Below are 267,155 nucleotides of genomic sequence, written 5' to 3'. Positions count from 1 at the left end.
GAACTGTTCTTACTGTGCCCTCCTGAGGCTGGAATATCTGCTAGTTCTCACCTCCACTGGTCTGCTTTCTCCAAGTTAAAGCTGTCTCTCTTTGTTACCTGGCAAATTCTAAAAATAAATCACTTTACCTTTAAGATGAAATACCAGCTAACCAGAAATGTGTTCAAGTTAGGGTAGGTTTGAGATATCCCTAGCAGCTGAGGCCCAGTTAGGAGTTACAGGTACATAGTTAGAAAACTGATGATGTTTTGTATTAAAATGTTAAGATTGAGCCTGCTTCTTCATAATGTAGCCAGCAGGCTCTTCTGTACAACCAAAACATCCAAGGGACAGCACTTATTAAACATTAAGAAAGTTCAAGATAAAATACAAAATATTAAGGGATTGATTTATTGAAACATGAATAAATAACAAGGATGGCACATACCTACATTTATTTCAGTGGGAAGTTAACAGTTAAGTACCTTTGAGAATGTCTGTACCACCTCTAAAAGCTAGACACCCACATTAACAGGGCTACGAAGGGGGAGGAGGCACTCCAGCGTGATTCCTCCTGTCAGAAGACATGCTGCTTCAGATCATTAGGCTTTTTAGTGACCTTCAAGCTAGAGTATTCTTCCTGTATAATCATTTCTATCCTGTTATGATAAGAACTCGATTACTGTAAGAATTTTAAGCTACAGGCACAACGGCTTCAGGACACACAGAACTTCCCTTCAGCATCAGCTTTGCTCAAACCCAAGTTTTCAGTTCATCTCATGCCGAAACTCATCTCTGGCACATGAAACTGTCTGATTGTTACAGCAGTCTTCAAAGAAGTTCTGATCGGTTTTTTAACTCAGCTTTACAATAAGAAAATCAGAGGAGGGGAAAAGTAACTTACAAACCCTGCATTTAACTAAAAACAAGATTAAAATTGCTCTGGTAAAACAAGCATTGAATTCTATGATTACATTTTTATACAGTATAACTTGTATGAAAAATGTTTTCCAAACTATAAAAGATTTTCAGGAAGCACATAAAATAACTTTCCTCAAGGATTATTTGTAACAATAAATGAAAGCACATCAATAATATGGTGAAATTTCTGAAGATTCAGATCTTAAACACAGGTTATGTTACTACATAACTCTGTATAGCAAATTAATGTCTTAGTTTTCTGTCAAATCTAATTTTAGTGCATTTCTCTTTTTCAAAGATTTAGACAACTTGTATATTCATGTATTTTAAAATTAAGTGTAAAGCATGCTTTAATCAAGCAAACTTCACAAAGTTGTAACTCTATCTGTATAGTGGTTAATAAAAAAATCCGTGAAAAAAAAAATCAGCACCAAAATTAGCTTAAAAGTTTTGTTTTGAAAGGAAGTAGAAGGATAAGTGAGAAAGAAATTTTTCCTAATGTCTGCTGGGAAAAATCCACAACAGATTAGGGCTAGATTAAATCTTATTTTAATTTGACATAAACTGACAACAGAAAATTTACAGTGCACTGAGCTTTTTAAAAATCTTAGATATACTTACAGAGCTAGCTTTCACCCCATTTTAAAGCACCTTGTGCCTAAACTATGTATTTTGGTTAAAACAAGCTGTTGTCAACAAGAATACAATTATCAAAATTAAAAATATAAGGTGCAGCCTCTTCAGATGGATCCCTTGTACCACGCACTGTTTCCAAACTTACATTGGACAGTGCCTCAGTTATTAATGGCTCTAACCTGCAAGACACACATCAATTCCCAAATCTCCTTTACAATATTAAAGGATAAGTGAAGCATTCAACTTCAGTGCTGACCAACTCACATGGAAATTTGCCCCATCCTGGTTTAGCAGCAAAAATGATCAGTTAAATTCCTCAGACCTATATTGTATTTTTCCAATGGCTTTCAACATATTGAATTCATACTTTATTAGTGCTTTCATCTGATAATATGTAACCCTGTGGAAAAACAGGCAGGGATGTTGTGATAGTAAAATTATTTCTATATTAAAGTGACAATTTTACATATTTTTCACTTATTCTTTTACAAAGACGATATGCTGTCATCTGACGTCAGCAAGACCAGTAATTACTGAAGGCCCATCCACAAGCACATTCCAAAATAATTAATGTTCATATGGATTTGAGGATGGAATTACTAAATTTATTTTGTTTGTAACCTAGGAGCCGTGAATCATTCAAGTTTCAATAATGTTAGTCCTTAAATGTTTAGCTCAAAGGTAGTACAAAATATTACTAGAACAGAAGGAACATCATCCCAGATCCTGAGATTCTATGAGAATTCAGAATTCCTTCGCTTTCCAGGGCCATCTTCTCCAAGCAGTCTTTAAGCAAAATCATGAACTCTCAGTTCAGTTTTCTAGAAGAGGAACCAAATAAATTAGTTTAATGTACCTTCACATATTTTTTCATTTGTCTAAATAAACAAATCAATTAAGGTTACATGTGAATGATTTCCAATCCATTAAAATACAACACTGCTTCAAGATACCCCAAAATTTCCCCTCTTAAGTTACAAAACAATCTGCAAGTTTACAGAACTGGCACAGCTTACATCGAGCAGTGCAAAGCGTCACCAATAATTATGAACTGCAGGTGAAATTCCTCAGAACAGCCCCTGCCCACATCAGTCAGTGGTTTGCTGGCTCACAGCAGAGTACCACTTATGAGCTGGTTTTCCAGCGATTCCAGAAAATGTGCCATCAGAATGTTCTAAAATAGTGAGCTGAATCTAAATGACTCTTGATTATTATTAAAAATATATTTCTGTCTGTGATCTGGCTTTAGAGCCCCTAGGATTCAGGTTTTCAAACTTTCTTCAGTGAAGGCTCCAATGGGAGTGCCCAGATTTTCAGCATTCAGTTCCCTATAAAGGAACGGACCGGTTAAGAGGCTCAGAAGACCTAAGCCATCCAGGAGTGTGCTACGCGTGAGCTGAGCTACCCCTTCCCAGGGACAAAAGTGAAACAGAAAGCTGTTGGCCAGAGAAGGCCTTCTCTCCACTGGTCCTGTGGAATTTGCTCCACTGTGCGAGAGTTCAGGAGTCATGGCTCCACAGCTTCACCATGAGAAAACCTCACATGGTAGCACAGACCCCTGGTTTCTGCTCCAGGACAGTTTATGTATTTTAAAACCGGAAGTACGTAGATATGGTCAATATGCGCGTTGCATACAGCTCTTGCCTGAAAACTTAATGCACTTTAACAGAGTACAAAAGGCAACTAGCAATGGGACAACAGAGAAGGACTCTTTGCTTTGCAATTCCATTTTCTCTCTGAGTGTATTTGATCAACTTCCTACCCATTGCTAAAGGAGATGGAACTCTGGATGGAAAGATGATGCAGAAGCAGACAGGCCTTAAATTCTGGCTACGGGTAGATTTCTTCAGAAACAATGAGGAAGCTGAAGAATGCAGAAATTTCTTCAGTTGTTTCTGTTCTTGAAGTTCATCTCATCTCAATACAATCCATGAATGAGTAAACGAAACAAGGACTATCTGGGGCTATGCTATCTCTGTATCTCACAGAGATACTAGTATTACCGTTAGTAGACTGTGGTACAAATCCTGGTGTCCAGAATTCAAAAAAGAATGCTAATAAACTGTGGCGCATTTGGGAAAGAGCCACCAGAATCATCTCAAGACTTGAAAACAACTTTACAATGAGATTCCAGTTGCTCCATCTGTTTTGTTTAAGCAAGAGATGAAGAGATGACCTGGTGATAGCAATAAAGTACCCATGGAAAACACACCACAGGTTCTTTGTCAAGTAGGTAAAGATCTAGGAAAATCCAGTGGATGAAAGCTGAAGCTAGGCAAATCCAAACTAATGTACCATTTGTTTATTCATTTAAGCTCTGAATCATTAGAACAATATATTAGAAAAATTGCTGGAAAGGGCACTTTGCTAAGAACTGATTTCTGACTGAACCCGTGAATTGATTGAGGGTGCTGCAGACGTCAGAATAGATGATCAAAAAAGTTTTACATGAACAGCATACTGTTCGAAGACAGAGAGAACATGGTCATTTCAATAGCTATTAGCTGAACAACACTAAAGTTCATAGGAGCTTCACATAAGATACTAAAAAAATCATATCGATTGTAAAAAACTTTGTGCTTGCTGATGAAATGGAAATTCCCATTTACCAGTGCAGAAAATAAGGAAAATGTGTGTAACTGCCTAAAAGCCTTAGTAGTGAAATCTCTCGTTTCATCAGACAGTGCAAGTACCACCCATGCCACTAATGACAGCTCTGAGACAGAGTAACTGCCTGGCAGACTTGCAGCCTTTGTGGGCACTGTGGTGGTTACAATACATTGGGCTGGGCCCAGGGGGTGGTGATCCCTGACAGAAGTCTAGTTGGAGGCCAGTAATTAGCAGTGTATGGCAGGGGTCGGTACAGGGTCCACATCTTTGTAAATAATCTGGATGATGGGACAGAGTGCACCCTCAGCAAGTCTGCAGATTACACAAACTGGGAAGAGCGGTTGATAGGCCAGAGGTGCTGCCACCCAAAGGGACCTGGACAGGATGGAAAACTGGGCTGACAGGAACTTCGTAAAGTACAAGAAGGGGAAGGGCCAAGTCCAGCACCTGGGGAGGAACAACCCCAGCCACCAGAACATGCTGAGAAGCAGCTTGGCAGAAAAGGACCTGGGGGTCCTGGTGTACACCAAGTTGATCATGAGCCAACAAAGAAGGCCAATGGTATTGCAGGCTGCATTACCTCTCCAGCAGGTCGAGGGAGGTGATCCTTCCCCTCTACTCAGCACTGGAGAGGCAACACCTGGAGTGCTGTCTCTAGTTCTCGGTACAAGAGACACATAGACATACTGGAGAGAGTCCAACAAAGGGCCATGAAGTTGGTTAAGGGACTGGAGCATCTCTCCTATGACGAGAGATGAACACTGGCACAGGTTGCCCAGAGAGGTTGTGGAGTCGCCCTCTTGGGGAGGGAGCCAAAAAAAGACATCTGGACACACTCCTGGGCAACTGGCTCTAGGTTTCCCTGCTTGAGCAGGGGGTGGGAACAGATGAGGTCCAGAGGGGCTTTCCAACCTCAACCATTCTGTGTTTCTGTGACTTACCATATGAGAGAAAACTGAACCCTGAAAACTGTCAAACATTAAAAAGCTAGAATAATTTAAGCTAATTCTAGTAGGACCTACACATATGCAGGCTTGACAGAGAGGAAAAAAAACCTTAAAAGGTAAGAGCATACTAAGCTAACAAAGTCAGGTGTGATGTTGAGGTAGATAGCAACTACAGAACATTCACTCGATCTCCTGATGCGTAGAGAGTTGAGAAAAGGTAAGATGAGAGTACAACTGTCCTTCCACTGAAGGAAGTCAAAGCAGGCGTTTAAAAAAAGTGTACTAAGGTGCTAGTAAATGTTAAATAGAAATAGGTGACACATGGGACTCTGCAAAGGATTTGATAGGAAAAATTCTCCTCATGGCGCAAGGGGACTAGGGAGTCTAGAAGCAGTGAAAATGCCTCAAGAGGGTATTGGGATTGAGAGGGTCAAAGAACGTCATGGAGACACTTCCAAGCTATCCAGCCTCACCCAATTGTGTATGCTCACTGGAATTATTTATCCTGCATCACATTTCATAGATTTAACCTAAATTGTCACATATGAAGCATACCATGTATAAAGTCAAATTAACCAATGCTTTCTTATGCTAAGAAACTTCCAAGGCAAAGAAAACTATACATGTCTCTTCCTAGAATTCCCAGCTGATGGAAAGCACTCCTACTAGCTTCTGGAATTTCTTCTGGCTTGAGTTCTTGGGACTGAAACAAGCACATTCCTATCATAACCATACCAAGGACTCTACTGTACAATCTGCTTCAGCCTGGTATCTTCAGAGCTATGAGTCACTGATACATACAATGCAACATTAAGCAAAACACGTCTTGAAACAACTCAAGGAAACAGGATTTATCAAAGCAATTATTATCAAGCTCCCCATTTTGATATTGATACTGATAGTTTCAGACAGACTGTGTCAATGCCTTATTGAGAGCATACCCTTGCACTCTTCTTATGCATGCAGGCAGTATTTTATGTCTTAAATAACACAATATACTATGTACTGGTCTAAACGGATGAAATGTAATAGATGTGCCCTATTGAATGTATGTCTTTACCTTCGCTTTCTTTGAAGATACACATGTACCAACCACTGGGCAATAAATGGCCATACAATAGCAAAAGCTAAAATACCAGGAGAAATTTCAAAGGGCCACCATGATGGTTTCTAAGGAAAACAGAAAAAAATGCTAGTCAGCAATCAGTGTGCACGTGTTGAATATCACACGTATACTTCTCAATCACTTCAAATGCTACCGTATCAAAGTAGAAAATACTAGTAAGACCAGAAAAAAAGATTAATCAAGTAACTTCTTCAGACACAGATAGGAGAGACAATACAAAAAGCACATTCTAAGAGCCAGACATAAAATAATAATCTCATCTTTTTTCACCATTCACACTGCTTTTTACAAATAGAAAAAACAATATTTTACCTTGACAGAGGAGACGGGCTCATAATTTGACTGTAATGTTGCAGATTTTGCCTTTGAATACAAACAAAGGCTTGTAAGTATAGACAAAGAAACTGCAATTAAAATTCTTCTACTTCACAAAATGAGAATATGAAGTTTTTCATGTTGTGAAGGGTTTGCAATCTGTATATATGACAGTTTAAGGAACAGAACCACCCCCATGCAACTACCCTTTCACCACTTAGTTTCCAACTTCTCTCTCATGTTTCCGTTACTCTCTATAGCGTTTTTATCACATCTCTGTGTGTTAAAAAATGAATCCATGTCACTTACTGGACCTCTACAGTTTTTCAAGGCCCCCCACCCACCCAACTTGTCATCACAACTTCTTCAACTCTGGTCCAGTCCCAGCAGTTGTAACCAAGAGTAGAAATCCCAGCTGTTTAAATTGCATTGATTAAGTGTTTGTGACACTAGTCTATACAAACACAAAAAGCAGTGTTTTAGTGTGCCCTGAGCTATAGCTACAGGTGTAGCATAAAAGAAAAACACTCTGCTCCAATTCTTCCAGGCAATCCAGAAAACGGGAAGTACCAGAAACTTTTCAAGACTTTTCTCATATACTGTTGTGATGCTTCCACAAAAACAAAGCAGTCAGTTTTCTAGGTCTGTCTTAATTTATCTAAGTGTGAAGAGAAGCTTCTGTTTCTCCTTAGATAAGTGTAGTGCGAACTGCTGGAGAAGAGTCTTTTACTATTTCTTCATATATTGCTCAGGTTAAAAAAAAAGGAAAATCAATCTGTATCCAAGCATCAGATTCTTCAATAGCTGTGATAGAGCGAAATCATGGTTTTAATAAATCCTTTTCCCTGGCTGCCTCAGATTTGGAGTATGTGCATCCCATAGGATACTGCTTGTACAGCGCTCTTGTTCTCAGGTACACAAAAATATATCAGCAAGTCAAACAAAAACAAACAAAACCAAACATTTTTGGGTTGCTGTTTGACTATATTCACAGTATAGTCTATTCTCCTGAGTATACAGTATTTCCATTGAAATAGAAGGAAAAAGAAACACTACATCAACAAATATCTACACTTGCTTAAGACTTCTTTTGTGTATCTTGTATACATGATGTGAAATTCCAAGAAAGCTAGATTACTTTGCAGGGAAAGAATGCTATGAAGAATCAGTCTGCTGACTAAAAAATGGAATCAGAAGTTCTGCCTGCAAACGTTTACCAACCTGGAAGATTAAGGTAATGTCTCACTTCCTTTGAAAAGAGATTTACTGATGAAGGTATTATCTAGAATCATGTATTACTAACATTAACTATGGAATCTCCATATAGCAACTGTGTAATGTGTATGAGTAAATATGGCTAAGATTTACTGATCAGAAATCAGTAAAATAATACATGGTTAAATTTTAGGTCAAACTGCATTGTTTTGTTCACATGTACAGGAGTCCTGAATTGTGTTCCTGAGATGAGGTACCAATAAGACGTTGTAAGTTGGAATAAACTACAGAATATAACTGAAATTTCTTTGCAGTTTACGAAAGTACTGTCTGAAGTTTTAATCTGAAAAAGCATAAAAATATCCAAGTAAATTTAATAAAAAGTAATCAAATAACTTCAATGAATAATACCTGTGATGCTGTAACTGCCTCCAGCATATGCAACCTCTGAAGGACATTCTGCATGTCTTCTTGCAACCGCATCAGCACTACTGCAATCTGTTCATTGAGGCTACCCCTGGGTCCTCTGTCTGATCCCCAGCGCTCTCCATCCCCTCCGCTGCCCATCTGTCCACCTTGTGAACCATCTCCTAGAGGCTGAAGTCTATGCCCTATGTTGAGGGGGAAAAAACAGATACATTAAACACAGAATGGGCTACCAACTCTATTGAAAGTGTTTGGTTTTAACAGTTCCATTTTCACCCTCCCCACCTGAGTGAGGTACTCCTAATCACAGGCTACATTCAGGCAGTTCAAAAGCACTGGGAGGTTACTGCATCATTTGAGAGGCTTCTCTACAGCCTCAGTGTGACAGTATCATTCAAGATTCTAGAACTGCATAAACATGTAGCAAAATATTATTAACTAACATCCAATCAAGTTCAGCAGTAAATTCTGCCCTAGTGAAAAGAAAGTAAGATCTGTCTTATTACCAAGGGTAGTTGTGTTTTAAGTTTGGGACATCCTCCAGCTGGAAAACAAAGAACATTGGAACAGAGTGATGAGAAAAGAGAACTGCCTGAAACCTACAATACTCCATTAAACTATCTACAGCTAGCCTAACATGTTTCTGCCTGCAAGCAGCAAACAAAAATAAAACAACAAAAGAGAGAAGGGGAGACTGTTAAACTAATGTGCAGTCCTATAATATGTTCTTCATAAGAGTTTTCAACAGAAATGTTGTATTTGGACTGTCTCTTTAATTTTTGCATTTGATCACATATAGGTGCCATACAAAAAGGCATGCTATATATAAATAAAATATGTTCTGCTTTTGGGGTTTTTTTTAGCACAAGAAAAATAAACTTTATTCTTGACTTTACAGATCATGCCATTGGAACATGGTGCTGCTCCTAGGTGATGGTATTAGAAGTGTTATGGAATTAAAAAGAGCAGAGGTCCAACATAAGTTGAACACCTGCACTATTAAATGATTAAGAATCACTACATTTTAAGAATCTTAACAGACAGTATCAAAATCACTCAAAGGTGTGGCTAACACTCCATTTATATAGAATACAATGTGTCACTGATACCTTTTCAAGATATTCCATGGTTTCAAATGAGACACCGGAGAGGTATAAATGCATATGCATTTAAAAATAAATATGTAACTTGCAAAGAAACTCTTCTCGTGCATAGACAGGCTTTGAGGATTACATTTCTAAAAAGCCAGGTGCCATAGACAGCAGCTGGAGTTAAAGGTAAGCCAAAACAGAAGCAGCCAATATGCTTATTCAAGGTCCATAGCACAAGAAAATCCTTTTGTAATACTTATTATGAATGAAATAAATACTCTGAATACAAAACTGATTGCTACCCACTGTAGTTAGGATATTGTTATCTATTTTTACTGTGCAGGACATAAGCACTATGTAGCATGACTGTCTTACTAGACAATGCTGACAAGTGCTTCTCAGGCACCAGTAATCTGTGGCAGTCAGGAAAGTAGGGAAAACAAAAGCAGCGTGCACAGTACCTCTCCCTCTTCTGACACTGTAGAAATCAGCTTTTTCTCCACCTTTCTTCTCCTTGTGAGGGCCCCCATTACTGGCTTTGCCATCTTCTCCTCCACACTTGACTTCACCTTGATCTTGAGCTGCTCCCTCTACAGTATTTCCAGGTTGGAGGTTTCCATAAGTCATAGAAGCGCGCCTTGGAAAATCCGTATTTTCTAATAGAAGACTGTGATCTACATCCAAGAAATGGGATGAATGCTTTAAAGATCCTTTAGCTGATGTGATGATCTCCAAGGGCTACAAATTAACATTAGCAAGTAATTAAATTCTGTAAAATGTGACAGTTAACCAATAAAAAGGAAGAAGCATCATCTCTACTTTCACTTTAAGAAAATAGTTTGCCCAGAACTAAGACCTTTAACAGGAGCAGCTGTTTTCCTGCAGAATGTGCTTACTATTGTCTAAATGTTCTTTTCAAAGGCAAGTATTCTCAAAACAGTCATACCACTTGGAATTACTTTAGACATTTCCAACATACAGTAATACTCAGTAATCACTAAAATAGAACATTAAGATCTGAAAGCATTCAGTTTTCCCTTGTAAAATTGGCTTTGCTTCTCAGACAGTAAAGTGGTATCCTAACTTGGATTCGTGAGCCACACTGACAAGAGTCACGTGCTGTTAGCAACCTTGAGTAGGCAGTGTTTATGCTCACGGCAAAGAGATCAGGTTGTTTATTATTAACCTGTTCAAAATAGCTTGGCTGCACCCTGTACCTCTCGCCAAACAAAAGGCAGGCATGCTGTTCTATCATCTTCTCACTTAAAATTGGTGGTGCTGTAGGAAGATAGTAAAAAAGGATGACGTACATGTTGATCAGGTCACAATTACATGTTCTACAACAGGACTGCCTTAAGGTGGTTAAAAGCAACCCTTTGTTCAGTGCGAGGACAAGCACTTGCACAAGTATATACTGAAGCAGACTGGGGACCTCAGCTAGCTGAAAAATAACTCCATGAAAAAGCCAAAATAACCAAAAGGAGGGCAAAGAAATGGAAACTGCTGCCAAAATCCCATTTTTCAAATAGCAGTTCATAAACCTGTATCATCAGAACAGAAGGACAGAGTGTTTGCCACATCTTTTCCAATAAAAAGCTGTATTTAATTTTTTAAATGAACCTCTTCTAGTTTGTATTGATCTATCTGTAGTTCTACTTGTATATTTATTTACATATACCTGAACATTTGTTATTCTGTTCAAAACTGAGCTTTCCTCATTCAGTTTGGAAAATTCTGACAAATTATCCACTCACTTCAATTAAAGAATCTCAAACAAGCTCGAACAGTACACAAGATGATTGGGAAATCACCTAGATAAGAGAGCTTGCAGCACTTCTACCAAATCACCTTTCCCAACATGCTTCATTACTGGGTAAAATTTTTATTTGCTAAAAAGAATTCTCTAGATCCTCAGGAAACAGCTAGATAAGAGAATGATGCAATATTAGAGTGCTTACTGGTCTTTCTGATCACACACATCATTCATATATTCCTCCCCAGAACCAGGAAACAGTGTTTGAGTACCAAGTCCACACTTAAACTAGACCTCTGAAGGAGGTCCAAGCCAGGAAGTCAACTAAGATTACAATGAGCAGGAACACAAATTCAGTCAAAACTAAGCCAGCACAGTTGGTGCCCACTTTTTATATGAAGGTCAGAGGGGTACATTATGACTGAAGAGACTACAAGAGAACCCATAATTCGTTGTAATCTCCTACTTCTTTAGACCTAGGCCACTTTCAGGCACTGGCCTACTGGCCACCTGCTAAGGGTCAGTCTTTATTTATTCTAAGAAACAAATGCAGAATTCGTCAGGCCAGAAAAAGAGCACGCAGAAAACTCATTGTTACAAAGACATTCCCCACTTCTTAGATATAGCTGGATTCTGGTCCCTATGTATGTTACGAGACCGTAAATTCATTTGTAGACACAGCCCTTAGTTTCTTTGTACTGTTGGTTTTGACAGTTGTTTCATTGTACTGGTTTTTTTTTTTTATACCTTCCCTTCACATAAATTCTCTGAGGGCAAAAATTTCAAGGCTTTTAGATCAGTAGTAGCCAAGTTGTAAATGACTGACAATAAAAAGAACAAAAAACAATAGTCCAAACAAGAAAAAGGTATACATGAGTTACTTCATTCACCTTTGCATGTCCAGGTTCACTTGATTGATAGGAACCTATTTAAAAATAAGCATACCAGTTTCAAAATACACCTAGGAATACTGAGCCCCTACCTCTTCTAGTCCAAGTTGCTCCATAGAGTCACAATAAACTTCACTGTCTGAATCACTGGTTAAGTGCTGAGTTGCTGAGACCTCTTCAGTATTCTCTTCATTTGCACCTGTACAGAAAGGAGATACACACACACACTTTGTAAATGTGAGCCAATCCTGTCAAAGAGTAAAGCAATGAGTAAAAACATCTAGGTGAGCTTCAACTCATGCCCCTTTTATCTACGATTATCATCCTAAAGTTAGATTCTGAATAAAAAGTTATATTAGTATAGGAATTATATAAAACTTTTACCAATGGGAAAACTATACCTCATATTGGCATTTCTACATTATAAGTTGATAATTTTAATTTTACCCTGTTCATTCCACTCTCCTTCCTAAGCTCAGTATAAAGCGGTTTTACCTAAAGATATCTGTTAGTTTAAAAATTATCTATTCAGACATCAGTTTCAACAAACTGACATTTATAATGTGTTCAGCCTTTGAGAATGACAAATAAGATACCAGTGATTTTCATTTCACTACAAATTAGCTTTCAAAGGCAAATAGTATTTGCATAGGTAGTATATGAGATAGATAGATAGATAGATATGATTTCAAAATAAAACAATTGTTTTGCTGTGGTTTTGGGTCTGTCTCTGAATTCATCTCTCTCTCTGTAGGAGATCCTATAAAAAAGCCTCATTTTAAACTGGTATTAAATTTGGAGTTTTTTTCAGTATTCTTTCTTCAGGTTTCTACAACTGAAAGACACCATTGCTAGTCTCTGAATCCCAGGACTAAGCTTTCAAGAAAATAAATATTTTCCATGAAAAACATGTGCAAATGAAAACATGGTCTTGCAAGGACAGTACCTTGGTGAGCATTGCTATTAGCCATTTCTAGGCTTGGCTCCGTTTTCTTTATTTCTTCCTCTGGGTTCAAGCCATTCAGGGCAGATTTGGTCTGGATGCCGTTCTGCATATCTGGGATAAAGCTGTCCTTGTAACAGCCATTAGGAACAATACTTTCCAAATCCTTAGCAGCTGCTGATTCTGGTTTCACATTCTTATAGTCTGTAAAAGAACAAGAAAACCTTGCAAACAGAAAGCTACATGCCTAATAGCTCAAAAGCATTTCCTCAAGTAGCTAACTTTCTAATGGACTGTATGTATAATGTATCTACAGAACAAAATATATAAATGCTCCTACATTCACAGGGATTGTTCTGTTCTTGTAAAAAGTATAAATATAAAATTTAATTTGCATAAAGAACAGATGATAGTTAAAACATAGGTAAGCAAATCCAAAGTAGGTGTGTCTGATAAATTAAATAATGATCCTAACGTCCTTAGAGGAAAAAATCTGTATAGAATTCTAAATGTGTAATTTCATTTGGTTTTTGCTTGATGCTGGTTATTTCTCAAAACTCTTTATGGACCCCCTAAACGAATCTCACTGCAAGTTCTGTTTTATTTTCTCTGAAGAAACAAAAGTGATTTTCAATTCTACTGTTATAGCCCATGTAGCCATTCAGAGCTCTTACAGACAGCACTGGTAAGCAAAACCAAAACAATACAAGGTATAGACTATAGCTAACCTACCTATAGCTGAGTCAAAAACGGTACGGCATAGCTCACAAATTTGTACAAGTTCTAAATCTTATAGTGCAGGTTGAGACACTGCCATTTTTCACACACACATTCACATGTATTTGCATTTAATTCTCCTGCAGAAGCACAGCATTCATGGTCCTTTGGGATTTTCTGCCACTTAGGTCGGTAAGAATAACTTTGAAAGAGACAATGGTCTGAGTGCAGAAAACATACCCTTTCCATTTAGCTGCAGTTCTTTTTCTTCCTCTTCACGAAGCCCTTCTTCTTCTGATTCTGCTCCACTATCACTACTTTCAGCTTTTCCATTCACAGCCTTTATATTTGGAGTGGAATTCATGACATTACTAAGGTCTAAGAAAAAATTCAGAGGAAAAAAAAGGATGTATTTTAAAAGAAACAAAAATACACACTCCCCCAAACTATTAATCTTAGTTCTACAAAATTCTTTCCATATTAGAAGATGTGCCAAATAATCCCAGCTTTATTTCTGCAAGCTCTTTCTTAATTGGTTTAATGTTTCTGTTTTGTGGCTCACCACAGAGTGCCTTGACTACTGGTGAAGAGATTCTCAATGATTCTGAGGAAGCCTACTGGAAAGAGACAGCAGGCCACTTTCACTACAGAGTCTCAGACCGAGACTATTACCCGTATTTATAGTACAGCTGCAGTAACTTTTTATCTAGGACCAATGAGGTCATGTTCTTTTAAGCCCAGAAGTCAGCATTTTTATAGGAGTTCCCTTTTGGGCTGAAATGCTTCAAAACTGCTCTCAACTCAAAGGCAAATTTTAAAACATTCTATTCAATTACATGAGCAACAGGATTCTCACGTAAGAAGGTAAATACAATATCCCATGCATCTTCACCTGCAGTGATTTAAGCAGATACAAAATGTGGTAAGAATACTCAAGTTTATACAGAACTTTATCTGGCAAAGGGTATACGTAAATAAATTCTCTGATTTCAGTGAAAAAGATGGTGAAATAAATATAGTAAGCATTTATTTGCATGTCTAATCACATAAACATTTAAAAATATATTGAAATAGACAAAGTAATTGGTAAATCCTTGCTTTCCATATCTTTGATCACTCCAAGGATTACAAACAATTTACTCTGATCATACAAAGAATTGCAAGGTAAAGATTCTTAAAAACCATGGAGAATTTAAGGGACAATTCTACCACCTCTTATGAAGAAGATACGGGTAAATACATCCTGATGATCATTTAAGCCACATATGTTAGGACAGAGTGATTAAGGTACAAAGAGGGGACAGTTTCTGCAAGACACTTGGACATTTTCTGTGTTGACTCCAAGGCTGAAGTCTATCTGTTTAAATTGTCACCACAGCATCCATTTGCATAATTTCTACATTCCCTTGTCAGAACCTTGAGAGATTTACTCTTACATTTAGGCTTAACATTAAACAACAAAATAATATCCAATTATACTGGAGTTACCAAACCAGCTCCGCTACTTTCTTTGCTGAATGGTAATTTAGAGCTAAGGGTTTTCTGCTTTAATCTAACGATGAGCCTTCCCACATTCCTCTAGTTTCAAAGCTTATCCATAGTGCTTAAAAAAAAATAAAAAGGCAAAATAACTTGTGGTATAGAAATACTTAATATGTTAAATATCCTGCTCACTTTGGTTTTACAGCAAGGTACGGTTTCTGTGTGCACCCTGCATCACTGTTTTGGATTGATTTAATCCAGCTTTTATCTGAAGATTTAAAAAAAAAAAAAACATTTCTTTATTATAAAGAGAGAACTGAAAAAGCTATTGTCTGTCTTGCAGACTGCAGGAATATAAGCAATCGCATGCTCATTTTCACCTCACTGAAGAACACTTCTTATTTGCTAGGAGATTTGTTTCAGAAAAGAAAAATTCCAACATATTCCCAGGTTATTTCTCAGATGCATGTTTCATTTACTGTGAAACTCAATTCTTGAGATGCTCTTCTAAGAAGCAACAGTGTGAGGAGGGTAAGGCAGCAGTTAAGTCCTCAGCACAATCAGCAAGTACAGCCACAGCTCCCTTGGCATGGTAAGGCAGGCATCACCCTTCCCTTTGAAACATAAAGGGGTGGGGGCACAATCATCCACGTGTCCTTCCCAGTCGTGGGAGTAAACAGGAAAGACAAGACTAGGAGGAACATCAGTTGTGAAGCAAGGCGAATTAAAACTGTAAACCTCGTCACCCCACCAAAGATATTGTAAAAAGCCCCAGCTATACTGTAAGCTTTTTTCTTAAGATTTACTTTTTTTCTTTTTGAAGGGAAGGTCTTTGAACATTCAAGTACGTTCTCTGTTCACTTAATTTCTGTAAGGAGATTACTCATTTGGGGAAACTTCTAAATGGTACATCTCATATTTAAATAAAGAGGTGGAACTGAGAGAAAGTATCAGCAGTAACAGATTTATGGTTATCATGTCATGGAACACCTGAATAACTGAAATCCATCAGGATCATATTTGCCACAAAGTCATTCTTGGCAGCAGTGCTCCTAAACAGGCATTGCTTTGATGCTGACTCAGAAGAACACAGCATTGCACAGAGTTTTGGCCACTTGAAATACCACGCTTAGTTGTGTACTTTTCCTCAGAACCCTTACGCTGCTATGCTCATCACAGCCATCCCCCAATTGCTTTTACTACACGGTAAAACCAGGGTTTGCTGCCCTCCTCCTTGTTGCTCTGAGTATCTGCTAGGAAACCAGCAATGATGACTAATACTTGGGGTGACAGGGCTAAAGACTAAACAGAGCCAACTAGTAGTGACTTCTACAGTCCCTGGTGGTAGGTTAATGGCTACTTGCTGAGGAATCTATCTTTTAAAATGAATTATAAGAGTCAAGCAAACTTTTAAAACCTGATTTGCTTTGTGCTATTCCCACCCATCCACCCACCTCTCTATTCTGTTTACCTATTTCAACTGCAGGCAAAATGTTAGTAGCTTGTTCTGTTGCCCTAGTTTAGATACTACAGAATCCCTCTCAGTTTATTATTTTCATCTCACTGCCTACACCAATCTGTGAGATTAGTGACAGTTTTCTAAATCAAAGCTGTACTGTTCTGTAGCTGTACAAGGAATTATATTCTACTGTAAAAGCCTGTACTGTTTTTTAATGATATATAGTAAGAGCTGTGCAACAGTAACAACATGCAAATAGAAGGAAGAAGGAATTAACAAAATAAAATGGCAAGATGGAAATGATATGAAGAAGAGACACACAGCCTCTCTACAAGCTTTACATATACGTTTACTTTCTTGTGTCAGCTCTATTAAGATATTTCCTAAGAACCACAGCAATTCTAAATATATAGAATTTCTCTAAAGGTAGCACTATAGTTCTTCTCAATGACCTGTATAACAGGGCCAAGTTTCTCAAAAATATGTATTTGATTTCTAACTCCCCAGATATTTTAAGGCAATTTTTGTTACTCATACGGGAGTGAGGAGCTTAAATGCCTCTGTGGATCTGCCCCAGCCCGAGGGTCATTTTGCAAATAAAACCTAGCCTAGTTTTTTTCTCAAATGCCTTGCATTTTTTGTTCTATGAACAGGCACATAATTCTTGTCCTATAGCCTCTTTCATTCTTTGCAAATACCAGTGATCAGGAAATAGTCTACAACAGCAGGTGAAACACATCATAAAACATTTAACTAGCTGGGTATGCCCTCATTTAATAAAAATTATGTGCTTTTGTAAAATACCGTAACTTTACTCTCTGCTCAATAGCAGCAAAATCTTAGCCACTAAAGGATTATTTCCCACTTACATCACCTTATACAGGGATCTCTTTGCACTCCTGCACTCCTGCATTTAAGTAGACTCAAGCTCTGTCAAAATGTCTAAGTCTCAGAGAGATCTATATGCTGCACAAAATTGTTTTGATAATCAGGTAACTATAATTCTTTTATTGCCATCACAACCTGATGCTTCATGCTTGTTACTGATCCAAGTAGGTTCCCTGCTTCAATTCCAAGTTTATGCAACCACGTTCTGCCATTTCCAATACACTTGGTTACACAAATCTCCACCTTTCTGAAACTTATGTATCCCCATACTGCAAGGAGTTATCACAGTGAGAAAGGAGAGGTACATGCAAGCATCTGGGAGCAATAAACTCTTCAGCTAGAAGAACAAGAGTTTCCATACCCTCATTTCCTTCCATTCTTTTTAATATAGCACACTACAAAGGAAATTTCCAGGGGCCCAGCCTGCTCTGTAACATCTGTTCTACAGTACCCAAATGAGCTGCCATCGCAAATAAAGAGATTTTAGAAAGGTCTGTCAAAAATAGAGACAGAAAAATATAAAATTCCTTACTTTAACTACCACTTTATCACTTTTAAGTGCATTAAGTGTAAGTTCTGAAAAATTTATTCCCCAAGCACACAGATTGTGGCAGCCAGATCTTCCTCTATACAGTTTTCCTTTTTTGTTGTTAAGTCTTCCTAAACTTCATTGTATCAGAGAAAAAGAGGCCTCTCCTTTTTATTTTTCTTTTAATATAATCCAAAAGACTACAGCCTTGTTTTGTCAGCATTCTGCTCTCTGTGCTTTTCAAGCTGTTACACTCAGAGATGCCACTGTATTTCAAAAAACAATTTAATCAACAATATCCATGTCTTTATTGACCATTTATAAACATCAAAACAATAGTTTATGGATAAGAATGAAAACAGACATTAGCAGCTTCTTAGATATTTGTATTAACTTGCAAGAATGGTATTTGGAATTACTGACTAGTCATCCTGGACCTTTATACTTGTCAATATCTATGGAGTTTCTCATCCCCATCCATATCACCAGTACCTGTTGACTTGAATTTTCAGAATACTTTCCGTATAAATAAGGTTACCAATTTTGTATGTTGACTTGGATACATTTCCCTCCTCCCTGTCACCCTGGAGCCTTCTGCCAGTACAGACAACCTGCCTGGGATTTCCTGAGCATGCAGCCTAGGTAGAAGAGCAGCTGCCCCACTGGCATTCCCAGCACTGGCAGGTAGTTCCATGAAGGCCACCAGACATCGAGAGTATGGGCCACCAAGTACGTGCAGCGAGACCAATGGATCCAGGCTTTGCCAACTTACTGTCAACACCTGAGCCAACAATCATGTGTGAGAATGAACACGAAGAATAGCTGCTGCTTTGGTATTTATAGTAACTTGCAAAAATAGTAAGATCATTCCAGGATGTCCCCATGTCTGGTACTACTTCCCTCTGGGAGAATGAGCAGGACTTGCTAAGCTGTCTTCTGTGTGGAAGAGATACAGTCAACATTTGGAACTTTTACTCTGCATGGCAAGCAAAGAGGAGCATTACACTCTTCAGTTTTGTTCCAGAAAATACAAGACATGAACATAGTGAACTTAGAACCCCATATAGAAAAATGAATTATGCTTGAAAGCAACTGAAAACCATATTGCTGAGTCACCGATTTTCCAGAAACTCTGGCCTACAATAGAGGCCTGAATCAAAAATTGTTTTTTTTCTTGTACAAGAAAAAAACCAAGCCAGAAATAACATTAAGATTATATTCTCTTGCTACCTACTCCAAGCCTACCAGTTGAACAGCCTTTTTCAATGCCCATATTAAACATAGCCTCACAGGTAACACCGATGGCTTTTCCATACATCTGAGAGGCTATGATTAAAGTAATTATTTTTGCTATAACAAAGTTATGCATGAAACACCAGCCCATGCCCACTGGGCACTTTTCTGAGAGCAATCAAAATACAACTACCTACGTACGTTCTTCCCCAGCCTCCCATACCTCTGTCTACTACTACATCTTTGCAGCTTGTCTCTGTAGACCACAACTGTGAGAAATCTGGATTTCAGTTCTCTCATCACAAGATCTTAACTACAAGTGAGACCTCTAAAATGTAAGACACCAACATTTTAGAGCAAGTGGGTGCATCCACTAGATTCTCAAAACCTGAAGAGCTTTTGACAGCTTATTTTCCCTTTTGCAGGGAACTGTTATCTGGCTGGCAGAAAAAAAAAAATCCAGGTCCAACAACCAATTACGCACAAAACCCGTAACTGTCGACTCAATCCAGCATGAAACAGAATACAGACAAGCTTTTCTTTTCATGGAAGAAAGCTTCACTTAGCTCCCTCCACTTTGAAAGAAACAATTTTTATTCTTACATTTTCACATTTGGATACTCTGCTGCTCACCCTGTGGTGATATAGTCTCTACTATGTATGAGAGAGGAGCTGCTGATATCCTCAGGCTTGAGCTATACTGATGCTTTGCCCTAATTTCCAACACTGTTAGACAGCACTGGCATCAAACCATCAGTTTGAAGTCAAACCACAAAGCAGGTTCAAATTTCAACTGCAAAGCCTGAAGCAGGTATATATTGCAACAGGACAAGCAACAGCTTGTTGAGACACTGATCCACATCTCACTGAGACTCTCCACTGACTTCGGCACTTGCTGGCCCAGCCCTTAATCCTGTAATAATCCCATCTTGCCGCAAACTCTGCGGAGAATGTTCTGGATGCTTCTGAAGGTAAACTATTAAACTACTGAGATAATAACAAAAAATATTTGTATAGTAAGTTTCACACTAGCCTCCCCAAATATAATCTGTAACCTTGATTATAGTTGTTACCTTATCATTGGAGACTAGAAAAGGAGAAAAAGGATGGAATTTTACAAGCCTCTCACCCACCCAGCAGCTCCTCCTGCCCCATGCTTGCCCTGCCTTAATGCACCTCCTAGCTGTGGTGCTGCCACCTATGCAACACATCCTGCTAAAGGACAGCAATTCCAGAGTAACAGGGATTTTAGCTCTTTTTTCCTCACTAGGATTCTTAGGGAACTCAATGGCTGTGAATCTTCTTAATGCTTTTGTAAGACGGGGAAAGAGGAAGAAGGAAAGAAATCAGTTTAGCAAGTATACTTGAAGTTAAACAGAAATTAAAAAGTCAGTTTATGAGGGAAATAGAGGGTGTTTCACAGAAAATGCCCACACAAGCAGTAAGAACGTGCCACCAAATGCTCCATTACAAAGCAAAAATGTTGAAAATAACATGAGAAGCTCTTTGAGAAAATAATACTATTTGAAAAGAGAAACTAATCATATGCAATCTACAGAACCACAGCTGGAAAAATATATTGCATTTTAAGAGTAAGAAGAAGTGTTTCTACCTGGAAAGTAATAATTAAGAACAGACTCACTTTTTCCCCCCCAAGTACAATCCTCCCCTTGAAGCCTACCTGTGTCCTGTACTAACTACTGCCTTTTAAATATAAGTGTTTACATATATTCGCTTGTTTTAAAAGCACGCAGACCTCAGTACAGTCTTTCAAACCTAGCTCCCATACCCAACGCAGGAACACACTGTGCAAATTGTTAAATAGCTGTATCTGCCCATGGGCCAGGCCAGCTCCCGCCACTCACACAAGCTGCTACTGAAGCAATGCCCTGTATGGGCTCTTAGTGCAAACACACTACGCTGCAATCAGCGCTGCCCAAAGCCAGCATGTGCGGCAACACAAGTCACCTTGCTTCAACAGGACTTCATCTGGTGCAATTGGGAGCAAAGTTTTCAGGAGAGAAACACTCAGCAGGATGACAAAGGTTAGGAATATTACAATGCTGAAACTTTCCACAGCGTCTGCAGTGCATAACTTGCCATTACTGGAGGCAACATTTAGTCTTCACAAACGCTTACAAAGAATACTACTACTCAGCATAAAGGCGAAGGGTCATCTTTATTTGGTTGGATTGTAAAAATTGATTAAATTCCTTGTCACAAAGCAGAAAGAGTACACAGAAAAATTCCAGTGAAGAACTTGCAATGAGTTTCCAGATACTTTGCTTAGTTGTTGAGATAACTTAATGGAGGTCTGTCAGGTAGGGATTTTCTTGCCCCCCTTTGGATTTTCTCACGTTCAGAAAAAAGAAAACATCCACAAACATTCTCAAGGAAACATTCAGAAGGATGAGCTGGCTCTGAAATTCTCAATATTTTTCACCCAGCATTAGATCAGTAGGGTGCCGATTCTAGCCCACTTTTGGCTTCTTCAGGTATAACATAACAAGAAAGCTTGAATGTCCATTCTGAAAATTTCAAATTCACTGAGCAATGGTATTTTGAAGCTTGTCTTTTTAGCATTGGCTTGGACATGAGATTTCTTGTGCATTTACTGGCAAGTGCAAAAAGTTAAAAGGTTGCTCTTCTAAAGCACCCACACACACACACCTTACCCAACAGTCCTCCCTCTACTCTTCCAGCAGCTGCAAACAAAGGGGTCCTTCTGTAATACTGCAACAGTTACCTATTCTCTTCTGCAGTGCTAGAACAGCTAAGAGCCCGCTTTCTTCTTTGATGTCTAGTGTTTTATGTACCTGAAAATAATTTGTCAATAATTTTCTCTGTAAAGAAGTACTTCATAACTGTCAGAAAGAGACTACTGACTAAACCTTCCAGAGAATCTAAGCTTCTCACACAGCTGCAGGATGAGCTTTCAAAACAGTACCCAGGTTATAAGCTTTTGAAATACCCCTCAGATTTGCTCAGCCTACTGTAGGGAATTCTCTTTCTTTTTTTTTTTTTAAACAGCAAGTTTATCCTAGTTGTCTAGTAGATATTACAAGTCATTTTAATGCTGGGATGTCAGGCTTCAGTATTCTTCATTAAGGAGTGCCACAAGCTCTATTGATTCAGGAAGACAGTATTTCAATGGTTGGTATTTAACATTTTCAATGAAACCACAAGGGGTAGAAATTAAATTTTAAAAGGCTACACTTCTCTGTTGAGGCCATTCTGCTAGAGACAATACACATAGCTGATGTACACTAAACTTCCAGACAATCTCTTCAACTAATTCAAGAATACTGTTGATTTTGAAGAAGTGGCATGCAATTCTTAAACAATTAGATAATGATCCTCAAACAGATTAAAATCTGATGGAAGAAGAATGGAAGGCAAACTCAAAACAAAATGGGCCAGAAGACGGAGAGAGTACAGTATGAAGCAAGAGACTGAAGGGAAGGGTCCCAGTTTCCAGAACAAACTGCCTGCCCATAAAAACAAACCCACCTTCCACAACAGAAGCAACAGAGAGTAGGGGCTTGGGGCAGGGGAAGAAACAGCACTGGAGGCACTAACACAATCAAAACACAACCATGTCAATTTTTAACAGTATTGTCACCACTGTCTGCACCATCTCAAACACAGACATGGGCTCACTGGTTCTATTCTTTAGTGTGTATTTAGAAGACTGAAGGTAATCATACTTCCATACTTCTGTGAGATATTTTGAGACCTGTACTGTAAACAAATAATTTCACTTTTAATTGCGGAAGTGGTAAGAGCGCTGAAGAAAGGGTTTCAAAATGCAATGGTGAAGTTATAACATACAACAGACTGTGAAAATTCTGTCTTAATTCATTGTGGCATAATTAGATGTTGCAGCTTTAAACAGTACAAATGACGACATAACACCAGATTTATTGCAACACTGGCAGAACAAGATAAAGCTGAAATTTGCTATTCTGTTTTACTTATACTGCCTTATGTTTAAGCTGCCTCTTTAAAAGACAAGTATGCTAAATTTGTTATTGAAACAGATATGGTTTGACTTCTGTAGTTCTGTGTTTGCCTAGATAAGTCACTTTTTTAAAAAGTGGCTTTTGGCACTGTGCCACAGACATCAAGTCCAAGTAAATCCTTATTACACAGATCACTGACCTGAATCTACTGATACTCTTCCAATCTTGCCCATCAATCCTGCTGTCAGGCAAGCTCATTAAATCCCAGATACGAAGCATACACAATTTTAGTTGAGAAAAAGAGTCACACAAAATGGCCATTTAAAGACCTCTACCGTTACCTTTCCTCAAAAGGAATGAAAAAAATATTTGTTTCTCTCAGACTTGATACCAAAACCAAGATCAAAACTATGTTCCTTCAGGTAGGGGGATAAAAAGCCACACACAAAAGGCAACTTAACCAGCTGTCTCCTACTTCTTAAACACATTAAACCAATTAATTTGTGCAATTTTTTTTTTAAACTATTTCAAAAATTGAAATGTGACAGGGCAAAATTTAACTGTAATCTAAGACGGATTTAAACAACAGTAAGCCTTATATTACACCCTTATGAACACATTGCCTGTAACATACTAACTGTTATTATCAAAACATTCTCACAACGGTATTGCTAAATAAAAATCACCACATTGATTTTTATGCAGCTATGACACCACTAGGTTTGCCACTTGTCAGAGATTTAAAGTGTTTAGATATTCCCCTCATGAACTTGAGCCTCAGAAAACTTAACTTGAAAGTTTCACAAACCCATCATAGATTTTGTATGTATTAGAGTGACCATGATTTAAAGAAGCATGGATTTTGATTGTGGATTTTTTTTTTTTAATTTTAGATCAGATGACAGAGTTGGCTTACCAGCTCTGCATGCAGTTTGATAATCCACAGCTGCATCAGGATGTAGCAGTACACATTTCAAATAGTTGTTCCTTTTATTAATGGGAAGGCAGAAACCAGATTTGGTTGGGGGAGTTGTTTCTTTGTTTTAAATACTCTCCTCTTTTTCAGGAACAGGCTTCCTTCAGCAGCTCAAAAAGCCTGTAGACAAGGACTAAAAATGCAGCTTCCAGGGTGTAACTTTTTTTGTACTTCAAAAGCAAAATAAACCAAAATCTAGCCTAATGAGGTGGCAAGCCCAGAAGTCACAAGTGTTAGCAGGAAGTTACTAGAGCACTAAAACAATGGAACAAGATAGACTTACACATAATTTATTATTCCTACCTTCCAAATACTTAGAGACTTTCTCCATGCGAACTGCCATACGGTAAAGAGAATGAACAGAAAGATGCAACGTTTAGCTTTAAAATCATTTATAGAAAACAAGCCCAAAAAAATCTGGAGTTGTGATTATTAGTAGTACAAAGGAAGTTATTTGTCCGAACCTGAGGTTAGGTCAGATCCTCTGTTCTTTTTATCTTCTACTATTTCATAGAACGGGCCTATTACTTGTAGTAATTCTTCAACTTTGTCCGTCATTGGCATACTCTCAAGAATCTGCACAAGTCCAAAATATGAAGCAACTTATGAAACAGCATTTCAATGATTCATTCATTTCAACTGATTTTAGAAACTGCTGGTCATTGTAAAACTGAGTAACATTTCACTAAGTCACTTCACACATTGTTCTATTTTTTTAGATTTTTTTATTAAATGAAAACAACATAAACCTACCAAACAAGAATCTTAAGTAGATGTATTAACTTTTTTTAGGGGAAGAGAAGATGGAAGAGCTAATGCATGTGCCACCACTAAAGGACTGCCTCAGCACAGTATTAGTAGACCTTGGAATCCATTATTTCAGCAATTTCAAACTAAACCAACTCAAAGTTCAACAGGCTGCTGTTATCTGATACAATTTTTGTTATAGACAGGTCTTCCCACAGAGAAAGTGAAACTGAAAGACTTTGTTAGCAGATTCTTCATATTTGTCAAACTCTGCCTTCTTCAACGGAATGCAAGGAGCAGATCAAAAATGGCTCTACTGGGCCCATCTAAACCCAAACAACAAAATGGACAGCATACAGCAAAACTGGAACAGTGCAAAGACATACTTTGCAGAGCAAACCAGAACCAAATTCTGTTCTTGAAGTCATTTGGAGCTCTTCCTTTGATAAAAATTTCTGAATTTTAAATTACAAAACCAATACCTTTGGTCATCTGATAGGAATGCAAAATCTTAAATCTAAAATAAACAGAAGCGATTCAGTAATTGAATATTATTTTAAAAGCATATGATACTATTGCCCCATTCTACTTTAAGTCCTTTCAACCAAGCTTTTTGCCAATAGCTTTGTTCCTCTTTCATCCTCTACTTTTTTTAATCATTACTTTTTAAAAGAGGCAATAGCTATAGGAAGACACTCAGGTAGAAGCAAACTAACAGCTACAGTACACCTCCTCCTCCAGAAGAGCACCAAGAAAAGCAACAGATGGAGGTACAAATTGCCACAGAACAAGCTGCTCAAAAGCACTAAGCACCTCACTAAGCAGAAGCAGCAAAAGCTACATCATTGCTTCACAAAGCAGAAGCTCCAGGCATGCTAGCAGGTAACAAGTCAACACTTGCAAACCAATCAAGGATACCAAAAGACAATGATCCTATCAAACTGCAGTTTCATTGCCACTTCCCTGATCTATTCAGTGTAGACAATTCATTCTATATTTGTTAGAGAGAAATGCTCAGTGCTCAGATACAGAGCTGGCTATGAGCCAGACACAGGACAGATGTGGGGTTTTTTTGGTTTGGATTTTTTTTGTTTGTTTGTTTTTTAACTTCAATAGCATTGAGAGAAACAAGAAACCTCCTCTAGAATAACACTTGGTTTTGCTATGTATTTACTTCTGTAGTCTGTTCTGCACTGTAAACTGTTTCATACATGGATTTGTATGTTTGCACATAACTGCTCTTCATCTATTCTAAACACACCTCAATATATTCTCTGCAACTTGGAGCAATTCTTAGAATCTACCGCACAGTTTCTGTTAAAGTAAGTTTTGTAACTGCTAGCTTTTAGGTGAGCAACAAAAGAGCAAGTAGTTCCACAAACAAAATCAATTGCTTACTTATATAGCCACTAGGCATAATGTGCAATCTTAAAATCTGAAAGTGCAAAATAAGTTACTATGTATCCTGAATTACTGTTTTCTTTGGATGTCAGACAATTCATATATGAAGACTCGTTTTAAATTAGAAACACCATGTAGAGTTAACACTTCTTTATGCTAAGATATCACTCATTTCTAATATATAACAAAATAATATATCTGAAGTGTAAATAAATTAAAACAGTATTGCGATATAACATTTCAGAAATGCTACTTGGAAAATAAATAAACCTTAAATGAAATGCACCTGAGCTCAGATTCATGTTAGCTAAGACTAAGACATGTTTGCTCATCTCCCACCAGCACCTCAAAATCTCCCCCAGACCCATGTATCTTGTGACAGGGTTATCTGATGCACATATAGCCCAAACACAATGCGCAAATGCTAGGGACATGCCATGGGGGGGGGGGGCAGGGAATGGCAATCTTATACACCCTTAAACACAGTCCTGTGATATCAGTACAGAAGTGGGTTTTTACCTCCTTAGACACGGATACCTATGTAGCAACAGCAGAATGCCCACAGTACCGCAAGGATTAGCACAGTATGTGCTGACAGAACAGCCCAGTGGATCCATTTGAAATGCACTGCCATTAACATTTCAAGTAGAATCAATTGGGTTGGAAGAGCTGAAGCTAGTTATTTCAAATGTGAGAGCTGAAGCAGCACCAAAGCAGGATAAACAGATTCCCCAGTTTCAAAGCTGAGTGAGGCAAGAAGACACTTGCTCTCCAATCTGTACATGTAATCTGTACAGAAGCAGAATATTTGTGCTTCATTAGGGTCAAGCAGACTTCCTCACAGGAGACTTACTAGGGGTCTTTTTTAGAGCAAACATTGCAGTTTCACTTAGTGTCCTGACAAAACCAATTACTGGGGGGGAGGTACTCTACTGAAGCATTAACACATTTTTGAATCCAAGACTTGAAAGAGAATCATAGAGTGGTTTGGGTTGGAAGGGACCTTAAAGATCATCTAGTTCCAACCCCCCTGCTACAGGCAGGGACACCCTCCACTAGACCACACTGCCCAAAGCCTAAATCTCATGGTATGCTTTCACAGATCTATAATTTAATAATTCAACAGGAATTATTAAAATTTAGTGGGATTTTTGACCAAATGAATAATATTTTGCCTCCTGTGTTTTCTGGAGCTGTTTATTTTTCATTTTAAAGCAGCTACAGTAATACCAGCAGAAACTAAATTACCAAAATTAGATAGGAAAAAGAACAGTAGCCAGACTCCACCTCCTTGCCTACTAGAAGTTTTTGTTGTATCAGTCATTAAATATGTGAAGAGTTCAATGTCAAGACAGTGGTCTAGGAGAAAAGCAAGTGTATTCAGAGTAGAACTTACATTTTCTCACATTGTTGCTAACCTCATTATAATAATAGATTACAATGATACTTTTATCTGGATTGATAGTAAATAATCTTTTAACTGGAAAGACCACCTAGAAGAGCTTCAGTGAAAAGACTGCAGTGAAAAGGGCTAGTTAATAAAGGACAAGAAACTTTAATTCTGAATGTTTACTTAATACTGCAACTCCTGATTAATATAGTAACTATGACTGTTTACAAGTTACACATCTATTCCAAAAAAAGAGATCAAATTACTCAATTCTAACTGTTTAACTACAACATACAAAGACTGTTTTCATGACAAGTACAGAAAATTCAGGTTGCTGAGTTCTTGAAAAATCAAATATGATTAAGTTTACATATTCGATTATACTCGTGTCTCCAGTCAGGACAGTGAGACTCTTGCTTCTGAAGTCCTTCTGGAGGGTTGTTTTTTTGTCCTTTCTAAAATAAGGATCACTTACCTCTCTCAACTCTGAGAACTGAGGCAGTTTGCAGTAAATCAGCTTTTCTTTTGTTGTACTTTAAGTTCCACTGTTTTCCCCACTGCCCCCTTCACCATGATTTCAATACTTCACTTTCTTTAGCTCTGTCCTTTAAGCTTCATATCAGCTAGAGCTCTCATGTTTCTCTGAAAACAACCCAAATTCTATAGCTTTGGAAGGAACTACATAATTTTCTTCTCCCTGCAGGCCAAACAGCATAGCACTGAAATGTAACAGTTCACACAGGGAATAACTCATTTGGAGTTTTGACAGTGGTAGTCAGCAAGAACCTCCTCATGTTCCTGAGTTTATTTCTGGAACATTTGTTCTAGAAGATACCTTCCACTCATTAGTAAACGTACCTTTTTCATTTCTTCAACATAGGCTATCATGGCTTCTTCCTTGGACATGTCTCCCAAAGCACTCCAAGCATCCCTAGGAAAGAAAGTCATGTACATCTTCAGTATCTTCAAGGCCTACTGGATTTTTTCGGCCTAGCCTTAAATAGGTCAGTTATGTAATGCCCGAAGTATCTCTGATACAAATAAAATGCAACAACAATTCACAACTTTGTTTGCTGTTGTTTGGGTTTTTTTAATAAGGTCCAAACATATAATTTGCTAGGATAATCACACTGTTGCTGCTTTGTTGATGTACCACTAACTGAACAGCCTGGGGACTGAAGAGTTCCTCACTGACCAGCTATGATCTTGTACCCGGTAAGTTGTTAACAATCCCAGATACGACACACACACATTTCCCTTTTGATTGGGTTGATTTTTTTTTAAGACCCTCTGCTGCAGAAAAAGAGCAGGCACAGACACTTCAGCCAGCACTCAGAACAGTTGTCAGGAAGTTAAAACAGGCTACAAGAAAAATCCATCCGAGTTTAGCAACTGGGGAAAGGCACATCAGTCTACTAGGCAAATAGTTTAATCATTGTCCCCAGTTACCACAGCAGCTACTTATGACCTAAAAAAAAATCTCCCCTTCTCCAACTCTGCAAGACAGAAAACTCCAGTCAAATTTATCAGTATTGCACAAGGAATCTGTCAGAACACAGACTGGAATAAAACACTTCCTTAGTCAGCCTTACACTTTATTTGACACTGTTCCTTCCTCTTGCCAGAGTATTTGTCCTACTTACAGCAAACCTCAAGGCTGGTGGCTCGCATTTCAGCTACAACCAACCAGGTAGGTAAAGCTTACTGCCCTACTCCTCTGCAAAGATACCCCCTTCACCCTGACAAGGGAGGGAATGGAAGGGAGGAAACAAACAAGTCAAAGGAGTCATTTCACAGATCCCAAGAGGACCGTGACCATAAAGTATGCAATAATACCTGTTATTCAGGACAAATCATTATTAAAGTATAATAAGCAAAGCATTCACACGGCTTTTCAAACAGATCTTAGCAATTTGGTGAATCAGAAGTCTTTCCAGCACAAGGAAAATAGACAGTCGGAATCCCTGCCACTGAGCAGACAAACCAGAAAGACACATAAACCAGACCTCTCCCCAAGAGCTTGAAGCTGTATCAATGGCTGTCAATGAGCACTTGTTTACCTCAGGTCACATCATACATGAAAACTTGAGAAGGATTCCAGACACTCATCCACATCACTCGTTCTGCAGAGCACCTACAATTTCATTTGACAACATGGGATAAACACTACAGAGGTACTTTGATGGTGCTTGCCCAAGAAAAACATGTCTACCTGCAGAACCTGAGGGAATGTTTTCACCTGCAACTCTGAGAAGTTACAAGTTATCTGAGCTAGAAAGTTGGAACACAAGACAGAAAACAAATTCAAGCATCAAAGGTGGTGACTATTCTTTTTTTAAAAGAGAAATAAACTCATTAAACTCTTTCTCCAAGTGCCACTTCTAAACATCTTCACTCCAAGCATAACAAAACAAACAGTCATTAAAAGTTACCATTTATATCTACCAATTGGATCCCAAAATCCAGGTCGTGGAATGTTACAGGGTCCTTGGGTTGCTTGCTTATAAAAGCTATAGAACTTGAGCATCATTTCATTCGTTGGCTGGAAGGAACCTAATGAAAGCATTTTAAAATACAATTAAGTTGCAATCAAGAATATTAATAAGTATTTTACAAGCTTAATATTTTTGTGAGAAGACAGCCTGCAGTTTGTTATGGCCTGACTGACAGCAGTACAGTTTAAGTCAACAATGAACATATTCGTTTCATCTACCATGAACCAGCACCACTGACAATATTTACTTTACAAACAGCAAGTTTCAGATTGTTTAAAGGACTATAACCTTTACTACTTCAAAGGTCAGACTCCACAATTAAAATTTTTAAAAAAGTAATAAGTAACATAAAGCAAGCATCCTTTCACTCAGTTTAAAGGGATAGGTTCAGCTCCCAGCAAACAAAGTTATCCTGAATGCCACTTTACTGTTACAGTAACTTATTGAAAGACTTCAGAATTAAACAAACAAACAAAAAACCCCAAACAAAATGCCACCACAAAACACAACAAACCCAAAACACTGCTTTCCAGTGTTTTTGTTTACTTTGGGTATTTAACAGCACTTTCAATAACAGTTTCACTATTTTTCTTTTCTCTTCCTCCTTGTGGAACACACTTTTGTAGAAGTAGGAAATCTAAATACAAAACTGTAACAGCTGGCAGGGAAGATTTGATAACCAATCCATTAAATCAAATACTATGAGGTTTGATTCTAGTCATTAGAAGTTTACAGCGACCTTTATCTTCGTATCTCAACAAACCCAGTTTTACTTACACCAGAATTAACGATGCATGTAATAACCAACTTTTTTATTACTCTTATCAAAAAGATATATTTTTTTTTTTTGCTTTTCTGTTAACCCTTTCAGCAGAGGGAACTCATGATAACAGCTCCGAAGCCGTCAAACCAACTCCAGGATTGCAGCGAGGCAGAGGCCCTTCCCCAGCGTTCCCCACACCGCGCCGCGGGCCGGGGGAGCTGACAGGCCCCCTCCTCCAGCCGCCTGAGGAACTCCTCTCGTGGGCTCCGGAGCCCACGAACCGGCGTTTCTTCACGAGAGGCGGACAGCAGCAGCACTAAGACTCAGGTTTCCAAGCGGTTCTCCAGCCGCCGCCTGCTGACGCGCGCCCGGCCCGGGGCGACCCTACTGCCCTGAGCCACCCAAGGGGCCGCGCCGCCGCCCCTGCCAGGGAACCGCTTGCCCCGGAGGAAGCGGCCGCCAGCATCAGAGGGGCCTCGCCGCCCTCCGGGCCCTGCCCGCCTCGCAGGTGCCAGCCGGGCGGCCAGGCCTGCCGCCGCTACCACCGGCCTTCCCCCCCGCCGCCCCCCAGGCCGCACTTACCATTTTTGGGCAGGCTCTGGATCACCTTCACGGCCGCTTCGAACCTGGTGGCGTGCACGGAGCCGGTCTCCGCCATGTCCCCTCCCGTCCCCTCACCGCCCGCTGCCTCCTGATCGGCCACCGGGCCGCGTCCAGCGGGGCGAGCTCAGCTCAGCCTCCCTCGGCGCCGCGCCTGCAGCCGACTACACGGGAGAGGGGCTGAGAGGCGCCGGGCCATACGCAGCCACCCCCCGCCCCGCCCGGCGACCGCAGGGCGTGGTGCTCAGCCCCTGCCGCGCCCGGCCGCCGCCCCGATCCCTCAGCCCTCCCCCTCTGGCAGGGCCGGACACAACCTGCCCAGCACCTCAGACCAGCCTCACCCTGCAGGCAGAGCGCAGCCCGCAACACCAACAACCCACCCCTACCTTCACCCCGGCTTCAGGCGCCCATGTTATGTCTCCCACAGCGGCGCCCTTCCCGTCCCCTCCCCTCGCACCCGAGGCCGCCAGGGGCACGCCGGGAAAGGTAGTCCGCTCGCCGCGCCCCACAGCACGTCCAGGCCCCACACAGGTGTCCTGGCCGCTCGTGTCCCCTCAGCGCCTTCTCTTCCTCCCTCCGCGAGGAGTAAGAATCAGCGGCCATGCAGAAAGCGCCGTTCGCCACAAGCCGCCACCGTTGCAGGCAGCTGCCCTTCCGGCAGTCCCTTGCAGCGAAGGCCGAGGGCTGCGCAGAAGCGGCCGGCTGGCCCCGGCGGACAGCCTAAGGCTGAGGAGAAGCCCTTGGGCCAGCCTATCCCCTCGGACCTCCCAGAATTGCTCCGGGTGATGCCGAGTTCAGTCCTAGGGTTCGAGAAGCCGTTGAAGTGCTCATCCCGGGGAGTGTCTCCCATGTGGACTGAGGAAACAGTTCTTTTTTTCAAATTTTTTTTCCTCATTTCTTTTTCTCTGCTTCCCTCCTCTTCCTACCCTTTCTCTTCCCTGCTTGTATATCTACACTTACACAGAATCACAGAATCACAGAACGGTAGGGGTTGGAAGGAGCCTCCGGAGATCATCTAGTCCAACCCCCCTGCTAGAGCAAGATCACCTGGAGCAGGTTGCACAGGATCACGTCCAGGTGGGTGTTGAATATCTCCAGAGAAGGAGACTCCACAACCTCTCTGGGCAGCCTGTCCCAGTGCTCAGTCACCCTCAGAGTAAAGAAGTCTTTCCTCATGTTCAGATGGAACTTCCTGTGTTCCAGTTTGTGCCCATTGCCCCTTGCCCTGTTGCTGGGCACCACTGAAAAGAGTCTGGCAACATTATAATGAACATTTCAAAACATGCCATATTCCACCCATTTTATGGACCTTGGTTATCCTCAGGAGATTCCCCCACCACCATGGCAGTCTGCTTGGCTGCTTCCTCTCCTCCTCACAGCCATCCTCCTACCCACACCTAGTTCCATATAATTCACTTAAATTACCACTGTAGCCACATATTTCTGTAATAGCTTTAATGACTTCTAGTTACATTAAAATTTTAGGCATGAGATTTTAAAAGCCTAGAACCAGGGGAGTAACTTTCCACAGTATTCGGAGATGAGGGTGAATACCAGTACAGTACCACCAGCTAGCTCAGTAGCTAAATAAATGAATGGCCTTATTGAAAAGCACCGTGCATCCAGCACTCTGCGAAGTCAAACAAAAGTATGCTAAACCAACTGCTTTTGTAGCAATTGGAATAATTTACCCAGTGAGCAACAGGCTGAATTAATAGCCCCTTTGAATAGAAACGAGTACAAAATCTTGGCATTCGAGTCAGTTCATTTATCTGGTACACAATATATATTTTAAATTCCTCTGAAGGCAGTTGTGTGCTCACAGTATATGCCCTCCGGATGGAAAGAAACCCCCCCCCCAGAGAGAGGGAATTAGAGCAGCTCAGCCCCTGCTCTGCTGAGCTAGTACATTCCACAAGGTCAGCGGCCAGCTGGCCAGGAGAGAGCTTTGCTGGAGAGAAGCTGACGTTTCCAGAAGTGTTCAAATGGGATTCCCTGTGCTGGGCAAATGATGAACCCATGTTATGAACACCACTGCTCCACTTGCGTGAATGTTACAGATTAATTTCTCTGAATTTTTTATTTCAAGTGCTAGATTTCTAAAGCTCTTGTGCGATTCGTACTGAGATCTATCATCTTTTTTATCCATGAAGGTAGGAATGACAGAAGCTCAGATCAAAGAGAAGTGTTTGTTTGAAGATAAGTGGGTCTCTGTATATATACAGATTCTTTGAGCATGCAAGGAGTTAATTGCAAAAAAGTAATAACAAAATTAAGGGCCTCTTATGAGGCGAGCTGATGTGTAAATTCTATTTACCTGAGAAAAATCCATAATGATGTTTGCCATTTTAATTGATTTAAGAGAAATGCAGTCTGCATTTTTATAATGAACGTTCTCAGACTTTCACTGGAAGTAGGCTTTAAAAGAGATGCACATGACAACCTATTTGATGGCTGTGCACAGAAAGAGAAGCTGCCCTCTTTGCACTGAAGATGTGTGAGAGTGTGAGATCTGCAGATCCAGAATGAAGCACTTGAAGTAACCCAAAATAATCAGTACCGTCATGTCCTGAGACAAGGATGAAATAGTAAATAAGAGGCAAATTTTGAGCACTGGTGAGCCTGTGAGAACATGTCACAAATGACTAGTTAATTCAAATGCTCATATATAGTACTAATTAGCAGTGCTATTAGCTGTCCCTATGTATACATTTTGCATTCTCATTGCAGTGACTTCCATGTAGGGTTAACAATAATCAAATATGGAGTAGAGGTAATGAAGGAGACCCTCATCTATTGCAGACATCCAGGAATGGATCTGCAGCTTTATCTCAAGCTGAGAATCTAGACTCCATTCTTTAGGGAACAAAATTATATGACGTTTCTCTGTTGTCTGCTGAGTACCTATTGGGAACGACCACATGCTTGTAAAATCTAATTATAATCTATGTGTTGAACTGGGCTGTGTTCCTATTGCTCCGCAAAAGCAGTCTCCAAAGCAGTCATAAGTATGACCAGCTCTTATTTTTTTTTTCTTTTTTGATCCAGTTTCAACATCATGAACTGTGACAGAAAGACTGGTGATGCCCATCAGTTGAGATGCGAGAGGAGAGGCCATGGTACTCTGCTACCGGTGTCATTTGGCAGTGAGCACGATGTGTGGCACTTAACATATCTGAGTGCTTTGCTGTCCTCATACCTATCTTCACTTGGTGTTTCACAAACTACTTATGGAGATCTTGTGAATTGCTAATATGAGGCATTCCTGGCAATGTTGAGACACGTAAAATCTTGTACAGAAGCATGTTGTTGTAGTTCCTGAAGGAGTGAGTACATTTATGGAGTGCCTGGACAAAAGGCAGACAAGTATGATCCTGAGTGTAACCTTGGACCTGTGCTTAGGATGAGGGATGGTTATTGAGTCCAGTGGTGTGATGGCACAGATTAATCTATCAAAGTCTGATGGGTTGAGCTACCTTACAATCCTCACTTTGTGCTGTGTGTAAGCTGCCACTGTCCCTTCATGGTGTTCTCATTTGTATCCCAGGTCTGCCTTAGTTTTCTAGCAGTTGCTTCCAGTGCCAAGGAACACCCCAGTCCAGCTTGAAGAGCACCTTCGTTTTACTTGAGGGACAAAAGAGTCAGTTGAATTATGCAAGTAAAAGCAGAAACTGGAACCAATTATGCCTATTGCTCCCTCAAGGGTCTGAATCATAGCAGTATATTTTACAGAAATATTTTTAAATGGTTCTTAAGGAAGTAGACCATTGTCTCGTATGCATTATGAGCAAGTTCTGTAAGCTACCAGATCCAAGAGCATGTAATTTTAGCAAAGCTTACTTTTTGAAGTATGTAATCCAGCAAGGAGGGAGAATTAATTATTTAAAACCTAATAGTCATAATTACGAAGAACTAAGCATTAGAATTTCTAAGTCAAATGTACATGCTGATGAAGAATGGAGCGATGTTGTCTAAGAAGAGTAGAGCTTCTCATAAGGAGTAGTTTTCTACATTGTTTACAGTAGAAAGGCTAATGTATCAAATGACATTTACTTACAGAATTTTTTAATGAAATAATGAAGGATATTTGTGTCCAAATCAACAGCTCTGGAGAAAGAGAACTATTTGCCTGCCATGAATATGGCAAAAACAGCAGCTGAAGTTTGTCCACCTATGTAGGCCAATCCCTGTTCTTCATGAAAAGCCCTTTGGGCAAGAGACTAGTTTGACACAAGCAAGAATGCTTTTGGGGATGGAAGTTTCCTTGTGAGGTTAATAACTTGACTAGAAATACTGATTCATTTCACAGTTGGGGATTAAGTAATGGAATTATTTTCAACCATTACTAACGGCAGCTGCTTTGCCTAAGGATTAGGCTCCATGTTGTCAAAGGCGTTAAAGGTGATATATTCCCTTTCAAATCTCTTTTGACCTATTCATTTCAGGTATCTCAGGTCTTTCAGTAATCAATATTTTGAGCTGCATTTTTGTTTCCCCCCATGCCTTCCCACTTCTCACATATTTCCAAAAAGAGGATGCAGTAACAAAAGTATAAGCTTAGATCTGTTTCATAAAATGCTCTTTGAAGAACAAAATATGATCATACTTCCAAAGACATTTAGCAGCATTTGACTTTGCATTGAACTACACAGTAGTTATGAAGTCGAAACCTTTTACAGGTTTATATCTTTGCAGGTCTAGAGTATAATGCAGTGCCATATTGTGTTTTAAGCCCCTCTTTTTTTTTCCAAGCTTACTATTCATTTCTTTTATGAAATTTTTAATAAAGTTCAGTTTTCTTTATTGCCTGAAGGTATTATTCTTGTAGAGCCAGCAGATAGTTATAACAGAATTGTTCAGATTTTGCATATTCTAGAAAGAACATTTAAAAAATCCTGTTCCCTCACACAGCCATGAACTGAGCTTTGAAAAGTATGTAGTTTCATCCTGCAGCAATGACAAACTCTGTCTTATTATAAACAGCAGCAGCAGCCAGCTCAGAACAATTACTTATTCTTTTGCCTTTAGTAAAAAATACAATATCTAGAGGTCAAATTGTGCTGTCATTTACAATGATGTAAATTTGGAGTTACTTGGTTGATTTGGGGATATTTATGGTGTTACACATTTTCATAATGCAAATGAGTAGAATTTGACTCTGAAAAATCTATCTATGTCTGCTATATTATTTCTGTTGTGACATTTGTGCTTCTTAGCTTCACAACTACTGCTGCTAAAGTTTTAGGAGTCTATCTTGTGTAATTTGCCTCTTGGGAATAGCAAACAAAATACTGTGACTGTATCATATTAATGTGCTTATGCAATGGCATATTTATAGCCAGACAGCTCTTGTGATGTTTTTTTTTTCAATATCTGGAAGGGAAAAAAACAAAACACCCTTAGTTTATGCATGTTCTTTTAAAATTCTAGCAAAGGAAGGTTATTATTCTTTCTAGCAAATATGAAAATTTACTTTGTGGAAATGTTTTCATGACACACATTTACCAGTGTGCAAATCCTGGAATAGAACTGACAAAAGTAACTGAACTCAAGCATTTTCAGGCCTGTGTCTATCATTTTGGATATTTATTCAGGCAGAAAATATACCACTGTGGTTGTGGTCAATGGGTTTCCACAACATAATCTAACAGATTAGGGGTGATTTACTGGAGTGAGTCCTCCAACAAACAAGCTCTCAGAAGGATTTAAGACTGAGTTTAATTGGGTGTCTCAGCACAGGTGTCCACCACTTCATTACAATCCTCATAAGTACCCAGCTCTCTCGCTGTACGAGTCCTAGTAAAAAATCAGACTTCTTTAGAAGTCAGTGCCAGCTAGACACTTTTTCCAGCTATAAACCACAGCTTTTTCACTCTCATATTCAAGTCAGATCTGGTACTGGACATTATCCAAGGAAGAAAGAAGTTTGACATTCAGGAACTGTTTCAGTTTATACTGTTAGATGATTTCTGCTTGACTGAAATAAAGGAGTCATCTCCACTTCAGAGTTTTGGGGTGATAAGGCCTGTCCATTTCACCGAGGCGAGGGAAATGGGTGAACTACAGCAATATACAGGATCTCAAGATCAGAACCTCACGGGTTTTGCCATTTAAAACAGAATTAATTCTTAGGCTGAGAATTCTTAAGCAGAAAATTATTGGATGAATAAATGGGATGGATGAAAACTTATGAAATTAAGTGTCTTAAGTGGTTTTTTACTTTCCTTGGCACCAAAATGTTCTGGTTACTATAACACATGTTCAGCATGAGAAGCTTAATATCAAAGCTTCTGTAAGTGCCAGAAAGGTTAATGAGGAAAGACAGCTGTCAGTTCTTGTTCCCCAAAAAGTACAGAAAAAAAAAAGTAAATCAGAGAACCTGCTGAATAGTTTTCTAAGTAAATTACTGTTGGTTTCTAAAAAAACCCCCAAAAACCAAAACCCAAACAACCCACCCCAAGAAACAGAGACAATTGAGCTGTATGAAATAAAAATGATTATCAAATCCACAGAAGTCTTTGAATGCACCTAAACAGAGGTGTTTAAAGGTCAAGTCACTCTGCTGCAGATAAAGATAGAAATGCAGCCCTAAATGAAGTCAGGAGCTGGGCAGCCACATCACTGTGTCACACTGATAGAGGGCAGAGGGCAGTTTTGGGAGGCATTATAAGTCTTTAACCAAAGGCGTATCCATTAAAAAGCCCAAGTCTTCAGTGTCCTATAGATTGCTTTAAAATATCCTGAAATTAAAAGTTAGTACTACATATTTGTCATACAGAAGAAACAGAACAAAAAAATATGCCCTATTTCGTCTATTTGTTTGCCTAACTTTTATTATCAGTTTTTAATCTCTCTGTAGCTTTGTTTGCTGGATTAGAGAGCTCACTGTTATCCTCCTGAAGGGTTCTCCAACAATCCTACGAATCCTTATAAATAGAAATCAAGCAACCCCTTGGTTTCTTTTATTTAGAACTGAATTCTTTGTGAAGTTCCAGTGAGTTCATTCTTATGTCTTTCCAATATTTTAATGTCTTTCTTGAATCATAGATACTACTGCTAGGTACAATGCTGCAGTAATACTTGTATTAACGTCAGAGGCAATAGAGGGCTGAGGTATTGCTTTGTCCAAACTCAGTATTCTCACACGTACGTCCAGAACTCATTGAGCCTTTTGGATGTAGAGGTGGATGAAGGCCTCAAAGCACAGGAACCTCATACCCTACGTGTAGCTGAGGACCCACGTTACCAGAGTATACTCTTAAAGCTGTTGTTTGGAGTGATGGAACAGTATTCGGTTGTACTCAGTTATGCTATTTTTGCAATTAGCTTATCAGATTGTTCTATCATGTCAGCCTGTTCTTTTAATTATTTGTCACTCTCCTAATCACTGTGCTCTCTGCAAATTCCATCAGCAGTGATTTTATTGTTTTCTTGTAGGTTATTCAAAATAAGTTAAATAACAAGGAGTCAAGGTTGGCTCACCCTTTATGACCACATGTGAAGTCCGCCAGGCATTTTTTAAATTTAATATGCACCATGCTGATTTTCTATTACAGTAATAATTTATTTTAAAAATTTTTATTGTAGTTTCTTAATCAAAAATTTATGCAGATATTTTACAGAAGCATAAATACATTTCTATAACACAGTTACGTTTATCTGTCAAACTTGTATTCTCACAGAAAAGGATATTGAGTTATCCTGAATATATGTGTAGTTCTCTATACATTCCCATTGATTTGCATTAATTAAATTATCCTTCTTTAATTCTTTCTTAGTGGAATCTCCTATCAGTCATTCTGTCGTATACTTGGGGTCAATATTAAGTTGATAGGACTACAATATCTATATATCTTTTTTCAGTATTGGCACAACCTTTGCTTTCTTTCAGTGCTCTGGAACTTCTCCATTGTTTGAAAACTGACTGAGAATTAATATTAACAGTCCATAATGCTCTTTGCTGGCTCATTTAAAACTCTTGGATGTGATTAATCTGTACATGCTGATTTAAGAAGATCTAAATATAGAACCTGCAGATAACTAGATCTCCCTTGATTTACTTTTTAATGTAAATAAAAAAATTGGGGTTTAAACACTGATTAAAGATTTCTTTTTGTTGCTCTGTTCACTCTCCTGGTATTTTACTGTTCACTGTCTGTTTGAAATCCTGCAGGTGGAAGGGGCTCTAAATTTCTAAAGAATTTTTTTTAAAAAGGGAGTTACAAATTTCTTTGCAGATTACCTTTGACTTGTATGAACCCTTGGGATAAATGTCTGTCAGCTACCTTAGCAATTCATGCATTATAAGCAGCTCAATCCTGTTTCTAATGTTTGCAGGAGGTGGTTGTTGTTCATTTTTCACTTAGCTTTCAGTGTGCTTTCTCATTCTTTTGCATGGTAGTTCTAAAAAAAAAAAAAAAAGGTCTTGAAAACTAAAGGTTTTGATTAGTAGGGTTGTCTATCCCAAAGTCTAAATTTCTACGTCATGTTAAATGTGCTGTGGACACTATTTACTGACTTCCTTTTTCTAAAAGTTTTAAAAAATATTTAAATCTTTGGAGAAAATACACAAACATATTTCTGTTTTATAATAGAGGAAACAATGCATTAACTAACTATATACACATATAGTTGTACATACGTAATGTATAAAGTAGTGATGATATATATAAAATTGATGAATACATTATGAGCTGTTGGTAAAAGCAGTATATTCGTTTTAAACAGATTGAAGGAAGAGACTGGAGAGCCCCTTCCTCCCTGGATTAGGGGGGTTGTGTTGTGGCCCACGTGGCAGTGGGTGCTCTCCTGGCTCCACAAGCCTTCTGACCCCACTCCCACCACCGCTCCCTCTTTCTTCTGCATAAACAAATCCAAAACTGCGGGGGGAGGGGGAAGGGGGGCGTGAGGGGGAGGCAGAGGAAGGAACAAGAGACATTCACAATACAGAGACTAAACCACTGTAACCACAGGCCAAATACGTGTCTTTTGAAGACAAAATAGCAGCTGCGCTGACTCAGTCTGTGATTATGCACATGTTGAAGCTCAACACCCTGAGCATCCCACTGATTTCTCAATAGTAAAATTAAGTCCTGTGTACATTTACAAGGTGGAGCCCGTGGCTGTCAGGAACTCGCCTTCTGTTTTTCTTCTGCCACCTGTCATTGCCCCTATTTCTTGCCTCAGATTTGCATTCACAGTAGGACTCTCGGATATTTTCTAAATCATTGGGAATGCGTTTCATGTTTGCTGGATGCTGTCATCTGCATCACTAAAACACCATTGTGGTACATTTCATTAAAGAATCTCTGTGGCATAACTGGTATAGGGAATCAATGATAACAGAATAAGTATGTACAAAAATGATAAAACGGTTACATTTTTGATCTCAGATATTGAAACTATGAAGTTGTCTTACATGTCTTGAAATGGGAAATGTGGGGGTACAAAGAAGCAGGGTAAGTCCCCAAATCAATGGATCTGGATATTTTACATTAGTGAAAAGAGGTATAGAAAAGGGATTGGGAATGACTTGAGAAAACACATTTCAAACAGTTCTATTAAAAGTAAATGAAGGCTCATGCCCACCCTAGAAAGCAGCTCTGTGGTGCCTGCTCAGTCATTCCCAATACACCATCTTTATTTTCTCCGCTCTGCATCTCCTTTTCATGTGCCTCAAATTATGTGCTTCCTGATGGGGCCCACCATATTCAGAGCAGTTTGTTAACACACTGAAGTTCTTTAAAATGCTTACCATGTGTGCACAAAATGTCTTCATTTATCAGATTAGCTCACACATCAGGCGCTATTCAAAAGAGCAGAGTGGTGCTAGAACAAGGGTGTCAACTCACTCTGTAGCGAAACTGAATTCCCCCTTTAGTCAAAGGCTGGGAATGAAAACCAAAATAGACACAAATTACTAATTTTCAAGTTTTACCTCCTTTTAATTGGCAGACTTAAATCACATTTTAATAAAGTAAATACATTTTTAAACCTCCTTCCATGAACGCAGGCTGCATTCACACATTCCCTGCCAGCCACTTCTGAGCTGGCTGAAGAGGTGACCATCTCCTGCACATCCACAGCTGTTGATTGCTGCTCTTTGATCTGCCTCTGGAACTGCTCTCCTAAATGCTCCTCTACTCATTTCAGCCAGAGTAAACCAGGTTCAGTTAAACAGTTTAAAGGTGCTGACCAAGTCCTCGCTACAGATTTGTCTTGATGGGGCTGTGTGAGAATGACCAAGCCTTGGCTATAAAACTGCCAGCACAATCCTCTTTGCACGGATGCAGATGTTTTAGCAAACCTCCATGGTCATGGCACAGTTGGTGGTGTCACTGGGGTTAGTTACACCGTCACGTAGTGAAGCACCAGGCTCCCACAGCTGAGCTGAAGCACTTTGACAATACAGTTATAGGCATTTCTGTCCTGCTGGAGCACACATTTTGTTTTATTGGTGCTTTTGTATTTATGAGGTAGACACGCTCATTCGTTCACACCCACACAGAAGTCAGGTGTGTTCTAAACATCTAGATTAGGTAGGTAGATAGGATCAATTCTTGCATCCCGCTGTGACATAATTTCATTCATGTAATGTGGCCCTCCCTGAATAATAGACATGGCAATATGTTTTATAGTAAACAGATTTCTTTCCTTTTCATTCTACAGGTATGATGTTGAGAAATGGTTGAGCAGACCCAAATAATTTTAATTGGTAGGAGGATATTATCCTGGATTAATTACTGAGTAATATAATCAAATATCAAAACAGATTTCTAAATGTCAGGAATAGCGAGAAGGAAGAAATACCATTCATACCAACCCTCCAGCTAGAATCAGAGACTTACATATTGCCTTTGTGTCCTGAATTTAGCTTTCAGACTACTGATTTATATGAAAACAAACTCTCTTGTGACTAAATCTCTTCCTACTAACCAACAAAGAAGGTTAAGAAATGTGAGTTATATCAAATACAGTTTGCACTTTTAGCCACCATTATGTAAAACAATTGGTGTATCACTTAAATAAATAAATACATGCCAACTGAGGGCAAAACTTGTTCTTTCATTATTTTGAAGTTTTCCTTTACAAATTCAGAAGATAAATGATATGAGAGATCTGCTTTGGGGAGAGCGAACACACAAAACCAGCCTGCTATTGTGAGATTTCTGAGATATGTTAAGGCATGAATTTGAAAACGATGTAATTGTTTTAGTATTACCCTGCATAGGAGAACCCTTCTTTCACAATGAATAAGCCTTTTTGCTTATTTTATCTTTTGTAGCTTGTGAGCTACTTTGAGACAAAATACCTCCTTTTATTTGATTAAAAACTTTCACACAAAAGTGGTTATGCATTGGACAGCATAATTTATACAATCTGTTTTGTGAATAAGCCCTAGCAATGGATTAAACATGAATTGTTAGATTGTTCCTGTGACTCTTATTCCTGGGCACTTATAAATAAATATATTCCCCTGTGGCTTCACTAAACCTTTGAAAAGTACATTTGTATGCAAATCTGTGAAAAGTCATACGGCAATGTCACCCTCAGCATTGCACAAGTTGTGTGGTACCATAGTGGGCTGTGGAACAGTCTGACAGCTGACGTATTGGAAGCTTCAGGCCGTTTTCAGTGGGGACATTTAAAATTAGAGAGCATAAAAAGCTGGGCTATGAAGTACAGAGGACAGTTTTGCCATATTCAAGAGATGGACTGGGTGACCTGCTAGGCCTTTCTATTATATCTTCTACTGATATATACAATATTCTCATAGTCATTTGCTAAGTCTTACTAATATTGCCTAGGGGGTAAAATAAGTGATACTTTGATCCAGAAAATGTGGGTGTCTGCCATGTGCCAAGGGAACGGTTAGTAGCTACCCACTGAACGTTAGTGTGTCCTGGCTAGTGGTGACCACGCTGGCAGGTAGCTCACTGCTACTTCAACCAACACCACCTGGCTTTCAGTTGAACTGCAACAACAGAATAACTTAAGCTACAGGCTTGTCTTACAGGTTGATGTAGTTTATATCCACCGCAGAACTCTAATGGAAAATCACTTTATAGCAATTTTATTGTTCTCATAGACTATTATAGCATGAGGCTATCGTAAATAACACTACGAGTTAACTGAAATGAGGCTTTTTCAGTTATGAAGACATAATGCCTTTGAATGAGGTACCATATGACAGATTTGCCACTCTTTTCCTAATGCAGAACAAGAAAGCATTTGAATACTGACTTCTTTTATCTGGAATGAGATAAGGAACCTTTCAGGCCACACAATAAAAATAATTAAAAATTATGTATATCAGCCATTTGAGCAAAGATATTCAGCCCAACTCTTTTTGACAAAACATTTTTTTCTTCCACTGGAAACCAAAGGAGTTTTCAGAAGAGTCTGTTTCAACAGATTTCTAGGATAAAAAAGGCCTTTCCTCTTTATTAGCCTGTATGATGACACCCAGCCAAGTATCACGTTGTCTATGAGACCATAGGATGATGGCACTCACTAGATAATTAACTGGTCAATATATTGGTTTAACCTGCTAAGAGTTGACTGTGAAGTTAACATAAATACCAACATCAGGATTTGGCTTTTCAGATCTACCTCAAATGACCTTTACATAGCAGGAATAACTGGCAATGATTGAAGACTGTAGTCCACAGTTTTCTGTGAATTTTGTAGCTATCGTGAGAAAATGAGAGAAAATAAGTTCCTGAGTCCAAGTCTATGTCCTGTGTGGGAAGTGTCTCTAGTTTTTTAGTGCTCTCCTCAGCCCGCCTGGTCTCTGCTACAATAAACCCATCCTGTTACACCACACACAGTCTGCATCTCATCATAGTTCCTCCTAACCTTGTCTTCTCCTCCTCTTTCTGGCTCCTGCAAACCTCTCCACTATCTCTTGTCCCAGAATTCATCCTACTGTTATACTCCGGGTGCCAGTGGATACAATCCCTCTGTACCATTATCCGTCATAGTGATACTGTGTATTCAAAAAATCCCTTGGCCCTTGCAGCGTGCAGTGAAACATCATCAGCATAGCCCAATTCCTCAGTGGATGTATCTTAACTCTTAAAAACTCTACTGAGAGGATGCAAATATATTGCTTTTGAAACTTAGGAATTAACCAAATGTTGTCAGGATTTCGCAGGAAGAACAGGAGCTATGTCCCTGAATATGGCCTTCTGCCAAATTTGAAAGTCATATTCAAAATATGGAGCTGCTGGGGCTTTAACCTCTCGGCTGAAATATTTGTAAAGGATTCAATAGAATGCACGTCTCCGTGTTTCCTTCTCACAAATTCCATGAAGGGGAAAAAAAAGGTCTGAAATAGAATGTGCTACTAGGGCTAAATTAAGACTGATGAAGGTGTAAGCAACTGAAAGCAAAGCATTACAAGGGGAAACTTAACTACAATTTTCACATACAGTAGAGTGAGGTGTCTATACTATATCTGCCATGTAAAACAGCATCTTGATCTCTTTTGCAGGCAGAACAGTATTAAATAAATCTTTTTTTTTCCTTAGCTTATAAGCAAAGATAGCTAGTTATGAGACATCTTCCAACTGATGTAAAAACCTAGATAGGCTCCACCTGATGCACCGAAAAAAAATTTAGAAGTACAAACATGTCAGATACAGAGCAAAGCGTCAGACATTTAAAGAGAAGTGATGGCAAGCACAATTAACCCACTTCACACTCAAAATTATTTTTACAAAATTTTAGAAACTTATTTATTACATTACAGTGTTTAAAAGTCCAACCCTTTAGGAAACACACTGGCCAGAAAAATACTGTGGGATTATTATGGTTATGACCAAATAAATTGAAACATTCACAGCTAATGTTGACATCAAATAGTTGAGCATAGCAGGAAGCTGCCATTGGTAATTTACATAGTCACTTCTAATTGTGCCTGTGCATCATAAGGATAGTTCATATTTGCATTTGCTGCCCTCCGAACCAAGTCATTTTCCAGTGGCATATATTCACTTTCACTGCAGGTAACTTTCATTAGTGGTAATTAAAGGACAATTTTTACTGCATTATGCTACAGGAAACAATAAGTGGTTGCTGAGATTGATTAATATCTAAACTAAGTTTGAGACATGTAATCAATCTCATAGGCACAAGAGATTGTTCCTGCTATGTAGTGAAAAGTAACAGGAAAGAAAACCCCTGTTCATTCTGAATAGCCAATGCTTACCCTTTAAATTCCGTTGGATTGCATTAAATGGCCTGATTTATTTTTAAATGTTCCCAACAGAGAATAGCCTCAGTCTATGTGTAATGACTTTTTACCCTCATTATCTGCACAGTCTGTGTTTGGGCTCTGACTGGGACAATACCAAGGAGGATGTCAACGTTATCTTAGTGTGGAAATTATTTTCTAGTCAACAACTGCATCTGAGGGCTCTGTGCATCCAATCCCATTCCTTTTGCTTTCAGTGCCTATTCAAGATACTCGTTTTCAGATACTGCTGAACCCCATCGACTCAATATTGCTTCCAGTTGAAGCTTTACTGTTTCACTGGGAGCTGGAACAGACCCAAAAACTGCGATGTGGTTTTACTTGCTGAAAAAAAACCCCTATTATGCTGTGCCTTATTTTGCCATCCAAATATTGTGCTGAGAAATATTATCACCGCAGAATTGCTGTCAAATATTTATTTTTATTGGGAAAATAGCATTCTTTCTGTAGTAGCATGATGTTATCATTTAATTATTTTTTCTTTTCTGCTTTATGATGAGAAGCTGCAATTCAATGAAGTATATATTTAAATGCAAAAGAGGCATACCAATTAATCAGTACAGAATATGAATGCTTTTAATCTGCATCAAAAAAACTGTGGGGCTTAGAAAAACACCATTCTTTTAAATAGAAAGCATATAAAAGCAATTCCTATCCCTGCTCACATTTCCTCAAATACAATGAAAAATTGCAATTGTGCAATTAAATTATCCTCACAATAATATATTCTTTTAATGATTTGCATTATGCTAAGAACATTTTGATGAGTCTGATTTATTTTTATTTAGCATAAAAATGGACATACATAAATAATTTCAATTGATAAAAAAATTCAAAAGCCATAGAGATAGATCAAATGTTAGCTCTGAAACACTGAGAACTGAAATGTAGATGTTTACTGCTTTCTGGTTTTTACCCATCCAGTTAATGTGCAGAAACTTAGTACTGAAGATACGAAATAAATTAGGCTAGAGATTGCAGTTAGGTATAGCCATGAGCGTGGACTGTTCAATCTTGAGGTGCATGTAAACTCAATGATGGTATTATTACAGTCAGCTCTCCATTATCTGAGATCATGGGAGACTGGGAACTGATGGAGAACAGAAAAACCTGGACATTAGAGATGCTCCAAGGAACACCAAACAGAGACACTGCAGTTCTGTATATAGTAAATATAGTCCAGAAAAGCTCATTAACTCTGGGTTCAGCGCTAGCCAGTGGTCTCAAGACATCATTTGCAGTGTTGCATGAATTTGCAAAGCCATCTTAGGCTCTATACCTCAAGGAAGCAGCTATATTCGTGATGACCTACAAATAATGTCTGAGTCAATAAGTCCCACTAAGCCCGGGGTGGCTCTACAGGTACATGCGCTCACTCTGGAACATTTTTGTTTGTGTTATTCTCATAGCCTTTATCGAGCAGTGCTAAACAGAACAGAAATGGTGCTAATGGTGTTTTCAGACTTCAAAGCATTTCTCAAGACCTTGAGTGGTGTTTTTTGCTGCTAGGAATGCTCACTCCAAAGAGCTAAGCAAGTAGGACACTGCTGACATGGGGCACCCACCTTTCAGTGCCTGCTTTCAAGTCAGGGACACAGGAGACTTGCCTTTGGATCTGCTACATTCCCTTTCACTGCTAATTAACCAAATATTACTTTCTCCTGGGCAAGGTGTCTCTCCTTCTGCTTTTGACCAGAAGCTCTATGCAGGGTGAGAAACCTTTCCCAGGGAAAGTTTTATTTCCTATATACATATCAAAGAAAGTCTTCCATTTTAAAGGATCGGCATTCTCCAACAGCCATTTCATCAGAAAATTCCAACCTGCCCTCTAATGAGTGGGCCAAACCTGCATGGGTCTGTTCAGAAAGCTGACTTTCACTCAGTGCCTACCCCTTGCAACGGGATTGATTCTTTTCATATTTAAACTACCCCCCCCCAAGCCATTAAATAAAAGAAGGCCAAAACCCATTTGCTAATAAAAAGGATTACTGCCAGAAATCCACCTCCTCCTTTAAGTGGTTGCTTTAAAGCCAGCCCTTCCTCAAAAATGTTTCTATAACAAAATAGTTTAGCCTCATTTGTTACTGGTGTAGAAAGCAAGCCATCTTGTCATTTGTCACACAATATCCATGTTACTTGGTTTAGGTCTAGGAGGAAAGAAATGTACTTTCTTGAGGTTCTGCACATGTACAGCTGCATCACCAGGGTCTGGATCCTCCACTTTTCCCATGCTCTTAGGGCAGTGGATGCCTTGCCAGGATCTTGAGGGGTTAAGAAGATAAGTCTACCTTGTGATGGGCAGCTGGAAGTGATGGTGGCAGAAGGGACCTAGATTGGGAGCTGGGAATAGAGGATATGGGAGGAATTCTTTGGTGCAGTGAAAATGGAAGGGCAAGGTCAGAAGGCAACCTGGTGGCCAGACGTTGAGCTGAGAAATATGAAAGAATGAAGACCAAAATGAAAGAGACCAAAGGAACAGGGGATCTAGTGGAACATGGGAAGGGAACAGCCAAGATGAAGGACTGAGGAAAGGGTAGTGGAGGTGAGAGAAAAGGAAGGACTGCTGACACCAGAGCACTGCTGAGGAGCAAAGATAAGCACGCAGGAGGGATAAGAGGGAGTTTTACGAAAAATGAGTTGAGACAGAAAGCAAATCCAGCAAGTGAAAATACATTAGAGGAGAAAGGTCATGCCAAAATACAGTAGAACTATTTATTTTTGTGCTGCTCTTATCTTGTGCATTCTCGAAGCAGCAATTTTGAATCTTATTATTTTTATGCTCTCCAGCAGCTCAGGCTGCCTAGCAATGCCTGGCTGGCGTCTGCTGGCTCTGCTGCACAGAGCTCACCGGCTGCCTAGCAACTGGCAGGGGGGTGCGATGGGGTCCCTGGACCAGGCTCAGGGATGCAGCCCTACCCCAAACACCCCTGCTCCCATGGCAAGGCAGGAGGGAGCATCTCCAGTTGTTACAGCTGTGATAAAAACCTTAAAAATATTAATTGGAAAAAAGGGCACACGGAGGTGCCCACGAGAGCACAGAGAGCCTGATAAATTGTCTCTGCAAAGTGGGAACGGCCTCATTCATCTCTGTGATACTCAGACACCCCATGATGATAACTGAAATATCAATATGGTTAATTATTCTGGTTCTTAAATAAGGCTCTGTGGGCTGGATCTAAAGCACAGGAAAGCAAACCAGCACAGCTATGTAGCTTCTTGGGCAGCTACTTCTAATTTGGTGTAGGAAATACCAAAAAGGCAACTTTTGGTTCCAGAAAAAAAACCCAACCAACATTAAAGCTATAGCATTAAGTATTCACACAGGATTCTCCCAGTACAGCCACACTTGTGTAACTATATCACTGTAATCAACAAAAATTTTCTTACAAGAATATGTGACTTGCCATTTGGCAGTAGAGCTGATGTGGCTGATCTGAACAGGCCCTGTGTCCTCTGTGCTTCCAGCTGCCCCCTCAGATCCCTCACCTCCCTTTCCATTGCACTGTCAAAAGTGCTTATGAGGCTAAACAACCGAATCAGGAATTGATCCAGCTGAGAAACAGTCCAACAGAAAATAAAGTTATTTTCCAGTCAACACTACCGAAGCAAGTACTATTCCCAAGGCAAAGTCAAAGACACTTGTCAATCCATGGCCTATACAAGGGAATAGACAGTTGCAGAGCTACACAAATTACAGTGCAGAAGTTGCTTTGTTGCTGCTACTTTGATGCTGTTCTACACAGGGGTGTTTAGAATATAGTCGCATTTTTCTCTCCCAGTCAAAAATGGGCTGTGTCCCAGAAGGACAGTATTGGCCCTGGAGATCATCATCCACTGAGAAGGAGCAAATCTCAGACAGACAGTTGAGACACTGAGAGGTATATAAGCACATTTTACTCTGGATGGGATCTCATTCACGTGAACGTTTGGGTGGAGCTCAAAGAGCATCATTACATTTTTCCCTCTACCAGTCCAGCTGCCCCAGCCAGGAAAATTTTCATTCCCAGCCCTCTTGCACACTTGAAGTACTGTCTTGAGTAAGTTAGTTAACTTTTCCTTCTAATCAGCAGTTTATTGTCTGGAGCAATGGGAACGTGTGATAATTAAAAAAAACCCCACCAGAATAAAATAGTTTCTAAAAAAACCCCCAATGAATGCAGTTCAAACGCACACTAGTGTCTTCAGCAAAGGTCAGCTCAAGTCCAAGGTTTATTGGCTCTGGTTCAGTGCTGGTTCTGCTAGATTTGGCTAGCACTTGGCAGAGGTACCCGAATGTCCACTGTGCTTTCAGGGACTTTGGAATCGCTTGGTGTACACACCATGCACACTAATAGAGTCAGCTTGGGTCTACTGCATCTGAGTCAATAAACCCTCTGAGAACCGCAGATATGAGGACCACACTGCAAAGACACTCAAGTGACCCTGGAGTCATTCTGAAAGCAGGAGGGCTAGCATGGGGCAGGAACTAATAAGGCCTGCTGATCTAACCAGTTGAGCATATCTGCACCATGATTCCCAGTGCATCTTGCATTGCGTGGCCCTCACAGCAGTACTGCCATGTTTGTAGAGCATGAAGTTAAAAAGCCCTGCTGGAGTTGACTTAGATCAGCATGGAGCCAGTTTGGGTGTTTCTGTATCTACCACGGGTCTGTCCACCAAGCATCGGGATAACCCCCGGCTGTGCCACGAGTGGTAAAGAAAAGTGCCAATGCAGATGTCACAAGGTGGCGCTCTTTGATGCGGCCTTCCAAGGTCTTGAGTTGCGAGCACATTTTGAGATAGAGTTGGTAGGTTTTTTGGTTTTTGCAAGGCCTTTTGGGTCAAGATCCGTTGGAGGGAAAGGGGCCGTAAGCCCTTCTGGAGCCTCTGCCCTACTGCTTGAGGCGGGTGTGTTTCCTGGGAGCCAGCACTGCCCCACTCTCAGCTGCTGTCCTGCCATCTGCTTGTAGGACTAGGCTGCCGGCCGAAGTGAAGCACGATACATTTAGCAAAACACACACCACTGGTTTTTCTCATACTGAAAAAAAGTTGACGTGCAAGGCCCCACACATCTGCCGTCTCTTGGTACAGAGACAGCAATAACATTTTAAGAAGAGCCGACAACAGTTGTGCTACATTTGAGGATATTAACAGCTTCCATGAAGTCACTCTGCGATCTGTAGGCAATTACAGACTCATTCAAACCAATGGGTGTTAAGCAATTTGCAGCCAGACTGAATAGAGAAATCAAATTTGTCTTTGTATTATGATAGCTGGAAACGAGGAGAAGCCAGTGCCCAAGATGGTTTCTGATCACACTTGCCCTGGGACCCATTAAAGCTTGTCTATATCTCAATACTGTTGCAGATCAAATTTAATTATTGTACATTTAAAGGGTACTTGGAATCCAAAATAAAATGTTTTATTGGAAATTACATGCTGTCCTAAAGAGAGTTATTGAAGCCACTTTGGAAACAATTTTGCTAAGCTGCCAAATGAATTACCATCAGAAGATAGCAATGTAGATGCAGCAAGTGCTGCAAATGTGCCAGTTCCTTCCTCTCCTGTCCCAGACAGCACTCAAATACCTCTCTCAGCACCTGTCTAGCTGTTCCCAGCCAGGGGGTGTTTTTTTGCAGTTCCAGCTGCAAAGACCTTCCCAAGCTCCCCGGTCCTTCCCAGGCTCCCTACCGTTCATCCTTGCTTCCATGGTTCTAGACTGAGATGCTGGACTTTGCTGACCTGAGGGGGGAAGGGAGATCTATTTTTCCTCTCTCCGCCCTGATTTAGAGACATCAGTAGGTAGACCAAAGCATCCCGATCAGAATGGTTTTCAGTGCTGCACATGGAAGACAGATTCCAGAGGACATGCAAAATACCACACAATTATGCAGAGATGAGGCAGTCTGCTCTTACTATAATGTGTTTGAGAATATTTTTTTCCAAAACATGCTGACTTTTCACTGCTGTGTGGGTTTTTTTCTGGGAAAACTACTAAAATGCAAGGACTAATACCAGTTGCGTTTGTAATTGCGTAGACACAGCACACAAAGCCAAGGCATGAATAACAGGACTTGGAGACAGCTTCTTCTGGGCCTGTTACTCATTGCAAAGGCAGGCTTGGACATCCCAGCACAGAAGCCACCTGCCGTTATTGGCTTTTCTTCTGGTATGATCACAGAAACAGGATTTTGCTTACAAAAAACCACATGCAGGAAAGATTGTACTAAATAATCACCAGACCCTATCTTTCACATCTTTCCAACAACCTGGGAAGGCCCTGAACAATGATTAACAAGTGAGGTAAAAGAGTGGCAGGAATAATTTATTTACCTCAGCCAAATATTTAAATTCTTCTTATGAAACAAACCAGAAAAATGCTGTCAATTATTACTTGTGGGCAGGCCTTCACAAAGATCTACATAGGTTGGATTCAGTATTTCCCCATCCCCCCTGGGATAGCCCCCCCGGGAAAAGACTGTACCAATCATGATGCTCCTATCGTTTTACCAGTTTTGTTGTCATCCTACAAATTTCTAGCCTAACAGGAAGACGAATAACCAGGGGTTGTGGTTTAGCCCCAGCCGAAGGCAGCGCTTCCCTCCCAGACCCTTTTGGCTTCTCCTGAAGTGAGGCGCCGCCTCAGGGCAGCACCGATGGAGCTAGAGCTTTTTTTGAGGGGGACGGAGGAAGGACACAAGCGTCTCCCCTCGTGTCTAGGCGCCCAGGACAATCAGACAGCCCTGCTGCCGCCACCCTCCCGCCGTAGTGGCCAAGCAGGGCGGTGACCCCAGGCCACCGCCATCTCCCGCCCGCGGGCGGCGGCCATGAGCAGCTCCCGCCCCACCTCACCCCGCACATGCGCCCTGCGCGGCGCAGCGCTGCCTACAGCTCCCGAGTTGCTTTGCAAAGCGGGGGTGGTTTTTTCTTTCTTTTTTTTTTTTTTTTTTTCTTTCCCCTCCTCTCGGAGGGGGAAAGATGGGTGGGGAAAGCGAGAGCTCACGAAAGCGAGGCGAGGAGGAATCCCACAATACCAGGCGGGTTGCGAGCCCGGCGCTGCCGCTGTCTCTTTAATGCAAGAGGAAGCGATGCGGAGGGGTGGAAAATGGCAGAGTTGCAGATGTTGTTAGAGGAGGAAATCCCTTCTGGCAAGCGGGCTCTGCTTGAGAGCTATCAGAACCTCACTCGAGTCGCCGACTACTGCGAAAACAACTACATCCAGGTGAGGGGCGGCAGGGCAGCTCACCGGGGCCGACGGGGAGGCTCAGCTGGGCTGGGCTCGGCTCTCTGGTGCGGGCGGTGGGGCCGGAGCCGCCTAAGGAGGAACGCGGCGCCCGGCTGCGCCCACCGCGGCTCTCCGCCCCGCAGCCGTTCCCCCGGGTTTGCCTTTTCTTTCAACTTTTCTAGCCGAAGGACCGGGCTTCCCTCCCCCGCCCCGGAGGGGAAGGGAGGGGGTTATTATGTCAGTCCGGCTGGGAGGGTGTGTCTCCTCTTTTTTTCTTTTTTTTTCTGTATTTATTTATTATGAGTCATATCCCGGAGACCTCCATGGGCTGGGGTGGGGATTAGTGGGGCGTGAGGGCCGGTGAGCCGTGTGGCCGGCTCAGACCCGGTACCTCAGGTTTCCCCCTCGCTTCCCGGCGGCGCGGCTCCCTCCGGGGGCAGCCGGCGGGCCCCGGGGCGGCGGTTGGTGACGGTTGCTGAGGTGGGCAGCGCCGCGTCGTTCCGCTCCGCGCGCCCCCCGCACCTCACGTGGAGCGCGGGTGCCGGCCGGTCCCTCCGCCGCGCTCCGCCAGAGCCGCGCCGGCAGCGCGGGGCCGCCATCCGCAGCGGCGCGGCGGGCGTCTGGGGAGCGGAAGGGGCCCCGCACACGCGTGACATCACGTAATTCAGTCATCGGGAGGGGTATCCGCGGTGGGAACCGTGCGCTGGGTCCTGCTCGGCGTGCGGCTCTCGGCGAGGCCGAGGGAACCGCGTTCTTGGCGCGGCGCGCTGAGGGTCCGCATCGCCGCAATGAGCGGTTGGTGGGGGCAGGAAGCTGCCCGTGTACGGGCACTGGTGTGCGAGCCTGAGGTGGTGTTTCAAAATGGCAATCCGTGCCTCTCGCAGGCTTCGCAATTCGAACACCCTACAACAATCATTTCAGACAGGGGCTCCGATGCAGGAAGAGGCTCCATTGGTTGTAGCGTGTCTCCACCAGTCGGTGTGGATTTTTTTTTCCCCCTCTAGATTGGCCTTGCTTGATGTCTATTTTCGTGAAGCTACGTTAAGCACAATTTACTATTGTTATTTTTTTCAGGCTTTGCAGCACACAACTCTCTTAAGTCTGTATATGTAGTCATACTGATGTGGATGCAGAACCATCCAGAGATGCTCAAACTCAACTTTTTTTTTTAGTAAAAAAAAATTGAAGGGGAAAAGCAAATAAACTCCACCTTACTTACTAGATAGCTTATAAAGTAAACTTGTTGAATCCAATACTAGACTACCTGTGATGAGTATTAATACAGGTTATTAAATTCTCTGTCATCCATCGCTGTTGGTAAGTTGTCTTACCCTTTTTACTAATGGAACAGCAAGCTTCAAAACACAACTTTAATAATATGAAGTGAAATATTTTTTTAAATGAGCTACTTGGATTAGAACTGCTTTAACAAGCCATATTTTTAAGATATTTTTTTTTTGTGGAATATGAGGTGGTATGAGTTAATGTCTATTTACTCTTCCGAGTTGTTTGCTCCACCCAAAGAAAGCTGCTGATATAAATGCTTCTAAGAGGCGAGGTTCATTTGGTTTTACTCATGGGAAATATGACAAATACATGAGCATGGTAATTGCAGCACAAGTTTTGACCTGTCTCCTACTCCTGACTTTTTCCCTATGTCAGAAAGTTACAGAGAATCTTCAGTTACATCATTTTCTTCAGAGTCCTAAAACTTGTCTATTCTTTCTTCAAGCAAATAAATCAAAAAACCCAACACTTGAGCTAGGTCCTATCCAGTCATTTGGGGTGGTTTTTATAATTTTTTTTTGGTTTGGTAGCTCATTGTCACCTCGAGTATCAAGGTCAGCTGGATGTGGGATTGGTACAGTCTGTTTTATCTGTGTACAGCTGCATTTACCCCTTCTGAAAGGAAGCTGGAGTTCTAAAATTCCTAATGAGGACATGCACCGTAGCTTTGAAAAATTTATACCTCACTTGTATCGTACACACATTGTTCATTTACTCTGTAAAAATGGCAAATATATTGATGAAGTTACATACATTTTTTTAAATGTGTGGTGGAGGTGGGTTTTTTAATCAGCACTTTATACAAAGCCATCTGCTCTCCAGTTGGACTACTGAACAGATTATGCTTCCAGTGCCTGTGGTGGGGCCACTGCAGGATTAGGCAACATGACACAGGGCACTGGGTTATGAGATCTGGGAGTGTGTGCGTGTGTTGTGGGACGGCAAGGGAGGAAAGGAGAGGAAGAGGCTTAACCAACACATAATACAAAGTGTTTATATTTAATGTAATTGAGCATTTTATAAAACAGCAGGCCGAAACACAGAACCTGGCCATGAAGTGAGTGTTAAAATAGTTCAGAAGTGGCTGTGCATTATGATTTATCCTGTAGCACAGAACTGATTCAATCTGGCCTCTTTGAGTTTGGATAGCTTTGAATTTGGCGAGTGTTCTCTCTTTCTGTGGGAAAGGCTATGTGTTCCTTAGTAGGAAAACTTACTGTGTGCTGTCACCTGCTCTATGTTGTGGCACTGAGATGGAACAAGTTTGACTGTTCTGAGTGCTGGTGCTAACAATTTGTAGTCATTGTAATAGCACTCAGATACTTATGCAGTACTCTTGATGTTCTCAGTCTTACGTTTTATATTCTTTGCTCACTTAAGCAGGAGAGTAATTTTCCACCCCCAATATTGCTGTATTCAAACTATATCTGTATTTTTGGATCTGAAAACATAAGAATCTTGTTTTGTCTCTTTCACTTAATCTGGGAATAATTCTGGTAAAATTTAAGTTGTGCTGATTTTTTTAAGAGAATTTGTCTTCAATGTCTTCAGGGATTCCTCAAAAAAAACCCCAAAAAACAAAGAGGGAAGAAGGGGTGAAAAAACTCACCTGGGTAGAACTTGGCTCCCTGTGGTGAATGTAACTCTGTTGGCAGTAAGCATCCTTTTACTGAAGCATTTAGGAAAGATGACAGCATTTGTGAGTCTTAAGTTGAAAATTGCTGTTCTTGGACAAGTGGGAAGCAGTTTCTTGGTAAGGCAAATTGTGAATAAATCAGAATGCCAGGCAGTAACACAGTTTGCCCTCCAGACTGTGTGTATTCTGGTTATCTAGAAGGTTTATCTGATAGGAAGGCAAAAGAATTTGGGAGAAGCAGAGCAAATAAGTTTTGTATGGTGGCTGTCTTGGGGGGGGGATGGGGGGGATGGGAGAGAGAGGGAGACAGAATAAAGGGAAAGAAAACTAAATGTAGAAGTAGTGATTGAAGGAAGTTGTGATGTTATTGATGGGGATTTTGGCTTTGACTAGAAGGAAAAAGGCGTTATAAGTACATTACTGTATTTAATCTGTGACAGGATTTAAAATCTGTTATGTTTTTGGTTGGAAGCTTCAGTGACAAGCAGGTAGAAGATTAGATTCCTATTTTCTTTTAGATCAGAGACTTAAACTCTGAACAGGTTTTGAACCTTGAATCTTTAACTGGAAGCGTTTTTTTTGTCTCCTGAAGTACGTTTTCTTAAATATAGAGAAATTACATTTTTCTTAATATTTTATAAATGCTTTTTCTGGCACTCTTCAGAATACTGGTATGACTCCGCTCTCTGATGATGAAGACGTTTACTTGTGAATTGGCATACTTTTATAATAATGTACAATGAGATTAAGCGAGGGGAGGAGTGGTGAAACTGTCTTATAATAGAAACAAATGAAACTTTTTCATAGATGCCATAAAAATGTAAGTTCCAGTACCTAATGCCTTCCACAAATCCTTTTGCCTGCAAATAAAATCTAGGATAAGGCTCTTTCAGTGTGTGTGCAACCATGAAAGGTTATCTGAAAATCTGTAGCATAAAAATGAAGATACTAGTGAGGAATTTCATCAAGATTCTAAATAGTATGAACTTTACAAGTACTAATACAGAAATGACATACGGAGTTAAAGCACTTACAGTTCTAATCATGATTATTCAGCTGAAAATATTAACTTCCAGAGAGACTCCCCAGTCAGTTTCTGAGGTGAATTGAATTATTTTCAGTTTTTAATGAACTTATTTACAATAACTAGCTTACGAAACATTAGAATGACAGAGGAAACCAGTGTCTCCAGTGTTACTGTGCCGATGACTTCCTTTTTAACAACTTCAGTTGACTGATGTAGCACAGACACCTCTATGTGCTATCAAACGCTGCTTACAACTTTCCCCTACTGACTAAATCAGATGTTTCTTATGGTCTTGTTTATGCATTGCCAGATGCATAGTTTTCATCGGTCTCTTTGCTTCTAGACCACTTTGGAAGATCCATTTGTAACTTTTTTGTTTTAAGCTTAAATATGATTTTAATATGACTGTGAGAACTTCTAAAGGAATAGCTTGGAATATGTACTATTTGTGTAAATTCTGATCTTGATGGTCTCTAGTGGGTAGGTTTAGCAGCTTTAGAAAATAAACTAAGTGAAAGACCTTTTAAGGAAGTAAGTGCTGTGTTGCCTAAACGTGTGTTTTTTGGTTGTCATGTTATTTTGTTCTGTAGCTTCCAGCTGGTATGTGGAAACTGAACAGTGAGTTAACAAGCTATTCTGGGTAAAATAGACAAAAGCAGGGACAGATTTCAGTTTGACTGCTATTACAAAAAAATTAAAGTCTCTTTCCAGTTCGTAGAAAAAGAAATATGTGGGGTCGAGCAGAAGTGTTGCATGCAATAAGTTTCACAAATCCTTATACTGTCTTCCAGTACGTGTATAGGAATCCTTTATGTTGGATCGGTTGGATGTTCTGCACTTCCTATACAGTAGATAGAAACACGAGAAAATTTATTTCCTTTCCAATACATACTTTTTCCTTAGATGTTGGTAACTGATCTGACACTTGGTTTCGTTGCCTAGTGTATGGAAAGTAGCTTGGCTTAGCTCAGTACAAAGAAGTTCACTCAGAATGTCTAATTCAGGAAATGACCTGCTTTAAAAGGATAAACTTCTTAAATTGTCACTAATACAAATCTTTTACGTGCTAGGAGAACTTACATGCTTTTATGTTCATAGGCTAATTAGTTTCTATCGAGAGTAAATACAGTGATTTTTTTTTTTTCTGGTTTCATTGCTGAATTTGGAACACTTTACACAAAAAAAAGGCAAATTAGGCTAGTTCACTGTTTGTAACACTGAAATATAATTCAAAATTGGAGAGCTTGAGAGCAACAAGATAAAATATGGATGTACCATCCGCTATCCTTTGTAGGTTTAAATCATATTCTTTAAGACAAGGTGTTAGCTTATACTTTTAAACATTGTTTTTTTTTTAAGGTAGTTTAAGCAAATGTTTGCTGTCAGTATAAAAGGCACGGGCCGTTCTGTGTGGGGGTTTTGTTTTGTTTTTTAAATAAGAATAATTTGGGTACAGGTTGGTGAGCTAGGCTTGTTGCTCTTCTGTGCCTTGTGTGTGGATCTTCTGTGCCAGTGCATTGTCTGTGTTTTGGAAAATACAACTGTATATTTAGCTTGAAAGCAGCAATAAGACAATAGTGCAACTTCACTGAATCAGCAAGTGATAACCCTGCATATAAAGGAAATGGATCCTAGTGTCACATGTCTGGTTTGTGTTCAAAGGAGGTAGATGATATGAGACCATCTTTTCCAAATTTCAAATGTTTCCATTAATTTTTGGTACATTTGGTTTAGGAAGCCAGCAAGATGTCAGCTGCTCTTCCTGCTCCATTTTTCATTAGTGGCATGGCATTCTGCAGATGATTGTGTCGGCACTGTGCCTTCTTAATCAGGCGGAGTAAAGTGGATTGGGATAAGCTTTTACAGGTGTGTACTGCCTCTTCCACAAAGGAAGTACTGTCTACTCCCTTCAGTTTGCACATATGTTGGAAGGAAGAAGCTTGCAGGATTTCTGTTAGTGTATGTTAAGTGTGATCCTTGCTCTCTGTGCTGCTGTCATTGTGCCCAGCCCTGTGGAATTGTTGGAAGGAGGAAAGAAGACCTGAGTAAGAGGGGCAACTGTCTAATACTTGCCTCCCTCCAGATCTCTGGGAGTTTGTTGCAGGAAGTAGCTCCTATGGTAAAGAGAAAATAGATGGGCCTTGAGGAGGGCCCATAAAGTGGATCACATTGTAATGAAGGTAAGAGTACAGGAGCAGGCTGTATGAGTAGGAAGTATTGCACCTCTGAGGGCAAAGTTCCTGTTGGTATCTGTGCTATTGATCTAAGTTCAACAACTAAAAACCCCAAACTCTGAAAGAAAAAACTGTGCAACTTCCCAATATCTTTGTTTAGTATTTTGAACTGTCTTTATTTTACAGAAGCATAAATGGAGGCATAGAATTTATAACTGACTCGTGGAAGGTCATATAGGGACGTGTTGTCAGATTTGGGAACAGAACCTGATTGTTTGGACTTCTAGTGCTGTACACAAGAGTTTCCCTCCCACCCCTTTCCAAATTGCCTCTGTTCTACTACAGCACAACAAAAAGCGCGTATTTGCAGAAACGCAGAGACAGTGTCCACAGAGACAATGAATCCCTTGGGAAAAAGATGCACCTGACACCATCATTGAACTCATTAGCAGCAATTACTTTTTAAGAGTTTTACATATGTCCTCTCATAAGAACCTTGAAATTCTAAATTTTGGCTTTGCAAACTTCTGGAGTTACATAATGCTCACAGCATTGTCTGTCTGCGTGTTGGTGGGTCTCTCTGTCTTGGCAGAGGCAGTAGAAGATACCGCTTTCTTTCTCGTTAGTGAAAGCAGTCTGTGTTTGACAGTTCTGGTAACTGAAATCTTATTTATCCACAGAACAACAGGGTGGCAGCTGTGTGGACGAAGTGTCAGTTCTGTGTAGCAAGACATCCTTGAGGGATAAGAGGGTATCTTGCTCTCTCTGTGCCTGTGTTCAGTCCTTGATTAATAACTTGGGAGTCGAAAAGAGCATGGTGTGGCTTTTATTTGTTGTTACTTGGTAGGAAGTGACTTGTGGGCCCTCAGTTACTCAGTGTCTAGGCTTGTTCATAATTACCCAAGCGTTCTTGCTTTCTTTAGTATTTGTGTTACCCAGAGTGGTGTTCCTCTGATGCTATTCCTTTCACCACCACCCCTCACGCTCTGCACCCTGCATCTGCCTGTCTCCTGTCTTGTCTCCTCCCCCACCCCTCAAAAAAATAAAAAAAATCTGAGCCCTGGTGACAGTGGTGATTGGGCTTGGTCACAGGGATCCTCCCTTCCCTCCACCCCCAAGTAAAGGGAAGTAACTGCTGAATTTGTAATAGTAGATAAGGTGCCTCAATGTGGTTCCTCCCTTTTCCTGACCTTGCTGGCAAAGCAGCTGCTGTAGAGAGAGACTTGATGTCTCCTGTGGGTTGTGGAAATAACCCTTTGCAGCTCAAAACTTGCACAGAGTCCTTGGGGGCCAAGACCAGAGTGCTGTGGAGAATAGGTCATGGTGTGCTCCTGAACAGAGCTCTGAGCAAGATGGCACCTGCAGGTGCCTTTCCTCCTTCACCTCCAGCCTGTCAGCGTGCCCTTCTGACTGCGCTGGAGGGGCTCAGTCAAGTGTTTCGTCGGCTTAGGGCCAGATAGTGAAATAAAAGATAGAGTACTTCTAACAGGTAGGTTCTTTGAGGAATTCATTTATTGTACAGCAGATGAAAGCAGGACTCTAAACTCCTCCTCTTGGTATTAGAGGGAATGCCTGTTATTCCTTGGGTTAATTAATGAGCGTAGTTGCCACCTTTGTTTGAAACTATGCAAATAGTGTTACTTGTTACTACGCAAGCTCTTAATGCTGTTAACAGGAGCCACGTATGCCTTGCAGAGTGTATATTTGTTACTGTGATGCCAATAGTGTAGAAGGAAGGACGATGACAACATATGTGGGGACCCTGCAAGAGAATTTCAGCTTGGAGCCAAACAGTGCAGCATTTTCAGATACAGCTTGTAAAATTCAACAACCTGTATTAACATGAGATGAAATTGGTAGCTAAGCTGACAAAACAAATTAGTTTTACTCTGAAAAAGATTGACTGCTTGTATGGGGAGTTTATTTTTTAATAATATTCTTGTCTAAGATTCCAGATCAAATATGTTTAGCTAGTGAGTGCTGGGTTTGGCAAACTGAAAAAGGCTCTGAAATTAAAAACTTACCTCGGTTTGGGTCTTTCCTATGATAAAGTCTCTTCATAACAGCCACAGATGATGTGTGCTGTACTGTATCTTCTGCCGTGGTGGAATATTCTAGAAGAGCAATAAAGGTTGTCTCTTCTGCAATGAATTACAGCTTTCTTGTATTTCTTATGTTAAGGTATAGCAGTTATATTTGTGATAGTGTCTTCCCTCCCTCCTCCTTCTTCCCTCCCTCTCCAAAGAGCCCAAAATAATCAACTCTGTACTTTTTCTACAGCAGAAATTAAAGAGCAAACACGCTGCTCTGCTCTGATACTGTAGTGATGAGCAGTTAAAGAACTCATGGGGAAGAGACTCCACATTGCTTTCCTAATTTTATTGTAACCTCAAAGACAAATAGGAGTAAAATGCTGTACTGTTCCTACTTTTGTTAAAAAAGCAGGAAGGCCTCTTGGAACTCAGGCAGAGGAGACTTACTAAAACAAATGCTGGTTTGACATCCTTAGAGTTGAACGTAATGTTCTTACTGGGTGGTCTTAAGGTTATAAATAGTTCCAAGAAAAAAAATTGCTTGTTTACTACTTGAAGCATAACAATCCTTTGATATTCTTGGAAAAATATTGAAGTGTAAACTCTTCTGCCTACTTTCACACCAGTGTTTCACAAGATAATGTTTTTTGTAAGATCTACTTTCAGTCAAGCGTGGTTTATTTTGTTGGCTTTTTTTTCTCAGCTAATCTTTCACCAGATGCATATTTTCACTTTCATCCTCTGATCTTCTTGTTGTACTTTGGGGTCAGCAAATCCACCAACCAGTATTTGTCCTGCAGCAATCATTGTCAGTTGAGCATCTTATTTGACAGGTGTGCCACAAATTAGTACTTGAGCTGTGGTCTCCATGCAATAATTCTGTGTTTTCTGGAGTCTAAGGTAAGAAATTGTCTGTATAAAACAAATAGACAAGAGAAGAACAAGGTGTCTAGGCAGTTGCATCAGACTACTTCAGTAGCATCTAAGCTGCAGAATGCCATGCCACGGCTTGTCTTTTCCCGTTCGTACACCTGATAATGTTAGTCACTATTACATCACTAAACATTACTAGTGACAACATTTCTCTCTTTCCAGGTGTTTCTCCTAGCCTGCTATCTCAATGTGAATTTGCTGATTTCTCTCTCATTGTTGAAGTTCCTGTCTGCTTGCTGCAGGCCATTTCCTAGACCCGTTGTCTCACTCTTCTCCCACTGCCAAATACTGTGGACTTTCTCTTCTGTTGCCATTGACGCAAGAGTGCTCTCATCACAGCATCTGCCTCTGAACCAGACTTGCATGCTTGCTCTCTACCTTACTGCCTTTCAGTCTCATTTCAGATCTCATCTGAAAATGTCTTCTCCCTTGCCTATTTCTTTTAATTAATCTCTTTCTATTATTTAACTGCATATTTTTACTGCCTTGCAACTTAAATTATGTATCCATTTTCCATGATACCTTTCAGACAAACAGCTTCTACTAGCATGAGTTTGAATAATTTGAAATCTGCAGCTACTGGAGGCATTTATATACGCTTCTTTTTTTAGATTATCTTTATTGACACAGCTAGAGAGACACAGTATGTAATGGGATTGACGTGATTCTGTCTAATTGTAAAATTCTTGAGGCCTCTTAGATATATGTGACCAGGCCTTTCCTTTATAAGATATCTGTCTTGTTCAGGAAGCTGGTCCTTTTGTTACTCTGAGACCAAGGAGTGGAAAGGGCTTAATAAAACATCTCTGCTTGAAGGGCTTTGGACCTCTTATCAGTGAGGGAAAGGTGGATGTGTTGGGGGAATGGTGTTCTGTTAACATACATTAGTAGGTGTGTATTCACAAAGCAGAGCTGGACCTGATCCTGAAGGGTTTTTATCAAATCTGATTATAGCCTCCAGGATTCCCACTGTGAGGCCTTGTGGCAGGTGGCTTGGATGATGCTTCAGTCCAGTCCAGAGAGCACTGGACTAACAAATAGAGATATGATGGATCAATGCACTTATGTTGGCAAGATCCTTGGAGACCTGGCTGGGGATTGTTCGGCTTTTGATTTGCTGGCTGACTTGCAGGATTTCCAAATCTCTGGGAGGAGCTATTGTTTCTGTGATGCAAACTCCTGGCTTTAGCTGTGTTAGATAAAATGTGTGTCTGGTTTGGAAGTGCTTGGCTCTACAAGGGCTCTCTTCAAATACTGTGGGTGTGTTTCCTGCTGCAGTGTACCGTATGTTCTCCCAGCACTGAAATGATCTGGTTGCCGCAGTGGTCCTAAGACTTGTCTGGGAGCATTGCAAGTACATGTTGTCTTAAATAGCAACAGATTTTGTATCTAAATTCTAAGGTGTCTTTAGCTTTGAATGTTAAAGTGTTGTTGCTGTAGATGTAATTGAAGCTTGGGGTCCTACAATGCTGCTTACTTTGTAAGAAGTCTTGTATCACTTTGAGTAGTGACTGTAATTTCTAGATATGTATTTCATTCCTCTTTAGCAGTCTGTCCTTTAAACCCATGGAGAAGGATAACAGTCAATGGAAGGCTTTCTAGCACACATTCCCTCTTTGGAAACCTACTATCCATGAACAAGAACTGTAAAACCAGCTCCTGTCAGTACTCTGCAGTGAATATTTACCATTCAGAGACTGAGGGAGGTATCTGTTGTAATTATGAGAGAGGCTAGTTTACTGGGGACAGGAGCCAAGTATGCAGGGATGTGGTACCTGTGGGTGGCTGCTCCTCTGCTGAGGGGACAAAAGTTGCTGGTTTTGGTCCTGAATGTGGGACACGTGGGGGATTTGAGCATGTTCCTTGGAAAGGGCTTAAGAATTGATAAAAAATAATCTATGTTGAATAACTTTCTGCCTTGCTGACAGAAAATGGGAATGGTTTGAAGGCTGATTAAAAAGCAAGTTGAGGGTCTTGAGCAACTCTTAAGTTTCTGGTAGGAGTAAAAGCACAGGAGGAATGGGGGAGAGTGTGTAACCCTCCTTCGCAGCATGCCTCCCTTCAGCCACTCTCTCTTGCTGACTGTGATGTGGTAGAAGGACAACATTAAAAACAAATACTGTTACTATTTGCTTCCTACCTACAGCAGACAGCTAGAGAGGTAGCTTTACTTTTTTCCCAGATTGCTGTAAGGGGTTACTGCAGCAGCTCTGGGAGTGAGGGAGTATGAACTGAAGCAGGTACTTACTGGCTGTATAACGTCCCATGAGGCCTGTGGGAATGAACGTGGGGAATACTGTGAGTCATGCTTGTCAGTCTCATAAAGCAGGAGTCTTTTTAAAATTGGCCTTGGAGGGGAAGAGGTGTTTAATGGAGCAGTTGTGAAGGTGTTATGCAAATAGAGACCATAAATAATGAGCAAAAGATAAAAAAAAGTTTCTTGCCTCCTCAGAAAATGACTAAATGCAGCCTAACCACTGTGTGAAAGTTAAGAAAAACCCATCATTAAGTATAATGGGTGCAAAAATGTGGCCATTCATGATAATAAGAAAATTCTCTTTGACTAGGGAAATGAATTTCTGTAGTTGAACAGAAAAGGTGGGGGGGGGGGTTTCCAATTTCCTTTAAAAAACCGACAAGGTGGGAAGCCAAAAAGCAGTTCCTCTCGTAAGAGCTGGTTAGGAGGGGAGGTGGTAAAAAGACCAATCTTCAGGGTTATGCTTTGGACATATCTTCAGGGTTTTGCTTTGGACATATCTTCAGGGTTTAGGCTGTTTTTGTATAAAGTATTTCCTTTTCCATCCCCCTATTCATGCAGGATTTTATTTACATGTAAATACTGTATATTCTTTGGTTAAATTGAGAGCATGTTTTTAGGGTGTAACTTCTTTTTGCTACTGGCACAGCTGCTTCTTGCTGTTTTAATTTAAAATGTTTCAAACAGAGCTTATGAAATGTAATTTTTCCAGTCCTGGGCTTGCCTGCATTGTAGTAGGAATCTTATCTCTGGTAGCTAAGCCTTGCTAGCAGACTTAATTGGCATATAATTTGCTTGCACTACTACTTCTGCCTCTCTTGCAGTGTAGAGAGGCCATCCCAAGCTTGAAGTCATTGGATATGCCAGATACACTGTCCCACATGCTGCTCCACGGTTGTGCATGTCCTCCCCTGTGTTTTAACTAAACGAGGGCAGGTGCTCAGCTTCCTCTGGGGCGCACAGATATGCAGATAGACAGCAGTGTGGGTATGGGTGGATATGCATCTGTGGCTGATGTGTTCCTGTTGTGAAAGGACTGTTTCTCTGAACACAGCTCCTCTGTAGCTGTCATAAGGCCGCTCATCTGCCAAGCTAATTACAGATGAGATAGTAGCAAGGTGTTCTGGTGGCCCTACTAGAAGTGCTGAAATAGAATAGTTCAGGGGTTGTGTTACTGCCGGAGGCAGGGGATGGGGAGCGATGTGGATGTGACTATTCTTATGCATCTGGTTTTATGGAAGTGCGAGCACTGCTGTCATCTGTATGACTCTCTGCACTTCCTGCATCTGCCTAAAGCTGGTCTCCTCTGTTGTACATGAAGGGGAAGCATTAAAAGCATGTGAAGGTGCAGCTTCAAAATACCAGTGGAACTTCAACATGGGTTAGAAAACTTTGCTGTAATTGTGTCTGCCAGAGGCATTGCAGCTATATTTCTAGGAAAAGTTACTCAATTGCTGTGCTAACTAGCACCACAGCAGTGCTCCCTCCAAGGGCATTGTTTAAAAAAACAACCCCCTCACTCCTGAATTTAACACTCCATTTCCTATTGAAGAACTTGCTTTCTGTCTTCTGTTGGTTTCTGTAAGTTAAGTTTTATCTGTTGCTAGATTTGGAGATTTCCATACTTACTTTTTGTTACCTACTATCCTGGTCATGTTTTTCTGGGGAAAGAAATAATGGTATGTTATTGACTTGCCATTCCTCTCTCCGTCTCTTTCTCTTCTCTGTTCTGAGCCATCTGTTTTGTTGTTTTGTGTGTTTTTGGTTTTTTTGAGGAGCTAAATTCCTACTTGCTGCAATTGAAATAACCCAGTATTCAAATGAGCTTATGTATGTAAGGTTTTGGAATTCTCTTGCTAACCATAGGCTCAAATTTTAACATAATGAAAAGTAATTCTTCAAAAAGAAACTGGATGTAGTGCTTACAACCACTATCAGATAAAAATTTTACAGTCAGGTCCAGGAGTATCTAAAAGTCTAGGCACTATTAGCAACTGTTTATGTGATCAGATTGAAACAGAAATTAGGTTGATTTTTTTCTCCTCTTACATGCAAGTTCTTGTACAAACAATCAGTTCTTGTATTGCAGTCCATTACTTTATTACCGTGAGATCACTGTATAGCCTGTGTGCTATGTGAGAGTATGCCCTGTGCTGGGAAGCAATCTGCTACAAAATTGAGGATCCACTGGTTTCTGGTCTAAGCACGTTGCGCCACTGTTCTGAGGTACGTGCAAGCCCTTGGATGGATTCCTGCTGGAGTGAGTATATTGATCTTCCACACACTAAATAGTCAGCAGGGTAGTGCTATGAAGTGTGAGAAGAGAATTTGACCCTGTACTGGTCATTGTTTTCTTCTTTGTTTTAAAAATACTGTGATGTTTGGGAACTGCCTGAACTGTAAAATCTGGGCAGTGGCTGTGTGTCGACAGTGACTATCTTAAACATGAGAACTCTTCCTGAATTAGGAACGCTCGTAGTCCAGACATTTGCTGGATGTCAGAAGGCCTGTGTAACTCTTGGCTCTACATTCTAGTGCTGTGAGATCCTTCCTGGAGCTGGACAGGCCTGCTAATGACTTTCCATGCTCTCCTTCCCCACTTCCCTCCCTGCTTTATTGTCCTACAACATCTCTGACATCTCTATGCGGAGAAACCCGTTGTGGTGCAGAGCATAGCTTTGAGCCTGCTTGCTTTTGGACCAACCCTTCTGCAGATGCTGACGTTCAGTATGTCTCTGTCTTGCAAACAGCAGTTGAGGTTACCCTGTTGTATGGGTTCAGAGCACTGTTGACATATAATCTGTGATACTAGGGACACGCTGAGGTGATGCTGCAATTTGATCCTTTATGCTAAATCTTGTTGTCTTAACCTTGCTTGCTCAATGCTGTCTGGTATGATTCTAGGCCTGCATAGAGGGTAGGGAGGGCTAGAGAGTGAGGACAGAAAGGTAGTCTTGGAAGCTTACCTATAAAAGGTCATTGAATTTTAGCTTGTCGCTTGTCTTCAGATACAGATTTATTCTAGTATTCTGGGCTTATTGCTTCAGTTTGATTTGTCAGAACTGAGATAAGATCTTTTGACTGTGTTGAGCACTCACCAGTCCTTGAGAGTAAACTGAAGAGGTAAATAAAATCCATAGAAGGAGCCACTGTTATTGATATTATGAAAAGAAACATTTTCACACAGGATGAGCTGAAGAGCTTTGCCCTAAAATGGGTACTCTGAGCTGTCTTGATTCAAAGGCTTGCATGGCATGAAAATCTACCCAGTTCCAATTTTTCACTCCAGTTAGGTTCTGTGTTGCTGCCACTGTATTACGAAGAGGATATTAAGGTAACTAATAAATGCTAAAATGTCTCTTCCCTGTTTCCCCCCCCCCAAAAGAAGGAAAGATAAGTCTTGGACATATCAGTGAGCATGTCCTTGCTAGATGAGCTAAAACTTGTGGGTGGGTGCTGGCACTTTTAGAAAGTAAACAGAAAGCCATTCTAATTTCAAGCCCTGTTACAAGCAGAAAACAAAAGATCAATATTTGAGAGACAGTATATAAGGAAACAAATGGACTGTAAGTTCTCTAATTCCCTATTATCTGCTGTCGAGAGTGCTGAAATAATCATATGCTCCAAAGCCTTGAGTAGCTTTCTTAGTTTTGAAGAAGGAAGACTGCTCTGGAAGGGCCAAGGGTTTCTTTTCCTGGCTGATAGTCCGAGGGTGGCATGAGTCTGTGTTTGGAGGTCTGGCTCATGTCTCTGACACAAAGCAGGCTCTGACATCAGCTCTGAAGAATTTTGTGTTTTTGATGTCATAAGGGAAATAATAGGCACTGCAAGGAAGTTAAAAGCGTAATTTTGAAGCAACTGTACACATGCTAATATTGTGCGGTGCTTTACAGGAATGAAAGATGTGGTTTCTGTCCTGTAGCTTGTTTTATCTAAATCATGTTAAACACAGAAAGTAAGACTCAGACTAAATTTTTTAAGCTTGCTGCATATGCAGTCTTGAAGTCTTACTAATTCAATGTGCAAGGGTTGTGTGAAAATGACATGTGGGTATGTCTGCTTCTGTCACTTTAGTTCAGTGTTGCATGCTATTTTGGTTTTATACACAGATTGTAACAACTGACATTAACAATGGATTGTGCCAACATATATGTTTACTATGACATCTCTCTTGGATTTGGCAGGAGAATTGAAAATTGTGCTTTCAACAATATTTTTATATATATATATTGTTTTTTAATAAGAGGAGTGGTTTAGTCTAGAGCCAACATGAACACTGTTTGCTGCATTGGTCAGAAAATGCTGCTAACAGAGCAGCTGGCACATATCTTCCCAGGCTCCATCTGTCAGAGTCGGCATTGCTTTGTAAATCGCTCTCCTATTGGATAGATTCATTTCTTGCTATAATGTTCACAGCCTGGATTAAAATGGAATTCCTAAGTTGTTTTTTTAAAGTTATTTAGTGGTCTTGTGTCTGGTTTGGTTTTTTGGGGGGTTTTTTTGGGTTTTTTTAAAGGTGGTTTTTGTAGGCTACTTCTGCCCTCCTTTACAGACCTATTAAAGTCTGCGTCAGTGTTGTGAATGCTACATCTTGTGGACTTGTCTAAGTAAAAAACACGTATGAGGGTAAGGTATTTATTGGAAGCTTAATCTCAGACATGGCTCTCTGCTGTGTACACACAGGTCACAACAGGCTAAGATCTGATGATAACCTGTTTCAATGTGTCTTAGAAAGTTAACCACTTTTTTTTTTTTTTTAGAAACATCAGTATACATATTCATCTTTTTTTTTTTATCAAGACTCATACACTTTTACCACTGTTGGGTGTGTGTGTATATGTAATATAAGCATATCTCTTAAATTCTCCTTTGGAATTAATTTCTCCCCTTAATGAAGAAACCTTTCTCCCTCTACCTTCCCCAAAAGAGATAATGATTAGAAAAATTGAGACTCTTCTTTTAATAGTTAATCAACAGGGCGGGGGGGGGAAGCAACTTTCAAGTAAAAGGAAAATCTGCAAGGACACAGGCAGATTGGCTAAATTGGTCTCGGCCCATAGAAATGCTAATTTGCTATCAAGGCTATTCAGGACTGGTCAGGGGAATATTATTGATGGAAATGAAGGATTTGCTTCTAGCTGACTGTCTAGCGTGTATAGGATTTGGGGGAAGGGCCTGTCTGAAACGGAGCTTGTGAATTATAGGCAGTGCTTGCTACATTGTCCTACGTGTTTGTTAAACTACAGTAATTTGGTATGTGTCTTGATCCTTGAGATGGAATAGCTGACTAGTCCATGATTTTTGTCAAGATAGTGTTTCTAAACAGAAATAGAGTGAAATCTTGCTTGTGGGCTGTGGTGTGGTTGTTGCTGTGGTGGTGATCACCTTATCGCCTGGTGCCTTGAATGAATGCCAGCTTTATTGTGCAAGGTCTTTTACCTGGGGAGAAGAGATTTCAAGTTCTACCAGTTCCTCTGTGTTTGGTGTAGCTGAATTACTGCATCTTATCTTGGAGAAACTCAGCAGACACGGTATTATTTCATACCAATGGGCCTTTTTGTTGTGGATGCTGGAAGGAAGTTCACTTGAGTTGAATTGTAGATGCTAGCCTGGCTGTGTGTGGTGAGGATTTCTGTCTCAGATGGGAAGCATTACGGCTTACTGAATGAACTTCAAAGAATATCATCCTGGTTTTAATTTTGGGGTTACTGTAGTGAGGGGGATTTGGGGTTTTAGAACTGTTCTGAATGGTTAGGCATCCTTCTGTGCTCCCCTGTCTTTAAATTCCTTCATGCTTCTGGAACAACCAGTTATTTCAGTAATTGAGAGCTTTGATACTTCTACACATAGTGAGAAGTGATGTCAAATAGAAAGAGGTGTGTTGGATAGTCTGTTCTATTTCTTGTTTCCACTGTCAGTGAAGGATTGACTGCCAGTCCCCTGGAGAGAAGGTCTTGGACAGGAGGTGGACATGTTCAGTGACTGCAATATGTTGCTATTAATAGCTTGCAAGCTATTGGGTAATTAAAATCTTGAGCTTTCAGCCTCCCACACAAATTCAGGAATGGTAGAAAAGTACAACAAAATGATGAATTATGGCAAATCACTTCAGTAAAACACTTGGACATTTTTCTACTGCACATATTGTAGTACTGATCTTTGTGATGCAGAGTTTTAGTTGATATTTGCCTGTGCTCTGGAAGATATTTTGGCTTCTATTCCCCTCTGTACAGAGGCTAAGTTTGCCCTGTTGTTTTATCAGGCTGTGCTTCTATGAAGTCCTTTCCTGTTCCTTGTCCCCATGTAAGTGCTTTCTTTTTAAATTTTCCACAGTGTTTTTACTGATGATAGTAATGATATGAATGGCAAAGCAGATGGTTTCAGTAACAAGAACACCAATGGTGGCTGATCTGGGACTGATTATGTTGGAAGACAAACAGGAGATGAAGTGTATTGGTGACCCTCTGAAGTCTTATCTATGGTGCTGTGGGAGGATGTCTCTTGTGCTAGTATGCTGGATGAAGGTTGAGCTTAAACTTCTGAACTCTCCTGATGGCTTACTTCACTTTCCAGTGGGGTAATTGAGGTGCTGATCAGTGAGGAACAGTCTGTAACTTGTAGGCAGGTAAATACCAGGCTTAATATAGCACTGTGGATATTGGGAAATACTCAGTGCATCATCCCCTCAAAGTAAATGCTAGCCTAACGCATTGCAGAGAGAATTTCTTCAATGAAATTGCTGTATGGCATGAGCACAGTAAGCCTGTTCCAGGAGACAATTGACACATCTGACTCATACTCCGTCCTTACCTGGATGGCATACGTAGTGTAAGAAACTCCTGTTTGTAACTTTTGAAGCCTTAGTTTCCCCTGCCACTCTAGAATGATGTATGTCCCTTAAGGCTATGTCTGTGATGAGAGAAATCCTGAATGCTCCCTGCTGAGCACCTGCTAGTAATAACCACAGTCTGTTTAGATCTCCTTGGATAGCTTCCAGGTAGGTAGTTGGCTCCTGAAAGTTCTTAAGAATATAGAAACTTGTGGCACTTGCTGTTGTGGCATGCCAGTTTGACTTTCTTCTCTCATTTATAACTGATATTCTGATGTAATAACTATCAGTAACAGCCAAAAAGTCTACCACAGTGCAGCGTGTGTACGCAGCAGTCTAACAAGCTTCATGAACTATGGATAAGGGGGAACCTGTATCCATGGGCTACCTATTTCAGTATGTAGCTCCTCAGTTATTTGCAGTGATATGTGCATTTATGGTGCTTTATATTCAAAATCAGAATTTTGGCTCAGTAGGTAAACGTTTATCTAGTGTGTATGGCATATTTAAACCTTTGAAACACATTACTGCAGCTTGGAAGAAGAATACTTGGTCTAAGCTGAACATACATTGTGAATAGTTTTAGAAATGCCCAAGCCATTTGCCATTAGTAGTCAGAAGTAACAAATAAACCCTTCAGACCAGCTTTGACTTATCAGATCAGTGAAGCAGCTATTTCAAACTCATAGATGCATCTGGAAGTTCCACATAATGTTACAAGCTCTTGCTTTAGGGAGGTTTGAGCGCTCCTGTTTTCTGAGTAGGGAAGCCACTTTTCAGAAATACATTCCTTCCACCTTGGAGCGTCCCCAGCTAGTTCTCAGGGAGGTTATGTACTGATATGTAGGAGTCTCCAAGCTACTGCCTGGATGCATCTCTTCACCATTCTATAGAAGTATTTCTAATTGACTTGAAAAACGAGGGGTTGTGGATTGTAGCTAAAAGTTTTTTGTCTGGGTGTTTGTTTTTTATAGTTTTTGGTTTTTTAGTAAAATTTCATTCCTGAGTTTGTTGGGACCACACCTCTGAGCTAAAATAGCAAGACCTTAGTGAAAGAAGCAGAACTTTGAAACCTCAACTGTACTGTCTTATCAGGAAGTATGTATTCTGTAAACATCAAAGATAGATAAGTGACAACAGGAACAAAAGAGAATACAAATGGGTGTATTGATGTCTTTGGCATAGTTGCATTCTGTGAATGCTGATACATGATAGATTGCTAAATCCATGTGGCAACTGATTGTAGTAATCCTAATTTTGTCTTTAATCAGTTAATGAAAGGTGGAAGCTTTTTTTAAAAAGACAACCAAGATGTAAAACTAAACAATTATCTTGTGTTTACTTGTGAAGCAAACATGGATGTACTGCACTGTTGAATTCATTAAATGTGCATGAGCAATAACAAAGGCATATAAATCCAACTGTAAAGCTGTTCCTGCAGCTTGATTGCTGAGAGCGATCAAGCCCTTGAACCAGAATGCCAAGCATCTGAACAGGTATTGGGCACTGAAAAGTTAACAGCTCTGTTTAGCTTAGTGATTATTTGGCTGTTTTAGGGCAGTGCTCTGTTAGTAGTTTCCTGGATGGGTTTTTGTGTGCTTGAGTTTGCACATATTCCAACAGCTGAAGATGAAAAATGTGGAGCAACACGTATCACATACTGAGGAGGCAAATCAATTTGTTTCTGCTAGGGCAGGCAGTCTTGGTGTGATCTTGTGTGAGCTGCTTTCTGACCTTTGTCAAATGGAGCCATTTCTTCTGGTGGGGCATTTGCCTTACAGGGCATTTCAAGTACAGTGAATGGAACTGAGGTGGAAAGAGGGAAAACAAGGGTCAGAAAACAGATAATGAGGGTATGGACTGGTGTGCTTGCAACAGGAATTTTGGCTTCCGAAGACGCTTTGCAGTGTGAGCTTGTGTGATTTTTGGTGGAAGCTTGTATGTGTAGTTGCGTGCTGTATGAACTAGAAGATGGTGGGAATTAGCCAAGACAGGGAAAGCTGGGAGGGCAGATGGTTTGAACACTGCGCAGATCCTGTTGTGGGGATGTGCCTATGTGGGTGGCAGTTTGGAGAGGGGAAGAAAAAAATTGACTATGTGACTTGTAAAGATCAGCTGCCTAGTGATGGACAAGTTCCTCATCATTTGACCTTGATGTGTCACTGAACTGAAGAATCAGTAAATAAGCTCCTACTCTTTTTACTGTGGCAATAGCTTGGGTACAGAATCAGCTTTGACTTGGTTATAGTAATTATGTAAACTTTTTAAGGAAGCTTTGATACAAGTTTGCATTTGACAAAAATGCATGATATGCAGTGTGGAATGCCATGCAAGTTTAACTGTCTCTTTATGGATCCACTTGGATTGTAGGAGAGGTTTTCTTTTTTTAGTATTAGGCCTAGTTATGTGAAAGCAATTTCAAACTGCAATTTTGCCATAGTAACGTGACTGTTAAGGGTGAACTGGGGATACAGGAGGGAGCTTACTTTGAGGGAAACCTCAAAAGCTGTGGTGATCTGGATTTGAAGAATATTCACTTTGCTACTAAAGGACACTCAAACTTCCATTTATATCAAGGACTACTGGAGAAACAACAGTATCTCTGAAGCTTTTAATATGAGATCATAAAGTAATTCTCAACTATTAGGAAAACAAGTCAGTTGACAGCCTTTGCATTGTGTGTCTTTAAATTTAAATAGTCAACTGGTGTATTGTATTACAGTGAAGTATCTGAAGGCCTGTAAACATGTGCATTATCTTCTATAGCCCTTTTAGTTTTTGCTCAAAGAGGGAGATGAAAGTAATGGTTGAAGAACGTTGGAAGTCTTGGCTCCCTCCTGTTGCTGCCACATAGCTGTTGGCTTCTCCTTCCTCCCTCCCTCTTTGGCTGTGAAGCTTTTAACTTATATCTTGCGGGTGCCAGCAGTTCTAATTAAAAAATGCAAGAGACTATATGTCAAGTTAGTTCTAATCTAAAATGTTAAACTGCAAGCTGAAATTGCCTGAATTATCTGCAAAGCTTGAAAGCGTTTCTAACCTAATTCTGCTAGGACATGAAATACGTTCCGCATCACAACTATGTTCATCTAATCCCGCTGCCAAACTAGTCATTTGAGCAAATAACTAAAACGTGAGGTGCTTAGGCAAATCAGGCCAAGGCATTTTATCAACAAATCATTAGAGAAGAAAAGAAACTTTTTATACACTGAAGTTTTTTCTCATTTGACAACACTCAGTAATTGAGTGCTGTGGCTTTGTAACCTGTTAGTGTTAAGCCTAACATTATTTAATTGAAACTTTGTAATAAGAAAACTGTTTGAGTAAGGGCTACAGATCCATGCTTGACTTTATATAAAGTTAGAATCACACTGTGACTGCCTTATTGGCTGTGTCTAGTTCAGAGAATGTTTTATTTCAGGTATCACTGAAGCTGTTACCTGCATTTTCACCATCGTCCAGAGTGGTAGAAGTTCAAGTACAAATGATCAGTTGTTTTCTGCAGGCTTCATCTCAGTAGGACAGTGTTTTTAAAGTCACTGCTAGTGGTGGTTTTAATGCCTCTTCAGAAAGTCAGGGTGCTTTGGGAAACTTGTTTCTTGCACCTTTAGTAGTTGTTTTACAGATCCTTCACCTCTGAAGTTTAATTCCTAAAGGAGCAAAATGACTCTTACTAATGTTTTCTGACAGCTAGAAATGTCAATGTTATTTTTAGGTGAAAGGTAGCTTTGTTTGAAATACTAAAAAAATGGAGTTTTGCATAGTGTGGCCTTAGTACATGTAATAGCTGTTTTATCTTTTGGCAACAGATTGCATTAAACTGTTCTTGCTGCTTCACACTGTAGAAGGCATCTGTATGTGAATCCGTTTGAAGGATGGCATTAACCAAGTGTTCTAATATGTGTTAAAACACTGCTAGGAATGATAATCATGAATATGAACAAATTTCCTGGACTGGGGGGGAATTTACCCTTGTCTAAAAAATCTTTAATTAAAAGGTAGCATAGCTTATGTGGCAGTATTTAGGTCATGATGCAACTTCATAATGTATATGAGCAGCTTTGCCATCTGGTTTTCTCCTTAAAGCGAGAGAGACAAGAAGGATTCTTTATTAGCTGTTGCATCTTCCCATACTTTAACTGAGGGGCTGATTTAACATTTGCGGATGTTAAACTAAAACATTGAGGTGAAGAAATAAGAGGCAAGATTTAAGAATGAGTGCATGGAAACTGGAAAACACAGGGCTCAGTACAATGCAAATGGAATTTCTTTGTTTCCTGACTTTGTTCTTAATATTGTAACTGTTGCATACAGTGTGTATGTTGAGTGTTATTCAAAGAAATCAACAGAAACCCCAGACAGAAGTCCATTTGGAAGGGACTGTTAGTATAAACCTTTCCTTCTGATTGCTGAGGTCAACCGACTATTTCACAAATAAATAAAACACGGAAGAAACTATGTGAGCACTGAGTTGTCGTGTACTGCAAATCCTTCCTTATGCAGAGCACCTTTCCTACAAAGGGAAGAAAAGAGAATTCTGGATAGCTGCAGTTTGCAGGTTCGATAACAGATGAAGTACATGGCCTCCACTGCCAGGTCGCAGGCGGTGATACAGGGAGCACTTCAGAGTGGGTGCATGTTTATTTTCCAGGTGGAGGGGGTGTTGGTACCTCCCATTCTACCAGTGAGAATACACTCACTTGGGCCATGCAATTCAAGTCATGTAAGTGCTTGTCGATCTTGGACAGTAACCTGCCCTCTGATTAGGGAGCGATTGAGGACTTTACCATAGAAAGATGTGATTTCAGTGGGAAAGTGATCCTTTCCTTATATTTTTGCCCTTTGGAGGGAAGCTCTGTTCCTTTCTGATACCTCAAAATATGTGTGTCTTCTAAGTCAATGCTGAACTTTCTCAGCTGTCAAGGAAAGTTTATGAAGCTTTTACGTGAGGAGAGAGAATTTCACAAATACTCCTGCATGCAGAAGCCCTCTGTGTGTGCTATCCTGATGCTCTGCTCACCCTTCTGGACTGTGGGAGTAGTAGCCAGCATAGCTGGAGAGTTGGCTTTGTAGGTGGCATGTGCAGTAGGGGACACCCAACTGTGGGAAAATATTTTTCTGTCTTAAGCTGGCTTGGGCTGCATGACCTCATAAGAGATGGTGAGAGCTGCATTTCAGCGTTCCTGGGGAATTGGAGGCTTTTCTGGAAATGAAGGATTGGGCAGGCTTTAGAAATTCGACTCCAACAAATATGATAGTGTTGGTTTTTCTACTGAATGAATTGTTGCTTGGCATGTAATGTTAATATGGTTAAATATCTTTCAAATTCTTTATCTGGGCCTTATTATTGAGAATTTTCTAAATGTAGATGCAGATAGAGTACTTTGCACAGTCAGATCTTCTTGATTACAGATTCTTCTAAATATAAATTGTATTTTTTGTTCCTGTCCTTTTTCCCCCACCCTCTTCCTGGCCTTAAGGAAACCTCTTGTTCTTTTGCTTTACAGGCTCCAGATAAAAGGAAAGCATTAGAAGAGACCAAAGCCTACACAACTCAATCTCTAGCCAGTGTTGCTTATCAGATCAATGCACTGGCCAACAATGTATTACAACTGCTGGACATCCAAGCATCCCAGCTACGGAGAATGGAGTCCTCCATTAACCATATCTCCCAGGTAATCCTTTTTATCCCTTTTTTTATAAAATTTTTTTTTTTGTTTTTTGATAGAGGACTGACAACATTGGAGCAAGCATTATCTCGTCTCTGGTATTGTTGAGCTGGTTAGTTTATGTTGACTTCTTTGAATTATCTGAGTAACATGATGGAAGATGGTAAGGCTTTCTTAATACTTATGAAAGCCACCTTGTGATGGAGGTCATGACTGAAATAAGACAGTTCCTTTATCAAGAGACATGAGGATTATATTTGGTTTAAAGCAGGAGTTAATAATTAAGATTCCAAGATCTGAAGCTGCAGTTGAGGGAGGGGTAGAGAGGATTCTGTTTCTAAAGAAAATCCAGATAAAGTACCATATAAGTAGTGATATTTTATTTAGTGTTGCAACATATGCAGTAATCTCATTCATTTTCGTACCCTTGCAGGATGTAATTTCATGAGCTGTGTGGAGAGAGGGAGAGGTTCATGTGCTGCCACTACCTGTCCAAGCCAAAGCAGTTTGGATGAGTGAGCTGACCTGACTTGTACTGTGGCAGTATTGCTAGAGTTGATGCAGGGAGGACGTGGAAGTAGATGACAGGAAAGAACAGCTCTGTTCCTGACAGTGGCAGCTTTGTGTTCCCTTGGCTGAAGCTTCACACTAGCTGGCTGCTGCTGAGGAGGGAGAGTTGCTGCTGTTGCCTGCCTTGTACCTGATCTGGCACTGGTCTAATTGTATGGTAACACAGGTTAAACACAGCAGACATTTTTTTGCTGAAAGTGGCTTATTGCATAATCAGGTGAGTGCCATGCTGGTGCCAAGGAAGAGAGGGGCAGGATCCACTCAGTTATTTCACCCTAACATTGCTGTTCTGAGGTGGGCTTGAGTGAGTTGTTGAGGACTCAGTGTCCACTCTGTTGTATCCTCTTATTGAAATTCAGTTGGATCTTGGGGCTCTATGTCCTGTGCTTATTGGAGACGTTTCATAAACAAATCTCAGAGGATTCAACCTAAAATGTTCTTAAGTGCAGTCAGCGAGTTTAAAACTTCTGTTGGTCGACCAAAACCCTGTTAGTGGTACACCTTAGACTAGATACTGGAAAGAAAATGCTTCTGATGGCCTCTGCTGTCTGTCTCCCCATAGGCCCTGCTAACCCCTGTTTACTGTTCTTTTAGAGTAATTGTGGTTTCTAAAAATCTTTCTGTTAAATGGCAGCACAGTGATTCACTGAAAGCATGTCAGCAGGGAGAAGATTCCAGTGCATGTGGAAGGGCCCTCCTAGTAACAAACCTTTCGAAAACGCTTGTCAAGTTAGTATGTGCTAACAACTACACAGTGTTAAAAGCTGTATATCAAGTTTTTAAAAAGTACCTGCCACTGAAACAGGAAAGTAGGTGGAAGTACAGCTGCTGTAGATAAGTTTCTTGTTCTGTCAAGTATTCAGAGATTTCTTGATGCTAGGATTATGACTACCTCTGAAGAAATGACTGGATAAAGGACTGAACCTACAGGCTTTCCCAAGCATTGGATGTCCTTTTATACTGAGCACATCTTTTCTTATGTGTTTCAGAGCTGCAGTGTGTGTGAAGTGATGATTGTTAAATTCTCATTGGCCCATTGATATGACTGACCATGGAAAAAGCCAAAATGTTTGATACTAGCACAAAAGGTGTTAACCCTCTGTACTGTTTGCTGCTTGAATCGAAGGCGCTATGCTGAAAGCTATTGAGTCACCTGATACATGAACTGTTTGCTAAAGACTGTGAACAATCAGTGCTTTGTAGAGCTTTTGACAGTGTTTAGCAAGGTCACTTGCTTGTAGTTTCTGTCCTGGTTGGTCTTTCCTGAAACTAATCCTTGCTTATAAATGAACCTCTGCAGACTAATTTTGCAGAATTAAACTGGATACAGATAATGCACACATACCAGCTGAGCTATTTGCTTTGAAATGTTTCTGCTCAAATGCTTCAACTGCATATCTTAAATCTGCTATGCAGTTGCTTTGATAGACTGTTTGTAAATTCTCCGAGGTCTCCAGAGTGTCTTTCCCTGTACTTGTATCAGTCATGAATATTTTCATGCCACTAAAGCATGGGGATGAACATATTTCCAAAATGGAATTCTTCTCCATGAAAGAAGTATTGCCTAGAAACACAGATCTGAGGCATTGCCAGTCAGTTACTCAATTCTGGGTTTTGGAACATAGAGCAAGATATCTGTGAGATGATAAGGTACATTTTGATAGTTTTACTGGTTAAAAAAGGCTTTCTTCTTTCTAAGGAAGAAAATCCTACGGCTTTTCTGACCTGCAGGCAGTTTCTGTTCCCCTACTGTGTTTCAGTTCTCTATATATGTTTTTTTAGAAGGACTCCAGCCTAAATGGCTGGATAGTTAATCTTGATTAGGAGCCACTCTATTTTTCCTAGCTATGTACCTTCTTCACTGGAAAAAGCACTCAGGAAAAGTTGTGATAGTCGTGTGTTCTATTCTTGTTACTGGAGCTTAATTTTACAGATGGAAAGTTTGCTTGCTTTTATAGAAAAAAAAATTAATTCAACCTTGGTTTCTTGCTGAGAGCAAGCAGAGGCTTCACATGAGTAATGACACTGCTGTGAGCACACGGAGACAGTGAACAGCTCCAGGAATGGCTTTCACATAGCAGCCAGAGCAGAAGCCTGCCCAGCTGCATCTGTATTTTCTGCAGTCATAGCTGTCTTTTGACTGTAATGTGTGGGTCTGAGTGACCTGCCACATAGTTATTTACTATACGAAATATACAGAGCTGTGTACATATAGCTCAACTTTTTGGCTTAAACCCTTGATACTGACTTTGAGTTTTGTGAAGCCGACTTGACCTTTCCAAGCTGTTCTGATATGACAGAGCAGAGACTTGGTCACTATTCTGGAGAAGCTTGCAAACCCTTCTGGTATAAGAAATCCTAATCATCCTGTTAGGCAATATTTTTTGGGAAAAAAGATGGCAAGTCTATACTTTGGACCAACGTGAGCATCAAGGCTTCATTAAGGCATATACACCTCTAGACTCCCTACTACAGACTTTCTATTGCAGTCACGGTTACATTGCGTATTTCTGTCAGTTGCTATTTGGCACTTCACTTTGTTTTCATTTGCATTGAGAGTGGCCATACTTAGAAGGAAAGTTTCAGGCAGGAGTTGAGCTAGTTTTGATCTAAGATGTGAAAGCAGAGCTAGCCTGAGTGCTGCACTGTTATGATGTGCCATCTCAACTTTCCCTATGGGACACTGGTGTAAAAAGGCAATGGAGGAAGGATTTGAGCCCCAAGTGGTTCCTAGCAATCGCTGCTGACTTGTCCATCCACAAATGCTAGGTAATAGCAGAGCAGCAGTTCTGCTATGGTATAGATTGCCTTCAGTTGCAATGACCAAAAAGAAATTTTCCTTGAAGAAGATTGAACAGTAATAGTCAAGTATTTTGCTTTCTTCATAGCATGTGAAGTGTAAGGTGTCTGGAATGGGTAGTATTTTCTTTTGTAGCAATGTTAGGGAATATGAGTGAATGCATGGACTGCACAGTGAAAGGGGAAAGGAGAAGCTGAGGGTCAGCCTGCAATTGGAGACACCAAGGAGGACCTTGGACATTGAGGTGGGGAAGGAATAAAGACCTTAAGAAACATAATATGCTGAATGTTAAGGTGTGCTGCAACTAAATAAATCCAGGATTTTTTTGTGCACCCCAATGATGAATTAAGCAGGACACTATATATTTGTGCTCTGAATGCAGTTTATGCTTCATTATGTTTATTTCCTATGTGTATTAAATGAAATTCTGGTTTGCTGTTTAAACTCATGTTGTTCATTTGTGTCAATCTTGCATGGGTCCCTGAGACAATGAGTTAATTGTTGAAAAAATAAAATTAAAAATTCCTCTTGTATCCCTCCATTCTGAAAATCTGTGTCTTTTACTAGACCAGTTAAAAATTCAGCTCTTCATAGCTTGAATATTTGACAAGGGAAAACTGCTCCTCCAGAAATTTGGGCCTGTGTTCTTTTGCTCTTTTGATTTGCTGCTGCTTGATTGTTCTCCCCTCTTCCCCTTCTCCTCTTAGAAACAAGAGCTGACTTAAACATGTACTTTAAGATCAATTTTTGCTGTTTCACTTCCACAAACTTCAAGAGAATGAAGATGGGGCAGAGCCAGATTAGTCAGAGGAGAGAGAGGTTGAGAGAGGCATCCTTGTTTACTGTGTCAAAACTGAAAAATGTAACTGATCAGTGCTCACATTTATGTCAGAGCAGCTGCAGTACTGGGTGTAGCAACTATTTTTTTTTTCCTGGACATAAACAGTTTTTAAATAGCTCAGTATTTAAAACCATGCCTCTTGAAGCATGAAGGAAGCAATAGACTCCTTTTTAAGAAATGATGATTTGCACCAAGAAATGCTGCAGCCCTAAACATTCAATGTTAAAATCTGCATCTGAAGCTCTCCTCTAATGCAAAATAGGGACTATTACAAAACAATATGAAAGCATAACTCTGAGCAAAAAAATTATGTGCATCTTTTGTCACTATTAAAAGTGAGAAGCTTTTGGAACTAAAAAAAAATAAAAAAAATCCCTGAATTAGTTTAGAAGAATCTTGCCTGTCACCATCCATGTCAAATTTATTGGATGTGGAATTCAAATACTGCATGCAAGCAGAAAGCCAAATGCCTTCTGTTTCTATAGTATGGTTGTCTAGCTAAAGTCAGGGGCAATAATGAAATACATAGATGTTATCTGTTCTTGTAGGATGTCTGAAACTTACAGCTGTAGCCTGTGTTGAATCACACATGCACACTACACCTGTCCCCAAATACGAAGGCTTTTTCCATTGGGTGAGCATACCAGACAGGACTGATGTAGATTCAGTTTCAGAGAAGCTCTGTTGAAGATGTTCTGGGGCTTGAAGGGGTGAGCTCCTAAGTAGTAGCAAGTTGAGAACATGATAACCGGTGTTTGATGCCAGGGAAGAAGAGCACAAGAGCTGTTAGGTGCTCAGCAGGTCTCTGATCTTTGAAGAGGCATAAGGCAGTGCACGTACAGTGGGGACTTTTTAAGCTTGAGTTTGTGGGAAAGAGCTTTCAGACTCTGTGTGCGTGTCTGTCCTTTAGATTAACATGATACTGCATTCGTGGATTGTAGTATATGATCACAGCACAATTCAAATTCATGTTTGAAAGCCAAGAAACGGAAACAGGGTAGAAAATGTGACAAATCATCTGCTGATGAATGTGGGTGGTCATGCCTAGGAACAGTTATGTAAAGTACTTTAGTACACTTATGGATGGGAGCAAAAGACCTCTCCAGATCATCGTAGTGATGACTGTGTTTTCAAAGGACATGTGTCCAGGTACTTTTACGCTGAAGTTGCCACTTAAAAAAGAATAGGATGCTTAAAACTCTGATCTTGTTCTCTGACATGAAGAACATATGGGCTGGACAAAAGGACTGTTAATTGGGAAGAAAATTAGCTGGAACAAATGGTTAATGACTTCTAACAAGCAGTATTGATACTGGAGCCCACACTGTTCAGAATATTCTTTGGAGACCATTCAGGACCGACAGCATGTCCTCAGCAAAATCTGGGGATAACTCTAAATTAGTAAAGGTGATTCATTCGTATGCTGAGTGGCAGAGCTTCAGTGCAGCAGAACCTTGAGAAACTTGAGGATCGAGCCAGCAAAAACCTTGAGAAGAAGCTAGGCAAGGTGCAAGGACCTACACCTGAGGTGGAATAACCCTGTGCGTTTGTATGCGCTGGGAGGTGACTGTGCGAGTAGCCATCCTGCTGAAAAGGAGCTGGTGTGCTGGTGGATGCTGTGCTGAGCATGAGCCAACAACACAAGGCCATGTGAATAAGTGAAACAGCATGGCAGGGCTGCAGTGGGAAGATCATGGCTGGCAGATGAAAGGCAGTGATTATCATCTGCTCCACGGTGATGAGGCTTTACCTGGAGCACTGTGTCCATGTTTTTTGTGTCACCCTTGCCTTGGTCAAGTGTGATTTAGGGAAACTGGACATAGTCCAGCAGAGAGGGATGCTGAGATGGTCAGGGACATGGAGGTTGCAGCCTACATGGAGAAGTTGAAGGAGTTGTGCTTGTTCAGTATCACAAAGAGGAAGCAAAGCAGTGATGTAATGGCAGCCTACAAATGCTTATGTCTGGCTCTGTCATCTTTGCAGTTAATCTTTCTCTTGGTAGCGACAGTGTAATGTTGAGCACTTAACCTACCAAGCTTCAAATTGTGGCTATTACATGGAGTTGGGAAAATCCTTTTTATTTTGGAGGCTGGTGCAGCACTGGAACAGGTTACCCTCTGGTGTCACTCTTCAATGTTAAACAGCAGTAGCTGGATATATCCTAAAAGCTGACTTTGTACCCTTACAAGGCACATCATAAGCTATAGAGACTAAATGGTGAGGGGGGAGACAATTACAAAATCGGGAGAAACTGCCACTCCATGTCTACAAATCCTTGTAAACTTCACTTCCATACAAACTTTCCTTTCCACACACCCTAAAGTGTGTGAAGAGACTAAGTATTTCTGCAGGAACTAGAGCATTATCTAATGTTGTATACATCAGAAAGATAATGTCTTCTCTCTGATTTTCTTGGACTGCCCTTGCATGTCAGCAGACACAAATATTCTAAATATGGTGAAAAACTTGTACCTTTTGTTTAGTTTAACCTTGTGTTGGGTGATGTTCCCTCTCCTAATAAAGCGCTGACGGTTATCTCTGTGGTGTTTGCTTCACACCCTGTTCTTCCTGTACTCTCCATGATAGAGGCCAAGGCTCAGAGAAGTTTTACTGAGCTTGCTCTGGTTATCTGCCTGCTTATGAAAATTGTGGTTAACTTTGCACATATCAGCTTCTACATCATAAGTATAAATTGCGCAGAAGGTAGTATAATGTGTAAGGGTTGCCTTGTCAGCTGTTCTGTTGAGAAATTCCCTTCATGACCACAAATGAATACACATAGGATCCATCTGTAATTCCTGTATAGTCCAGCTGATGCAGTCAAAAAAACCTACCAAAACATGACTAACAAAAAAACCCAACAAAAAACCCCCCAAAAACCTACCCCGTGATACTTAGTTATGAACACCTATGAGAGAGCAACCACAACCATCACCCTTTCTGTGATGGGGCAGTTGCTTTGATGGAGAAGAAGAAACTGAGCCAGAAACTTTTGTTTCTTGTCATTCTTTATTCCCACTTCTTGTGTGTGTGTGTGAATGCAGGGTTTGAACCTGGTTTTGGGGAATAGAAGTTGCTAACTTAAATAGCCGTTGACTGTACTGAATTCCTTCATACGTTGATTCCCATTCCACAGTCTAATAGAAGGGCAGTCTGAATGCATAGTTTTCAGTGTGTTTTAGACCATTAAAACTTCCTTTCTCCTGAATGGGTATTTGGCCAAAAGCTCTAGATACCTCACTAAATACTAAAGTAAGAGGCCTGATGCAGCCTCTTGTTTTCTGAAATCAAAGCCAAAAATCCCAGGACTGTGAACATTACTCTGAAAGGTGTTTTTGATAATTCTGTGCAACAAAGGAGTTAAGGGTGTTTGTGCAATCTTTTTAAATGAAAATCTCTCATATCTGGAAGAAATAACGCATAAACGAAATGCGTCACTAACCTGCTGTAAAGTCACATATTGGACTTTTCAAGGAGTCTTTTTTTCTTCAGAAGCATCTGATTAGATTGTTGCCTGAAATTAATTTCCCTTTTATTTCAAGTCTCAGTAAACCAGCAGTCTTCACATATGAATAGCTGCTGGTTTATGTGGAATTAGAGTTTCTTTGTCAATGTTTTAGTGGCATAAGGGCAAAGCAAAAAGGAAACGCAGCATACGAGGTGATGGTTATAAGAACATTGCGTGCAATACAGCAGCAGGTAGCCAGCTACCAAAGCATTAAGTTGGTCACCACATCTGTGCCATCCAGTGCAGCTATTTGGGACATTGGTTTTCATGGTAACTGGTTAGTGTTATGCTTGAGCAGACTATATTTGGGGAAAAGGAGGGGAAAAGCAAGTACAAGAAGGTTATTGTGGAGCAGACGAGTCTCGGTTGTACTGCATCACTGAAGCTACCCCTCTTCATAATCTGCCACTCGAGCACGTGAACATGTGCTGCTGTGTGCTTGTGGCTGGACTTCTTGTGTCATTCAGAAGGGAGTTGCTTAGTGCTGTCTGCTGGCTGGGGTTTTTTTTGGGGGGGAGGGCATGAAAGTGTGTAGTCAATGTTGATCCGCAGATCAAGTAATGAATGACATGAGTGTTTTATAAGCCAGCAGTAACGTTCTACCACTCTTATACTGCTGGTTTGACTTTGTTCTCTTTACTAGCAGCCTTTTGGGACCCAGTGGTATCTGTTACGCATGTCTTGTAAAAGCCCTCATACAGGTTTTTTTTTTTTATATATATATATGTAGTGAACAAACTCTTTTATTAGTTCGTGGGAGGTATATGACTTATTAGCTGCTCTTCTAAAGCTGGGACAACTTCTGTTGTTTTATTGTAACTTTGAAAAGGTGTGTATGAAATGTAGACATCTATCCAACTGTGTTAATGTTATCGAACACTTGTCATGTGGCTGCTGTGCCCTGGTGTATATCCCTTCCCCAGTATCATCTGGGACAGTATGACCTCTGCATCACTGGGGCAGTCACTGAGCACAAAGTGAAAAGTTTCCCTTTACTGTAATGGAAAAAAGCATGTGTGAAATTGTATCAATTGATATAACTTATGGCTAAACACCCAAATAGAAATAAGTTACCATGAATATTATTTTTTCAGAACTACTTATTCCACTGGAGAATATTGTTGATTCTTAACTGACCCTGCTGCTAGGGCCATTACAGAATGGGCATCGTGGTGGTAGTGGAAATAAAACTGTAGATTTATTTGGTCAAAAGCTGTACTGCATGTAAGGGTTTTTCTTTTTTGAGAAAAATTGGAATATGTTTTGGACTAGCTCAGTTTGAGTGACAGCTGTTGGAGGCCATGACTCACTTTTTTCAGTCATTCTCATTTGGAATGCTGGCTGTGCATGTAGAAGTAACCACCATAAAAGTATGTCTGCCTTTTCCTCAATTTCTAAAAATAGATTACAAAAGCTGTCATTTTCCTTCCTAATGTTCATTCCTGGTTCCAGCAAATACTTATATTATTTAATAGTTTTGCCTGATATTGTTCCTAATAATATCTTACGGGCATGAAAATACAAGTAGTACATGACCATAGGATCACAGATCTTATATTTTGTTTGCTTCCTCTTTAAGAATCTGCTAAATAGCTATGACTTTTTCCTGAATGTACCCTTGTATGAATGCTAGTGTGCAGTGTTTTTGTAGCTTCACCTGTTTATGCCTAAAAGCACTAGCTTTTCCCCCTCACATATTGTCCCAGGATGGTTATTGACAATGGATCCCTCAGTACAATTAGGCATCACATGGGGATAGCTTGGTGTTTCTCTAACCAGCTTCTCTGTTCCTTGCTTGCAAGAGAAAAAAAAAGTCAACCTGATCTTGTCATGCAGTCTCAAATTCCTGTATGTGGCAAAACCAGGAGCAACAAGGGTGTGATTAAAAGCTATCAGGCTTCTATACAAAGTAAGAACAAGTAGGATGGGGCCCTTAGAGTTGAGAGGGATCATGATGGAAATAATAAAACTTATCATTGGTTCAGGAAAGGTCAGTTGGGCTGTCTTTTGAAAATACAAGAACAAGGAAATATCGAATAATGACTGAAGAGCTTGATTCTACATTCTTGTTGAACTCAGTGTCTTATGGGATTGTTTTTTCTTCTTTTTAAGTTGTATTTTTGAACTGTGTTCAAAACTAGGCTGTATAAGGTTGCAGGATATGCCTTCAAAGCACAAACCAACCTTTATCTGACTAGAAAGGGGATAAACGTCATCTTTAGGAAGCTGATCCTTCTTCGTCCATTTATAGGATTTTCTTACGTGCATTGTTAAGTCAAGTATTGGGCAAGGTGCAGCAATGGCCAGATGTAGTACAGGACTGAAAGACATACTGTGGATAAGGCTTATCGCCTAAACTAGGCTGGAAAAGGTGTTACTGAAGTTTTTGAGCAGTGTACATATTTTTGCTCTCTAATAGCTGATAGGTATGGTAAGCTAATAACATGCCAGCTCATGTGGACTAGCAAATTATTTATTTCTCTTAATTAGAAGAAATTCAAGTACTGTTTAAACCTGGATGTCTTTTAAAAAAATAAACTTAGCTTGAAATTATGCACTTGATCTGCATGTGCGTCTTGGCAGATGAAACATGGCATTTGAGAGTGGATGAACAGTAGAAATATGTTGTTCTAGTGCTCCAACTCAGGGCATTTTTTGCCTGGTGTGATGATGAGTGAGATGCTGAAGTAACTAAGAACAATCTTAATTTGGGAGGTGCAACCTCCAAGTCATACCAGAAATGTGCTATCTTCATGTAATTACGGGCCATTAAGGTAAAGAGAGAAGTCCAGTCAAACAGCCTGAAACAAATTAGACTTTCTCAACTGTCTAATCTCTTAGCTGTGCCACTGTGACTGGATTTAATTTCCTCATACACCCAAAATCTCATGTTAAGAGACAGCACTATGACAGGGTTATAAGCCTGTAAGCTGGTAGGAGGTAGACCATCCTTTATTTGTTCCTCTCTGCACGCTGAGGATGGTCTGCTCGCCACTTACGTATCACTGTTCTAGCCTCCTCCTAAATGATGTGTAATTAAGTATATCTGTTTCTGTGCTAAATGAATGGTGTTCATCCATGTGACCTGTAGATGTGTCTATCAGTGCCTTATTTTGACAGTAGCATGACAGCTGTCCACAGAAGTGCTTGTCCTTCATATAGTACAGTTTTGAAGTGTTCCTGATTCACACATTGGTAGGGGTTGGAAGGGACCTCTAGAGATCATCTAGTCCAACCGCCCTGCTAGAGCAGGATCACTTAGGGCATGTTGCACAGGATGGTATCCAGGTGGGTGGTAGTGTTTGGTGATGTTGTCCATGGTAGTCCAGGTGATGTAGTGTTTGGTGCTGCTCTGGCATATGGAGGAGAGAACTTCTGTGGATGTTTATGGTATTTTGGTTAAAATAATGTGGCTTTCCCTTTTCTTAGTACAGGCTGTGGCACGTTAACAAATAACGAAACTTCAGGAAGTGGGGGATGGTTTCCGTAAGCTCTCACTGAGAGAAACACAAGTTAACTCACTTGGGATTTTGCTGCTTTAAGCATTTGTCCTGTAATGCAATAGGCCTCTTGGCTGGCAGAGACAATATCGTGCTTCAATCCGAGTTAGCTTGCTTCTTACATCTAGACTTCCAGACCTGTGAGCAAAAGGAGCTTGATGGGACCACAACTCCAAGTTACTTGCATCTTATTGTCAAATCAGCATCTTTATGAAACTGTATTTCCGTGGGCTGCATTAAATATGTAATCCTTCAGTCAATGCAGAAACTCTTGAGAGATGCTCTCTGCTAAGCTGGCTGAATTACTTGGAGTAAATCTAACACACTTATTCTTCTGGAAATTGTTCGAAAAACTTTTTCAAGACTATTTTCCGTGTGAAATGTTTGTCTGAACTAAGATTGAGAGAATGCTGCTGACTGGTCATTATTGATAATGACAGGTCACCTAGTTTGATCGTGTTCAAAAGCATTATCTAATGAGTAGAAACAGGATAAAGAAGATATGGTGTGAATTTTTCCAAATGCATTTTTAGAAAGCAGAGGTTCTGCAAACAATTATGTGACTTAAGCAAACATCCTGGAAAGTAGACTGTGAGCAATCTGCAGATCTTATTTGAATAAAGATACTTTTCCTGTGTACTCTTCTCCTCCCCATTTGCCTAAATTTCTTAATCGTGGTAGCTCTTAAAACACATGCGTAGTTGTTGTTTACATTAGCTATATACTTATGAGAGCACAGTCTGACTGTCTTGCTGGGTGGATATGCACGACTTAAATCCAAAAAGTACATTGACCTCACTTAGGAAAACCAGGCTTTACTGAAGAATTGGGGAGGGGGGAGGCCACAGAAGTTCGCACAGCTGTCTTTCTGTAGTCCATTAAATTGCGTCCTGATGTATCTATCTCTTGGGGAAATATTTTATTCCTCACCAACACCTCCCTCTGTGATTAAGGTAACTGTAGCAGTATATTGATCCATGCAGTTAGGTTTCTTGCAGAAGTTCAGTGACTCTTCTGCATGTGTTTAGCTGTCCAGTATTGCACAGATCAGAGGCCAGTTGTGCATGAGTCTGTGCTGCCTGTTATTGTGGAGCTGGAAGGCCTTCTCTTGAAACGCTCTGGTGCAGTTCAGAGGCTTGTAACCCACCATGGTGTTTGAAGTACCTTACTAGGGCATCAGCGTACCTTTCTCTGTTAGCTTGCAGTACTGACCAGTGAAGTATTTGTGTAGTGTATGTCTAACTTTTTGCCTAAAGTGACATTAAGAGATGGCCAGTCTCTTTTTTCCTGCCATTCTCTTGTGCCAGACAGTGTTTTGTTTTTTGCTTCCTCCCCCCCACTCCGAATTGTGGGATCAGTTATCCTGGAGACAAGATCTTGAAAACTACAGACTTCTGGCTGCTTCTTTCTACAGGCTTCTTTCTGTGTGTCATCCCCAATGGCTGACACTCATCTTCTCCCCAAGCGTTTGCAATCAAGTGTAATCATTATGCTAATAACTGCACAGTGGAAATATCTAATTTCTGAACACATAATCACTCTAATGAATTTACTGTAATGGTAGTGGGATAATGCGTTCAGCAGCGGGGACATAGCGATGTCCTCTCTGTGCCTGTGCACAAGACTTCAAGACTGGTGCTGCCTTTCAACCTGCCATCAGGCTGCAGCATTTGTGTTCAGGTGCATTTGCACTGGTCGGAGCTGAGAACTCACTGCTGGGTGCGTGCATGTATGAGTCTGAGAGGTCGTCCTGGAGGAGGGGTTGACTTGGTGGCATGGTTTCTTCTTGGGCCAGGGTCCTCTGACAGAGCGCCCAGCCTTAGTCTGGAAGAGTTATGGCTCGGGAGGGCTGTGGCTCAGTACAGATTAAGTGCTGCTAGGGCTGCTGAGGCCATATAGGTGTTCCCAGCAGATAGAACTACAGTATTTCATATTGGTTGTGGCCAAGAGTAGGAGGCTAAGGGAAATCCATTTACAGAAACAATGTGCAACTTCCTTTTTAGTTGTGTGTGAAAATTAAAATGGCAATGGAGAAGTAGAGCAGCCTTGGCAATTCCATCTCTGCCCTGTCCCTTCCTCCTCACCCTATTAAACTGGTAAACATCATCATACATGCTTGTGACTTGGTTGTCTGTCTTCTGCTTTTACTTAATATATCCCAAATTACAAGAAGTCTGTAGGACTCAGTCCAAAATAGTAACGCAGTCTTAGGAAACATGTAAGGGAATTGTTGTTACCTTTCCTTTTTTGCTAGAATAATAGGCTTCCATGTACAAGACTGTAAAAACTGGGATTTCAGAAGTTTGAGCTGAGTGAAGTTCATAATGATTCTAATTTTGTCCTCTGTTAAGAACTTTCAGGAAGGGATAGCTGGTTACTGAAGGGGGTTTGAGAAAGGGGAGACTGGGTCAGGGAGTTGAACTGTCTTGTTCTATAGTTGTCTTTGAAAACAAAAGTGATAAGCTTGTCAGATCCTGATTGTTTTGATATTAAAGTGTCATGGAAGAGCTCTTTGCTGCAATAATATGCTAAAGGTAGTAGTATGGGTAGTAAGTTAACTGCAGAGTGGAATAAGCATACTGAAAACTTTTAAGTGGGATCTACAGTGGCTGAGGGTTGTTCCTGCCATCTTATTTTACTGATAAGGCTCACCAACAATGGGGACAAGAGGAAAAAATTGGTCATTGCTGGTTATCCTCCCATTGGAGTAGCACCTCATAGTGTTGCAACAAAGTTGTTTGCCATAGAGACTTGCTTGCTTTATATAAAATCTTGGAAAAATCCAGAACTTTAATAGTTCTCTTCTGGACAAAATATAATCTTCAACCTTTGAACATTTAGGAAACAAAAGAAGAGAAAAAGAAATTTCATGTGTGGTAAGCTGTGTTTGTGGTGCTAAGCCAAGAGGGTTTGTGGTGTAGATAATATGGCCTTTAGTCATCTGATGGCTGTTTAGTTAGTACTCATGAGTTACTCTTGGTGCAGTGCTAACCCAACTGAAAACCAGCAGGTTTCCCACTAGCTTTATCACTGCCGTCAAATGAGATAGGATCAAAGAGGTATAGAAATAATGTGCCTTGGATGATTTGTAATTAAAACTATATTGGCAGGTGGCTAAAGGATACTCAATGTCACTTCCACGTGTACTGGCCCTGATTTATGTCTTAGGAAAAAAATCTGTCCCAGGGCTGTCAATCTTAGATGTCACATAGGTCCTGAATTCACGTCAAGAAGAGGGGTGCTTGGGAGAAGAATTGTGTGTATGTGTGGGTTTTGCTTGTGGTTTTTTGTTGATTTTGTGGTTTTGTTTGTTTGCTTTAAAGAAAACTATGTGCCTGAAAATTAATTAAAAAAAACTTTCAAGTAAGTACATGTGACAAATCAGAGTAGGTTTTATGTGGGAGTCTTGTTATTCTTTAGCATAATGATTATTTTGAGATATGCAATAAATCCACTGTCTCAAGCATGTAACATAACCTTTATCATTGGATAATATTTTATTTTTTCTATTAGAGGTGATAAACTAAAGCACTAAAGAGGTGATAAATTAAAGCTGAGGTTATGTTAGCTCACTTCTTTTGTGGTGGGTCATTGCCATCCCCGCACCCTCCCTCAATTTGAAATGCCAAGTTACAACTAAATGTGAGGGGTTTGGCTTGGGGCGTTGTGGGGTTTTTTGTTTGGTTGGTTTTGTGTGTGGTTTTTTTTGCTCAGGCATGAGCATTTTGGCTTGTCGTTATTCCAGCTTTATCAATTCCTTACCTCAGTCAAACTTTCGGAAAGTTCAAACTTTTTCTGTTGAGTTTATTTTTTTACAGGCTTTTTTTAGATGGTTTCCTTTTCAGCCACCTGCAGTGCTCTTTGCAATTGCACATGTTCATCTCCTATGAAGTTGCTTTTTTTGGCACACAAAATGCTTTTTCGTTCGACGTACAATCTTATTCTACTCCCCTCATGGTTCTTTAGTGAGTCCAAACTACTGAAGAAGCGTTTTAATTTTTCCTTTCTGTCCTTGTGCTTTCCTTCAGTCAATAATATATTTAGATTTGTATGTTTTGTTTAATTCTAGACAAGCGCATTGCTGCTAGTAAAGAAAAGAGGGACTCAGCCACTTTAAAATGCTGAAACTCATTTGGGAGCTTGCATAAGCATATTTTGTTTCTTCTGGGTTTGTTGTTTTTTTTTTTTTTTAAATGAGCCTACTCATGCATGTGTATCTTGAGAAATACGGGGGGGGGGGGGGGGGGGCAGAAATTGAAATTACTAAAATCTAATTTCAGGTACTGAAATACACTCACACATACAGTTGGGATTCTGACTGCATAATCAAAAGCATTTATCTGCTTTTTGTGCTTTTTAAGACTGAATACGAATGTAACATGTTATGACTGCACATCCCAACTGTTGTTTTGTCAAAATCAATCATTAGGATTGTACACTTGAAACACTTCTCTTTTGAAGTGTCTTCTATTTTAAAGGCTATTTTAAATCAGCAGATTGCTTTTCTGGCTTGTGTTTAAATATAATTAATAAGTCTTTGGTTCCATTTAGATAGTTTTTCCTCTGGAAACTTGTATTAGCAATGCCACTGATGTTAGTTAATCATTGAAATGTCTATTTGGTTCACTACACACACCTACAGCTCACTAGAGGAGATGGGACGTACCTTGGTAGTTCCCTTAGCAGAATCCTGTCTTGGTGAAGGGAAGATGAGGGGGGCAGAAGGAGGACTGAGAAAAAGAAATGTCCTTCAAAAAGGTGTCATGCAGCATGAAACTCAAGTGGATGGTTAGCAATTGTTAATTTGCCACATGCTGTGGTTTCTATCTGACGCAGAGCTAGGTCTGTACTTCCTGTCGTACAACAGTTGTGAAGTGGTGGTGTGTGGTGTTCACTCACAGCTGAATCTCCAGCAAATACTGGAAAGTGTATTCTGGAGTGATTGGGGATTTTGTTAGAACAGGGAATAACACCATGGAAGCTACTTCTCTCTCCCTCACTCTTGATGATGAAAAGCTGCAGATTTTAGGAGGCAGGTAGAAAATAATTGCAAATAATCTCCCCATCTCCCCTTCTCTGTGTCATCCCACAGAGTTCTACATGAGTGATGCGTTTTTTTCTACCTGTTTATTAAACTCTTGAAGAGGGAATTGAACTAGCAGTTGAATTTAAAAGACCAAAAAAAAAATTAGCTAGAACGCAAAAAGTCATGTTGTGCTCCCCATCAACATATATCAGAGGTTGGAGAGCTTGCTGCTTTTTTTAAAATAAGCAATGTTCACAACACACTTCTCATTGAAGTGTATGTATGGTTGGTTTGCTCAAATGGTTAAAATCGGCAGTAGGGTTTGCCAAAGCCCAGGAAGTAAAATCCATAACTCACTTCTGCATTTTCACTAGCAATTAGGAACATCGTTGGAAGCTGTTTTACAGAGAAATCTTGGGTATCTTAGTCACTGTGTTTCACTGTGCTCAGAGCAGACGGCTAGGGCAGCGTTGCCTATACCTGTGCCCACCTACGCTGTCTCTGTCGGAAAGCTGTGGCAGGTGGGCAGCTCTGAGAAGCTGGCCCAAATGACGAAGTGACTTGCTTGGTGTAACACAGGAAGTCTGGCAGAGCCAGGAATAGAGTTTCAATCTGCTGTTTTCCAGGCTCTTGCTCCTAGCCACAGACCCATCCCACCTCTTCCCCTCCCTTGACTGACGTCCCAGCAGACAGCCGCCTCCTGTGTGCAGGGTCAGCTGCTTCTGCAGCACTGTCCGACCTCCATACTCCAGATGTTTGAAGTTCCATTTCCCCCATACTTACGTGAACTTTAGCAAAGTGCTTCTGGCACTTCACCAATGCAACGAGGAGGAGGGAGGACTGTTGTCTTAACTGTTTTCCTCCCATAATGAGGGCTCCCATAGAGCTGCTAAAAATCTCTTCCTCTGTAGGACTTAAACTCCATTTGCCTTCAGTTGCCATCTGCCAGTCTTCCTTCCCACATCCCTCTCCCTCTTCCCAAAGATACTCCTGCAGACCTCCCCTCCTTATGCTCTGTGTTGACATCATCTTCCTTTCAGCTGGGGAAGGTGGGGGGCAGAGGGTGAGGATGTGATGAGATGCCCTTGTACCTCTCTCTACATGCTTCTCATTTGTAGAGCCTAATTCTGCGAGGTGGCGTTTCACAGGCAAGACTTACTGATTTCCTTCAGCTTGCCCCATTTTATGTTCTCAGCATCTTCAGAGCATGGACACACTCTGAGGTAGCTGTTAGAGAATAACGTGAGAAGTTTCTTTCCTTCTGTCCTGTCTGAAGGATGAATGTGTCCTCCATAGCAGTCCTCCCATTTCCAGTTGGCACCAGGAAAGAAAAATCAGGCATGATCTCCAGTCTGTCTCTTGGATGAGTGGGCTGGTTTCTTTGCTCTGATTCTCGTCCTAGAATGTCATGCATCCCTTCCCAGCCTCTCTGGTCTGTCCTTTTCCCGTGTCCCCTTTCTGCTCGTCCCCTTTCTACTCAGTTTCTCCAGCAGAATGTGTGACTAGATTTGCCAGTAGGGTACTCTGGAAAAGCATCTATATAAATAATCCTCTGGCTGAACAGAACTCCGTTCCCTCTCCTTTCCAATGCTATTGTATAGACGTATGTGCCGCTGCAGAGATTGTGTTTTGGAAATTGGGGTCTTTGAGTCCAATTCTCAGTGAATCCTAGTCTTCCTTTTGGAACGAGGGCTTCCAGTTTCATAACAGCAAGACGGCTAAAGGTGAAGCTGCTTGTCTGTGATCAGTAAGCTTTAAGCCTGTTTCTCTAGCTCTTGTTTTCAGCTTCTTGATTTTATTGAGGCTTATCAACACCCCCATTCTTTCCTTCTTTTTTTAAGACATACGAGTATCTTAACACTTGCAAGCACACGTTCTGTTGGTCAGGAATCAAATTTCTGCTAAGTATGCCTTGCATGGGAATTGTTATAGCTTAAGGAATATAATTCTGAAACAGGACATGCTATGGACTATATGCATTATTGTTTTACATTCTGTGCTTCTGAATTCTAAAACCATACAGCAAGTGAACTGTCCTGAATAAATGGGATGCCTGTGGTACACTTTACTCCCTGACACCACCCCTCCCAACTACCCTGATATCCCAGGAAAAACGCTTATGTAAAGGTAGAAAATATCTTCAAACCTTTGCCAGGATTGGGTCTGTTCTGTGCCGATGGCAATTGCTAGGAGAATCTGAGAAAATCTGCTAGTATATAAAGAAAAAGATTTAAATTCTTAAGTCAAGGGCTAGCTCCATAGGATTAAACTGGCATATAATCTATGTTCAGACATAACTGAAGAAATCCGGTGATAAACTGTCAAAAAAATTACAACCACCACTTTTCAACACCACCCCCCCCCCCACACACACACATTGGCTGCTATTAGTAAAATGCATTGTTAGCATTATGGTTTTATATATGTATTAAAATATATGTTGTTTATAAAAAATTTGCGCATTTACATACATGTTAACTCTGGAAATAGGACTTAGTATTTCTTCGATTATTTTTCCAGTGTTCTGTTTAGTGCCTTCCCCCTCTGATGGCTGACATTTTTATATGGACTGTGCAAGTTGCTTTATATGCGCTAATGGCCTTAGTTCATTGTGTTAATCTGTAAAAGCTGTTGATTGTGAACCTTCTCTGCAGGAAAAGGAAGGTGACATATCAGATTACATGAGACATGGCTTATCTGGCTCCTCTAGCCTTTTACCTTAAAAGCCCTGGATTTACCAGGACTTCAGGACATCAAGCTTTCTAGAGAGCCTCTCCTGCTATTATAACTTGTCTATATGCTGAAGGGAATGTGTGAGAAACTTCTATCTATAAACCTACAAGGAAACATTGCTGGATTTGCAGCTCTGGAAATACAACTCTTAAATCTATTTCAGTTGCCTCCTACATTGCCAGCAACACATACAAAGCAAACAGGCAAGGTGAAACTTAGATGCCTAAGTGCTTCAGAGGTGACAGGAGACCTGTCTTTCATGGTGCAGCTTCAGAAGGCATAGCAGGATATTCTGAGGATTCTCAGATAACACTAGACGCTGGTGTTCAGGCAACTGACTTTTTTAGTCTTAGTGAAAATTGGATTGAAGGATGGTATATATGAAAGAATATAAGGGTTTCAAGGCTTTATTATTAAAAGAAGTAGTTTCTTGCGAAACTGAAAAAAACCCACCTCTCTTTCTTCTCCTGCGGTAACTCTTGCTTGTTGCTAGCACTGGCTTTCTTCTGTGGATTGACTAATAAGTTGACTGTACCTTAGAAGACTTGATTCTAGTGACTGTCCAAGGGGCCATTCAAGAGATGAATTCAAGCCATCTTTAGGTGGGGCAGGGTGGAGTGGGATGGTAAGAAGGACCTTTCCCCTTTTTACTGTGAAAGTGAAAGATAACCAGTATAAAGCTTTTGGTACCTTCAGATGAAGATTTGTTCAAAGCTAACTAGGGGCTTGAATTTCACACAACTGGTGGCTAACTGGGCATGATAAAAGGTGGCATCAGTCTCCTACCTCAGAGATAGGATTGACCCCACCAGTCACTGATAACAGGGCAGTGCTTCTGTCAAAGTTTCTTTCATGTTTTTTATATGCTTATCAGATGTTGGTTAACATAACCAGCTGTCTGTGCTGAAGAACTGGGAAGAGGCAGATGCCCACCAAACTACCTAGTATTGGTCTATAACTGAGTTGGTGCAGGCAAGGCTGGGGTATTCAATCTATTTCTAGTCAATGGAATTGGCAGTTATAATTCCCAATGCCAGTAGAGCCTCATACCTTCGAGAAGATCCCCATGGGATAAATGAGTATGTGCGTAATGATTAACAAGGGTGAGCGGTGTCAGTTGTGCTGGTGCTTTGTTGTCTGCATCTCCAGTGAGGCCAGGCTTGCTTAGCACTCCAGCTGCCCTGGACAAGAGATGAAAATAAATTATTTTATTTCTGTAGGTAAATTGTTGAGTTTCTTGAACACTATCTTGATGGGGATCAGACAATACATAAGCAATAGTAATCAAGTCAAGTACTTGTTACTTGCACTTTCATCAAGAGTTAGTGAAAGACATAATTTATAACATTGTGTAGACATCTGATTGTATGTGATGTCTTAAACCTGAACTACTCACTTAGCTTTTTCATGCCTGGTGTGCCTTTGACCCATAAGCGATCTTTTTTTTTTTTAGAATATTTCTCTTTCAGTGTAAATATGTTCACATTTCCCAATGTTGAATGTACTAAAATTTATTTTTAATTTCCTTCACAAAATAACAGCATAAAATGGTGCTCTCCCTGAAGAAGCTAGCTGTCTGGCTGAGCTCCTTAAAGCTGGGGATTTTATTGTCCTTTCTGTAGACCAAACTGACTTCCTTGCAGCTAGCCTCTACAATGTGCATTGTCCAGTATCTCTTCAGTACCCTTATTCAATTAACCATAACTACTTTAAAAAGTCTTATCAAATATGCTTTCTTTATGGAAGTAGCAGTGGGATAAATCTGTATTTCTGAACCAGAACAGGTTAATGTTCTTAGTCTCAGCAGATTTTTTTAATTTCAGAGAAGCTTATTGTGTAAACTATATACCAAGACAATGAAATCTTCAGTTTTGAAGAATGACAGTAAGGACTAATATTAAAGCTGGGTCTAGGAACAAATTGCAAAGAGCGAGAGTTTGTTTTTTTTTTTTAATAAGGGATGCTGAAAGCATCTTAATGTTTGTTTCTTAACTTATGTTTTCTTTGGCTAACACTACAATTTACTCCTGGAAATTACGCTTCAGCACATGGAAAATAAGGTGATTGGTGACAGCCAACATGGCTTCACTAAGGGCAAATCGTGCCTGACAAATTTCATGGCCTTCTGCAATGGAGTTATAGTGTTGGTGGATAAGGGAAGAGCAACTGACGTCATCTACCTGGACTTGTGCAAAACATTTGACAGTGTCCCGCATGACATCCTTGTCTCTAAATTGGAGAGACATGGGTTTGACAGATGGACCACTCAGTGGATAAGGAATTGGCTGGATGGTCGCACTCAGAGTTGCAGTCAATGGCTTGATCTCCAAGTGGAGACCAGTGACAAGTGGTGTTCCTCAGGGGTGGGTATTGGGACCAGTGCTGTTCAGCATCTTTGTCGGCAACATGGACAGTGGGGTTGAGTGCACCCTCAGCAGGTTTGCCGATGACGCCAAGCTGTGTGGTGCAGTCAACACATTGAAGGGAAGGGATGCCATTCAGAGGGACCTTGACAGGCTTGAGAGGTGCGCCTGTGTGAACCTCGTGAAGTTCAACAAGGCCAAGTGCAAGGTCCTGCACATGCAGCAGGCCAATCCCAAGCACAGCTACAGGCTAGGTGAAGAATGGATTGAGAGTAGCCCTGAGGAGAAGGACTTTAAGGGTATTGGTTAATGACAAACTCAACATGACCCAGCAATGTGCACTTGCAGCCCAGAAAGCCAACCATATCCTGGGCTGCATCAAAAGAAGCATGACCAGCAGGTCGAGGGAGGTGATCCTGCCCCTCTACTCTGCTCTTGAGACCCCACCTGCATTACTGCATTCAGCTCTGGGGTCCTCAACATAAGAAGAACATGGAGCTGTTGGAGTGAGTCCAGAGGAGGGCCACGACGATGATCAGAGGCCTGGAACACCTCTCCTATGAGGACAGGCTGAGAGAGTTGGGCTTGTTCAGCCTGGAGAAAAGGCGGCTCTGGGGAGACCTTAGAGCAGCCTTCCAATACCGAAAGGGGCCTACAGGAAAGCTGGAGAGGGACTGTTTACAAAGGCATGTAGTGACAGGACAAGGGGTAATGGCCTTAAGCTGAAAGAGGGTCGATTTAGATTAGATATTAGGAAAAAATTCTTCACTGTGAGGGTGGTGAGGCACTGGAACAGGTTTAGCCCAGAGAAGCTGTAGATGCCCCGTCCCTGGAAGTGTTCAAGGCCAGGCTGGATGGGGCTTTGGGCAACCTGGTCTAGTGGAGGGTGTCCCTGCCCATGGCAGGGGGGTTGGAACCAGATGATCTTTGAGGTCTCTTCCAGCCCAAACCATTCTATTATTTTGTGATTTATGGTGTGGGTGTATGAGCTTGTAGTACTTGGTAAAAAAATGTGTATTTACTAGAAAATGTTTGTTATAATGTTTGTAACATTCAACTATCGATGTATTTTACTGCTATGAGCAACTAAATCTGAAGCTGTGGTTCATTTTTACAGGTAGTAGAACAGATCTGATCTTTTGTATTCAAACAAGTAAGCTTGGAATCCAGACAATTGTCCCAGAGGTCAAGAAGGAAACTGAACTCCTTTCTCTGCACCACTCACTGTCCCATGTATTGCACAGATTCACTGACTAGGTTCAGTCTGAAACCTGTGCCATTTGCCCAGTATTTTGTCTAACTTCAGGCACGGTTTCTACTGAAAGGAGATACCATATTTGACGAATCGCTAGCCTGACTTGATACGTCAAATCTAGTGTTTGAATTGGCTTGTCTTTGACTAGAAATCTTTTTTTTTTTTCTGATGTCACTCTTTTCTCTTATAATGCCAGCAATGCCCCCTTTGGTTGAGGGAATTTCACTGCTCTCAGATACGGAATAAATGAAATACTGTTCTCTCCATTAACTTGCTTTTCAATAATGCTGTCTTTAGCATAGAATATCTTAAGTTGGAAGAGACCCATAAGGATCATTGAGTCCAACTCCCTGTTCCTTGCAGGACTACCTAACACTAAACCATATGACTAAGGGCATCATCCAGATGCTCCTTGAACTCTGACAAGCTTGGGGCCCTGACTACTTCCCTGAGGAGCCTGTTCCAATGATTGACCACCCTCTCAGTGAAGAACCTTTTCCTAATGTCCAGCCTGAAGGTCATTCCATTTCCTCGTGTCCTGTCTATGGTCACCAGAGAGAGATCAGCACCTCTACTCCGCTGCCCCCCTTTAGAAGGTTGTAGGCTGTGATGAGGTCACCCCTCAGCCTTCTCTTCTCTAAGCTGAACAAAGTGACCTCAGCCACTCCTTGTAAGTCTTGCCCTCGAGACCTTTGATCATCTGTGTTGCCCTCCTTGGGACACACTCATATAGTTTGATGTTCTCCTTATACTGAGGTGCCCAAAACTGCACACAGTACTCGGTGCGGAACACGTTATTTTCAGGAAGTACAGCACCAACTTTGTGCAGAACAGGTTAACGAGACTCAGTAATTGTGATTACACCAAATATGCTAGGAAGATGCTAGTGTGCTGTGAGGGTGGTGAGGCACTGGAACAGGTTGCCCAGAGAGGTTGTAGAAGCCCTGTGGTGGGTTGAGCCTAGCTGGGAGCCAGGTGCCCACCAGAGCTGCTCTATCACTCCCCTCATTCACTAAACAGGAGAGAAAAGGTATAACAAAAAGCTTGTGGGTTGAGATAAGGACAGGGAGAGATCACTCACTAATTATCGTCATGAGCAAAACAGACTGAACTTGAGAGGAAATTCATCTAATTTATTACTAAGCAAAACAGAGTAGAGGATTGAGAAATAAAATCTAATCTTAAAACACCTCTCCCCACCCCTCCCATCTTCCCGGGCTCAACTTCACTCCTGGCTTCAACCTCCGCCCCCCCTCAGTGGCACAAGGGGACGGGGAATGGGGGTTACGGTCAGTTCATCACACGTTGTTTCTGCTGCTTCTTCATCCTCAGGGGGAGGACTCCTCTCATCGTTCCCCTGCTCCAACATGGAGTCCCTCCCACCGGAGACAGTCCTTCACAAACTTCAACAGCGTGGGCCTCTCCCACGGGGTACAGACCTTCAGGAGCAAACTGCTCCAGCGTGGGTCCCCCACGAGGTCACAAGTCCTGCCAGCAAACCTGCTCTGGCGTGGGCTCCTCTCTCCACAGGTCTACAGGTCCTGCCAGGAGCTTGCTCCAGCGTGGGCCTCCCATGGGGTCACAGCCTCCTTCAGGTGCCTCCAATGGGGTCCTCCATGGGCTGCAGGTGGAATCTCTACACCCCCTCATCCTTCCTCCATGGGCTGCAGGGGGACAGCCTGCTTCACCATGGTCTTCACCACGGGCTGCAGGGGGATCTCTGCTCCGGCACCTGGAGCTCCTCCTCCCCCTCCATCTGCACTGACCTTGGTGTCTGCAGAGTTTCTTATATCTTCTCACTCCTCTCTCCGGCTGCAAAAGCTCGCTCTCTCTAAGTGTTTTTCTACTTCTTAAATATGTTATCACAGAGGCGCTGATTGGCTTGGCCTTGGCCAGCGGCGGGCCCATCTTAGAGCCGGCTGGCATTGGCTCTGTCAGACACAGGGGGAGCTTCTAGCAGCTTCTCACAGAAGCCACCCCTGTAGCCCCCCTGCTACCAAAACCTTGCCATGCAAACCCAACACAAGCCCCTTCCCTGGAAGCGTTCAAGGCCAGGTTGGATGGTGCTTTGGGCAACCTGGTCTAGTGGAGGGTGTCCCTGCCCATGGCAGGGCGGTTAGAAATAGATGATCTTTAAGGTCCCTTCCAACCCAAACCGTTCTAGGATTCTGTGAAGATGGGGGTGGGAAGTGGTGATGGGCCATGCTGCATGCATGGCTGTTATGTCTGTGGTTTTGCTTGTATAAAGTAATTCTGATCTATTCTGCTAACATTTAGATATGTGTAACACTCTGTAACCAGAGGTTTACTTATGTGAAATAAAGTGTTAATAACAGACCTAGCCTTATATTCAAACACAAACTCAAAAAGGGAAACAACGTCAAAATTACAGAAGGCCATTTGGCCTTGCTTTTCTCCTTGCTTTCTCTAAAGTAGCAGCTTGGGGAAGCCTGCGGAGTTCGAGTCTATGTTCCTTCTTGTCTGAGCAAATTGAAAAGTTACTGACTTGCAGCTCTGTGCAGCACAGGACATCTGTTTGCAGGATGTTCATGATGTGAAAATAAAAGTTCCTAAAAGCGTTGGGTGAAATGGCCTGAAAAACTGTCAGTAAAAGTGGCGGTGTAGTTTTAGGATTTTTTTTTTTTTTTGTCTAATGTGCTCTGGATGTTAGATTTTTAAGTCAAGGAAATGCCCTTGAAGTGACTTTTCACTCATCTTCAAATTCATGGGTGAAAGTGTATGGTGGTTTGATTTTTTGGGGAGCGGGTTTGGTGGGGTTTCTGGAGTATTTTTTTAATTTGCAGCTTCCTACACTGTATCTTAGACTCTCTTTTGGAGGTTTTTGTTTGTCTACTGTTTTTACTTCATAGTCACCATTTTCACTCTTCTCAAAAGCCTGGCAGCTTTTCCAGCTTGCTGGTAAGATAGCTGTGCAGCACCACACAGCGCTTCTCCTCTCCCCTCTGCCAGTGAAATGTGTGTGCTCTTACAGCTTCATTCTTGAGGAACTGGGGAGGAGTTTTCCTGCACAACGCTTCTGGAGTATCGGTTAATTTAACGCAAATCTAAAGGGTATTTGCTTGGTGTAAAGTTGTGGTATTAGTGTAGTGAGTTGTCTTGTCCTTTAGGACAGCCTGAAGCTGGCAGTGCCTGGTTAGCTGAGCTGATTTGATACAGGATTTTTTTTTTTCCCTGCTCTTCACCAGCTGTGTGTGCATTTAGTGAGAGAAGCACTGACTGTGTGAGTATCTGGCTCATAAATTTCAGCTGCAGTGGTTCAGGATTAAAAAGATTGTCAGAGCTTGAAGTTGTTTTTCTTTTAAATATCCCTATGTATGTGGGCTTAATTAAAATATTTAGATATCCTCAAATTAGCTTGGCCAAATGTACTGCAGTCTCTGTGTCTTGTAAAGAGTTTGTGCTGGGATTGCACATCGTAGCACATGGGTAGAGCAGTATCTGCAGCACAGAAAAAGAAAAGAACAACTATTTTGCTGTATCATTGCTGTGCTGCACTTGGCCTTGAGGCTACTTTTGAGGAAGCAAACAGTTAAAATTTAACTCTACATCCTGTTGATCAACTGGGTTTTTTTAAATGATTTGAAGCAGACAGATAGTGGAGGCAGCTAATCATTAACAGTTCCTTCAACCTCCAAGCTTAACTTTGCTTCTGGGAGTAGCTGACATGGTCCCTAGCACCCAGTTATAATGGCCAAGGGGTTTGGTGGTTTAGTTTAAATTTGCGTCCCAAAGGAAACATCTCGTTCTTTGGGAAGGGTTGTCTTCTCTCTCTTCTCCAAATCAGTACAATGCTGGACTTTTTCCTGATGGATTATGTTGAATAGGAGTGAGAATCCCATCCCTATTCCCCAAATTTTAAATTATGCTATGTATTTATGTTTCCGCGTAGGCCAAGCATATGTGAAACAGGTCTGACTGTTTGCTAGTGCTTGTTAACCTGTGTTAACCCAGGCCAGTTTGGCATACTTTGCTCCTCTCCATCTTCGACGTTTAAAAGTAGGTTTTGTGCATGAAATCATAAACTCACTACTGTTTAACTGTCTTGTTACCATATCAGAGTAGACATTTGCTTATAGCTGCAAGTGCCAAGTGTAGCCAGAGCTTTGAGAATGGTATAGTTTGGCCGTTACCTGGTATATATAGCTTGTCTCTCTTGGGAATTAACTGTTGTCTGGCTGGATAGCTACGTATCCTGCTAAAAATTGTTTACGTTTTGTTTTTTCCTCTTTTGGAAGTGAAAAACATTGCCTATGACTAAACAATAAACTTCTACATCAACATCAAGCTAATAGATATAAATAAAAATACAAAAATGAACAACTGTATGTGCTTTGTTTTGCATAATGATCACATAGGAAGTAATAACATGCAATCTTTGTAGATCTAAAAAAAGTAATTTTTCTTGAAGAAGCAAGATGCTGTCTAGTACCTGATGGTCAGCAGATTGCTCTGGGCAAAGCATATGCTGGGAGCCTTTGCTTTGCATAGGGGCAAAATACTGCCTTGCTTTTCCAGCATACCAGATGTGGTAAGAATTGCAGTCTCACTTGCTTTGAACAGCAAATTAGTCTCTTGCACAGGCATGCCTGTATGCTATTCACGATTTTCATATGTGCCATAAGTTGCTGGTCCTGCACTATGATAGAGATAGTCTTCTCTTTGCTTGGTTTACGTTACTGAAATCTGTGGAAAGACTTTATGAATCGCTGTTCTATATTTAATTTTGGATAAGCTGTCTGATATAATTAATATACACTTTTTTCCTGTTCCAAGGGTTTTTTTCCGTTAACACAAATTTGTTGCAAGATTACTTAAGTAATTTTCTAAAGCATGTGTGGCACAGCATCTGTTCCTGGAATTTCTTATCCTCTGCTCTAGTAATTTATGAAATTTTCATTGTTCATTTCAGGGAGGAAAAGTCAGTCTCCATGTACTGCCTGCTAGGAGAGGATGCATCTTTTTGTACTGTGAAGGGCTTTTTTTTGTTTCTTTTTTCTTTTGACATCAACGTTAAGAGAACTGTTAGTATAAGCATGCTTTTTTTTTGTCCATCCACTGAGAAAAAAATTAATTTATTAGTAACAACAGATTCTGTTGTGAGAGTGAAGTAGAAGCATGGATTTGTTTCACAGGACATAGTAGTATTTTAAAATACCCTCTTTTAAGACATTGTAGTATGTGCCTTAAATTAGCATTCTCCTTAGCCTCCCATATTGCTATGTTATTTAGATGACTCTAAGTTTTTTTTCTTTCTTCACCTAGGCAGCGCTCATGTATTACAAAATATGAGGAATTGCGTATTATTAAAGAGTGTTCTGTAAGATAGTTTGAGACCTGGTATTATCACTGAACAAAAGGGCTCAGGGTATATGGCGGAAGAGAGGTGATCTAAGAATGTGTAGCATAGTACTCAGATAATGTTTCTCAGTCTCGCTGAAAGCAAGCTACAAGGCAGAACTAACGTGTATTTTGGTCTCAAAGGAAAAAATAGTATGGGTAGTCTTATTCTTAAGTCTTTGCTCTGTTGTCTGTGAAATTGGCTGCCAGAACAAACATGGGTGCAGTGGCTGATATCTGATGCTGATATAGTGGTAAATGCTTGATGTATAGGATTGTTGCATTTGGAAAGGTGCTTTTTATTTCTGACTTTGGAATTTTTCAGGGCGTGAGTATGTAGAACAATAAAGCTTGCTTCAAAGCTTTATTGGGATATTAATTAACTTATTCCAAATAAGCTAATGCAGACATACACATTTAATGTCTTGCATTGCTCTGGAAACTCACAACTCTTATTTCTATTAAGATTCTGTGCGCTTCCAAAGTAAAAGAACCTTTCACAATATTACAAGTTGTCTGTTATTTAGCTTTAAGCTGTGAAAACAAGCTTGCTTGATATCACTGCTTTTTTAGGTGCTTCTCCACTTGTGTTCCCACTTGTAATCTGCAATGCCATGTATCAAAGCTGTTGAGGATTTTATTTCTTTTTGTGCTTAGGAGAATTTGAGATTATTTGAGTGTGTGTGCCACTTAATGAAAAAAAAAAAAACAGTTCAATTGAAGGCATTTCATAGTGAACTCTGAACGCTGGCTTTCTTAGGAATAGTGATTTTTCTGTATGCTTACCTTGCTTCTTTCATCTTGCCTCATACAGAAATAGAGTGAAATGTAAATTAATTCTGTGCTTCATCTTTGCCTCTGCTTCATTAAACAAAACTTTGTACAATATCCATTTTAGATTAGGCCGTTTCTAGAAACATACCTAAATGAGTACTGGTGGACAAGGATTTTTCTTTCTGAACCTTGACTGTCTGCTTCTACGACAGTCTCTCCAGGAGGAATTGATGCTTACAGACTGAGAATTTTTTTCCTTAGTGGAAAAAGTGGTAGCTTGATAGATTATGTTCTAAATCACTTAGAGTGGTGGTTTTTTGTCAGATACTATCTCCTACAATGAGATCCTGAGCTTCTAGTAGGTACTTAAACCAGTAAATTCAATCCCCAAATCTTGAAATAGTCATCTTAAAGGTGGGACTTCCTATGGCGTCCGATGCTTGGTTTGTACTTGTTCTTCAGCTAGGGTTTAAGTGGTGGTTGTATTGCAAGTGGAAGCATGTGTCTGTTATGTGAAGCTTAGTTTGATCCTTCACAGACTGCTGGACTGACTTTTCTGTGTCTTTTTAGGTATTTCCTGTTAAAATGATAGAGCTCAGCATATTTTATATTCCTTTACTTGCATCTTTAAGGCCCTGTTTTATTCTTTTAATAAAGCTGCTATAAAGAGTATGACTGAAACTAGCCTCAGTGCTGAAATTAGTCCTTCCCTATGCAGACTCTTACTCTGATATGCACTGATGGCTTTGCTGAAAGAAATTACCGCACAGACTTCCCAAGCTTAGTCCCCCTCTGGGGCTGCAGGCAAATTGCTTAGCTTGTCTGTCCTGGTTTCCCAGCTGTGGAGTTGGAGTAATTTATTACTGGTGTCAGTCATAAGAATGTTGAGGGTTAATCTGCAAGTACTGTATCTGCATAGTGTCTTTAGAGTGTCAAAGCACTAATGTATAATTGTGATTTTATTATTAATATTGGTTATTTCATTAAGTGGTAATTTTCAAACACTGTTTGTGTAGATTAAACTCATTTCATCAATAAACTGGCGTCCTTCCAGCAGCATTAACTCGTTTCAGACTCTTTATCTTATAGCGAAGCCTAAACATGTAGACAGCTCTGTAAAGAAAACAGCAAATGCCTAAAGAAACCCATACTTTCTTGTTTTTAATCTAGACTGTGGACATCCATAAAGAAAAGGTCGCTCGCAGAGAGATAGGCATTTTGACGACCAATAAGAACACATCGAGAACTCACAAAATTATAGCGCCAGCGAACATGGAACGTCCTGTAAGGTATATTCGAAAACCTATAGACTACACGGTGCTGGATGATGTTGGCCATGGAGTAAAGGTAAGAATACCTGGACACTTGAGGACTCCAAGTAACACAGACCAGGAGATAGGGTGGCGACAGAATGTTACTGACGTTAAAATGTTTAGTTCATTTATGGTAGGAAGGATTATCAGTTTGCTATGGTTCCATATACAAACATTTCAATAACAAAATGGGTTGTTTTACAGTGAGGCTTTTTTGAGCAATGTTTGCCAGAACCTTGTGACTATCAGTGGTAGCCACAGTGTCTGGAAATAATGGCTCATGATCTTAGGCTAATGATTTGTCAAAAAAGCCATGACTGACTTTTATCAGTCCTTCCTCCTCTTACTGTATTGTCTCTGCCCCTCCCTTTATTTCTTTCATTATTGAGAAAAATTAAGTCATCTGTTATGGGGAAACTGGCTGGTGGGATGGGGTTTTTTGGAGGGTGGTCAGGAGAAAGGGAGTCGGCTAGTTGGCATTTAAATCTCAGCAGCATCTGATGTCTCGCTCCCATTTGTGCTTTCAGACAGCCTCAGTTTCCTTTTCTCTTAATAAAAGCTTTCATATATTAATGTCTACCTCCTTTGAAACGGTCATAGTTGAAGTGAATTAATATAACACCCTTTGCTCCCTGGACATCTTTTTATAAAAAATAGCTTTATGTCCTGCTAGAGCAGGCCTTCCAGGTATATTCAGTTCACAACAATCTTCCCTTGAATGGCATTAAAAAGTTTTTATTCAACACTCGTGTATCCTCTAAAGCTTGACATGCTCTGGTCAGTCAGTTGTGCAGCTAAATTAGCCCATCATGTGCCCCTTGAATCGCTGAGCTCTTGAGGAACACAGGAGTGCCAGGGTACCCTCTGCTTTGTAGTAACCCTCTGAATGCCCAGAGGAGTCTAATTCCAACACAAGTTAGGAAGGAGTTTGATACCATGACAGCTCTAGGCTGTGAATTAATGTAGTGACGTTGGACTATGTGATTTTTTTTGTTTTGTTTTGTTTGTAGCTAAACCTGCACTAAACCTGTAGCTCTTACAGTTGTTTTACACTAGTAATTTAGACCAGACTGGATGAAGCACAATCCTATGTAGAAGCCTGAAAGAGATGCCCTGAATTGGTGTCAAATAGAAACACTGGGGTCAGAGAAATCGATATTTTTTCAGTACAGTCTCTGCATTTGAGGAGAGAGCTCTCTGAATAGAGAATACAGGAATCCACAAATTCAATGTCAGGATGTTGGTATCTGCATTTAAGTGCTCCAGGGATCAAGTGCTGTATATGACTTTTTAAAAGTAGAATAATTACTGTTAGTCTCTGAAGTTGATGCTTTGCTGTACTACTTGTATTGTGCAGGCTTAAAACAGGCTGCTTGATCCATAAACACTGAAGTTGTTAAGGTGTAGTGGTTGCATTTTCCAATATGACTGTTAGCTTTTCAGGGTACCGGTGTCTTTATTTTTATTAACATGATACTATTTTTTTTTTTTTTTTTAGGGAGTGGAAATGAGGTGCTGTTTACCTATTTCTGGGCAGCTCTTAGGGAACATTTTTAGTAAAGGTTTTTTTAAACTGTTAGTGGTTTAATTCTATATTAAAAACTTGGTCTCTTCAGAGGTAAAATAGCTTCCAGTAATAACCAAATTAGCAACTCATTACAAGTCAGCTACAAATTATATCTTGCTATTGTTTCTTTATTGAGTGATTTGCCTGAGTCTATTTTTACTACTGTGGAAGGCATGAAACACTTAGTAGAAAAATGTTGTTGGTGTTTTCTATGTAGACTTGTTACACAAATGAAGTAAGCTGCCAGCCAAGCTTCAGGTATATAGTTTAAGATGGCTATCATGAATCTGACACCTTCACCACTGTTGACATTCTTCTCAACAGTGTGTCCAGTGAGTGGGTGGAGGTAGTGAATGACGTAATTATTTGGTTTTAGCCATCATATTACAGGGATTCTGAGAGTGTGATACAGATCATAGCTCTGAAGGAAGTAGCTTGCTTTGTCTGCAAACCTAAATATAGCTAGTGCTGTTATAAGAAAATCAAACAAAAAAACCTTTAAGAAACTGGATCGGGTGCTGTTGGAAGTCAGTACAAATAACAGATGATGCTGAGAATCTGAGTTGTCTCTTGACCATACAAATTAGGGGGAAGCATACAATAAATTGAATTACAAACTTTATCTTGTCCAGAATGGTCTTAGAAGATGCTTCAGACTCTGTTAACTCTCTTGACCAAAAATTTCACCCCAAGCTGGACAGCAACAGGTCTTCTAAGGCCTTAGAAACCATGTTTTTCTAGAGAAAAAGAAGCTTGAGTTCTGCCTGGAGCAATTGTCAATTTCACTAACTTGCAGGTCCTTTTCTGCTGTAGCAACTGTCAGTAAAATACGGTACAACATATACATTAAAATTTAAGTAATAAATACAAATTATGCAATGCTTTGAAATATGTAGATGACAATTTATTGCTATTAATGGGACTCTGTTGTGTTCTGGTGCAGGATTTGATAAAGAAACAGAAAGGAAAAATACAAGGAAGAGAAATCAAAGATACAGGCTGGATTATAGCCTGTTTCTGCTTTTATTTATTCCATGAAATACTGATCCTAGGAAAAATGTCATTAAAATAAGCAGTATATTTTAAGGGGTGATCCTGAATTGTTTTATGTAAAAAGTGTAAGTAAAAATACTGTCTCACAGAATTTAAAAAAAAAAAAAAATTAGAAAGGTGGGTAATCCTCAGAGTAAATACCATCTTCCATCTGAGCAAATGCAGAAACACCTCCTGTGCATACTCACAGCTCATTTTATTTGTGTGTGTGTCTGATACCTCTCATGGCTGTGTAGAGGGGATGCAAAAGCAGATGCCTACGCTTGGGGTATGGAGAAGGGCTCTACATGCCCCCCTCTGTCTCACATTCCTGCAGCAATTTTTGTGTGGGCAGGTGATGAGGGTGGGAGTGGCAGTGATGGTAAGCAGCTGCTCTCTAGCAGGTGTCCTCCCTGATGGGAGACACCTCTTTGGTAGGCAGTGCTGTTTCCTCCTCCCACAGCTTCTTGGTAGGAAAGCTTTTGTAGAGCATCCTAGGATTGCAGAGGTGCTTTCTGCTTCGGCCTGAAAACTCCATGACAGCCTCAAGCTACCCCAGCTGCTCTGCTCCCTTCCCCTTCTCTTTGCAGGGCCAGATACAGATGGAGTCCCCAAAAGGAGTAAAGTTGCCTTTTTATTTTATTTTTTTTAAATATATATATGTGCCGAAGAAGCCAAGGCTAGCATCGGTCTAAATCAGGAGGGCTTTTAAAGTAGGTTTGCTAGTGAGAAGGCTTTCTCTTGCAACACAAATATTTTTGCCAGTCTGTTAAGTCGTTGCTCAGCTGTCACCCTCTGGGGATAGGGGAATGTAGCTGAAGTCATTCTTGGTAAATAAGAGCAACTGTTGTGATGTTAGAGCCTACCTTCCTGTGCACAGCTTGGTTAAAAATTATTAGGCAGAGGCTACTTTAACATTTCCTTCCTTCTCTTCCCTTTCTTTTGTGAAAGGAAAAAAAAAATAGTATGCCAGCAAATAAATAGGTCAAATACAATTACTCATACAGAAAATCCTCAGTTTAAGAGGGGGGAGAAGGAGGAGGAAGCTTGGAAGCTGCCTTAAAAGCCCTGAAGTTGGCCTTTGAATTTATTATAATCTTTTTTTTTTTTCTGAATCGGAGGCAGGTGGAATTGCAGCAACTTGTAAAATGGCAGCTAAGTAGGAAATTGAAATGATGCCTTGTGGTAAAGGCAGATAAAATGCTGAATACATGCTAAATTGAAATGCCTAATAGCTATAACTGGATCAAGTTTCTTTCATGGAACTAATAGTTCTTCAAAACTGAACTTGAGTTGTATATGAAGATTGATCACTTTTCAGCTTTAAGAAAAAATTCAGAATTTCATCACCATAAAACACTTGCATTTCAGTGCATTAAAACTGTAAGAAGCTTTCTAGCCCAGGAAGTCAAACAGCAGTTAAGCATTAAGAAATCTTTCACTCTTAAAGTAGGGATAGGGCCAAATGCTTTCACCCTTGTTATGCTTCTCAGCCTGTCCTACTCACCTGCAGCCCTCTGTGCTTACATCTGTGTTGGTGCAAAACAAAAATGCAGATGGGGTGCTGATGTGAGGATGGAAGGATACCTAATCATGCCTGCTTCCCCTTTAGGATAAGACCTTTTATATGTTAGCCATTTGAGTATTAACTTTTAAATAATTCACTGTAATAAAACCAAAGTGAGACAGGGATCCTGAACTTGAGCCTCTGCTGCCTTTGTCCCTGTATTAGCCTCTATCAGACATGCTTCAAAGGATGTCATGGTCCCAATTTCATTAATGTCACATCATCCCTCTGGGGTCATGGCCAAACAGTAAATATTGCTGTAGGGTAAAGAATGCTTCTCTGGGGGGAAAAAGTAACTCTTCCTGTTGCCAGCTCTAATGACTCTTGTGAGTGTTGACACTGTGTTTTTCATAGGGTACTTGCTACTGGAAATTCAGAAGTGTGCATAGTGTCATCTGATACAATGTAGGTTTCAAGCCTTTCTGCTTGCAAAGAAAACTCAAAACTATGAAGTCTCTTTATTTTCTAATTTTGAAAAGAATTTTTCTTTACATTAACCTTATTTTATTGTAGCTAGATTCAAAGTTACCAACTCAAAGAATTCAAAAATCTTGAAGTATTTAAAGGCAGAAAGCTAGGCATCTTTCTCTGAACAAGACTACTGAGTACTACTACTGAACAAGACTACTGAGGGAACAATATTAAGTTTGTCTATCATTGACAAGCAGGTTTTTGTATGTTAATAGCAGCTTAATATGTAAAAACCTTTTAAGGTCAAATTAGACTTAAATTTTTGCCTGCTCAGTTTGGAAGCTAAAAAAAAGGAAGAAATGAAGGAGAGAAGCAATACTGACAAGCTACATTTGGTTACTGTTAACATAAGACTGTAATTACCAGGTTGCAAATAATACTGGGAGAGGTTATAGTTAAAAGATAAAGGTAAAATTTCACTGAAGAGAGACTTAGCTACTATTGATGTGGAACCTAAATTTTCTCAAAATAATCTGCCTTACAATAGACTATAAGGAAATAAAGACCAAAATAAGGCTTCTGACCTATTCTGATAAGGAAATTGAGACACAGGAATGATTTCTTTAAAACTGCACAGAACTAGTGACAGAAGTGTGTTACCCTGAGTGTCTGACACCCACATACAGTCTGCCTTCTGAAAAACATCTTTGATTACATATTCTCCCTAAGTCCATATCTTGATTTCTGTAAGGAAACCATGCTCTAGACTTGGTGCTTTACTGTGTCCTTTCCTCAGGCATCCCATACCTTCATGTACAAGTACCCTTCCAGCTTCTTTTCTTGCTCTGTCATCTTGTGGTACTCCAAAACTACTCCACTGATGAGACAGGAGGCAATCTTGTGCAAAAATCTATGAGGATGCCTATGGGGCAATTGAATTGCCTAGCTGCAGATACATAATAGCACTTCAAAAGGTCTTATGGCCAGCTGCCTTTCTGTTAGGATGTCTCAGATAATTCTCCCTTGACTAATAAAGGAAATACCCTTTTAAGTAAAAGGAGAGGTTGACTAAAAGAGTCATCAAGAGCAGTCACGGTTTTTTTTCTATTGCAGTTAATGACTGTGATTACTGGTCAAAGGTAACAGATCTAAGGCTGGTTATTGCTTTTACAGAGTGTGTATATTAAAGTTCTGAGTTTGCCAGACACTTACTAGTAATGCAGGTTAGACTGGCACAGATTTTAAACCTTTGTTTCCGTTGATCAGTATTTATATTGGATGGTCTTTAATGACGGCTTTCAGTGATGCTAGTATGGCTTTTCAGTGATCCTAGGTATGGCAGGATAGACTGAAATTGGCTCTAAATTCAGGAGTCGGAGAAATAGTGAGCGATGTTGTCGGCGATGTGGACAGTGGGATCGAGTGCACCCTCAGCAAGTTTGCTGACAACACCAAGCTGTGTGGTGTGGTCGACACGCTGGAGGGAAGGGATGCCATTCAGAGGGACCTTGATAGGCTGGAGAGGTGGGCCCATGCAAACCACATGAAGTTCAAGAAGGCCAAGTGCAAGGTCCTGCATGTGGGTCGGTGCAATCCCAAGCACAACTACAGGCTGGGCGAGGAATGGATTGAAAGCAGCCCCGAGGAGAAGGACTTGGGGGTATTGATTGATGAGAAGCTCAACATGAGCCAGCAGTGAGCGCTTGCAGCCCAGAAAGCCAACCGTGTCCTGGGCTGCATCAAAAGAGGTGTGACCAGCAGGTCGAGGGAGGTGATCCTGCCCGTCTACTCCTCCCTGGTGAGACCCCACCTGGAGTACTGCATCCAGCTCTGGGGTCCCCAGTACAGGAGAGACATGGAGCTGTTGGAGAGAGTCCAGAGGAGGGTCATGACAATGATCAGAGGGCTGGAGCACCTCTCCTATGAGGACAGGCTGAGAGAGTTGGGGTTGTTCAGCCTGGAGAAAAGAAGGCTCCGGGGAGATCTAATTGCGGCTTACCAGTACCTAAAGTGGGCCTACAGGAAAGATGGAGAGGAACTGTTTATCAGGGGGTGTAGTGACAGGACAAGGGGTAATGGGTTTAAGCTGAAGGAGGGTCGATTTAGATTAGGTGTTAGGAAGAAATTCTTTACTGTGAGGGTGGTGAGGCACTGGAACAGGTTGCCTGGAGAGGTTGTGGATGCCCCATCCCTGGAAGTGTTTAAAGCCAGGTTGGATGAGGCTTTGGGCAACCTGGTCTAGTGAAGGGTGTCCCTGCCTGCAGCAGGGGGGTTGGAACTCGATGATCTTTGAGGTCCCTTCCAACCCAAACCATTCTATGATTCTATGACATACAGCAGGGGAAGTACAACCAACTTGCACAGAGATTTGAAGTCTCTGCAGTCTGAAACTGGGGAGTTCATAGCTGAAATGTGCAGGAGAAACTTACTGGACATCAGTGTTACAAGGATTTTGCTCCTGTCTGCCAAGTGGCCTTTTGTATTTCTGTGCTTGTAGATACATTTGCTCACACAGTGAGTTGTGTGCAATGTCCCTAGCCCTAGTTTCCCAAACACAGTTTATAACTCAAATAATAGCTTTCTGGTTCCCTGAATCATGACTAATGTTCCCCCATGACTTGTTACTTGGCATGGAAACTTAAAAACAGTTAGATGGCTGCCTCCTGAGGCCGGCCAGCAGAGTCCCTCTAATGTCTGGGCATCCTTTGGCCACCAGTAGATACTTACGATCTACCCTTTCATGCTGTTCTTGGTCTTGTCCCTTTTGGCTTCAGTTCCAGAAACCTGCAGAACAGCTTTTGTTGGCGGTTATTTTTGTACTGTTTAGAATACCAGAACTGAGCATGGTGGAATCGCTGAAATAGTTGCCTTAAGCAAGTAAGCCTCTTACTTGGTACTTAGAGTCAATGCTTGACTGTCTCAAAACGTTGCTTGTCCTGTCCAAGCCCACAGCTAAACTTTTCAGTCCAGGTGCTCTGAATTCCTGGCATCAGTTACAGAAGCAGCCTCACTTTTGGCTGTGATAACTGCCTTGCATGGCTGTTGTAAACACCTGGTTTGCCCATTGCCTTAGTTGCATTACTCCTTTCCAGCCCACTGCTGGCTCTCAGTCCTTGGCCAACCTGCTCTCCCACACTGTCAAAACCCTGCGGATGTGCCACTGCTCTAGCTGGAAATGCAGTGGGGTTGACTCCTATTTCCTGAACCTGAGACTGTGGTTTCTTTCTCTTAATTTTGTGACAACCCTTAAAAATTTATCCAGGACTTGTCATGTGCTTGGCGGATTTTCCCTGGAAAGGCAAAGTTTTTCTGCTTGCTTCTTTAAAACATCTCTCTGCTATGATGCTTGCAAGAAATCCCAAGCAGTACTTCTGCTTACCATGCTATCTTGTTTCTGGGAACATCCTGATCTGTCTAGTTCTCTGCCTCGGCATCACAAGCATCCCCAGCAAGCCTACACACTGTGTTTTTGTTCTGATGTGTATGTCATCCAGGATGCTGGTATTAGGCTGAAAACCGTCTCCTGTGTGCACAGTAATACAACTAGCAGGAGGAGAAGGGAGTGCAGCTCCTTACAGCTTTTGCGGGAGTTCTCAGTGCTGCTCTTCATTTGACTAAGCTTTTTTCTTTTGCACCTCCTATCCCTTATTTTATAGATTTCATCTCAGAACAGTCTCTTCCCTCTTCAAACTGTGAACTTTTATGCATGCTGTTGCTTCTTCTCCTCATGCCCTGCATTTCCTTCCTTCCTGACTCTGACCTTCTCCATACTGATCAGGCAGTTGGTGATGGTCATGTTCTGCCAACTGGCTGGCTGCCTGGAGGCATTTCTAGAGAGATGTTTGAACCTATATGAAACATGTACCTGCTTTTCCTTTTTTTTGCTTTTTTCCTGTTTTTATTAAAATCATAATGAGTCTAGATCCTTTGCCTAAACTGTTCCTAGTTCCAAGCCATTTTTTTAATTGCTTAGAAAGCACTACATTTGGTTTTCACACCAAGAAATGCAGCAAGGTTGACCTCATAAGCTCAGCCAATAAATACAAGAAAATGTGTCCTCCTAATTAATTAGCTTATTAACCATGATTAAATAGCCATATGGTTCATCTCACTTCAATTCATTTGCTTTCCTCCCTTACTTCTGTCTTTTGGATCAGGAGTTCCTCTCCCATAAGAATCCCTGTTCCCTTTATGTTCTTTCCTTCTGTGTTTTCCTGCCCATATGACTCTTGTTTATACTGACAGTCACAGAGAGGACATGCACAGAGCTTTTTACTTATAGAAAGCAGTATGGCAACAGTTACTAATTCTGCACAATAAAGAAATGTGTGTATTTGTATATTGTTTAACTGGTAGCAAAAGAGATGAAGCTCACCTGATGTAGAGGTAGAGATAGGAATAAAGGTCAAGAGCTGTTAGACTTAAGCTTATATGTTTAGAGTGTAAAACAGTATTAGTGGTAGGAGAGTTTGAAATAAGATTAAGATTCCTGAATCATTGCTAGATGTTGATATTCATATTCTGGAGCAGTCTCAGAATGTAACAGTGATTAAGGAGGAGGTGGAAAGGCTCACCATAAGTGCTGAGTGACACTGCATAAGGGAAGGAAAGAGAGGAAGCTTTTTGGTTTTATGTTTTTGAGGCAGGCAAATTTAGTAGCAGAGGCTGGGTAAGAAACCATGCCGCCCTTCCTTTTAAGCCTTTAAAAGGTTTCTATCTATGGCTGCTGAGGAGGGACAGGACCAAGAGTTTCACATTTTGGTTTCTTTTAACAAATTCCTTATCTTATGCCATTGCCCTTGGCAGCTGGTGAAGTAAGGGGAAGGGTCACATATTCCTGTGAGAGGAGAAAACAAATTTCATTGCTAAAAGCCTGTTTTAGAAATATAATACTTGGGAGACTACCCTGGCATCCTGGAAACTAAGCCTTTGTTTTTATCCATGAAATAAGTATGTGGGGACAGAAGTAGTTTAAATGCTTTAATTCTGCCACTGTGCTGATGAACCTCTGCCCAGACTGGGAGCGAATGGGATGACCTTCAAATTTACTCACCACAGCTAAACTTTCATTTGAATTTTGGAGTGGGTTTTGTGTTTCTGTTCTTTTAATATGAATAACTTAAGGGCAGTGGCTTTCAACCTCTTTTGATTGTAACCCCAGCTGGTTTTTAGTGGTTTTGCAGACCCTGTCAGAAATCTCACGTATGCACGTTGCTGTATAGCATGTTTTAATTATTTTTTTCTGAGTGCATGGGTGCCTTTAAACTGGTCTATGTTTCTTGGAGGAGGAGGAGAAGGTGCAAACCGCAGTTTGAAAAGCTGTGTATTAGGAAGCTTATTCTGGAAGTGACAGTTTATTTCCAAACAACCTCAAAAAAAGCATTGGGATTATTTTATGTTTTGAGGTTTTGTGTTTGCTTGGTTTTTTTAAATTGGTGAAACTAATCCTTTTCCCCATTCAAAAGCATGAGTCTTCCCGCTGAATAAAATTAGAGAACTCAACTTGAATTTATTTAAAATTTTACATTTGTTTTCCTTATGGGGCCAAGTTTTTCTTCTTCCCCATTCTCCCTGTCTGCAATCAGGATATAGTAGAGTCATATAATGACTTGATTCTAAGAGCTAAAAATTCAGAATAACAATCATTAGAGCACTGCCAACACAGTTTTGAGCAGCTAGTGCTGTGCTGGCTTGAATCAGATTTCAATCAATAAACCAGAAATGAAAGGCACCGGTGCTCATCCTGTTTGAGAACTCCCTTTTCTTTATTTACCATTCAGTGCAGCAGCTAGGATTTCTTCAAAACACGTGAAGGTTAAGTGTCAAAACAACAAGCAAGTCTATTCTGTGCCATATAGCTGAAACTGGTTTTGTGAACGAATTCTTAAGTGCATATTGCCACTGAAATAGCATTGATTTCGGTTTGGACTTGAATGGTCAGCAAAGGGCTTTTCAACCCATTATTGCCCATGAGGAGCCTGGAAAACAAATCTGGCAAAGCTTAGCTAAACTTAATTTTGACACAAGTGTTTTTCCTGTGGTCGCTTAGTCAGGCGCAGAACTTTGAGTGACTAAGTGAGCCCGTAAAATCTCTGTTAGTGTACTGGGATGTAGCTAATTATCGGTAGACACAAATGATTTTTTTTAAATGTGATTATCTGTAGTTTAACCTGTCCTATCAGTTGTGATGGATCTGCCATTAATTTCTACCTTTTTCCCCCCTTTTTTGCCAACGTTAAGTGGCTAAAAGCCAAGGTAAGAAGTGTTATTTCTTTTTGACCCACAGTGCCTCATGTGACTGATAGTAGAGGCTGCAGAGCCATTAAAACTGAAAACTAGTGCTCTCTTATGCTCTCCTCTGCTTTCTATAGGATACTTAGATTAAACATGCTATACTTGATTTTTTTTATTTACAGCGTTTAGCGTCTGTCAATATATCTGCGATACATTGACATCTGCATTTATACATAGATACATTAATTTCTCTAACACATGTAGTGCTTTGCTCTGAATTCAGTAGATGCCTTGATTCCCTTCACTTACATTTTTTTGCAGGAGACTTCCCAGACAACCTGAATGACTCTGCTAGTCAAATAGCAGGGGCAAATTGAGAAATTCTGGGCCCATGCTGACTGTATTGTACTGTCAGTGTTAAAGTTTGATTTAAATTATTAACACCTGAACAGAGATGAACACAAATGTGGCTTCCCTTTAAAGGAAAGAGGATGTAAAAGATTTGTGCATGAACCTGTCAATTGCTACCTTTCTGATGTCTGTTGTAAATTAATAGCAAAAATAACATTAAGCTTGTATTTAGACTCTTTGTATTTACTGGTGTCTGTCTTGCGTGTAGCTGAAAACTTGCTGTTTGACAGCTGTCTGGGAATTCTCACTTCATATTCTTACACTTTAAAAAAAAAAAAAAGCTGTCAATAATAGAGCTGCTCTGTTATAAAAATAAAATCATGTTTTCCCTTATTTCAGCATGGAAATAACCAGCCTGCAAGAACTGGCACCTTGTCAAGAACAAATCCGCCTACACAAAAACCACCAAGTCCTCCTATGTCAGGCCGGGGAACTCTGGGGTAAGAATGAAGACTGCTTGGTCCCTCCTGTGTAATAGAAAGTTTTCATTGTGCCAGTGTTGGTGTTTCTTAAGTATGTGGATAGATGGCAATTCCGATTGCCTTTAGCAAAAAAACCACAATTACCTTTTCTGTATAAACCCTTTTAGCTGCACTGATTCTTATTTTCATTATGACCTTTTGAAAGACTGTTTTTTCATGGGGGAAGGATTTATTATGGATATGGGTAAATGAGGAGGCTATAGTTTTTCCTGATTTTTGGGAAGAAGTCCTTAGTGACACAAAAGAATATCAATAAGGTTTCAACTTCAGTGGGGGAAAGACTTCATTGTTAAAAGCTTTCATCTACTCATTTCTCAGTATTATAAAAGGTATGAAATTGCTGTTGGTGCCATATTTGTTGCATTATCTAAGCAAAATTCATGGCATTGTGAACACATTGGCAACACTGATTCTTGCAGGCCTGTGCATTTTTATTTTTATGCTTAAATGAGAAAAGATTTTGCTATTCCCGAGTCCTACTATGACCAGAGTTCCCTGCCGTAGCATCCATTTTGCTGTTGTGGACCTATGGGGAAGGAAACATGCTTATCTTGGTGTGCCAGCAAGTAGTTGTTGCTAGGGACCAAAACATTAATACTTGAGAAGCTCAGAGCACATGCCATATGGTTTTGTCTGTCCAACTGTGCAACATTTTCCAAAAGGTATCCTAAAGATGACCTTCTACCTATTTGTCACTCTTAATCTTTCCTTTATGCTGTGGGGGACTGAGTCACTGTAAAGCTGGCTGGCATGGATGTGTTGGCTTCAGGTATGTTGCCTGGGAGAGGTGAGGAGCTGGAAAAATGAGGAGGAATGAGGCGGAACAGGATGAGGATCAGGAGCAATTGTCAAGGAAAATTAGAAGCAGCAACTCCTTTTGTCAAAGACTTAGTGATTTTTTAATCCTGACTTGATGCTTTGCTGCTTCTCGTTTCAGTGTTTGTTGTGTATTCTGCAGAGAAATTACCCTAGAGGTTTCCTCAACATGTTTTGTGAAAATTCCCATTGCTCAAGGGCATGCAATCAGTATTCCAGTTATCTCTCTTATCCCAGCTGAGAGTGAGTTGTTTATCAGCCCTGGGAAGCTGGGTAGTGCTTTCATGTCCTTTTGGACGTTTGCTAGTGAAACAGTAGCATTGATGTATGGGTGAGCTGCCTCTCATGCTCCCCCCCTGAACAAGCCAGAGCTGTTTGGTTGCCTTAGCTGATGCCTGATAAGGATTAATCAGCTGAATGTCATTTCCAGATGAGCTTGACAAGAGGCAGCAGTTGGCTGAGGGGGAGGAATAATGTGGGTTCGTAACAGAGATTTCTATCTGCCCTTCTTGTTCAGGAAGTACAGCTCTTGTCTTGAGCAGCCGTGTTCTGCCAAAGCATGAAATATCATAGGCATGACTGTTTCCCTAATATATGCAGAAAAAATTGCTAGAAACCGCAAGGATACCACTCTTCTCCCTTTGATCCAGAAAACAGAGATAAGCATGTAAAATCAGAATGAGCTTGGTGTGTAACACGGGCCTTTAAGTACGGGCTGCCTATTGTGCAGCTTGTCCCTCCAAGGCAGGGAGGGAGCCCTACACAGAAATCGCTTGGGCTGAAAAGGGAAAGAGACTCCAGGAAGCCAGGGTCTCTTCACCAGGTCAGGGAGAGGCTGTGCAAAACCGTGGATACTGGGGTTGGAAGGTTGGAAGTACCACGGGAAAACAAGTGAATTGCTGGAGCTGGATGGAGGGAGCAGTTGCAGTCATGCCTTGAGGGTCCTGGGGCAGAGCAAGGCTTTGGGCGCCCTGTATCTCTCCCTGGTGGCAACGGGCATCAGCACTGCGCGTAAGGCTGGCAGAAAAGCAGAGGGAAGGATTGGTGTGAGTGGTGGAAAGAAATCATTTTTTACTTCTCTGGTGCTTAGGAGATTCAGTTCTTCAATGAAGCTGAGAAAGGAGAAACTGAACGGCCGAACCTGTGGATGCAGTCAGGGTTTTTAAATTGTACAGGCAAAATAAATAGTACTACAGAGCTGAGTAGTAGTTCCTATTGCCAGTGTGTTCCAAGGTAGAATACTTTAAAACATTAGTTTTCAAGGTTATTTCTGTTGGAAGCACCTTTAAAATCTTCCCTGCTTATCATTTTATTTGGCAGTATTTAGAGGTCTATCTCTTACAACTGGAATACAAAGTTACTTTGTTTTTCCCATGACTGATCTCTTTTGGCAGATACACAGGTGGTGGCAGCCTGCATATTAAAATCATCTGGAGTTCTTTATATAGACAAAATAATTTACAAACACCACAGTGCATGCAAACAATTACGGTATTTCCACTTTTCTCTTTGAGAGATTTTAATAATAAAATGTTATAGTTAAAATGTAGTACTGTTGCATTCCATATTGTAAAAAGGAAGTCAATAAGTTTCTTAAAATACCAGGAAGCCGTATAACGTACTGACTCAGTTATAACCAGGAACAAACGATTAAATGCCAGTAGTTAGTATTTTTGGTTTTGCTTAGCTGGTGCATTGCCAAATTCCACGTCTTGCAAGGGATCTCTTAGTTACTGGTGAGAACTGGAGAACTGAAGAACTCTGCAATTCAGTACAATAAAGGCACTGTTCTTAAGGCAGTAAAGGGTCTGGTAAATAGATCTCGAAAGATCTGTGCTGTGTTTCTGACTTCATGCAGTCTGTTAGGTGACCTCGGAAGCCTCTGGGCTTCTCTTTCTTGGGCTGCAAAATGGAGATAATGAAGCTCATCTGTGAAGCACTTTAAGATCTGCTTAAGTGGTATGAGATTGCTTGATTACTGTGTGAAACAATGCTACTAGGAAGAGCACTGGTGATTGCAAATGAAACTTGTTCTGTGAATCTTTCAGCCTTACTCCTGTCTAAATAAGTTGAATATCTTTAGCCGAGAATGCTTTTGGAAAGCATTTGGAGGGGAGGGGAAGGAGGGGAAAAGGAAATTGTTACAGTGCAAGAGCTTGTCAAGTGCAGTTTACTGAAAGGTAACCCCAGAATATTATGTAATGATTCTATGTTATGTAGTTCAAAGAATATATTTTGGGTGGTAAATACAGTTTAGGGTTTTTTTAATGTTTGTGTGCTGTAGGCCAACTTGTATGGATCTGTCTGTGTAACACACTTTAGAGAGTTGGATGGGACCTGTCTACCTCGCCCAGTGGAATTTGTTTAATATACTGTAATGTGGGTCATTGTGCGGTGATCTCTCATGGAAACATAAGAAAACATAAGAAGACAAATGGCTGCACTACTTTCATTCATTTATCCTTTTGATCTTCTGTTCCTTTATCTTTCTGTCTTCAAATGTTTTTTCTCCTTGACCAGACGAAATACTCCTTACAAAACCCTGGAGCCAGTCAAACCGCCAACAGTCCCTAATGATTACATGACCAGTCCTGCCAGACTGGGCAGCCAGCACAGTCCTGGAAGGACGGCTTCCTTGAACCAGAGACCTAGAACACACAGGTAGAGCATTTTCTCACTATAACCCTTTCCTGCCTAGCATGCTGATGCTTACTAAAGTGACAGAAAACCTTTGAAGCTTTGTGCGTGTTGGCTTTTTGTTGGAAGGCAAAAGGTGAGTTACTCTACCACTCTACGTTAACAGATCTTCGCTGTATTGTTGACTTTTCTAATACACAGAAGTGTCTTCATACTCTATAGAAGCCTCATTGTATCTAGCAACTTCCATAACCACAGGCCTTGTTTTATAAAATCAATTAATTTTGTTCCATGGTATTTGTTTCCCAAGAATAAGGAAAACGTCAAAATTTATGCAGTTGCAAGGTAGGGTAGTAATGGGTCCTAATGGGTTTAAAGCTGCATTATTAACCTTAGCCTAAAATACACTTAGGGGTTTTTTTTGGGTTTGGTTTTTTTTTTTTTTTCCAAGACCACTAATTGCAAAGGGAAGTTTCTGTTGATTAGAAACACTGATGAAGGTAGCCTGAAAGAGCTGATTGCTTTCTTTTGGCTAAAACTTAATGCTCGTAATCAGTGCTAGCATGATGGAAGTAGAAAATAAAACCTATTCACAGAACAGGTATTGGCATCAGCCAGTTGTTTCCACATGCTTAAGGGCTTTGAGAGTAGTGTGTGTTTTGGGTGAGAAGGGTGTTCCAAGTGTACCTTGGGGTTTTTTAAATGTAATTTTTTTCTTTAATTGCAAGGCTTGATCTTTATCTGAGTTCAGTTTTTTCAATTTGATTTTTATCATAGACTTCAAACTGCAGGGAAAAAACAGACAGAAGACATCAATGTAGCTAGAAGCAAGATGTTAGCTTATTTCTCAGAGAGCTTCTTTCCTAATTTTTTTTGGTTTGTTGTCTTTTTTTTAACTCGCAGTAGGCAGTTAAACACAGTAGGTCACTAACAAGCGTTGAGAGAGTACTGTGGACACAGTTGATCATGAAATACTGTCAGAATGAAATAGCTTATAAATATGGCTGCAACGAAGACCTTGTTAATCTGTTCAGCTGGCTACTGTGAATGCTCCCTACTCTTGTCTCACAAGATCTTCTTTTATGTAGACTACAGTTAGAAATTCAGCTGCAACCATGGTGACAAGATCAAGGTCTTCAGCAGACAGAACGCTAATTTTGAAAGAATTATCTTGGCTTCCATTTCAGATCACTGATTTTTGTAACAGTGTTATTAAGATATATTTGAATGATTTGTGCTTAACTCTTGACAGCACTGATTTGTAGCTACCCAGGAATGGTAAATAATCTATAACATCACTAAGTACTATTTAGTTAACATGGATAGGTTGACTACCTAGTTCCCTTTATATTATCCATTTAATCCATGTAAATTCAAGCCTTGGCCTAAGGAGTGCTCTTGGATAAGAATAAGGACAGATTCCACCTGAATCTTGATTCATTTTCAGGTCCCTCAATGAAAAGAAGTGTTACGGCCTCCAAAGGCATGTGTAGAAATGTTATCCTGTAGTTCACTAGAAGTATGTTCTGTAAAAATCTGTATTGCTGGCCTCTAATTTGTATATCATATAACAGTACTTAGACAAATTGTGACCTGGCTGTACTGTTACCTTTCAGGCTGTCTTAGAAACAAACTTCTCATACACAAAAAGTGTGTCCATGAGTGAGGGGGGAGTGTTAAATATACAGAAAATTATCCATCCCACACCCCACCCTAATTGGTTTATCATGTTTGTTCTCAGTTAAAAAGTTCTCAACCTAAACTTCTGTTCTGCATAGAGGAAATATTCCTTCAGCTGACAGCATAAATAATCTTAAATATTTATAGTTTAGGCATGAACTCTTCCAGTCCTGGCTTATTACTTTCAATTATTACAAGGCCCCTGAACTATTTTTGCAGTTGTTACTCCATTGCCTAGAACTGGTATGGTTGCTTACCTTTTTATTTTTTAAAGCATTTAATTAGGCATTTTATGCATAGTGATGTTTATCAGCTTAGCTAATTCCATTTATTAGGAGTGTAATGCACCCAGACTTGATTAGCTGTATGCAATTGTAGGTAGAGACAGAGGCATTTTATAGGGGATTTTTCAATGGTCTATAATTGAGTTAGGCTAGCAGAGCTCACGCAAGAAGTGTGACTGCTGATACGCTTTTGTAGGAAATGCTGTGCTAATACTTGTTTTTCTTTTATAGTGGTAGCAGTGGAGGAAGTGGCAGTCGAGAGAATAGTGGAAGCAGCAGTATTGGCATTCCCATTGCCGTGCCTACACCTTCACCGCCAACCATTGGACCAGGTATGTGAGACTCTTCCCATGTCAACTTAAGGCTGTAATGTCAGACACTTGTGTTTGCAGAGGGATTTTGACTGTATGCAATGGGGTAGAAACTGTCCTGAAGCACAGTCCTAGTCAGGACATAGTTTGAGTGCTGAGGGACAGCTAAAGTTTTAATTCTTTACCAAAAGTACTTGCAGAACAATCACTATATAATAGTGGATGGTTAAAACATGTTTGTTGGTCCATGTTTTTACAAGATAATCAAGGGGGAAAGGGGATAGGAGGAGAGAGGTGTATCCTTTTAAAGCTTAAGTATATTTTAAAATGCCTATCTACAGTTTGGCATTTCTGGGTGCTCTGAGAAGCAGCAGCAACTACATACATGTTTGATGGAAAGTGTCTTCTGAAATAGCCTGTTAACTTTACCATCTGCCAATGATGGTATGTCCATGTTCTTTTTTTAATTAAAGTCTTTATTTCAAATAAAATGTAGAAGATGACCTACAAAACCACTGCTAGTAGTGGAATTCAGGCTTATCCACCAGCGCTGTTTATGCTAAGGTTAAAGTCTGAAGTTGCTAAGCTATGATGGAGATCACTGAGAGAGGCAGGAGAACTAGTGTGTATAAGATGGCACAGCAATAAAAAAGAACCATGCAGGATCTGTCAGCTTTGAAAGCATACTCACTTGTCTTTAAGAATGATGAACGGTGAGAATGTGTAGGATCCTTCTTTATTATAAGCCGGCAGGATTATTAACTTGGTAATAAACCAACTCAGTCACTTGTTTACTCTCTGTGTATTTTGTAAGCACATAGAGCTAATTTGCACAAAAAATAGTGGAGTTCTGGTGTAATGTAATTTTGCTATTGCACCTCTTCAATATCTGTTCCTTGGATGACAAGTCTTCACTTTCCTAAGCACGTGTAGGCTTTCCTTTCCCAGCTGTTTCTGATCCTGCAGTGGCACAAGTAGGCATGAAATTTTACTGTTGTCTGGCGTCCCATAAAAATCGATGGGAATAAAGATCTGCAAGTACAGAACCCTGTGTAGGATCTGGGCCTGAGTTTGTATCGGTTGAATTTCTGTATTTATTTGGGAAGCCTATCAAGTGCCCGTGCTTTCTTATTTGCTTTTTTTAAATATATGGCCTAATTGGGAATATAAACTATTTTATTAGCACACATTTCTGTTCCTCCTCCTCCTGGAGCCCCGCCAGCACCACCACTGCCACCACCTCTCCCGATGGGCAGTCTGATAGGTGAGATTTGTGTCAATGCTGAAGTGATTGCAGTCATGCTGCATAATCAATAATCATCTCTTCCTAATGGACTTAGTGAGCGTGTTTTTTCTTCTGGAGTGGGGTCTACATGATTTCAGTATAAAAATCAGTTCTGGGATTTTTTTGTTTTGTTTGTTTTTAAACAAATCTAATCTTCACTAATTTCCTGTGGTTAAAGCCTCTGAAGGTAAATGCACAAGGTACTGGAGATTGCTTCAAATCTCTGTTCCCAATAAAGCTAAGATCCAATTAGTCTGATCTGTAACAACTCGAAATCAGCTTAAATATTGGTATTCTGCTGTATTGCTCCTACAGCTGAGACTAAGCCACAACAGTTGCACTCTGGCTTAAAATTGATAGCTGATGGTGTAGGGTGATGTATGTGTTCTATCCTGTGGGCATAAGGTGACTGAAAAGCAGAAGTGTCTGTCACAATGGCTTGGGCTTGATTCTGTAATGCTGGAGGTGGTTGGCAAACCGGAAGACTGGAGAATACGCACTAACAGTTGTTGAAAAATTGCTTCAAGCATTACATGTAGCTATTAGAATAGGATCTAACAGTAGGACTTTTCAAAACGAGCAGGAAAAAATACCCCACCCTCTCCTATCACAGGCCGATGACAAAATTCATTGATTGTGTTACAAAACTAGCTTTGGAGGCTTTGACCCACATAACCCTTTGCACTTTCCCTTACTGAAGAGTTAAGCGAAAGTGACTTTGGATAGCATTACAGGACTGCAAACTTCTGATCGCACACTGTTTGTGTTTATATATGTGTGTGTATGCGTTTTGTATATATTTATATATATTTATATAAGATATATACATATGTACATAAAAGCACAAAATATTTTAGTGCAAAACAATTTTTGCATTTAAAAATTGTATTGATCCATGTGACCTCAACGTGTGAGATTCGTTAGTTTGCAAGGTGTGATCCTTTTGTCTCTGTCAAAAGTTAATCCAAAAGAGAACTTGAATTGTTTTAACCTTGAAGTTTGTGCAGCAAGCATGTGGAAGGTAAAAATGGGTGCTCATCCTGAAGAACAAGTGACAGGTCTTTCTGTCAGTTGGCATTGGTGATGCTGATTTGTTAGTGCAAATTCCATCAATATAAAAGCACAACTAACAAATATGATTGATAAACGTGCCAAGTGTCTGAAACTTATGACATTTGTTTTACTGTTTTGTTAGAGTGTATTTTTATATTAGATTGGAGACAAGTTCTGGTTCACAATGGAAAACATTTGCTTTGAGCAAAATGTGGATTTTTTTCTGTGTGCTTTTTAATGAAGGGTATTGCATGTAGAATAATTGAGATATGCTTAGGAGTTGGAAGCTGATTCAATTTTCCAGTCCAAACCAGTCTCTCAAAGTAGTTCTCAGCATTTCTCAAATGCCCTTTATATGAGTGTTGGTTTATGTCCTACGTGTTTTTTCTCATTATTGATTATAACAGGGATGTTTGTTTTCTGTTAATCTCCTGTTACTGGCCTTAAATTATTGGAGACCTGTAATCAAGTATTTCCTATGTTCTGGGCTTTTTTCTATTTTCTGCATTCTATCCCAAGTAATGCTCTGCTTAAGTCTTTTCCGTGGTTCCTCTGGCTAATGCTTTTCAGCTGCTCCGGGTTCAGCTCCTGGTTCCCAGTATGGCACAATGACCAGGCAAATCTCGCGACACAACTCTACCACTTCTTCGGCATCTTCTGGTGGATACAGACGGAATCCTTCTGTGACTGCCCCATTTTCTGCTCAACCTCATGTTAATGGCGGGCCTCTTTATTCTCAAAATTCAAGTAAGCTTCTGAGCTCTGAAATCACAAACTGTTTTGAGCAAAATGATTGTAAAAGCATGCATGGCATTTTAATTCATTTATGAAGAGCATCAATCAGATTACTGCTTTCTTTCCTAAAATAGAAGGAAAAACAAACAAGAAAAACTGTATTGAAGTTGTACAGTGATTGCACTATATGCAATTATACTGTTTTCCCCTCTGACTTGTTTGCTGTTACTCATGACAACAAATTATTATGACTGCCTATCTAATTATAGGCACATTATACTTAACATTTCAGGTGTGCTTGGAGAACATAAACTAAACACAGATTTTTTTTTTTGCAGGAGACCTAATATGGTTATAGTACAGTCCCTCCACTACTGGGCTAGTGGCAAGCGAGTACTGTCAGAGCACAGTGCTCATGTAACAAACTTCCCATTACACAGTTCCTCCCTGTCTCTTTCCTAAATCCTTTCCTGATTCCAAGTTTCGCCTTTGTTCTTAGTTTTAGGCTTGACTGTGCTAAAAAGAGACTGAGCTCTTCTTTAAGACTCCTCTGTGCTTCCACACTGGTAGTAGTATAGATGGAGATGAATGAGGGAAGGGATGGATGCCGTGGGCAAGTGAGCAGGTTTTAGTCAGCAGCATCCTGCCTACCTACCCAACAGAGCAAACCAGGTTCACTGCAGCAAGATCTGCAAAAGAAGGGTCTACTTGACCATTGGTAGAAAGCTGTTTCTATCAGGAAACTTCTTCCTTGCTGTTTCCATAAACTTTGACCAGCTACACATAGAGGAGTGATAGTTCTCTAATGGTTTCTAGTGGTGTTCTTCAGTGTGCCAACTCTTAAACTTCAGAGTGATATTTCTTTTTAAAAGAAATGATTATGTTTGGGCTGAAGATCACTTTGGATCAGTGTTTGCTGTTGTCTACTTACTCTTAAGGAAAAAATGCATATAAAATGTTTGAGATGCTGAGGTGAAGAGATTTCTCAGTGATTTAGAAGTATTACGTTTATCAGAAGGCATTTTTATATGCAGACACAGTACCTATCTTTTTTTTTCTTTTCCAATCCTGATTTTCCTCCCACTCTCACCCATACTGACCCTTCATTTTCCTCCACACTCTTGTTCCCCCAAATTAATTCACCATAACAACAGAAACTCCTTCCTGTTTGAAGAGTTGTGTTCTGTTGAATAAACAGGGCTTTACTTCTGGAAATAGTTCAATTGTCTTAAATGCTGTGCACACCACTGTTTCTGAACATTTACATTTGTCCAAAGCAATTTTTTGCTCAAATGCAGGTGCTGTTCCTAATCTAGCCTCTCTGGTGTTTTCAAAATACTGATTGTCAACATTTTTTAAACAGTATTTTGATGGGTGTGTTTTTCTACTTTGAACTGTTTTCCTCTGTTGCTGTAACTGGTGATTTTTTTTTTTTATTTTTTAATGCTACTGTCATGACATTAAATTCAGGTCCCATGTTTCCTTAAGGTTTTACTTTTCATGCTAACGAATACTCTTTTTTTTCTTAGATGTTTACTTCAATTTTGTGAGAAACCTGTTTGTTTGTCCCTCTTTTATCGATCATTTCTCCCGTACAGTTTATTTGATTATTGGTTTTGTAATGAACTAAATGCTCCATTTTTATTCATCAAACATTAATCTTAGTTATGGCTTTATTTAAAACTGTTGCTTACTTGGAAGTACAGAACCTCTTTCAAATTTGGTTCCAACTGGATTACTTTGCTGAATTCCCACCTTCACAGGAATTTCTCTGCTTCAGTGCAAGAGAAATTCCACTGAGAAGGGGCACAGTATAAACAAATGAGTTGATGTTTTGTTGGGGTTTTTCTTTCTTATTTTTTTTCTTTCCTCCCTGCTTCATGGGGAGATGCCCTGCCAGAGCGGATACTTTGAATGGTATGCCCTACTACTACCATGCCTCTTTCCTACCCGTAGAGGGAAGAGTTGAACATCTCAGCTGTCTGATCACGGATGCCATGTGTCTACTATCTCGTTACTCATCAAATACTTCCGAGAAGATGAGCTTACAAGTGCTTCCTGGGGAGCTCTGCGTGCTAGTATAGCCAGATGTAGCTGTTGAAGCCTTTGCCAGTTGGTTGCTGAGTGCCGTCTAACCACAGAAGACTCAGTAATTTAAAATAAAGCGCCATTCTGCTCTAAAACCATCTGGTTTTCCTGCCAACAAGCAACGAGGTCCCTTTTTCTATGTAAAACAAAACCATTGTAAGCCAATCCACTGCCCCCTGCCCCAGCAGAACAAAATTACAGGAGGTGCTCTCTATGAGTATTAAGTATTGATGTTGCAGCATTGTTGCCCTTGTAAAGAGGTTGTCCTTGCTCTGTGTCAGTGCTGCTTTGCTGCACTTGATCTAGTGCTTTACTCTTATTTTAGAGGCGTCCAGAATCCTGTGAAACATCACCTGTACTTCTAGTAGCATACTTCTTTTAAAAGATAACTACTAAATTTGAGTAACCCTTATTTGGCAGCAAGACAGAAAGCTTAGTTTGGTGCACTCCCCAAGTGAAGTGAAGCAAGTCCTTTCACACGCACACCCCGTGAGCGTCCAGACGCAAGCCTGCACTTGGTTTTTGTTCAGCTCAATGCAGGGGCGAGCTTTGCTTTTTGATCCTCAGTTGGCTAACTAACTGCGAATTCAGCCTTGTTGGAAACACAAACTTGAAGAAGGTTCTTCCGTGTGTGTGTGCTTGTTGTTCTTTACATACTTTGTTTTGTGGTCCTTGTTACTGACGGCTGCTTTTGTTTGTTTCCTTTTTTTTTCTTTTTTTCCTTTGTCCGTTTGACTTTCCCGAAATGGTGTGTGTGTTGCTACCAGTTTCTATTGCTCCACCCCCTCCCCCTATGCCTCAGTTGACTCCACAGATACCTCTCACAGGCTTCGTGGCCAGGGTGCAGGAAAACAGTAAGTTCGGACAAGCTGAGCTGTTAAAGGGTAGAGCCTACTTTCTTCTAGCATGCATGGCTGGCAAGTCAGACTCTATTTTGTTTCCTTTTCCAGAAGCTAATACCATCTTGCATTCTAGTGTCAATATGCTATTGGAGCTGAAGGGCACACTCTTCAATATTTTATAACACGTGCATGATTATTACTGACCCATTTAAGTTCTGAACTGCAAATTTATTGTAGAAATATGGTGTGAAATATGTGGCATATGCTTGGTGTGAATATAGAAATGTATCTTAATTAAAAGTAGTATTTTCATGTTGAATCATCCTGCCTGAGGCTTTTCACTAGGGATAATTGATTAGTTTATTAGAAAGGCTTATGTAGACTGTCAAAACATGTATTGTGTAGCCATTGATTCTCATACTGTTGTAGTTTTCAGGAAGCTGTGCAGTCAATTGAAAATGTCCGCTCTTATGATCTAATGCCATTACAAAGGACCCAGTAAGGTGTTTCTCTTCTCGGTAGCCTGTCATCCTCCATTTCTTTCTGTTCTCTAGCCAGATTTCCCTACTGAGCTTCTTGCAGCATAGCTCTGCTAGGTTTGCGAAAGATACGTTCCCTGGCTATGATCTGTGCTGCAAGGTGTTCTATACTGCTAACTCTGCTTCTACCATTACTGCTTGATTCATTTCAGGTGAGTGTTACTGTCCCAAATGCTAGTGCAAGTGTAAAGTCACGTTCCAGATCTGGGGATATCTTTGCTGTAGGAATATGTTGCAGTTCTGTAAATAACAGAATAAATGCAATGTAGATAGAACATGAAGTAAGTATAAAATATTTGTAAAGTGTTTGGGAGCCATAGTGAAGTTTGCTAGGATCTTAGGGGCTACTACACCATAGTAGCTATGTAGCTCCAGCATATGTTTAGGGCCCCCCAGATCTGTCTAGTGCTGCTGTTCAGCTTCCCATTAGAGCTTTTAAGTGGTCATGTTCTGAGCATTCCCCTAGTGATACGAGACATCTCTCTGGTTCTCATTCAAAAAGAAGGTATTTTGGTGTTGTGCTAGGTAATTAGTAAGAATCATGTTGATGTAGAATAGTATGCCACAAAATTGTGTTGATGAACCTTTCCAAAATTCAAAGTGTAGAGATAAACCTACTGAAGATGAAGGTTACAGAATGTCTTCACTTGCAGATAAACTTGAGAAAATTGACACCTGCTTCTGAATTGTTCCAAGTATTGTCCTCCTGGAGATAACACAGCCCTTGGGAGAGCGGAGGTGAAAGGGACAGCCTTATTTGTGTGTGCAACAACAAAATGCAAGCTGACTTGTGAATGAGATTGCAGCAAAAATAGCTGAAGCTTGAAATCTGGTCTTAGGAATTGTTCTTTTTATTTTCTTTCTTTTAACAGTCCCTTGGGTTTGAAAGTTATGTAACGAGTATGGCTTTGAGCTGCTGCCGCCTCATTTCGGAGGCAGGGGTTCGTGTGGCAGTCTGCGTTCATACGCTCAGCAAAACTGGCTGTAGAGGCTGTTGTTGAGTTTTGGCATTGTGTGCTAGACTTTCATCTGCCTCCTTTTCTGCAAGAAGTCTACGGGGGAGTGGAGTTAGGGAGACGTGTGGGTATGCTTGTCTTTTCCTTAGAAAGATCTGTGGGTTTGGAAAGCAACATCCTCTGCTCTGTGGACTTCTTTTGGAGGACAAGGACAGAAGGCTTAGAAACCATGCAACGCCTATTCTTTTTTCCTGCGCCCTGTGCCCAAACTGTGGGTATCTCCTTCAGAGAGATTTACCAGTGTGTCCGGTGCCCAGGGACAACTGATTGGATGTAAATTGCTGTACTGTCACACCCAGTCCTTTCAAAAAGAGTCTGCTGGTCCCCATTTAAAGAACAGGGATGTGAATGCATACAAGAAAAGATACCTCAATTTGGAGCTGTATAAATACTGATCCTTTTACCCTTTCTCATTTAGTGTGGTTTCTGTATGCTTTTTAAAAAAAAAAAAAAAACCTCCCCTAGGAAAGGTAATGCTATTGTAGAGTTTGCCTTTAAGTTCAGAAAAAGTCTAGGTTAAAATCTAAGAGGCAAGGGGATGTTTCCATGGGGTGGCACTTGTCTAATTTTCTGTTCCATTCTCTCCCCTTGTTTAAATGTGAAGTTGCATTGTTTTAATTGTTTCCCATAAAGCATGCAGTTTCTGTACTGCATCTCAGTTCGGGCATGTGTTGGTGCTTTCACACTTGCATTTCCTGCCCTTTTTTCTTCTTTTCAAATAAGCAACTTCATTGTTGAATAAATGCAACTTTTTGCATTCCTTAAGGTAAGGATTTCTCAAGATCTCAAAGGACTGTTGTTTCAATACTGTTTTGTTTTTTTCCTGGCTGCAGACAGAAATTAAGGGGAGAAATACATTTTGTGAAAGATGTGCCGAAACTAGTGCACAAAACCAATCCATTCATAAACAGTGTTGTCATGTGCCTGTGGTGGATTAATGAAGCCTGCCTGTGAGTGCTATTCAGTAACACGGGCAAGATGTAGTGTTCACTCAGCCAAAGACTTTGTTAGTCTGTCTCCAAGTGACATAAATGGGCTTCTGTATGGAAGAGGAATCACTAATACAGTGGCAGCCAGTCTTACTGATGGCGAGAGCTGTGGGGTATACAGCTCAGCTGGTCAAGTTGAAGAAGCTGGGCTTGCAGGTGAACAATGGCATTAGCTCTTCAAGGGGTAGAGAGCGGGCTGTGTGCCAGGGCTGAGGCAGCCTCTGCCCCAGCAGCTCCTGCTGGCTTCTGCCCCCTCGCAGCAGGAGATTTGGCTTCCCCTGTACCAGCGCAGCCAGTCTGAGGCACCTAGGATATGGGAGCTATGCTCAAGCCCCTTGTCAGGGCATGTGGCTGAAGAGCAGAGGTTAGTCACTGCTGCAGTAGTGGCCAGGCGAAAGTAAAGAGCATTAAAGCAAACAGAAGCCCTAGTTGTAATCTCCAGTGCCACTGTAACTAGCAGTAGCTAAAGCTTCACTCAATGTTGTTCTTTCCTTGCCCTGCAGCTTGGCTTTCTTCTCAAAATGCAGGTAGTGTGCTGGAGCTACATGTTCTGGAGCACATGCCCAGCATGATGGCTCCTTCCAGTTAAACCCTTTCTAGAACAGCCTGTGTATTCAATGTGCAGACTGCCAAATCTCTTACAATTAAATCTGTATTGCTATATAACAAAGTTGAGTTTAGTGACAGTAGCTTCCTTTTCTGTAACTTCTGGCTTCATAGTGCTTACACCTAGGTCCATGCGTAGTGGACCACAGTTCCCAAGGAATAGGATAAGTGACTTGATGTCTTGCATCTGAGTGTGCTCTCTCTCTCCTTTGCTGCCAGCTGCTGTGAACGTTATTGAAAACTAATTTGATGAACTGATTGTAAGAGTGATTTGTACCATAATGCCTTTCTCTTTTTTCCCTTTCCCAAAGCAACTGGTAATTGTACTGATTGGAGAATCTCAGGGCAGAGATTTGACATTTTGGATTATACACTTAATTCCCTCAGTACTTTTTCCCCAAGAGCAGCAGCTGCCTGTTGTAGTTTTCCATTTATTAATTGAATCCTGGATGTGTGCACGCACACAAGCTAGTCTGCAAGTAAGGATATGTACAAAGCTTTTCTTCTGTGGAAGGATTACTTGACTTTCTCTTACCTGGTTAAATCTTAAAGACTAGTCTCTTCCCTCTTTTATGATCCACACCGCATCTTTTTGTCCCCTTAATGCTAGCTCCAAGAGAGAAGGAATACAAAGAAGTGGTGTTCAGAAATAAATTAAAGTGATTGTTATAGAAAAGGATTTGTTAAAAAAAACAATCAAGCTGCTGGTCCAGTCCAGAGGCCTGTTGCTGCCTGGCTCAGAGGGTGCCACTCGGAATCCTCCCATAGCTAACTGCTGCAGCTAGCCCCTCAGCGCATGGACGTCGGAGCAGGACGCTTTCCTCTCTGCTGGTGTTCAGCTTACGCCCTGCAGCATGTGCTTTGACTCTAGTAGCTTTTATACATAGATCTGACCACTAATAACAAATGTAGTTGTATGTTGTAGCTGTTAATACAAAGCCTCTGTTTCTAATCAGTGCATGGTATTATATATATAGTGCATGCTATGTGTGTTGTCCCCCCACCCCTTTTATTTACAGCCTCAGGTTTGTTTGCATCTCCACGCTGTTTTGATTTAAGAAAAAAAAATAATCTCCAAATGTTTCTAGTTGCTGATAGCCCGACTCCTCCCCCACCACCACCTCCTGATGAGATGCCAATGTTTGATGACTCTCCTCCTCCTCCACCCCCACCCCCCGTGGATTATGAGGATGAGGAGGCCGCTGTTGTGCAGTACAGCGATCCCTATGCAGATGGAGATCCTGCTTGGGCACCTAAAAACTATATAGAGAAAGGTAAGAGAAGTGCGGCAACTCTGTTACTGCAGTATGAGAGGATTAATGGTATCTGAAGGGAATGGCTTGGCTTAGGTTTGATGAAATCATTGTCCCTGTTAAATCAGAACTCGAATCATTCTTTTCTTAGCTTGTCTGTGGCTACACCTAATGTGATAAAATATGATCCTTCTTTGGAAGGATTATAAAATACCTTCCAGCATTCTAGAATGAATAAAAAAAAAAAAATTCTTCGTTCTGAGAAGCAGATGTAAATCAGATGGCTTTCCTCTTTGCTGAGCTGCTGGACTGTGTCTATAGCTACCTCAGGATTGCTGGGCAATCATCTAGAAATAGTGTTGCAAAAAGGCCAGAAAGTCTGGACTCTGTTTATCCTGTCAAACTAGATAGCTAGAGTGGATCTAACTAGTTTCCCCATGATCTAGCTGGCACTGTGGTAAATGTGGAATGGGGGAGGGTACCTGTCATACCTGGCTTAGCAGAACTGTTATGTTCCACCTTCACTCCTAGCTGGGCTGTGTGCAGCACATACCCATGGGATGAAAGAGTAATGTATTTACCAAGCAGGTACTGAAAAATAACCGATGTTGCTGTAAATTTGCTTCTGTTTTTTCCTACAGGAACTTTTTATGCTTGCACTTATTGCAGCTCTTTGAAAAGTAATGCCAAATCTTCTTACCCCATAGAGGCTCAGTAGCAAAATCCATGCATTTCTGTAGTGGCTTTAGGCAGCTGTGTTTACAAGGCCACACACTGAACGTACGTGCTGTAGAGCTGCAGGGGCTGTAGCGTAGAAATTTTTTTTCTGTTGGTCTGTTTCTATAGAATGGTTTGGGTTTTTTTTTTTATTTTTCTAAAGCTTTCTCCAATCAATCAATCAGTCTAGTACAGGGCTCTGTGTGCTTTTGAAGTAATCTGACCAGAAATGACCGCCGCACTCATGGAGCCAGTTATTTCACAGTTCAGCTTTTAAGTGTCCATATGCCCTGCCATACTGTGTTGCAGTCAACTGTACCTGTCAATAGTTTCACTGAGCGGTCAGTGTAGTCACCACCCACTTCTTACTGGTAGCTAATGTGGCAAGAAAAGTGAAATTTCATTTTCTGGACTTAGTGTTCAACAGGGAAAGCATGTGAATTCATTATGGAAAGTCCCAGGATAGCAAACTAGTCTTTTAAAAAATAATTGTACTTCAAAAATGTGAATACTGGTGCTATTAATAAAATGCTAAACGTGTCCCTGTTCAATCCACAGTTGTTGCTATATATGACTATACAAAGGACAAAGATGATGAGCTGTCATTTATGGAGGGTGCAATCATTTATGTGATAAAGAAGAATGATGACGGCTGGTATGAAGGAGTTTGCAATCGAGTAACTGGCCTGTTTCCTGGGAATTACGTTGAATCAATCATGCACTATGCCGATTAAAATCCTTTGCTTTTCAAAGTTGGGTCTTGTATTCAGTCATACCATGATTATTTACAAGGGGTAACTACAAGCTACAGAATTGTCTTAACATACTTCCAAAAAACATGTGCCCATTTCTTCAGGCCATACTGTTTTAATGGTATGATTGAATGTCCATCTAAGTCTCTGGAGACAGTATGTCTTACCTGATGGCGATTTGTAAAACAAGCAGCTGTCTATAACTGGTTATACTTATTTACTTATGCATTGTTAATTTTATGACCAGCCTAAATATTCTGGGGAAGTAGGGTATAATATTTAATGAACCATGATCAGATTGTGCCATTACATTTTTCAGTACAGCATGGTAACTAACACTACGTTAGACTAACATATTAAAATCTGGATGAGAAGTTTAATGTTAGTGCTGGTCATATTACTTTTTGTTTAGACTCTTTGCTCATTCTTGAACTATATTTGTTTAAAGCATGCATACAAACTTATGTATTGAAATATACTTTTTTAAAAATCCAAGATGCTTCCAATTGTTGTAATCTTTACCTGGAGTATTCTCACTAAAGTCTATTACAATGAGTTGTTTGGGTCTAAGATGTCCATGTGAATCAAAAAATGGGTGGTCTTCTGTATGTGTAATTTGTACCCAAGTTTTTTTAATGAGTAAATTTACATTATGACTTTTTCCATTCATAAATATATAAGTGAACCAAAGGTCTTGTCCATTACTTTGTTGGTTGGCTTGGCAAAGAAGTTTGGAATGCTAACGTAGCAAAATCATGGCTGTGTTATCCCAGGCAATGTACTAAAGCAAATGTTTGTAATGTGACTTTATCACTGACACAGGGCAAATAAATTAGATATGAAACCTGAATTACACATTTATACATACTCTTAAAAGTTCTTTTCTTCCAAAATTAATTTTAGCAAGGATTCTTGATTCAGTCTAGTTATCTAGATGCAGTAGGTTGGACACCATCTGTATCTGACATTTCTCAATGGAAACTGTATCTGGCTTGGTGATGTGCCCAGCTGAGCAGAGACGGCAGGCTGGCCTCGGGATATGACCAAGGGGGAACAGACATGATGGGAACTTCGCTGTTGTGTTAAGGGATCACGGGCAGAGATAGTTAAAGTGGTGTACTTCCCTGTTCCACAAATTCTGTGGCTTAAATAACCTGAAAAGGAATGTGGTAGTACTGGATAATTACCGTAAGAGGAATGTGTCTGGAACTTCAAAGCAGACTTCTTCTAGGAGGGTATTGAATATTCTCTATCCATGAGTGATGGCAGGTGATGAAGTTGAAGCTTTGACTGGCTGTTGAGTCATTTGGTTTTAGTGTGAGTTAGAAATACTGAGCCTTTCGATTTCTTAACTGTAGCAATCTCAAATTCTCCATCTTGGTAACTGCTAGCAAGTAGCAACCAACAGCGTACCTGTATTTCGTTATGAATTGGAAAATGTCTCATTGATGTATATCACCAACTAAAGTCTACATCCACTTTCCATACATACAGTTCCAGGTACTTCTGCAGTTTAACAGCCAGGAAAGCATTCACACCATCTCTCTTCACAGGAGTTTACCAGATAGTAACATGCATGCTCTGTTTATTAGTGTGAACAAGTGAAATTTGGAACAACTCAAGTTTTGTTATACACTGATTTGTATTTATTTTCATTGTGGCCTTTGTGCATCAACATGTAAACATCTTCCCCACCCCCCACAATTAATAGCCCCCACTAAAACAATTGTACAGCACAGTTTGATTTGCTCTGAATTGTATGGCTTCCCACGATAAAACACTTTAAACTTTTGTTTTTTAAAAAAAAAGTAGAACTTCAAAAAAAAGGTTTTTTTTAAAAAAATAATTTTTGGTAGCCTGTGTTGGAAGCAAATAACTCTTGAAGTACATTTAGGCACAGTCTGGTAAGTAGCTGCCAGAACGAGTGGAAGGAGTTCTCTCACTTGTCTCGCATGAGTACCATTTCCGTCAGCTGAATGAGGGCCTCTCTCTCAGGTGATGGCCGTAGTTTACTGATCTCTCTTGTAGCTTCATGGCAGTAGCGCTGGGCGAGGTAGGTTGTTTGCTGCACGCCGTCACTCTTTATGTAAGAAGATAGTTAAAGGTAATGGGTAACTGGTCAGCCTACCTCCTGCCAAATTTTGCCGCTTTCAGTTACAGGGGAAAGTTTTAAGGTCAATAAGTACCCTGAATGCTTAATTATATTCTGGAGTGGAAGGGAAGAGGATTCATTCTATATTCACTGAATATGCATTGAATCCTACATCTCTTCCTCAAAACTTCAAAATACTAAAACTCATCCATGCTAAACTTAAGTAGACTTACAAAACACTGCTGGTATTAATAACATACTGTTCAATAGGATTAGAAACTAATGGTTTAACCCCTCCCCTCCTGCCCTAAATAGAGAGGTAGAAGAAAACATGCTATCCTGAAAAAATAGGTATTAATTTTGCACAATTATTCGGTCTTTTCAGACCAGAGTCAATTAAAACTGATATTGAGTATACACTGCAGTTACAAGACTAGTAATTATGTGCTGCTTACACCAGTTGTTGGATACAGCTACTCTTCAGCTGCAGGAACTGAGTTAATGCATGAGCTTTTTACCTTTATGTGGATTTTATGCTATTGGAGGGGAAAAAAAGCTCTTTGTGCCAGTAAGACAGCTGAAGAGTACTAATGGTGTATGGTACATAGCATGCTACTAACATGTTACGTGAAAATGCAGCCCTGCTATTTTACTTTAGAGGCAATGAATTTCAGACTGACTTCAGCAGGGACAGCACTTCAGGAATGAAATAGTTGGTATCAGTCCTACCTGCAACACGTATTTCCGAGCACGTTCAACATCTCCTGGCTTACTGAATCGTCTCATTATCATAGCATTCATTTCTGGAAACTAAGCACAAAGGGAGAAGGTTTTGTACCACTTATGAGTTGTTTTCTGTGTAGCTGCCTTAGCCATGCTAAGGTCAAAAAGAAACCAAAGTACAGACCTCTTCCCTGCCACTCTTGTTACTACAGGTATAGATAGGTTAATACCTGCAATCTGCATAAAACTGTAGTATAGCAAAGCCCAAGCATTTAAAACTTAAACCGGCTGGCTCTGTTGGCTGTTGTGAAAGTTAGCACCAGCCACTTCATCATGCTGAGCAGATGAGCCAGTGTGGTAATTTCTGATGTGGCTATTTCCAGGTGTATAAGCTGGTTCAGGTATTCTTACTCACGCATGATGGTTGGTGTTGGCACACTTCGAAGCAGCACCTCTTCCCCCACATGTACAACAGAGAACCCGGGAGGTTTGTTATATCTATATTGCACAGTTCAACCTGTAAAACCCTTCATGATACCTTTGACTGTTACATCCATTCCTATGGTATTTTATATACACAGGCTCTGCCTGCAGAAAGCTCAGGACAGATTTTTAAAAGAGAAAAATGGCAACTATAGTGTATTTTGTTTTCAGTCATGTAGAATTTGTAGTTAGTACTGCATACTCAATTCCCTACAAATTGAGTACATAACTGAAGTCTGTCTGAGAAAGTCACTGCATCACTTACCAAAACATGCAGGCACTTTCTTCAGACAGTCCAGAAATAGAAAAACCTGGTGCTTAACAAACACTAAGGCCACAAGTCAAGGCAGCTACTCTGCAGAAGAATTCTTTTTAAAGGAAAGAGGTGTTTGTTCATCCTCTCTGAAAGGGTTATAGTCAAATAAAGATGATTTTATCACCATACACTTGTAAACAATGATCTGCTTTCCTTGCACACCTTTGGTTCTGAAACTGGAGATCTACAAACTTGTTAGGGAACAAACACATAGCAGCCCTCATTGTTGTGACATTTCCCTATTACTCATAGGTAGTCTTCTTGGAAGATACGTTTAGAAGTTCATTGGTGACTCATACTTGGCTTTCTCTAGATCCTAGTTTTCTTCCCTTGTAATGACAATTTAATTGCAATGCTCAGATAATCCATTTTCATATTATATTCACAATCATATAGGATGCATATGCTTTCACTTTTTATATTTAAGTACTAAAGGATATAAAAATCCCCAAACCTGTAATGCAAAGCTGTTATTAGCAGTTCTGCAGATTTAAGGGGCAGTATCTAAGCATTTGGCAGGAATGCTTATAATAAAAATAAACCTTCATTCTTCAGCTGTATTAGTTTAACAGTGGCTTTAGACTTAGTATATACTAGTGTATTTCATTAAAAAAAATGTTTGTTGGTGGTTTTTTTTTTTACTGAGTGAACTAACTTTAAATACCGAATAAAGAGGTCTCACATCAAGCTAAACATTCTTTTTATAAAGGCCTCTCCTTAATACTCTAATGCACCAAGATGTATTTCAGAGGGAGGGGAGAGGACAAGAAGAAAAGGCGGCTGCCACTGAAGAGCTGGAGCACATTAAGAACTAAAGTATCTTTGTCAAGAAGACAACGTGAGGATTACCAAATATATTAAAGGGTAATAGCAGTAATATTAATTTCAAGAGAACAGACAGCCTATAACTAACAATTACATTTTGGAGTATCTTCAAGTTCTGGCTCAGGAGTTTTTATTCTCAGACATAAATAGATGAAATAATTTTTAGTAGCAGCACAGATAAGTGTCTGTTGAAGCTCCAAATTTTTTTAGCACTTATACTTTGTTTATAGATCACTTAAGGCTGTAGTGCTGTTCTTCCAGTTTCTTGAAAACAGCAGGAAATTTGCAGCAAAGAAGCCTTCCAGTTAATGCAGAAAACTTTGCAAGATGGTCAAGTTATCTTTCAATGCAAAAACGTATGCTTCCCATCTATCAAAGATATAAATGAGGAAAAGCATTTAAAAGTGACCTACAAAGAACAAGTAAGATTTTAAATTAGAACTGACAGATTTTCTTTTCTTGTATTTCCACATTATGAAGTCATTCATCTAATAAAGCTAATTAAATGATAGATGAAGTTGAAAGTCAGAGACAGCCAACCCAAACAAGTGAGTAAAAGAATAATTTTAATTAAAAAAAAAAATTGGAATATTCAACGCCCACAAGTCAATCAGTGTCACCCATTCTCTGCCAAAATCAGAGTACTTGCAACACATCCTTGTTTCTCTCTACAAGTGGCTTTAACACACAAACACACAATTTCACAGTGGCATCCTCTTTCTGTACCTGAGTCTCTGTTCTTTAGACGACCCCAGTTGCTGATGACTAACAAGATCCTGCTGCTTATCAACAAATTCTGAAATAATGATTCAAGAACAAGTTTGTGAATGCTCCAGATGAGTCTGTGGAGAGGCACTGAGAACCTGGAGGAGGTTGTTCTTGGCATGCATTCATCTGCATTCTTAAGCGGCTGATACTCTTTGCTTTCCTGCCTTTTCTGCTACATGGGTTTCTAAATGCCCAAAGGATGAGGAAACAAATACATGAGTATGTTCCACCTCCCCCCACCTCAGGCTCTTTAAGAAAGAGGGGGAAGTAAATGTCATAAAGTTGTTGGTTTGTTTTGTTTTTTAATTATTTCAAACTGTTCCCATGTCAAGTTCTGAGCAATTCCAATGGGAGATCACCGAGCTCTACTGGAACTAGTTGTGCCAGTTCTTGTACCATGCTGTGAAGCCTGGTAGGAAGGACTGCTTTCTAAGTCCCAAATCATCTTTCCCTGGGTGAACGAGAAGTTTGAGCACGGTGTATTAAACCAGTTTGTTCCCCTTTTACAGATTAGCATCAACTTTAATGTTTCTTTTGGTGCTGCTGGCACTTCTGTTTTCCTTGTACTCCTGCAAATAATTTTTAAGCCACTAAAGATCTTGACCAATTTTAAGCTTATTTTATTTATGATACTCCTTTTTCTCTTATCCAAACTACTACTACATTTACCTGCAGAACGGAAAGCTTCCCACATTTGTAACTGGATAAGACTTGAGAACAAAGAGATGAAGAGATCCAATCCAATAAATACAGGTGCCCACTTAAAAGCTAGGCAGGAATTTAAGTTCTTGCCCCACGATGGATACAAAGCCCAGAACTTGGCAAAAAGGCTGAAGAGATCAAGATGTCTCAGGAAAGAACATAGGCAAGCAGCTACTTAGGAATGACCTGCAGAGAACATGCAAAAACTCTCTGAATACCCGCCCCTCTGCGAAAGTTAAGCACTTGAACTGGCGCAGCAGACTAGTGCTGCTTTTGATACAAGGGCCTACTGGTAAGAGGACTTGCGTACGGAGGTGTTTCTCAGTTGGAAAGAACTTGCCTCTGCAAACTAAATCCAGCAGATCTTGAATGCACTGATTTTTCACACATGCCCAGGCCATGCTCATCACTTAACACTGTAGACTTGTGTTTGAGCTGGACCTGCATGTGCGCTGTGAAGAGCAGAGTACGCTTTTTGTTTTGGGGAAATAGGTTCCTGTTGACTTACCTGTCGACAAGCAAACAACACGGGGCCTGTGGCTAATCCAAGCTTGAGATCTGCTGCTGTTGGTTTCCCCAGATGGTCGGCACACGATGTAAAATCCAGCACATCATCTATTAGCTGGAAAAAGATAAACACACAGATTATTTTAAAACTTTTTTTTTTTTAACAAGAACTAAATACAGAGTAATCCTTGTAAAGAGAAGATTTATAGAAAGGATTAAGACAGTCCACTCTGATTTCTAAGACAGTTTGGAAAAGTTTAGATTTTAGATTCCCTTTAGTTCAACAAAAGCACTACCTGAAAAGCTATGCCAACATTTTTTCCATACTGGTAGGCAATCTCATGAACTTTGGGATCAGGGCAGCCTAGAATTGAAACCTGAAAAGAAAAAAAAAAAAACAAAAAACACAAAACAAGTAAATAGAAAGCTTTAGTTAGCATCCACGTTTAGTCTCTGACCATAGGTGTGACATACCAAGCAGAGACAGTAGGGATCTGGGAAAGGAAAAAAAGCTGACTCAGTAGCACATTCTTGCTTATCTCTGTTCATGGACACACACAAATAGCCAAGCTTATTAGAAAACAAGGCTGAACAGCAGTGCAGTATTAAAAATATATTCAAGTCTGGAAAGAGATTAGCTTTATTAAATATTTATCAGATTTAGAAATTATAATGCAAGGATGGAGAGAGAAGAAATGTGGATGCACTGCACACACAGGCTAGTAGTCATATAAAGTCCAGTGACAGGGGAATTAAATTTATTACATATATAAATGAGCCAGGGGATGATTGGAGGTCAGAACAGATAAATGGACGTTACATGTTCGTAAAAGATCCACAAAACTGGATCTGTTGCACCCAGTATAGGGGGGACAGTTGAGATAAGGATGATTATTTTTAAGGGTGATGTTAAATCTAACTGAATTGCTCAGGAAGATTAGCTGATTAGCTTGCAGACAAAGGTATCCAGGGATAATTAGTGGCAAAGACAAGACAGGGAATGAAGAAAATACACCAAGATAGACAAAAGTATCACTAAACTGAGGTAAACAAATTAAACATTGTAATTGATAAAGTAATCAACCACTTGAGAGATACAAGGTTTGCTGAATAAACTCCACAAAGCTAAAATATAGGGCACAGATTAAGATTTGAGAATTAATATCTTGCCTCAGAATAAGGGCACTTATGCTTTTGCATTTATGTATTGATTATACACTTTGCAAAACAAAGTTGGTTATATTTAAATACACAGATTTACTTCAGCCTTCAATAAAGCAACAAGGAACAGGGGGCAAAAATCCATCCTGGTTTACTGCAGAATTCCACATCTGCTGTGACTAACAGCAGCGAAGATACATTTTATTTAATGTAAGACTAAAAATACATGCTAGGAAAACCACATGACATAAAAATATGTATGTGTGTATATATATATAAATTCTTCTTTAAGACCATGTAAGGTAGGATCATTAAAAAAACCCCACCAAATAAAACCCCAAACTAAAAGCAAGTCCGGTAGTAGCTTTGAAGGTGAACATGAAGATGGAAATAAGAAACAACATTATAACCTAATAAATGCAATGCAGCTCGCACAAGATTAGAGACTATTTCATGCATCAGTGCATTTTGTAACTAAGCATCAGAACACTTCCTAGTCATAACCTGCATCCATGGATAATAGTTAAAACCCAGAGGAATCTGGATGCCCGAGGCATTAACAGCATCTCACACTTCCCATTTTATTTAAAAGAGGAGTATAGTATAGCAGGAAAATGATGCTACTTATATCTAATCATACAAAACCCTGAAGGCTATTAAAACAGAGTAAACTGCAAATATGAGATATTTAAATAGACATTGCTGGGGACTATCAGACTAGAACATTTTGCCTTTTATCCTCCTTTTGATGCTCGTCTCAAATAGCACTATTTGCCCCAAAGAGCTAACATCATCTACTGCTATACCATGCCTAGCAAACTTTTGGTTGCTTCTGTAATAGAAATCAAATAATATCAGCAAGGCTGGGGGGCTGCATCTACCCTGTTTCAATGTAATCTTTAACTACCACCACATTTCATGTGAAGAATTAAAACATGGAATTCAGTAGAACAGTGACAAAATCCTGGTTAATGGCAAAGGGTCAGAGTGGGCACAAGTTGGTAGATGGGGAGAGGAAGTGCCATGTAAGGAGAAGAGCTTTCTCATTTAATCTGAAAGGTCAGAGCAGAGCTATTCCTGTAGGTGGACAATCTTCCAGGGATGCAGACATTACCTATATAAAGAATCACAGCAGTACACATACATTTAAAAAACAGAAGTGTGAGTTACAGAATGTAACACAAGCAAAATTCATCAATGCAAAGTTAATTCTTGCATCTTTGCAAGAGAAGACCATCATAGCTCCTATTCAGGATATAAACATTTCTGAAGACAAAAACAAAAAAAAAAAAAAAAACCAAAACAGGAGACTGATATGCCTATTGCACCTCAAGTGAGCAACTCTCTGACCACGACCACACCACAAACCTGCAACATGACTGGGTCTTGTCCTGAGTTCCCTCAGGACCCCATTTCTCAAATTGCCTTTGTGGATTATTGCCCCCATCTGGACACTCACTGGGATGCAGGCAGGCAGCCTTGTCACGGTCAGCCTGTCACTCTGAGAGCCAGGAAGTTTAACTGAAATCATACTGGGATAATAGCATGTATTTGCAAATATAAATCAGGATAACAGTGTCAATGATATATGGTTAAATGATAAAGCTCACCCTCTGAAAACATCCTATAGCTCCAGACTTGTTCTCCGCTAAATCCTGATGAAAAAATCCTTCCTAATACCAAGTGGAACAAATTCTTTAGAAAGGTCCTTTTGAATTCAGTAAAGCAAGTCAATCTGCTTGGCATTATTTCAAACACACTTTTTAAAATAAAAAATGGTTTCTATTGTTTTATGTTACATGAGAGACTATAAACCAATCTTGCCTCTTTACTGAATTTCACATCCATTTCACATCCAATATTCTATCATCAGCTCTGAGTAGATACATCCTGCTCTGTTATTTATCATGTGAGAATACGGCAGCTGGAGTTGAAAGCACTTGCACATCTATACCAGTGCCCTGTAGGGCAGAGAGGAAAACCTGCTGCTGGGCAGGGATACATTTTAGAAAGACTGCAAGAGATCTTTGCTCGCACACTCCTAGATTTGTGGACACCATGGAAAGGAAAAAGGCTCTAAAACCTTCCCCTTTGCTAGCACTTCTCCTCCATGCCCATCTCCTGAAGCAGTCAGGATCCTGCCTTCTCATTCGTGGCTCATCCACCATTTTTCCAGACAGGAGCCCTGTTCCTCTTTCCAATGGAATCACAGAATAGTTTAGGTTGGAAGGGAACTCTGAAAGTTATTTGGTCCAGCCATCTGCTTAAAGCAAAGCTTACTTCACAGTTAGATCAGGCTGCTTGGGGGGCTGTGTCCTGTTGAGTTCTGAGCACCTCCAAGGATGAAGATCCCACCCCCTGTCTGGGCAGCCTGTTCCAGCATTTGACCAACCTCATGGAGAGATTTCTCCTAATAGCTAATTGATTTTTTCCATAGTAAAACTTGTCCTTTCACTGCGCGTCTCTCCACCCTCTCTACGCTCTCCCCTTGCATAGCTGGAGACAGCAAGAGGATTCCCCTTTAGCCTTCTCTACTCCAGACTAAAACCAGCCCTTGGCATATCATTTGCTCCAGCCCTCAGCCATCATGGTGGCCCATCGCTGAACTCACTCCACAACGTGAATGTCTGTCTGGCACGAGGGAGCCCAGCCTCAAGGTCTCACATGTGCTGAGCAGAGGAAACCAGTCGCTTCCCTTGATGTGTTGGCTATGCTGGTAGCAATGCAGCCCAGCATGTGCTTATCCTTCACCGCTGCAGGGCATGCCACCGGCTTTTCCTCCAGGCTCTTCAAATCCTTTTTGGTAACTACTCCTGGGAAGGGGGTTATGAAGGCCTACCTGGGAGAGGAAGGTATCTACCCAGCAGGAGCCCTCCCCACCCCCCCAACAGACAACTATCTTGTCCTGAGCCTGCATTTTCATGCTTTTGACCTTTTCTCAAGTACTTGTTTATGAAGAATTGTACTTTTACAGAAGGGAAGATTATCTGCCTGAATATCTGTGATATAAATATATGCTATGGAAAAGCATAAATATATCTTTTCCATAGCAAGCATTATGAAAAAATACCCCCAAAGGAGTTAACTGTATTTTAAATAACAAATAAGGAAATTTACTGGCTGACCATAATATCTGATGATGATGCTGGTATTACCCTACATCTGTCATTGGACTTTCTTCTAGTCTGCATGCCTAGCTGGACTGGGGAATTGATCTTGCTGGTGGTGGTCAGAAGTCTTATTTTCCTAGACATCAGTTCCACACCCTGGTAGGTTTTTCTGATGGAGCCCTATGCACACACCAGACTACGAACTAGTTAAAGCAGGAGCTCACAGGTAGATCCAGAGCTGCAGACTACTCCTTTTCTCCAGTCCCTAAGGCAGACCTTCCATACACAGCCTTGCCTTACACAAGAAGGCTGCATGCTTTCTCCTAATAGAGAAATCAAGAATCTCTAGTGCAACTTTACACTTATCTCAAACAAGCATGATTTAATCCCTCTTCTGAAAGCATGCTATGCAAAATATAAACAGCTTTATGAGGGTTAGGAATTCGCATTACAGCAGGATAAAGAGAGACAGAGAACCTGCTCAGCTTATTTTGCCATCTCCAGCTTGCCTGATGACTAATAGAAATTCCACTTCAGCTTTATTGTTTCTGAATTCTTGAACCAAAGTCACCTCTCATGTTTCTCTGAAAAATGTCTTTCAGTAACTAGGGCTTCAGTGACCCTCTGGGCCATCTGCCACCATTTCCTTTTGCAGTGTATTACTTTGACTGCAACTTTGGTAACATTCTCCTAAGCAGAACTATTGTAGAAATAAACTGGAGACTGGGATGGCTCTAACATCTTTAACAGACTGTTCTGTCCATACAAAAATTATTTTGCTAACTTAAAGGACTTTTGATTTAAATGCAGTAATACTTTAGCAATGCAGAAGGTATCTAATACAGTGACTAGACCAGTGTTGACAGACTACCTATTATCTTATTGAGACATTTTTCCAGGAATAATCTAGTCTTTCATCTCTAGGCATGACGCTGTTGAATTCTAAGATGCCACCCGAACTTGACATCTTCTTTCCAGTTAATACTTTTATTTGTGCACAGAAACAAAACACTGTTTTTTCCTATCATTAACAGCAACTGAACTGCTTCTAATGACACACTAGCCTGGTGGTAACTGATGTTCTGAAAACCAATAATCTCTCTCCTTAGCTTTGTCCCTGAAAACAAGATGTGAATATCCCTTGATTCCCCAATGGAATTTCCTTTCAAGCTAGAACTGGTGATCCTGCTTATCATTTTCACTACAGAAAACAGAACTCCCTTCTGATTCCATCCTTTTCCTTAGTAGCCAAAACCATGTAAACAAACAAACAAAACCACAAACCAAATCCCAACACCCACCCCCCCAAAAAACCCCAAATCCCAAACAAAAAAAAAAAAAAATCCCTTTTCGCTGCTATCAGCAGAGTTCTCCTAATCCATGCAGAAATAAACTGAGGGAGACATATACACACAAGTCATCGCTACTGTGTGCTGTTAAGTATGGTTTTGCCATAAAGACAGACCTTTCTCTTGTTTCCCCTTTATTACACAAACTGTACTGCACATAAAATTCCAGCAATTCGGCAATGGAACAACTCAGAAAAAACACTAGAAGAAAAGCAGCCAAACACCCCCCTCAGCAGCACCACAGCCACAATCTGGAGGGAAGTGCTTAAATCCTTAACTCTTGTGACTTGTGAAGAGGTAAAAACTCAAAATAGCAGATTTGTAAGGAGAATCCACCCAGTGGGAAGGTGATTTATTCTTCTATCTGTGAAGGTTGTTTTAGGAAGATTGTCAAAGTGAATATAAAAATGTGTATTGTTTTATTGGGGTAGCAGAATAACGTGATGCTCCTTACTAGTCCAACTGCCCGTTAATATAAATGAAGATTTGCAAAGGGAAATTCTTGCCAGGGTCACATCGCCCTTAATATGAGCAATCCAGAAGACATAATTTCTTTCCTCCAACTAGAATGAAATGTATTTGCCCTCCCCACAAAACCTGTGTCTCTCATTCTATGTGGTCCTTTTGATTTAAGCAATTTTCAACTGCTGTCTATTGCACAAATGTACTAGTTGTCTGAGAACAAAGGAGGATGACTAACACTAGCACAGATTTTTAGTCTAATTCTCTTAGAAGTCCTTCTGACTATAGCATACACCAGCTATATCACCTTTAATTAAAAAAAATAAATTTATAACTCTATTTTGGGGTGAGATTATTGCCCACCTTCTCCATTTTCTGCACTAAAACTAAACATATTTTTTGAGTAAGAACATCATCTTGAATCAGATCTTTTTGTAATGAAGTAACAGAACTGAATGACAGATAGGGTTGGAGATAGCAATTGATAATTAAAAACCCCAAACAAATCAAGAACTACATGCTTCTGTTCTTTTACAATGTTATGTAGAGAATACACAATTAATTGTTTCCTCCCACTGTTATCATTTAAGGTCCCATTGAGCAGCAGTAAGTGGGACCAGATGTCAAAGGCAACTTAAATTATAGGCTCAATAATTATCAACTGAAATTAAAAACACTGTCTTAAAGTTGCAGAAATGTCAAAAATTAAAGGCTGATACTGTGAACCTTATTTTGATTCACGTGAGGATAACAATAAATCTGTGTATGAATATAAAACAGAAAAGAAAGAGTGAAAACCAATATTGGAGGCTACACAGCTGAACTGTGATAAAATGCACAATCTCAAACTCATTCCCATTCTGGCAGAATACCATTTAAGGGGTTTGCTTTGGAGGGTCTCCAGAGAAAACAGCAATAACTAGGAGTTTAGCTGTGAAGCTTACAGTATGGTACATTAACTTTAGAAGAGACAGACGTACATACTGCTTTACAACTGTTTGCTATAAGACTCGCAGTCTTCTTAAAAGTCTTCTCGAGGTAGTGAGCAAATCTCTCATTCTCATTTTCCTTGGAACCCAACTGGAGGAATTCACCTAAAAAGTTGCACAGATGGGAGTTTTAATTTGTGAGTTTACTGCTTAGGCAAGCAAATCTGAAGATAAAAATAGAAAAAGACCTTACCACGCACCAGATCTTCAATCACCTGAGTTAGAACAGAGATGATAGTAGTGTTTCCAATTCGTGCTAAAGCTACAGAAGCAGCTGAAAGGATGAAGTCACCAGCTAGAACAGCCTAAGAATAAAAAAAAAATTGATCTTTTAAGTTTCTCCTATAAGTGTTAGTACACACAATACAATTTCCTTTATTTGGCAGGTCTACTCACATAAAGCACGCATATCTCATTGTAACAGAGAGAAACCAGAAGATAACCATATTAAAATTTCAACCATTTTTGGAATCCCTTAGAGTGCTGTTTATATTTTCCTATATAAGCACTGTCCTCCCTGTACGCAGTATCTGAATACACATTTGCCTGTGAAGTTTTTTTGAACATTATTTCTCTATTTGACCATTCCTGTTGTGACTGTTATGCCATGTCAGCTCTGAGTTGCCATAAGTTCTGATGTGTCAGCAGTTATACTTGTTTCCTTGCATTTTCTGATTAAGACCCTCCCTTTTAATGCTCTGTGAAGAAACACCTTTCAAAAAAATAAAAAAGAAAATAATAATGCTGACTGAAAACCTTTTTTGCTTTTACTACTGAATCAGAGTAACACACAGTGTTCCAGAGAGGTACAAGTTCAAAGTATTCCAACAGCACCGCAGGAACGGCAGAGGGAACATAAAATCAGTAAGAATCACACTACAATCACACATTATCTAATGCTTCCAACAGTTCAGAAAAGGAACACACATTTGTCTTACCCACAACGTGTGCACACCCCTTCGTACTTCTTCTGGCATATCCCAAGACTGTGCCTAGGGATAGTAATGTGACAAAATCCTAGGTATTTGTGTTCTGCAAGTCTTGCACATAATAACAAACTCACCTTCCTCTCTCCCCAGATTTGATTGACTGTCATTTTTCCTCTGCGAGAATTTGCATCATCAATAACATCATCATGAACTAGGCTAGCTGTGTGGATCATCTCAGCAATTATGGCCACAGAGCGCTGGCTTGCTTGCACCTCCCTAAAATAAAAAACAAGAACTGTCAAATAATTAAATCAATTGTAGGTGCTACGATACACTGAAAGAAATCTCTACTAAAAACAAAAAATGTTTCTCTGAAAACAGCTGTTGCAGCTTTTCCATAGTCTGAACCCCATCTTTCAAACCTGGAATTAGGAAGACAAGAGAAAGTAAGGTCACGTTAGTGCAGTAAGTGCAATGGGACATTTCTATCATTATCAGGCCTGTTTCTGCCTTGCTGCATTAACAGTACTGCAAAACTCCTGAGTTACTGATTCTAATCCCTCTAAATCCAGACTGCAATAAATAGCACAGCATCAAGGATGCTTGATTCCAAGGAGATGGAAATCTGGAAAATAGCAGAGAAAAGAATGCCAGGTAGCTTTGTAGATGAGTTAAGTTTTCCTTATCTCTGTATTGCTCTACCTTACAAGACAGGGCATCACAAACTCTGCAAAGCTGGCTAACTCTACTAACCAGCAAGCTGGAGAGATCAGCAAGCACAGAAACCTGTATTCTACATTTGAAAGACATAACTCATGGATCTTATCCTCAATGTTATCTGATTACCTTAAGACCTCAGAGGTTCTTCAAAAGCCTGAGGAATTAACTGGAATTATACTGCAATCACTTTAGGACTGTAAACACTAACTACCTAACACTTACTGAAATTCAGCCTTTGGGAAGATCTAACACTGATGATTCAACTCTCAGTAGTTCGCTCCTACTTTATTTTTTAAACTAGGTGAAAAGAAGGTAATGGAAAAACATAGAAGCAATTATCTAGGGAAAAAGGTTGGCAAAATGAACATAAAAGAGCCAACCTAGCTCACACAAAGGACTATCTACCCTAGTATCTAACTGCCACTGCCTTGTTCTAGTATCTATCTTTCTCTCTTTTTCTACCTGTTTTCATCATGGGTTGCCGACAGGATCCCAGGAATGACTATGCCAGTCATCCTTGCCTTACAGCTGTAACAAGCCCACATGGACATTAAAAACCCCCAAACCCAACAAAAGGAAAAACCTCAAACCAATAACAAAAAAAAACCTCAACAAAACAAAAAATTACTTTTATATATAGATACCTTACTTCTGGTATACAGACAACAGAGCAAATCACACTATTTTCCAGCAGAACAGAAAAAGCACTGAGAGAAACAGAAGATAATAATTTCAGCTCAGCTGAAAGGAATTTAAAATCTTCTTGCATTGCCTATGTCTATTAAAATGTAGTGATTAATCACAAAATGAGAGAACATCTTGCAGTCTGCTGACATAACACTGCGTTCTGACACCTACCTCTGTGCAGAACTCTGCATTGCTGTCAGTGGGAGTTCTACATCCTGAACAATAGCAGGATGTGTGGCTCATAGGCTGTGAAAACGTGGCTTTTAAACAACAGAAAATAAGAGCTGGAAACCTTCACGGTTGTTTGAAGGTAAGTTTTACTGTGGACTAGTACTTTTGTCAAATGCTAGTTCAGTGTAAGTAGTTTTCCAAAATAAACTATTGTTACTAAGTAGGAGAACTTACCTTCAAAAAACTGTAAAGGTCTCCAGCCTCTTTCATGCACTGGTCTCCTTTTGGGGACTCCCTTTTTCATTAATTATGTCAGCAGACTGGACTTCCTGCTGGGAAGTAGCAGTAAATGGCAACACTCACTGACACACCAAAATCTTTCAGTAGTATGAAGACAGCATAAGGACAGACATTTCAAAAGCAGATTTTGAAAAGTTCTGCATTATAGTGCATTTCATCACAGACAATGACTAAAAATGGCACAGGAATGCTCATGGTTCATGTGTCTGGTTCCCAGAATGTTGTATCAAATGTGCTAATTTAACCTGAAGGGTTTTTAAAAAACTATTATTTCTGCAAGCTCTCAAGCAAGGTTCTTCCCATTGCTGGCAAAAAATTTTGCAATAGTTTCCTACAAATGTCTTATGAGAGTAATAGTGAATCAGAGCATGCCTATTTTTACGGAAAACACACAAGAAACGGGATCCTTCTCATTCCCTGCCATTTTTCATTCTGCTTCGCCTGCAAAACAAAAGCAAAAAGCAGTAACTCTAGTCAATAGATAACTGGGTCCCAACAAGTCCAGTAAGTGGAAAGATGCCATTTTTAGATCATTCTCACAGTAAAGGCACCCCAAGATTATATATATTTACACAAAAATTTTATACAGCTTTTTATCTTTTTACACATGCATTATATTAATTTTTAAGTCCTTGATCATGTTCTGGTTTACAGTAGGACCCCCTGCTTGATTCTGTGACAAGCTTTTATAGACCTACAGTACCCTGAGGTCTTTTCCATTACAGAACTTGTTTCATGTACACTGAACAAGACCAAGGCTGATCTTACAGGTTAAAAAAAAAAAAAAAACAACCAAACACACCTCTCCCTCCAAATATCCCTCTTCAAAGAGGGAAAAAAAAAAAAAAAAAAGGGGAGGCAGGAGGAAGAGGAACTCAAAACAGTATTTACACTTTGCAACAAACAGCTTTGCAATGTGTTTGCCAGTAAGTCAATATTTCCAGTTTAAAGACAGGAAACACGCAAAAGAACTTGCAAAATTTCTGTGTTATGACCACACTCCTCGAAGTAGGTTTTTGCTCTTGTCCCTGTGGTTAAAAGAACCACAGTCCCTGTGGTTGAAAGAAACAAACATTTCAGAAACAGCCTGTGACACAGAAGGGCACTGCAAACTAGGGGAAGCATAGAGAATGGATGTGTTAACAGGGGAGCAAGTTACAGAACAGCTGAAAACCAGCAAACAGTACAGGCATCTGACAACCATGGTTTGGAGGAGTGAAAGAAAAGAGGACTAAGGTTGCTGGCATATCCTCGTATCTTTAGGAAATATTATTCTATTGAGTTTAGCCAAGTCATTACATTTAATTATTTCTTGCACTATTCTGATGAATTTATTTCCCTTTTTCTTCCCTAAATCTTTTGTGCTCACTAATTTCTCTATTAAGATGTCTCTGTTTCCTTGACCTTCTCTTCTTTGTTGGTCTCTCTCATTTTTGGTTGCAGAAATAGAAGTAAAAACTCCTATTTGCAAACACCTCTGGAGAATATACCCTAAACAGAAACATTAGGTCCAGTCAGGCTAAGTGATAATTCTGTGAAATTCTGCACATAAGTATGTGAAGAAATGCCAGAGGATGTGTGAAATTGAGGGTTTGCATGACCTCAGCTTAAACTCTTTACAACAATTCTCTCTCTTGCACAAAGGTAAGTTGCTATCATTAAGGAAAAAGCCATTGCCCAAGGGACCTAAGGACTCAGGGTTGGACTTTTGACACTTGGATCTTCAAGGGAAAAAACCCAACATACCAGCACAGAACAATTTGAATGCTTCAGACACTTATCTTTTTTATAATAGTTCAGATTCTTTTTACAACTGTCATTCTCCTTAGTATGACAACGATAAAGCGACTTCACTCTAGAAAGACAGTTAACTTGCTGAGGGCATTCTAAATAGCTAGACTTCGTCAAATCTTAACAGAAATGATCACATCACCTAACCTGTAAGCAGAGCTACCTGGGTGTAGCTACCAGCTATTCTGGTGGGGCTCTGTGAAGACAAAGAGGTCTCTGTGGACTGCTTCCTCAGATATGACCTATAACCTTGCAAAGTTGCATCCTGTTATTTTAACAGCCGAACAAGGAAGAGTATTACCTTTTCTACTAGTACTGCAGAAAAGAAAAAGGAAAAAAAAAAACCCCAAGAAACCCCAAAGAATAGGCAAATGCCTGCTGGGTCCAGCAAGTTATATGACAGTTGAGAATGGCAGCAAGGTAAAGCAGAAACTCAACATCGGTAACACAATCTCCAGAGGCAGAATTAAAAAAATGCTAGGGATGAACAGCACAGGATATTGGCTCACCCCACAAGTCTACAGATGTTGCAGCCAGTATCTTTGATTACATATGTGGGAACCAAAGCTTCAACAAAGCAAAACAAGCCTGGGAGAAGAATCAATATTAACAGAGGAAAAGAATGATAAAATGCTTTAAGGGAAATGACAAGTTGAAAGAGGAAAAACATTTAAAAAAAAAAGTCAGGAGAAGCAGAATGGAAAGTATTTTTTTCCCCTCAGGTCTATAGCAGAGTAGCAGAGTTACAAATGTGCAGTGTTTCCTTCTCTACATACACAATTTTCCTCACAAACAGTAAAAAGTTGGAAGAACAATTTGTCACCTAGCAGCAACGCTGCTTTATGAAGCAACAATAATGACACCAGTATCAGTGTGAACTGGAACTATATGTATAAACAAAGCAGGTATAACACAGCCTGCTTCAAGAAGCTTAAAAGCAAAAGAGAAGAAAATGTCCATAAAACTTCATCAACTCACAGTCAGTGGGGATCCACAATACAAAAGTATATTCTTTTGGCATGGCCTACACAACCCTCAAAAGACATTGGTCATCATACATGAACCAAAAAGCAGTACACTGAAGACTAGTATAAACATATGTGAATTTTAATCACAATCATAGGCTCAGAGAAAAGTGGCACGAGGCAAAGAAGAGGAAGGTAAATACCCTGGGATTTCATTCTCTTCCTTGCTGAAACATTTCTGTTCTCCCTACTCAGAATTTCAGCCTAAAAACATGACAGAGATAGTGACTCAGTCTGTCCTTATACAAGGAACATTCAGATTAATGAGGACGCTTTTAAACATCAAACATAATTTGGAGGTGCTGACAAAAACTGCAACAGATGTACAAAAGCTGCCAAATGACACTGGCATCTATAAACCAGAGCACTTATGCTGAGGGTTGGCTACTGCAAAGCAAACACTTGCCTCAGGCATATGTGGCACTTGAACCCTGAGATCACGCTTCTTCACTGGCATAGGGGAGGTCTGAAAACTGGTCCTGATGGTTTCAAGACAGCATAACGCATGGACATGAGTATGTCCATGAGCATATCCGTATGTCAAAAGACAGCAAATATTCTTTGAGTTTCTTTCTAGAGGTACTTCTTGTCTTTGATTCACTGCTCACCTCCTACACTACATGACATCAATTCCAGCCTTCTCAGTATTTCATATACACTACATAGTTTCGTTCATAGGCTTCTCATGCTACACACTAGAATGAGATAAAACTATTTTCCCCATTATTCTGACTAGAAGGATTCTCCAAAAACTCACTGCCTCAGGTGTTAAGAGTCTCATCCTAAGTTTCTACCCTCTTAGCAACATTGTCCTTTGTCTTAAATAGCTCTTTCACCCCTGTTCCTGATAAATTTGTAGACCCCAAGTCCTTCATTCTCCCTGATTATCTTTGCAGTCCATCCCTGAAGCTAGCTGGACTCATCTTTTTTGGAACACAAGGATCAGACATGCTGATGATTTCACAAAGTGCTATACAAGGGTATCAGCACTCCCATAGCTGAACTTGGATATACTATGGATATACTATACATGCTAGGATTACTTTAATGTTTTTCACAGAGAAGGTGGCTGCAAATAACATCAGGGTTACGCCTTAAAGGGAGCCTCCAAGCTCAAGCAGAAATTTTTGGTTTATTGTGCTTCCTTTCATTCCACCATGGATGGCAACGGCCAGTCACCAAGAATGATTTTGTCATCAAAAAGTGCCATCATCACACTCCTACTTTTCACGTCAAGATTAAGCCAATGGGTGCTGTGACAAAGGACATCCTTGAGGGGTTTCACAACTGTTATTGTTCCTTTTGCTACCTCTAAGACAATGGCAAGGAGCAGTACTGAATGGAGAACAGAATCAGGCTGGAGTGAAGTTCGTTAATCCTGGACAATGTTTTCTTAAAAACAAGAGGAATTGGCACACACAGGACAGGACACTGCCAACTAGGTTTTGCCTTCTCCTTTGAAATTATATTCATATAGGAGGAGGTATACTGGGAGAGGTGCCATATCAAGCAGCAAAATATACGCCATGCTCTGAGGTAGAAATCAAGTCCAACAAGCCACTAACCGACTGCTAAGGAAAAAAAAAAATGATGCAAGAGCTGGGAGAAATCCCTTAAGACTGATAAATTAGCCTAGAAACACTTCTGGCAAGGGACCAAGGATTTCATATTTGAAATTCTATACGAGGGAAGACTGGAAGAGTAGCTCTAAGGCAGAGAACACTCCAGCCAACACCTTTCTTCAAAATGCAAACATTACAACTGATAGGAACATGTGGAGAGAAGCATTTGCAATCAGCCAGAACAAGGAGTGATAGAGAGTACAGGGCAAGCATGATGTTTTGCTCAGTAAAAACTGCTTTCAAAAGACAACTTGAAGAACATGAGGATTACACCAGCTCTAAGCTTAGAATCTTACATTAAAGTTTAGAAACTTGCTCCTAGAGGGGAAAAAAAAAATCTCTGACTGTTTTGAATGTCTCACAGCTTTGAAGATAATTATACCACCTGTTTAATGGCTTTTCCGCATAATTACCAAAAAAGCTATTAAAGTCTTTTCTGTAGCAAAGTTCTTACCTGTGACAAGAGTTTAACAGCTACAGGAGTAGTTACAAATGAAAAATACTTTTAATTAAGTTCATACAGTTTCAAGGAGTATTACAAGTTCTACCAAAGCATTTAAGAAGCTAAAATTGACTAAAAACCTTACAAATATTAGAATTTGGCAACACTATTCATCCATCACCAGTTACAACTGCAGTATAGTCCACAATTTTACATGCGAAAGCATGTAACAAACCAAGTAGTTCCTTTTGCACTGCTAACTACAAAAATACAGCTTCACGATGGAACTTAAATTCAGGTTTTACTGAGGAGCTATTTATTTTCATAAAGTTGCTAGACAAATTTTTCGGGAACACAAGATAGATAGATTTCAAATATGATATATGTCCATATATCTAAAAGTGACCGACTCACCTGGAATTATTATGGTGAATGTTGCAAGCCCTTGCCATTAGCACCACAATCATTGGTCGAAAGGCCTTTCCTTTCCCATCAAAGTAATAATCACACATTTCCTTAAGTTCTGCTGTAGATACAAGTAATTCCTATAAAAAGGAAAAGAACATATCAGCATAAAAGCCACAAAGCCAATCTGTTTAATGTAAGCAAAACAGCATGCACGTATAAGGTTATTGCTCGCATTCATTCCACCCAATGCAAGCTGAAGTTGTTTTTAAAATTACTATGATTAATCTGAAACATAAATGATGCATTCCAGCCATGTAAATCAGGAGGAAAAAAAAAAGCATTCTGGTTCTATAAGACATGTAGAAATGCTCTCTTTGCCTTCAGTTTAAGTTTCAGACAGCTGTTCATAAACATAAAGAATATTCTTTCAGTAACTGTCCTCCAAAGCGATAGTTGCTATTAAAATCAGAATCATCACAACATCCCAGAATAGTCACCAAAATCCCTCACCTTTTTAATATCTTCATAGAGATTCTTCAAGTCTTTTCTACCAAGTTGAAAAGGGTCTTGGTATTTTTCATCACTAACTGTCTTACTGCAGCTGCACAAGTGTGATGCACTGGTATGATGAAACCTGGCCGCAAGGTTTTCCACAAGAGTAACATTGTTAAAAGCAAACTTTCCCTGATTTCCCAAACAGAAATATTTCAAAGCGTTTCCTCCTCCTCCCTTCCCCTCACACAAAATTTAACCAAATGGCTAAAATATAAACTGAAGGCATCAAAACACCCTTTTCAGCCGGCTAATAAGGTGCAAGGACAGCACACCTACATATCCATGATCACAGACTTTTAGGAGCTGGCAAACTGCAGCATTTGGCAAACAATAACACCACCACCCCCCCCCCCTTAACAGAAGTCTTCTGAGACACATAAAAATACATCGTGCTCAATGTATTCCTTTTGAATATACTATTGATAGCAGAGTGTACATTTGGGGATGAAGCCTTCATCTTCCGGTAACACAATAATTCTGTTACTTTCTTCCCTCTCCTGTACACTTCTGGAAAAATATTCCTGACTTGGATTTGAAAACTCTCCTTTGCAACACCCCACTACATGATAAATTATAAATTAAATCAGTACTTCCAGGTAGCATGATGATGCTATGTAAGTTCATCACTAAAGGATGAAATAAACACCTGGATGCATTAAGATGCATTAGACTTAGGCCTGATTTTTTTTTTAATGTTCCCTGTAGTTGAAGTTTATGCTGCCTGTTACATTTATTTTTTCAAAGTGAACCATACGGGTTTTCTGAGGGCTTTCTTGCTTTGCCCATTGCTCTCCAGGATGGAGGACTTAGATTCAGACTCAGCACCATAGCAACAGTCTACACAGAATTATCCAGCTATGTACTAGAGTGAATAACCTTATTTTCAAAGTTTACAGCTCACAGGTATAACTACCCAGTTCACTCAATAACGATGTCTTTACCCATTACACAACAATATGAATCTCCAACTTACCTCCAAAATATATTACAATTTTTTGGAAATGACAAAGGTGAACTTCTTTGGATAAAGTGACACATCTGCACGAAGAAAAATCAGGGTTAATTTAACAGAATTTTAAACTGACAGAAAACATTTTATTACAAAAAGACAGGGGTCTGTTCATCAGCACTGTTCTATTTCTCCATTTTAACAACCCAGCAGCAAAGGGAGTCTCAATCTCCCTCCATATCACATGAGATATAACCACCAGTATGTAAATTAGCTTCTGACTTAAAGTGACTCTTCCACTCAGGAGCGTTGGACTTTCTCCCCTCACAGGAACAGCCCAGGAGGCTTATCAGTTAACTTCCCAGAACTGCTCTAATGAAACCTTGCTTTTGCACTCATGGAAGGTGCAATTTTCAAGCGTACTGTGTCTTGCAGATAAATCTGGATGGCATCAGTCAAGGCACAGAGAAAAGGACAAAAGGTGTTTCCGCAAACTACTACACTGACAGAAGAACAAGTCCTTGTTTTCCCTGAAGCAATTTTAATTCAGGTTGCTTCTTATAATAATTTACACCTGCACATTTTCCCTGCTAGATATAAAGAACCTAACCTCCAAACCCAGAAATCTTTCCAATGATCTCTCCCTGCTGATTGAGTCCAGGAGCCTGGAAGAAGGCGCAGTCCCAGGTACACAACTCCAGCAGAGACAGACTGAGAAAGGAAACGCACCTTTTGCTCTGCTCCTGGAATTGCTGCCAAGAACTACCCAGCCCTGCCCTAGAGTGCACACTGACTCAGGGGCCCAAGCAGGCTGACCCAGCCTGAAATCATTGCAATCCACCAAACTGCCTCTCCAAAAGCCCACACAGAAACACTCAAGGAGACCTAGAACTGGAGAAGAGTTCCCCCAACTTGCTCCTCATGCCTCAGTGTCTCCTGAAGTCTCTCTCTCTCTCCTTGGACGCAGGAAGAGAAACAAGAGCACCACACAAGGCTCCAGGGCACCCTTCCACCCTCCTTGTGTACAGGATGAAAAAAGGCCAGGCAAGGAGACAAGGGAGGGAGAGGAACCCTTACTTAACATGGATTTGCAACTCACTGCTGCCTGACTTCAGTGCCCAGCCCTATGGCTGAGACCTTCGTAAGTTTGCGCTCTCATACCTCTCACTGTTTTCTGCTGTTAAAAAATAGCTGACCTTTTCCTAATCTTCCTTTGGTGAGGGCACAGACTCCTTTACACTGCTGCTTAACACTGGAAGACTGGGTCATACACGATGCTGCACACATCAGAGCCAGAACACTTTACTGCAAGTCAGAAAGCACACTGGCCTTCTGAGGAAGGTGTAAACAAATACAGTGGGAGAACTGCCCCCCATTACAACTCATAATGCTAACTTACACAGAAACACGTTGAAAATCTCGCAGTAACGAGTATCACTTTCCCTGCTCCCACCTAGAGAAGAGTCCGAGAGGTTCTTCCCCACACTGGTAATCAATCCTGCCCTGAAAACCCTTAACCCAGTATTTAACCTTGCACCGAGAACGCTCCAGCCTCCTGCAAGCCCCCCCTCACCCCGCGCTCCAGGCAGGGAACTGCCCACCCGCCACCGGCCATCGCACACCGGAACAGCCTTCGGGCCTTCGCGCTTCCCGGGCGGGGGGGAAGACGTGGGCTGAGAAAGGCCGAAGGAGCCGCGGCCCCGACGGAGGGCAGCTGTGACCGCCCGACCCCTACGCCCCATTCATTCCCGGTGACCTCCAGGCGCCCGCCGCCGCGTCGCACTCACCGCCGCGCTGGGGGCCGGCGGCGGGGTGCGGGAGCCGGGCCCCGGCGGGCGGAGGCGCGGCAGGGAGCCGAGCGGCGGCGCCCGGCAGGAGGAGCCGCCGCACCGCCACCACCAGCGCAAGGCCATGGTGTCCCCCAGCCCCGCCGCGCCGGCACCGCCTTCCGGCACCGCCGCGACCCGGACGCGGAAACCCAGCGTCGCCGTCACCCTCTGGTAGGGGTGCCGGGAAGACATCCGGGCAGGCGGGTAACCCCCCCCCTCCCTTTTCGGCTTTCCGTTCCTCCCCTCGCCTCCTGCAGCTCCCTCGGAGCGCCGAGCGCGGCTGAGGGCCGGACAGGAGAGCGGCGCCACCTGGCAGGGCCCGGACCGGCCACCGCACCCGGCTGTGGGACAGCGCTTGGGCCGCCGCCGTCCTTCCCCGGGGATCCGGCTCTGCCAGCCCGCCTGGCGGGCGGGTGGTGGCGGGCCCCGGCCCAGTCAATGCAGGGAGAGCGGCTTCAGCGACAGCCGCTCAGTCCTTCCCGTTCGGAGGAGGCCCCAGCTCTCCCGTGAAATCTCTGTGAAGAGATAAGAGAGGAGAGCTTTTTTTTGAGAGGAGGGAGACTTCAAGCCGGTTTCTTACGTGACTTGGAGAAGGCGAGGTCTGGGGGGCATGTGGTGGCCCCCCTGGCTGGCCGCCTGGCTGGCGTGGGCCTGCGGGGCCGGGGCTGGGCGGCCGGCCCTGCTCTGTGCCTCCCGCGGGCTGTGCCGGGCTCCTCTCGGCCCCAACGCCTCGCACCCCGAGCCGGGGCACTGCCGGAGGCGGCGGGGGGAGGCTGACCTCTGCGCATGGCCCCTCTCCTCAGAAAGCCTCCTAGGTACACCCTGCCGTGCCCGGGTGCTTTGGCTTGGTGGGTTGTGGCAGCTACTAAAGCAATAACTTAGTGAAGACCTTATACACACAAGTACTTACTGTTTTTTAAATTAAAACTAGATTGGCCATAAGGAGCTTTCCTTTCTTCCTTTCTTGTATTAGCAATTTATTGTAATGGAGAGATGCGTGCGTCCCAGTTATGTGCTAATGCAAAATTGATACTCTGACGCCTGATTTGAAGTACGTATAGCTTTCAGGCATACAGAATTGCCTGTAATAATAAAGTTAATTTATATGATAACATTATAGAAATAATATCTTCGGGTGATACAATTACTTGGGAACATTAAGAAATAATAATCAGTGATAAATCTTGTGGCAGCTGGCTGTAACAGGATTTGTCATTAGAGGTATTGAGAAACTTGGCTAACAGCAAGTCTCCAGAGATGCTAACTAACTTACCATTTTTACAATACGGTGACTGTGAGGTACTGCAGTTTTATAATTAACACAGAATTGTAAATTTGTTGAAAGAAAAATCCATAAAGATGTTAAAACACACAGTATTAGTGCAGTGTTTTAAAACAATATTTGTCCTTTGTTACCATGGATCAGACTGCAGAGTCGGTCTGAAGGAAGAATGAAGCACATCTTTTGAGTACATATGCTACAGCAAGAACTGCATCTTCTGACTCTTTCGTTTGCTGTTTACATTACTTAGAGAAGACTTCAAGCTGGTTTCCTAGGTTACTCGGTGATGACCACTATACCCCAGTTACGGGTGCACAGTGACTTAATCTGTTGCACTACATCATTCAGCTGTGGGGGTAGCTGAACTTTTATGTCTCATGCAAATATCTTTTAGGGTTGCATATAATTGAGTGCAATATAAAACTACCCTGAGACTGTTCTAATCACAGTTAATTGAGTCTGCACTTAAATACGTTTTAGATCTTAAAACTAGCATGCCCTACCATTTTTTTTAACTGCAGAATTCAATCCTTTTCGAAAATCCCAGACAGAAAAAAAAACCTGATTTTATTTGGGCTTCCTTTTCATGCAGGCTTATATACATCGTGGTAAAGAGTTGGGTTTTAATTGTTTCTGAAGTATTTTGATTGGATTTAAGAGGAAAGCTATTAGAATAATATGATTAATTGTTTTTTAAAAAAAACATTTCTTGTCTGTTTGATGTTGACAGATCCTTTTCCAGTTGACGTGATCCAGGAAAATTATGTCCGTAATGTGAGAAACTGCATTTTTTCAATTGTCTATCCTACACCTTTTAAATCTAGAGTTCATGTTGTAGCTGTTTCAAAGGTTGGCTATTATTTTTTTCTTCTTCTCTAATTAGTAGGGATGGTTAATATGTGTACTAAAATATATTTTAATATTCATATGCTATTTATTGTGAAAGCAGCTTATCAATATATACTTTAAACAAGTAGAACATTTAAAACATATTGTGAGATGTCTTTTAATGGCGAAATCTGTAGAGAAGACACATTAATTACCACTGAAAATTTGTTCATATTCAAGTACCATCTGTATTATTTTTTTTCTCCAGGAAGTTCTTGAAAATATTTTGGATCTTGATATATCTGTCAAAGGAACATCTGACTTTCTTCAGTTCGTCAGTGGTGGGAAAGTGATAGTTGGGTCTGTTCCATTGGCCCATAGGTATGGGGGTCATCAGGTAACTATGGCATTCATTCTTCTGGGTGGAATTATGTAGGTCTTTTCATGTGAATTACACCTTGATAATATCTGTAAGTATATGAGTACATGCCTGTGAGTATATAAACACTTATGAACATTTTGATTGCAGATTTGTTCTTCGTAAGGGGCTGCAGATGGAAGAGAGCTATAATTCTTTCATGGTACCATGTCTACTTTCTTTGCTTCTGTTTATGCCAGAAGCAAATTATCTTTTTACCCTCTGTTAGCTGCAGAGTCTGCTCAGCACCCCTGCAGCCTGACAAGCTCTGATTCATGATAGATATTATCAGCTCAGAGGAGTGAAGAAAGACAGAACCTCACTGCAATACCATGATTGCTAAGAGTTAAGTTTCATTGAAATGAGTAAGATTATTCATGGAAAAGAATGACAGAATTTGATTTGTAATTTCCAATTAAAAAAAAATAAATTACAAGCTGTGTCAGTTAAAAGGCTCATTACACAAAAGAAACAGGGCTGTAGCTGCATGTCATAGCTGGAAGGTAGAGGAAAAAATAGGGATTACTGGCATTATTCTTTTTCTGTGGTTTTCTGATTCATTATTGGTGTGAGTGTGGAAATACAGCTTTAGGGATCAGTATCTTAATGACTGCCTGAGAAAATGCGTCATTATATTGTGTAGATCACAGAGAACCTACCTGTAAATTGTACTGTTTCAAGTATGGCTGCTACAAATTGTAGAAGAAAATAACTTAATTTTCATTTTTGTCAGTTTGGTAGCTGGGCAGGTCAGCTGGGTGATGGAAGAGCTCACTTGATCGGAGTATATACAAACAGGTGTGACTTTTTTAAGTGACTAATTCAACTCTGTATTCTGTTTAGCTGATTCATGCATAGTCTAAGGTGTACTGTTAGAAATGCTAATGGTATTTTTGCAGGCATGGTGAGAGGTGGGAACTACAGTTAAAGGGGTCAGGAAAGACCCCATACTCCAGGTAAGTTGCAGTTAATCTATGTACATTGAAACTGGATGTTTTCTTTTTGAAATTTGCTTTGATTTTATGACCTATTTCTTATTTCTCTGTTCTCCCTAGGAATGGCGATGGAAGGGCTGTGCTTCGCTCTTCTGTGCGAGAATTTTTGTGTAGTGAGGCCATGCACTATCTTGGAATCCCTACAAGCAGAGCTGCTAGGTATTTTTCTTTTCTTTTTCACAGCATCCTTATTTACAGTTAATTTTGTGACTGAGTTTCACTGAGCATCAATAAAGCAGGAGAATTAGTTTCCAAGAGGATAGATTTTTCTTTTCATATGTATGCAATGAGAACAAAATATATCCCTCCAGTTTCATAGATTTTTGGATAAAACTTTCCAGTAATAATGAGCTCCAGCAGTTAATCCATTCACTTTTGTCTTTGGTATGCTTTAAAGTACCACTTTGTTTAAATACAATATTGTGTACTGTCTGTGTCTTGCAGTGAACAGCTGTTGTTCACTTGTAAGACTGTCTTAACTGAATTACCTTAATTTGAAATCTGGTTCATTTTGCAAAGAAAGTAAAAAGTGGAACTTCGATTGAGTGATTATATCTGACACTAACTCCCCTCTCCAGCTTTTGTGATACTGTGATCAAGAGTTTCTTCTCTTTAAAAAAAATAATAAATTATTCTCTCCCTGTTGCTCATCAAAAGACTTGCAAAAACAGCAGGACTAGATCCTGCCCTGTAAATAGTAATACCTTTAGTATATGTGGCTAATCAATGACTCTATTAATACATTTTACATGGTTAATAAATGAGTCTTTTATTACCCTAAAGTTAAGCATTTGGGTGAGTTTTTCTTGGATCAGACCAAGTAGGAAAATGTTGAGAGTGGCTATTTCTGTATTGTCATAGTCACCTAGTTGCAATTTTTAAGATTGCTAGGAAAAATTGTCAGTCAGATGAATAGACGTTAGTATTGGAGGTAGTACTGAATGTAGGCAGTTGCTCTCAATTCTTTGTTTGTGCAAACACCCCTTGAGTAGAGGGAGACCTTGTAAAAAAAAATAATTTAAAACTAATTCAGTTTGAACCAAAGAAGACTAATACATTCACTCATTTTGGATGATTTTCTCAGAATTAAGTAAACCAAATTTTTCAGATGATCTTGTTTAAAATGTCAGGTTCATTTTGTGTTCCAAATAGTCTCGTGTCTGTACTCCAGCATTTCAGGCTTTAAAGAAAATAATTGTTCTGTAGAAAAGGCCTGTACTCAGCTGCCACATGGCTAGGTGTCGGTATTTGCAAAGTGTCTGCAAATCTCTCTAGCATTAATTCCAATACATTTGCTCTGTTGAAGTCCAGTGTTTGTAAATGACATTTTTGATGGTTTACTCATTGACTTCATCTTGGGACCCTTTGCTGTTGGCTGTTACTGCAGAACTTTAAATCTGTCTGAGTATCAGCAGGAAAGCATCTGGCAAGGTTATAGCCTTTCTTTGCTGTCGTCTCAATAAATTGTTCAGTGCAAAACCGATATGAAATTGCTCCTTAACTGTGCACAAATTCTACTGAGTACACAGTGTGCTTTAGTTCTTTGCTGGCAAATTGGTTAAATGCCTGGCTCTCTTAACTGCTGTACAAGCTCTCCAGACTGTTTGCAAGACTTCATTTAGAAAAAACCCAGCTGATATCCATATTCTTCCCAACGGGGAGCTGTTGCACTGAGGCTGGTGGGATGCACTTACAGAGGTCTTGTCAAGTCTTGGCAGAAGTGTAGGGAAAAGCCTTACAGCTTATCCCGGAACACCCAGCAGGTTGGTTTGCTCTATTAATTTTAATTACTGTGTTCCCAATGGGATGCTACATTTTATGACTGTATTGCCAGATAAAGAACACTTCTTCATATGGTACCATTTTAGTCACATACTGGGACTACCAGTTAGCAGTGTTATGTATTAGGTCAAAAAAGTGAGGCAATAGTCATAGTTTTCAGAGTGGCCTTTACTTGCATAGGGCTTGATGTTCATGCAAAACAGCAAGCAGAGCACTTGGGAGTGCAAAGTCCGGCCCTTAAGCTAGAGCCAGGGGTAGGGAGGGATATAATCCGTCCATCCGTCTGTGAGTGCTGTTCCAGCTTCTCTGGTGTAAGAGCAATTTCAGTGCTCCATTTCCTGTGGTTGAGTGTATGTCTGATCTCCTGCTGCCTTCTCTCAAGTAATGGTACTTACCAACTGCAGGGACCATTTGAAAACTATTTTTATAGTGGGAAAGTAGTTATCTTTATGTGGCTGCTCCACTATCTGGCCAGCTCTTAAGTGTTACTTGTCCATTAACTCGTATTAGTAACTAACCAAATGTTAATGCCCCCGTGGACTTTTTGTCATTAATAAGGGAAGTGCTGGTATTCTGCGGGAGTTTTGCAGAAAGCCTGCTAAGAGTTACATGGCCAAAAAGAAACAACTGCTTTTGGCAGGGGTCTGTTCAACACAGTAAAATTTAATAGCATTATTATTCTGACTTGTCTCCCTTAGTGCTCTGATGCACACACTATTTTGTTAATGCCTGGGATTCGTTCCCTGGTTTTGAATATTTTTGTTTTGAAGGATTAAGTTTTTCTTCTTCCATCTCATTTATGTCAGCACTTTTTGTACTTACTCCTACTGACATACCGATCGTATATATGATTGTTTCCAAAAGAGTCTTTTTTGAAAAAAATTCCTAATGTTGCTTGTATCAGTACAGCTCCAGTAACGGGAGCAGATTGATTTTCAGATACTTTTTCCCTTCTTCTGGAAAAATTCACTGCCTGTTCTTTGCAGTTAACAGAGAACATTCAGTTTGGATAGCTACTAGATACCTTCAAAAATACTGAATATTATAATAATAATTTAGTTTCAAAGCCATGGTTACTGTTGCAAGCAACTGCATAGTGTAAGAATTCAGACAAATCATTCCTTTTCATGATTTTTGGGTACATATTTATGTTTATATGCATACCCCACATTTTTGATCCAACTAAATTCTTTCTAAAGTTTTGATGTTATGTAAAAGTATGTAAAACCAGAATCTAGTGTACTCTCAAAATTTAACACCTGGGAGTTGTTTTAATTCTGTGACGATCTTCAGTCATATTTATGAATGCAATATTAGATTTGCCTCTTGTCCTTTTCTGTGTACCTCCAAGGAAAGTTTCGTTCTGTCTTCTGTGCAGTCTTCAACTACCTAATAGAAGGCTATCAGCAAGCAAAGATAAAAAAGAATTATACAAAATGAGCTAATTTTTCCTGCTGCTAGACTCTTGAACAAGAACTTTTCTGTGCCTATTGAGGGGACAACACCTCTTTCAGAAGACAGCACTAAGCATTACTTCTGCTGGATTGTCAGTGTAATCCCAGTTGCTTTGGAGAGAAAACTTCCTATACGTTAACCTTAGGGGAATATGATACCCTTGCATAGTTTGTGAGGATTGATTCAATTTTATTTTTTCTGATACAACAGAAAATACAGTGAAATTACGTATTTTATTTTGTAAAATGAATGTAAGTTGTGAAGTATTTTAAAGCAAGCAAAGTTGTCCAGGCACTTACAAATCTAAATATTTGGATAAACATGAAAATTTATAGGATATGCAGAATTTTAAGGCAAATGAAAGGAAGAGATTGTTTTCAAAAATCCAAGTACAGGTAGCAGTGAAGAAGAGAGGGATAATTATAATGTGTCATCAAAATTATGCCTTTTTTGTGTGTTGATACTATTTGAACAGTTCCTGATTGGTAAAGGTCCCAGATCTGTCCTCAAAGGTCCTGAGACAACAATTTTGGCTCATGTAAAGGGCAACTTCCATCTGATGCAACAATTTGGTTTCTAATTTCTCTGTCCTAATTTCGCTGTCATCCTCAGGGAAATTGTGACTTATTTAATGTTAACACGCTAATTGGTCACTGAGGTTCCAAATGAATGCAGTACTTTTTCTGAATGCAACCCCTTGCCCAAGAACAGTGTAAGTAATGGAAATGGGACAACATTGTATAAATGCAGAATAAATGCATCTTGCTAATGAAGCTTGGTAAGCCTCCGCTTACTGTTTGTGTCATTTGTAAATACAAAGCTATGCCAGCAAGACGATCTTTCTTTTTATGAAAGAAATAAAGTTATATAAAATATGACTTGATCTTTATTGTAAATTATTTTTCCTGAGATAACTTTTTAATGTTCATTTCTTGTTTGTTACAGCTTAGTTGTAAGTGATGATGATGTGTGGAGAGACCAGTTTTACAATGGAAATATTAAGAAAGAAAGAGGTAATGAACACATTTAAAAATAATAAGTTGAAATACTGTAACTTAATTCTTCATTGCAAAAATGAATTTTAATATGTCGAATATGTGTAATAGAAAGTACTAAATAGGCTTAATTTCAATTATTAAGATATAAAACCTCTCCTGAGAAAATCAGTCTGAAATATATCTTAGTTAAAGAAATGAAGCCCTATGAACAGGTCTACTATGATTGTGGCATATGTGTTGTAGGGGTATAATTTTTATGTTCACTTGCCATTACAAAAATGATATTGAAAACTAGGGAAATTTTCCATTGTTCTAGGACTGTGGGAACGCTACTGTGACTGTGCCATTGCTGCATCACCTACAACTGCCCTGAAAAAGAATGGGATGGCACAGCATGGGGAAAAATCTATTTATGTTGATTTTTTTCTTTGTTGCTAGCATCTCTGGAGTAATTTCTTATTAATGCAGTACTGGAATTTTGCCTGTGTTTGCTGGTATAGCAAATTAAGTTTTATCATTAAAATGTATGTATAGTAAAGTAATATTATACATATTTATCTGTTATGCATTGAGCACACTTACAAAAATACCAGTTTAACTGTGCGTATATAAATTCTGCGTCTATAGAAACAACACATGATGGCTTTTACTATGGAACTATTTTATTTTGCTGATACTCTGTTTACATTTAAACACATGTGTCTATATTAAAGGTGCAATAGTGCTACGTCTTGCCAAATCATGGTTTCGTATAGGATCCTTAGAAATCTTAGCTCATTCTGGGGAACTGGACTTACAAAGGTTTGAATTTAATCTTCATAGTAACTATATTAGTTTTCTTAACAATCAAATACATGTTAGAATGCAGCTGGAATTTAGACAAAGTATTTAGAAAGTAAGATTACATAATTTAGAAAGATAAGCTTTTTTTTTTGCGTGTGTGTGTGTCAAGCAATTAGCATGACAATTTTTTACATCTACTGTAAATATTTTAAAGTTGGTCATTTCTCCTCAGGAGCAGTAGAAATTGTGCTGGGGTGCTTAAAAATGAGCAAGAACTCATAGCAGCAGTTGTACATTGTCGTAATTGATAATGCAGTTTAACTTCCCTCATCACTCTACACTGTCCTTCTTTCCTTTTTTTTGAAATCTCATAGCAGATTTTAGTTGTAAAACTGAATTAAGGAACTGATTTTAAGTTTTGGGGTTTTTTTGTTGGTTTGGTTTTTTTTTTGTTAAAGTATTTGTGACCCATTGGATTTAAGAAGCAGGTAAAGATCACTTGTACTCATGCAAAATAGATGACTACTTCCTGCCTGTTTTGGAGGGGGCCTCAGAAAGAGTGGCCAAGTGCAGGCCAAGGCTAGTGTGACCATCTGTGCTTCCCCCTCAGAGAAGGTCCTCCTGAAAGAGCATGTCCTGGAGCAAACAGTTAAAATTCAGAGGCAATAGGTTGGACCCCTGTCTAAAGGTCAGGTTGCTAGGTACTCTGTTAAAATCATCATAGTTTGAGGAGAGTTCAGTGATTTGCTCCAACAACCTGATTAGAAGGTAAAATGTAGCTATTTGTGTGCACAGCCACACAACCCTTGCCCAAGTCCAACCCTTGCCCAGCTCCAACCCTTGCCCAGGCTGCCTACTCCAAGTGTAGATAGTGCTTACAGCTTCCTGTGCCAGTGGCCCTGGCTGGCTCTGACCACAGGAAGGTCCTACAGGGACCTCCTAAATGTACTACATGCCAGCCACTCTACTTTAAAGCTTTAGATCTACAAAGATGAATATCTGACAGGCATTGCAATTTTTAATGCATGTATCCCAGTTTCCTGAGCCTGTCTTGTAGGACTATGCAGCACTGTTTTGGGAATGGCCAGTTACTATGGCAAGTAACCCTACTTCATAAGATTTCAGCCATAACATTTTCTTTGTGAGAATTCTGATGCAGAATTATTCCTTGTAATCATAGACTTTTTTTTTTTTTGATGCACAAACTTTTTTTTTTTTCCTAAAAAATTGATGCTACTGCATGCACAACCAGATCCTGGTGTGCTCTGGAAGTTTAACACGTCGGAATAATTTTAACTCTACATGTCAGTCTCCAGTCATATTTATAACTGGAACCTTAGGTTTTATCTCTAAGCATTTGGAAGGTCTTAATCCAAGAGTCATTGGAATAAATAGATTGCATTTTCTAATCAGTGTTTGCAGCAAGATGTAGATCAGCATTTATCTGTTTGAAAACAAGAATTTTGAATAATCAGTTCTAAAACTACCAGTTTTGTTTAAAGAATTCTGCCTCTCCTATTACAGAAGATTGCTTGACTTTATCATCCAGGAACATTTTCCATCAGTAGCCCTGAATGATTCAAATAGATATCTGGTAAGTCTTTTTTAAAAGTTATTTTTATTTTCCACAAGCATATGAACAAAAATTATACAAAGCTTTTCAAACTTTAGAGTTTAAAAGGTTTTAAAATTTGAAGTAAGCTTTCAGGGTTTATTAGCTAAAGTTTGTTAACTGTCTTCAGTGAAAACCTACTTCTTGAAGTTGTTTTTTTATCAAAGTCAAATATGAACATTCTTCACCACTTTTCATTATGGAAATGTTTGTTGGGAAGCTTCCATTTTCTGTTATTTTTTGTACTCATACTGCTTAGATTTTAAGTGAGCAGTGGTCATGAAATGATGAATTATGCTTTTTTTAGTATAAATGTAGTATATATAGTACTAGTATATACACTAGTATATATAATGTCTTTGTTTCTTTTTTTAACTTTCTAATTTCTTTTAGGGCATCTGTATGTACTTATTTAATTATAGTCTTTGCTGGATAAAGTTATTGTGCAGTCACATCATTTAGAATGTGAATGAAAAGTCCTGACAGACAGAGGTATACATTTAAAAATAGAATGTATGTCATATTTCTAAAGTGAATCAAATGTTTATGTTATTTATTGTATTCCATATTTTTGATTCAGAGGACTTGAAGTAAAAGTTTTATTTGATTTTAGGATTTTTTCTCTACAGTCGTATCAGAGACTGCAAATCTGATTGCATTGTGGATGTCTGTGGGGTTTGCACATGGTAAGCTGCAATAGATGGCATTGACTTTACAGGAATGACTCTTTATAGTGATATACTTAAAGGTGGCTTTTATTTCTCACTTTGTTCTTCAGTTCTTCTGATGTCTTCCCCTACAGCAGTATCTGTTATGCATTAAAATACAAGTTTTTTCATAACAGAGTTAGAAGCTTCTGATCAGAATTTCTGATCTTTCAAAGCGTGACTGTATCTGACAGAAGCAAGAATATGGGAGCAAGAATTCTCAGAATTGTTGTAATAGTCTGATGTACGAAGACCATGTATTGATGTCATATATAAGTTTAATTGCTCTGAAGTTGATGCATCCACATAAAAACCTGGCCTTTTATAGTGTTTAGGATACAGTACTGTCTGCCTTTGTTTCAGATTTATGTTATGAAAAATAACTAATACAGCACTCATTCAACTTGCAAAGAGGCATCTAATGCCGTTTGCAAGATGCTGTTTCAATAGTGTGTAGAACTGAAAGGAAAAGGAAACAGTGCCACCTAGGTATAGAAACCAGATGCAAGATAATGTACTGAACAGTTTCTCATTTTCATACTTAAAATGCATGCCAGGCCAGAGGAAGAGAAAGTTTATTTTCCAGAGTCTGACTTCTGAAAGGGAACTGCTCCAAAGTTCTCTAGATTCAGTGGATCTATTTCACAGCAACTTTTCAGGAGACTACAGGTGGAATTTTAACTTTTGTTTCTCCTTGTTGTTTAATTATAGGTGTGTGCAATACAGATAACTTCAGTTTATTATCCATAACAATAGATTATGGTCCATTTGGATTTATGGACTCCTATGACCCAAGTGAGTGTAGGACCTGTTTCTAAATATTGTTTTTTATTTAAAATAAATTCTTTGTATTAATTTATGTAGTTCCTGTGTGCATGTAAACTCCCAGAATTATTAGCAGAAAAATCCCAAGCACGTGCATTGTGTGAAAAGTTTTAGGGAAAAAAATATATCAAAGCCCAGTTTTATGATACGCTATACAGGTTGCATTTCAAGTGCTGAAAATCTTGTTAATGAACTATTACTATTAAACCCATTTTCATGAGAATGTTTCCAGTTGAACTTCATCAATTAAATACAACTGAAACAAATCTTGCTTAGGTTTCCTATTTATTTTAATACGTGTTTATACATGTTACTTTTCCAAAAATACTTACAAATCCTGAATCTGGTTGTTTGCTTAGTCTGTGTGCTAAATAGTAGCATTATATGTAGTAAAAAACATTGAATCAGACATTGATTTTAGTGTAAAAATGGTCTTTTTTCTCTTTAAAGATCTGAATTTATTTTGTATCTTCAGGTAGGAAAAATGTCACTTGTGACACATGGGAACTTGTCCGTGAAGGATGTATTCCTTATATTTGCAAATAATAGATCTTGAGTTAATGCACTGTAAATTAGTATCCTTGTGATCTGATTTTAAATATTTAGTAAATTTAGGGCTTTTATTAGTTTGCTGTGTAAGTATAAAAATTAATGCACTTCAGTATTTTAACATCAATTGTTTATTGTGATTACTCTGTTATGGAAAAGTAATGTTTTGTTTGAAACAGATTTTGTTCCAAACACATCTGATGATGAAGGGAGGTATAAAATAGGAAACCAGGCAAATGTTGGGCTGTTTAATCTGAGCAAGCTGTTACAAGCTCTAAAACCTTTATTGGATCCCAGGCAAAAGCAGCTGTAAGTAATCCTTAAAATATCTTAATGCTTAATGCTTAAAAGAATGGGATGGGAGACCCTTTAATCACCACATGCATGGGAAAGAAAAGGATTAGCTTTAAAAATCTTTTTTTCTAAGTGGAAATTGATTCTGAATTAATTATTGGCCAGAATAAGGTTGGAGGGAAGGAAGAAAGGTTTCCATTGGTCATAAATAATAGCAAAATATGACTGGAAGATGGTCCTAGATGTCGTGTGGTCCATTCTCCTTTCACTAAGGTAGGACCTTTGCCTGTAGTTTTCTATTCTAAGTTTGTCTAGCTTGTTCTTTAAGATGCTTACTTATGAAGACCATACACCCTCCTGAAGTAATGAGACAGTATTCTAATATCCTATTGTAAAGATTCCTAATATGAATTTTCTTTTGTGCAATTTAAACTGACATTTTTACTTGGTATGAAAACAAAGAACATTGTATTTTTGTTCTTTGCAGCAGCTATTTATGTATTTGAAGCCTATTAAAATGTTTCTCCTCAGTCTTATTCTCACTACAGATCTCACTTGTTTCAGAATATCAATGTTTGTGAGATATCAGACAGAAGTTTTTATTGTTTAGTGTACAGTGGGATTGTACCCACGGTAGTATTTCACTTCCACAGAATTTCACATTTCTTTTGTTTTTGCAGAGCTTCCCAGATTTTGGAGGGGTATGGTGAGTGCTATTACATGCGGTATGCAGTTCCAGAGCTCAGACCTTGTAATCACTGTACTATAAATTATATTATGTAACAATTTCCTTACTTTGTTACTATTTTCAGTTTCACAGAACTATTCAAAACAAAATTGGGTCTTCTTGGGGAGAATGAGGATGATAACTATTTGATTGCTTTCCTCCTAAAAGTGAGTTTGCTTTGCTAATTTTGTTGGCAAACATCTGAACTGATACCCCATACTTTAAAAACACTAATAGAAGTATCTTCTTTTCATTAGCTTATGGAAGATACAAAGGCTGATTTTACAATGACATTTCGACAGCTCAGTGAAATTACTGCAGACCAGTTAAAGGAACTCCATATTCCTGAGGTATTAATACTAGCACCCAATTTTAGGAATACTTAATACAGAATAAGCAATCAAATTGCACATAACCCTGGTATAATAGAGGGTGTCTCAAGCCATGATTTGTCTGGGAAATGTGTCATTGTAGCATTATTAAGGGACAGGGAGATTTATATATCTGTGTCGTGCTACCACCCCATGTTAAGCCTGTGTCTGATAATGAAGGATACGTTAACAAAGAGTGCTAATGAAAGATACATTAATGAAGAGTGCTGAAGTCAGATTTTCAGCCTCTGGTACAGGTCCAGTATGAGTAGTCATAAATATTCATGCACAGGTGAGGATGTGATTTTCTTCACATTTAAGATGGGTCTGTTAGGAAGAACTTTTCCCCCTCTCTCATGTTTTTTTTCCAGCTGCACACTAAAATTGACCTAAAAATGCCAGAATCCTTTGGAAACACTGCAGGAGTCCTTACATTCATTTAGTATTAACTGGAAACATTCTGAAATTCCTCCTAAAGCAGCCTAACCCGGCACACCTTTGAACAAATGCTTGATTCCCACACTCGCCTGTTATCCACCTGCCTGACCCCCAGCTCTTAGTCACTTCTGTAATTTTAACTCATTTTTATACCTAAATGTGGTTTTCATTACATTTTTGACTCCCATTCCTTTTAAAAAAAACCACAGATGTGATCAAAACTTTGTTTTGTTCTTGCTTTTAATTTCCCTTACTTAACTCTGCCCATTTTTTTTTTCTTGTATATCTGCTGTTTACCTCCTTTTATCTGTGTCCATTTCTTTCTAATCTGTTCTTTCTCTGAAGTTCATTTTTTATCTGTGAGCTTTGGCTACTTTGTCTCAACCAAGCAATATGAAGCAGCTGTTAGCTCAGTGCAGTCAGCCAGGGAAGCCTAGTTTGTGGTGGTTGTCCAACACTGGAGGCAGTAACCCCAAGCTCTGGTTTCTCTCTGTTTGCCTTTTCCAAGTTCTGTCTTTTCTCCCTTCTTCCTCTCCTACTGTCTCTAGTCTTCTCCTCAGTCTTCTCCTATCCCTTTAGCCTTAAGTTTCCATTTGTCTCCACACCTTATCTTTCTTTATCAATATATTTCCCTTATTCCACAATTTTGGAAAATAAAAAAATCTCTACAAATAGATCTGATCCACATACAAAAGTCAGAAGAGAGTAAAACCTCTAGTTATGTAGTCTAAAAAATGAAATAGGTCAGACAATAAGCCAGACAATAAGGAAAAATAAGACTGAAGTGCTGGAGGTGTTTAGGTAGAATTTGCCATAACAGAGATAGATTAATACGGATGTGTCACGCTAGCAAAAAGAAAGAATTTAAATACAGAGGAAAATATATTAGTAGAATTTTGGGGGAGAAAATTCCTTGAAGGGTCATTATATGTTTTCATTTTAAATCCTTTTAATATTCATTTACTTGCTTTGGTTTTTGCTTAACAGGAACAAAATTCTGATTACCCACCATGAACTGTTTCTTTCTCTTTAGGAGTTCTGGGCTCTCCAGGATCTGGGTAAACACAAGTTATTTTCAAAATGGATTGCTATGTACCTCTTGAGATTAAATCGGTAAGTCTGATGGAGTTTCAAGTGTAAAAATAACACCAGATGTGTATTTGCTGGAACCAGGTGACTTTAATCTGCAATGATTTTCCATAATCTTTAGCGGATATAGTAAACTGGCCCAAACGTGGCTTCATATGCCTTTTTTGTCTTTATGGTTCTAGATTGTGCTAGATTCCATAATAATTACTATTGTAGTTCTGTTTTGACACACAGGTATGTAAAAATAACATGTCTGTATTTTTTGTCCTTCACTGAGCAACTGATCAGATTTCTTTGGTTGATAATTTTTGTTAAAATACCAGTCCTACAGATTCAGTCCAAGAATCACAAACAGGCTTTGCAAATACATAGGAACGAATAGTGTTTCATTACTGGTAATGCATATATTTTTTACTATGTAATAATCCTGCTTTAGGATGACTGGGGGTGGAAGTCGAACAGTTGTGAATACACAGACTGTGTTTGGAAACCGCTGGTGTTGTATAGATACGGACATGCATGTTAGAACTTCCTACCAATTCTTTTGTCTTAAATCAATAAAGAATGTAACATGGTTTTCTTAGTGATAAATGGTATGCATGGCTGATAGTATCGAAAAGAAGTACGTATCAGGTACTCAGAAATTTTAGGCAGTAAATACAATTCTTTGGGGAAAAAATCAATACAAGATACAAAACCTACAAGAAAGTGTGCAGTTTTGTCTAAGTCTAATTGTTCTTAGAGATTCACACCTGCTTCCACTGAACACAACAGCAGAACACTTAATGATTTTAATGCAAGTCAAATAAGATATTTCTAAAAATAAATAAGCATAACCCTCATTAGCTAAAGCACTTTCTTTTTTCTTCTTTTGTTTTTCATGTATAGTAACGAGGGTGATTCAGACACCTGGAGAAGAACAAGAATGACAAGTGAGTAAAACAATCCAAAGGAATCATATGCTTGGAGATAGCAAATATCTATTTACATAGGTTATTTTTCCTTTTGAGGAGAACTAAAATGTACTGTTTTTCTGAAGAAGAGAAATTCTCATTACACTGCTGTGAATCTTGTAATACTATACATTCACTGTGGCTATCTCTGGTTTCACCCACTCTTGTGATTAGAATCTAGCCATGAGTGTATGGCTAGACCTGTGAATATATATGTACTTTTTACATAAGTTAAATGATCAAGAAGTCCTTTGGCTACAGTGAGGCTCCCTTCCCCCTTCGGGATCCCCCTTTACCCTCCTTAAAAAAAAAAAAAAATTATCCTTAATTTAATTGTCTGCAATTATCAAGAAATTGGTCTGGCCCAATCCCCTTCTGTTGTGAATACAGTCGTGGTCATATCAGTTGACTGAGGCCTGAGAGCGTGAGATCTGTGAAATGCCTCGCAACTCCTAGTCCAAGCTGCTCTTCTCTAGATTCTGCTGGTCTGCAATGACAGAGCGCATGTCTGTTCATATTCTGGGTGATTGAAATCACAAGTGATGAAGACCTCATGAAGAAGACTTTTCCTATCAGTATCCACAAAGGCTGCTCTGACCTGTGTCACACCGTATGTGAATATAGACAGTGAAGCAATTGAATTCAGCTGTCCACATATGGTCTCTTCCATATCAATCCTCATTCACCTACTAATTTATTTTCTTTCCTTTAGTTCTTTGTTTAACTTTTTATATTTCTTTTTTCTCTTAATTTTTTTTTTTACCTCCTTTTTTATGATTTCCATTTGGAGATTCAGGAGATGCCAGGCCTCCAGCTTGTTCCATGCTTTCTTTGGTGCTTGTGGAATTGATTCATTTTTTTCCCCTTTTGATTCCCTTAAGAACTTAAGGTTATTATTGGCCTGTGGGAGCATGGTTGTCTGTATCTTGTTGTGTCTTAAGTGGCGCTTCACCTTAGTGTCTTGAAGTGGTGCTCCCCAAGTTGTAACTCTTCATTGCAAAATAGCGTGTTCCTTGAAGGGGCCCCTAGGATTTGATTTCCTTGTGAGAGATGCCCTTCCTCTTCTGCTGTATCTGCTTTTCCTGAGTGCAAGCAACATCTTTTCCTTGATCTGTATTTCCTTCCTTTAGAAGTCTGTGAATGTGTCGGTTTGCATTGCTCAGAAGAACATTGTTCTTCTCCAGTGATGAACTTTTGATAACATCAGGAAAGATTCTGATAGGCATCCTGTACTGGTAGTGGCTCAATGGACTAAGATTTGTCTGAGTGTACAAATAAGTCCGAATCCTTTCTACATGTTATAAAGAATTCAGGTTTCTGATAGGCACCCACTTTTTTTTTTCCTGCACCTGGAGAAGAAAAATCCTTACTTGTGAAAGGACTGTCTAGTCATGGAAGTCAAAGGAAGGTACTTTGATTCTCCAAGTTATTCTAAATACAAAATGGTAGCGGTATTCCATTGAGCTATCTATCTTATTCAGGGGGAGATTTTTTTGGATCTGCAGTAAGCTGTGGTAAATTTGTGAAATTTGCTTATAAAGTCAATGAGCAACTGAAAATCTTTGGCCAAAAGGGAATGAAGGAAATTCAGGATATGATAAAGTTCTGCACAGGGGGTATTACAAGGTTCAATGTTACACTGCTTTGCAGGGTATTTTGTTCCCATTTCTAATGGAAATGACTCTACTCTTTTATTAGCTATCGATTGGCCGTTTTCTTTGAAAGCTTTAATTGATTTAGTAGGCAAATGGCAGATGATAGCACTGGCTTGCAGTAATCAGATAAGATAGTCAAAACTACATAGGGCACAATTTATCATCACCTGGACCTTCAAGTTTACATCCACATTTTCTAACCAAGGCTCTATCCGTTTCTAAGAACACTTCTTAAAATTTTATATGTATTTTTAGAAAGTTAATATGAAACCAGTTACCAAGAAGAAAGGTTTGGTTTATTATTTGTATTTTGTTAGGGTTAAGAAGTTTCAACTGTGGGATTCTGAGGCTCTTAGCTCAACTACTTATTCAAGTTTTTGAGCTTCCCTGTTTTTCTCGGCTAAAATTTAATGTGAAAACTGTCTGAACACACTTCTTATTTTTCTATGTTTTTTTGAATATGCTTTTGGAGAAAATCATGACATTCTGAGTTTGGGATGATCTGCAGACGAGCATCATGTTTTTCCATCTGCACCTCAGAAGTACAGAAGACAGATGAAACAAGGAAAAGGTTTTGCCACCAGGATCGCACTTGTTCTAGCGGTCTCAGTTTTGGTAGCAGTCCAAAACTTGATATGCAGAGATTCATGGTTAAGTTAGTTAAGTTTTCTTCCGTATAATTGGTCATCACTCTATATTCATACAGCAGAGCTGCCGAAATTTGTAACAGGCTACCAATGTTACTTTGTTATTATTTTATTTGAAGTTTAATTTTACTTTTAAAATCAACAAATCTTGTTACATTTTTGCTAGCTGCTCCATATGACAGTGTGACTGAAGTTTCTCACAGAGTTTTGTTGTTGTTGTTCTCTTTTACATCTATACATTTAAATAGATCTCTTAGATGCCCCTTGTGGTATCTTTAATTTTTTGTTTGTTTGTTTGTTTAAGTATATGCTCGTAACAGCTGTCCCTTGTCAGTACAACTTACAGCAGAAATCTGGCACAACTCAGCCAACTGTACATTTTTACCCAGCATTTCATGTTAAAGACAAAACTGTTGTGCCTCTCTATCTAGATTTTTATATGGGTTGGTATGTGCCACTAAATTTCATCTTTAGTTATTGACTGACCTTGAATATATTGCCATTAACACCTCATTATTCATCACCTTTCCCTCATCATTAGTAAGTGTAGTAAAATATCTCCCTTCTCAAAGTATATTACCTTGAAGCATTTGAAGTTCATCACTTATTATCTTTATTTTTTTCTCTCTTCATTTAGTTTCTAGTTCTTAGTGGCACTTTATCTTTTACTGCCTAAACGTTGATCAAAAAGTTTTGACAATCCAAATCCCAATACAAGTCTATAATTGTATTTCTTCACAAAAGAAATGTGTAAAAAAAAAATAAAATTGTAGACCAGATCATAAAATGCTCATAAGGGCACAAATTTCTTCTGCTTTGTCCTTTTCTTATCTGGCTTGTCTTAGTCTTTCATAATTATCTTGTCACTTGTGTTAATTACAGATATTTTTAACACGACTGCGAAACTTGTCAATTTGCAATTGTTAAGAATATATTTCTGGGACAAATACTCTCCTGCTAATATGAGTCATGGTTTTAATGTGAATTACCGTTTTTTGTATGAGTCATATGTTAACTTCTCCACCTTTTAAATATTCTTTTTATATTGTTATCACACTTTACTATTGAAAACCCATTTACTGGCTTAAATCAAATGCTTGGCCAGAGCAAATTATGTTGCTGAGTGGGAAAACACTATTTCTGTAGCAGTTAGGGCAGGGTGTTGTGACTATGTACAGGTTATCAGTGTTCCAAATAGCTAGTCGTATTTATTGGCTTTTGTTTAATACATGCGAGTGCATACAGCACAGCGGTAATGTGAAAAAGAAGGTCTCTGTCTGGATGGATTGCATCTCAGTCTTCATTCTCATGGAAGTCAGCACCTGGACATTGTGCCGGAATGTTGTTCTATTAGCTGGGCAGCTTTTATAAAAGAGGGAGCGGCAGCGCCACCAGAGATGCTTCTGGTTTCAGCCCATGTTCTGATTTTGTAAGAGGGCCTCACCTTCTCTCTTCTGGCAGGAACATGAGCAGTCAGAGTTCAGCACCTAGAGCAGAGAGTGATTTTTTTTTTTTCCTTCACTTTTCTAAATAACATAAAGACCCTTTGTGTAATGCTGCTGTATGTCAACTCTTGTGGCTTAAAATGGCTATCATTCAGTTCCAAACATAAAGAATTTAATTGTATTGTGATACATAAAATAATCATGCAAGTGTTGTTTCACTGATTGCATAGCTTCAGTAAATTCTAGTTTGTTAGCTGGTTAAATGGCGCTTTTTAGAAGCAGTGCTTATTATAGAGAAGTCTGTTCACTGCGCTAGGCACTAATTCTGTATGGGGAGCTATTAAATATGAATAAAGTCTTGTGATGGTCTGACCACAAAATCTTGGGAGGAGCCAGTCATAGCTTTTCAAAAGACATCAGTTGTCTTGGTAGTCAGCTAGGATAAACAAGTTACAGTTGCAAGCTGAAGAAGCAGTACAAGGACATGCAAGAACAGAGTGATTTGGGAAATGGAACAATATCAAGATTAATCTTTTTATCCAAAATACTGTTTCTGATTGTCCCCCTCCTAATATAATTTATTATTTGTAAATAAGATTATAACAAATTGATTAGAGGAAATGAGTAGAGGGAAGTTTTAGATGGTGAGTTTGATGAATACCCTGTTTTCTCTAATAGCCTCTTTCAAATATGCTCTAAGGGTATTTATAAGAATATTTTATATAGTTATGTGGATTTTTTGGAAAGAAATATATAAAATATGAGGCTTGAACTATCATTTATTCATATAAAACCTACTGGGACATCAGTGGAAAGAGAAGGAACAGATGAAGTTTGCCTTTGTCCATAAATCACAGACTTTTGATTTGAAGTCCATGAGTGATAATGCCTCTGCTATCACTGATTAATCTCTTCAGGTAATAATCAGCTACTGAATTTCAGGAATATGCAGACCAATGACAAATTAAGACTTAAAATGCAAGCTTGAGATGTTTGTTACAGTTAATCTGTAACATTGTTTTGATCATTAATTAAAGGGAAAGCTTTCTGAAGCAGAATCCTAGGCTTTAATGTCAACACAACTTTTATCTTTGCTCCGCAATTATCTGCTAAAAAATTGATAATAAAAGCCATGTGTGCTTATGAGAATTGTCCTCCACACACAGTTTGACAGAACTCCTTTTATGAGTTGCTGTCCTGTAAAGATACAGCCCGGGTTACTAATTCCGCAGTTTCTTTTTCAATGTCCTTACAATCTCCCTGCCACTAATTAGGCAGAATCAGCCAGGAACACGCCAGAGCAGCAGTGCAGCTGCCATGGGTGTTTCCCAGAAGATACAGCAGGCACTTGTGGAAAAAACTGGGCACCCCCCTCCTCCCAGGAAACTCAAAGGATATGACAAAGTTGAAAAAGTAGTTTCTAAAAAATACAGCTGAAATCCAACATTAAAAGCTTTTATGGCTAAATTTTTGATATATGATGTAGAAGAAGGAATATCTAAGTACATATACTTTAATGAATAACTCAATAATTTCTTTGTACATTAAATAATGTAATACTCATCTCCAGGAATGTATTGACAACATTAAAATATGCTTTCCAACAGTATAGCAGAAACCTAGGCCATGGTAAACTAATCACACTTCAAAAGTCTGCTGATCTTTATAACAGGTGTATCAATGTGGGGTTCCACTATTCTAATTTTTGTTTGGCACTTTGGCATTACTGATTGTGCAAGGTTAAAAAGAAATAGCGGCTCATAAAAATAGATTCATTCCTTTTCCTTTTTATGCATTTTTTCTTGATCTGCAAATTAAACCTTGAAGATTTCAATGAAATGTTTCAATGACTGTGTTTTGCTTTTGTTGAATACGTCTAACTAAATTTAACATGATTTACTTTTGGTTTCAGCTGTTAATCCTAGATACATACTTAGGAATTGGATGGCAGAATCAGCAGTGCAAAAAGCTAATTTTAATGATTTCTCGGAGGTAAAATTATTTCTTTCTTTCTTGACATATTTATTAATAATTGACATAATTGTTAATGAAAGAGTTGTTGCATTTACACTTTGAACCTATATTACACTTTGACCAACATTGTACTAATACCAATTACTATTAAAAATATTAACAAAACTATTAATAGTATTAATTACAACATAAATAGTAGTGACTACATTAATAGTAGTACTATGAGCCTATGAGTAAGCAACTCATGGAATAGTTTCTGGAGCCAGGAGGGTGCATAATAGGAAGTGGCAGAGGCTTTTCTTGTTTGCAAGAAAAGTTTTTGTATAAAAACTTACCCATTTGAATTGTTTCCAGGTTCATCTCCTGCAGCAGATTTTACAACATCCCTTCCAGAGACAGCAGGCTGCAGAGAAAGCAGGCTACTCCCTGCGTCCCCCAGCTTGGGCCAAGGATCTTAAAGTAAGCTGTTCATCCTGAGAGAAATTTGAACGAGCAAGAACAACGAACAAGGCCAAAGCTCAGGCCTTCAAATAGGATTCATGGATCAAGACACAGGAGCTTCTCTCCCTTACGGTTTGTGGGCTGGACTCTGCTACTCTGCTAGGCAAGACAAGGTCTTGACCAACTTTACATAAAGATGAAAGAAATGGACCACTATGTATGGTTGCATCAGCAAATTACATCGGCATTTATAACTCTGCCCTTCATATTCAGCTGTGCATTAGAGTCCCAATATTTAAGTTCTGCCAAACTGTCACACTTAACCTCTCAGAATTCATGACTGATCAGGTGGGTCTCAATAGCTTTTAATGGCTGGTCAATTTAAAATCCATCTAAGCTAGTTTTAATCATACAGTATTTTGATGAATGTTCTCCTTGCTGTTACACACTGTTCAAATATAATGGTATTCTGAAGACATAAATGTTCTCAAGTCCTTTGCAGTGTTGGAGCAGAGGATCATCTTACACTTAGACCTTGCCACCTTTTTTCTTCTTGACCTTGTTTTGTCCCATTAAATTGCCAACGAAGATTTAAAGGAGATTCAATTAAATAGTGAGCAAAGATGTCTGTCTTGGGAGTGACTTGCCCAAAAATAAATTTTGGTGTCGTTGCCAGAGTCAGGTGCCTATCGAGCCTGGCCCACTGCTCTTTGAAAGTGTTTCTTTTGATAGAAGTAGAAAGATTGTTGGTGCATGGATAGAATGCCTCAGGAAATCTTCACTGGTTGGACATGACAAAGGACTTCCTTGGAAGTATCTCACTATGTATGTAGCCAGGTCACTATACCTTTTGTATCCAGCCACCTGATGCTGTAAGGGAATAACAAAAAATCTAGCAGGAAAAGTATTTAAAATTCAGCTGAAGCTGTTAGATAGAAATCCTTTGAATAACAGGGAGAGACTAGTCTTTGAGTCCCAGGTCCTGTTATTTATCCTTGTTTGACGCTCCAGTTCCACATCACAAAGCTTAGTGTATAATTAAGCCAAAATTAATACATAAGCAGTCAGGTGCAATGTTATGCTAGAAAGTTTACAGCAAAAATCACTTATTTGGGGGATTTGTTACTTCTTGACATTACCTTGTCTCTTCCCAAATCCAAAGTGGATTTTTTTTTAGAATCTCCAAATTTCTTGAGTGCCACTTGATTCTGAAATAGAGGCTATTAAGTGGCATAATTAGCATTTCACAAATTATTTCTAGAAATATAATTAGTGGGGTAAAAATTTATATTATTAGAAATCTTTTGGTGACTAAAAAAATATTTGAATGCCTTCACTTCATATCTATAATCAACACAATTATTCAGGATGGTTCCCCCCCAGATATACAGCTGTTCAAATATAAATACAGTTGTTGAAACGTAAATAGCAATATCATAATGTGAGGCACAATATAGATATTTAAATACAGTTTTCTGAAAGGCCAGTCTGAAGTTTAAGCAACTTAGACAAGCTCAGCCTGGGTGAACGTTCCTTGTGCAGGCTGCAAGTGCTCTTCTGCAACCTTTGGGGTTAGTGTTTGAGCCGGCAACACCTCCAGATAAAGGGAGGAGGCTGCTGCGGGGTCTGTAGAAGCCCTCCAGCAGTGGGCTACGTTCCCGACCTATTGAAACATGGGCATTGATGTCTGTGGATAATTACAAGCAAAATAGCATGTTGTGATGAAATGTGTGAACCTCAGCATTACCAGCTGCAGTGGAATGAGTTACGCTGCAAATAAGCAATGATTTGAAGATGAACGAATTTGTCCCTACAGGGTAAATACAGCAGCACTGCAACTTGGGCCCTGGTTTCCAATTAGGTGAAAGTGAGGAACTCTTAATTTTATGTTGAACTGAACATCTGATAACTTTCTACTTTGTGGGGGCCAAACATGGCTGCTTGTATATTTTTACCTCATGGAATAATTCATAAATGCAAAGCATTTATATGCTGCTTTCTTCTGGAAATTGTTTTATAAATGTTAAATCCTGTTAGTAACAGTAGCAAGTGGGTCTCTACTTCCCCTGTCACCCATTACAGGTGAAGAAAGCCTCCAGCATCACAGTGTGGAAACCCACATCCCAGTTGGGAGCTATTTTACAAGCAGTGATACGCATTTTGAGGCTTCTCTCGGATTCTTGAAAACATCTGAAAGGGTTAAGCAAGCCCTGAAAACTGGTTTTGCGTATTCCTCTGGCTGCAGAGAGAGCATTAGGTCAGCTACTTCTCTTCTCCAGGAGTTCATTCACGGACTCAGCCATGTCCTTCCTTGATTTATGTGAAAGCAAATCTCCATTCCCCTGCCTAGTTTTACCACGCAGCTTACATCTTGACTATTCCGATTTCACAATTGTCAGTGCTGACTTAATGGTGATCACAGTACCTTAGAGTATTCTGCGAGACCATGAGAATTCTTAAGTCTTAAAGATACCAAACTTCTTCTGTTCTGTGTGTCTCCTTCAAACAGAATATGCATGTTTCCCAGTTACTGTGAGACTGGCAATGATGATTCATAAATAACAGCTAATCCTGTAGTTTTGCCACATGACCTATATGTTTCTACTTTTCCATTCTCAAAAGTGCCTGAAAAAGTGTGTGAAAAGCACATGAAGAACGCAGTTCTCTCACACTATCCTTTAACTGTTTTGTAAAAGTAGAGAAATGAGCCCACATCACGCTCAGCATTTTGTACCACCTCCCTTTCCACTTCTAGATTTTAATCATTATGGTTTGTTCTGACAATGTAAGCATTAATGCCGTGTTTCATGATATAGTCCCTAAAATCCTTGGCTTCCACCTGTGGTTCTGGACCTGCCTCTTCCTTCACGGTACATAAACACAGCAGTAACGCAAGAACAGATGGGGAATTAGGCTGGAAATCAAAGAGGTGTGTTTGTACCCTCATGCTCTGTCTGTATCAGAGGACAGTGATGAGGGGCAGCAGTGTTCATCCCTCAGATGGACTTTTCCACATGACTGTAACCTTTCTAACCCTAAGGTCCGCTGGGAAAGCGATCCCTTGAAGTAGCGCATGCTTCCAGATCAGTGGTGGGAGCCCAAAGATGGCAGCTGCCGAGATGGCTTCCTTTTGAGGTATGGAGAAAGGTTAAAAACAACAGGCTGCAATTTCAGATCATTTCAGACTAAAATACTGTAATCTCTAGTAATGTACATACTGCCACGATCCACAGGAATAAGACAATTTCATATGGCAATAGATTAGAGGTGGAAGGATTAGTTTCCATTTTTTACAAAGGCTTTGATTTACAGTCTTGGAAAGGAAGATCTTTTTGTATTTTGCAGCCTGTTTTTTGTCCCAAATAAAGCCAGATAATTGTGTATCATTAAGATGGTAGCTCCTTTCTTTGAATGGAGAGTTTGAATACTTATATTTCAGAAATTCAATGCAACTATGTACATACACAAAATAGTTGATAGAGGTCCAATCATCACAGCATTTTAATTGATTTCTGGAGCTTTCTGTAGGCTTTGATTCTTTTTGTTTTGAAGAAAGCTCAACTTTTTCTTTTGTGTAAGCTTAAGTGCATGAGTTATGATTGACTGCAGATGTAAAATGTATAAAATTGAGTTTATTGTGCTGTAACAAAAGAGAAGGGAGGAAATGGGGCAGGAGGCTGAACATTCTAGTGACAAGAGTGAATGCTAGGAAAGCTGTGTAGAAGTCTCAGTGCTTTGTGAATTCAGAGAAACCAGCGTATTGTGCAACATTTTTCAAAGGACATGTTCTGCTTTATTTTGATGCTGGGTATATATTTCATAAAAGAAAATTAATTTGACTTGAAAATAGTTGGATAGCAGACAGCTGTTGCCACCTATGCGAAAGCTGTGCAGGCCTAATACCCTGTCAGAAAATGACACCCAGCACTTCAGCATTCAATGATTCTGCATAATGCTTACCTCAGTTACGTATGGAAAGCAACTGGGAACCATTAATCCTTTTTTTTTTTTCTTTTTAACGCTCCTACTTTTAGCTAGGTAGTATTTTTTCTCCTGCACTGGGAACTAAAGCTTGTACTAAGCTTACGAGCCTTGCACTGGTCTTGGGAGCATTTCTCTTTGGCTGTTAGAGATGATGAGATACCTTTTGAATGTTCTAGTATGTCCATTCAAAACTTGTACGTAAAATTTGTGTTACTGGTGAATATATTTCTCTTGGTGAGACCTTTTTGCTCAGTTCAGTGAGCAAGGCTGGTAGAAGACCAGTAAGCATTGCACAGGCTCTGGCTATAGTGGTAAGTAAGAGGGCCAGAACTGGTCCCTTGGCCCATGAACCAGTACCCCGACTAGCCTCATCCGCACCACGGGGGATCTCTGTATGGGGAGCGAAACCTGCTTTAGACTTGTCCGTGTTGTCTTCTGGGAATCACACCTGGCCTGGGCAGTTCCTTGAATCGCACCTGGGATTGTGCTTAGGACCAGTCTCGCAGTCTGGGTGAGCACTAGGCCAGTACTCAAGCTTGTACCCTCATCCTCTTTTATTCAGCAGTAGAGACACAGGTGTACAAGCTGTAGCATCTTGCTAGCAATGCTAGATCCTCAACCACGGACTGCAAGTTAACATGGATAACAGCAGTCGTAAATATTCCTCCCCTCCCCATATCCCTAATGTAAGCGTTACTTACTCTTCCAATGTTACACTGCTGACAAATAAGAGAAGGGGAGGAGGAAGCAGAGCATGGCCGCCTCATGGCTATACCCGAGTAACTCGGGATGGGCATGATGGGCACGACTACTGCAGGAAAAAACATCCCATAGCTTCAGCTTGTCTCAACTGAAAACATGAAGTTGCGGAATGGCACATAAACTTTTTTTAGTGACTCATCTGGCACTTGCCTGGCTGAAGCATCCCTGTTCTGAAACACCTCCTGTGGTTCCCCAAGTTCCTTTTGTGTCCATCACCACCCTCCATGCCGGCTCCTTCCAAGAGCCTGTCCCTTCACTCCCGCTGCTTTGGCCAGGTACTACGCGCTCCTCCAAACCTGTTTTGCCTGGCAGTCCTCTAGCGTGTTGGGGTCTGGCTCCCTGGTGCCAAGTGCTCGTAGTTTGTGCTTTATAACAAAGTCCTGGTCTTTGCTGTCTTGTGGAGGATGCTGCTCGTGCAGCCACCCAAATGTGCAAACATAGTAGGGACCATCTGAGAAAGGCAAGTGGCCAGCACTGCTGTCCGTATGCAGATAAAAGGATGGCTATTTGTGCTGTGAGCTTGTGGAAAATGTGGAAGATGAGAGTCTGCAACTCTTAGATGGAGTGGGGCTGTACCAGCCAGTGATCGCCTCAGTTAGTGTCACACTTTCAGACTCTGCCAACAATGTTTTCATTGATGTCAGCCACTGCAGAGACTGCAAGGCGTCTGTGGGTGAAGGCCAGGCCCTGGTAGCCTGATACACCTGCATGACCCTGGAGAGCCAAAAAGCCCCTAGCTCTTCCCCACTGGTAAAATAATTCACTGAAACCAAAGACCCCACCGCAGAGAGTGGGGTCAACACAGGACCGTGTGGTGGGATGTCCGGGCAGGGGTGGGAAAGGGGTGGGCCTCATCTCAACTACGGCATCAACAGACTTCTGATGCTCCTTGTCTGTGCTCAAAAGATGGCCCTGCAGGCAATGCCCCAACACTCTGCCCTCTGCAGATACACACCTCGCTCTCAGCATCTCTCACACGTACAATCTTGTAAACCTTTGCAATTAAAATGCTTTTACTTTTTTTTTTTTCAAGTTCAAAACCAGGGAGGAATATTACCACAACTGCCTTTGCCCACATACAGATGCATTTATTGGTCTGCCTCAAGCAGCCACTTCTTCTACCAGAGCTGGCATGGCTGTGAGCTTTACCACAGTGTTTAAAGCAAAATCATTTCAGTGTCAGGAAGAAAGGCATGTGGTTGACGATGTCATTACCATTTTCAGCTTTTAAAAAATCCACAAGGTAGTCATTTCAAAAGGAAAGGCACTTTATTATAAAGACATGGTTATAACCTTCATATTTCTGCCAGGCTGTTACGCAGGTATGTGGATATTGACAAACCAACCTTAAGCCAAAAATAAGGGTAGAGATGACCCAAAACTTTCCCAGGCTGTGGCGCATCATTCCTTTGCCTCCCACCATTACTGCTGACCCAGGACTCCATTTTGACAAACAGCAGCGCTCACCCCCGGCTCTGTCAGCTGCTTTTAGGTATTTGTTTATTTAGTCCACACACTTCACTTTTTATGCTTTTTGTATTGCAAGATACAGGAATATATTATTTATGATATCTTAGAAGATCGTGTGCATGACGAGGCAAAGACTGGAAGAAATAAAACTAAAGACTAGAAGGTATAGGCAAAAACTTTAAAATAATTGGAGTGGTACCAATTGCCAGTAAAATGCCTGTTCATTAACTCTGACACTTTGTGCAGATATAAAATAGAAGCTATTTTTATTTGAGAACTAATAATGAATGCTGCCTAAATGAACAACGGAGAATTAAAATGGGAGAACAAATTAAAAAAAATGTAGGAGGAGACATTTGTATCAAGTAGAAGACAATTACAAAGTCTTTCGGAAGACAGACTATTTCTAGGTGCAGTTTGAAGACAAGTGTTAACTGACAGGAAAAAAAATCCCTGCTTGCCAAGGGAAGCATACAGGATTTGGAAATAAAAATTTTTCTTTGTCTAAGATTAACCAAATAAACGAGAATTAAAGGCAGCAATGGTGAGCGCTGACAGGAATGGCTGGAGTTGCATGTGGAAGCAGGAGTGTATGACATTTGGGGTGACACTGTCTGGAAATGGCCCTGGTCCTGCCTTGCACCTCAGAATAATCTAGCTGAGGTTTTACTTTTTAAGACAAAACTATTTTTGAAAAAGACTGGGGTCCTTTTATTGAAAAAAAACCCCCACACAATTGGGGGTTTCTGATAAAGAACCTTTAAGGGGAATTCTTTGAAAAGGGCTCTTCCCACTTCTCAAAATTCACACGAGAACATTGTTGTATTTTTTTCCTTCAGCTCCAATTCTACTAGCGAGGCAGCCACAGAAGATGCATTTCACTTGCTGGCTGGCTCTGAGAGTGCTGCTCCACCATCCCTGGCTGTCCTGATGGGTTGAAGCAAGACTCTACAGCCAATTCTTACCCCAGCCTGATGCTGGAATGGTAGTTAATGGCGGGGGGGGAAGGAGCAGGTTATAGGGACAAAGTAAGGGACAGAGGGCACCCCACCTTACTTCTTGAGACCCCCAGGAGGAACTCCGAAGGAGAATTCCTCCTGGAGGAGCCTGATCCAGCACGACCTTCCATGATGCCTCACAAAACCAGCTATGGCTTGAAGTCCACCTGCTCCCAGAGTTCAGGAGCTGCTGCCCCTTTTCTTCTCAAGAGCTTTCATCAGGTCGGACATGAAATCTGCTTGCCTGCCTCCACCCCCAATGGGAGGTGGCCCAGCTGACCGTGGCTCTCCAGCTTGTCCTGTGTTTTCTAGCCTTGTTGAAGGAAGTGGCACAGGTTTCTTTGTCAGAGGTGGTGGCTTACTGGCAACAGGCAGAGGTGGAGGGGGTAATGGCAGGTCTCCATTACCGCTGCTGGAGGCTGGTGGTGGTGGAGGCACAAAATCAGGAGGAGGTTCGCAGAAATCAGACGGTGGTATTGGAAAATCAATCTTCAGTGCAGGTGGCGGTGCTGGAAAGCTGTCTGGATCTGTTAGGAAAACGCCGCTGTCTCGTTTGACTTTGGAGGGTAGAATTGGTGAAACAGAAATAGCAGATGACCGCCTTTCAGGTGGGGGAGGAGGCTGCAGTGAGTTCCTCTTACTCTGGTATCTCTGTGACCTCATCACTGACTGTGCCAGGCCAGGCACATTGATGTTGTCTGACTTAGCCTTTAATAAGCAGAAGGAATAAAAGGAAAAGACCCAGTCAGTGCACGTGCAAACTAATGCCACTGCCTAAGAACAGTGAAAATATATGAGAAGAGGGGAGTAGACAGGCAGTGAAACGAAGTAGAGTACATTTGGCCTGCAGTGTACAAATAGTATTTTGTTTTCTTTCTGGAGCTGCCCACAGAGCTTTGACAGTGTCAACTCCCTGTTGACAGGATTCATAGTGCTTCTTCAAGTGCTGTCCTCAGAAAATGAGTGCTTTTAAAATTTCAAAGAACTGCTGTAAGACATATAAAGATACTTGCTTGATGTTTCACCCTGCTGTTCATTCCCTGAGAACAGGAAGACTTAAAAAAAGATCTGTGCTGTGTTTTTGCATCCAAAAATACTGAGCAAGATTTGAGAACATAAAAAGCAGATGTAGTTTTGGCTCTCACCCCTGTACTCGTATCTCCATCTCTCATCTAGCTGTGACTGCTGGATCTCTGCGTAAAGCTAAAATAAGGAAGTCACCTATCTCTGCCAAACTCATTAGACACAACAGCAGTGAACCAGGAAGAAGGTGGGGATATTTTAGAGTTTACGTGTCTGGATTCACTGTCTGCAGCGCTCTGCAGCACGGTGTGACATGCACTCACCTGCAGGGTAGTGCGTGGGCCCCCTCTGTGCAGGAGGGAGAGCACTGCAAAGCACTGTGAGGAGAGGCACTTGGGACAGCTGCCCACCACCATTCTGTGCTGTGCACAGCTGGGGAAAGATTTTCCACCCGTGACCTGGCAAGGGCCATGGATAAGCCTGGGGAAGGGTGTCTTTCTTCTGCTGGCTGGGCAAGACACTGGCACATGCCACCTCCGCTTTTGAATTAGCAGTGCGACAAACGGGCCCTTGAAGCTACTAAGTCCTAGCCGTGTTTGTGAGGTCACAAGATGTTGGGGGTTGGAACTAGATGATCTCTGAGGTCCCTTCCAACCCAAACCATTCCATGATTCTATGTTCAAACCCTCTGACAACTTTTTTGAAGGAAAAACAAATCAAAGCATCCTTCATACATGTTAAGAAAAATAAAATGTAGGATAGCAGTTCATTATGGAGATGTTTGACAAAATTTTAGGTGGCTTTTCTTTTAAATGATGTTTTGACACTCTGGAGAGAGATAGATAAATAGATAGATAGAGCCCATTTAGTGATACCTGAATACAACTTGCTCTTCTGTTTGGTTGTTTTTTTTTTTTTTTTAGGTAGCAACTGGTACCTGTTGACAGTTACTACACAAACATGCTATCTATTCTTGTAAACCTGTGAAGTCTGCTCTCCTGAAAAAAAAGCATTGTAACACATTTATTTCTAGTTATGCTAATTGATCAGTTTAGATGCAGCTAGCTTAGTGCTCTAAGTGTAGCACAGTGCACCCTTAAAGACTTCAGCTTGATCCTTTGGTCCCAGGCTCACAGGAGCTGTGAGATGAAGGCAACATGTTTGCTTCTGCTAGAGGAAAGTGCTCTGCAACCCTGCAGTCAGCAGTACTAATTCTGGCATCAGCTAAGTGTAACATGCTTGCCTTCTCCTCCTCTCTGTTCTTGCCTACAGAGATGGAAGTAAACGAGACAGAGGAGGAGGGAACCACTAGCTGAGTTCTGAGAACGTGATCTATTCCAGAGGAAGTGAGGTTCAGAACAGAGAAACAGTTCTTTTTAAAGGAGGAACTCAAAGACAGAAACAAGAAGTGTAGGACACGTAATACAGGTGACAGAAAAATCCCAGGAATTTCATTTGACTCGTCCTGTGCACTTTATGCATGATGGAGGGGTTGAATAATGAACTGCAAACAACTGCAGGGGTTTTTCTGCAGGATGTTTCTGAAGTCCTCATACTGTACCCTACGATATCTTCAGAACCAGAGATGGAGCAAGTAGGCAAAATTTGAAGCTTAACCAAGGGATGCATTTAGAGCCTAATGAAAACATGTAATGTTTTCCCTTACTTTTTCACACTTTGCCCTTTCTTACACACTCATCTTCAGCTGTGCACAGTGTTCCCTGCCAAAAACACTACTGTACCCTTTGTGTTACTAAGGCAAAACCTGTTTTCTGACAGAGACAGAAAATGGCACGAGGTTCAGGCAGCACAGACTCTTTGAGGCTGTCCCAGTAAGCACGCTCCTATTTCTGCTACGTGAACTCATGCTTATTTGTTCTGAAGAATGGAAGTGGCAGGTGGCTCTGCCTTCACCTTGCATTGGTGGCTCCTTGCTTCTGTGCAACGGGCACACTGTTTGCAGTGTGTAAAGCATGAGGAGGGGCAGCAGGAACCAGCCACTTCACTCCGGAGCCAAATCCTTGTCACAACAGTACAGTGGCACTTTGAGGGGGGAAGACAGTGTGTAAAGAAAAACAAACTTGAAGAACTGGTTCACAGGTGACATTTAACTAGTGCACTGCTAGTAACTGCTGACCTGTACCTCTGATGTGTCCACTTTCTTCTGACTCTCTGGAAATTCTGCACTGGAATGACGAACAATTTGGGGAATCTGTCCATTTGACTGAACAGCACCTGTGACAAGGAGAAGAGACAGGGAAGAGAGTGTTACATTTTGTAGTATTAACCAGATCAGGGAATAGCAAACTAAGAAAAAGGCTATAAAAATGTCTTTACAGCTTCCACCAAGGAACCACTCATTACAGTTTTTTATACATAATTCAGTAAAATCCACAAAGATGTCTGTTTTCTACTTCAGGCTTATTTTGTGACTTTTCATATTCAGTTCATTACCTAAGAAAAATAAACAAGATACCTTACACTGAAACTAATACCTGTCTGCATGCCTCCATGGCTGGAGCTGACAATCCCACAGGAAGAGCAAGTGGCAGAATTTTGAAGACATACAACAGAAATTATCAGAATGTGTAAAAGTGTTGACAAATGAAGAGCTTTTTCTTCTGACTATTGTCAACGGTGACTACAGAAGGGGACCATTAAGGCTGACACAGGAATAGAGAAGAGGAGCTGGCTTTGGAAGGGAAGCTAAGCAGAAAAAAAAAAAAGGCATAGTTAAGCTCACCCTCTGGCCTTCTGTTGTTTAAATACCCGTCTGTCTTAACAAAATTTTGAAGTTTGTAGTGTGCTGTAGTATTACTACATTCTCAGTTTTTATTGCATAGGTTTTTTACTTTACTTTAGGCTAAAGATTAAAAATGCCATTGTTTCCTATTAATGAGTCATGAGAGCTGAAAGTCTGAAGTCCTACAGAGGGGCTGATCCATTTTCTTTAGCAAATGAGCTAACAGCTCTGAAACTTCTCCCCCATCTGGAATCACAGAAGATTTGTGAACCTCCTCTATTCTCAGAGTAGTGAAGATCTGTTAGCTGGCTAAGTTAAAGCTCTGCAAAACGTCTGCCCACCATTATTATGTTTGTAAGGGATATGCATAAATAACCCAGTACTGTCAAATGGAGTAAGTCAATGTGAGACCAAAGGACAAATTTGTGGGTTTAATTATGAAAAAATCTCCAGCCCCTGTATAGTCTGATGAGGATTAAATAAACTCTCCAGTTTAGTCTAGGATTTTTGGAAGCTGTACATGTCAAAGTAGTAGATAGTGTTTGGTGCCTTGATACATACATTTGTAAACCTTAATGACTGCCTTGGCTCTATTATAACTTATAGTTCCGAGATCCAGTAAAGTTCTACTCATGTACTTCTTGAATGCTAGTGAACCCTTAGTTGTCTACAATATAAGTCTAAGCACAGCAATGGTTTTAATCTTAACATGTACTTTTCTGATTAGCAAAGAGGTTCCATGAATATGATAAGAAATAGAATAAATTATTTTTATTGCCATGCCTGCAAATCACACAATTGACAGAGAAGTAAGACAAACTCTGCAGTGTACTGAATTTACTAGGGCTAGTTAGGCTTCAAAGGATGACAGAAGATGGTCTGAAGTCCTTGTGTTTTATGCCTGTGCCTGCATGTTGTTCAGCATATTTAATCCAAAGTACCATTTTGATCATTCAAACTACAGTCTGTGTTTGTTGAAGGAGTAACATGGAAGTCAAAAAAGAGATAAAACAAATCTTATGGCTGTAGGTGCACAGTGGGGAGAGGTCTAAACCCCTGGGTTCTGTGGCCATGCCCTCAAGTGTAGCAAGTTACTGTCTCTCCTCATTTCATCTGCTGTCCATAGCAGAGCAGGAGTTTAGGCTTCACACTGCTCAAAGGCATTGCTGCCCTCAATCATGCTGAGATTTAACCCAATGAAAGAGAGCAGAGAGAGATCCAGTCTATACAGTGCAAGATAGAGCGTTATACTTAGCATATGTGATACACCAGGAAGTGGAGACATGGCTAAATGGTTATCTGTTTCTTCTTCTGTTAATGGATTTCATAAACTATGCAAGACTTCAAAGCAATACTTGATATATCAACTCCTGTCACATACCTGCACATATGCTATACACAGTCAGAGAAAGGACCCCCAGTCAATCCAATATGCAAGTTCATGCATTTTATTATCAAGATTTATTTTAAATTTAAATGTTATAGTCATCTTTGCAAGTAAATGTCTCCAAAATTTTACGTTGAATTAGTATTTAAGAAAAAAAAGTAGTCAAAACATAATGCAAAACATAGATACCCAAAATATATAATGCAAAATATTGAGCCTTGTAGTGACATGGAACATCTGAATAAAGCAACATCCTTCATCTTTCAAACATAATGATATTGTGCTGGCACACAACATACACTGTTTTTTTAGTGTCCATAGACATACATAGTGAGGCAAACAACATATGTTATTTTGCCTGAGATGTGCCTGGCACTTGGGACACTCCAGAACCACAGACTACACACAGTCTGGGGTATACGTGAACACTCAAATGCTGGCTACAGCAGCATGACCAGGGAATACAGGCTACACGAGATGCGAGAACAGAAGTTCTGCCTTCCTGAGCATTGCTTTTGGCTGCCACTGAAGTTAAGAGAGTACAGCCCCCTGCTAAGCTCACACAGGACTGTAGTTTTCTATAGCAGATTTTAGCCTATACTGAAATCAGACCATAAAAATGGCTATACAGCCATTTGAAAACAGAACAGAAGAAAACGTGCTTTGTTCCATTTCCAAACCATGAGCCAACAACTGCTCATAGTTAGGCAGTTCAGGTTATAGCATTATAGTCAGGCCCCAGGTTTTATATAGGGCAGAATGATAACTGTAAGACAGCAAAAATCACAGTGACTTGCCTCAATTAGAACGCTAATGATCCTTCAGAGATATTTCCATAGAGACAACATGACTAAAATCTTTCCAGGCTACTTAACCATTTAATGGGACCCATTAGCTAAGATTAACAATATATTTTATGATCACATGCAGTGTTCCTGGATTCTAGTCAGGAGCTGAAGTTATACAGATGTAAAATATATTTTATAAGGCCTTGATCCTGCCCAGTTCCAGTATGGATTGCAGAACTAGCGTGGAGCCCCACTGGCCAGCCACCTCCCCACTGCCATCAACATCAGAACACAAAATGCTCCATGACTGTCCCATCCACCCTCACTAAGGCACCCCCATGCACAACCATCAAAAAATCCCCTGATTTCAAAATAGTCCGTTACTGGGTCTCCCTACCCCAAATGTGCATTTAATACCATGATTAGACTCCAAGGAACAGTAGAAAGACCATCCTCTTCTCACACGTACTGAGAAAAGGCAAACTAAAGCCTTGGGAAGGTGTTCAGAGGATTTTGAGTTGTCTACATGAGAAGTCAGAATATTAACTGCCAACACTGATTTTGACTTTGCCTGTCTTATGAGAGCAAGTACTTGGCCAACATACCCTTCCTAATAAATAAAGTGTATCATAAGCATGTAAACTAAAAACATCCATGCAAGTTATAGCTAGTATCGTGCACTGTTCTATCGTATGATGAAGCTACTGGAAAAGTAGAGAATAACCCAATCCTTTCTTCCTCTGAGTCCTTCTCCTAACACCCACACTGTTATCATGCAAATGACTGAAAGGCTAGGAAAGAAAGTGGCTCACCCTACAATAATCTCTTTCTGAAATGATCATTCTCAGCATATCCTACTCATCCCTTTTACTCATTGGAAGAAAAGCTCCAATACAGGCAGTGTAGAGATGGGCAAACAGAAAAAGATATGGACCATCAGTCCACAAAACATAGAGGGAGGATAAAGGATTTGTATTCAGATGCCAACAGAAAAATACCTTATTAAATTATGCAGATTTAAACTGACCTTTGGTGCGCTTTGTATTCTTCAAGTTCTAACTTTAAAGTGAAAGCTCTGCTGCTAGCTTAGTTATAAATCAGAGCTGCACTGGGCTGTCTAGAACAAGATAGTACCTTGCTGAATCCATGGGATAGTTTTCTGAACAAAGACTATGAGCAACACTATGTGATGATGACAGAAGAGGGCAATAAATGTGATTTCAACTGCTGTGACAGCATCGGTACCTGCTGGTAAGGATCCGGCAGGGGCAGCTGGTTCCACCGTCCCTTGATTTGCCCACCGAGAGGACAAGCCAGCTTTCTTCACTGCACATTTGTAATTATCATATAGCGTCTTGCCATACTGAAAAAAAAATTCGAAACAATACAATAAGCATGGTATTAAGCTTGAAATAGGCCAAGCATTCATTGTGCTCTTGGACAACTTTTCTGACCCTGTTCCTTCCTACCCAGTGTTGTTAAAAAGTAGCTTTCTACAAGTGCTGTGCCTAGTTCTGTACAGGGCCAGGTGGAAAGCATCTCCGTAATAGCACAATAAAACATGATTCCCTGTGACCAAACACAGTCCTATTGATATCATTCTCACATTTTATGTTCGTTTCAGTATCTGTAAACATCTTGAAATTTGGCTTTAAAACCAACTGTTCACAATAAATATCTTTTTCCAATGCTTTCCAAGTATTACATCTTCAGAATGGATACTTGAGACACTGAATCTTGGGCTCTAGAGCAAAGAGCTCTGTCAGTGTAAGACACAAAATAATTTGATGTTCACCCCACACCTTTGTTGGATGTCACCCTGCAGAACTGGCAGAAAAGAATATACACCTAACAGGAGCGGGTCTGTATAGCCAGGTACAGCCAGTATACTGGGCTATGTATAAATCCATCTCCCTTAATACTTTGCACAAACCAAAATGGTCTGTGAATCCAGACCTCTTTGAAGAGGGTGAGGCAGACAATTTGGCCAGAACTGTCTGAAAAATGTCACAGCTGGACTGATCAGAGCTTGCACATCTTTAGCCATACCATACTATCATTGTGCCAGGTAACTGTGGAGTGAGTTTTACAAGTACATGAGTTTTTTAGCTACAGAGTTCACCCTCATGTTAATGAGAAAAACACACTGATAACTAGGGTACAGGAACATACAGCAAATTCACCCTGGTCATGCCCTTCTGCTTACTCTTTCTATGGTAAAATTAGCATGAATGTCCATTCTTGTCACAGTATTTCCAATTGAGGTGATGACAGTCAGCAACCTGAGGAAGACAGGATTTTACAGAAAACATACTTAACTAAATTTAATTTTAATCTCACCTTGGCAATTCTTATTCCTGTTACCCACTGATGCAGGGTTGCTTGATCATCGCAGCATAAGTACTTGATATATTGTGACTCCTTTTGAATCTGGGGGTGCTGAAAGATAGTGATGCATAAAGTAAGACAAACACAGAAACCCAGTCACTATACGAAAGTGTGAAGGCATTGCACAGTGACCTTGGTGAGAACACTGCCTATAGGCACCATGTTAACTTGAAGATGATTTGGAAAAAAAAAAAGCAGCAGCAAAAACAGAATATGAGAAAATATAAAAAATATGGTGATTATGAACTATACATGAGTTGCCACTGGCAGCATTTGCTTGAAATAATTTTAATGCATTGTAATATGAATTCAAGGGCTACAGAAATCTAATAGTGATCTAGAGTTCAGTGAAGTCTACAAATGCCATGGTTCAAGGTCCAACACTCAATGTATAAACACTGGAAGGAAGTCTGTTTCTCATTGTGGTTTGTCATCTGTAAGGTATCCAGACTGAACACTGAACTTAATTAGTTTTCAAAGAGTATGTTAAATTTGTTTAAGCATAAACTGTCAGCTGAAACAGATTTTTCCTTCTAACTGACTGCCTTTCTTTGGGCCTAGTTCTAGCTTTCTTCCTATACTTTTTCATTCTGCTTTACTCTTGCTGTTGTTTGCCAACAGTTTTCTAATACTGCCATATATTCTAGATAAAGGTCATTCAAAATGCAACGCCATCAGAAGTAATCTTTTTAATTTGTTTATATCAGAAACCTTTATAATTTTTACGCCTTTTTTGTTCTTTTGGATACGATTTAGGACCTCTTCCCCCTCCTGATCAATAGTGGTATGTGGTGACATATCATTGCAACTCAAAGACCACCAAAATGCCAGGCTGCTTACTTGCCTGAGACTGAACATCCTCTCTAAGACTCTGTAGGAATTTGGTTCCCCTGCTGCAGCAGAGAAGGCTGTAAGTCTTTAATAGCTTGGATGGAATAATATACTACCATCTCTTGATACGCAAGGACAAGAATGAAACCAAAGGAAAAGGCTTCACTATCCCTCATTTATGTGTTCATTTCTATTTATGTTCTTATAAATTATAGGTCCGCAGTTAGTGAAATCTTGTGAACGCACAAAAGAGCAGCTGACTATGCCCCAAGGATTCACTACTGTCAAACCACTTTCTTTTCAGCCTGGGCAGTTGAAAATTCAAAGCATACCTCCACCTAGCAGCAAGGACCCTGGTTTTTTACATATCATTAAGCCCCCCAAGCACAGCAGCACTGGACTTGGGGAACTCAGCAGGATCCCTCGCAGCACAGAGCACTGTGAGCAGCCCACCAGCCCAGGGCTGATGCAGGCGCCAGATGTCTCCTCAGAGATGCCTGCTGGTGGCTGGGGCATCCCCGGCGTGGAGGCCAAACCCTGGCCACAGCTGGGTTAGCCAGGGCTTCCGAAGCAGAGCTGAATGTCTTGCTCCTCAGCCACGTGTCTCTGCTCCCCCCTTAGCACTGCAGACACCAAGCTTCCCTTGCTTGTGCTGACCCAACTGTTTATGAGGCCATACTGTGATTCAAAAAAAAAAAGGAACTGGTCTGAGTTAAATATAACCCATTTCATCACGCTGTAATTTTGGTTTATTTTTTTTTAAACCCAGCAGTACACAGCATGGCCTCACATACAGCATGGGGATAAGGGGCACTGTGGCTTGGGGAGAGAACAAGTAGCAAGGGATGGATGAGAGGACAGGACCGTACAAGCCAGTATTGCTGCCAAAGCCCTGTATCATCAAATTACGGAGCAGAGTGAACACACCAGGGAGACAGCTGTGAGAAACAAAAAAACAAAGAGATATTACTCTTGAGGGGTCTCACAGTGACAGATGTGTCCCAAGGCAGCTCTGTGGTTAACTGCATTACAGCTCCCTGCACGTTTGAACTCAGTTGCTCACACAGATCATCCTGTTCAACGTTTTTCTGCAAACACATAGCTGGCTATCTCCCCTGGATGATGAATATGCAAACTCCGCTTCAGCCCTCTGGAAGGGCCCGTGGCTGCCTTATTCTATTACCTTGCTCTTGGGCACTCCCAAGGTGAGAGCTAGAGACATCTCACATTGCAAGCCCAGAGATGCCAGCTCACTGTCACCAGGTGCAGAGCAGGCACCATGCCCGTCCCATGGACCTTGCCTCACCCACCAGGTACACTCACATACCATCCCTTCACACAGTTCAATGTACAGGGCTGTATCTTGCTGTTGTACACCTATGCCTCATATCAAACAGAGGTAGCAGCCAGGGCCTCTGGACAAACAGCCTTCTTCAGCTCCTCAGCGTCTGCTCGTCCCCATCTCCGGCAGCCTCAGACAGCCTGAATGCTGCTCAGAGCAGCAGAGTATGCTCCGCTACTGCAATACCTGGCCAGGACACAATGCCTCACAATCCTTATTGTCTTCCACCATTATGTGACTAAACACAGTGACAACCATTACAGAATTCAGTCTGACTGGTATCTTTAAAAGGGAAGTGTAAGCAGGCACTTCCCTGTGTGGTAGAGTACATCCCATAGACCCAGGTTATGCTATCACCAACAGAGCCAAAAGAACCAGGAGGTGCAAACAGACACTGCAACCCTGGGTAAATTCAGATCTTCAAGCACTTTTCAACCAACAACTAGCAATTTTGCTCCCGCGCGTAAGGTCCTATGAACCCAGCAGATGGCACCCAAAGCTTTCAAAAATGAAAAAGGCAAGGATTTTTTTTTCTCCTCCTTTTTCATGACAACTAAGTCCAATGGTCTACATATCTCCCCTCATTTTCAAACATCATGCCTAGCAACATTTTTTTATTACAAGAAAAAAAAAAAGACTTCTATAATTTAACAGATAATTCATGCAAACATCTGGAAGAAAGTGCACACTGCATAAACAAGGCAGAGGAGGAAGACAGCATAGAGCAAGCTAGGTAATGGTGGTGTATGTAGACAGATCCCCTGCCACAGGGATCTGCTGCTGGGGAGTTCAGAGGGGCTGCTGCAGACCTCTCCTCTGGGGCACCCAACAGAAATACCAGTTTCACAAGAACACTTGGGCTGTGTCAGATTAAAAGGTCCTTGAACCCAGTATCCGGACTCTGACAGTGGCCACAAATGAATACTGAGGGAAGAGAAAGAAAAAGACAAGCGTAAATGATACTTCCTTCTCTGTACTCTCCCTGTCTGCAACTATTCAGGTCAGGGGATTTTCTGAGCCAGATGGGGTTCCTCCATATTGAGGTTCTTCAATGGATTTCTCCTCCAGGTACTTCTTCAGCTTTTTATTGAACCCAGAGAGAGTTCTGGCATCCACAACATCTTTTAGCAACAATTTTCCCGGGTCTGCTACACACTCTATAAAGAACCACCTCCTTTTGCTCTGAACCTGACTGCTACTAGCTTTGTGTAATGTTCTTGTTTCAGAAAAGACACTGAATGGCTAACCCCTATCCATACCTCTCCATGCCACTCCTGAGCCTAGAGATCTGCATCATATTCCCAGCAAGTTGTCTCTCTTCCAGCCTACAGGCTTCTAGCCTCTGTGGTAATTCTTCAAGTCAGAGTTGCTCCTTACCTTTGTTTATCCTTGTTGCTCCTCCTTTATCCTTTCCCAAGCTTATTATATCCTCTTTGAGATGAGAGGACCAGAATTGCACAGGTGAGGGGAAACCATGGACTTGTGCCGTGGTATGGCGACATTTGCTGGTTTATCCTCTATGCCTTTCCTAAGCATTCCTAATGCTCGATTTACATATCTGACCACTACTGAGCACTTGTAAACAAGGCTTTCATCAAGTGATACATCATATCAGCATCTTGTTCCTGAATGCTATAGGTCAGCTCAAAGTTAGTAATTTCACAGGTGAAGTTCTGATCGGTTTTGTCCCTATGCACATTACTGTGTGTATACCCAAGCTGTATATGATTTACAACTTTATTGTCCAGAACCTCAGCCTCACAATGCCCTTCCAGAATTCTTCAGTCTGCCCTTTCCTCAATGATCTGACTAATGCAGCATCAGCAAGCTTCCTCACCTCACTGCTCACCCTGTCTATGAATATTTTGAGACTGTGGGGTTTTCACCATGATGAGAAGTTGAGAGGGAACTGGCAGTGAACAAGACTAGAGTGTCCCGTGCCAGACAACATGGGAGTTATTTACTGCTTACCCTCTACCCTATCTTTTACCACCTATTGTCTCCACTGGGCAATCCATCTTAACTACTGACATTCACCAGTGGGGCCTATTCCAAATTACCCCAATCAGTTCCTTGATTAAATTACTCCAATCAGCAGCCATGATTAAATGCAGAGTCACAAGTATATTCTGTCAGTTAGGGTTCAAACTGGCAAGCTGCTGAATACCCAGCTCTCATAAGGAAGGTTAACACCTCAAAGCTGTGCAGGCAGTCTGTATCTTCACTTCCTAACAGCTAAGAACTCTATTGTCTTTCACTTTCCAAGAAGCAGCAGCAGCAGCAGCACTGGCTTTCTTTTTATGTGTAACTTCACCAATGTCACATAAAATGTAACTTTGTACTGGACCCACAGCCGACTGAGGTTGACTGGAAATATCCCCATTACCTTTCTTGGGCTTTGGATCAGGTCTAAGGACTGTTCCATGCTGCCAGTGCAGAGGCTGCCTACTGCAGCTGTGTGCAAGGCCAGACCACAGGACAAAACACCAGCAGCACCAAGCTTAATACTGAAGGTTTATACCTGTAAAAGATTATTAGAAAGTGGCTTAGATGGAGGCACTTGGCTTCCTGTGGTTTTTAGATGCATGAAGCATGCTACTTTGGATAGGAAGGTATAATGTTTCAGCCAAGAACTGTCACATCCCACCCCAGCAGCTTGCTCACTTGGGAAGAACTGTACCTTAGTGAAATTACTTTGACAGTACAAATGGCCGAAGTCTCTGCTGTCAACGCTGACCTTTACAAGCTCAACTCTCTACTAAAAACTTCAGGTCACATGCAAAATCTATTAGATAGTACATAAAAATGCTGACTCAGGATAATCAATTCAGAGAAGAATTGGACAGCTGAAAGTCCCTGGCAATGATGACATGGTGTGAGGATCCATGTGAACCCATTTCCTCCTTTCACAGCTCCTGCGTCTCAGGGTAGTTGTTTAGTACAGCACAGAGACCTAAGGACTATGCCAAGTCTGTTTTTGCTAAACAAGATTCATAGTCCCCGTAATAACCTCTCTGTGAGACTAACAGATGTCATAACAATATCAATAATGACAGTTGTGAGAAATACCGTATTTTCAGGCAAAGTAACACTAACCTCAATATGCCACAGCTTACATGTCTCACACATAGAGACAGATAAATAATTTTGTTACATGGTGCATACCATGTCCTGAAAAGGTCATTAAAATCATCTGGCAGCAAAGTGAACACACCTCTGGAAAGGTGTATCACCTTTGCCTCTGAAACATGCAGCACCACAATGAATTATGAAAGACAACTGTTTAAAAAGCAACCACCCCAGAAGTCATACTTTGAATGAAAAGTGGTAATGTGCAAGTAGAAAGGGACCCCAGAATTTTTCTCACAGAAAAAAACTGAATAGTGCTTTAAAATAACACAGTGTATTAAGATGCAACATAATTTGACTACAGTGAACTTTTTCCTGTCGATGCCAAAACTCTTAATAATGATGAATTAGTCATATCATTGGGCCTGATTTTTGGAAGTGTTGGACACCAGTCCAGTTACTTATTAAGCCTGAGTACCTCAAACATCAGGCTGCAAAAGGATGTGCCGTGTTCCACCCAGAAAAGCAGTGAAAAGGTTTATAACAGAATCTAGTGTTCTCCCTCTGACCCACTGTCTCCTCTACAAGTATCAACTGTCTAGAGATAAAGAAAGCAGAAGCACTTGAATATAAAGAGCTTATTTTCTGGAGAGGTTTAAAAAAATATTTGTGTGCAGATTACATTTTCAGATATAAAGTCAACTCTTTGCCTAAGGGAAAAAAGATAGAAAACCTGAAGAAATGGGAACCAAACTATGTGGTTTCTATGGTTTGTGCCAAAACAAATGACTAAAGGCCATGTGTGCATGAAATTAGAGATTATCCCAATAAAATGTTCTTTTGCTTTGCCTTCTTCCAACACTGAAGACAAAAACTAAACCGAAGTTATTCAGGCATCTCATTGGATTCCTTGCCCCAAAATATATGGATCATTGCTTAGTCTCTGAGGCAGAAACAACAGCCAGAAGCATAAAGAGTGACTAACTTTGGATCAAAACCTTTGGCTTTAGGCCAAATTTTCACAAAATGGTCAATTTTATTGGATACCTTATCTTCTACTGATGAACTTGTGCTATGTTGAGTTAGATTCTCAGAAAGCTGAGACTCTTCTGGCTCCCATGACTGCAAGTAGAATTAATACTCAGCACCTTTTTAAAAATTACACTGAAGTGATTAAAATTTGCCATCTACTATTAAAAATGGTAAAATTCTGATGCTATGCACTCCCTGCATTAAGATGACCAGGCTTAACTGATCTTTTGAAGACATGTGTGAACCATACAGATAAAACAGTAACTTTCTTATAATAAGGAAATTATTCTTTTGACCTACACTTCTCTAGTGACTGAAGCAAAATTTTTAGGTCATTCAAAATATATGTAATAGCCATTGTAACCAAAGAGGACTGCTTTATGCAGCAAATATTATTTTCTAAAGCTATTATATCCCATTTCTCACCATCTATTCTCTGTCCTTATTCTCCCCATTGTTTATACATTAATCTGGCAAAACTGTGTGCATGTACTATGACTGTAAACCCACATATCTGAAAGTGTTCTGTAATAAAGAGTTTCTGCTTTTGCTTTTCAGTTTATCTAGCAATGAATTTTACTCTGAAATATTTATATGAAGCATCCATGCTAACACAACAATTTTCAAATCTTTCACATAAAGAAACAGAAAATCTCCCGGTTTCCATCCTCGTTTCCTGCACTAGCCATTTGTTCTACATCTTTTTCCTATCTCAAACACTGCTAATTCTCACTTTCTACCTTCTTAACTGTCATTGTGTTGAATGCATTATGTACATGACTCAGTCTGCGACGGAGCATACTGGGTGTGAGGGAGGAGGGAATCAGGAGTGGAGTGACTACCAAATTACCTGCTAGAATGACGCCACAATTGCAAACAGAAGCTATTCTTCTTGAAAATTTACTTCCAAAATTCTTTGGATCATTAGATTTTTTTTAAAAAAAATCATAGTTTCCAAATTACACCAGGGAAACTTTGCTGTTTAGACTGCACAGGAAAATGTACCCAGCTGTGGAAACAGAGGATGATTTGCCTTTGTCTCAGTATATCCCCAGGAAACCAATTTTTTTCATCCTAGATTAATTCAGCATTATGCACCATTACCTCCAGATTACTCAAGCACAACCAGCACCAATAAACTATAATTAAATCCACTCTTTGTCACAGGCACATCAGACTGACTAAACCAGCAAATTTGCATATAGATTACCTTGCTATTTGTCTGCTTTGAAAGGTTTTTCAACATGGTGTGACAAAACCAGCTCTTGGACTTGCATGCGCGTGCACACATGCATACACACACAAAGACACTCTTAATGCACAAAATAAACATTACATCCACAATTTCTGCTCAGTGCAACGGATGGTGTTGGCAACATGATGAACAGATCCCTTCATTGTGGAATCTCTTGGTTTTGAGGGCTTTCAGCTTCAGAATACGAAATAAGTCACAAAAAGTCTCATCCATTTCCACAGCATCTCCCATGTAACATAGTAGATGGCGAAAGAAGATCTACAGGGAATTGATGCATAAAAATTTGCATTTGTAAATGCAAAAGTGACTGTGAAGAACCAAATTACTCCAACTTGCACACTTGCTGGGTGTGAAATTACTTTTTCTGTGAAGAAGAGATATTTTTGTTCCCTCACCGTTTCTCTCCCAGGAGTGGCCAGCACTCTCCGCAGGGTGGCGGGGACAGCCGTGCTGCTACCCTCTCCTGCCGCCTCTGCCTGGAACAGAGCGACAGATCTGACCTCGACAGATGCAGGTGTGAGTGAGGGTCTTCTTTCACACCTGGCTGCCCTTTCCTTTCCTTTTTTTTGCATATGGAGATCTCTATTAAGAAAAGACTCACTTTGTGGGATATTTACATTTTTGTAAGCATTACCTTTAGGCTGAGTAGAAAATAGGAAAGATCTGCATGTTTACAGGAGCAGATGCCCCAAAAGTATTCATTCTATTCAGAGGCTCTATTTTCAATATGTTGAGGGTTCTTTGTGTTGGTTTTCTGTTTTTTAAATCTGGGATTTCCTCTGAGGGAAAAAGGTTTGTTTAGAAGTGGTATAGAACAATTCAATTTAAGAAGGTTATAGCTCAGCTCAGACCAAGTAGCTACTGGGAAATAAAACAGTTCAAGTTTTATAGTTGCCCCAAAGCCTAAGGATTCCAGAAAACCAGCTCCATTGCAGCCTCTGTGCCAGGCTGCATGCTCATCCTCAGGACCCAGCCACATCAGTCTTGGTTTGCTGCACAGGGACTGTTAAAGGTGACCCTGCTGTCTGACACCAACCAGGCAGCTGTGCTCTTTTCAGTTGGTCCCAGCTGGGCTTTCTGCTGCCCCAGAGGAGCTGATATGAGGAAGCAGCTGCTTTGTTCAGTTACTGCAGTTGTCTCCTGAATCATCTTGAAAGGAAACTCCTGAATAAGCTCAGCAAAGTGCACTCTCTTTTGCTGGTAAACACTGTGATGTGCTTTTGAATTGCTTCTGGCACACCACCCTTTTCCCCATTATCTCCTCAGTGTCTTGATGGTTAACAAATAAGCAAAAAAAGCCATTTTTGTTCGGAGCTACAGTATATACAACGGGGTGCTGATGTAATGGAAAGAAATGGTAGGCAAGGAGCACTCACAACACATCATGCTTCTCCAGCTGTAAGAGGAACGTCCTACAGGATGGACCTGCAGGCAAGAACATTTATATTTGAGCGAATTTAAAATAGCTAGTCTAAGTGCAGCTCCAACACTACAGGCTGCAAAAACCTACCCCAGCTTCTGGCAAAGTACCAAAGCAACCTGCCCATGGTGTGCATGATCTTCGTGTTGCTACACTAACACCAGTACCCAAGCCAGCATCAGCTAAGCAACCCAGGTATGACCACTGAAGTTGAAATTAAATGGCTAGATTAAAAAAGAAACAAGACAGAGGAAGCTTCCAGCTCCCAGTGACTGGATGCATGTTAGCTGGGACAGGCACTACGACCAAAGGCTCACTGTCTCTGTGAGCCCCTCGCTTGCCTGTAGTCTAAGAGAAGAAACTGGAGAAAAAGCCTGCATCCCATTGAGAGAGATCGAGGTGAAGCAACAATCAAAGAAATGTCATTAAGACTTTGAGGTAAAAGCCCATATAGTTCAGGGCCGTGTCAGACAACCTGAGTAATCTCATTGTTCTAGCTAAAACCAAGTCACCAGTCTTATGATTAGCATTAGTTATAGGGTTCCTCTTTCCCGTAAGTTCTTGGTGATGCCTGGCACATAGATGCCAAAATGGCAGGAATGCTCTGCTCGTTCTTATATCTCTTCAGGGCTCTTCCCTCCATAAAGACACACCATAAAGATGACCACGGTTGGAGGGAGGCCAAAAGAAATGTTTTATCTTTTCTCCCTGCTAACATGAGACAGGACCTCTGAAGACAGGTACAAATGTTACTGGTTTTAGCCTAGTTATTTGTTTAGAAGGCTCATCATTCAAAGGGGACTGGACGAAAAGAAGGGCACGAGCAAAGCAAAACCAGGAATTCATTCACCACTTCCCATCGGCAGGCAGCTGTTCAGCCATCTCCAGGAAAGCAGGGCTCCATCACGCATAACGGTTACTTGGGAAGACAAACATCACTCTGAACATCCCCCCCTTCCTTCTTCTTCCCCCAGCCCCTTATATGCTGAGCATGATGTCATATGGTATGGCATATCTCTTTGGTCAGTTGGGGTCAGCTGTCCTGGCTGTGTCCCCTCCCAACTTCTTGTGCAACCCCAGCCTACTTGCTGCTGGGGTGGGGTGAGAAGCAGAAAAGGCCTCTGTGTAAGCACTGCTCAGCAGTAACTAAAACATCTCTATATTATCAACACTGTTTCCAGCACAAATCCAAAACATAGCCCCATACTAGCTACTATGAAAAAAATTAACTCTACCCCAGCCAAAACCAGCACAGCTTCCTTCGAGCATGTGGCCATATTCAACTCCAAATCAGCCCACCTCACTGGCCATTTGAATGAACAAAGGGCATTTCCCCTGTTCCTGAAGTAAGGATGCCAATTAGCTTAACCAGACAGAAATAAATATGGTATTTTTTCAACTCAATGCTCAAAGCTGGGAAATTATGCCTGGTTTTGAATTCAGCAGAATTTCCCACCTAGCACAGAAGCAAGATACTGCTGAAGCTGCTAAGTCCTTGCATTTCTCCTGCACTATAAAGTATAAGGTGGTCTCTTGCCTCTGAGTTAGGCAGTTTCTTTTGTTAAGTTTGAAACACAGCAGAGCAAGTAACTTGGCTGATGACTGCTCACTGTTTTGACACAACACTTCCTAAGGAGATCCTCAGAAGGCAACAATTGTTTAAAAAAATGTACTGGTATGTATTATTCAAAAACTTTCCAAGTGGCATTACAGCTTGCTGGAGCTAATAAGGGCTGCAGACTAACCTATTTTCCAAAATGTGAAAATCTCCTTTGATTTACAGCCATCCTCAGTAAACGGCTAGTACGGGCTACGTATGGCTGCTACTCTTCCACTTACTTTCCCCCATTTGCTTTAAAGATAGATAATCTTCTCCTGCAGCCAACACAAACAAGTAACTGGAAGAGAACCTCTGCAGTGTACACTGTCCCAAGGCACACACAGGGGAATGGAAGAGCTGTGAAGACACAGCAGTGCAGCCCTGGCTGTGGAGAAATTTCCATCTGGCTTGGACCGAGCTGGGTATCCAAATTCCTTCAAAATTACTAGGTTGCCAGTATAATAAAGACAAATGTTTACCTGCTAAATCTATTGCCTTTTGCTCACTGCACCTGTCTGCAAAAGCACTGTCATTTCATCTTGAGGACTCTATTCTCTAAATATTGCAGGATGAGAAATATCTCAAGGATGATGGTTTGTTTTCCTTCGACATCTCAGGACAAGTGTCTCCCAGCAAGAGAGATACTTTCTTCTGGGAGACTTCCATATTAAAACAGACAGGAACAAAATATGACTAAGTGTAATAAATCGCTCTGTGTTCCTGTCCACACACTTTTGTGTCACCAAGCACCCAATCAGAGACACCAACGTTTAATTTTGTTCTTTCCCTCAGCCCACAAATCTCAAGATTACATCTGCAGCTCCAACCTCCAAAGGTAAAAGAAGGATATGACAGAACTCATTTCAGCCGCATGCCTTCAAAAAGGTATACACAGAATTCAAATTAATGCACGGAAATTGTAACAAATATTAAATTCTCCATTGCATCATGCTCAGAAAGCCACCCTAAGTGGGTGGCTTCCACTTTTGAAACAACAGAAGATTTGAAGATATCAATACTTGCCCATACTTCCTGACCGACTCCAGCCACTGCAAGAGACAGCTGTTCAAAGAAGCCAATTCCGAAACTGAGCCAGTAAGGAATCTACCAAATGCTCATTTGTGGGAATTAAAATGAAGAACAATCACTGTAACATGATCTATTCATCACTAAGTAGTGTTGCTTGGATATAATGATCTTATCAATATGATGTTTATTCTAGTATACCACAAACACATTTTAGAAGCATCAGAGCAAACAGTTTTGCTAAGAAAGTTTCATATGTTTATAAGCGCATTACACGTGAAGCTTTCCCTAGTGAGCTTCCGATCTTGTTCTTCACATTTCACATTGAGGGTACAGTGCTAACATCACACATCCAATAAAGCAAGTATTTTAGCCAAGTTGTGACTGGTTTTTGTGTAAGTTCTTATTTATAACATACCTCTTTTCACAAAATATGTTAGTAAGTCCAGAAAGTTTTCCTAATCATTGTGAACAGTTAAGCATATGGCCTCATACACTTTAAAAATCGTGCTTTTACTTTCATCTAAACAGAACATGAATAACTGTTACTAAATTAGTCAGATAGTTCTTTGACCAGTCATTGGTTTAGAAAAATCAATTTCCCCTTTTTTCTTTAAATTAGCTCCCCTTTGCCTTTTTTTTATTACAAGTTGTATTTTTCAGAAATAATGCTTACCTGTTAACTTCAGAAGTTTTATAAAAAAGGATAAAGTGGTTTTTGCAGAGCATTTTGTGGAGAACTGTAGTATTAAAACTGCTCATCTGTGTTAGATACATCTGCTTCAGAAAATAAGTCTGGGTCTATAAACCACTTCTGCTTGGCCATGTGTAAGTTAGGCTAGCAGACATTTTGAAACTGAACAAAAAAAGCGCTGTAAGCTGCAGCTACAGCCAGAAATGTGGTATTATAAGTGACCTCTGATGTGAATGTTCCTGTACTTTTTTTCTGAGATGGCACAGTACTGTTTTTTCTAATCTCTTGTTTGCACTGCAGGCCTTTAAATAAAGAAGCAGCAACAAGATTATCTTCTGTCTTGTACACAGGAATCCCACTGTATTCTAAAATCCTTATTAATGACAGATAGCAAGCAAGGCCTAATTACTGCAACCTCAAAGCTTCATTTCTGTTATCTGAACTATGTGAAAAACATGGGCTGCTTTTCTTTTCTTGAGAGGAATGCAGAATTCCCAACCTAGTTGCAGTGCTATTACATGGAGAGGCAGCAATGAGATAGTTACTTCAACAGCAAGCACTGATTTTCATGAGTTCATGAACAATGTCTTTTGCTGTCCTGCCACAAATAGTTGTGCAATAAAATACGCCATCTGAGATGTCTATTCCTGCAAGATTGTGCATCTCAGTTCAACAAACCACTCAACAGGTATGACTATACTGTAAATAAAAAGTAGATGTACTTTTTAGTATATAGTCCATAGTGCTCATAAATTCAACATTAGGGACTGCCAGTCTTCTCATCATACATCTGCCTTGTGTGCCATTTGTCCAGATGTGTCCAGTCACCTCAACAGTCAGTCACTGGAAACATATTCAGCCTTGTTTTGAAGACAACTTTATAGATGTAGTGTGGACATATATCATAGGACTATCAGCCCTTAATTTTAAGGTTCTAAAGGTACGTTGCTGATCAACAATGAAGCGAAGAAGAAAACAGACATGATTTTAAGGAGGTATTCTATCTCATCAGGGTCCCTGGAGCTTCAAACTTAAACATGTTTACACATAAAAAGAAACTGTGTATGATATTTGCAGAATTTATTTTTCTTGTACATTACCTTTAAGACAAAGCAGTGATCTGTAGGTGCCTTATATTTCACTTTGTGTTGAGAACCGTAATAAACGTTCATATTCTCAAACTGAATGAAGCATGCCAGATCCCGTGATGTCTACAAATGAAAACCAAGCACATCATTGTTAAAACAAACTGAATTTTGATGCAAAACTCATTAATAGGACTTTTTTTAAGTGCATGAATGCCAATGCTTTTTATTTTTTTAACTGTTATGAAGTTGACTGAAGAAAGATGAATTTTGAGTGTGTACATTCTTAAACTAACAATTGGAAGACAGTCAGTACATGTTAGTAATAATGGGTAACACAGTGCAATATTTTGCTGTTGTTCTGGTTTTGCTGTGCTTTATTGCTTTATGTGACAATTATGGCTTATGGCTGAGATCAAATAGAACACCATAGTAAGAAATAATTTTAGTAAAATAGATACAGGTCTTGCAACCGCACCCTTACAATTCTAAGAGGAGAAAGAAGGCTTGGAGTTCTAAATTGCTTTGGGAGCTTGATTTTCTTTGGTATATGTAACAAACAAACTCACATCAGGAAATAAGCACACATTTCATCTGTTTTGCTTTGAATTTTCTCACATTTCCTGGCATCCTTCCTTTTCTGTTTATCATAATATTTGCTTGTTCACAATATGTTGCTAAAGTAACAAGGTTTCTGTTGCTGGCACCCTTCTCAGTGCAGAATTCTGCATACAAAGCATAACTTTTGCAATCCTTTGAGTGGAAATGCAAAAATTGGCCATGTCGTATGGTCGCTGTTGGCTAAACAGAGAAATCAGGAAATTGTGGAAAAAAAAGAAAGTAACAAACCACAAACCCTCTCTACTCCTAAGAATATATTTCCACATATGATGGTTCTTCTATGCTGTTCTCATTCTTACTGATACTTTCACTACAATATGCCCTTGAGTTGCGTTTATTTGCAAATTGAGTTTGCAAGTAAGATTTGTGGGGGGGAGGAAACAGTCCATACTGCATGTAGACAGGGCTTCTCCCTCTCCCATGTCTCCCCTGAAGCCAATGTCAGGGATTTTGTCATTGACTCTGTGGACCTAGGATTTTCCAACACTGTAAGCTCCTAAACGTGCTCAAATCCATGCAGTATAATTAGTTGTTAATTTTCTTTATGAATCAGGTAATGGCAATTAAAGCCAACATGAATGCAATTGTTATTTTCTTCTATTTATGCAAGGGACAACGGCACTTATTGCTAGTATTTCTGCAATGTTGACATGACAAAGCAACGTATTTAACAGAAACAAATTTTATAATTGTATCTGCAATTCTGATCCTGTTGTTTTGGGACCCTGTCCATTAACAGCATGTTCTTGAGTGGGATATAAGTAGAGTAATGCAGAAGACAGAAATTAAGAAAGCAGTGCTGCCTGCTGCCTGGTTTGTTAACAAAAAAACCCCCAAACATCAAAAAACACCAAAGGCACGTGAGTAAAATTATCTGAACATGCCCCTGTATTTTCATGTTTGCAATGTATTTTACAGTCAACACTGTAAAAGGCCAAAGGTATGCCAGACTTCTTTGCTTTTTTATAACAAGTGATAGCATGACTACATGATGAATTTCAAAACAGCTGCAGCAGATGAAGACAGTATTGTCCACCAACTGTTTGCTTCTGTACCTCAATGAAAGATCACTCTAACCACCACTGAATGACTGCAAGGTGCATGTGCACTCTTCATATCAACCCTGACGTGGGATGAACTCTCATAATTTAAGGGCTTTGACTGAAGAGCTCTACTGAATTCTGCTGCAGTGCTTTAAGATGTTTAGCACCCTCACTGCACCCTGCTCATCTACCAGAGATTACTGTCTCCACAAAAGACCTGTATACCTGAGCCTCAGCTGTTCCAATACAGAATCCAGTAACTAATTTAAATCACCCTTAAACACAGATTTGAGCCAAGAGACTTGACTTTCTCTGGAATGGCTGAGGAACAGACATATTCATCCTTTTGCTGAAGGCTGTTAGAGAAACAGGAGCAAACAGTTGATTGTGGTACTATTTTAAAGAGCTGTGACTATCTCCTAAACAATTAGATCCATGGTCCTCAATCCCTGTGAATGCCTAAGTTGGTGATATAGTGAGTTTGAAGCACTCACACAGTTCCTTAAAATGGCTCAGTTATAGGCAGGGTGGTATACAGGCTGTAAGGACTAACAGGCAATAAAGTGTTAAAACCGAAACAGCTGTTACAAGGTGACTGTGTGGCTCCATCCTGAGCCTATGTTTGCAGTCTTTCACCTGAAAAAAGAAAGCACTTTCCTCATTTGCACTATGATGGAAAGTCACCGAAACATGTATCACTGGATGATGAAAAAAGGCTGGATAACTATCAGTATATGCTTGCCCTGCTTTGGCACTGTGCTACTGGCCATTGCTGGAGGCAGGCTACAAGGAAATGGCCAAGATGGACTTTTCATTTGACTCTTCTTACACTCTTTCCACCTTAAGTGCCTTCCATATAGCATTCTAGTTCCTAATTGATAGGATGATGTGTGCATGCAACATGATTTGAGGACTGAAAGCCATTATCTGAGGGTCAGGTAAAGTCAAAATAAATTGCTGTGAAAGCAGCAAGGTAATCTAGGTCTGTGTTTCACTGAGATTTGGTTATAAACATAGGTCACTGGAGCAGCAGCACGGCATTCCTTTACGAGCTATCAATTTTTTTTTTCTTTGTAATTTAGTCAGGGAATAGCAGAACAGTTAAGTTTCACAGCACAAATCACAACAGTAAACCTCCATCAGCAGCACCAGAATTTTCAAATATGAAGTATTAGCAGAGCTGTAAGTGGTAACAGAAGTGGTTTTCATAATACAAAAAAAATAAAACTACCCCCAGTTCCAGAAGCCACCATTCTACCTCATCACTGTGGAAATGAGAAGCCAGCCACCCTTAGGTGCAACATGTCCAGGACCCCTTTGCTTCTCCAGTCCTGGCAATTCAGACTCTAAATAATTTGCAATACTAAATGTCAGTGCATTTGATTCCGTCAGGTGGATGCTTCTGTCTCACTTCTTTCTACACAAAGGGCAGTCTTAAAAAGCTTTAAAAGGCACAACACTTTCTCTAGGTAAAGTTCACTGTAGGAAAAAATGTATAGCATTTCTGCATGCTGGTTACTGGTACAGAAAGTTAGTATCAAAGTAAAATTCCACCTTTTTTGTGATAAGAAATTAGTTCATTTGAGAACTTTTAAAATATTCTTCCACAGGGAGCCTATATAACAGTGAAGCATTTTGGCAGCATAACACCAGCAGAAGGGTGCTGTGCTGTTTTTCTTTTCCCTACTGGCTTCCGGAGGAGTGCTATTTCATTAATGCTTTTATCTATCCATAGAAATCAAAAGGAGAGAAACGTGACAGGATTCAGTGACTACATTCTAATATTTGCACAAGTGGTGTAGTCGAAGTTAAACCAGAAAAAACCCAACCCTCTCAGATGCACTAGACAGTGCTCTTAAAATGTCACCTTGGGAGTTCTTCACTTTCACCTCCATGAATTGTTTTATTGCTAAAAGGATTATTTGGCTTCCTGACCTTGGTTTTTCCTTTGGGTACATAATAAATTCCAGAAGCTCGTAAAAGAAAATAACGCCTCTTCCAGGACTTTTTCCCATCTTCTTTTAAATAAAGGGCCCCTTCAAGCTCTGGCACAATGACAGATGTCCCGCAGAAGCTTTCCTGTGTGACAAGAATAATAATACACAAAATAAATTGATTTAAGCACAACTCCATTAATAAATAGCAGAAAAATGCTCCCTTGAAAAATAAAGACATTTCCTGTGACAGTGAACATATGAACATGGGGAACGCAGTTACCAGGGAGATGAACACCTTAGACGGGCAAAGGAAATTTTCCAAGCTAATGTGGTAACTCGGCCAAGCGAGTTGGGTGCTCATACTGGAAAGAAGGTTCACAAAACCTTCATTCTCTAAAAGGTCAAACAAAAACCTACAAAAGGTTTTAACTAGACATAGATGTGGTCAGTGAAGGCAATAAAACAGAATGGTTGGTACTGCTGCTGTTGGGTTGTCTCTATTGCTCTATCTATAGGTTCTGTAGAGAGAATCTTTAGAGACTGCCTAGAGCTCTAAAAACAGTTAAAGAAAAAAATCCCTGTCAATCTCTGCTTTCCCTTTGAAATACATGCTAGCATTTACAACACTGTTTAAACAAATATACTTCATTGTTTGCTTGAAGGACTTACTGTTGGGCAATTTTTAACGCCAACACACTTATTGCTTAATGTTTTCATTTACAATTTACCAAGACTTTTGCTGGTTGACATCTGGTGCCTTCATGAGATGCATTTATTTTGAAATGGGAATCCTCAATCACCTGAGAACAGCATTTCCTTCGTGAACTTTTACCAAAGTCAAAATGTTTGCCAGGAGAACTGTGATAATCTTTTCTTTCATATAGCTCTGGATTCTTCTCTCTCAAACACATAACCAAAGTAAAACTTAAGCATGAAAGGCAAGAGGCTAAACAGACTTTCTGGAAAAGTGCAAAGGTTCTCCTTCTGTTGTAGTACAGTTAACAATTTGTGCTGAGAACTACATCTACTTCTAACCCAAACCATAATTGTTTGCTACTGATCAATCTTACTAAAAATATAAAGTCACAAGGGCTGGCCTAAGGGTGTTTCTTAGGCACAGCTGTTTCTTTTATTCATATTTGTATAACACTGCTTTTATTGTTATCATGGCATTACCCTTCATAGAAACACTAAGTAAAAACATTTCATGGCACTGGGGTCTATAACAACAAAATAATTCTCCATTGTTTAATTCCTCTGATAGGGGATACATTCTGCATTTTTTATGGTGAGCAGCAGATGCAGAGTGAAATCTACATATTAAACCTTAGACACAAAGCCACCATCACAGAACTTCCTGTTGTTACACATTTGCCCACAACGAACTAAATGCCGTTGTGGCAGAGCAGATGCAGATGATGGCAGAGTTTTGGTAACATTTGCATCATGAACCTAGAAAGTTGGCTTACCTCCAGTAAAGCCTCTTTGTTTTTATCATTCATTTCTTTGCTTTCATTCTTCCCTTTGTTTGCCAGGTAGAAATTCTGATTAAGACACAAAAGAAATTGATGCTCATTATAAAGACAGCAATACAAGTAGATTACTACAAACCCATTCAATACTTACTCAGTTTTTCAGTATTGAGTACCCAGGAAAGCAGATGCAAGAGGCAGATGCTTATGGACTCTTCTTACAGAAAACTTCAATCACAGCTGCCTGTTCATGAGTTTTAATTCTTTATTTTGAATATAATTCAGAAGTAATATAAAATTACTTTTGCTTATGTATATACAGTCTCCCAAAATTTTAAAAACACTGGCTTATGTTTTTGACTATTTTTCTGGATCAATGGGTTTGATTTTGTCATTCCAATTTTCACTGCTTCCTTTATTATTACAGACAGTAGAGAACATAACGTTTTATTGCATGCTGATATGCAATAAATACAATGCAGTATCAAAAAGCTAGAAAGCATTTTTCCTAACAACCCAATTTGGTAATTTGCACACTTCATATCTGGCACTCTGGATACAACTCAGCTCTTAAATTTTTATAAAAGTGCTTATATGCCAAAGCCTTTATCCAAAGTGACTACTTCCTACTTTTAAACCCCTGCTCATGCTCTGCAAAGTATTTTTATGCAATGAAGAAAGTATTCAAAAATCTAGAAAAAATCAGAAGAAATTATCACCATGATATCTTGGCACATGTGCTCCAGCCTACTGAAACAAAAGCCTACACTTTGAAATGTCCCTCCACTTCCGTGACAGAGGGCACAAGGCTGCAGCCACCCTCAGAGGACCCAGTGCCTGTCTGCCCCTGCAAACAAGGAAGCACACCACCTCATGCACACAGTTACCAGTAAAAATAAATTCACCCCCTGTTAAATAGCAAAACCAATTTTGCATCCATCTGCATTGTACAGATGGACAAAAGGACAGCACTTGGACATACGTGCAAATTCAGGCAGTGGGAAGGTAGCTCAGGAGCATGCTAGGACTTGTGTGCAGTGGCTTTGCTCAACAGCAAGCATGGCCAGATAGCAGAGCCTAGCTGCCTGCAGACAATAAAGCAGCTAGGCATGAAGGAAGCAGGTAGATCAAGGAGCTATGCCATGCATCAAGTAGCATTTGGATCCATGGGCTTGAGGCCAGAATGATAACACTCAAAGATCTTGTGTTTTATCATTTTCTGAACAAAAGTACACGTAGAAGAGGAGCTTGGGTTTGGAAAATACCTGCTGCATGGGACAGTCTTACTGATTCCCTGGAATTAGTAAAACAGCTAAGTTTGCAGAACGAAGGGCATAAAACAAACACTATTGTCTAAGAAAGAGACAAAATTGTAAAAACTTGACAAATTTTGAAAGCTATCTACTTAAAAATGACTCCTAATTCTGTAATTCTTCAGCAATTCTGTAGCAACAAAACCAAGATTTTATCTGACTTTACATCTCTCCCCATTTTTTCATGTTTCAAGACTATGAGAATGTGGCAACATATTTACATGCCTAGAACTCCACAACAACTGAACTGCAACACAAATGCAAACATTACCAAAAGACAAATGAGAAGTGTGTAAATGAAGGAACATGCTGTTGCTACAGTGTAAGAAAGAAACAAACAAGCAGCAAATCTGCCCTGCCAGCATACTATGTTTACAGCAGCGAGGTTTATCTGAAGTGAAACCTTGTTCTTCCACACAGCCACATCTTCATTTTCAAGCAGTGCTGTAAACAGCTGTCTGCCAGAACTCAAGCCTCATAGCAGAAGGGTTTTGGAGAGGCACCAGGAGAGGAAGGGGAAGAGGTGTGGATGACCTCAAAAACAGTTCTTTAAAAACTGCTTTCATAGAAGCTTACATTAAGTGAGACAGGGGACATCAAAAACACAGCCACCTGCAATTTGGCCAATGCTGATGCCATGTCTGTGGTATGAACATAAGAAAAGAAACTTGAACATTCGATACAATAGATGGTTATGCTGGGAAACACAGCAATATTCTTCTCTAGGATATGCAGCAGCACATAGCTGGCTCCAGACTGACTGGGCACATTTTTAGTCCATGGATGAAGGTAAGCAAACACTAAGGACCACAGTTTCATGACTACATATGAAGACAGTATTCATAGTGGAAAAAAACAAACCTGCTCAAAACAAAACCTGCTTAAAAGTGTGTTCTCAGTTCAACCTATACAGCGATGCCTGCCTGTGCAGTCCAAAACCATAGGTCTGACTAAGTGACAATGCTCCACCTATCCCACTGGAAAAAAGGATATTGTTCTGAGCTGCTGCAGCCAAGTCCTCTGTACACGTGCAACAGCTCTTCTTACCAGGGAGCACTATCAGAGCACTGCTGGCTTGACGTTGGCACACCCGCTTTTGCAGTGATGAAGACATGAAGAGAAACTTCAGAGGTCACTGTTAGGCTGGGTTGGGCCTCCAGACTTTGGAATGGATTTGGAAAGTAGACAGACATGCAAGCTGTAAGCCTTCTTCTTCTATAGATCATTATAAAGACATAGTACAACCTCTAAAATGCACAATGAAGATTTATCAAGGTAAGTACACCTTATTACTGTTTCAACAAGGCTTGGCTCATCAGCTTTACTACCAGCAGGGAGAGCATTCATCTGGATCAGTCAGCCTTCAGTGCACTGATAATAAGAAAACAAAGCTCCACTGATTACAACTGATTCACATTCAGGCATCTGGCATTTATTTAGCAGAAACACAGACCACCCTGTACTGACATAATCAATGGTAAAGAGAGAAAGTTTGTAATGATATCCATGCTGGATCTCTAACAACGCAGCTTTTTCATTAGGGAAACAGGGCTCTGTCACCTAAACCAATGTTACACAGATGTACACCGTCATCTTTCACCTGTCAACACACATCTCATTTATTACTGATTACCTCCTTTATGTCTCTTCCCTGAAATCTGGAACTACATGGTACTTGCTATCTGTCAGTGGCTAAAAACCTGGGGAGCAGACTACACTGTACTTGTTTTATCACTGTGTGGTCTCCTATTTTTGATCAGAAGCATTCATCCTATAGGAGGCAAACCACATGTGTCCACAGGAGGTCATTCCAAGTCCAGTAGTCAAAGGTCATGATAAAAGGCAAGCTCTTTCCTGTCTGAGGACACCATCAGGAAACACATTTGGTTTGGGATGTCAGGTCACCAATGGGACAAGATGTGGCTACAGGAGAGCTCTCTGCATACATCTACAGATTTGAGAATTAACTATTTTTTACGTTCAAAAGACAATGACTTTTTCTTGATAGAGAGCTGAGCTTAGTTAACAGGATGGATTTATCCTCTTGGGCTGATACATAAAAAAGCAAACAGAAAAGGTTATTTTAAAAAACAAAACAAAATACGCTGGCACACTTCGTCACTGGGTTTGCTTTGTTTGCACTGTTTGGGGTATTTGCTGCAGAGAGGGGCAGTTGAGCATTTTTGCTCAGTTATTCCCTGTGCCTACACACCCTAAACCAGCTGAAGCTGACACAAAGCCAGTCGCTCTTCCATGCCATTCTGCCTGACTCAGACTAACGCAGAGCTACAGTGGCAGTTTTGACACGTACTGCTAGCCAGCTATGACATCCTTAAGAGACGTTATGCCAGCATTTCCCCCTGTGCTTATGCAAGACAGTAGCAAAACTAGCTGATGACCCATCTATGGCTTCCATCTATGAGCAGGAAATTCTACATGCACAAAAGAAAATCCTGTCGATTTTATAGCCAGCTTAAGTTAATTTTGTGCTTTGTATTGTAAAGTACTACTAGTCTATGCGTACAATCTTTCTGTTTAGGGATACAGCCATCTCCCTTTGTGTGGAAAGGCAGGAAAAAAATTCAGGCTGTGTATCTCTCCACTGTATAACCCTCAAACAGTGGAAGACAGAAGGTGTTTTCAATAGTTTCAAAGAACACCTCTGGTGGCATGTAAGCAAACAAATGAACAAATGAAAGATACATAAGCTAGGATGCAGCTAACAGCAAAGCAGTTAATAGGCTGATCAGAAGTTGCCTGCAAAACAGTTCAATTGCATAAAGACTGTTTCTGTGTTACAGTCATAGAATCATAGAATGGTTAGGGTTGGAAGGGACCTCAAAGATCATCTAGTTCCAACCCCCCTGCTGCGGGCAGGGACACCCCCCACTAGACCACGTTGCCCAAAGCCTCATCCAACCTGGTCTTAAAAACTTCCAGGAATGAGGCATCCACAAGTCTCAAGGAAGAAAAAGAAAAATATTTATTGAAATAGCATCTTCAGCCTGAAACTATAGCATGGTCTGAGGTATACTAATTAAGACCACTAAACAGTGGGAGTACAGTGAAAAACATTTCCTTTTTTTCACTTCTATTTCTTTGTGCATTTGCCAGAACACTCAATAATCAAGTTCCCTGCCCCACCCTTCTATGTTTCCTTCACTGCGTAACAGCAGAGACAAAAGAAAAGCCTTGGTTTATAAAGGTGGCCAAAGTGGTGAAAAACAAAATTATCACCTGGTGGATACCAGCCCAATTTCACTGACTTCAAAATAAATATTCAAGCGTGAGACTCACTATAACTCTCCTGTTATGAAAGACATTACAAATTCTTACCCCACCTCCTTCTCACTCTGTTTAGTACTCTTGCTTTTCATAAGAAATAAAATGTAAATTCAGTGTATGGGTTCTGCATTGGAGGGTATAATTCTTGCTTACTTACAAGGAAGCAGAAGCATAAAGTCCTCACTGTACAGATTTTAATTCATTTTCATAAATAATGTCAATAATAATAGTTTTAAAAAACAACAAAAAACTCCACATGCTTGTGGTGTCACCTGCACTGTTTAAATTTATCCTCTTTGCTTGTACCAGCAAAAGAGAAACACAGGAAATCAAAATCCATGGAAGCAAAAATCAAATACAGTATGCTAAGAGCATGACCAGCATTTAGAGTCAGGAGCTTAGATTCAGCTGCCCCTTACAAATAACCTTTTTAAATGATGCAAAAGCATTTCCTACATTTTTCTTTTTAGAGTCTCTTTTAGCTGAGAATGATTCTTTGAGCTTTTTGAAAAGAGCTGTTGAGACCTGACAACCTTTCCTTTCAAGAGTTGAGCACAGCATCACTCAATCGCATGACAAAGCATCACCTTTCCTACATTATAACGGTTTTCTTTATTTGCACATGTACCAATATGTATTTTTGTTTCACTTTTTAGTCATAGACTTGTGATGCTCCATCTTTGTAGATGAGTCACTGATGCCGTTCGTGGAATGGTCTTTTACTGTGAGTTCCCTGCAGGGTAAATTATATCACAGTGAGCAAAGGGCAAAAGTGTGCCTGCCTTTGTGAAGAGGGGGAGGCCTCAGGATTTTGCAAATGCTTTTTCCAAAGTGTATTCCAAATACTTTTAAAAATTGTTTTCAGAAACAAAGCTGCAGCAAAATATTAAAGGAGTGCATGACAAGAATGACAGTCTTCAATAATAGCCACTGGCATTAGCTGAGCAGCATGCTGCTAGCACAGACATAGAGGATAAATCCTGCATTTCAAAATCTAAATTCCTCCTTAGAAAATGAAACACATTTAATTAATTGTTGTTTAATCCATACCAGGTATGTAACTAGTTCACAGAAAGGAATCATGAATATTGGCACAGGTCATAGACCTTCTGCAGAGGTCCACTTGATTTAGCAATGCATATGGACATCTTTAGAATTAAATTTTTAAAAGCACTTCATTGTGTCAAACCACTGTAATGAAAATATAGTATCACTAATTTGTCTAACAATAAATTGTAGGAACCGAATTTGCCTCTTTTTTTTCCAGAAAAATATCTGCAAATTACAAAACTGTGAGATCTCCATAAAGAACCCCCAACTGAACAAGCACTAAATAAGAACAAGGAATTCAACTGTTGCTGCGTTACTACTGGCTGTGTCAAAAAAAAGCATTCTGCAATTTCTGTACTCACGAAATGAGTTTATGAAGCAACTTTGAGCTAGGAGGAGGAGGCAAAATATACTAACAATACAGGGATTTCAGTTTCCCATTGGTTACACCATAATTTCTGTAAGTAGTTAGTTAGGTAATCACACACCCTGCTCCCCAACAACTCAGCATTTCCGCTTGGTTTACTTCTTCAGGGACTCCAGGTCATGTATTTTACCATGTTTCACTATCTAGTGTGAGCTCTGTCTGTGTGATACTGATTATTTTCTGCCAAAAAGACAAACCACAGATATGACTGTACTATTCTGTCTGTCTCACAATGTTTGAACTTACTAAGCCTGACAGATGGTTAGACTTTATTACTGGCAAAATATCTCAATAGTGTGATAGCTGCAACTGATCCAGTTTCCTTAGGCTGTTCATTTTAGAGCTTATCACAGAGGGGCTGAAGCTGAAGGACTGCAGACACGTCCAGATCAAGCTCAGCATGTCCTGAGATGGGAGGACAGAACTACACTCTTATTCTGTTTTTGGTTTAGGTCATGTTTATTTCTAAAGGTCAATGCAATCAAAATATCCAGAATCTTCAACAAAGACTTCCTATGGGACATTTGCGGCCCCACCCAAAGCCACGGCAAACAGCACTACTAGTGTACAAATCAAACGTGCAATCAAACCTCTGCTGGTAGGTATGTTTATGTGCATTAGAAAGTATGGTATCTTGAGCCATCATGTATGTTTTACTTCCAAACGTGGCTTTGCTGTTTCAAATTAAAAATCAACACGAATCCATGTACACTGCAGGATAAGTTTTCTTTCCCTGACTGTGGATACTTGTTATGTCAATGAAGGAAACTTCTCCTCTGCAGGTTTTATTTGAAACACTGGCTCATTCTAAAAAAAGACTTCCTAATGAGCAGCTTGGTGAGATTGGCTGCCAAATTATACATTTGACTCATTTTTTCGGCAATGCTGAATTGCTCATTTTTCTCTTGCTGCCCTCAGGAACAAACCAGATGCTCAGTGAGTTAACAGACTGCTGACAAGGGGAAAAAGATCTAGCACCCCAGAATCCATCAACTGTATGTGCTAGGGTGTTTGTAAATACGGTTTCGACCACATATCACAAGAAATAAATGATTTGTGCATACACCTATCCCGAATAATTTGACACAATTCAATGTGCAGACTCTCTTTTTACAAACATAGTGTGCGCACATTACTGTTTACCCAATTCTTTTCCCCAGTCTAAATGAAACCCAGATAAACTCTCTGTGGTACTCAGCATATTCTTTATGAAGTTTCATTTACACCTGGCAAAAACCAGACCTTCAAGGAAATGCTGATTTTCACCAGTACGAACAGTGGAGAAACTCTAGTAATGACAAAGGCTAGGTTTTTACAGCTGTGCCATCTCAGCCCAGTTCTGAGAGCTGTGCCTAAGCAACAGCTTGTACCAGTGGAGAACTACATGCCTCATTTTTTACCACTGCAGACGGGACTTTAAAATAGTATCAGAAAAGAACAGAAAGTACTAATTTTCAAATCCTTGCATTCAACATCTTGGTTTGTTTGGGTGGTTGTTTTGTTTTTTGTTTTTTTTTTTTGTTGAAAGCACAAGTTTTGCTTTCTCTAATTCCAAACTGACAGAGTTGAAAGCAAATTAATAATGTAACAGGCAGCATGCAGATTAAATGACATAATTTTAGACTCTTCTCCAAATACCATGTTAGCTTACCTGGGGATTTTTAAATAAAGCATATTTTTCACTTTTTTCCAAAAACAGAATCTTATTCTCAGTGTCTCGAGTCCAGTCTGATAACACTTCAACAACATTTTCATGGTCTTCAAAAAACCTTTCTGGAGAAACAGAAAAGGCAATGTAAGACACTCAAACTCTCCCTCCCCTCTCCTGAGGCTGCAGAAATACTTGTGTAAGAATGTCATCATTATCTGATGTTCGCTCAGAACTGGAGAGCCTGGCACTCTTTTCCACTGCATAGAAGGGAGCAAAACCACACAAAAATAGCGTCATGTGGAAGGGCAAGTCAGCTACAGAAGATGCCTTATGTAGCTCTGGCATGCCCTTGGATTCCTCCTGCATCTCTGTGCTGTTACCCAAAGACTGCAAAGGATGGAAACAGTGACCCACTAGAAGTAGATGGTTGATGGTTACACCCGTGTCCCTGCTGCTTTTGGCTGCTTTTTTTTTTTTGCTTCTGTTTGTTAAGGTTTGCAGTATGATTGGGGGAGTATATGTTCATTCTGATTACTGAATTGAAAAAAAAATAGTAAAAATTTATTTCTTTGTATTTTTACTTATTGGAACAAATGAAAAATTGCTTTTTTGTCAGCTGGAAGAATTCTATGCACTGAAAATAAAATTTTTTTTTCAAGCAACTGTATTTAAAAACAGAAATAGCAGAACAGAGGAAATAGGAACACAGAGTGAGAACTGATGTGAAGATATAGTGTTTTACCCAGCATCTCTGTAGTTAAAACCTCACCAGAAATGTGGGAGACCTGTGGCCAGTTCTCTCCCTTCCTGAGCTGATCTGAACCCAGATCCTCCACCCAGGAAAACCACAGGGTATGCTAAGGTCAGACAACTCTGATCTCTCCTTCTGTAGTTTCACTTGTACAAAGTAGCTGAACAGTCACATAAACCCCCTTTGGAAGGAAAAGGAATTGAGCATAATTTGACAGGTAATTTTGGAAGGATGCAAACTGCATTTTTCTACAAATTCAGTATTAGTGCAGGGAATTCACCCAGCTCCAATTTTGAGTATGATTTTGGCAGTTCCCTGGGAACAGCTGTACTGCTGTTTCAGTGATCTGTGGTGATCACATCTTTCCATGGCCTAGATTGGCCTAGTGTAAGATGAGATAACAGAGCACACATTTTGTAGGCTTTCTTTTTTAACACTTCTTGTTACTTTTGACAAGGGTTCAGTATGCCCCCTCAAAACTAGATTTTGCAAATTAATTAAATTCACAGAATGAGATTAGCTTCATGGCCAGTTCACATGTGCACAGCAACTTTTAACAACACAAGCAACATAACACTTTTCATTTAGCAACTGATACCTCTGCAACGCACTGGAAATATAAAGCACTATATAAACCCCAAGTAACAGTTAAGGGTAAACAGTATCTCATAGTCTAGGATAGACATAAAATAATTCTCAGGTCATAAAACTAATTATTTAACACTATTTTTTGCCACATACACTTTTGTTTGTTCATTTCTAGTACCAGCCTTTTCTTGTGTAAAAGGTATGATCTTACCATCCTCAGGAGGGTCTTTTTTATAATTATAATAACAATAATTTATAATTACTAACATCAAATCTGGACGTCTATTACAAGGCAATACTCTTTAATGCAAAATACATGCTGGTATGTACAGCCCAGTGTTATATTACTATCTCACCACTGAGATTACTTGTGATACTTAACATGCAATTAATCTAAAACTGTAGTTTATTTTATTTGCAATGATCATCTTTCAAAGTAACAGTACATGTAAGATACTCTGTCAAGGATCTTCTGATATAAAACTAGCTTGGACTTTTCAGTTCAGTCTGAAGTATCTGCTGCTTGGATTTGCTTCTTAAAGTAAACATAATTTTATTCTCTTGAATACTAACATAGAAAGCAGGTAGAAAGGGAAAGGACAGGAAAGTCTGTCTTCTAAGCACGCTAATAGTAACAGAGCTATCTAGAACTGCCAAGAAGTATACTGACAAGAATAAAGAATAGTTCTCATTGTTTTGCTTTTGAGCCAAATTAACTGCATGTTGCTGTGCATGGGAAGCAGAAGAAAGAATATGTACTATTCCATCCATATCTAAATTCCTTTCTGCAAACAAAAAGGCTCCATTCCCAGCTGATTTGGACCTGGTGGCAGAATTCTGCGTCAATTTATACACTTTTCCTTTTTTCCTGAACCAACTACTGATTTATTACCTTTCCTACTCATCTTCCATCCCAGCTTTTAAAATAGTTTTTATTCATTATGAGAGTAATTCCTTACTGTATCAAGACAGTGCAAACCACCTAGCATTAGCTGGGACTAAAGTAACACCAGTAATTTTTACTTAAAAAAAAAAAGGGTCTGACTATTAACCCCAATGTTTGTAGCATATGATGTCTCTGATACTTTCAGTTTTAATTGTGTGATGGGGAATTAAAAATTTTTGTCCAGATTATGAAGAAACACGGGTACATTCTTTTTAATAATTATGGGGATTCAGAAAACAATCTGTTTATATGCTGTCATCCGAACACTCAGAAATGTTTGTCCAAGTCGTGCTAGACCAGAGGGAGCAACTTTCCAAGACAAGAAAATGCTCTAACATTATTCAAAGTGATATTTGTGACATTTCTAGGGTCTAATGACATTTCCAGTCTTTCCTTAGTTAAGCTAATCAGGTATAAAAGAATGCAGCAACATTGCTTCATGTATCATCTTAATGGAGTAGAAAGAACAGATTGGCACTTAGTGTCTCTGCCATTCTTACAAGTAGATGAATATCTCCTTACTTAGGAGCAGTCAGGCTTTTTCCAGCTATTTTTACATGTCTTTGGTTTAGTTTAGCAGGATGGTTATTCCTGGGGCTCCTTTAAAGTGCAATATTGATATTTAGCTTTGTTTGTGCATTTTTTCATCTCTGCTGGGAGTCTGTAAATTGAGAATGCTAAAGGCTGTTTGACAATTTCCCTTTTCTCTAGGTCAGCTACCCTGGAAGACAGTTGTGGCAAGCTTCCTTTTCCTTTTGATATGAATACCTTTGCAGCCTGGACAATAAAAAAATTCTGAAATAACTCACAATTAGGAATATCTCATTCTTAATCAGGCCTTGAGGCCTTTTGGAAACAAATCTCATTAAGTTGCACCAAATAATAATAAAGTTTTGCACAGCTGTTTCCTAGGGACCTGGAGGTCAGTTACTTCCTAAATCATAAGGTACCACCAGCAGACCTGCAGCCTGGTGAGAGAGCAATATCCTGTTCACAACTTACACGTAAAAAAATGACCATCACAAGTGGAAAGCATTAGAAATAACTGAAACACTTCTCAGATTGTCTTCTTTAATTACGACATTTGTTCAGCCAGTACGCAACAGCCTGCTGACACCACTTCAGCACTGCATCCTCTCTTCAAAGAGCAGATTTGAATGCTGGTGTGTTTGGGTCTGTCACTTCCTCGACAAACATAGTGAAATTCACACAGCCCCTTCATTTTGCGTACAACAGAATAATGGCAATGGTGGTGAGCAAGGAGCCTTCTGCAGCTCACAGCACGGATGAATGGAAGGCTCACTTCTACAGCAAGTGGCCTAAGTACATTCCTGCAGCATCCCTCAGCTTAGAGACTGCAAAGTTCCAACACCAGCAGACACATGGGCAGGAGAAATATTATTATCTTTTCAAGTTTACCAATAGCATTGGTTGCACTATATGTATTTGTTATATGCTCTGTCACTACACCACTTACCAATTTGCAGCTCTGGGTACATTTCATACAGACACCAGTCAACGTTGCAGTCACAATGCGTTTTCTCAAAGAGATTGTCTAAAACATCCCGTGTCACCTGACGCTCATCCACCATTAGTGACTTTGTGCTGTTATCGTACATGTGCACCTTGACAACAAGCTGAGTACAGAGTCACAGAAGAGTCAGTTAATTTCAGAAGCAAGTAAAAGGCTAGTCTGAATCTGCTAAAACAGATAAGAAAGATTAAAGCTGAAGGTTATTACTGATTCGAAGGCACCCTGTCCCACAGCAAGCTGAGGGAATAAAACAGCTTGGAAGCTTTCACATTATACTGCCACCAAAATAAAGATCTTTTCTCAAAAAAGGAAATTGAACCTTGTCCTGTGCATGACTTCACGAACGGTGAAACAGCTAAGGAGAAAAAGCAGGAGTTAATCTCTTCTCTTAAGGAAAATTCTGGATAGGGAAACAAAGTACAAAAGGACAAAGTGCCCTTAATGCAAGCTAGAAATGTGGGAAGTTTAGTCTTAAATGAGAAAAAGAATGGAAGAATCTTGCCATGCCAACAGACTAATCTGAAATTAGACTGCACGAAGATGGGCAGTAGTCCAATGCCCATCAATAAGCAAACAGATGAGTTTTAATATTGACCAAATTAACCCGAGATACTCGTAACTTCTTCAGATTGTAAAAGACAGATCGGTTTTCTTGACAATTATTTAGTCAGTTTAGAATTCAAGAATGACATAGTAATTTCATTATAGTGACATAGCCACAAGAAGATTAAGCCTTAGTTCTACCCTATGGTTCCAAATATTCAGAGTGAGAAAAAAAGAAGTGAAAAAAAAGTCTTCAAAATAAATGTTTCCTACCATAGGAGAATTGCTAACATCGCAAGGAAAAGAGCGTGACCAATGAGCAGTCCTAAGTTTAGTTACAGAGCTTTCCGGAAACAACGTTGGTGAAATCCTCCCAACACATTCTTGCAGAACTAGCATTTGTACATGAACATAAAAATGTGGGAACCATCGCAAGTCTGGACACCCCCAAATTTATTGGAAGCTTCAATTCTTCTTGGGAGCCCTGCGGGCTCTGATCTCCAACACTTCCCATCTCCTATTTGAGCAACACTGATAGGACATGATAGTTTTTTCTTCACATCCATTTTTCAGAGTTACTGAACATCTGCAGCTTCTGTTGAGTTCCACTGGAACACTAGCTTAGGATGAGTGGGCATAATTACATGACACATTGCAGCACTGCACAGACACTGGCTGAAAGCTTTCTAATTTGTTGGTCTAAAATAATTTCTATTATCCTCGTACATTACTACACCGCTGTGAAAGGATTTAGCAAGACCCTCATTAATTTAATTGGGGTTAGCTAAATCCACATCCACTGTAGAAGAAAAGATTAATACGTCCGGAATCACCAGAGCATAAGTAAGCAACATTTTAATGTACATTCCACTTTCTCTAAAGCAACCTATCATAACAGTGGGCTTTGCCCCAACATTGGGACAAAAAAAAAAAAGAGACAGAGCCTTCAAGCCCTCTTAAAAATAAGTCCCTCAGAGGCAGCATTTTCCCAGAGACTTCTCTTCAAGTGGATGACAAGACAGCTCCACAGAGTATCTTTAGATGTCTTAAGTTACAGAAGAAATATGAAAAAGCCTAGTGATTTTAGTAAGAACTTTATTATTGAGAAGAATGGTAAGATACTTAGCTGGTAGTTCTTATGGTAGCATTTCACTAATTTAAGGCTCACCTTTTTAACTTTGGCTTCCTTCAGTTTCTCCAATGCAAGTTTAATCTTGTCAGCTTTCGCCTGTGCCTCTCGCTCTTCCTGAAAAGACACAAGATAGTTGGTATACTTCTTAAAGCCAGCAACTTACGTTTACTTGAAAAGAGCTGATTCTTGTTATTTATATCCAGAACATAAGGCTTGTCATGGGAAACTTCATAGTAACAGGGTATCCCCAGCTTTCCTTGAGCTAATATCCTCTAGCCAAAGCTTTGATTTACAAGTCCAGTGCTTCCTTTTGCTGCCTAGTCATACAGCTCTTACATGATCTGTTCCTCAAATGCTACAGGAACGCCTGAAAACTGGACTCTTCTGTATTTCCATATGGGTTACAGCTGATACAAAAGAGAAGATGAAGGAAGCCTGAATGAAACAGCACTGTTGGATGCAGCCACTTGGAAGAAAACTTGCCTCTCAAGAGAGTTAAGAGAACTAGGATCTTACTGAAAACTTGGCTTGCAATTATACCACTTACAATTTTATATTTTCTGTTAAGTACATCATTAATTTACTTGAATTCTTTCACTTGCCATGTATGAGCTCTTACTGCATGCATACTTACTGAGAGGAACACTTCCTTAAATTGGATGATATCATAGCTTTTTATTCTAGTAATGGATCTACTGATTTTAACACAGACACAGTTAGATAGAGCACTCAGTTCATTCCAGCTTTTGCTGAATGCCACAGTAAGATTCCTAAATGTCTCAGTATCACCCAGCTCTTCTTTTACAAAGCAGCTGTATCAATATCATTCTCAGTATCAGTGAGGTTTGTGATCCAAGACGACTCTGGATCCACAGCTGCTGAGAGTTTTAGGTACATGTACCAGGTGCCAGCACCTACTGTTGCCTCTGTGACCGGTGTATAGATTGTGATTGTTCCTTTTTGCCATCCATCTTCCAGTAGCCTCCCCCAATCACATACAGAGTTGGAAAAGTACATTTCGGACAGCAAGTAATTGTGGTTCCTTGGGCTGCCTTGGACTGTTAGTACTCCTGGAGGGTTCAGTTTCTTTCCAACTTTAAACCCCTGCTCCCCCTATTGAAAACTATCTTGTCTTTGCTTTCTTGCCTCTTTGCTGATTTTTACTGTCCCTGTTGCTCACTCTCACTTTCGCAGTTTCCTTTGTTTTAAAGGGGTAGGATTTTGTGTTATGGTACTCACAGGCACACCCAACTTCCAGTCAATAACTGGGGGATAAAGTTCCTGCCCTGCTTCCACACAAGATTTCTTTCTGTGTTACCTTCAGCCTCCATTTTCTACCCTAAAGTCGTAATTTTAGCGGTCTTTGGACTAAGAGAAACCCAGGATGGCTGTAACACATGCGAGATGCACTTGCAAGAAACTAGGCCTAACTAAGCATCGCCACCACTTCCTTAGCACAGAGACATCATAGAATCATAGCAAAAAAAAGAGCTAAGAAGGTTATCTTATTCATCCCAAGCTTTGAGGCAGGTTCAAACATAGCTAAAGTAGTTTTGACTGACATCCCTCTCACTGAACTAAACATCTTTTTTTTTATCACTGCTTGCCCTGGACATTAGCACATTAGCATCCTTTAGGATGTCAAAAATACAAGGTGAGGTATGCAACCTGAAAGACATGGCTTCAAGCACGCAACAGAGCTCTCACCTGAGAGACTTCATGTTTTCATAACCTTTGTCTGTCCTAATGTAGAAAAAGGAAATGATGCAAAGTAAATAAGCTATCAGATGCAAAATTTTAGCACTGTTGAAGAAAAGCTTTGACAGGCCACAAGATTTGTTTTCCCACTACAGTATCATCACTACGTTTTCTGGATCTTCAAATTAGTCTTCAAACAGAAGCACGTAAAAGTCATCCAGATAACGTCACAGAAAATGTAGAAGCCTTATTTTGCTTAAGGACAGTTTTAAAAAGAAATGTCAGAGTTGTTGGAAACTTATGAGACAGTTCTATGTTTCCCTGAAAGAAAGCCTGTACTTCTTAATTTTGGCACACTTAAAGGGTAGAGAATAGAGTCTTAGTATCACAGGTGCATTGGGAATAATTAATACTATTCTTATTTGACTACAGACAACCAGAAGTGTTAAACAAAACATCAGCCTTGATTGGCTCAAGAATCACTTCTTAACAATCCTGGCTAACAGGAACATGGATCTTGATGAAACAAAATACATTCCATTTACAGCTGCATTTCATTCTACTGAGCAGAAATGTCATGTCAAAGTAAATACTAACCAAGACAGTAAATACTAATTTGAAATCAGTTCTTTCTATGTTAATTTTAAATGGTTATTACCTCTATCATTAACACTGCAACTTGTGTAACAGCCCTATAGGCAATTTTGTGGACAGTAAGCTATACAATGGGTATGCCATCAGTATTTGAATACAGCTCAGAAAATGAGGCAACAACTGCAGGAGAAAGCAGAACCAGTGCCTTAATGGGGAAATCAACTACTGCAGACAGATTCCTTAGAAATGCCTCTGTGTCCTGCTTCCATCCCTCTCCGCCCTCTCCCTGTATCTGGAAAGAGACCAGAAAACACTGCTAGAGATTTAACTCAGCACACAATCTCAGGGGAACACTTTGAGGGAGACAGAAGTGACTTCCAGCTACATTTTTGCATATAGAATTCCAGTTGTGTTTAGCAAGGATATCCTCTTTTCCACTCTGAAATCTTGTTTGACCCTCAGGTAATGCAGGATGCTAGCTAATTAGCTCAGTACAAGACTCAAGGGAAAGAACTGTGCAGCACTGTTGATTTCAGTGAGCTTTAGATCACAGCATCATAGCAGCGCTGGTTGGACAAGAGGTCTGGAGGTCCGTAGTCTGGCTCCCTGCCCAAAGCCAGACTGTCATCAACAGGTGATCAGGTCAGCCATTATTTTGCTGGCCCCTGATCACTCCGTGCCCCTGGCCATCACAGTAGCTCTCTGCTGGACACTCTCCAGTATCTCGACATCCAGAATGGGGTGCATGTGGTGGTGCAGTCCCCTGGGCCACTCTGAGATCTCAGGATAAGCCCCATTGTACTGTTATCTTGGATACAAACACAGTGATTTTGGCGTCAGGCACTCTGGCCACATCTAGGCCATCTGCTGCCTGAACAGTACATCTGGACCAGCCTCACTGTGCTGTTATTTCAGTTGCAAGTGCAGTAGCCTGGAGCTGGGGTGGCCAGGCACCTGCTGGCCACACCTGGGCCATCTTCTGTCTGAATTGTCTACTAGAATGACTCAGCACCAACTGTGGACAGAATGGAGAATCCTGACCAAAGCCAATCATCTCTAGATCCTATAAAGAACAATTCAAAAAGTGAGACCCTTTGAGCTCTCCAGGACCACCGTGGGCTGTGTGACCCAGTATGTGCCCCTGAGCTGGGACACCTCTCAGGGTAGATTTTGTGAGGATTCAAAGATCATCCATCAATGATTTGGTGAGGACCCAAAGGCCTGATTTTGCAAGGTTCACTGACCGTCCGTTGATGAATGCTGGCACATAAAAGTGAGTAATTTATGGAACTCACAAAAAGGGAAATTTTAATCATAGGTTAACCTCTCTGTGTGTGGGTGCAATTGGTTCAGAACTATTTGTCTATTTGTGTTTGTGTGTGTGTGTAATTTGATCCAGGATTGTTTGTCTGCCTGTCTGTACATATGACTTGATGACCCCTATCTGTGTGTGCAACCCTGCTGTAAGTTTTGGGTGACCCTTGCCATTTTCGAATCTTTAACTAAGTCACTATTTTGACTGTAACAAATTCAATTGAATGATTCTGTTAAATTGGCTAATGATTAAGTGCTGTTAATAATTATACAATCTAATATTGTGATCTATCTCAAATATTAATAAATCCTAAATTAATGCTAAACCAAAGCCCTGTAACAAAATCACATTTGCAACAGTGCAGCAGTCCAGGTATGGCCTCACCAGTGCTAAGAGAAAGGAATAATGGCTCCCTCAGTCTGCTGGCCATGCTCCTCCCAACACAGGCCAGTTTCCCATACTGAGATGACTTTACATGCATGGTTCTTATTCGACGTGGCATCCTCCAGCCTGTTGCCTCCCAGACTGTACAAATGCATGGCATTATTCCACCCCAGGTGCAGGACCTTGGACCTTGCTGGTTTCTGAGGGCTTTGCAGGCCCAGTCCTCACATTTCTCAAAGTCCCCCTGCCATTCATCTTGTCAGTCAGAGCCTTTAATTAAAGGCATCTTCATCACTCAGGTCACAGATGAAAATGTTACAGAATACAAGCCCCAAACTGCTACCAGCCAGCAAACCATTGATTACTACCCCTTGAATCTGGCAGTTTGGTCAATCTCAGCCCACCTAACCAGCTACCCTTCCAGACTATAATTCCTCAGTTTCCAAATGAGACTATTTAGAAGCTTAGTACTTCCTTCAAGGTCATGAGTCTAAATCGAGATGGGGACATGTTTGTAGGACAATGGATAGAACTTACCTTGATAGCATCTCTTCTATATCAATTATACTAGCTAAATGAAAGACTTCAGCTTCTGAAGCTGTCTAGCTGCTGTTTTTGCAAATGTTGACATTCCTTTAAGATCGGAAGTTAACTATCTTTGAGATACAGAAAAATGGTGAAGTTCTTCCAATGCTTTCGACTTTCACTCTTCAAACAGCACTGAAAGGTCCAATGCACCAAATGAAGCTTTATCCAGTGAATCACTTTTTGTATAATCAGAAAGGTCCTCTTCCTAACAAATTTTCTGTTCCTTTTGCTAAATGTTTGCTGTACGATGCTAAACACAGAGGCAGCAGTGATACTGAAGTGATTCATATTCAGTTTGTGTGGACTTTTAAACCGCAATGAATTGCCCATGGTTTTAAGCAAAACTGACCCATACAGTTCTACAGGGGCTGACAGAGCACTTTTCACATTCTCTAAAATCTTTCCATTCCCTAAATGTAAATATCTTAGTTACTTTGCATATGAATGCTGAAAGAGATACTTTTAGATCTTTCATGATTTCAGATTCATGTTTTTTGGGCTGTACCACTCTTCTAATGCACATAGTCTCCTCACAGGGCTGTGACAGGGCAGAATTCTTACATTATCTCCCTCTCCACAACCTCATGTCAAAGAAATGAACTTCTAATGCTTCTACTAGAAATATCATGTTTGATTTCAGTTGCTAAAACAGCTCTGCAACAAACACAAACATGGAGGAGGTTGTGATAAGTCTGAAATTTTAGTGTATCGATAAGCCAATTGTTTATAAATAGTACCTACTGATAACTTTGACACCTCCTAAGTAAAAAGCATTTGTCCCATCTTGCAGATGGTCTTCATTACTTCCCTTCAAAGACAAGACCAAGAAGAGCAGAGTGATTCTGTGTTGGCATTAGGAGAGGTGGTACTTGTGCTCAGCCTTGTACCCAGTCTCCTAGCAAATGTTGAGTTTTACACAACTGAACAGTTTTTCCTATTGCAAGAAATCAGTTAGGCCAGGGACGGATCTGGGAAACATCCCCAGAACTGTCTCATCAGTACCAATAGCACAGAGTGCAATGAACAAACACAGTGACGTCTTCACAAAACTGTGGGATCTTTGGCCATGCTTTGCACTGATGCCAAAGCCAAGTTCTCTATGAGAAGGTGTTAACTGATCAGCACTTATTAAAAAAATTCAGTGACAAGTTTTCTGTTACAGCAAACCATTTGCAATGATTTATGCCTGTCTTGGGCTATCAAAATGATTAGAAAAGCAAAGGAATGGGCAATAGGTCAAAGAACATGCAGAAATTGCTGAGCCCACAATAACAGAAAACTCCCACCCCACAGTTCATGCATGTTGCATCCTTGCAGAACCTTCCCACGATGTTTCTACCTGGAATATCCACTGTTGTTCCAATGCCAAATACCACTTGCAAAATTATAAGAACAATTGAACGCTTAGAACAAAGCTCCACCCAGGCTTACCTGGGTGAGTGGCTCAGGAGGAGGAGGCGGCGGCGGTGGTGGTAGGTCTGAATCAGGGTCTGGAGGTGGAGGGGGCAAGTCATCCCCAAACCGTCCAGTAATGGTAACATAGGGACTTGATTTAGAACAAATGTCGCTATCCAAGGCTGTTGAAGGCTGAGTGACCATACTTTGCTGGTTGGCAGAAGAAGTTTTCTGGGCTTGTAAAGTTCTCTGTTCAACATCATTTATGTCTGCTACAAGATCAGCCATTAGAGCATCCAGGTCTTTGTCCTCTAGGGCACTTAGAGATTCTGTAAAGAAAACAACAAAATGTGTCAGAGTGCAATGCAAAACACTATGTTTCCAGTTCAGTGGAGATTAAATTGCAGAAGGCACGGTTACTGTAAGATATAAGGGTTATGGGAAAGGAAACAACATTTTAAATGGGTTCAAGAAAACAAATGTGTTTTAGGAATAGCCATTAATCTGGTCATACTGAAGTTCAGAGTACAAGGAACTCTATGACTACAAATTAAACAGGACAGGAAGCTTCATTTTCAATTATAGTGTCTCAGGCCCTTATGATGTTATGAAACCTGGCCTTGATCCAGCAAGGTTTCTGGGTACATGCTTAGTGATATGGATGCAAGAAATTCCATTAGCTCCCATTAGGCTATTTACTACATAAAAAATGCTTAGCAAGTTTTAGTATAGCACACAACAAACCGTGTAACTGAGGCCTAGATCAAGAATATCTTCGTATATTACTACAATTCTACAACTCTAAAATTAACATGAACCAGAATCAGAGAGTTCTAAGACACAAGAAATTGTATGGTACCGTTTGTAGCACATAAGTAATTGTGGAATCAACATCTCATGTAATATACAGGGTTTTGAGGATCCTTTAAGCAAAGAACAAAGACAACAGTCTCTTTTCAAAAGCATCTTATCAACCAGATAGAAATATTGTAGCTCTTGCTTTCTATCAATACTCTGTCAGACTATAAGATAAAAGCCTATATTGGAACTTTATACACAATTTCTTCTTCGGTTATTTGAACTAGCCATGGTATAAGAGATCATGTGGAATAACATCCTGTAGGATGATTTAGCTTTCTAGAAGACAAGGGTTCTTTAAGAACCAAAAGATTCAGTGGTTTAAATTTCTTTGTAGAGTGTAGTTAAAAAAAAATAAAAATCACAAATTGGGAAAGCTTTAAATGGCATTTTGGAAAGGGATGGACAGCACTGAACTAGATACACAAAAATGCTAATACAGTCCACCAAAGAACAGATCATTCATCAGACTAAGTGTGAATATGTCACTAGACTGTCTCAGTTTACTCTGCTTTATCCGTTATGCTAATAGAGTATTTTCATAAGCTTTTTATTTTCAGTGGGAAGTTGGCTTATGATTCTCTCTATTTATAAACTTCAACCCTCTTTACCGGTAGAGACACTAGGTAGCTTAATAGTGAACTGATTCTGGGACAAAAACATAGGTTAAAACCAACTCAGGCAAATGCAACCAACCAGCCCCCAGTAAAAAACAAACAAACAAAAAACTGACCACAAACAAAACCAAAGGGAGGGTTCTTTTTTTTAAACTAGGATAAATTCCCTCATTTGGTTCATCACACAGCCTCAATAAGCAACTGTACATGTGAAAGTGACAGTGCAAACCAGAATGAGAACAAGCAATGTAAAGTGGAAGCAGCTGAAGCCGATACTTCCACTGGACAAAAATGCTTATGCAGCTCTGACCTCACACTGAGGAACTTCATCTTCTATTAAGTTAAATCTTTACATAAAAAAGGTTGCATTTTAGATTTGGGAGGCTTCTCAGTTTTGTTTTCCTTTACACTCAGCCATTCTAAAAAGTCTGACTCCTATATAAGACTAAGCAATGTCCCTTTAAAAAAAATTTGCCCCCTTTGAAGTTTCCGAAATTGAGACACACAAATATACCTCCCCCTCCAGCAAAACAGATTTTTTTTTTGTTTTGGGTGGAGTTTTTTTGATCAAGAGTGTTTGAAGTTTGGGTTTTTTTTCTCATTTGTTGCTGTAAGGTATTTTAAATAAGCATAAAAAGCATGAAAGAGTCCATTCAGCTACTTACCGTTTAAATCTTTAAAACCAACTGTAAAGCTAAATTCATTGTTGGACACTTTGGAGGATGGAGGTTGTACAGTCTCCACTCCTAAACTCTGTTAAGGTATAAGAAAAAAAGAGGTATCTGATGACTTAATTGCTATTACAGACATTAACACTTGTAAATCAATTACCTGAATTTCTCTAATGAAATAGATTCTTCTTCAAGGAACAGAATGACACAAACTAGTTTCTAGGATTATGCCTAGACCAGTAAACTAAATGGGGCCAGGACAAGGGTTCAAGCACTGTCTCACAATCATGCCAAGTGTTTAATGTTTCTGTGCTTCTCAATACAATGTTGACCCATGCCAACTGCAACTCTTGTCACGCAACACCCGGGCTTGGTGTGGGGAACAGCAGAGCCTAAGGCTTTACCAATACAGACAGTGGATAAAGCCAGACTGATTTTTAGGTTTTGGTGGTTTTTTTGAAGGGAGGTGGGGGGAGAGTGTTGAAAGAGTTTAGCTGTGTACACATATGATCTATGCAGTGCCATTTGCTCCAGAATGCTTTATTTATTTATTAATATAAATGTAACCTGGCTGTTGCTTTCTCATGCTGTTTGCAAAAAAAATCCCAAACACAGCACACAACAAAACATGCTGCTGTTTGCAATGTAAACTGCAAATCTGCATAGTTAAATAGAGAATTTCTAGTTTGTTTGTGGCTTATTGTTTAGGAAGCAGGCAGGGAACCAGTGCTTCACAAGTTAGGAAAAGTGCATACAGTGGAGATAGAAAAAGATAAATTCTCCCTTCCATAGTGAGGAAGGTGATAGCTCTAATAAGCAAACACTGTAGACAAGACTGGAAGGAATTTCAAGGGCCTGTCCAGACCATGCACCTGTCCTAAGGCAAGGCAGTTATACCCTGAAATGCTTCCTATTACATAAATTCCATCATCACCTCTGGCAATCTGTTCCACTGCTTCACTATTCACTATTCCTGCCATCAAACCTCTCTTGTGATGCTGATCCTAAACTTCCTTTCCTGCAGCTGAAGACCATTCCCTGTTGTCCTACTCTCCATGGACATGAGGAGCAAAGTACTTCTCTCTGCTCTGATGCTGCCTTTTATGTATTTTAAGATTGGTGTCAGTCTCCTCTAGGCTAAACAACCTTGTGCAATCTTTTCTTATAGGTCATGTTTCTTTTCCTTCTCATCATTTCCATTGCTTTCCTCTGCATTTTCTCCAGTTGACCATCTTCCTCAAAATACAGTACCAGCACTGGACACAGTTTCCCTGTTGAGGTCTTACCAATGCTGCCCAGAATGGAAGACTTACTTCATATATCCTACAAGCTATATACTCTTGTTCATGCACCCCTGTGAGATGTTTGCCTAATGGTAGTGATGCTCATACTCAATTTGTACTAGAGGTATTTACATTTCTTAGAGTTGCCTGAAACTGGCAGACATTTTCCAGGCAAATTAATGCAAATCTTTTACTTGACAGCTCTTTTCACCTATGTCCTACCCAGGACACGTTGGCTGCTTCTGAAGTTATACAGAGCTGGAAACCAAAGCAGTGATAACTTCAAACACTGTTTCTGTGTTAATACTCTCTCATAAAAATAGACACAGTATAAATAAGGGAAAAGGGAGAAATGAAGCACATGAGATAGTTTTGCAATGCCTGAGGGGAAAAAAAAAGAAAAAAAGAAGAGAGAAACAGGGAGGGCACAAAATGTATTGATGAATGTATTGAGGAAATACTTTCATTACTAATCTACCAAGAAGTTGTAACATCTCATAATGGCCATAAAAATGCAGGGAACAAAAAGAAAGTACATGCAAAGGGAAATTAAAGAGAAAACAACTGAAATGCTAAAAAAAAAAAAAGTTTAAAATTAAGTACATAGAAATAGCAGAAAAGTCCAATTCTGAATTTGCATTTATTTTTCAGCCTTGTTATGCAATGTGAAGGCATCTCTGTTTGCTTCTATCAGTTACACTTACTTTAGGAACAGACAGATTGATGAAAAAGGGTGAAAAACTACCTACAGTCTCATACTGGAAATTAAGACTCTAAAGGCATTAACAGATGCATGTCTGTTAACTGAAAGTCTTCAGGTTTTCAGACATGGCTGTGTCCTTCTCCCATACAATGCTGAGGTGAGATGTGATGTGAGCACTTTCGAGAGAAGGCAGTCTCCATCTTAGAACACATGCCATCCCACCCAGTACTGCACTGATGAGTGCATTCATAACAGTGCTGTGTCTAATCTGAGGAGGTAAAATCTATCACAAGTAGTCTTTTGTTAATTTTCAAGGCATAATAATGAAATTAAATTACCCTAAAAAACCCTCTTTATATACATACATATATATATAGTTAATATGCATGGTTATAAAAAGACCTTAAAAAAGCAGAAAGGCTACCAAGGGGCAAAGTATTGTGATTTGACAACTAAGAACGTCATCTGCAATCTTGGCTTTCACACAGTTTAAGCATAATTCCTATTCTGTGGCTCAGAATTATTGGTATTTAATTTGTCAAGCACTGGGATTCACCAAGAGGAGAGACCTCTCAAAGCAGAGGCTGTAAGCAAACTCACACAGAATCCAAGATGACAGCTTAAACATCTTCAAGCATGTATTTATTAAAATACAACAAATTTATGGACTTTCTGGGAGTTTTTTTACAAATAAAAATGCTCCTTTCATCGGGTTTAGCAGGAAGTATTCCATGACTATAGGTTTAGAATTAGGCTCATGCTGTTTTATAGTTTCCTCTCAAGAGTGTATTGCACTGGCAATAATGTCTATAAAATCTTGAATGCAACCCTAGCTGTAACATAGTATTTTGCCATATCTAAAGATACTCTTATGCATATATTCAAAATGTTACTTTAATTTCCAAAGTTTACATTTGACACACAGGCTACATCCCATTTACTTAAGTATGCAAAGCATTCATACCTGAAAATTCTGACTCGAACTCTTCCTGTTTTGATAGAATCTTTCAATTTTCCAGGACCGAGTCCAGGTGAATTTAAATTGCTTATTTGTTTTTTTGGAGAAAGCGTCTTTCATAAGCAGTTCACACTCTTTAACAATCTAGCCTGCATTGCTATTACCTCATTCTTCAGGCCTCTTGTTTTAAATGTCAAGCAAAGAAATTTAGTTGAAGGTTTTTCAAAATAATGTACCTGTATTTATTTAGAGTGGAGGTACATGAAAAATGTAGAAAAGTTGACTCTTCTCTCTAATGCATAATAGCTATTTTTCTAATCTTGATGGAAAAAATTATTTACCTGGGCCAGCATGTCCATCTCCCCAAGTAAATTGCTGAACATTTCATCTATATCATCACATGTTTGCTCCATCTGAAAGAAAAAAAATCCACAGGCAAGGAATCATCACAAGTTCATTTCAAAGCCAGCAATGGTCAAAAACAGAGGATATGCAACATTCTTTTATATTGTTTTCCCAATTAACTTTAAAACAACTGTTCATGACTTGCAAAAACCTCTATCCATAGTTCAGAAATAACTACTAACAGATCAGACTCTCAGTCCTGTATATGTTTAAATACACACAGGGGCTCTACACTCATTAGGAGTTCCAACAAACTCCTTGTATTATTTACATTTCATATGAAGTCACTGGGTAATAAACCATGGTTGTATCTTAAATATCAAAGAAATGTAGCTAGTGAGAGATGGAGAAGGAAACAAAGTTTGAGGTTGAGAAATTCCTGAATGCTTCATCTTGAAAGCTTTCTTTCTTTAGCTTAGATGAATAGTACAAGAGTTTATTAGATGCCACCTAGTGCAGGACCTGGCTATGATTAGGTACATGACAACTTTTTCTCTCAGTATCTCTCCTTATTTTCTCTCAAATACTAGTGCACCGAGAGAACTCCAGTCTTACCTAACCTCAAGACATCCAAGGGAGAGCACTGAGACAAGGAAAACAGGTACATGCTGCATGACAGTTAAATGGTGGCTCTTGTTGCAAGAGTGGGGTGTGAGGACAGCACCACATACTGGTGGTGCTGAGGTACTAGGGAGACACAGCTTCTGTAATAATCCTCTTCCTCTTTCTCATAAATTTGTTCCTTTGCAGGGAGAGAAGTAGTGTAAAAGGGTGTCTGACATGGAACACTGCCAGAGACAAGAACTATAAACATCATTTTCTTAAGAGGCTCAAGCCTGCAAAGGACTGAGAAGTCTGGTACTGAACGCATAAAATGAGGGTTCAAACTAGGGTTAAACTTTGAATAGCTAAGTAGTCCTATCAGGTCACTGGGCTTGTGTGCACCTGTGTTGGGTTTATGTGGCAAGGTTTTGGTAGTGGGGAGGGCTGCAGGAATGGCTTCTCTGAAAAGACACCAAGAGCTGTCCCCGTGTCAGAGAAAGTAGTTCCAGCTGGCTCCAAGATGGACTTGGTACTGGTGATGCTGGTGGCACCTCTGCAACAACATATTTAAGAAAGGGTAAAAAAAACTGTGCAGCAGCTGTAGGAGAGGAGTGAGAAAACATAAACAACTCTGCAGACACCCAGGTCAGTGAAGAAGGAGGGGGAGGAGGTGCTCCAGGTGCTGGAGCAGAGATTCCCCTGCAGCCCATAGTGAAGCCCATGGTGAAGCAGATGGGTCCCCTGCAGCCCATGGAGGACCATGCTGGAGCAGATATCCACACTGCCAGTCCATGGAGGACCCCACACTAGAGCAGGTGGACATGCCCTGAAGGAAGCTGCAGCCCATGGTGTGCCCACACTGGAGCAGGCTCCTGGTGGGAACTGCAGCCCATGGAGAGAAGCCCACATAGAGCAGGTTTTCTGGCAGGACCTGTGACGCCATGGGGGACCCACACTGGAGCAGTCTGTTCCTGAAGGACTGCACCCTGTGGAAGGGACCCTCACTGGAGGAGTTCTTGAAGAACTGCAACCTGTGGGAAGGTCCCATGCTGAAGAAGTTCATGAAGGACTGTCTCTCATGGGAGGGCCACCGCACTGGAGCAGGGAAACAGCGTGAGGAAGAAGGAGTGGCAGAAGCATTATGAACTGACCACAACCCCCATTCCTTGTCCCCTGTACTACTTGAGGGGGAAGAGGTAGAAGAGTTGGGAGTGAAGCTGAGCCTGGGAAGAAGGGAAGTGTGGGGTGAACATGTTTTTATTTTTGTTTTTATTTCTCATTATTCTACTGTCTTATTAATTGGCAATAAATTAAATTAAATTAATTTCCCTATGTCAAGCCTATTTTGCCTGTGATGATAATTGGTAAGTAATCTCTCTGTACATATCTTGACCCATGAGCTTTTCCATTGTATTTTCTCCCCCTGTTCTGCTGAGGAGGGGGAGTGATAGAGCAGCTTGGTGGGTACCTGGTGGCCAGCCAAGGTCAACCCAGCACAGCACCTTAAAGGATGAGGACCAACCTGATGCAAGAAAGCAATCACCTGAGGACAGGAACAACTCTAATGACTATACAGACTACAAGAAAAGAAGATCAGTAAGTATCCTGTTCTTCAATCTTAATGCTTTTCCCTTAATAGAGCATCTTGAGTCACATAACTATTCCATAGTTAAATGATAAAGACCACTGAACCACTAAAATGAGTATCTGTTGTCCTCAATATGATAGTTAACACTGGAGCAATCTGAGCTGCTCTGCCTCCTTTGGACTTGGTCTTTCTGGCATCTACATAAGCAAGACCGGCCTAATTTCCACTTATCCTCTTACCATGTGTGTTACCCCCAACACCAGAACTCATTAGAAGTAGGCATGCACAGCTTTCATCAGTCAGGCTTGGGGCATATTCTACCTGCTTTAGGCTTTTTTTGTATCTTGTGTAACTAAACAAGGCACAGGAAACCAGGAACTTTGAACAGTCTCAGATCCCGGAAATCAAAGACTTTAAGATTTGGGAACTGATTTGGGAAATGCTAAAGACATTTTAATAAGATGTGGTTGGCAGGGCTGAGGGTAACCCTAGCCCAATGGTGGAGACAGCACAGCTATGCCCATGTAACAGGAAAGACACATCACACATGACTGAGCAAACGGAGAGCTAAAGTCATCCCATCTGCTTTACTTCCAGCTGACAAACCCACACTGGATGGCTCACTCTCTCTGTATGTATCACAGTTAACACAGAGAGCTTTCTATACAAAACTCATTTCTGTAGATTCAGCATCATACTGGTTGGGTAAATGATTACTGAGTCTCAATTCATTTATTTGAATCAACAGCTGTGTAGCTTCCTACACACCTGGCACTTGGAGAATCAATTTTCATAAAAAGGATAGATAAAATGGCACTTAGTGGATCAGGCAGAGTGAAGTCAGATTTGTCATGTGACAAAAAATGGAGCTGCAGTTCATATTGACAAGTAACTCATCAGTTCTTAAATAATACTGAATAATTTTATGTTTTCCTGTTTTCTGATTTAGGAGAACAATATATGTGCTGAGGGAATCTTATCAGCTCAAGCCGTTTGTATGTTTTTGTGTTTAAGCACTGGCTAGATCTACTTTCAGGAACAAGTCTTCATACTGATTCCTCTGACAAACTGAAATCTTCTTTGCTATATTTTTCCAGAATAGAAATATAAAAATGGCCAAAAAATTACTTTTGGGTTACAATTATGAGATCTTACCAAGAGGAGGAGTAAGAACTGTCTAAAAAGGAAAAAAAACTAAAGAACCCTCTTCAGTAGTTAACCAAAAAAAACCAAACAAAAAAAACAAACAAAAAAATGCAAGAGAACTGAATATTAGATTATTCAACACTTTCACCAAATTATAGCATTTTTACAGGTTCCAGTAAATTTAGAGATTCTTTCTTTGCAATTATATGATTTTCTGCATCTTCAGACACATTCTATTCATAAGGAAAATAATGTAATCCTACGAAAAAGCTATGTGCAAAGAACTCTGTAAGAATTTCCACTGTAAATTGTAGCTGAGTTAGTCACATTTATCAATTCAAATAAATGACTTTTAATACTAGTGGTTTTTTGACCTTAAGCACACAGGGGAAGGGAGAAGGCCTGAACGTGATTTTGAGAAGGAAATACATCAGTGTCCCCTTCAAGTGTCACTTTCAATGAACAGACATCCATCATGATCACCAGACTGATAAAGCCATGCTGTCACCAAGCCATTGCCCCTACTGGTATCTTCTTTTTTTTCTCTTTAATTTTTATTGATTGGGTTTAGAAAGACAAAATTAACATCATAATCACCATATATCCTGAAAATATTTTTATGTTAAAACACACTTAAACTGATATGAGAACTTTCCAAATTCATCAGTGATTTTGTCAAGACCTAGAAAAACAAAAGATAGTAAAATGAGTCCCCAAAATGTGGAACTGCAAAAGAGTGTCCATCCACTCTCCTCTTTGACTCCTCTCCACAATCACTTCCATTTCTTTTATTTGATTGCAACAGTAGGAACAAACAGACAAAATAATACGCAGATTTGGGAACTATCCCATTCAAGGAAGATGTTGCTGCATTTTGGACCAGCAAATTCTTTTGACTTTTATAAAGAGCTTTGAACTTATTCAAACTGCAAACTGAAAGTGAAACCTGCAGGTGCATGAGCTACTATTAACAAAAAAGGGGAAAAGATTTACCAAGTCCCCAAAGAATATTGAGTTTCATACTGAGTCCTTCTCTATATCCACTGAACAGTAACTTTTCTGTCATGTTTTTCTGTATATAGTACTAATACTATTAACTCTTAAAATCATTGTCAACTACAATAAACTGAAGGGAAAAAAAGACAGCGTTTTTACAGTAAGTTTCCCATGTCATGCGTTAAGACTTTAAGCAAAGAAAAAAATCAGAATTCAATAAAAAGAGGAAATTGCAGTTGTCAAGAATAAACACGGTAAAGAGGGACTTGTAGTAAGGCGGACATGTGAAACCTAACCTATTTTTAAAGTGACTGATTTTCAAATTGATGTCCTCTAGACCACTTTTTGAAGTAACACAAAGCATACAGGCAAAGGTATTCCTTGTCTTTTGTTCCCCCCAAATTTCACATTCTTGAATCTTCGCTGAGCTCTCATGAAAAACTTTTTTTTTTTTCTAATACCCTCACATTTCTCATACTGTATATCTACGGGGTTGGGACATTTTCTCTTCAGCTTGCTATTCCAAACACACGTCTCACTATTTAGTTTATGCATATTAAACTCTCACAGGTTTATATAATATATAAATATAAAATCATTGTATTTTGACTCATCAATACATTTATTCACTCCACCATTTACCAGAAGCCCCCCAGACCTGCTGGACCTATTATTTTTTACCTTCCCAACTGCAGATGTAGCAGCCTATTTGCTGATAAAAATAATTTGAATCTAAATTAAGAGACATGAATAACAAAACTCTAGTATTTTATTGTACGTTTTGTACTTTAGCTCACCAAATGAAAAAATATGGTTTCTGCGTATTTGTTCCTACTTCTCCTTACCTGTCTTTTTACCTGTCTGTCTTTTGTAGTGTCTGTCTTCTCTGTCACACGCTTTGTTGCCATTTCCAAAGACCTACTTGCATCCATTCAGGTGCCCCGTGAAGGGGCCTCCAACCACTTCCTTTTCACAAGGACCTGCCCTGCTGCCCTGGACAACAATGCAAAATGCCTATGCGCTGTATTTCTAAACTTGGCAACAGACTGACGCACAACTTCTTCCCTCTCCTAAATATCTACTCCATATATAGCCTTATTTTGAAATTGAGATGTAAATGTCTACATTTTTTGAGCTATGGGCTAGGAAGTTGGAATTAAGTTATCTCACCTGTAACACCAGAGAAATTTGGCAGATGCGCAGAAAGAAAGCTAGCCCACAGAGATGTATGGGAAACACTCCTTGGTCCAACTTGTGCTTGGAAGAGCAAGGTACTTTGCTGACACTGAACAACACTGTTTTCCCATGGGGATGGTCCAGTACTCAAGGGCACCAAAGAAAAACACTACCTGAGAAATTTCTTGCTCAGATGCAAGAATGGAGAAGCAGTCCTTGCACTCGGTCTCAAGGTGCACAATCTGACCTGTGTTAAGTAGAACCTCACCTATGTTATTTAGTGTCATGCACTGACAGGTGGAGCAGAAACTTCCTTTCCTGATCTATAATATGAACTCTGTAATTAAAATCAGGATATGATTTCTGCATGGTTGGATACATTTTGATTTGTTAAGATACTAGAGAGAATAATAAAACAACTTTATTAAGAATGAAGAAAGTTTTGTGATTTGCACACTTACATAAAACAGCACTGTCTATGAATAATACATAGGAAATGGAATTATTTGATAGAATCATTATCACCTGTCAGTAAGCTAAAAGAACGAGTAGTAAAACAATGGCACAAAATTCACCCTGCTTAAAAAAGAAACTCTTAAAAACTATCATGAAAGATGATAGGGTCATCATATGGTGTAGCTCAAAAAACTAATCATGGTACTATACTAAAGTAGAATTTGAACTGTTAGTATCTGATAGCTCTTAGAATTACTGACAGCCAGTCCCTTTCAAACAGGAAGAGTGGTCTAGGTCACATGGTAACAAGACTTCTGCACTTGCAATCTGAAACCAAGCTCAAAGCCCTTGTGTAACACCAAACAGGAAATACCAATAGTACCACACAGAAGACTACCATCTCTGCAACTCAGCCTCAGTTGAATTGATGCAGTTTAATCAACCTAAGGGCTACAAACAAAAAAGGAATGAGGAATGGCATGGTATCAGTAGAACAAAGACATAGAGTGGATTCATGCTAAGAACAGTATTAGGATCACTTGGTGATCTGGTGAAGAGTTAAGGACACATTCATGAAATTCAAAGCATTGTTATTATTCTTAAACTGTTACATATGCAAATAACAAGGATAAAAATACATGAAGTATGTTTTTACAAGTCACACAGAAAGACCAAAAGCATACCTCCACCTCCTAGTCCCTGCACTACAGTGTGTAAGTGTTGGAGTACCAAGCCCACCAAAATGAACACAAGCTGTTTGACTATCCAGACGACTACTGCCAGCATTGTAATTTCCTGCTAACACTTAAAGCTTAACTACTTTCCGGAGTGGAATGAAGAAATCTTTAACATTTTTAGAAAGGCCCACCAGTAGCCCAATGATTAAATCACTCAAATCAGAGATTCACCCTTAACTACGGCAGACTATGCAAAGTAGATCACCCCATATCAGACAGAAAAAAAGAGGAGAGTTAGGTAAGAGAGATGAAAGTGACAGAAGCCCCACCATAAAGAACAAAGCTGGAAAGAGAGTAACTGATTGTCACAGGAAACAGATGTGAAAGTAGTATGATAAAAAAATGCATCAAAACCTAAAGGAAAGTGACTGAGGCATCATTCCATCCTGTCTTATAACACAAAATCAATGGGATACTAAATGAAACTGAAAATCTGCACAACTGTTCCAGGAAAACGTGCGCAGTGTAATTGTGAAACCCATCATCCAAGATGGTGAGTTAGCAAGCTGAGAAGTTGCTTGTCTCTACAAGCAGCTATAGCTAGAAGCATTGGTATTTCAGAGAGTTTCAGGCGAGGACAATGAACCTCATGTTTCAAGACCTAAAACAAAGGCTCCACCAATTTGGAACCAGAGCAAAGCTTTCATGATAGACCAGTTACACCATACCTTCCAGCACAGGGCTTCTTGTACCTCCTGAAGCATGTGACACTAGACACTGTTGGAGACAACTTGCTGGCCAAATTGACGGCAGGTCTGAAATAGATCTAACTAGGTTTCTTACAATGATTTTACAGTTAGGTGTCAAAAAAACCTCTCACTACTCAAATGTCTCTTTTAAGTGAGGCAGGACGGAAGTTCCTTAACCAGCTATTGCATCAAGTCTAATAAAAAGTCCCTAACAGACATTTAGGTCAATTTTTATGAAGTACAATATGAGAACATCTTTCTCTGCAGAATTCAGCCTAGAAGAATAATCCAATTAGTTACTAATTCTAGTAGCTTCTAAGACAGGAAACTGAAGGTTTGGAGTGATAAAGGAGAGACGGCAGCTGCCCCCAAGCTTTCAAAATCACAATCAGATTTGGTAGTTGGCATATTCCAAAGACCTTTCTCTTTCTTACCTACATAAGATGACCCTGTATCACATAACTCTCTCCTGTTTTAATACTAACTCTTATTTTGAAAAGGATGGATCAAAAGCAATTAGACTGCTTCCAGCACTGCACTCCCCTAACATTCATAAGCATGGCATTTTCCAAGAAAAAGCTTGCACACATAGATAAAGCTGAAAGCAGTTTCTTATTCATATCACCTATTTTTCTGGGAAACTGTGTGCCAATGACTATAGGTTTATCTGCAGCTGAAATTACATTGCATATTTATCTCAGGGATGGGTGTGACATGTCATAACTCCGCTCATGATGGAATGCGGTGACACACTAAAACACTAGGAGCTGCAGGAAGACTGATACAATTGCAAATAATGTAAGAGAATCCTTTTCTAATGTTAACATGGGGCACTAGAGCACCTTCAGGTGACCATGCCACAAAAAACACTTCACAGAATTTTCTATTGATTGCTCCAGACACATTTTTACACACACTGTGGAACTGATATTGACTCCAGTTGCCTTGTTATCTTGTATCACATCGCTCATAATGACTCTAGCAAGACTAAAGGCACACTTGATATTTAAACTTATTACTAACTCCACAATCATCCATCCAGATGTAAGCACGAACATCTTTAGATAAGAGCACCCCAAACTCACAGATCCTACTTCTGTTTCACAGAAATTGTAACGATGCCATTTATATACACAATTAAACCTCTTGAAAGCTTGTTCCCTTTTTTCCTGTTTTGGAAATACAGAGTTAACTCACTTGTATTACATGAACAAGCCTGCAGTTAGGACTGAATTTGGAGGAAGTCTTTATTAGTCCAAAAGTCCCAGATTTCATAGACCTGAAAGCTACACTGCTGCACTTTAATGACAGCAGTTGTATTTTACCCTTGTTTTGCCAAGATGATAATGATAATTTAAACACCAGAGCAACTCCTATGTATGAGTACACCAACCAAGCACAAGTACACCACCATCTTTTTCAGTGATATATATTTGACTACTTCATTTTCCATTGGCGAGAGAGAAAGTTTCAGTATGTGTGTAAAGCACTACAGGACACTGAGTCTGAGGCCGTCCTTCAGATGACACTGCCTCAGCATCCATCACCTCTGTGCTCCCCAGCCTCTCCCCCATGCACTGCCCCAAACACATACTCTCTTCTTTATCCCACTTGCTGAGAGTGGTGTTTGAGAGAAGCAGCTGTGGGTCCTGTTCTTAGGGTAAGGTGGGATGGCAAGATTATTGAATGGTCAGTTAAGAGAGGCTGAGAGGAACAAATACTACCTAAAAGCTTATCCACAGTATGTCAGGAGCTAGTTACTCAAGGACAGGGGAGGGAGTTAGCAAAGGGCTCTCATGCTAAGATGAGAGAGGACAGGAAGAACGCTTAACCCGTGACAGGCAGTGCATGCTATGGCTACAGAAAAGGAGTGTAGAGGGATGTGACATGCAGGCTGGGTGCAAGACAGCTCATTCACCCAGCTCCTCTCCAGAATCACTCTCAGGCACAGACACCGAGTCTGGATCCTGGGCTCCAGAAAATGTATCCCAAATGTACTCGAGCACCTGGGGACCATGAGTTTAAAGCACTTCATGCAAAGGGAAAAAAGAGCGTAAAGCACAAACTCAGGGAGAAAGCCAAGGAGCAATTTCTATGTACCAGAACTCCACTTTGTGGCCTCCTGCCACCTCCCAAAGGGGACTGCTTTTATGGAGCAGGAAAGCAGTGCCACTTCTGTACATCTTTATATAGTATCCTCACAGCAGACAGTGTGCTTCAGTCTGGCCTGTGGGTCTAAGAACATTACGGAAACACTGCAGAGCTACAGACTTGGTCATCTTTTTTCCTTTGTCACAGAATTATTTACCACAGAATGGTCCAGTTTGGGGACTTTCTCCCTATGAGCAATACAGGCAGCGCAAACTCTCTGTGTAGAATTAAATGGTAGGAGGAAACATATTTCTAGTCCTACGTCTTCACACAGATTGGTAGAAGAAACAATTCCGTATTCAGTACCAGATTACCGGCACACAGTAATCCATTCCCCCAACTTCTACTAGGAAAGGCAGAAAGCTGGATGGAAGTGTGTTCCCTGAGCTGGATTCAGCTCATGAACCACCAGCTGATCTAGGCTCATCTGTCTTGTCTTGATAAGATGTCTACTTCAGCTCTACCCAGGTATAAATGACTGCAGACATACAAGTTACCAGAAGATATGAATGTCAGTTCTAGGTTCCTCCCATTCCGTGCCTTGATGGGACAGCAGAACAGTAAAAGAGTAATGTAAGTCTGAGTAGCACAAATTTGTTCTGTTTCTACATTCTTTCCCATAATCTGTAGCTTGCTGATGTTAGTGTAATGTTTTCCTTCCTGTTTTTTCCAGTTACCCAACATTGCTGTATGGAACTTACATGACAACAAGAAACTGTCTTGTACTTTAAAAAAAATGCCAGCAAATGAGAATATTGCAATTATTAAAAATTTTTGGATCCAGCAGAATGCTCAGCCTAACTCCACCCTGCAATGGAGCAGATGGGCTATAAGCATTTCATTCCCATTTGCTACTTTTGTACTATTCCCAGAATTCCCTTATCCTCAGGTCACTGAGCTATGGGAAGTGTGTCTTGTGGTGTTCTGCTAAATGAAGATTTTGATATTTAGCTTCACAACCCAAAAGGTAGGCTGATCCCACATGAATAGATTGTCTAACAAGCAGAAAATGGTAGACAAGGAAGCCCACAGATGAGAGAGGAAGGCATACAGGGATCCACAATGGGGGAAAATCCTTCCCCTACCCAATACCCTACAGAATCAAGAGATGTTAAGTGTGGAATAATGGAAATAATAGCACAAACTTAAGAAGAGGAAAAAAAGGAATGAAAAGTTACAGTACAAAATATGAGTGCAGGAACTGCTACATTGAACAATGAATAGCTCATCTTTTCCAACATTCACTCCCTCTCACTGTGAGCCATTAGAGGTAAGTGCAAGATATGCTGTAAGGATCCATGACAGAACTGTCTACCCAGACAAAAAATTTATTCCTGGGCCCTAGTCATTGGCTAAAGCTCTAAGTCACCATCTTACCTCTTATAATAACACGTCCTTACTGCCGCCAGAAGTGTTTAAGGGAGGGCACACATGGTATGGGAAAGGAAAACTGAAAGAGCAAAAGACACTAGCATAAAATGCTCTAACAGATAAGAGTGAAGCAAAAGGGTGAAAACAAATCTGTAAAAATTTTATTGAACCCATCTGTTTCATACGCAGTTCATGTATTAAAATCAAATGAAGCAAGTAATGCTCTAATATGAATTTATAGGTATTTCACCAAAGTACAGCACTCAGTACCACAGTGAGTCATAGAAAAATTAAATGAAGATTTTTATCTAAACCTTTTTCTCAGCTTTACTACTGATTGAAGAGTGAGGTACAATTTCAAGGCCCATTATTAACTTTCCACCTAAAAAAGTTGTTTCTTTCAGTCTATATAACACACAGTGATCACAAATAAGCAGTGGGTTTCAGACAAAGATCCGTAAGGAAAGTGGAAGCATAGAGTCACCACAGGTGGGATGTTATAGTGGTATGTATGGCTGTGGCTGCTTTGCCACAGCCCAGCAAGTCCTGAACCACGCAAAGGAAACAGTTGTGGGAAGAAGAAAACGCAGCAGAAGAACCTTGTGATACTTCCAGTGTAATTCTTCCATTTCTGTAAGGTTTTCCATGAGAAGGAAATGTCACTGCCTCCCTTTTTCCTTATCAAGTGGAGGGGGGATGGAACAACTGATCTAGTCAGAGATAGCAACTCCCTCGTGACACAGGGGAGACAGAGGAGGTCAATCTAGTGACAGATATGAAAGGCTTTGCTGAATTTCATGGAAGAACATGGCCCCCATGGGACAAAACTGCAGTTAAGTTTATGCTGAATCCCTTCCTAGGACTGGCACCCAAAAACACTGGCTCATTTGTACTTGCTCTCTCAAACATTAGGTCTGTCAGCTTCCCCTCAGTCATGAAGATGTGGTCACCAAAGTCCAAAACTAAGCTGTAACCACAAGTATTTGGGAATGTTATCTGTGTACATGTTTTAGCATGCAGTCTCACTTGCTCAGGGTTACCTCAGCAACTTAGGCCCTCCAAGCCACATGCACAGCAGATCTTCCAAATATAAGATTTCACTAAAAAGCAGAGAGAACAGTAATGTAGACTTGATTGTTATTTAAATGATTATTTTTTAAAATTTTTAAAATCAGAAACAAAAAACCTGTCAACTTTCAAAAATGCTTTTTAGGCTGATACATCCTTCTTATTTCTGTGCTTCAATGAAATTCCCATAGAAAGTGAGAGAATGGGGGCTTCTAGTACTGTCAGAAAGTACTAGAAAATGTTCAAAAGTACATTAAAATCTTGCTCTGAAGCAAAAGAAAAGTAATCATGTGTCTGCAGTCTGGGCTACCTGAAGATACAGTGAGAATACCAAAATGGATCAACTAAGGCCACTGAGGAGCAAGTTTTTCATTTGCTGCCTATATGGACCTGATGCCAGCAGGTAAGCGGCAATTCTGTAGAGCTTGCCCACTCTCTTGGTGAGTTGCATTCTAGGCAGGCACATTATTTTGCCTAAAACTGGGGACTCAGAAGGTCATTTGCAATTTTTATCAGGAAAAGCATCTGGTGAATGCCCCCATGATTTTGGCTCCTAGCTGTTCTCTCCATGCTTGATGGATTAGCAATGCTGCTAGAAGCAGATTTTCTCTCCGTACATCCCCGCTCTCCCTGATAGGTGTAGGTACAATGACAAACTTTTTAACAAAACTTTTATTGTATCAGTTGGATTGTCTGAGGGCAAATGAGAACTTTATGTTGTTAGTGATATCAGCCATGTAGGGTCTGCCCATCACTGATAGCAGACACACAGGGAGTTTCATCCTTTAGTATTAGCGTTACATGTCACACGTTTACATCCACTGCTTTAGATTACAAGCAAACAGAGTGAAAGTAAAAATGGAAATGGACTGAGGAGATGCAAAACTTCCATGAGAAATGTCTCTGTATGCATTTCTAAACAGAGTGTTCATATATACTGAACCTTTTTTTTTTCTTCTAGGATTCATAATGCACCTAAACCCCAAAATACTCCTAATAACTTGTCCTGGTTTTGGCTGATAGAGTTATTTTCTTTCTAGTAGCTGGTATAGTGCTGTGTTTTGGATTTAATATGAGAATAATGTTGATAACACACAGATGTTTTAGTTGTTGCTAGGTAGTTATAGTGTCTACATTAAGTCAAGGACTTTTCAGCATCTCATGCCCTGCCAGGTACACAAGAAGCTGGGAGAGCACAGCCAGAAGAGCTGACCCAGACTGGCCAAAGGGATATTCCATACCATATATCGTCATGCTCCAGATATAACTTGGTAAGCTAGCCTGGAGGCAGATTCACTGCTCAGAAACAGACTGGACATTGGGTTGGGTTTTTTTCTGCATGTGGTGAGCAACTGCATTTGTGCATCACCTGTAGCAGTATTATTATTGTTGTTGTTCTCTCCCTTTGTTATCCTATTAAACTGTCTTTATCTCAACCCATGAGATTTTTTTTTCCATTCTTCTCCTCATCCCCTTGGAGGGGGGGAAAGGGGCAAGCAAGCAGCTGCATGGTGCTTAGTTACCCACTGGGGTTAAACCATGACATAACTGTAGCCCTAATTTATTTGAGTCTAAACTCATGGCATGCTGGATCAGTGATCAACAAGAAGAAACAAGGCTTTGTGCAGGCTGACAGAGCTTCTGGTAGCAAAAATTCTGAGAGCAATTAGCTAGCCACAGATCTAAAAGGTCACTCTACTGGAAGAAAGGCTTTGAAACTAATAACGGATTTAAATTTTTTAAACAGTCATTATCAAACTAGCTTGTGAATTCCCATATTAAAAATCATGAGATCAAAGTAATTTGTGTTTCCTTTTCATTCACAGTCCAGGAACAATGCTATAAATTAATATTGAGGGGTGGTGAGGAACATATGTTCACGTATGCTCATGTAGATGCTCAAAAGTCTCCTACAGAAACTTAAGAACATGGCACCCTAGTTTCTTTCTTTCACAATGCAACATACTACTTTCTACACTGGCAGCTATACTGTTAATATTTCAGGTAGCCATGAATCAACAGGCTGATTGATAAGGAAAGCTGCCTAAAATGCCTGCATGAATCACTCCTAATCATGAAAAGACATACGGTGGAGTTTCTATGACATCTGCATCTGACCTGGTCATCCCAGGCTCTTTTTAGTCAATGAAGGGAAAGAAAGGCAATTTTCTAGAGCATGATTCACGGTAGCTGTCTAAAACTGGGCAGCTGAACCAAGTTTTAGCAGTATCTATCTCCCTCCATTTACTGTAAAGGTGACTCAGAACCTCAGGTGACTAACTAGTGCTAATGTCTAAAGTTGCGTGAGGAGGATCCTGCATATAAAGTCCAAGAAGTGCTTTGGAAGGCCTGCATGGATGCAAATTACCACTGTCACAAGAGACCTTCAAAAAGAAACATGCTAAAGCTTCTATATTGCTGCAGGCAAATAAGGTCTTATTTTCACCTTCACCCCAGATCAGCACCTGATGGCACAAAGTCATCATCACATCAGGTCAGCTGGGCCTACAACAAAAGAAGTCAAGACATACTGAAATGAAAGATGAAAAAAAAAAGGTCCATGGGAAAGAAAAACGCACGAAGTTTGCAGAGAGCAGGAAAGGATACAGGCCTTGGTATCTGAATAATATGCAAGAAAAACCACATTTGGCTACATTCCTATAAAGTCACTTCTGAAATATAACCACTCTTTCAAGAAAATCCACATTCCCAGATCTTCTTCTCAAAGGACAGATGTTTGTGAATCTGCAAACAGACAGGTGCTCTCTTGAACAAGGCAACCTCTCCTCTCAGCTCCAGCAGTACTCCAGACTGATAGTTTTCTTAGATATTTCGTAGGGCCAGAGAGATGCAGTAGCTGATCCCTCCATCCACAGGATACTCCAGTCCTACCTCTCCCTTAACCACATACTGCAGAGCAAGAGAAGGAAAGCTTTCTGTCTCTTGTTCCTCTCGTTGCTGTAAGACATCAGTTCCTTTTCTGCTAACAGGAAATGTGTAACATAGCAAAAGCAAAATCTTAGTGGGCTGGGTAAATTCTTTACTACCTTGGGTCACAGCACTGTGTTATGCTGTTCCAACATCCAGCAGGCACCTCTGCTCATAGTGCTGCTCCCTCTGTTCAAATTGTCACCCTCCCAAATGTGTTAGTCTCTAAAGCTTTATAAAATGTAAAAAAGATGAAGTTTACAGCCTGATTCACAGGTGCATGAGTTATAATGTGTAATCTAGTAGACACTGCTTAAGTATAGTGAGAATCAGACTTTTGATCTGTAAAAATCAAACTAAGCTGGAATAAATGCATTTGATAACAAAATAAACCAGCACTTCAAAGGCATCATACCCTGCTTGAAGATACAGCACATCAAATAATCACAAATTCCAGCATGAACAATCAAAACACAATTTACTCAATAATTACTTTGAGCCTTCAGCCATATTTGCCTCCAAACAACCAGAAGAGTCTGTAGTATCCACAGGAGGTATTTAAAGAAGAAAGAGAAGACACAAGGAATGATTAAAACCACCCTTTCAGAGACTGTACATTTTTCCTGTTACGTGTGCTCCCAGATGGATCAGAATTCTTTGAGAATATAAGACAAGGATCACTCAGCTATCTGTAATGCTCTGTTGATGAAACCTCCGAAAGACATTTGTAATCCATATTTCAAACCAAATTATCTCAATTTTTAAGCAATGCTTGCACAAAGCATGAAGTACAATTAAATGTAATAGTCTCCTTAGCCCAGAGGGAAAAACAGAACTGAACAGGTTCAATAAAAAGTTAAACACTCTGTTTTAAACATGAAGTTTTAACCTAAATCCACATTCTTTACAAATTTTCTAGAAAAAACTTTGTAAAGTTAGTGAAAACAAATTAATAGAAGCCTACACAGGTGAAGCAGGTCATCAAGTATAGCCCTCTGAAGCACTGGGGCTTACACGATTGTCTCTAATGAAACAGATGTACTAAATTGAGTCCTGGAAACACTATGTTTACACCACTGATCCACAGCAGCAGGGTAATTAACAGTGACATCAATAGACTCATACATGAAATGAGTATTTTTTAGAAGCAAGTCAGGAACAGATGACAAAACATCCATGTCATGTAATTCACAAAGGGGAACTAGAACCAAAGAGGAAAAATGACTGCCAAAATCCTGCAAACAGAAGTTTTGAGGAGCAGAGTCAAGAAGACAGGCTGGATGATGTGCTGCCTAAAAGACCCTACTGGATACATCTTCATAGTGTGACAATGAATGGATTTAGTAACTTCTCTTTTGGTGCACAAGGGATTGAAAAACCACCCCAAGCTTGTGGAGACTATTTCCGTTACTTGTCCATGGTATTCAGATGAGGGTATCATGCAGGATGGGCCTTCTCAAAGTTAGGAGACAGATCTCTTTCCTCCCTAAACCATGTGGCCAAACACACCACCAGCAGAAAGACGTAAATTGTGTTCCTTAACAGTCTGTACTGGTTGTTTTGCCCTTCTTACATGCTTAGTTTAAGATAGATAGATTAGCACATTCACATGGTGTATTTTTTTGACTGTGCCAGGCAGCTTGGACTGCAGTTTCTCCTGCCTGCCTTCACTTTCCCAACGCAGACACCTAAAACAAGGCACCGTCCATCCCCCAGAATCCCACGAGGCTGCAGGAAAGCTTTTGCAATCCTGCCTTGAAAATGATCCTATCTCCTACGTGGCTCCTCAGGGTCCAGACCTAGTGAAGGTCTGACTCAGGTTAACCCACCGAAGAGAACAACCATCACCGGCACCAAACACCGCAGCACTAAATCCCATTATCCCATTTCAGCCCACCGATGCCACGTTTGCCATCGGAAGGCTCCCTGGCCCGAGAGGGGAAGCCCGTGTGCGAGAGGTGGCTCTCGCCACAGGTTTCCCGGGCGGCGCGGCGGGGGCTGGCGGGCTCCCCTCAGCGGGCACCCGCGCTGCTCACCCAAGGCTGCCGCCCTCCACGGGCACCACGAGCCGTGTCCGGAGCGGAGTTTGCCGCAGCTCCTCACCCTGAGCACGGGTATTTGCCGGCATGATTTCTCACTGCAGCGAGTAGGACAACCCGCGCACCCCGCCACGCCACAGCCGGGCGCCTCACGCTTCCCGCGACAGCCGCACCTCAGCCCTCTCGCCCCGTCGGGGTCCCGGGTGGGCGCTGGGCGCTCTTGGGTCCCCGGCTACTCCCTCCCTGCCCGGCTTACCTTGGCAGGCGGGCGGCAGGGGCCGGCGGCTCCCGGAGGCACTGCGTGCAGGAGACGCGGGGTGGCTCTGCGGCACCCCTGCACGGCGGGAGCTCGCCTGCTCTCCGCCTGTGAAGAAGTGAGGCCGCCCCACGGGTTGCCGGGCGTCGCGGAGCGGCCACCTCCGCGGGAGCCGCCCCGGTGCACGCAGCGCCGCCTTCCGCCTTGGGTCTGGGGGCAGCCGTCCCGCAGAGTCCGGGCAGGCGACCCGCTCCTCCGAGTCGTGAGAGCCCCTCTGCAGGGGCAGGAGAAACCAGGCCCGCTCCCTGCGACTGCTTCTCCTCAGGCTGACACGCCGTTCGAGGCCGACCCGAGGGCTGTGGGAGAGCCGGGGCGACGGCGTCCTCTCTGTGCTGTGGAGAGGCCTCCTCCTCCCTGGAGCTTTAGGGGCAGCCGGGCTGCCCAAAAATGGAGCCTAAGATTCAACCTGTGAAGATGTGAGAGGCTGGAGGCCCAGGTGGACGCGCTGTGAGCAGCGCGGAGGCAGTAGCCCCACGGGGGAAGCCCCGGGCAGGCCTGGGCAGCCCAGTCTGTGTCCTCCACTCCTCGGTCACCTCAGCTGGGCCAGGGGGCTTTTGGCTGGGCAGTGCTGTCACATGTTCTGAGGTTTTCAGACAGAAATGTGTTTCTTTCCCCACTCCATTCAGTGACTCTGCATCTCTTTTAAATAATGCTGCTGCAAGGCAGCAAATTGCTTTTATGGCATTTTTACATCATTTCGCAGCATTGCAAAGTGCTGTTTTGACATGTACTTAGATTTAATTCACTGAGTAGAAATAATTTTATAACATGTTAAATTCATAAAAAGAAAAAAAATTCAGGGGTTTCCATCTGAAGTTAAAATGGCAAACATCAGTTAAAAAAATCAGTGCAGCCTTGGCAGGATTAATGTCAAAAAGGTGAGATTCTAAGTGCTGCAGGCAGCATGCAGATAGACCCCTCTCATGATTTAAATCCTATTTTCATTGTCCATAACTTTGCCAAACCAATGCTTTTAGCTAAATTTTTCTTAGATATCTAAGGCACTGACAGCAGTGAGTGAAGGTGAAGATGTCACCATCTCCTGCTACTTTAGAAAAGTCTTCAGGTAGCTTAGCTTAATCTTGTATTTACAGGCAATTTGTATTAAAACATCTGGTTTTGCTGCAAAGCAGCCAAGAAATCCCATGTTCCATTCCTCCAACACTGCTGGAGATAAAATAATTATACCAGAAGGATGGTAGCATTTTAAATTACCACCATGTTTTGCACAGCAAATGTGTTTCAATGGTTTAAGGGGTAATTGCTTTGAAAAATTCCAGCTGAGACAGCTCAGCCATATTTAAGAATGCATTTAGGGAATAGTACATTGTTCTGCTCATGTTATTTAAAAAACCCCAAGTTATTTCACTGAGAAGCTGGCTAAAATTTACCAGAGACTTTCCTGAGGTCAGGCCAGGCACATGAAGATACATCTAAATTTGGCAAACTTCTTAGCATTTGAAAAATCACGCACATAGTTAAAAAACAGTTATTAGTTCAGCAGCTTGGGAATCTGAGATTCCATGGATACTACATATTCTCTTTGCTAACTTTGGAGTTGCTCCTTTTGGCTTTTGGGATTATTATGGTCCCAAGGAAAGAGGTAATTTCAAAAGATTGATTGGCAATTAATTTTATTTGTTTTTAAATTATCCCAAAGTCAATTTTCAAATCATCACTTTGCAGTGAACACTTTGCATGTATTAAAAGAATATTTTATGGTGCATTTTGTTGTCAAAAAGTGTTATTTCACTTCTATGTGTGACCTATCAGTAATATGCCCACACCCTGATTACACTAGTGGTTTCGCACTTATTTTGCTGTTGTTGAAATACATGACCAAGATATTTGTTATGATAATGTAGAAAACATATATTCTGCTTGTACAAATGAGACTTTGTTTTCTCTGTAACTAAATTTGTTCCTGTCCTCTCTGAGTATCCTGAAATAAGGCTGAGAAAGTTGAATGGCAGTATTTTCCAGCTGTCCTTGTACCTAGCTGTTACAGATAGGCATCATTCTCTCTAAGAGGAACAGTGGAGATGAGAATGGCATATCTCTAGAAAGCAAGGAGAAAATCATAGAAATCCCAGAAAATCTTGAATGCTATCTGAGAAGTGTTTGGGCTGCATTCAGGAGCATGAGCATTGTGCTCCAGTGGGATGGGTGGAGGCCATCATGTATTCATAAGGAAGAAATGTGGTGAGGGAAAATCTGCAGCAGATATGAACTTGATTAACAGTGTGTGTCCTAATGTTAGAGAGAGGCAAAGTTTGTGGCAAGAGCAGGTGGAAATACATAATGTTTCCAAATTGGTTTTCTCCTCTCAGCTAAAATGAATGTGGAGCAGAATCATTCCTTTGAATTCCAGCCCTCTGTTCTGCTCTTCTCCAAAAGCTTTTCATTTTCTAATGGAAAGAAGAGACACGCACCCCACCCACATTACAATTGTGTGTTTCACGGCAGTTGCATGACTCAAGATCTAACGCATGCAATTACAAATTGTTCTTTTCCTTTTCTTATCATGGGAGAGTAGCTCACTGGGTAGATATGCTGCCATTATACACCCTCAGCTCAGGGAGCTTTATTAACCTCCACAGTCCTTGTGGGTTGCATTTCATTGTAATGTAAGTTTCTATAAAGCAGCAGATAATTTAGAGTTAAAGCAGAACACCTGTTTTTGAAAGGGAACAAAAAGATATGTTTCTAGTGTCAGGAAACCAGCACTTCATTGGCAAAAAAGCAATGTTTTACCGTGTATGTGCTCCCTTAAGTTTCATCGACATCACTTAATACACTGATAAAGACACGACTTCAGAGACTGACCTTCATTTTCTCTTCAGGGTAAATGTGACACTATGCTGACTAGGATCTTACCTGCCCAGAGTAATGCAGGATCAGCCCTCAGCATTATGAATGGAAAGGCTGCAGATACCTAAAATATTGGCAAGCCATTGTTCCACTGGCCAATAGTAAAAAAAAAAAAAAGGAAAATAAATATTAATTGGTGTATTAATTAGATCTTTTGTCATAGCAAAACACATAAAATACAGTTTAAAGGTTTGTTTGTTTTGTTATTTAAACAAAACTTTCAGAATTATGGGTTCGGGGGTTGGAACTAGATGATCTTTTAAGGTCCCTTCCAACCCAAACCATTCTATGATTCTATGGAAGAATGAAGGTTTTGATCATAGAGGGCAAAGGCATAGGTACAAGCTACAAAATAGGATAAAGAAGTATCAGTTTAAGGCAAGTGATATCTAAATGACGGAGTATCCTCTTTTCAAGTAGTACTCTGCAGACACTGTGAAAATCTTTGGTACAGTGATTGGATGATCCTCTGGGGTACACCAGATGTCTTTCACTAAGACATTGTTTTTTCTAGAAACCTTCAAGAGGTTGCAATTAGTGTGAAGTGAATCACAGCACCACATCAGACTGTGATGTCAGGGCATTCTGGAAAAATTTGTATCTCTGTATGGCATCTTCCTAGATGATAAGACCAAGAGCAGAAAGTATAGGGAAAGCAAGTAACAACTATAGGTCTTACATTCTTCCAGCAGGAATTAATTCTATTTAAGCTTGTGGGGATTTTTTATATTCCTTTGTGATTGTGCAGTACTGTGGAAGACCTGTAAACTATAAAACTTCCTATGAGAAAGATGGAAAGCTCTCACTTGTGAGTTTAGATGGAAGAAATTACCAAAAACAGCTTTTGAAAAATCACAGAAAACTGAATTTAAGTACAACTGCATTGAATACAGAAGCTAGTTAACAAGCACATCCCATGTAATTCTTTAAAATTAGAACAAATGAAGAAGCTAAAACTCAGTGTGCTAAAGAGCAGGTATATGGCCAGATCAATTTCTTTCTGCCCATCTGTCTTTCCATCCTTTTGATGGCATCTTTCAGCCACTCAGAACTGAGAATATAAATCTTTCTCCATAGCTATTCATAGGAAAGCTTATTTGCATTGGTTCTTACAGTGGAAAACCAAAAGCAAAACAAAACCTCAACCTGGATGAAAAGCTGAAGAAGAGGGTTGAAATCTATCTGAAAACGTCGGCAGTGAAGCTTGAAGCTAGCAAATTCACACTTTTAGCTACAGGAAATGAGGACAGAAGTACTTCTGAAGAGTTTATGATCAAAGCTTAGTTACTAGAGTTCTGCCCACTGTGATGATTTGAAGATGGATTTCCACTTTTTTTTTTCTCTGTGTATGGTAGGGCCTCAGGTTAGTGAATGGCTTCCATTGCTAAATATAGAATATGTTCAGGCAGCAATTTACATGTCCAGGCTTTACACTGTTAAAATTTCAAAGGCCTCGATTCAAAAGCCAGAGGTGCCTGAGGGAGGCTTTTTCCCTGGGTTCAATGAGTTTTAGATCAGAGCCTTAGAGTTCTCCAGCTCTCACATACAAACACTGCTCTGTGTATGTCCATATTTCTTGTGAATGTTTATACACAGCGGATATATATCGCTTTCTGTTCTTTGAAAACATCTGTTCAAGTCAGCCCACTTCTTCACTGGGAGAGCTGAGCATCTAACACAAATTGCAGCTGAGGTAGGAAAAGCCTGACTACCATATCTTGTTTATTAGTTTTATTAATCTTATGATAAAATAAAATTGTCTGCACCCCTAAAAGAAAACCTGTAAATGTTGTGAAATGGAATACTGAAATTTCATCTAACTTATTCAGAATGCTACTTGTTATTAACTAGAAAATTGTAACCTGAGGGTCTTCATTTGAAAATGTCAGCATTTATTATTAACATTATTTCTTTAGCATTACAAGATAGGCTTTTAGCTATTGCTTAGAGCAATGTGTACAGAAGTTAGTTTAATGAGAAGCATCATTTTAAACTGGACATTTGATTTTATTAATGCTGTATGTTAGATTTCACATGTATGACAAATGAAGCATGATATGAGCAAGGTTTTGAAGCTTCTTACTGAAGTGAATATAAAAGGCATTGGAAGACAAAAGAAAATGGGATTAACTGGCTCCATTAATAGAAATGAATTAATGAGGTATTTTACTCATTTCAAGCTGTTCAACACTTTCCTTACTCACTTCTTTCCTCTGAGATTGATTTCCCGATGCACTTTTCTTCCTGATTGTTAAAAAACTGTAAGCATGATTTACACAGATAGAATGTTCATTTGAAGTTTCTTCCACACAAAGGTCAACCTGTGTTAACTCATGTGAGAGATAGCTCTGAAGTTGGTCCTCTGATCACACCAGTGTTAAACTTTCTCCATTACTTGATCCCTGTTGACTGTTTGGTTACATTCACAATATTAAAATTTATTCCATTGCCTGGAGGCCCATGGAAATAATTTGAAACACTTAACTGTCTTATTTTGGCTACATAATAGTTGAAAACAACTTCATAATTTTATTTTGAGATTTTTTTTTTTTTAATTCAGGGTTCAGAATAAATCTGTATCACACACATGCACACTGTCCTCATCCCCCCGTAATTTTCAATGTTTTACAGAAAGCTGTATGGAAATAATTGTATTTTTTGCTTGTCAGAAAGCATCCCCAAAATCTGAGTATGTCTTTACTCATCTTCCCATCTCAGTGGGTAGTTTTGAAGTCCAAATGCTAGGTTACATCTTTTTACACATACATTTGATTTTCTGTAGCTGCATGTCAATATTAGGCTGCAAAGTTCTCTGCTGTTTATAGTAATGTCTGTCACTTAGAGCATATGTATAACGTATAGCATTTGGCCAGTTGTAACGTGTGTATGGGGTGAGGGATAGTATGAGGAAAGTAGCACAATAAACTAGCTGTATTTTCTAATGTGAAGAAGTGAGAAGTGGAGGTTTTGCACAATCACTTGTTTCCCATCAGTGTAAGCGCTATCTGCAATAAACTGATGGAAACATTCAAAAATAGTCTTCAGACGCATTTTTTTTCTACAGCAGAAGATCCTGATAGTTCCTGCAGAATACGTTTTAGGTGTGTGGCCATTACTGCTCATAAGGAGCCAAAGTAGGAAGCAGAACTTGCCTCAAGTTCTTGAACTAAATATGGAGGCAAACAGGGAAAACTGATAGAGTTTCATCTTCTTGCCCCACCTTGAAGGGAGGTGCATACGAAGTTAGGTCATGCATATGAAAATAACAGGTGGAATTTGGATACACGGAGAATCCTTTCTGGTACATCCCAGTGAGCTAGACCAAGTGATGTCATAGCAGTGCACATTAAGTCTACAGAAAAGGTACATGTAATAGAAAAAATTTGAGGCTAAGAGCTTTGTCATACCATGACAGCTTTGTCCTGTCTTGGCCACCTCAGAACATTATGTTAGATTTGTGTAAGATACAGGACAATTGTTAAGCAAATAAATATTCATCAGTTTCCACCCTACCACAATCTTGCACAGTGAATGCTAAAAGAAAAGCTACTTGCTAAAGCTTAACACACTGCAGCGGTGGTCTCAACTCATGCTTGATGGTTTACACTGCTGCTGCTGCTAAGTAAGTATAAGATTGCCAGGGAACTTTTTTATTTCACTTGAGTCATAAAAATTTGCCTCCATAAAATTGTAGATTATCTGAAGGGTGGTACATACCCTGCTTGGGTAATGTACAGCTGAGCTCTGAATATTACTATGAAGAATTTGGAGACCTTGACCTTTCTGTCCTCTCTTCTTCTACAGTTCTCCATGGCCTATGGTTGGTGCTGTGAGCCAAGCAACAGTCTGTAAGCCAAGCAAGAGTCAACGTGAGAGTCTCCTTCCACTGTGCAAAAAAATGACATCACCCCACCTGTGGCCAGTCACATCACTTTTACTCAAGACTAGCATCTCACATGATTCACAAGGGCATAAGACAATGAATGATTTTCTAAAATAGATGTAGTAAGCTAACAGCATTTTCCAGATGATGTTGACAATATAGTTTTCCATAAAATACAAATCAACTATGAGTTGTATTTGAATTTAATAGACTCAATAATAAGTAAAAGAAGAACTTAACAGTAGCATTATATTTCCTTTGGTAGCTTTTTTTAAAAATTATTTTAGTAGGAGGAAGTGAATTCTCACTTCCTCTTCCATTTAATAACTCAAGTTTCTACACTGCCTAATTGCAATGTATGGTTTGCATTATTTTTAGAATATGGTTATAAATATTATTTTAAATACCATCATATTCTCCTCATATGATAGTTTGAGTGTCCAGTTGTCAAATATTTCTATTCTTGCCTAGTGACGCAGCCTTCTGCTGACCACAACAGAGCTTTCTATGACAATAAGGTAAAGCAAGCTTTGACCCAGCGACAGTAGTTAAAATCGTTGTACAGCTTAAGTATTCCAGCCAGAATCATATGCTTTACTAGTCTTTCATGTTCCTGAGGATGAGGGTTCCTATGTACTAGCTATGTCAGTGGCAAGTATAAGTTTCTTGCAGCACTTACTAAGGCAGGATGTGGTTTATGTTTTGGTAAAATTTTTACAGAAAGTATTTCAAATAATGTAGCTTGCCTTTGAGAAAACTGTTCCTTCTGGTCTAAGAATATGATAAGCATGAAAGATCTTTTGGCTGATGTTTCTCTGAAAGTAAGTAGATTATTTTCTCAGACTTAACAAATAACTTCAAGCTCTTAACCAATTTTACCCAGGATTTTATGGAAAAGGGGTGTGTTCTGGTTATGGCTGTATTTCAGCAAAGCAGTTAAGGAAGTGCTTGTCCCATACCCATGTTCAGTCCACCATGTTTGATGTTTATAGTCTGTGCTTTCTTATTCATGCTGAAGTTTCCGTTTCTGCTCCCTTATTGCCTCAGTAACACTATTCTCATCTCTCGGATTATCTCTGAACATAGTTGAAATTGTGTATTCTTCACATTTCACTCTTTGGTATTATTTTTGCTCATTTTCAAATGAAAACCCTTTGCATTTAGCAGCATTTAGATTATCCCCAGCTGGCAGAGACCTTTCTAAGTACGG

General features: G+C 40.1%; 5 protein-coding genes across 29 annotated transcripts; 2 read left to right on the top strand and 3 right to left on the bottom strand.

The window, feature by feature from the left end:
* Positions 1–376: 376 nt before the first annotated feature.
* On the bottom strand, positions 377–32,019 carry ACBD5 (acyl-CoA binding domain containing 5). 2 transcript variants are annotated; one of them, XM_054814671.1, is made up of 14 exons: positions 31,881–32,019; positions 31,477–31,658; positions 30,069–30,189; positions 28,495–28,567; positions 24,563–24,674; positions 24,402–24,434; positions 13,810–13,947; positions 12,856–13,056; positions 12,002–12,108; positions 9,728–10,004; positions 8,161–8,360; positions 6,532–6,582; positions 6,154–6,263; positions 377–2,357 (listed from the first exon to the last, which is right to left on the bottom strand). In XM_054814671.1, the coding sequence occupies exons 2-14, from the start codon at positions 31,550–31,552 to the stop codon at positions 2,345–2,347; spliced, it is 1,512 nt and encodes a 503-aa protein (XP_054670646.1). In that variant the 5' UTR covers positions 31,553–31,658; positions 31,881–32,019; the 3' UTR covers positions 377–2,344. The 2 variants fall into 2 exon arrangements, with proteins under 2 accessions (XP_054670646.1, XP_054670647.1); XM_054814672.1 differs by lacking the exon at positions 24,402–24,434.
* Positions 32,020–52,293: 20,274 nt separating this feature from the next.
* On the top strand, positions 52,294–137,008 carry ABI1 (abl interactor 1). 15 transcript variants are annotated; one of them, XM_054817263.1, is made up of 12 exons: positions 52,608–52,952; positions 76,636–76,803; positions 106,696–106,872; positions 117,656–117,670; positions 118,400–118,500; positions 121,879–122,019; positions 124,191–124,291; positions 125,454–125,534; positions 127,179–127,355; positions 130,199–130,285; positions 134,512–134,697; positions 135,952–137,008. In XM_054817263.1, the coding sequence occupies exons 1-12, from the start codon at positions 52,836–52,838 to the stop codon at positions 136,125–136,127; spliced, it is 1,527 nt and encodes a 508-aa protein (XP_054673238.1). In that variant the 5' UTR covers positions 52,608–52,835; the 3' UTR covers positions 136,128–137,008. The 15 variants fall into 15 exon arrangements, with proteins under 15 accessions (XP_054673251.1, XP_054673245.1, XP_054673238.1 ...); XM_054817276.1 differs by lacking the exon at positions 125,454–125,534 and having other exon boundaries at positions 52,294–52,952; XM_054817264.1 differs by lacking the exon at positions 117,656–117,670 and having other exon boundaries at positions 52,611–52,952.
* Positions 137,009–137,768: 760 nt separating this feature from the next.
* On the bottom strand, positions 137,769–161,763 carry PDSS1 (decaprenyl diphosphate synthase subunit 1). Of its 4 annotated transcripts, none has more exons than XM_054817283.1 (11): positions 161,641–161,763; positions 159,256–159,320; positions 158,238–158,361; positions 157,734–157,864; positions 150,696–150,837; positions 149,826–149,937; positions 149,628–149,737; positions 142,858–142,938; positions 142,563–142,676; positions 138,967–139,047; positions 137,769–138,225 (listed from the first exon to the last, which is right to left on the bottom strand). In XM_054817283.1, the coding sequence occupies exons 2-11, from the start codon at positions 159,318–159,320 to the stop codon at positions 138,085–138,087; spliced, it is 1,101 nt and encodes a 366-aa protein (XP_054673258.1). In that variant the 5' UTR covers positions 161,641–161,763; the 3' UTR covers positions 137,769–138,084. The 4 variants fall into 4 exon arrangements, with proteins under 4 accessions (XP_054673258.1, XP_054673257.1, XP_054673259.1 ...); XM_054817282.1 differs by lacking the exon at positions 161,641–161,763 and adding an exon at positions 161,019–161,213; XM_054817284.1 differs by lacking the exons at positions 158,238–158,361; positions 159,256–159,320; positions 161,641–161,763 and adding an exon at positions 152,374–152,471 and having other exon boundaries at positions 157,734–157,862.
* LOC129203170 (protein adenylyltransferase SelO-like) lies at positions 161,671–183,952 on the top strand. Of its 3 annotated transcripts, none has more exons than XM_054817281.1 (19): positions 161,671–161,875; positions 163,073–163,116; positions 163,439–163,567; positions 164,322–164,386; positions 164,488–164,544; positions 164,644–164,742; positions 168,766–168,833; positions 169,532–169,619; positions 171,126–171,195; positions 171,827–171,899; positions 172,632–172,715; positions 173,474–173,603; positions 174,269–174,313; positions 174,401–174,482; positions 174,573–174,665; positions 176,158–176,237; positions 177,102–177,145; positions 182,826–182,905; positions 183,242–183,952. In XM_054817281.1, exons 1-19 carry the CDS (start codon positions 161,671–161,673, stop codon positions 183,362–183,364), a joined length of 1,659 nt encoding a protein of 552 aa, XP_054673256.1. In that variant the 3' UTR covers positions 183,365–183,952. The 3 variants fall into 3 exon arrangements, with proteins under 3 accessions (XP_054673256.1, XP_054673254.1, XP_054673255.1); XM_054817279.1 differs by having other exon boundaries at positions 163,073–163,191; XM_054817280.1 differs by lacking the exon at positions 174,269–174,313 and having other exon boundaries at positions 163,073–163,191.
* Positions 183,953–189,324: 5,372 nt separating this feature from the next.
* APBB1IP (amyloid beta precursor protein binding family B member 1 interacting protein) lies at positions 189,325–259,580 on the bottom strand. 5 transcript variants are annotated; one of them, XM_054816991.1, is made up of 14 exons: positions 259,132–259,580; positions 241,924–241,995; positions 238,633–238,720; positions 236,529–236,821; positions 230,555–230,632; positions 228,787–228,946; positions 225,025–225,146; positions 217,296–217,370; positions 215,825–215,968; positions 212,241–212,351; positions 198,824–198,922; positions 197,729–197,846; positions 193,703–193,800; positions 189,325–191,250 (listed from the first exon to the last, which is right to left on the bottom strand). In XM_054816991.1, the coding sequence occupies exons 2-14, from the start codon at positions 241,993–241,995 to the stop codon at positions 190,723–190,725; spliced, it is 1,986 nt and encodes a 661-aa protein (XP_054672966.1). In that variant the 5' UTR covers positions 259,132–259,580; the 3' UTR covers positions 189,325–190,722. The 5 variants fall into 5 exon arrangements, with proteins under 5 accessions (XP_054672966.1, XP_054672969.1, XP_054672964.1 ...); XM_054816994.1 differs by having other exon boundaries at positions 193,709–193,800; XM_054816989.1 differs by lacking the exon at positions 259,132–259,580 and adding an exon at positions 249,298–249,314.
* Between the last annotated feature and the right edge of the window lie 7,575 nt (positions 259,581–267,155).

This window comes from Grus americana, chromosome 2 (genome assembly GCF_028858705.1).
Source record: "Grus americana isolate bGruAme1 chromosome 2, bGruAme1.mat, whole genome shotgun sequence".
NCBI lineage: Eukaryota > Metazoa > Chordata > Aves > Gruiformes > Gruidae > Grus > Grus americana.
This window is presented reverse-complemented; position numbering and strand designations above follow the sequence as displayed.

What these genes read in the sequence shown, in the direction of transcription:
- ACBD5 (XM_054814671.1), bottom strand. Translation starts at nt 31,552, where the DNA reads ATGGCGGAGACCGGCTCCGTGCACGCCACCAGGTTCGAAGCGGCCGTG. An exon ending in TAATAGCAATGCTCACCAAG is followed by an intron (nt 12,109 to 12,855) that starts GTACTGTCCTTG and finishes CTTTCTGTACAG; the next exon opens with GTGCAAATGAAGAGAATACT. An exon ending in CAGTGTCAGAAGAGGGAGAG is followed by an intron (nt 8,361 to 9,727) that starts GTACTGTGCACG and finishes CCCTCAACATAG; the next exon opens with GGCATAGACTTCAGCCTCTA.
- ABI1 (XM_054817276.1), top strand. Translation starts at nt 52,590, where the DNA reads ATGCGCCCTGCGCGGCGCAGCGCTGCCTACAGCTCCCGAGTTGCTTTG. An exon ending in GCGAAAACAACTACATCCAG is followed by an intron (nt 52,953 to 76,635) that starts GTGAGGGGCGGC and finishes TTTGCTTTACAG; the next exon opens with GCTCCAGATAAAAGGAAAGC. An exon ending in CAGAGACCTAGAACACACAG is followed by an intron (nt 122,020 to 124,190) that starts GTAGAGCATTTT and finishes TTTCTTTTATAG; the next exon opens with TGGTAGCAGTGGAGGAAGTG.
- PDSS1 (XM_054817282.1), bottom strand. Translation starts at nt 161,144, where the DNA reads ATGGCCTTGCGCTGGTGGTGGCGGTGCGGCGGCTCCTCCTGCCGGGCG. An exon ending in GATTGAAGATCTGGTGCGTG is followed by an intron (nt 149,738 to 149,825) that starts GTAAGGTCTTTT and finishes GCAACTTTTTAG; the next exon opens with GTGAATTCCTCCAGTTGGGT. An exon ending in TAGCAAACAGTTGTAAAGCA is followed by an intron (nt 142,939 to 149,627) that starts GTATGTACGTCT and finishes TTTTCTTTTCAG; the next exon opens with GTTTCAATTCTAGGCTGCCC.
- LOC129203170 (XM_054817279.1), top strand. Translation starts at nt 161,671, where the DNA reads ATGTGGTGGCCCCCCTGGCTGGCCGCCTGGCTGGCGTGGGCCTGCGGG. An exon ending in CCTACAAGCAGAGCTGCTAG is followed by an intron (nt 164,743 to 168,765) that starts GTATTTTTCTTT and finishes TGTTTGTTACAG; the next exon opens with CTTAGTTGTAAGTGATGATG. An exon ending in GAGAAGAACAAGAATGACAA is followed by an intron (nt 177,146 to 182,825) that starts GTGAGTAAAACA and finishes TTTTGGTTTCAG; the next exon opens with CTGTTAATCCTAGATACATA.
- APBB1IP (XM_054816991.1), bottom strand. Translation starts at nt 241,995, where the DNA reads ATGGAGCAAACATGTGATGATATAGATGAAATGTTCAGCAATTTACTT. An exon ending in GTACCCAGAGCTGCAAATTG is followed by an intron (nt 225,147 to 228,786) that starts GTAAGTGGTGTA and finishes CTGTTTCTCCAG; the next exon opens with AAAGGTTTTTTGAAGACCAT. An exon ending in CTTTATTTAAAAATCCCCAG is followed by an intron (nt 217,371 to 225,024) that starts GTAAGCTAACAT and finishes TGTCTTAATCAG; the next exon opens with AATTTCTACCTGGCAAACAA.